The sequence below is a fragment of the Arvicola amphibius genome, chromosome 9 (assembly GCF_903992535.2).
Source record: "Arvicola amphibius chromosome 9, mArvAmp1.2, whole genome shotgun sequence".
Lineage (NCBI taxonomy): Eukaryota > Metazoa > Chordata > Mammalia > Rodentia > Cricetidae > Arvicola > Arvicola amphibius.
This window is the reverse complement of record NC_052055.2, coordinates 105047793-105288181: the sequence shown is the minus strand read 5'-3', so window position 1 is coordinate 105288181 and position 240389 is coordinate 105047793. Positions and strand designations below refer to the sequence as shown.

The window sequence follows — 240389 nt, the reverse complement described above, 5'->3', positions numbered from 1 at the left end:
GTAGCCTTGTAAGCACCTTAAATTCTTTCTACAGGAGGTGAGGAATAAATAAGCAGTCTTGCTACACATCCACAAAAGCCATCTTTTCTCATTTGTGCCAGATAAAACTTCCAAATTTTAGCTCCGTATCCGATACAAGTTATGAAAACCCGTGAGTCTTTCTGGCTTTGCTTTGTCAGTTCCCTCCTTACAAACACTTAAGGCTGCAGACAAGTAATACAAGGAGAACATTCATGCACAGTTGAAGTTTAGAGGCTGATAATAGAAACCAAATTGTTTACACAAATAAACTACTCCTCACTGCCCAAGTTTCATGTTGAAAGTGCGTGAAGTCCCCAGCACCTCCCAGCCACTCCGACAGAAAAGACTCCGTTACACCGTGGGAGCTTTCCAGGGCTCTGATGTAAGGCTACTATAGCGTGGGCATTGGTACATGAGAACTAGTTTTCATGCTATTTTTTAATGTCACTATCAAACACTCCAAATAGCAGGATTGACTTCTACTCAGTTGGGTTAGCCTGCGTTGTTACACAGGAAAAAACTCTGTTTCGAACGTCACATTTTTATCTGCATCTGAGAGGCCTGCTGATCTACTCAGAACTTATAAAATCAGCTTCCATAGAGTAGTCCAGAGTTCAGTGTAACTAAAAGGAAAATCACCTCATAAAAGTAATAATCGCACAACACAGTTTCTAGTCGTCCCATTTTAGAGAAATAACGTCCCTTCCTTTCCCCCAAAGCTGTCTAACTGAGCGTCGAGAAATCAGCACTTGTTAGGGTTGGTCTTTTAGCAAAGTTTGGTTTTAAGAAGTTGACACTTGACTCACCTATGACAGGACAGAGTATTGCCCACACACAGAAACTGACCGGCTGCCTGAGCAATGCCTTGTGTTTAAGAAGTCAGTACCACTGTTGCAGCTCACAGTTTGGCTTATGATGCCTTTGTAAGCAAACAGCCTGACAAGCGCCCTAGTGTATTTCAGGATGACTGACAGGGCACAGTGGCTCAAGCGAGGAGGGGGATGGGTGCTCTTAAAGCAACAAGCCAGTGGAGACAAAAACCAGACCTTAGATTCTAATCTTTAAAGGTGAGGTGGAAAACCATCCTTGATCAACCTGAATTCAACATTCATGAACTCTGTACACCCAAATCATTGTAAATCCAACATGGAATTTATGCAAGTAGAAATAAGGAATTTGCGGTAGGCGTTCTTTATACTTCCTGAAACTATTATGCTTATAAATTACTTAAGAGTATTCCAATTCCTTTTTACAGAAATCAAGTCAAGGTACCCGGAGAAAAGATATCACCATTAGGTATTATGCTAAGGGATCTTACAAAAGTGATGTAAAATAGCTAATCAAAGTAAGTTAAACCAGGTGTGGTGGCGCTCACCTTTCGTCCCAGAACTCAGAACGCAGAGGCAGGCGGATCTCTGTGAGTTTATGGTCTACATAGTGAATTTCAGGCCAGTCAGGATTACATAGTAAAACCTGTCTTCAATTAAATAAAGTAATTTAGTGGAGCTGGAGAAATGCTCAGTAGTTGAAACACTGGCTACACTTGCCAGGTAAATGCCCAGCATTCATGTGGTGGCTCAGACCCATCTGTCACACCAGCCACAGGAGACAAATGTCCTCCTCTGGCCTCCATGGGCACTAGCACACACATGGTGCTCAGACATACATGTGCATAAAACACCACACACAGAAAGTAAATAATTTTAAATTTTAAGTGTTTAAAATTTTAACTTAAGTATCACAAATTAATCAAAATAGTTATTGGAGTTAGAGGCAAGGGACACATGCATTTTTTTACAGTATTCTTTCCCTACCATCAATTTCCCTGGTTAAAAAGTAGAACAAGATACTAGGAAGTTCTGATTATGGTTCTTTGCATACTAGTTTCACTTAACTGATGTACTGGCTTAATTCTTTTTAATTTTTGTAATTTTTCTATTATTTTGCAAACTTTCTACTTTTCAATTCTTTGATAATTAACTCACTTAGTTTATTTTTTTATTTTATATGCAATCCCTTACTTTGCCAGTGGAGGGTGTCACTAGATTCTAAATATCGTCAATATTACACTGAATATTTATTTTTATACTTCAGTAGAAACTGCAACAGAATATCTCAACATTCCTTAGAAAACTTACTTAGAAATACCCCAGTTTGTCAGCCAGTATAAATTTGACTTGTAGTCTGTTTAATTTACATTTTCTAACTTCCATGTTTAATTATTGCTAACTACATATAAGAAGCTACAGGTTAATTATAGGAAAGATGGTTGCTATTATGATAGCTTATTTATGTGTCTCATGAGCATGCAACGTTATAACTAACAAATTTCTCATGCAACCTGCAAAGTCCTCATTTTACAGCTAAACCCTCGATTTGAATAGTAAACGGTCCTTTGGCCTGGTTCACTTTAAAGTAAAAACTTCACTATGTAACTAGCCAAAATCAGTAGGACCACAATTTTATCTTTTTTTTTTTTTCCTTTCTTTGAGACAGGTAATCCTGGCTGTCCTGGAGCTTGCTGTGCAGACCAGTCTAGCCTCTAACTCACATAGATCCTCCTGCCTCTGCCTTCCAAATGCTGAGGTAAAAGGCGTGCACCATCACGCCCAGCAAAATATTGATTGCTATCTCTATACTCTGGAAGTCATTCTGGGAATTCCAATCAGATCGGGGAGCATGAAAGGCAAGCACTCCACCCCTCAGCTACATTCCCAGCCAAAATTTTGGCTTCTTTGAAGCTACATACCACAGGAATCAAGTTTACTATGGCAAAAATCGGAACTGAAGCCAATTTACAGGCTCAAGGAAACCATTCTCATGGACATTAAAACAGGAAATAAGAGCTTCGTTCCCTTTGAAAATGAATTCTGCTGCTGATGATGATGAAAGCAAAGAGAAGGTTCTTCGCTGACGTGTTCTGCTCTATAAAAATCTCAGTGGATGAAGTGATTGCTGAGCAAGTGTGAGGACCATCGTTTGGATCCCAAGCACCTACGTAAATGATGGTGCGTACAGGGGATCCCCAGAACAAGCTGGCTAGCGAGACTAAATGTAAAGGTGAACTCAGGCTTCAACTGAGAGGTCCTGCCTCGGTGAATAAGATACTCAACAGTTGAGAAAGACATCTAAAGTCAACCTCAGGTCTCCACGTTCAGGCACAAGTGCACGTGAGCGCGCGCACACACACACACACCATTTCTCAAATCTGAAAATGTGGGAGTTTTTTGATTTGCGTCATTTTTTACTTGTGTAGCAACAACTAACAGCTAGGTGAAATCATGTTGTCCACTTGGAAACCAAGTGCAAATATTATTGATTCTCTTACAAAGTTTCATGGCATTAGCATTCTCAACAGACATACTCTCAGTAGTATAAAAAGATGCTCAAAGTTGTTTCCCAATTAACCAATAGAATAAGTATCCACAAGAAAACTGAGAAGTCAGTATTGTGGGTAATGAGCTCATGCCTTTTGCCAGTCAGTAACACAAGTCCAGAGGATACAGCAACTGATTTCTTTCTGCTCTCAACCAACCACTTGGTTCCACTTCAGTTTCCAGCAAGTCTGCTTCCTGACACAGACTCTCCTGAGTCCTGCTCCACAGGCAGATCTGGTTTCCCAGGATTCCTTAAAATCCTAAGTCTAAAGTTTTTAGTTTCAGTTCTACTTAAAATGACTTAAAATTTTAAAAAAAATTAATGATAATGCTTAGGATAGAAAGACTACTAAATATTTATTACTTATTTAGGATACTCCTTTGTACTTTCAGCAAGAAAATGCCTTCCTATATCTTACTTTTCAGTATTTTGTACACACGTGCATGTATACACACTTCCCTTCAAAAGAACCCTCCAGTCCCCTAAACTATTGCAACAGGCACATAAGAGGTAGTGTTCAAGCAATGGGCAGATCCAGAAGCGTCTCGGATCCTGGCATGCTTCAGTGAGTGACACGACGCGCACCTGAGTTATACCCAGGCGTCTATAAACGCAGAGTCCAAGAACTACGCAGAAACAGCAAACTAAGAGAGTATGAGACGTGTCCACCTAGGTCACCTGCTAATCCATAAGACTACATTGAGCCTTCCAAGAGAAATCACAGAGGAAGAGCCTGGTGTGGTGGTGCAAACCTGTACTGCCAGCGCTTGGGAGGGAAAGCCAGGAAAATCGGGAGTTCAAGGTCAGCCTCAGCTATATGTGGGGTTGGAAACCAGACCCTAAACAAAAGAGGCTACCAAAGACGAATATGATGAGTATACCAGAGTGTATTTTGTATGTGTGTGTGAGAGAGAGAGAGTCCCGATGAAGCACAGTATTTTGTACAATTAATATAAACTAAGGCAAGGTTTTAATGAAAATCACTGCGTTTGCATTCAAACTCCATTTCATGGCATTGTCCACTATAGCCACCATTCATCTGCTTTTCTCATACTGTGAAACGAGACCTGTAAAACTGCCATGAAGAGAAGCCGCTCACAAGAATCACACCCCGGTTTGGGAACCTGTTCCCTATGGCGGGGATGCCTCGGCTCGGCATTGACACAGGGGGAGGAGCTTGGTCCTGCCTCAACTTGATCTGCCATGCTTTGTTGACGCCCATGGAAGGTCTTACCCTCTCTGATAAGTGGATGGGGAAGTAGAAAGGAGGTGGAGGAAGGAAACAGGAGGACAGGAGGGAGGGGGAACTGTGGTTGGTGTGTAAAATAAATTTTAAAAAATTTAAAAATGTAATTAAAAAAATCCCCACAGCAAATATCAAGGAATACTGACTGCTATGTTAATGACCTACTGAGCCAGCATCATTGATCTATGGAAAGACACTTCTCACTGCAGAATTCTGTTTGTTCAAATCAAATCTTTAGACGGCCACTGTGGAAACCAACCAATGGACTGCTCTTCTGACTTTAAAGTGGGCAGCCATTGAGGTCATACATTTTTATTTAGCAAGTTGCATCTGCTTCACCCAGGAACGTCATCTACCCCACTTGTGATAAGTTATAATAAGGAAACAAAGAAATGAGGCCCTAAAATAGAAGCACTTTAGAACTGCCCTGAAAGTCGTGGCGAATGCTTCACCGGGAAAATGAAAGAAGGCGCGCTAATGCTTATTAATAAGTAGGTATTTTTTTTAAGACAGGGTATGGGGTGGTTAAAAGGATAGCTGAACCCAAAGCAAAAGAATGACAGTAAGTTAAAAAATAGAAATTTCTGTATCTCGTTCCCACATGAGGCTTATGGAGCCGTGCCAACCTGCTTCATTCCAGAGCAGGGAGCCGCTCGGTTGCTGAGCTATATTAGAGAGAGGGGAAAGAAATCCTTTCTCCCACACTCCGTCACAAAGGCAGCAACAGAAAACTCGTGATGGATGTCACCGCTGAGTAGCCACGTCTATTTTGCTCATGTCTCCATTAATTCTCTACAATGCCTGGGTTTACCTAACAACACAAAAGAAATACATGCGTAAGAGCAAAGAAAATCCGCTTTTTAAGAATCATAGTTATTCCAGCTGGGGTACAGCTCCGTGGTGGAGCACTGACCTAAGGCACACAAGGCCTTCGCCCACAGCTCTGCAGTTCCCTGCTTCAGATTCTCCTGGGAAGGCCTTCTGCTGACGCTGGGAATGAGCCTAGCTGTCGATAGCTGAGCCAGGTCTCCCGCCCTGAACGCATGTGCGAGCACATGTGTGAAGGTCAAAGACAACTTGCAAGAGTGAGTTCTCTCCTTCCACCATAAGGACTTGGTGGATCAAACTCAGGTCACCTAACTCACTGAGTCGTCTCACTGGCCCCTCTCCAGTCATATTTATATGACTATTTATAATCTAATAGATAGTCCATGTAGTAACATTGTATCTATTTTGTTTTAATTTGTGCTTACCCAATAACTGGTGAAACAAGCTAACGATCTTTTCATGTATTTATAGGTCAGTTTTCTTCTCTGCAAACTGCTTTTCACGCATTGACTCCTTTGGGTTCTTCTCTATTTGATTTTTTCCTTACTAATTAAGAGTTCTTTATATTTTTTGAAACAGGTTCTCTTTCTATCTAGCCCTAGCTTGCCTGGAACTTGCCATGTAGACCAGGCTGGCCTGGAACTCACAAGAGGTGAGTTTGCTGCTACCTCTTGATTAAAGATATGCCTAATCTTGGGAGGAAAAAAAGTGTGGACGAAGGCCTGGCATGGTGATGCAGCCTTTTAATCCCCAAAATCTAGAGGCAGAGGCAGGCAAATCTCTGTAAATTAAAGCCAGGACAGTCAGGACTGCATAGAAAGACCCTGTCTCAGAAGAAACAAACATTAACAACAAAAGAGACTTAACTACAGATAACAAAAAATTAATGTTTCCGACTATTCCTCAACATGTATCAAATTAGTATATCTTTAAATTATGTTAGAATGTTTGATTTTTCTAATTTGTTATTTAAGTTATTGATTTGAGTTTCATAAAACAAACATTAATGAATTGTCTCTTGGAATTAGGACAGAATTTCTAATAATTTCTGGAATGCCCCTAAACATACTTCTGCCATTTTATACTATATATCTGTGTAAAGTGATGTTCTCAGCCTTAACAATATATTGACAAATTGGGGGAGGGTGATGATAGTCTATGTCCTGTCATATAAAATATTCAGCCAAGATTTAATTATGTAAAAGTTAAACATGTACATCATCTCACTCACTTATAGATTTGTCTTTATCTTTAAATATAAATATATATGCATACATATACATATATCGAAGAATTGTCTTAAAATAAATTTCTTTATGTTTTATTATCAGTAAATGTTTGATTTGTACAAGTGCTTTGTAAATTTTATATCCAGGCAAATTTCTCATGTAAAATGGGTCACGAGTACAGAAAGGTTAAGAAGCCCTGACATACACAATGAATATATTCAAAACTGCAGAAAGTAGAACTATAGAAAAAAAGAAACATAGTCTCCTGAGATCATACCATAATGGAAAAAAAATTGTCTTTTGTAGAATTTAATAACTATAAAATAATGTGTTATAAGGTCACATTTGTAAAATACATATGGTAATAGTAGGGCCTACTTTAATAGTTTGAGATAAAATGAGATCATATCTAAAATATTTCAAGTTTTAAAAAGTCACTCCAGTTACTAAATTGTCCCTTAAACTTTTCAAAGGCTCCGGGGGCGATTTACATGCCTCGGAGAGAGAAAACAGTGGCGACTCAGAACACAAGCGGGCTCTGTTAAAAGATGCCCTGCTCTGTGCCCAACACAAGATTTACTGATGGAAACTCCCCCGCACCCCAGGGTGACCTTTTCCCCTGCTGTGGGTCCTGTCAGAGGCCACAATGACTTCAAGACAGGAGCAGATCGCTCCCTCGGATGTAAGGCACGGCATCCACAGTTTCGGCTTTTAGTCTACCAAGCATGACGGCTGGGTCAGAAGAGCCTTTCAGCTCAGTGACCCATGGCCCGGAAAGCACCGCTCTTGGAGTAAAGCGGGAAATGGGGCGTCTGTAGTGTTAGGGTCTTCCTCTGCACCCACCGAGGCTGGGGTTCCAGGCGTGAACTGCTGTGCCCAGCTCTCTAAGTGGGTTCTTGGGTTTGACTCAAGTTCTCACAATTGAGCCACCCCTCTAGTCTTCAGTAGCAAATCAGGACCAGTGTGGTTCTTAAAAAAAATGGCTTTCTGGCCTGACAGAAGGTCTCAGCAGGCGAAGGTGCTTGCTGCCAAGCTTGACAACTTGAGCTGAAACACCAGGGCCCACATAACAGCAAGTTGCCCTCTAAGCTCCACACATATGGCATGGCACATGTGTGTGTCCATACACACACAATAAACAAACAAATAAATAAATGTAATTTTACTTTCAAAAATAATGTAAAATAAACTTTCTTTAGCTAGGGGACGGCTCACTAGATATAAGCACTTGCTTGCCACATAACCCTGGCAACTTGTGCTCAATCCCAAGTTCACATAAAGGTGAAAGGGAAGAACCAGCTCCATGAAGTTGTCCCCAACCTCCACACCAATTCCATGGCACACATACATACATAATGCACACACACACACACACACACTGAAATGAATAGATAATAAGAAAATAAACTTGTTACTATTAAGCTTGTTGAGAAAAGAAGATGTCTTGGTCTTCAGGCCCTTCTCTGAAGACTTCTAGGCCCTCTACAAGCTCCCTGTGGTCTTCCCAGTGCTGATGAGCCCTGTTGTGGAAACTGGAAGGGACAACCTTTGAGAACCAGAAAGGACCCCATCGTTCCCTCTGAGATACAAGAGGATGAAGATCTCATTGAAGATTTACAAACATGAGGAACATATTTCCTTACTATGTGGTTCACAGATAGAACACAAAATGCCCACTTAACGTTGATTTCATGTGAACAGTAAATAAGTTTCTAGCCTAAGTTATGTCCTGTGTAATATTTGGGACATAATCTTTAAAATTCTTGTTATCTTCTTCCATTTCTAATTAACTCCATTTACCATACTTGCATTTTTTAAAACCTGTCTACTTTCATATTGGTTTCATGAATAGTACAAATTGAGGTGGACTGTAAACAAAACTCTGTTGTGTCCGGACATAGCAGCCATGGGAGCCAAGTGCTCCAAGCCACCTGTATACACTCACACCCTATCAGAGACTTGAGGATGACGTAGGGAGCCAAATGGGCAACTGAATTCACACCCCTGAATGCATAGGAACTGCTTTCTAGATAGTCAGTGGAGAGTGTTTTCAGGCCACCTCCTGGCAGCCATCCCTGAGAACCTTAGTCAGAAGACTGCAATTTCTAGAAATAAAATACAGTCAAGGTTGCCTTGAACTCACCATGTGGTTGATATATTAGACCCCAAAATGTGAGGGCCTAGTTGGTAAAATCAGACACAAAAATGAAATTGGCAGAAATATGAATTTCTAGGATTCATGTACTATTTAAATCAGCTAAGATTTCTAGGAATAAACTTACATCCGAAAAATGACCAAGTAACAAGGACAGGAAAAAAGTCCCAGTAGTTATAGGCCTTCAGGGCCCAGAAATGTGATAAAGATGCTTGTCCTCTACTTTAAGAATTGAGACAGCCGCATGCTTTTAATCCCAGCACTTGGGAGGCAGAGGCAGGAGGATCTCTGTGAGTTCAAGAGCAGCCAGGGCTACACAAAGAACCCCTGTCTTGAAAAATAAATAAATAATAATAATAATAATAGCAATAACAACAACAATCTGGTTTAATACCCAGAAACTACATGATAGAAGGAAAGAACCAACTACCATAAATTGTCCTCAATGTGCAGGCACACACACACACACACACACACACACACATACTGAAAAACATAATGTTAAAAAGGGGTTACACACACAAACACATACACACACACATGCACATATACTAAGAAAAATAAATAATGTTAAGAAAAAGGTTTTAATAGGAGAAAATTCCCTTTGGTCCACAACACCAATTACTCAGGAGACTGAGGCAGGAGGATTACTAATTCAAGGCCTGCCTGGGATACAGGGTGAGTTCAAGGTCTGGATAACATAGTAAGAATCTATCTCAAAAAACAAAAATTAAATAATTTCTAGAATAGATTAAATAAGAACCCGAATAAAGATTTAAATATCCAAGAATTCAACATAACCCAAAGGGTAATTAAGTAGTTTAAGTCTGAACTCCAGGAATCATTCCTTTGTACTTTCTTCCACCTCTCTCCCAGCAAGTTTATCATTAAGAGAACAAAAGGAGCAAAGAATGAAACTGCCACCCTGAACCGGAGCCTTCACAACAATGAGGAATATACTGCGGGAGTGGAAGTGACAGAAACCTTGAGGGAAATTGAACAGATCACCTTGGAGTTCATTATAGCCAAGAAGGGAAACAGAGTGCAAAGTAAGATGAGTATCTCGGGTTGCTTAGCAGTTCACAGGAGATACAAGACTATCTCAGAGCCAAGACTCTAAAGTCAAAGGTAGGTCAAGGAATAAAATCACTGTTGCAATCACAAATGAGGAAGAAATGAGGGAGACCACACATGAATAACTCACTGTGGTGTGCTGGAGCTTTCTAAGGAACTGGACATTTTAAAGGACACACAAAAGAAGAGACACACAGCTCAGGTAGCACTGGCTACTGAAGGGGAGGCTGAACTCAGAATGAGAGAAGACTCGTGAAAAATGCCCAGCCCAGAAACTCTTAGGTTGTGTTTGAGGGTGAAGGATGAGAAACTAGACGTCCTCCTACCACAGAGGCAGAGTTCACAATGTTAACAAAGGCAGGGAGGAAGAAAAGTGACAATTACTTTACTTTGTTTTTATCTTGTTTACCAAAGAGCATGCTCTTTAAAATGAATATATTATACCAACCATCTGGGGAGAGGTAGTAAAGTAAATGATATTTGGGATTGAACAGATGTCTCATTGGTTAAGAGCAGTGGTTACTCTTGCAGAGTACCTGAGTTTGAGTCCCGGCACCCACACGGCAGCGTATAACCATCCATGACTAGTTCCCAAGGATCCAGCACCCTCTTCTGGCCTCTGTGAGCACCAGACATGTATGTGGTATCCTTCCATACATTCAGATAAAACACTCATATACATAAAATAATAAACATAAGAGTAATAATAGAAAATAAACCAAATGTTTTAAAAGAAATTATACTTGTTGAACAACTGTTTACTTCAGAGTATATTGTATTAAAGCAAGCTTTCTCTAACTGATTCTTTGGACTAGATAATTCTTTGCTATGGTGGCTGCTCATAGCATGGTAGGAGCTTTGAAAGCATCCCTAACCTCTACTTATGAGACATTAGGAGTACCCGTTCCCCAGTTATGAAAATCAAAATGTCTCTAGATACTGCCAAATACTCCATGGGGAGCAAAGCATCATGGGATGAGAATGACTGTGTACACAGCAATGGAAATGTATATGTCTTACCAAAGAGTTCTTGTTGGCCTTTCTGAGTAATATGGAAAATGGAAGTTGGTAAGAGGTTCAGAATGAGGAAAAAAAATGAGAGTCGGAGAGCGAGTCAGAAAATAAGTATCTGAAAAATTAAAACTAGGGAGTTTTATATTGATCCCTATAAAAGTATCAAAATATTATTATAGCCAGGAAGGTAGAGTAATGATTAAAGGTTCTTGTCACCAAGCACAGCAGCCTGAGGCCGATCCCTGGGACCCACATGGTAGAAAGAATACAATGACTCCCAAAGTTGTCCTGGGTTCTCCTCACGTGGGCTGTAGCATTCACACGCGCACACACACACACCTGCTCACGCCTATGCAAAATAAATGAATGTAATAAAAATTTAAGTAAATTTGTATGAGGCTCTATGGGGTGATATATTAACATTGTTTTAAAATTATACCAGAAATTTGTGTTGTTTACTCTGTCGGTGGAGGTTCAGGGGACTGAGGGGCAGACGTCAGGTCAGGAGGGAAAGGCCCTTTTAGGATAGACTCTCCGTGGCAGATATTATAGGAGTGCTCACTTGATACTCTTCCAATCCCGGCTTTGCTTTGCTTATCCACACAGAAGCTGGATAGGAAAGGAGGAGGAGGAGCAGATGTTAAGTCGGTGAATCTGAAGCATCTACTACAAAAGGTTTACGGTTGAAAAGTAAATAAACAGACTCAGTGAAAGGGAAGTCAGATTTCACCTGCTCATCATAGCTTGTGTGTGACTTTACGTCACAGGTCCAACCCAAAGGCCCAGAATAGTGACGCCGGAAGCTCTGCCTGCTCGCGCCTGTGCTGCAGCGGGTCTGTTGTCTTGCACTGTTTCTCTTTCTGTCCTGGAGGACATTCACAATGCCACGTGTAACTTATCAAACACTTTTTGCTTAAGCCAGCTAGAGCAGACTTTCAGTTTAGGTGCTCTGTTATGGAAGAAATAAACTGGATGTAACTTTCTTAGCTTCAAGAAATTAATGTTGTTACTGGAGAAACGACTCAGAGCTTGAGAGCGTTTACTGCTCTTGCAGAGGGCTCAGGTTCCGTTCCCAAGATCCACGGTGGCTGCCTCACAACCGCCTATAACTACAGGGACGGAGGATCCAACACTCTCTGGCTTCTGCAGGTACGTGCACACGAGTGGTGACACACATACATAGTTAATAATCTTTTAGATCATTCTTTAAACTGTATTTTTAGCTGGGAGTGGTGGTGCAAGCCTTTTATCCAAGCACTTGGAAGCATGCGGATCTCTGCGACTTCAAGGCCAGCCTGGTCTACATGGCAAACTCAAAGCCAGCTACATAGGGAGACTCTGTATTAAAAAAAAATAATTAATATTTACCAAAAAACAATTTAAAGCATGAGGTTGGGAAAGAGCCAGCATGATGACCTGGATCCCACAGTTCATTGAGTGCCAGCTATTGTCTCAGCCACCATTACATTTCTTCAAGACACAAATGGGGGGGGGGGGGGCAGCAGTTCTTCTTATGCATAATTTAAAGCAGAAGGAAAGAGATGCTGGTATCAGAGTTTATAAAAAGATGTGAAGACAACTTTACATTCTATGAAAGACACGAGAGAACTAAGGAAACCAAAAAAGAAAGAAAAATGTACTAGCAAGTTGAACATTAAAGCATGTTAATTCTCCTTGCAGTGAAATGCCAGAACCATTAGGAGAGCCTGATAAATTGTAACACAGAAATGTAACTGGGCTGGGCTTCTTTTTTTTCTCTTTTTTTTTTTTGTTTTTATTGTACTATACATTTTTCCATTCCCCTACCTTCCTCTCCTCTCCCCTTCTACTCTCTCCTGTGACCTCCATGCTCCCAATTTGAGATCTTGTCTTTTTCTCCTTCCTTGTAGATCCATTTATGTCTCTCTTAGGGTTCTCTTTGTTGTCTAGGTTCTCTGGGGTTGTGGACTGTAGGCTGGTTTTTCTTTGCTTTATGTCTAAAAGCCACTTATGAGTGAGTACATATTATATTTGTCTTTCTGGGTCTGGGTTACTTCACTCAATGTTTTTTTCTAGACCCATCCATTTGCCTGCAAATTTCAACATGTCATTATTTTTTTACCGCTGAGTACTCCATTGTATAAACGTACCATATTTTCTTTATCCATTCTTTGGTTGCTACTTCTTTTTCATGGCACCTCCTAGACAGTCAGCTGTGTCAAGATGAAGGTGAGTGTCTCATTTCCAGCCACTGGCTATAGAGACCCATAGAGTGGATGATTAACAAAAACTTCACATGCTCTGTGAGAAGCAGATGGCCACAGAAGTAGCTGCTGATGCTCTAGGTGGAAAATAGAATTGTTGTGTGGTTCAGAGATGAGGATGACAAACAAGGTTTCCCAATGGAGCAAGGCATTTTGATCCATGGCAAAGTGCGTAAGAGACATTCTTGTTCTAGACCAAGGAGAACTGGAGAGAGAAATGGCAAGTCTGTTTGTGTATGCATTGTGGATGCCAATCTGAGTGTTCTCAACTCAATTATGAGAGAGAGAGAGAGAGAGAGAGAGAGAGAGAGAGAGAGAGAGAGAGAGAGAGAGGATATTCCTGACTGACAGACACTACTGTGCCTCATCAGTGGGACCCTAAAGAGATAGCAGAATAAGGCTTTTCCATCTCTCTAAAGATGATGCCCACCAATATGTTGTCAGAAAGCCTTAAAGAAGGTAAGAAGCCCGGGACCAAAGTACCCAAGATGCAGTGTCTTGTTACTCCATGTGTCCTCAACACAAATGCAGACGTATTGCTCTGAAGAAACAATGCACCAAGCAAAACAAGGAGGAGGCTGCAGAATGTGCTAAAACTTTTGGCCAAGAGAATGAAGGAAGTCAAAGAAAAGCACCAGGAACAGACTGCCAAGAGACACAGGATGTCCTCGCTGAGAACCTCTAAGTCAGAGTCCAGTCAAAAATAAGTCTCTAAGAGTAACAAATAAATAATCAGACCTAGAGAAAGAGAGAGAGAGAGATCTTGCTACCCATCCAGGGGACCAGAGCTTGATTCCAAACATCCACATTGTGAAGCTCACGGCCACTAGTAACTCACACACACACACACACACACACACACACACACACACATGCACAAACATACACACACTCACACACACGCATGCACATTACACACACAGACTCACACACACACACACACACACACACACACACACAAGAATCTTTTTTAAAAAATGAAAGTCAGGCAGAAGCAGTCTGTGCCTTTAGTCCCAGCACCTTGGAGGCAGAGACAGGCAGATCTCTGAGTTCAGGACCAACCTGGTCTGCAGAGTGAGTCCCAGGACATCAGGGCTATTACAAAGGGAAACTCTGTCTCGAAAAAAACAAAAAAGTATGAAATGAGGTTGTTTTAAAAATAATGATTGGCCAGGTGGTGGTGGTGCACACCTTTAATCCCAAAACTCAGAAGGTAGTAGAGTCTTGCAGATCTCTGTGAGTTTGAGGACAGCCTGGTCTACAAAGTGAGTTTCAGGACAATCAGAGCTAAACAGTGAAACCCTGTCTTGAAAAAACAAAAATAAATAAAAAATAAATAAAAATATGATTGAGCCAGGCACATGGTTGAAAATTTTTGTAATACTAGCTCTCAGAAGGCTGAAGCAGCAGAATTTCTGCCAGCTACATAGTGAGATATGATCTCCAAAAATAGTAACAAGAATGAATGGAGGGGGGGAAAGACATCAATATTAATAGAAGAAAGAGAAAATGTTGAGCTTGGAGCTCCAATATAAACTTTCTTTGTGAGAAGAATAACGTTTTGAGGGACTGGAGAGATAGCTCAGCAGTTAAGAGCACTGGCTGCTCTTCCAGAGGACCTGGGTTTAATTCCCAGCACCTACATGGCAGCTCACAACTGTCCGTGACTCCGGTTCCAGGGAATCTGACACCCTTACATAGTCATAAATGCAGGCAAAATACCAATATAGTTAAAATGCAAATAAATAAATTTTTTTAAATAGCATTTTGAATTAGCAAGGAAAAGAGTGATTTTTTTTTCAAATGGAATGCAATGTATTAAGTAAAGAAACAATTAAACTGGATGGGGGAGTTCAGCTGATTCCCAGCTTATTCCTTTACCTGAGTTCAATTCCAGAACCATGTCCATGTTCTGAACGCAAAGCTAGTAGACTTACTGCTAAAGCAAACCCTTTCTAAGCAAAACATAAGATGCGGAAGCCATAGCAGAAGTCTAACGGGTCTGGGGAGATGGCCAGACTGGAGGTCAAGAACATTTGCTGCTCTTGCAGGGGCCCTGGGTCTGATCTCAGCACCTACACGGAGGCTCCGAACCATTTGTCACTCCAGTTCTGGGGAACCCGATGTCCTCTTCCAAAGCCCACTGACACCAAGCACTCACAGAGTGGACAGCATACATGCAAACAAAACACACATCGGCTAAAATTAATATTTTTTAAATTAAAAAGGTGTTTAAATTCTTAAATAATATTTTACTTTCTGCGTAACTTTTAAAAAAATGAAAATCAAAAAAGTGAAAAACTAACTATGTGGAAATCAGGCACAAAATAATCTAATTTGGTTTGTTATGGTAGAATATATTTCAGGCCTCACTAAAAGAACTTAGGCAAAATTTCGTAATGGCAACTTATATAATAAGAAATACAACAGGCCAACAAGTACGTAGAAGTTTTTCAGGCGGAACTCAGAATGGACAGTCAGGCAGTGCTGCTTCTAAATAAAGTAATTACTGTTTACAGCAGGAATTCCGGCCCAGCCGTTCAGGGGCCCTCCAACAGACTGTGACAGATGTCTGAGTCTCGTTTACACAGAGCTACCACAGATTTATCAGTACCAAATGTGGTGGTGCTCACCTTTACTTCCAGCACTCGGGAGGCAGAGGCAGGCAGCTCTCTGAGTTCAAGGCCAGGCTGGTCTACGTAGAGAATTCCAAGCTAGTCAGGGCTACATAGTGTCTCAAGAAAATATGCAGTTAAATCACAATGTACGGATAATGTTCAGCCTTCTCTGCCAATAAAACATGTGGTAAGAATCCATGACGCCCTCATAAACTGTGTCAAGTTATCACATTCAAAAGTACAGGACAACGCCCGTGTCAAGGACATGATACAGGGAGAAGCTTGGAATGGGAGGAAAGTGCACGCGGCTCCAGCTCCCAAAAGTGTCAGGGAAAACCGTCAGTAAAACTGAAACCGGTTAACTGTTTGATAGGAACCAAGGCTCTGAAGTCACCACATAGACTTCCAACAGAGAGCACATCTACCACGTACCACAGAGCACTGAAGAATTAGCAGTTCCGCACCTAAAACCTGCACAGCCAGAAACAATTAACTCCTAATGCCATGTCAGCTTCAAATTTAAAAATGCAGATCATTTTTATTTTGCGATAGTGGGGAAATGTTTCCCTTAAAATGTGTTCTAGGGACCAGCTGGATGACTCTGTATGTAAAGGCTCATGACACACAAGCTTGGACATCTGAGTTCAATCCTTGGTTCCATCTGCCACCGCCTCCCAAGTGCTGGGATCAAAAACAGAGAAAACTGACTCTGACTAGTTATCCTCCCACCTCTATACATGCACTGGGGCATTCTCGTGCCACTCCACACATACACACAATAATAATAATAATAATAATAATAATAATAATAATAATAATTTAATACATACATATGTTTATCCCAGGAAGAACGTGAAATTGTTCAACATCACTCATAATTAACAAAAAGTAAATAAAAAAAACTATTATCTTCAGAGCCTCAGGTAGCCCAGGCTAGCTTCAAACTGACTATACAGAGAGATTAACCTTGAACTCCTAGGTCTACCTCCCACTTGAGGTGGGGGGGGACTGTTCCTGTGTGCACAAGTGCACACGTGGGTATGGTGCGTGGAGACCAGAGGTCAGCACTGGGTGGCTTTCTCGAGGAACCATTCACCTTGGTTTCTGAGACAGAATCTCTCACTGACTAGGCATGGACAGTGAGTCCCAGTGACTAACCCGCCTCTTCCTCTCCAGCTCAGGGATTACAATCTCACACCACCAGTCAGGTTTCTACATGGGTGCTAGGGCTCAAACTCAGTTCCTCGTGCTTCTGGTAAGCACAGTATCAACTGAGCCATCCCTCCACCCCAACTTCATTTTTTTTTGAGACAGGGTCTTATTCTGTTTGAAACACATTATTTAAAAGCACAGGCCAACCTCAAACTCCTGAAAATCCTGCTGCCTAAGCTTGGACATGAACCTTTTGTTTGTAGACAGGGTCCCACAATGTAGTTCTTGCTGTCTTAGAACTCACTTTGTAGACCAGGCTGGCCTCAAACTCACAGAGATCTGCTTGCCTCTGCCTCCCTGTCCTAGTACTAAAGGTACATGCACCATATTTGCAATTCTTAGAATTTTTAAAAATGAGACTTTTGCTTCCATGAATTTATCCAAAAATATACCCACAAAAGAATATCAAGATATATGAACATTAAGAATCACAACATAAAACAAACAAGAAATACCAGAAGAAAATAGAAATATATCCATTAATTCTGGTTTATCCTTCATAAAAAACAATGACGCCATCTGCAAGATGGAGATCTATATGAGTTGCCACACATATCTATACAAATGGGGAGGGGCACATCGAACACACATGAGTACACACAGTATTGTGTCCTTTCTTTCCTTACCTAAATTGTAGCCTTACAAATTAACGGGGGAACAAGCAGGGATGTTATCCCATACTGGGGAAAACAGAAACTGCAAAGCCTGGTAGAAAAGTAAGTCAATCAGGGAATGGAGCCATCAAGAACTCTGGCTGCTCTTGCAGAGGACCTGAGTTCCATTCCTGACATCCACATGGTATCTTTACAACTGGCTGGAACTCTAGCGCCAGCAGATTCGATGCCCTCTTCTGGCCTCATGGGCACTGCATGCATGTGATGTACACATTCATACACTTGAACTAAAAATCAATCTTTTAAAAAAAAACTGTTAATCCTATAAATTTCAGTGGAGACAATTTACAATCGTCAGCCCTAAACTAGGACATACCTAGCTGGGGGAAGTCTCAAAATAGATTTTATTTCTTAATACACACACACACACACACACACACAGAGAGAGAGAGAGAGAGAGAGAGAGAGAGAGAGAGAGAGAGAGAGAGAGAGAGGGAGGAGAGAGAAACGTCATGAAGGCAGGATCTTTGTTTCAATAACAATCTGCAGCATTTATAATAAGTCCTACAGTGAGTATTAGAGTAGCCCACCCCCATTCCTTTAATAACCTTAATCACCTTGCCTCTCAGCCACTCTAGGCTTCTCAATGAGGTGCGTCAGGGACTCTGCACTGGCATCTGTCTATTATGTAATAACTGCATGCCTTCATCCCAGTTCTCTGCCTTGACATATGTGGGTAGGGGAGATCAATGCTTGGTTTAACTGAAGCAATGCTACTCCAGGTGAGTTCTGCAAGGAGTTCCCACGAAACTGTAAATCATTAACTGCTTCGTTCATCCGCAAAGCCCTGCTATGAAATGCTTCCAGTACAGCTGATTTACACTTTGGCACAAGCTCTTTATGTCCTCGCTGGGACCAGCAACAAATTGAGAGTAGCAGATCATACTTTGAATAGCACTGAACTAAAGGAGAGCTGAAACACTCACGCCCTGATGTGGGAGAGTCTTTCTTTACATTAAACATTGCTCTGCCTATATCAAGTCAATTTTCCCACTGACAGGAGAGACCGGAAGTACATAGGGATAATGGCTAAGAAAATTAAAGGGAGGATGGGAGAAGGCTCAGTGAGTAAAGGCAACTGCCACCAAGCCAGACAAGCTGAGGTACAGTACCAGGATCCACGTCATGAAAGGAGAGAACTAACTCCCGGAGTTACCCTCCGCCCTTCACACATGCATCATGGCACATGCACACAAAGAAATGGCACCTAAACACCCCCCCAAAATTAACTTTTAGAAAGCAAGAAGTGAAAGACAAGGAAAGGAAAAGAGGTGCCAAGGCAACAATTTTGCACACAGGAATTTAAAGTCATGTCTTTGCCCCTAAAGTTAGCTATGGTTACAGATTACCGCCCAAGTTTCAGGCAGCAGCCATATAGTTATGAGACATGGTTAAGTCCATAAAAGTCAGTAACAGTGGGTAACAGGCCTCAGTTTCAGAAATTCTGTAGTCCCAGTTGCCTGTCATTTTCCCTTAGATTAACCACTTGGACAAACTCAGAATTTCCATGCCACAGCACAATGTCACTTAAAGTCCAATATACAAACAAAAATCAGGAAGAAACACACACACACACACACACACACACACACACACACACACACACACGGTTTTGAAGCTCTGGACTAACATTTCCATGAGCCAACGATCCACAGATAAATACTATGTTTAAGTCTTTGCTACAAGATACATAGTATCTCTTCAGGCAAGCCTGGGCTGCCAACTTCTCTCCTTAAAAAGGAATCTTTCCTATTCCAAATCAAAGAGAGAAATATGCAAACCAAAATCCACAGGGGCTAAGTAACTCCTGCCTGTCCATGGTTAAGGAACCCCTCACATACCACCCAAAAATGATAAGTCATGGTTGAAATTTCTTTTTAAAGAGAGGCAACGTATGTCCTTTAAGAATTCACAACTTGCCGGGCAGTAGTGGTACACACCTTTAATCCCAGCGCTTGGGAGGCAGAAGCAGGCAGACATCTGTGAGTTCCAGGCCAGCCTGGTCTACAAGAACTATTTCCAGAACAGCTAGGGCTGTTACACAGAGAAGCCCTATCTCAGAGAAAAAAAAAATCATGACTCTACACCTCATCTCCCATCACATAACTCTGGGGTCTCTGGCCCCATGCAGGCTGATGTCTCTGAACAAGCCACCCCCTGACACTCCTGTCACCACTCCGTCAATCTGAAAACACGCTTCACTTCAACAGTTTTCTTCTTTTCCAGCTCCCACCAACTGATGCCTTATTCCACGCCTTCACTCCTTTTCCTTCCAGCTCTGCAGCCTATAGATTTGCTCCAAATAATTGTGGTTTTCCCAGTTTACTGCCTCTTCCTGGTCTATAAATCAGCATTCTGCATACACGGTTTTCGAGCAGGGTTTGCAAAGGCTACTGCTCTACAGTCAACGTGATACATTAATTGATGACAATGATATTGATTTTCAGGAAGAGCTGAAGTCCTTTCAATTCAATGTGTAGTTTTGTCAGTGTGTATAAATTGGGATTCTGGAAGTAGAAGCAATTGTGTCCTTACACATACTTAGTATGTTGTTAACCATCTGCCTGATATCCGTGTTTACACATCATAAACACTTAATAAATGTTTTATTTGGCTGACAAGAAATTTTATAATGCTTTAAAAGAGAAACAGTAAAAACACATCTTAAAAATCACAAGCTTCACCTTCGAGTGTAGCATTCTGCATTCCAACAACTCCATACTTAGGAACGAGGATTAAGAAAATTATCTTGAATATAAATACATGATATAAATATACATAAAAATATGCAAAAGCCGTTTCCGTAGCACCTGGATGTCCAGCAATGATTAACAAAATTATATTCACTGAAAGGTTGTGATACAACACAATAGTAGCTATATGAAACAGGGACTATTATATGTAAACATGGAAGCTTAAGGGTAAGCGAAAAAACAAGGTTATAATTGTGATACTCCATATTATAGAAACCATTCTAAAGCCAAGGAGAAAGAGACTAGAAGGAAGCACATAACAGTAAGGTCACAAACAATAATTTCCCCTCCGTTCTTCCCAAATCACACAATGAGCACTGATTACTTTGTAATAAACATGTGCTACTCTAAGGAACGTTCAAAATGCACGTAGGATGTAGCAAATGTAAATGAGTATGTCTGTACTATCTGTATTTGAGGTTCCCTCCTACATCACTGTTGAGGTAATCTCTTTATAATGAACATTGAAATTTTAATAGCGTAGCCAAACATCCCATTCACATGTGGCTGTTGATAATTCACAACTTCAAATCCTAAGTATTCTCTCTATGTTGATCTTCCATTCCAGCTGAATGAACTAGCCACAAACCCAGAACCAAGGCTCACTGGAATCCCCGCTTTTCCCATTTGTGTGTCTTAAACAAGTAACTGATCTCAGGTATCATCAGACGTATTGTAAGTCTTTCTTAGTGGCATAGATCTGCGATTCAAAACCTCTGCAGCCAATGAAGCGCCTAGTGCCTGTCCTGGATTCGCTCTTTCCTTTTGAACTCATTTCTTGCAGTCTTGGTCTCTATTTAGGTGACAGCAACTGCTTGCAGTTACTCAGACCCATTAAGCCAGCAACCTCTCTGTATAGACGCTACATCTCAAGTAAACGAAATCACCCTACACTGTGATTTCCCCATGGCTAGAAATGCCAAACAGCTCTGAGATCATATCTCAACCTCCCAATATACTGACAATTACATAAGCAATATATGACCACATTAAATGCAGAAACGAATGCTCTTTGCCACTATCTCCTTCAAAACACCTTCCATTTACTATGAAGAAACTTTTGATTGAAAGCAAGCCCCTTCAAACAGTTTCAACTTTGCTTCCTTTTTCCCAGCCCCATGCCAAAGCATAGGCATCCAGGCCATATCTTATCTTTCCCTACATAGCATCCAATTGGCTTTTTATAGCCAGAAACTCTCCGAATGCTAAGCACGACCTTGGCTACTGGCTTTCCCTGGCATAGTCTGAAAGTTATTTTTAACTTTGAAATTATCATGAAAGCCTACATTTCTCATCGCAGCTAGTCAAAACATCCCCATTTCCTATAATAATGTGATCCTCCTCCATTCAGAAGAAACCCCGCATTATAAACCCGTGACGTATAAAAGAGACTCAGGGACCCAAGGGAGAAACAGGAGGGCACAGAAGCCCAGCGCTTCGGTTCATAAACTGGACTCTTACCTCTCGCTTCTTCCTATAAAGAAACTGTGCTTTGAGTGCAGCTCTTGAAGAGTTTTCCGGACAGGACTCTGAGGGTAGGGGAAGCCTCTTGCTAGTCACAGAGCTACAGAGGACCACACGGAGAGACAGTGACGGTGGAGCAGTCACTTTAGCCGAGCCCGCTACTCACCCAGGATGAGAAAGGAAGGGGAGGTTACAAGCCAGGGTGGGTGGTATCTAATCCTGGGCTCACCAGTGACCTCACTGACAACTTGTTGCTGAAAATACTTTGTTGAAAAAGGCCAGACACATACTTTCCCTAGAGACCTACATACTTCTTAGGAAACTCTAAATAAGTTAGATTTGACTTTCTATCATCCTTGTTCAAAATAAGGAATGTTTCCAATGAAAGCTGGTTAGAATTACGTGAAGTGAGAAACTGTAAATTGGGAAATCCTCGCCCCATTATTACTTAAAGTTCAGGGCCACTGGGGCCCTGGGTCACATCTGAGATAGCATTTTTCTGTTAAGATTTTACCATTTCACACACCCATATACCGCCTACCATTCTTTCTGCCTCTTGTATGTATGAACGACCACATAGCAGTAGGAAACGAGACAGAAGAGTTATCAAAAAGCCCTTTAGTAGAACAATTAATCAATTTAAGGCACCAGAAAAGTTTATCCTTGAAGTTTTTGGTTTTTCTACTTAAGGAGATATTTTTCTGTATTTCATTCCATATGTAACATGAAATCTTACAAGAACATATGAGTATATATACATATAGCCTTTTGTTCGCCAGAACCATATCTTAGCCTTCACCTCAACAATACTGCATCTCACTACCTAGTTCTATATTGTGCCACCATCTGAGTTTGTGTTCTGAGCCTTTAGGACACGCCTCCTTAGCTAGTCATGCTTCGTTCCCATAATAACACACAAAATGACTTTAACATGCTGCTAACTACAACATGAACTGTTTGATGGAGCTTTGGCAGTCCTGTTCTTAAGGGACTGAATTCAAAATAGAAGAAAGCATTTATTTATTGGCTCCACAGACATCTTGGAACAAATATTAGGGAGCCAAAAGGAAAGTCAGGATCTGGGGATTATCAAAGAGAATCAGCTATGAAAGGGGGTTCATTTTATATGACTTCCCAGAAAGCCTGCAAAATAAGAGTATTTTTACTGTAGCCTCCTTTAAAATGTACATAATGGACATTTATCTAAAGAGTCCTAGTTACTAACAAAATGCCCTTCCAGATTTGTTTTATAGCATCCTTTCTTCCGGGGGAAGGATCTCAGAGTGGTTTCTTTTCACAGAGAAACAAAGAGTGAGTTTTACATCACACAATCCATCTTTTCTGGAATAAAGAGATCACTTGACACTTGCAAAATAGCAGGTTTTGTTTTAGAGCTTTGATAATGAATGTTTTCTAAACCAGGACTACTGAACTGAGCCCAAGATAAGGTACCCAGGTTCTATTGTAAACTTGGCCTGCCTAGCAGGAAAACCACTGCACCTTCCCTCCCTGCTCTCTAGCTTCCCTCCCCCTCGTATTTCTACAAAATAGACATGAAAACCCCTTAGTCTTTGCTTTTCAGTAGTTATGTGATTTAAATCGATAAAACTGGAGTGTTTAAAATTATACTGAACTCCTCAAGGATATAATGTAAACAGAACCATATTGCAGAGTTTGGTGTTATCAAAAAACAAACAAACAGCAACTAAATACTCTTAGTATCTAAAGTGTGATTTTAAAGAGCTTTGTGTAGTATTTGGGGGTTTTGTTGACTTGCTTAGTTTGTTTCCTTATCCAAACACCCAGCCTTGAAGTTAGGCTTGACGTTCAGTACTCTCGCCACAAGGGGTCCTCGCTAGCAAGTCAAACCACAGGCCCCGCAGGCCTCTAGATTTATATCCGTTTGCCAACAGAAAACACAGATCACCTAATGTCAAATTTTCATAGCTAACTATCAGGCAGCAGATAAAACCAGAGCGATTTGGCTTTCTCTGTGTGGTCGCTGAAGCATGCTGAACACTAAATAGTTCCTGTAAACTACACGGCCCTGCATTTTGCATCCTGGCCCCCTTCCAAACGGCGGCAGTAACTCCTGCCTGTCACCTCAGTATTTATGTTCCTTCCCTATTCGTTTCTTTCCTTTCTTTATACTTTTCAAACTTGAAGATTTTGGCTCACGTTCCACTGACAAATAGACAAAGCTTAGGAGCAGAGGAGAGGATAAAAAAGAGAAAATAAATCAGGGCCATTAGCAGTAATCCTGAGGCAATCAAGAGCATGAAGGTTTGATTTTGAGTATTGGGGCTAGCCAGCCCCTCCCCCCCAAAAAAAAGTCACTGGTTTGAGTATTCTGAGAAGCCCTTATTGTGGAGATTCTGAGCCAGCTAGAAGCTTAAAGGCAAGGAAGGAAGTTCCAAAAAGAAGATAATTGCATCCCAAATCAGAAGTCCCTCTTGGAAAATAAGCCTTCCAACACACAACCGGTTCTGTACTCAGAATGGAATAATGCTTCTTTGTGTCATTCAACTGTTAAGGATGAAAATAGCTCTTGCATAAATCATGAGTCTATTTATTGTGTATGAGATACCTCCAAGTGTTGGCAGTTTGGTTAGGGCTTTTTACAAGTTTATTATTTCGGACCAGCAAGGTACCCCAGTGGGGAAAAGCACTCGTTATGCAAGCCTGACCACTTTTGTTCAATCCCAGGAACACTTGGTGGGAGGACAAACGGTAAAAGAAGAAAAACGACTCACAGAGGTTGTCTCTGGCCTCCACACGTGCTCCTCAAACACAACCATAAGTATAAAAAAAATTAAAAAAACACAACAATAAAAATAAACCTAACATATCTTTTCTTGTTTCAAAGATGTAGTATAGCAGAAAGATGTTTCTCGCCCATTCTAGGATTTACTTCAACCCACTCTCCTGCCTCGTTGGGGAAAACAAAATTCATTCAAGAAAATGCCCCACAATTTCCCATCATTAAACCCACAAAAACATAAGCCATAAACCCCACCCACCCACTTCCTCCCGCCCATCCCAAGGCTCCTGTTGAAGCTAAGCTGGCCTATCTGGGCCCCCACCACCTTCTGGCCCCACCTCCTCAGTGAATGTGCTTGGTATCGTCATTTCGTTTGCTGTGCTATCACCAACTCTCTAGCGATCGGGGCATAAGCAGCACAACGTTTGCCTGAAGAAAGTACCAGACAGGACCTGAGGGTACAGCTCAGTGAGAGAGCACATGCTTAGGACATGCCTTGGGTTCAAGCATCAGTACCAAAGTTAAAAATAAATAAACTCAGCAAGCAAGCAGTAACACAACTGCACCCTACCTCTCCCTCTAGGCACAACTGCAAGCCACCGTGGCTGTTTTCATGTAGCCAGCAACACAGCCATTGTGATTTTTTTTACCTATTCACTCCTATAAGGATCAATGACCTTGGTAAGTTTACCAATAATCTCCATGTGGTCAAATCGTCATGTGTGTGTGTGTATGTGTGTGTGTGTGTGTGTGTGTGTGTGTGTATGTGTGTACACGCACGTGCACATGCACAATAGCATGTGTGGGGAGGTCAGAAGACAGCTCGAAAGAGTCGGTGCTCTCCTTCCACTATGTGGGTTTCAGGAATGGAACGCAAGGCATCAGGCTTGGTGGTAGAGGCCTTTACCCAGGGGTCCATCTCGCCAGGCCCCCAAAAAGTCATCTTCAGGAATTTCATTCAGTGTCATAATCAGCATAACACGATGTTGAGTAAGAACCTTCCAGTTGCCCAGACAGAATTGATAACTAAGGCTCAAAATGAAAGAAAACAAGTCAAGTCGTCTAAACAGACTAACGTGCTGCAGAATTTCCAGCATTTGAAGACTAACATCCAACTGTCCTCTCCATTTGCACAGCTGATAGATCTTTCATACTGTGTTTGTCTCCCCACACAGGCACGAAAAGATCAAATTTGTTTCCTTCTACCATGCAAATCCTAGTGTAGTAATTGGTACTATGACCCAACTGCTCAAACGAAAACTTAGGAGTCATCCTCCGTTCATTATTTTATCTTATTAGCATCAAGAATCCCCAGCCATGTGTGGGTGGCACCCATAAGCCCAGCAGTTGAGAGGGTAAAGAAAGAGAAATGCAAGTCGAAGGCCAGCCTGAGCTACACAGGAAGATTCCACCTCTCGAAAGATAAGAGGAAGAAAACTGGGGCATGAAACTCAGCTGGTAGAGTTGTTACCTGCCACACATGAAGTCCTGGGGTGGATCCCTGGCACCAGGTAAAATGGACGTGGTGGCACACATGAGTTTGGGGCCAGCCTGGGCTACAGAAGCTAATCCATGCAGTCGTCGATCCGTGCTCTATCTCTGTCTTTACAGTTACTATTCTGGTATAAACAATCCTGGGTCTTGCTTATTTTATGTATTATATTTCCAGTTAATTTCTTCTAATACAATACAAACCCAAATATGTCGTCTAGAAGCTAATCAGGCTATATGTAGTTGCAAAATCTTTACATTTTACTTTATTTCAGAACAAACGACTTCTCAGCAGGATTAAAATGGCTCTTTTGCTCACTTAGTTTTCTCAAGGTTCTGTAGGAAACTCTGGTGAACCATCTGACTATTAGTCAACAACCTCGACAAGTATAGTGATTATAATCAGTCATATCTGCTCCAGTTCATTGGTTTTGTTATTTTTCATTTTGAAAATGAAAATTCCCGCCAGATGGTGGCACACACTTTTAATCCCAGCACTTCGCAGGCAGAGGCAGGTGGAACTCTGTGAGTTCGAGGCCAGCCTGGTCTACAGAGTTCCAGGACAGCTAGGGTTGTTACACTGAGAAATCCTGTCTCAAAAAACCAAAAGAATAAAATAAAAATAAAAACTCCCAGGAGGCCAGCCTGGTCTACAAGAGCTAGTTCCAGGACAGGCTCCAAAGCCACAGAGAAACCCTGTCTCGAAAAACCAAAAAAAAAACTTCCAGGGGGCTGGAGAGATGGTTCAGTGGTTAAGAGCATTGCCTGCTCTTCCAAAGGTCCTGAGTTCAATTCCCAGCAACCACATGGTGGCTTACAACCATCTGTAATGAGGTCTGGTGCCCTCTTCTGGCCTGCAGGTATACACACAGACAGAATATTGTATACATAATAAATAAATAAACAAACAAACAAACTCCCAGCACACACCTTTCAAATGGTATTTTTATTTATAAACCACCCCACCAAACCCCTATACTATATTAATTATATTAATAATCTAGAACATCTTGCATTGGGTGCTTCTAAAAACAGCCTGCTTGTGTGACTTTGAAGCTCACAGTCATTTTCAGAGACACGGAACACCCAAGACGAAATTTCCTACTATTATCATTGAAACTTCTTTCAATTTTTATTATTTTTAATTTTTACTTTTATGAGTAGAGAGGTTTTGCCCGCATGTATGCCTATGCATCATGTGAGAGCCTGGTGCCCACAGGGGTCAAAAAGGGGCCATCAGATCCACTGGAACTGGAGTTATAGATAGTTATGGGTGCTGGGAACTGAACCCAGGTCCTCTGGAAGAGCAGCCAGTACTCTTAACCACTGAGCCATCTTCCAGCCACAGTATTTCAAATTACTTGAACAGGAAAGTATAACACTACTTCTAATGGACTCAAATACTTAGCTTTATACAGCATGAAGTTATAAAACGTAAAGTTGTTTTGCGATCCTAATTTCGAGTCTTGCCTCTCCTGAGAAAACAAAGGGAACTTTCTAGCCATGCAAATGTAAGGTAAATCTCTCCTGGCCTGTGAAAACAGTGACTATAAACAATTCTCAGAGAAACACTCTGACATGTTTCCTTTTCAGTTTTGTTTCTTGAAGAAATTGTTTTCTTTGTATGAATTTGCACAGTCTTTTTTTTCTCTGTGTTTTGCTTTTATTGAGCTGAACATTTTTGTCCACTCCCCTTCCTTCCTCCCTTCTCCCCTTCTACCCTCTCCCATGGTCCCCATGCTTCCAATTTACTCAGGAGATCTTGTCTTTTTCTCTTTCCTATGTAGTTCCATGTATGCTACTGGACTTATACTTAGGAAGTGGTTTCCTAATGAATTTGCATGTCCTTCAACCCATGAGAACTTCCATCCATTTTATAAACCATTTTTCAATGGCTCCTCTTAGCTTGCTGAAATGATATTCACAATTACTAAAAACAAACTAAATATCTGTACTGGGTCATTAAAATCTATCCAAGGCTTGGCAAGATGGCTCAGGAGGTGAAACTCTTGCTTCACAAGGCTGTCAACCTAAGTTCAATCCCTGAAACCTACGTACAAGTATAAAAAGAGAACTGGTTTCACATGTGACCTCCACACACAAACTACGACACATGCACACTCACACACACACACAAACAATATATTTAAAATAAATAAATAAACTATATCCTATATATGTCTTTTGTGTATAACAATATTTATACACAAAAAGTCAGCTACAGAGGCAGACTAATTGATAAAGATGTGTTGTGCCATCAATTCAAATATTGTAAGCAGCATTTAAAAAAATTATGTAATATTTCTGAAAGGGTGAACAATTTTTGATACACTAGAGAATAAAAACCAAGAACAATCTTCATATATCCTCAAGCAGCTGCAGCCCTAGAAAAGTGAGAAAAATAATAATAGTTTGTGCTTTTAACTAAAATCAAATTTAATTTCTAGATTTACAAAACAATTAATGAGGCATATGAAAATATCCACCGAGCTCTTTGAAGGCTGCATGGGATGTACAAAATCCTCCATCTTAGTTGGAGGAGAATTTCACACTTGTCAAATCTTCTAAGCTTCATTAGCCTAACAGATTCTTTGATTGGTCCAACTACGGGCAGGTTTCTGTACCTTCTCCTAACTCCAACTGGGTATAACTTGTCCATAAATTTCGGTTTCAGCAAAAAGCCTTAAAATAAAGCCAGTTTAGCAAGAACATTCCTCAAACACAGAGGCAATAGAGGGGGACCTGTTTACTGGCTTGCTCTCCATGGCTTGTTCAGCCTGCTTTCTTGTAGAACTCAGGACCACCAACCCAGGGATGGCCCCACCCAAATGGGCTGAGCCCTCTCCATCAGTCACTAGTTAAGAAAATGCCTTACAGGTTTGCTTACAGCCCCACCTCACGAAGCATTTTCTTAATTGAGATTCTCTCCTCTCAGATGACTTTAGCTTGTGTCAAGTTGACATAAAAGGACAGGAAACTCCTTACTGGTTTGCTTCCCTGGCCCACCTCCCCAGGTCAGCACCACCTACATTGGGCTGGGTCCTTGCACATCAATGGGCAGTTGAGAAAAGGCTTCACAGGCGCCTCTGATGGAAACAGTTCCTCTGTTGAGATTCCCTCTTCCCAGGTATGTCTAGGCTTGCCTCAAGCTGACAAAACTATGACACTTTCCTTCTGTAATTTTCCATCCACTGCCCCTCACCTTGTTCCGGGGCTATAAATTTACATGTGCCCTTGAGACATTAGAAAGTCAGCTACATTTCTCCTCCTAATAATACCCCTTTACAGTGGTCCCCACACCTGTGGGGATGCTCCAACATAAAGCCTTCCTTAGTGTGCCTTAAGAAATATTGTCGAACTGGACATGCATGGTAGTGCACTCCTTTAGCCTCAGCCCTTGGTGGGCAGAGAAAGGCAGATCTCTGTGAGTGTGAGGTCAACCTGATCTCCTGATTACATAAGTAAGTTCAAGTACAACTACACAGAGAAATCCTGTCAAAAAGAAAAAGAAAAGGAAAAGAAAGATAATTCTTTTTCCCTGGGACATATACAGTCAGTAATGCCGAGTGTACCCCGATGAATGACAAACCAAAGTGCTCCAAGGTGCAGAGGAAGGAACAGACCTGAGACCACTTCTATGTGACACGCTACATGTTTATAAAGAGCCCCGTGGGACTGGATGGCAAAATCTTAGCAGCAAAGTGGTTAAACTGAAGCTATTAATACACAAACATTAAAATATTAAAGCATGTATGCTCCATATGAAACTCAGTAGAGAGCCAGAAGGTGCTCCATTGTGACTAGTGCTTTACAGAAGAGATGCTTTATTCCGTTCTTCCCAGAAGTATACACACGGTTCATTCCCAGGGCACTTCCTATACAGCCAGCACGCTATTATCTTCAGCTATTCACACCTGGCTCCACCCTGAATTGCAAACTCAGTACTTAAAAATATGAATATTCATTCACAAGGAAACCCAGTACTGCTATTTCAGTGACAAAAAGGAATTTTGGAAGTTAACAGTCTGCTCTAGAAATCCAAGTTTATCTGAAAACGTCAAGGAGGAAGATCATCTGCGTAACAGCGTCCAAGTATAGAAACATTTAAAAAATAAGACTCAAAATTGCTGCTACGATGTACAGTTTTGGATTTAGTTCATCCAACTGCTTTTTAGTTCAAAACTAGAAATAACATCTTCTTAATGACATCTATAGTTATCAACATATTTTTCTTTTCAGTATGAAATAATACTTCAAGGTGATCTATATACATGATGTAAGTTCAAGCTGTCATATAGACATAAATGCTTTCCTTTAAAAAAGTATTTTACATTTTTCGGTTTGCTCGGGGTCGAAGCAGAAAGGTAGCGCAAGTGTGAGTGTGACATACAACGTGACTAGGACAGAAGTGTCACTGGAAACCTGCCGGGACAATGAACTTCAGGTGCCAATGTGCTTTTCATTTTTATCACTTTGGAAACTTGAAGCCATAAAAAATAAAAGGCATATGGCTCAACTTCCCCCCCTTAGGGAATATTTTTAAAGAATCCCTCAGGTGGTCAGAGTTTTAATGTAACACTTTGTAGGGCCTTATTATACGGGCCCATATTTCTACATTGCACCTGGTCACACAGAAGGGGGTCACCTGGCCTTTCCAGACAAACAGATGCCACCCTAAACAAAGGGTCAGGATATGCTAATATCTCTCTGCTCCTTCTTTGTAATCCTGGGAGATCACCTGGGAAGAGGTGTTAATTCAGTCTATGGGACAGAGCAGCCATAGTTGAGGACCTGACCTAAGTCTCACTACCCCAGAAATAGAAAGCTAATGAACTTCCCCCTCCGTTTGCCTTTTGGTATAAAAGCTGTTTGGAGAATAAATACAGGTGAATTTTCGGGATGTAAACTCAGGATTTCATGAGGGATCCCTGAAAACTCCCTCCCGGCAAAATGATGTGAGATGTCTCAATTATTCCCACACCTCCCCTCTGGTTCGAGAAATAATTTATGGTGCAGGCTGGTTCTGGGCCCTGACGACACTTTAAAAAGAGAGAGAATTAGACCCCAGAGTACTTTCAAATGGTGTAAATCAAAGATCCTGTAATCCAAATGCTCTGTGACAAGGATGGGAGGAGGAGGAGGAGGACGACGACGAGGAGGAGGGGAGGAGGAGGAAGAGGGGAGGAGGAGGATGAGGAGGAGGGGAGGAGGAGGAGGAGGCGAGGTGGAGGAGGAGGGGAGGAGGAGGAGGAGGAGGGGAGGAGAAGGAGGAGGAGGAGGGGAGGAGGAGGAGGAGGAGGAGGAGGGGAGGAGGAGGAGGAGGAGGAGGAGGGGAGGAGGAGGGGAGGGGAGGAGGAGGGGGGGGGGGGAGGGGAGGAGGAGGAGGGGAGGAGGAGGAGGAAGAGAAAGAAGAAGAAGTTGGAGCATCACTAAAGGAAAAAGGAAAGAATGTAATGTGCAAGCGGCTCCATCACAAAGGAGGATTAAATACTTTCCCGGGAGAGTTCTGCATGCATTTTAATGCAAAGCAGCTTTGCTTCTGGCTAGTCAAAATAAGACAACATGAACTGATAATAAATGATGACCACATGCTCTTAACAGAAGCAGATGGAAAGAAACTCCAGGAATGCTGTGGGGGAGAGGTTTTTGGTTTTTTTGAGACGGTTTCTCAATATGGCCCTGGCTGCCCTGGAACTCACTCTGTAGACCAGGCTGGCCTCCAGCTCACAGAGATTCTCCTGCCTCCTGAATGCTGGGGTTAAACGTGTGCTCCACCGTGCCCTGTGAGGAATACTTCTCAATGATGCCTTGAAAACGGCCCAGAATTTGGACCAGAATCTACAGTGACCGCTGCAAACTTCTACCTGTGATATCTTTTCTATATTCAGTCTCTTTTATAAACTTTAACTAAAATGCTCTACCATGACTGCTGGACATAGAGGTGCACACCTGTAACCCCGAAGGAAAGTTATGTTGTAGAAAGCTAAAGGAGAGACCCCTTGCCCTGGCTACTATGGGATAACAGTCTAGAAACAGAGAGCAAACACAGTGATGCAGCAGCAGGACAAGGTGTCCGCATCAGCAAATATGATGGACCTCACCCTGAGCGCAGACTGGCCATTTTCTCAGAAATAGCCAGTAAACCTTGTAAGAAGCTGTTTAGATATGTATATATGTGTAAATGTATTGAGTATATAGGATATGTGTGTGTGTGTGTGTAATATGTATAAAAGTGCATATATGAGGTATAGTATTGTGGCTTGTTATATGATATAATATGATGTGTGTGATATGATATAATATGATACCGTATGGTATGTATATCATATATGTGTGCATCATATATTTATGCATATATGTCATGCATGCATATATGTGTATATGCACACATGTGTATGTCATATATGTGTACATTATATATATACACACAGAGACACTGAGCACTGAGAAAGACACAGAGGTGAGTATGATCAAAGTACCTGATATGCTTAAATGATGAATCCATCACAATATACAATATGTGTCAAAATGTTTTGGGTTTTTTTTTTTTTTTTTTTTTGGTTTTTTGAGACAGGGTTTCTCTGTAGCTTTGGAGCCTGTTCTGGAACTAGCTCTTGTAGACCAGGCTGGTCTCGAACTCACAGAGATCCGCCTGCCTCTGCCTCCCGAGTGCTGGGATTAAAGGCGTGCGCCATCGCCGCCCGACTTGTCAAAATGTTTTAAAACATAAAAAACAACTAGATATGAATGACCCTTATTTGTATATACTAACATTTTACACAAAAGTTTAATGCTTAATTTACTAAAATTAATTCATATTATATATATATAGTGTCTCCCTATGTAGCCAAGGATGGTCTTGAATTTCTGATCCTCTACCCTAGTGCTAGAGTTACAGACAAGCACCACCATGCCCAGTTCTATACGGAGCTGGGAATGGAACCCTGGGTTTCCTGCATGCTAGACAAACACTCTATCAGCTGAACTACATTCCCAGCTCTGTGACCTTACTTTATAAACAAGGTGCTTAGTCTCAGGAATTTGAACTATACAGTTAAATTGTCAATAAGCAGAGGCTGCTTTTAATCGTGTTAACTACCAGTTAATAGTGATAGCTCATGTTACATCTTAAGCAAGCCCCACACCAATTATAACAGTGAGAAAGCATAAGAAAGAGATGGGACCACATAACATTAGGATGTCAAATAAGAAAAAAACTACAATTCAGCCAGGTATGGTGAAGTACACCTTTGATCCTAGCACTTGAGAAGCAGAGGCAGATTGATCTCCGTGAGCTTGAGGCCAGCCTGGTCTATAGGAAGAGACCCTGTCTTAAAAAAAAAAAAAAAAAAAAAAAAAAAAAAACTAGAACTCATCAAATGATGAGACTGAACTCCCAAGATGCTTAGATATCAGCCAATACCTGGGGGTTCAGATGCTATAACAAACTTGCATTTGCTAAGACATTACATTGCCCAAGAATGCAAAGTCTAGGTGAGTTGGCACTGCAGCAATATAATGTTACTCCATGGTGGGCTACAGCAATGCCTTTTTTTAGAATGTATCTGCAAATTGGCAAGAATTAGACAGGAGATTAGAGCCCTAACCAAGTGCACTGAACAGAAACATTCACCTAAGCTGAAAAATAATAGTCAGAAAGAAGGCTGTGGTTCAAAGGCTGGACCTGGAACTGAACCTCCAGATTCCATCCAGAAGGTAGAGTGACTGGAGTTGCGTCTGGCTGAGGGTTAGTATCACAGAAGCTAATGCTAATATATCTGTCTAGGTACCTATATATAGGTAATACCATCTGTCTATGCAGATGTAAAGGGTTGGGAAAAGCACTCTTTACACCGTGCAAGTTTGCACTTCTCCAGTGGTCTCCCCGAATGCTTGTGATGGCCTGAGCTGTGTGGTACCTTATCATATAACCAATGACAATTAAACAGCCGGGAAAGCAGAAGCTTCACTACAAAGAGCCTGGACTTGCAGAAGTTTAAGACCAACCTATATATAGTATGGTCATCAACTGGAGATCATTCTACCAATGAAAATAACCCAGACCCAGGCAGATAAATGCTGCATGTGTCTCTCATTTGTAGACGCTACATTGTACATAGATTATAGGACCATGAGAGTCATGGTGACTCAGGAGTTAAAAGCACATACCTGTCCTTGCAGTGGACCCGAGTTCCATTCCCAACACGCATTATCTGGTGGCTTACAACTGCCTATAACTCTGGCTCCAGGAGGATCTGACACCTCTGGCCTCCATGGGCACTTGTACATAAATGCATATATCCACACAAAGATGCACACATACACCCAATTTTAAAATAATAAAATAAAAATATTTCCTTAAAAATATAAAATAATATACAAATGCCATGTCATACGTGTGACACGAAAGGAGAAGTGAAGATGGGAGGAGAAGGGGACCAGAGGGAGAAAGGACTGAGAAAGGGAAAAGATGCAGGGGTGGATATGACCAAATTCCCTGATGTGCTTAAATAAAAACATCTTCATGAACTCACTGCAATACACAATATCATATGTCAACAATTAAGAAGCAACTGGATATGAAAGATCCTTGTTCGGATATACTAACCTTTTAACATAAAAGTTTAATGTTTCACTTTTTAAAAAAGAATTCATATTATCAAACAAAAGAATATTAAGACTTATCATGGTGTAAGCAAGAAATTGGTTCTCAGGAAGTATGTAAAGCAACGAGGTATATGAGAATATTAACACTTAGAGATGAAGACATGGCTTAGAAGTTAAAGCACTGGCTGCTCTTACAGAGGATTAGATTTCCAGCACCCACATAGTGGCTCACAACCATCTGTAACTCCAGCTCCAGGGGATCCAGTGTCCTCTTCTGACCTCTGTGGTTAGTATATGCATACTAGCACACAGACAACACACACATACACATAAATCAAACAGTTTCTGAGGTCTTTCTTTTGTGTGCGTGGGTGTTTTGCCTGTGTGTCGCGTGTATGTGTATCATGACATGGAGTGCGGGCAGCTCAAAGGGCTGGGGTGGCTCCAGTCATTTGGCAGGTCTGATTCCTCTAGGCAGTTCAGCTGGGCTCTGCTCCTCCCAGGCTGCTGCTCATCTGCTTAAGTACTTTGGGGAGGGAGAGGCCTGGTGAACCTGGTGGGTTTATTTGTGTGCTTTGATACCCTGAGTATCAACATCTTTTCCCAAACAAGCATCCCGTGTGGTAGCCCTCTGATCTCCAAGTTCAAAGCTCTTGGGCAGGTCGAGACTCTTGATCCCCGGATAGAAGGAGTCTATGTCCCTGCTCAGCAGTAAAAAGTTTTCAGAAAAGCCAGGCGGTGGTGGCACACGCCTTTAATCCCAGCACTTGGGAGGCAGAGGCAGGCGGATCTCTGTGAGTTCGAGACCAGCCTGGTCTACAAGAGCTAGTTCCAGGACAGGCTCCAAAGCTACAGAGAAACCCTGTCTCGAAAAACCAAAAAAAAAAAAAAAAAAAAAAAAAAAAAAAAAAGTTTTCAGAAAATGATATTCAGCTGCATCAGTCCTCAAGATTAAGGGATGAAAGTCTCGGAGGTAGAGGAGAATGACAGGGGAAACTCGGGTACCCAGGATGGGAAAGGACAGCCCCTGACCAAGTCTTCCTAGTCTCTCACCCACTGAGCACCAAGAACTCAGAAATGACTAACAAGAGTCTCTATGTAAACTGCCTACACAGAGGTGACCCCCACCCTTTTTTCAAATTCAGGGTTTTTTATTTATTCATTTATTTTCACGCAGATATATGTATCAGTCTGTGTGTGCCTGTGTGAAGATACATGCGGCTGTCAGGGGCCAACCCTGGGCAGGTGTCTTCCTCTCCTGCTGCCCATCCTATATTTTGAGATGAGGTCTCTTACCGAACCTGAGGCTCACCAGTTCTCTAGACAGGCTGGGCAGAAGGCCCCAGCAACTTCCCCAATGCTGGGGTTACGGTCGCACGTTGGTGACCCTGACTTTATGTATGTACTGAAGACCCCAAATCAGGTTCTCATGCTTGCTTGGCAAGCACTGTATTGACTGAGCCATGACCTAGTACCAATATTCCTTTCTTATAGGCATATTCCAAATAAGAATGTTAAAAACAATAGTGTCCTGCTGAAGGCCAAAGTCTTACACTTAATCTTGCCCTTTTCCCAGTGCTAACCCTGTGCTTTCCTGAGACTATAAACCTCGCTTACAGTCAGACCTTGCCTTGGTTTCTTCATCCTGACCTATGTTTTGTCTCTTATCAGCCTATACTCCTGCTGGTGCTCCTCAGAAACCGTCCTATGACCTGATTTCCTAAAATAAAGGAATAATGTTTCTGCATTGGTTTGTTTTTTCATGTGTATAGATGTTTGTGCACCATCTTTGTGCAGGTGCACACAGAGGGCACCAGACCTCCTGGAACTGGACTCACAGGCTTGTGAGCTTCCATGTGGGTGCTGGGACTTGAACCTGGGTTCTCTGTAAGAGTGACAAGTGCTCTTACCCACTGAGCCATCACTACAGTCTAAGACCAATGTTTCTTAAAAACCCTTTGAGCAATATAACTTCAGAAGCCACCAAAAATCATACAGTGGGCTATGGCTAAGACATTTAATTGTGCAGCATTTTCCCTTCTACCCACACCCACCCATGGTGTATCCTGGCCTTTCCTTGAGCGCCCCTATCCTAAGGCCTGTGCTTAAACATATATTCAAAGCTTTTCTTACTAAGTTCAACTGTCTCTCCCAGAAAAGAGAAATAGTATGAAAAATTGCCTGTTAAATTAAAAGATAATTAACATGGGGGTTGGAGAGATGGCTCAGTGGTTAAGACCACTGTCTGCTCTTCTAGAGGACCTGGGTTCAAATCCCAGCACACACATGACAGCTCACACCTGTCTATAACTCCAGTTCCAGGATTTTTGACAGCCTCCCACAGAAATACATACCAGCAAAACACCAATGAACATAAAAAAGAATAATTTTTTTTAATTAACACAAGTTAAATAACTAATTGAAATAATGAAGATACTACATCTTGCTTGTGGCCAAAGGTTTAAAATCATGATAGCATAAGAAATCCAGGACTATATGCACAGAGATGCTATAATGTTTCTGCTATAAATGTCAACTCAGAAAATTTATCTATACAACTTAGCAACAGCTAGGTAAATCCTTTTAAAACTAAACGCTTTTTTCCTTTGAGACAAGATCTATTGTAGATCTCATCCCTCAAACTCCTACATAGTTGAGGATGACCTTGGACTTCTGATCTTCCTGCCTTCCCCTCCAAGTACTGGGATCTGTTTATGTATGGCTGGGGGTTGAACTCATGGCTCCAAGCATGCTTGGTGTCTTAGTTAGGGCTTTAATTTCTCTGAAGAGACACCATGACCATAACAACTCTTATAGAGGAAAGCACTTCATTCAGCTGGCTTACAGGTTCGGAGGTTTATTTCATTATCATCATGGCAGGAAGTATGGCAGTATTAGGCAGATGTGGTGCTGGAGAAGGAGCCAAGAGTTCAGAAACAGAGAGAGAGAGAGAGAGAGAGAGAGAGAGAGAGACTGGGATTGACTTGAGCATTCAAAACCACAAAGCCCACCCCCAGTAACACACTTCCTCTGACAAGGCCACACCCCCTAACATAGCAATTCCCTGTGGGGGCCGTTTTTATTAAAGCCACCACACTTGGTAAGCATTCTGCCAACTGAGCCATACTTCCATCTCCAAAATCAAATACTTTTTTTTAACCAGAGTACAAGGATTAAAGGCAATCACCACACCTGACCACTTATCACTAGGGCACCACCACCCCCAGATACTCTCACAGAAGATGTAGGGTAAGGTGTGGAACTGCAGACTTAACATGCCCACCCTCTGCATGTATGTGCGTGCACATACACACCTACACACTAATCTCAGAGACCCTGATGTAAATGTTCTGCAAAGTGTTAACATATCTTGAGTCTGAGAAACAGTACATGTACTAAACCAAAAGGGGATGAAATATGAATCTGTAGTTTGTAATAAAGGTTGAAGTACAAAGAATGGGAGATAAAATACTAGGAAAATGGAAGACACTAAATACATCAATTCAGTGGACTTCAGTGCAACTATTAAAATAACCACAATGGCAGAAAGAAACAAAGGAAATGACATAATTTTAATTTATGGTAATCAATGATGAAACATTCAAAATCCAGCTGGGGTACGTGAGACCCTGTCTTTAAAAAAAATAGCTTGAAAATGGGCAAACTATATATAAGATACTGTACATCTTAATAAATTTGTTTGGCATGAGCCATTCACTTGTGCAAGACTTCCTGTTCCCAAACTTTCCTGTCTTCTTCATTATTTCTTAGCCCCTGGTCCTTCTTCTCAGAAACCTACCACTGAAGAATGACCTGCTGGTCCAGGTCAAAGTCAGGCTTATTAGCTATTGCACACAGCATTATCTTTGACCAAGAAACTCACTTCATGGCCAAAGACGTGCAACAGGAACCATATTAGTTGTTAGCTGGTTGGTAAGAAGGTTCATGCCTAGCTAGCTTTCACACACAGGACAGGAACACCTACCTACGGAATGGCACCACCAACAGTGGGCTGGACCCTCCTAAAGAAATTGGCATTCGAGGCAATCATGCCCACAGACATGCCTACCCTCTTCTCAATATTATCTAGATATTCCCTTCAGATTCTGTTTCCAGTTAATCGAGGTTGTGTCAAGTTGGCAGTTAAAGCTAACAGGGACATCCAAATAATGAAATATTTCACTACTAAAAAAAATTAGCCAAAGCAATAACTCAGTGGTTAAGAACATTGGCCTGACTTCAATTCCAAACAACCATATGCAGACTCACAGCCATCTATAATGGGATCTGATGCCCTCTTCAGGCATGCAGGCATACATACAGATAGAACACAATATACACAAAATAAATAAATCTCTTAAAAGCTATTTTTAAAAAGAATTTGAAAAAAATAAAGTATGTTATATAAATATCTTTTTATACCTATATTCTTTGATGTATTAATATACATATGTAATGTATTTTGGTTTCTTTACACACAATACCCATCGCCCTTTCTCATTTCCCTCCCTGTTCCACTGAACCCTAACCCTACCCTAACCCTAACCCAACTCCTAACCTGTAATCCTCATCATAACTCCTAACCCTAACCCTCTAAACCAAATCTTAACCATATATATATATGGTACACATGTACATACAGGCAAAACACTTAGACACATAAAATAAAAATGAATCTTTTGTGATTGTTTTGGTTTGGTTTGGGTTTTGATTTTCTTCAAAACAGTGTTTCTCTGTGTAGCCCTAGCTATCCTGGAACTCACTTTATAGACCAGGCTGAACTTGAACTCAGAGATCCCTCTGCCACTTTCAATAGCCAGAGCTTGAAGGCCAAAGCCAAGGAACTTAAAAAGGCTAAGAGAACAACCAATATTTTGGTGCTCAGCTTTCACAATAAGCCAGGTCCCCTCAAAAAGGACCCTGAAGCTTAGGTCAGTCATCTGTCCTCTTAATCAGAAAGCCTCAGAGACCCAAGGCTGAGCCCTAACAAGTGTGCACCCCACTGCTGAGTCAGTGGAAAGGAGAAAGAATATTTCCCTAATATTCCTAAGGTAAATAACATGGTCAGTAAGATCCTACACCTCCCAGCAGACAGCACAACTAGAAGTAAAAAGAAAAAAGGCTGAGTCAAAGGGCTCCTCATGAGGCCTAAAATTAACCTCTGAAAGGGTCTCACGTAACCTAACAAAGTAAGAAAACAGGCTTATTTTGAAAAGCATAACCAAAGAGTGAGATCATTGGTCATTGGTAATAATACAGAGTAAATAGGACCAGCCTGGATCGAAAAAGAGACTCTCTGAATACCCCATCAGCAGCTCTGGAAACTGCCTAAGAAAGGCAGCAGAGGGCAGCATTGAGGGAGAAAATTCGGAGAAACTCAAGCGAGCCTCTTGCTCATATCACAATGTCCTAACCCACAGCCATGAGAAGGCCTGTTCATGTGTCCTAACCCACAGTCATGAGAAGGCCTGTTCATGGTGTCCTAACCTACAGCCATGAGAAGGCCTGTTCATGGTGTCCTAACCCACAGTCATGAGAAGGCCTGTTCATGGCGTCCTAACCCACAGCCATGAGAAGGCCTGTTCATGGTGTCCTAACCCACAGTCATGAGAAGGCCTGTTCATGGTGTCCTAACCTACAGCCATGAGAAGGCCTGTTCATGGTGTCCTAACCCACAGTCATGAGAAGGCCTGTTCATGGCGTCCTAACCCACAGCCATGAGAAGGCCTGTTCATGTGTCCTAACCCACAGCCATGAGAAGGCCTGTTCATGGTGTCCTGACCTCAGTCATGAGAAGGCCTGTTCATGGCGTCCTAACCCACAGCCATGAGAAGGCCTGTTCATGTGTCCTAACCCACAGCCATGTGAAGGCCTGTTCATGGTGTCCTGACCCACAGTCATGAGAAGGCCTGTTCATGGCATCCTAACCTACAGCCATGAGAAGGCCTGTTCATGGTGTTCTAACCCACAGTCATGAGAAGGTCTGTTCATGGTGTCCTGACCCACAGTCATGAGAAGGCCTGTTCAGGTGTCCTGACCACAGCCATGAGAAGGCCTGTTCATGGTGTCCTAAACCACAGTCATGAGAAGGCCTGTTCATGAGTCCTAACCCACAGCCATGAGGCCTGTTTATGGTGTCCTGACCCACAGTCACGAGAAGATACGCTCATAGTATCCTAACCCACAGTCCAGTTCCCAGTCCCAGTGACTTCCAGAAATGCACTCTTGAACCTTCTTTGACTAATTACCATCGCTATTTTGATGTATGTTTGAAAATCCCTCTGACAAAGATTATCTTCTTGGGCTGATCATACTTATAATCCTAGCACTCCAGAAGCTGAGGCAGGAGAATTATAAGTTCAAGAGTATTCTGGGCTGAATAAACCCATCTTCTAAAAATAATAAATTTAACTTCTTATGTGCAATGGTTCTCAACCTTTCTAATGATGTGATCCTTGAACACAGCCCCTCATGTTCTGGTGGCCCCAACCATAAAATTATTCTCATTGCAACTCCATAACTTTAATTTTGTTAATGTTATGAATCATAATATAAATATCTGATATGTGACCTCAAAAAGATTGTGACCCACAGGTTGAGAATCATTGGCTAACAGGATGAAAACATCAATATAAATAAATAGTTTACTAAAAATAATGAAAACAAATTTTAAAAGTATGCATTCTGCTGTGGGAACTCATTCAGCCAATAGTCTTTAAGATACCAGCCCACTTGGGCGTGGGCTTTTATACTATAAATACAGCCATAAACGACTGTGCTTGCACGCATGCTCTCTCCCTTTCTCTCAGCTGCTGGATTTGGTTCCTGTTCCCCACTCATGCAGGGGACTGTGATCTGTGAGTCTACCCCTAAATAAAGAACCCTTTATTATACTCAATTCTGAGCCAGTGTGGGACTATACTTTATAGCGTCCATCTACAGCATTCTAATTACTAACCAGCTTTGTACATTAGAGATTATCTAAAGGCAGTAATTAATAAAGAATCATTAGGTCTGCAGGATGTATGTCAAATTCTGGGACTTCTAATAAAAGTTGCATGAAAATGCCTGCTATAAACTGGCCTTGGGGATTGAGGCCCTCCAACTCTCTGTGTAGACTAAGACAATCTTGCCCAGTTTTATGAGGTGCTGAGGATCAATCCCAGGGCCTCCCCCATGCTAGCTAAACACTTTATCTTCTATTCTATGTCCCCAGCCCTTTCTCTGCAATTTTCATTTCTTTTGACACTAGGATTAAAGGTTTGACTTGTTTTGAGCTGGATGGCTCCTGGCTGGCTCCTGGCTGGCTCTGGGTTTGTTGTTTTTGTTGGTTGGTTTGGGATTTAGTTTGGGGTTCGGTTTGCTTTCTTGTTTGTTTGAGACAGGGTCTTAAAGTTACTGTACAGCCCAAAAGGCCTTGAACTTCTGATTTTCCTGCCTTGAGTGAGGGAAGTATAGACGTGTGCACCAGATGCTAGACTCTGGGAACTGTTGCTTTTACATAAATCCTGTGAAGACATAAAACAAGGAGCCTATGGGCTTTTAAAAGACTATCTGGCCAGCCAGGGCTACACAGAGAGAGACTCCAACTCAAAAAAAGCAAAACAATAAAATAAAAGACAGTCTAGTTCCAAGACCAAAATTAGCTGTACTCACCTCAAGCTACGCCTTTGAAGGGACTGATTCTTATAGAAGCCATCTGGAAGAACAATCACATTCCTTACTCGTTGGGGTGAGTTTCATTAAGAAAAATACTAAAAGCTTTAACTAAAGCACTGTTTTTAAAGGATGTAAAGAATACAACAGATTGTGCTGCCTGGCCTACCACTGTAAATTCGTTAGCCAGTGTTGCAGCAAAAATATGAAAACTAGGCATGGTGGCAAGTACCTATTGTCCCAACACTTGGGAGGTGGAGCCAGGAGGATTAACAATTCAAGGTTGTCCTCAGCTACATAGTACTGAAGGCCAGCCTGGGCTACAGGAGACCCTGTCTCAATAAACAAAAACACATAAAAAGAAGGTATAACAGGTGCTTTGGGTTCCCAATCACAACCTATTTTTATTAACATATATCAGTTATACAAAATAATCAGTTTAATTATGACATTTTGATGTATGCATGTATATGGTGTATTGTGTACTTTGATTAATTCTGTTACCTTCTCTTTTATCTTTAATTTTTATTTATTTGATGTGCATTGTTGTTTTTGCCTATATGTATATCCTATGAGAATATCAAATCTTGGAGTTACAGACAGTTTTGAGCTGCCATGTGGGTGCTAGGAATTGAACCTGGGTCCTCTGGAAGAACAGCCAATGCTCTTAACCACTGAGCCATCTCTCCAGCCCCCATATTACCTTCTCTTATCCACTCCCACCTCAATTCTTCCTATTGTGATTTGATGTGGGATTCTCCTCTGAATGCTGTGAATATGTTTTATGATCATTGGTTAATAAAGAAGCTGCTTTGACTCGTGGCAGGGAATAGAGATAGGTGGGGAAAACTAAACTGAATGCTGGGAGAAAGAAAGCAGAGAGACTGCCAATGGAGACAGATGCCAGACAGAAGCTTACCGTTAGGCCACAGCCATGTGGAAATACACAGATTAATAGAAATGGGTTAATTTAAGACATAAGAACTAGTTAAATAAGAAACCCGAGCTAATAGGCCAAGCAGTGTTGCAATTAATATAGTTTCTGCGTGATGTGATTATTTTGGGTCTGCGGGGCCAGGAAACAAACAAGCAGCCTCTGTCTACAGTGGTTAAGTAGATATTAATATTAAGGAGAAATACAAGAAGGGCAAACGCCCACATTCTCCTTTTTCTGTTGCTGAGATTTAAAACTGACCAAAAGCAACTTGGGGGAGGAAAGCTGTTTCAAATTACAGCTTATAGTCATCATAACGAGAGCCAAAGTGGGAACTCAAGGCAGGAGCTTGAAGCAGAAACCACAAAAAAATGCTACCTACTGGCTTGCTCATAGACTCACCCACAACTACCTTTTTTATACAGCCCAGGCCCACCTGCCTAGGGATGTGGCTGTTCACAGTGGGTTGGGCCTCTTCCATAAACTAGCAGTTAAGAAAATGCCCCAAGGGACAAGCTCACAGACCAGTCTGATGGCCACAGGTCCTCGATGGAGGTTCCCTCTTCCCAGGTGACTGACCACTGAAGCCAACTATGGCTTGCCACATAAATATAACCAAAGGATATATGGCAACACTGTAAAATTCCTTGTGACCTTTTTTTTGTGACCATTCCATTTTTCTACCTTTTTTGAGATTTATTTTATGTATGTGCATGGTGTGCACACCTGGTACCCACCAAGATCAAAAGAAAGTAACGGATTCCCTGGAATTTGGGGGGATAATGTTTTCGTACACTGTGTGAAGATGTGTCTCTGTCCTTCCTCACCTGCCTAAGGCACCTTCTCATTGGTTTAATAAAGAGCTAAATGACCAATAGCTAGGCAGGAGAAGATAGGCAGGACTTCCAGGAAGAGATAGAAACTCTGGGAAAAGATCTGAGGCAGGACGTTAGCCAGCCAGATGTGGGGTAAGTTGGACATATGGTGCTGAGGTGGGGGTAACAAACCGTGTGGCAGACGTGGATTAATATAAACAGGCTAATTTAAGTTTTTAAGAGCTAATTGGAAACAAGCCTAAGCTAAGCCAAGCTTTCATGATTAATACAAAGTCTCAGTGTCATTAATCAGGAACTGGTGGTCCAAAGAAAGACCTGTTACAGGAATTAGAGTTCCAGATGTTGAGAGCTACCGTGTAGGAATTGGAAATCAAACCTGGGTCCTCGGCACAACCGGCCAGTGATCTGAACCACTGAGCCATCTCTCCAGCCCCTACCATTACTTTGATTTTGTTTTTGACCTTGAACTCTGATACTCTTCTCTCCATCTCCTGAGTGCTGGGATCACGGCACAGGCTACCACAGCCACTTCCTACTTCTAATATTTGGCCCCTTCTTATTTAATATGCTCATAGCATTTGTATCTTCCAGATGTAAGCAGTTCCAGGTAAACATGATGTTCACTACTGGTTTCTCAATCCATCTTAGACCAAGCACCTATACCTTCAATCTTCTCCCCACTGAATCAAACATTAAGAGATTTATAGTTGGGCATGGTGATACATGCCTTTAAATCTCAGCACTTGGGAGGCAGAGGAAGTCAGATCTTCATGAGTTTGAGGTCAGCCTGGTCTACAGAGGGAGCTCCAGGACAGACAGAAAAACCTGTCTCGAAACACCAAATAAATAAATAAATAAAAGTGATTTCTATAATGTTCAAAGGTAAGTAGCGTCAACATTACTGCATCAACTTGAGCAACTATATAAGATAAAGGAACTCCACCCCACTCCCTAGTTAAATTTGAACGGAAAGTAGAGGGAGAATGGAGTAGATGAAGAACCTCAAGGAGAGAAAAAAAAAAAAACAGATTCTTGATTTTTAATTAATACTCTATGAAAGTAAAATGTCTCTTCCCTCATCAATAACATAGGAGATTTGCCTTCCCTTGTCCTTCTATACTTATCACAAGGACAATGCTTTGATGTTTCCAAAACTGAACTAGCCATTGATCTGTATCTAAATATGACCAAAAAAAAGTCTTACACGAGAAATAAGATTGTTTTTAATTATGTGTTTGGTTGTGTGCGTGCACATGCACGTGAATGCACACACAAGTGCAGCTGCCCTCAAAGTCTACAAGAGGTGTCAGATAATGAAATTACAAGGAGTTCTGAGCCACCCAGCATGGGTGCTGAAATGACCCCCAGTCCTCTGCGAGAGCAGTACACATTCTTAATGTCTGAGCCATCTCCCAGTCCCAAAAAGACTCCTTTTTTTTTTTCAAATAAGTATCATCCTCGTGCCTAGTGGAAAATTACCAAATGAAAAGTACTTGACAGCCCTGATAAAAGTGACTATTTCTTCCTCTGATTTGGAACAACTTCCATCTCTCGTAATCAGTACCGTCCCCTTCTCCTTGACCCACTTCCATTAAAGCTTTTGCCTGAGTCTGTGTTCTGTGACTCATCTGCCATTTCTCCAGTCATTGGGAGCATAAGTTAATGGCCTCACATCTCTTACCAGGGAGAGGACTAGTGTACACATGACCACACACTCGTAACATTCAGAAACTATAAACTTGTGGGAGCTTTTACTACGCTGTACTTTGCTTTTGAGATTATAATTACAAGATTTTCCCCATCCCCTTCCCCAGCTCTCCCATATAACCCGCCTGGCTTGTAGGCCCATACTTCTATATGGTATGGCAGCCAGGCTCTAAAGCCATAGTCAGGATCTGAAGTGGTCACCTAACCTTCCAGACAGGCTGTCACTAACCTAACAAAAGGTCAGGATGTTGTTTTGTTCCTTTCTTTGTCATTTGGAGGACGCCTGAAAAGAAATGCTAATTCCACCTATGTGATAGCTAGCACTCTCTATCCCTCCCCTTAAGTCGGCCTCTGAAAAGAGCACCACAAAGTTACAGAAAAAACTAGGTATACCCTCTGAGGTTAGGAGACCATCAGTTAGGAGCCACCAGGTGGGCGGTGGGTATCGAACCCAGGCCCTCAGAAAGCGTAGCCCGCGTGCTGTTAATCACTGAGCCATCCCTCCAGCAACTCATATTTTTTAAGTGTTACAGAGAAAATTCCCTCAATTGTTCTCCACTACAAATTGGTTTTAGAATAGGATCTTCTATTCTGTGATCTTGGTTCCTTCTAAAACAGTGGCCCTTTAACACAGTCCCTCACGATGTGGTGACCCCCAACCATAAAATTATTCTGACTACTTCATAACTGTAATTTTGTTATGAATCATAATGTAAATATTTGCTAGGCAGGATGCTTGATATGTGACCCCTGTGAAAGGGTCATTCAACCCCAAAGGTCACAACCCACAGGTTGGGAACCACTGTTCAAAAATAAAAGCAAACCACAAATCTCTAAGGAAAAAAAAAATATTACCTTAAAGGGTCTCACTATGTGGCTTGGCTAGCCTCCAACACTCACCACTATGTTGCTCAGGATAGCCTCCAGCACTCATCACTATGTAGCTCAGGATGGCCTCCAGCACTCATCACTATGTAGCTCAGGCTAGCCTCCAGCACTCAGTCCTCCTGTCTCAACCTTGCCAATTCTCATCATTATCAATCTAAAGTGAAAGGCAATCTTAAAGGGGGAATATGGGCTTTAAAGCCATCTTTTAAGAGGTAAGGAGGCCCGCGCTGGTGGATGCGGTAGGTGATGGCTGGAGAACCTTTGCTGCTAACAGGGCACCCTCGTCTACGCCCAGTAAGGACAGTGAGGATGGCCATGTGAAGGTCCCGCCTGGGAACCTAAAGCCTTGAGGCCGTGCTGTCCCAGAACACAGACATGGTCGACCTTCATTCATCAAGGGTGACCAGAGCTCCTGCTGCTGATGCATCAGGGCCTGGCCCCAGGCTACCCAGAGAGATGTCTCTCCCCTGCTCCTCACCTACCGGGCACTTCTCAGAGCCCAGGCCAAAGTCAAGGCTTCTCCGTCCTCCCTGCCCCGTGACCTTATGAACCGCCCCACTCAACAGCAAGGGCAAACAGTGAGGGTCACAAATGACAGGGTTGCTTGTCCCCTTTTCTTCATTTTCTTCAGGACCAAGTGTGTGAGACAGAAAAAAATAAATAAATATTAACTTAATTTAAAAATAATACATCATTCATCTACATGAATGATTCAAAGGGATAAAGATACAAGAATGGTCAAGATACAGAGAGAGACAGAGAGAGAGAGAGAGAGAGAGAGAGAGAGAGAGAGAGAGAGAGAGAGAGAGAGAAAGAGAGAGAGAGAGAGAGGAAAAATTGGCAAGATTGTATTCTAGGTGGGCACAAATGTAGACTTGGAGAACAAGATGAGCAAAACCCTATTATTCTTAGCAAGATTAACTGTGACAAAAAAAAAAATCAGTGACTGTCACAGACAGGATAAAAGTGATGCCTGGGAGTCAGGAATCATCGTTCCCATGCAGTCGTCGGGGGCCCCTCCTGTACCCCAAATAATCACCTGAAAAGTCCACCCTTGGGCTCCCGGGTCTAATCCCGCCCTCGCCCAGTGCACGGTGTGACAGTGTACGTTAGGAAAGTGAAACGACTCGGGGACGTCACACACCTATCCAGAAGTCGCACAACCCCTTGGCTTCTGGCCTCCTCCGGAGAAACGCGCGCTTCGCGTCCCGGCGGGAAATTCAAACGGGGGGGGAGGGGGAGCGGGCGCGGGCGGGAGCGACGCATGCGCGCTGGGGACGGGCGCCCATCCGCGAGCCGCCGCGCAGCCGTCGGGAGAGGCGCTCGGCGCGTGGGTGCCCACAGGGTGTGAGCGCGCCCACAAGGTCCCACAAAACCTAAAAAGCACGGAGGGCGGCCCCACGTTCGCGCGCACACACACACGCGCGCGTGCGCTCGGCCTCCACGATTGAGGGACCGCTGACGGGGGAACGGGACGGAAGCCCGCGAAGGGCAATGCAGGAACTTCCGGGCGGGCGGGCCCACCACGCGCAGCGAGACGATCCTATGTTTCACAGCGATCTCGTAGCGCCAAGGGGAAAGCGGGAAGGCAAAAGTCAGGTCCGCCCCCAGAAACCAGGTTAGGTTGTGACTACCCGAACTCAGCGAAGGACGGATCAAGGACCCGGACGGACCCCTTTTTTTTTTTTGCTCTCCGCGTCCACGCGGAAGGTCCACTCACTCATTGCCGCAGCCGCCTCAGCCAAAAAAGCTGAAAGCAGTTGCAAACCCCGCCTACTCCCGGCCCTGGCGGGAGTGCCGCGGTTGTTACACTAAAGTGTCTCCGCCTTCCTATTTTCTCCGTAGCAGCGATGGCCGAGTGGTTAAGGCGTTGGACTTGAAATCCAATGGGGTCTCCCCGCGCAGGTTCGAACCCTGCTCGCTGCGGAAGCGGGTGCTTCAGTTTTTTTACACAAACTACAAAACCCTTAATCTTCCTGTATCTGCGAATCTACGGAATGCTTTGGTGGACCCTAAGACCAGGAAGGACCTCTCAGTACTGCCCAGTTCCCTATTTATAACGTAGGAAGAAATCTCCCTTAAAAGGCGAGAAAGCAGTTTTAGAATCTTCATTGCTAGTACGAAGTACAGACTCGATCATAGACATAAGAACGATGGAATTACTGACTTTCCCAGCATGGCAAGCTATTATTGTCCGACTGTAACTAAGGGCATCTTCCCCTTCCCCTGAAAAACCCCGAAGTGCTGTACAGTGGGAAACCTTTTAAAAATAATTCCACTTATAATGTGCTCTAGTTAAAGTCCACATCGTGGAAGCATGTAGCCGTCGTGTGTGTTCTGCTTTTGACTGTACAGGTCTCACAGTATTTGCCTAGTTAAATCCCAAATTCCTGGGCTCAGGTGATCTGCCCCGTGTTCTTCCAGGGCACTGATTTGCCCAGAGAGGCGCAGCGGTAACCAGACGTGGGTCGCGGTGTCCTGCACTACTAAGTGCAAAACTCGGAACAAGTTAGAAACACTCCTTGAAGTCGGGTAGCTGTTTTTTCCTCCCTGCTGAAGCATCGTCTCCTGAAGGCAGGAGGGAGATTCAAGAAGCGGGAGCTAGGGAAAGTTCCAAAGCCCAGGAGGCAGAGAGACCAACAGCTGGAGAGGAGAGGACCCTGGTGGAGTTGTCTGCAGTGGAGCAGGGAGCGCCAAGAATCCTTCTTTCCTGAGGTCGGCTTTTCAGAGACGCAGCGACATGAGTCACTCGTGTTCTTCGCAGTGATTTCTCACTCATGTTCCTGTAAGTGATACAATAAACGTAATTAGTTCACCAAGCAGGCTTTGACTAGAATCCTTCCTCTGGTCTGAGCCCAGGGTCCCTGTTCTCTGGGACGTATCCGGGATGAATAGACTTCTCCCCTACCACCACCACCCCATGTCTTCCCAGGAAAAGTTATGGAATAGTTATGATTACATTTTTGCTAAATATATTCATTTGTGTACCCATCTATGTAGAGGAAATGGGCAAGAAAGAGAAAGCAATAGAGAATGAACGGAGGCCAAAAAGAAACAGGCTAAAATGCTTGTGGGCGTTCTTAGCGAATGATTTAGTTACCTGGAAAAAGCCAGGAGACAGGTTGGTATAAGCAAGCAGTTGGGAATTACAGGATTGGAATAGGCAAAGAGGTGGTATCTAAAGAAAAGGGAGTGTAGGGGGCCATTTGATAGTGTGAAGGCCAGGGCCTGGTTCAGGACCTCAAGAAAAGGGAATGGCCGGCCTGTTAGTGAGGATATTAAAAGAAAGAGGGCTGATGAAGTAATTCAGTTGGTAGAGCTTGCTTAGCATGCCGAAAGCTCTGGGATTTTCCCCAGCATCACATAAACTGGGTGTGGTCATTGGTAAGATATTTTTAATAGATTTTTGCTTGGCTGAGATTTCTAAAAGTTTACATTGACTCCGTGTGATGTTCTAAATAAGAAAACGTTATGAGGTTCACCTTTGTTTGGACGCTGCACATCCATTCTCTGCTCCTGTTCACCAACTTTCACCACGTCTTCCATCCTTCTTCCCTAAACCCTGCTCCTCGCCTCCATCCACGTCTCTTACAAATACTTTCCCTAGTTTCCTAGTTGGTCTCCTGATGCTCAAAAGCTGCAAATTACAGAAAGTCAAGCCCACTGGTTCAACACGTGATTTGTCTAGAAACTGAAATAACATACAACTTTTTTATTTGTTTAAATTGAAAAGTTTAGTATTTTTGCTCTGTGCTCTATGGATCAGCAGTTAGGAGCTTCTTTAATATTTATTTATTTTTATTATGTATACAATATTCTGTCTGCGTGTGTGCCTGAAGGCCAGAAGAGGGCACCAGATCTCATTACAGATGGTTGTGAGCCACCATGTGGTTGCTGGGAATTGAACTCAGGACCTTTGGAAGAGCAATGCTTTTAACCCCTGAGCCATCTCTCCAGCCCCAGTTAGGAGCTTTTGTAATTTCAGTTCCAGGGGATCTGATGCCCTCTTCTGGACTCTAAGAGCAGTACACACATGTGTACACACCCACACATAGACACAGATATAATTTTTTTTTTTTTTTTTTTTGGTTTTTCAAGACAGGGTTTCTCTGTAGCTTTAGAGCCTGTCCTGGAACTAGCTCTTGTAGACCAGGCTGGCCTCAAACTCACAAAGATCTGCCTACCTCTACCTCCAAGTGCTGGAATTAAAGGCGTGTGCCACCACCGCCCGGCCACAGATATAATTTTTAAACTGGACAAGAAGGTACACTTCTTTCATCCAGCTTTCAGGAGGCAGAGGCATAGGATCAGCAGTTGGAGGTAATCCTCCTAGCCTCTACAAAAAGCTCAAGGACAGCCTGGGCTACAATAAAGAAGAAGCAGAATTTCAAAATTATAATTTACACATGCCACCATTTAGTAATTGCACATTTAGTAATCAATTTTCTCTGGTCATTTATTCGTTATTTGTTTACTGAGCTGACACAAATGCTCTGCCCCTAATCTGACACCTGCCAGCCAATTTAACTTTTAAACAGAGCTCTGTAGACTTCAGAAGTTAGCTCCACTTGGCAGATGTTTTTGTTATCAGCGAACTACATCCTGCTACTTTAACAAGTTGTTTCAAAGAGGGCTAATAAGACGGCTCAGCAGGTAAAGACAGTAAAGGCCACCAAAGCCTAACAACTGAGTTTTATCTCCGGAACTCAGAAGGTGGAGGGAGATAAGTGACTCCCACTCTGTGTCCTCTCACCCCCACATGCTTGATCCCACCACGCACGCACACACGCACGAGCGCGTGCACACACACACAAATGTGTTCTAAAAAAATCATTTTAGGGGCTGGAGAGATGGCTCAGAGGTTAAGAGCATTGCTCTTCCAAAGGTCCTGAGTTCAATTCCCAGCAACCACATGGTGGCTCACAACCATCTGTAATGAGGTCTGGTGCCCTCTTCTGGCCTGCAGACATACACACAGACAGAATATTGTATACATAATAAGTAAATATAAAAAAAATCATTTTAAAGAAATCATCTCAAACAAACAACTAAATAATATTTCAAGTAAGTAAGAGGAAGGGAGGGAAGAGGAGAAGGAAAGGGGGAAGAAAACCTGGGAGTGGAAGTTCTTGAATGGAGAGCCAGTGAGCGCTTCCCACCCCAGCACTCTGTCCCTGACAATACACAAGCTCCATGGTACTTTGGCAGCATGGTTTCACACACCTGCTTCACTTCCAGGCCGAGTATCTGCTTTTAGCTGGGAAGCCGGAAGGCATGAGCCTTCAGAGTGTGATTTCTTTACCTATGATAATGTGAGATGACTATTATTGTCTATAAGAAAATCTTAGATTTCTCAAAAAATAAATAAATAAAAATAGCCAGGCATGGTAGCACATGAGTTTAATCCCAGCACTCAAGAAGCAGCAGAAGGCAGATCTCTGTGAGGTTGGGGGGATTCCAGTTCAGCCAAGGTTATGTAGCAAGACCTTGTCTCAAAAAAAAAAAAAAACCATTAAAAATAGAACTATCATATGGCCAAACTATTCCATTCCTGGATACATCCCTAGAGAACACCATACCCTGCCATATACAGATATTTGCATCCTTATGTTTGTTGCTGTTTTATGTACTATAGCAAGGAGATGTGACCCCCTAGTTGCCCATCAAGAAATTAATAGGTTATAAAAATGTTGTACCTGTGCAACATGGAATACTATCTAGCTCAAAAGACAGATGAAATCATGAAATTTTTGGGAAACTGGATGGACTTAGGACATATAATAGAAGGAGAGGTCACACAATCTCAGGAAGAAATAAACTGTATATTCTCCCTCATGTGTGGATCCTAGTCTATACCACATACATGTCTATAAGCAAGTGTGCACATGGGTACAGTATAATGCTTAGAAAAGAGAAGAAGAAAGAGCAAATGTTAGGTGACAGGGAGGGACTCAATTCAGGTCGTGGACGCTTGAGTCGTGAAAGAGGCTATGCAGCTCATGGTTACTCTAATTCTATTGTCCCATGGATTTTTTTTTTCAGTTTTCACCAATAAAAATATACTCCATAGTGTGTAAGACCATGACTCATAAGAAAAATGTAGAGTTTGAGCCAGCCTAATTTACATAGTTGAGTTCCAGGCCAGCCAGAGTTACATGGTGAGACCCCGTCTCAGAAAACAAAGAATTTTTCCCAGTAGTAAAGATGTAAACTCCAACATGAAGCACGGCAGCTTCGGAATGGCTGTTCTAACTGTCTAGAAGTTCACTGAGATGTATGGACTTAGTGTCTGGTTCATCTCGGCACAGGAGCAGAAACTCTGGGGAGCAGGTGTGGCTGAATGTGTTTCTATTCAATTCATGGCGGGAACTTATTGGTAAGGAAGAAAGCTGGGGCTTGCTGAATCGGTAATAGGTTGTTTCTGCCACACTCCTTTAGCGAGAAAATCAAGATGACCAATGGGACTTTCATGACAGGTCCCTTGCTTACCTGCAAGGCATACTCTCTTTTTCTTTTGAGTTATTGTCAGGCCTCCCAGCATGACGTGCTAGCCCCTGTCTTTGGTTGTTCTCTGTATGGTCACATGTGACTAAAACCTCTTTCTTCTCTGGCCTTCACTTTTGTTCCTTCAATGGGAGATGAGGCCATCCTCTTTAGAGGACTTAATCTCTTGTAAAATACAAACCTATATTATTTTATATAATTATTCATTTTTAAGTTTGGATTTTTCCCATGTAGCTCTGACAGTCCTGGAAGTCACTATAGAACAGGATGACCTCAAACACACAGAAGTCCACCCACCAGGGTTTCCTGAGTGCAGGGATTAAAGGTCTGTGCCACTGTGACCGGCTATTTTGTGTGTGTGTGTGTGTGTTTATGTATGTATGTATGCATGCATGTATGTATGTATGTATATGTATATACATATACTTTCCATATGAAAAGGGTTGTGAGCCGCTGGTTATGGGTTCTGGGGAACAAGCCTGGTTCATCTGAGAGAACAGCAAGTACTCCTAACCAATGAGCCATCTCTCCAGTCCTATCTGTTCTCATTTGGAATCTCAACACAGAGAAGGTAGAAGAGCTACACTCTTGCCTTCTCAGCCTCTCCTACAGACTGACCCAGCCACTCAGATGTTTTAGTTTTCTTTCATTTAATTTTACTTTTTTTATGCCCTGGCCATGCTGACGCACACATGGACAGTCCATATATGGCGGTTCTGTTGAACTTGTCCATATTGGGTTTCGTGGTCTAAGTTGATGAGGACTGATCAGGTCTCTTCCTCTAGAGGGCGCCGGGTCTCATTACAGATGGTTGTGAGCCACCTTGTGGTTGTTGGGTTTTGAACTCAGGACCTTTGGAAGAGCAGGCAGTGATGCACGATTAAAAAAAAAACTCAAGGAGAGAAACTGGCGTTCAACCTGAAGACCCGAAAAGCAAAGCAGCCGGCCACTGGCTCTTACCTCTACCTCAGTCCGAAAATGGCGATCCTGCCTCCAGGAATCTCAGAGTGAGACCGTGTAGCCATGGGACAGCCGCCTGGGCATTAGGCTGACCTTGTGGCATTGTTCTGCTGTCCTAGATCCTGCCTATACCTACTCCTGCTTCATTTTCCAAAAACTGACTTTGCAGACTTCCTGGGATATTGGAAGCTATTCCATATTCTTCCAGTAAACATCTATTTAAATCATGCCCCATCTTTCTTTCCAAATACCATATATGAGTTCTCTCTTTACCACTGTCAGTTGGCTGGAAAAAACTCAGATTCTGTTTTCCAAGCATCACCTCCTGGATAAAGCATTGCTGTGATCTCTCAGACTGCGGCCCCTTTTGAAATTCCTTCATGGCAAAGGTCAGGGTGGGCATTGTGACACATGCCTGTATTCCCAGTACCAAAACGATGTTGAGTTTGAGGAGTCTGTGATGCGTGGAAGACTTGGTTTTAAAAAAGTAATAAGTTAAACTAAGAGTCAAATTTCATTTTTCACACCCATTTGCTTCAGTTGTAGTTTGGACAGTCATACCACGGTGTTGGAGACTACAGACCACCAGACCCTGAATTTTCTGTAAACAACTTGTTTTCTTCCACGCTGAGCAGCAGCAGCTGCAGCTGCTCTGAGCACGAGACCCTGATGGCAGGGGAGCGGGTTCTGATGAGTCTACAGCTGAAAGATCCCGAGAGCTGGGGCGTGGCCAGAGCCCTATATAAGCTGCCCCTGAGCGCAATAAAGTTGGCATTCTTGACATTATTGTTTCAGGGGTGACCAGTCTCTCTCTCTCTCTCTCTCTCTCTCTCTCTCTCTCTCTCTCTCTCTCTCTCTCTCTCTCTCTCTCTCTCTCTCTCTCTCTCGCTCTCTGTGTGTGTGTGTCTCTCTGTCTCTGTCTCTGTCTCTGTCTCTGTCTCTCTCTCTGTCTCTGTCTCTCTCTGTCTCTCTGTCTCTCTCTCTGTCTGTCTCTCTGTCTTTGTGTGTTTAAATCTCCAGGCCCTTGCCCGAGAATCGCTAGCAAACCGTCTCGTAGTGCAGATACAAGTGGGGACCATACCATAAGGTAGCGTGTAGAGCAGACACTCCGCTTTACACCAAAGCAATTGAACTCTGACCCCCATTGTGAGGAATTAGCAGAGAGAAAAAAAAAAAAAAAAAAAAAACCTAGGAATTTTACACGTCTTCCCAGGTCATGCTCCTCACCAATGGGTTAGGTCTCCTGCAGACCTTACGTGATTACATACCATTTCATTTCTTCCCCTTCAAAGCATTTATATTTCTGTCTCTGTCTCTCTCTGTCTCTCTCTCTGTATGGGGGCGGGAGGGGGTGTGAGTGTATAACTTCTACAATCTAGTGGGGCCCTCTAATAACTTTGTAGAGTAAATTTTGTGACTGTGGAGATGAGAAAGCAAAAAATCTCAGGTCCTGGAACAGAAGGGAGACCAAGTGTTTGATGAGGGAAGGAACACTGACTCCAGCTTTGCGGGAGGAAAGCAACCCCTTCCTGAAGATGTGTCTGTCCGGACTACACACCGCAGGAACACTGGAACCACTCGGTGTGTTGCAGCACTGTTCAACGTGATTTATAAAGCTGAGAGTTTGTTTGAACCCAGCATGTTCAGGGTTTAAAGAGGCTTCGTCGCTGGAGCGTCCATCAAAGGAGCCATTGTTGTGCCTTGCGGCTGAGCTGAGGAAAAAGGAATGGGAGGCAGGGTTGGCCTGGGCCGTGAGCACAGTCTGTATGTTCTTAGCACCACCAGAGGGGTGCTCCCTTCTAAAGATCGTGCTGCTCCCGGTTCCCACCGGTCCCCTTGGAGACAACTGGTTTCAGGCTGTCTCTGTGTATTCTAGAGCAAGGAATAATGACATTCATTACCTGTGCCTCAGTGGCGGCAGGGAGGAAAAGTGAGCTCTGCGCCTGGAACCCTCGGGGGAAATGGTCAGCCTGTCTGGCTGAAGTGCTAGGGAAAACTGAGGAACTCAGCTCTGGTTCCAAGGTTTAGTTTCCCAGTCTGCCTAAAGATGATCGATGACGTTCTCCCAAGCTCCTAGAAGAGCAGTTGATTCTGCTCCCTTGGGACCTGCTCCCAAAGACACCAAGGACTTAGATTATTTTAGCACCTCAGTGTGTGGTTCTAGCTTCCCCACCACCAACCCCCGCCCCACACATACTGTTTTCTGAGGCAAGGTCTTGCTATGTAACCCTGACTGACCTAAAACTCCTTACATAGACCAGCCTAACCTTGAACTAGCAGCAGTCTCCTGCCTCTGCCTCCCAAGTACAGGGATGGCAGGCATGTCCCACCTCGTCTGGTTTCCATATCTGCCTTTAGAAATACAATTCTCCAGTTTGTACTGCCGTTCTCCCAGTTCTGGCCCGCTCTAATTAAAATACACCTACAAAGTGAGTGTGAGGCCAGTCTGAACTACATGAGAGCCTGTCTCAAAAATAATAAAATAATAGTAATAATAATATATACATACATCTGAACCATATGGTATGTGTCAATAATCCCCAACTATGAGATCACCTATGATTTGAGGGAGTTTTCTCTCCTGGGCTCTCTTAGAATGAACAAATCTACCCAGATGATGCCATCACCTCTGTATGGACATTGTTCTGACGGCCTCTCTTGCCTGCTCGAAGAAGCACAAACCATCACCTCCTCCATAGATTCCCATGGCTAACACAATAAAAAGCCAAACTCCCTAATTTATGCATTCATAATTCGTCCCTAATCTCTACTCAATCCTCTGCCTACTCCCCATGTGACCCATAGAGGGAGTTAGACTGGTTAATACCCCACAAACACATTGGCACCCTTGGCTAGACACTTCTCCTGGGGCTGGAGAGATGGCTCAACAGCTAAGTGTGCTTTGTTGGTTTTGCAAGACCCAGGTTTGGTTCCCAGGACCGATTTGGTGACTCACAACCATTTAAAACTCTAATTCCAGAAAGTCTGATGCCCTCTTCTGATCTCCGGGAGCACCAGGCATAAATATGGTGTATATACATGCAGACAAAACACTTGTACACATAAATAAGTCTTTTGAAAAAATGTTTAAGAAACTTTTTCCTGTCCTTAATGGTTGGTTTGAAACATGCATGTACAGACATAAACAGACAGATGGACAAACACACACATGCATGATAGAGTTAAGAGCATACACGCAAATAAGTTTAGAATATGTACTTATAAGCAAAAAAAAAAAACAATTTGTGTTCCTTCTTTCCTGTCTCATTTTCAAGGAACACTCAAGAATCTTACAGGAATAACAGGAATCTTATTTAACTGATGAGAATTAGACACACAGAGGTACACACACAAAGATACACAAATACACACACACACATCTTTTTTAAAGAGAGAGAGTCCTGCTGTACACTAAGTTGACACAGAGTTTTTTGGCTCAGACAATCTTCCTGCCTCCGTCTCCTATGTAGCTAGGACTATGGCACCATGCCCTGCTAGAAATCTTATTTTACAGCAAGGCAAACCAGAATTTTTTTTCATTAAATGATCTTGGTGGAGAGATGACAATAGAGTCACAACTACAGTGGCTCCCTCTCACCTTCTCATGCCACCAAGGGTCCCTTCTTGGAGGACACCGGGTATGTTTCTCAATTTTCCGCGGGGCTTTTTTATTTTGTTTTTAATTTTAAATTATTATATTTTTATGTGTTTTGCCTGCATGTATGTCTATGTACCACATGCCTGCAAGTATCCACAAAGGCCAGAAGAGAATATCAGAACCAGAGTTCCAGATACCTGCTACCCACCATTTGGGTTCTGGGAACTGAACCTGGGTCCTGTGGAAGAACAGCAAGAACTCTCTAGCTCCTCAATGTATTTTGTTTTGTTTTGTTTATAGTTTTTGGTTGTTTTAAACAGTCTCTCTATTATAGAGCTCTGGTGTTCTGGAACTTACTATGTAGACCAGGCTGGCTTCAAACTGACAGAAATCCACCCCTCTCTACCTCCCAAGTGTTGGGATTAAGGGTGTATGCCACCACCGTGTCCAGCTCTCAACGTATTCTTTAGGCACCCTTGAGAGCATACACAAGTTGGCCAGCTTAGCCAGTGTACCAGATGTTAGCGTTAAGGGCACCGTTAAGATGCCCTGCCTTTCTGTTGGAAAGGGTTTGCTCATTAGAAGTGGCTCTGCCGACTGCTCCGGGTAGGTAGAGCTCACTGAGTCACAATGAACAGAATATAATTTATTCAACCACATCCCTATTGATGACCATAAAAGTTGATTCCAGTCTTTTGATCTACAACAAAGAAACAAAAACAATGTGGGGGGGGGGGTCAAAAAACCATGACATTTACACACTTATAAATGACTTTTTCTATTTTTATGAATAATTCAATATGCCCCAGCAATCATTTCTGTGATCCCAGCCTCCACTCACCCAAATGCTGCCCTGCTGTGTAGCCTCTGGCTCCCGAAAGGAATGTAAAAGGTTGACGTGACAAAGGACGCAGATCCAAAGCCTCCCCAGCAGAGTGCAGCCTGTCATCGCTAAAGCAAGGCACTGAAGGGAGGACTGTCCCTGAGACGCAGTGTGCCCCTGCTTCTGCCTGCAACACCTTCCAGGCATAAGGTGGATAACAAGAACTTTTCCCCCAGTCCCTACATGGGGGAAAAAAAGTGTACATGAAGATGCAGTCTCAATCCCTTACAAGACTGGCTTGAAGGTAGGTTATTTTAGGAGCTAATTTACTTCTAAAATGCAGGTGAAGAGACTCACAGATGCTGTTATCGATTGCTTTTCCTGTCCCTGCTTTTCGCCATGGAAAATTAGCCAAAGCGTCATTCAGATCTACTTGTGACAGTTTGATCTTGACTTGCATTCATCTAGGCTTGACAAATGACCACTCTCAGGCCAACAGATGCTTCCTGAGGCGCTCAGCTCTCGCACGAATTGATACGCCATCTTCTTCAAGTAGCGAAGTCTTTCTGTCCTTGTTTTCCCCACTGCACTTTAACCTTCACAGAGAGAGAGAGAGAGAGAGAGAGAGAGAGAGAGAGAGAGAGAGAGAGAGAGAGAGAGAGAGTCTCTTTGGCCATGTTTCTCGAGTTTGTCTCTGTAATACATCTACTCTGTACTTGCTAGGCTGTGCGCTCACATTTGAGCTCAGTTACCCCTTTTCACATTACCTATTATTCTTACTACAGTGTTTGAAGATTGCTTACTGCAGAAAGGATTAGCTACTGGGAAAATACATTTTTCATCTTTTCAGCAAAAACTCCCTGGCAAATCTAATAATATACTTTCTGGCCATGTTAGGTTCATTGCTCAATGGTCTAACCAAAACTAGGAGCCAGGAGTCAGGAATTTGTGGAGAAAAATTGATTCTAGTTACAGTTTGAGCTAGAACTAAAAGGAAAGATTCATTCTCTCTCTTTCCCTCCCCCCCTCCCTGGAACTTACTCTGTAGAACAGGCTGGCCTCGAACTCACAGAGATCCTCCTGCCTCTGCCTCCCGAGTGCTGGGATTAAAGGCGTGCGCCACCACTGCCCATCCACTATGAGTTTTGAGATTAAAAGCTTTGCCCAACTTCCAGTTCAGTTTCTCTGCTCCGTGCTTGTGGTTGAAGATGTTCTCTTTCAGTTTCCTGCTCCTGCCACTGCTTCCTCACCATGGTAGAAACCTTTTTTTTTGTGTAAACCAAAATAAATTCTTTCTTCCATAAGTGTCTTTTGGCTATAGTGTTTTTATTACAGCAACAGAAAAGTAGCTAATAGGGCTGGAGAGATGGCTCAGTGGTTAAGAGCATTGCCTGCTCTTCCAAAGGTCCTGAGTTCAATTCCCAGCAACCACATGGTGGCTCACAACCATCTGTAATGAGATCTGGCGCCCTCTTCTGGTCTGCAGGCATACATACAGACAAGAATATTGTATACATAATAAATAAATATTAAAAAAAAAAAGAAAAGTAGCTAATATATTCATTGGTTTGTATGCCAACTGTCTTGGCAGTTTCACTGCCGTGGCCACAGCAACTCTCATAAAAGAAAACATTTAATTGGAACTGGCTTACAGTTTAGACGTTTAGTCCATTATTGTCACAACAGAAAACATGGCAGCACACAAGCTACTAGAGAAGTAGCTTAGATCTTAGTATCTGGATCCTCAGGCAGCAAGAAGAGGGAGTGAGCCATTGAGCCTAACTTGAGCATTTGAAACCTCAATCCCCCCCCCCACACACACACACACACACTCTGACGCTCTTCCTCCAACAAGGCCACACCTCCGATAGTGCCTCTCCCTAATCTTTGGGGGCCAGTTTCATTCAAACCACCACACCAACAAAAAATATATTTAGAAAAAAAATACATCACATATTTTGGGAAGGAAAGAAAAATAAGGGAAGAAAGAAGCAAGCAGAGGGAAAGGAGAGAAAAAGAAACAAATTAAGATTAAAGCAAGCAGGAAGGAAATCTTCAAGGAAGGGCTAGAAATGGGGCTAGGATGCCTCTAATTGCAGCACTTGGGAGGCAGAGGCAGGTGGACCTCTGTGAGTTCGAGGCCAACCTGGTCTACAAGAGCTAGTTCCAGGACAGGCTCCAAAGCTACAGAGAAACCCTGTCTCGAAAAACCAAAAAAAAAAAAAAAGAAAGAAAGAAAAGGAAAGAAAGAAAAAGGAAAAAAAGCAAGCAAGCAGTGAGCGAGCAAGCTAGGAAGTGAGTTAGCTAGAAATAGCTCCCGCTGAGCTCATTCTCCAGAAGTGTGACTGGTCAGCATGTGGCAACGTTGTATAGGCTAGTGACATAGTAGTCAGCAAAACAGAAACACCACCAGTCCACTCCTGTGATGCCAGCACTGAGGAAAACGAGGCCAACCAGAGCAACTCTGCAGGGAAGGCAAAGGTGGAGGGGAACTCGCCACACCATCATTTACCCGCAATGCCACTGAAGACACAGACTCCTCCTTTAACGTTTCACACCCTAAGATGTGTCCATCAAACTGTGAACCACCACTGCGCCTTTGCATCATAAATAAACTCAACCTTAGGTCAGGAGACGGAGTCAGCAGCAAGTTGACAGAAAGTAATGCAGTCAGAGGGAGGAGTCCGGAAGGTGGAACGAAAGATGAGGGAGTCCGGAAGGTGAAGCAAGAGATGCACAGGAAGCACTAGGGAGGGACTTTCAGTGTGGAGGCCATTTTTGGTTTGGTGGAGCAGAAGGAAACTCTCTGAGATACTGGCGTAGAGGGAAGTTCAGCTAGTTGTTCCTCAACCTCTCTGAGGTAGCAGGTTTTCATCCCAGCCTTTGACTACCGAGTCTTGTTGATGAATAGAACGATAGAGATTTAGTTAAAAACTATATTTGGTGGCAGCAGCCGGAGGAAGATCCGGCAGGACATAAAAGCCTTAAAAAAAAAAAAAAAAAAAAAAAAAAAAAAGATTCTTCCTAGTCCTAGGCTTTATTCATGAAATACCTATAGTGGACAAAGTCCGCATCAGACCCCATTGCAGAGGTGGAGAGGCAGCGCAGCAACCAGATCAGGACTTCTTGCACATTCCCAGACAAAAACCAAAGGCTTTCTGGGTGGAACATGCTACTGGTAGTCCAATGCCACCATCTTGTGGCTATTAGAAGAAAGACGACCGGAATTATTTGTTGTTTGTTTTGCTTTGGTTTTCGAAACAGGCTTTCTCTGTGTAGCCCTGGCTGTCCAAAAGCTCACTTTGCAGACCAAGCTGAACTCAAACTCACAGAGATCTGCCTGCCTCCGCCTCCCGAGTGCTGGGATTAAAAGCATGCGCCACCACCGCCCGGCTTCTCCGATTCCTTGTTATTCAGGCGTAATACCATGCTACATTTCCTTTCATCTTCTCTGAAACCAGCCATAAAAATTAACCCTCACCACGGCAAAGCACACACTTTCTGAGAAGCACACAGGTCTGCTTTGGACAAGTGGTCTTCAGTTTCATCTGGGCCTTGTTCCAAACCTGTGATAGGTGCATAGCACAGAAGCCTTCATGCCAGAGGAGGGGAGGTGGGCCTCTCAGACACCAGTGCCCAGAGCAGCTCCTGGCAGAGCCCAGAACTGAGTTAGAACAGATGACACAGCTAACTGGCTACTTGCCTAGCCCTCTGAGGGGCGATTTTTACCATGTTTGCACCAACTTACCACGACTGCAGTGTTGTGGTGGGGCTAATTTTGTTGAATGTCTGCTATTCACAAGAGCCAGGTGTTGTGTGAAGTTTTACTCTTTTGGGCTCCTTTTGGGAGGGGCCTGCCACCCAGCTCCCAAATAAATCACATAGAGGCTTATTCTTCGTTATTGAAAGCCCAGCCTTAGCTTGGCTTGTTTCTTGCCAGCTTTTCTTAAATCAACCTGTCTACCTTTTCCCTCTGGGCTTTTATCTTTCTTAATTCTGTATAGCTTACTTTCCTTCTTTCTCCGTGGCTGGCTGGGTGGTGGCTGGCTTGGGTAGCTGGTCCCTAATGTCCTCCTCTCCTCATTCTCTCCATTTATTTATTCTCTCTGCCTGCCAGTCCCGCCTATCCTTGCTCCTGCCTCACTATCGGCTGTTCAGCTCTTTATTAGACCATCAGGTGTTTTAGACAGGCTTCACAGTTAATTAAATGCAGCATAAACAAAAATAAGACACCTTAAAATATTCCCCAACAACCAGGTGTTCTGAAAGGGGATCCAAAGATGAACAAGACTGGCCCTCCACTGAGGAGCTGACATGCTTGCTGTATGGATGGACAAGATCATGCAATGCCCATCCCGGAGATTGATTCTAGGACCACCTGAGCCTGAAGCAAGGAAGGGTTCTGGGTAGGACCCAACCCCCTCACTCTACTGTGAAACAGTAAGTCCTTCATGTGTGAATAGCTTGCCAAGCATCTCCCAGTTGACAGAACCAAAAACCAAGTCTCATGGCCCCCAAAGAAATAAACGACCATTCGGGAGTGAAGCTTACAGAGGAATGCAAAAGGCATAGGAGGTTGTGCACACGTGCACATAGGAGGCTGTGCACATGTGTGAGTCGGTGTTTACACACTTATCTTGTTTTCTGTAACCAGATCCTCCCCTCTTTCCTCTTCAACCCCAAGCTTTTGAGTTTTAGTCTGTGTTCTCCCTTGTGGTAGTTTGAATAAGAATGGCCTCCATGGGCTCATATATTTGAATGCTTAGTTATCAGGGAATGGCACCTACTTAGAAGTATTAGGAAGTGTCGCCTTGCTGGAGAAGGTGTGGCCTTTTTGGAGTGTTGGGGAGCTGTGAACCCCTAGATCCTGAATTTCTTTCTTTTTTTTTTTTTTTTTTTTTTTTTTTTTTTTTTTTTTTTTTTTTTTTTTTTTTTTTGAGACAGGGTTTCACTGTAGTTTTTTTTTAGAGCCTGTCCTGGAACTAGCTCTTGTAGACCAGGTTGGCCTTGAACTCACAGAGATCCACCGGCCTCTGCCTCCCAAGTGCTGGGATTAAAGGTATGCACCACCACCGCCCCGGCTCCTGAATTTCTTGTAAACAACTTGTTCTCCTCTGCTCTGAGACAGCCTGCAGCTGCTCTGAGCACGAGACCCTCAAGAGTTCCTGATGGCAGGGGAGTGGTTTCTGGTGGGTTTGACTGGGGCGTGGCTATCCCTATATAAGCTGCCCCCGGACACAATAAAGAGGGCATTCTTGGGGCATCCAAGTTTCAAGGATGACCCGTGTCTCTGTCTGTGTGTCTTTGTGTGTTTCAATTTCCAGCCCTCTTGCCTGGTTCACAAACTGTATGGTGGCGCGTAGAGCACAGACGGGCGTGGTGCGCTATATTGGAGGACGTGTGTCACTTGGGGGTGGACTGAAGGCAGATTTTTCATCTGCACCACCAGCTCCCGAATAATGACATGGAGATTTATTGTAGCTTTCGTAATATAGCTTAGTTTGTCCCACTAGCTCCTATAACTTAAATTAACCCATTTCTAGTAGGCAACATGTTGCCACGTGACTCGTGGCTTTTACCTTTTCGCCTGCAGGTCCGTTCCCTCTACATCCACTGGCGACTCCACCTTCTTCTTCCCATCATTCTCTCTGCCCTGAAAATCTCTGCTATTGGTCGATTAGCTTTTTATTAAACCATCCAGAGTGACAAATCTTCACAGTGTACAAAAGAATTGCCCCACAGCAGTGGGCTTTGAAGTTTCAGAAGCCCAAGTCAGGCCCAGTGGCTCTTCCTCTCTTCCTGCTGCCTGCAGATCCTGATGTAGAATTTTCAGCTACCTCTCCAGCATCATGGCTGCCTGTGTACCTCCATGCTTTCTGCCATGCTGACTATAGACTAAACCTCTGAAACAGTAAGCAAGACACAATTAAATGCTTTCCTCTATAAGAGTTGCCATGGTCATGGTGTCTCTTCACAACAATAGAAACCCTAAGATATCCCTATTCAAATAATGGAGTACTATGCCCAAGATGGGCACACAGTGAAGGTATTTAAATTATGATATAGTAAAAGAAACCGGGGTTGGGGGGGGAAGCAGAAAAAAGACCAGAAAGATGGCTCAGCAATCCAAAGCACTTGATACCAAACCTGATGACCTGGGTTCAATCCCTGGGACCCACGTGGGAGAAGAGAACTGATACCTACAAACTTCCTTCTGACTTCTGCACAAGCACCATGGCACACTCATGCATGCACACACATGCATAAACACACACTCATGTGCACACACTCATGCATGCACAATCATGCACACACTCATACATGTATACACACTCATGCACACATTCGTGCATGCACACACTCATGCACACAACTCATGCATGCACACACATGCATACACATGCTCGTGCATGCACACACCCATGCATGTAACTCATGTGTGTACACACACTCGTGCACACACAGTTGTGCATGCACACACATGCACGCACGCTCATGCACGCACGCTCATGAATGCACACACATGCACACACACAGTGATGAATAGGGGAGAAAGAAGGAAACAGGCAGGAAGACAAATAAAACCTTGTAAGGAAGGAGAGGCACTGGTGTTTATTGGCTTAACTTCTTATCTGTGAGAATATTCATTTCCTAGGGCTGTTGTGAAGAGTCACCAAACAGTGACTTTAACAGACTCACTATGTCAGAAGTCAGGTGTCTAGAATTCAAGGGGGAGACTCCTTTCGTGCCTTTTCCTAGCTCTGAGCCATCCACCCTCAGCATTCCTTGACTTGCAGCTGCACAGCCCCAGCCCCCGCCTGTCACTTGTGGCATCATCCCCACGGATCTCTACCCAAATTTCTCCCTTCTAAAATTTAGGAACTATCTAAACATGACAACATCCATATGAAAAGACCCTCTTTCCAACCAAGGTCATCTTCACAGGGGTGAGCAGTCTGAAGGGATTCGATTTTCAACATCCTTTTTAAATTGTTTTTTACTTTGTATTATTGGTGTGTGTGTGTGTGTGAGAGAGAGAGAGAGAGAGAGAGAGAGAAAAAGAGAGAGAGAGAGAGAGAGAGTTTTCGTTTTGGTTTTTCTTTTTTTCAAGACAGGTTTAGTCCAGGCTGTCCAAGAGCTCACTCTGTAGACCAGGCTGACCGTGAACTCGCAGAGATCAGCCTGCCTCCGCCTCCCTGAGTTGGGATTAAAGCCACCATGACTGACTTCTGTAAATTATTTGCGACTAGCACTACTTTACTGAAGAGTTCAAATTGTCAATCATTTCTGTTAACTAAGAAGGTAAAAATACAGCCAAGGCTATGTAGAGAGGCCCTGTCTCAAAACAGCAGCTGCAGCAGCAGCAAAAACAACTATGGAGTATTTATTTTTGGTTGTGAGCCTAGCCTTTAACAGCTGAGCCATCTCTCCAGCCCAACTATTGAGTATTTAAAACATCACTAGTGTGGATAAATTGCATTACCAATCTTATTTAATTTTAATGACTTTAATAGTCACAAATAGTTACTATCATATTAATGATGTATTTTCTAGCACCATGTCTCTCAAGTTTATTAACAATATGCCTAGAAAAAAAAACCTAGGCTCTTTTCAAGTACATATTACAGTTTAGATCCATGTGGGGTTCCCAATGCTGAATTCTCAAGAGACACTTTGACCACATCTTGGGGAGCGATCTAGGCCATAGTCCCACTCAAACTTAAGCAAACCTCAGAATCCCTGGGGAGGCTGTGAAGACAGGCCCTTAGCTTAGCACAGGTTCTGACTCAGGGACTCTGGAGTATGGTCCAAGAATTTGCAGGGTTTTGTTTTTAAAATTTACTTTATCAGGGGCTGGAGAGATGGCTCAGCCCTTAAGAGCACTGACTGTTCTTCCAGAGGAGTCAGGGTTCAATTCCCAGCAACCACATAGCAGCTCACAGTTGTCTGTAACTCCAAGATCTGACACCCTCACACAAAAATACATTCAGACAAAACACCAATGTTAGATTGTAATCTTGAGAATAATCTTGAGAAACAGGGAGTTTTCCCCTTGTGATTATCATTGATATTTTGGAATACTGTGTTTTAGGAACTAGCTGATTATGACCTTGGGAGTGATCTTGAGAGGCAGGGAGTCGCCCCCTTGTGATCACCACTGGTATTCTCGGAATTTTCTACACCCTCCCTGCCCCTTTAGGATCACTGGGCTGTGGTTTCTTCCCTTAAAAACTCCTTCTCCCGGTCACTCGGGGTCGAACTCTTCCCCTGCGTGGGTTATGAGTCTCGGCCCCAGTGCATTGGTTCCCGTCTCATCTCATCATTAAAACCTCGAGTGATTGCAGCAAGGACGGTCTCTCGTGAGTTACGGGGGGTTTATCCCGAGACTTGAGTGAGAGTCTCCCCACACTGGGGGTCTTTCACCATCACTGAAGTAAGTTGGGGTAGGAACCTGGAGACTGGCATCCAAGCAGAGAGCACAGAAGAGCACCGCTTCCTGCCTCCATCCCCGGGGCGTGTTCAGCTGCCGTCCTCATGTAACCAGGACCATCTGCCCAAGGATGGCACCGCCCACAGTAGTCTGGGCAGTCCTAATCAATTAGCAATTAAGAACAGCTCCAATCAACATGCCCACAGGCCTCTCCGACGAGGTGATTTCTTTATTGAGTTCTTTCTTCCTACGTGTGTCAAGCTGACATCCGATATTAAGCCATCACACGCGCCTACCCTAGCCCAGGGCCTCAATTGAGTTCTTACGGTCTCCAAAGAGGAGACTGCTTTTTTAAAACCCACTGACAGGTAGAAGGAGCCAGATCAGAGCTAAAGTAATTTGTCCCAAGTCCCACATTAGGTCACGGCCAGAAAAATACCCAGCTCTCTATAATCCTAAAGTATGAGGAGAAACAAAAGAATTCACTGGAAGGAGAAAGGATGGGAAGAGTGTACTGATACCAAGCGTCCCCACCTCTAGCAGAGACACACAAAGCCCAGAAGCAATGGCAGGCCAGGCTCCCACAGAACCTGAAGTGGAAGGGAACTGGAATCTCCTTGCCCAGCGTTTCAACCTTTTCTCAATACTTCGTCGGTTTATAATTCCTCCCATCGCACTCCCAGAAGCCCCTCCCATCGCGCTCCCAGAAGCCCCCACGCATCGCCTGTCTTTGAAGTGGGGGGTGGGGGTGGGTAATGGTTTTTGCCTTCCAGGAAATTAAAAGTCCCTCTCAATAACCGCATTACTCATCCACACTGGCTGCTGTGACCCATCTTGTAACCCCTAAGATCCTGGCAAGGAAAAGATATGAAAATTCATAATCTCCTCCTTATCTCCCCCCCCCAGTCTTTCTCTGTGTCTTTGTATCTGTCTCTCTGTCTCTCTTCCTCTCTCTCTCTCTCACTGTGTCTCCCTCTATCTCTCTTTCTCTGTCTGTCAGTGTCTGTCTGTCTGTCTGTCTGTCTCTCATCCTTTTTTGCATTTCTAGTGTTCTCATCAAGGGGCTGTTTCTGGCAGCTGGGAATAAGTCCAAGGGGCTCCGGAAACTAAATGGCTTTAAAAAGATACAGCAAACGCTGCCTCAGTGTTCCGAAGGCGCTCCGTTGAGTCGCTCTTCCTTTAAAAAAGAATGGAAGGACTCGGGAATACAGTTCAACCTCTCAGGACCCAGAAGACAAGGGACCACCAAGGCATAGATGAGAAAGGCCCTGTTATCCCCTCTCTGTGGAAAATGCCAGAAGAAATGTGTACTCTGGCTTTCCCGTTGCTTCATCTCTTGGGCACTGCTTCCTCTTAGGGGCGTGGCGGGAGATGATTGCTAAACTGATCTGTCCACACAGTGCTCCTATGCAACAAAGCCCTGGCTAGAGGAGAAAACCCTGAAGGTCAGAATCCCGGAGAGCAAACACTCTTTCCTGGTGTTTTTCAACCCCGTAGCCCTTATCTGGGAAACTAGTCACCCTTGTTTACTGTTTCCTCAAAGAACGTAGTAACGAGCCAGGTGTGGTGGCATGCACCCTGATCCCAGTACTTAGGAGGCAGAGGTGGGCAAGATGTCTGTGAGTTTGAGGCTGATGAGGAATAGCTCTACCAAGTTCAGTTTCTAACACCCACTTGGGGTGGCTCACAACTGCCCACAACGCTAGCTCCAGGGGGCTCCAGAGGGCTCCAGAGGGCTCCAGGGTGTGGGTCTGATGTCCTCTTCTGGCCCCTGCAGGTACTGACATAAATCTTTTTTTTTTTTTTTTTTTTTTTTTTTTTTTTTTTTTTTTTTTTTTTAGGATATAGTAACCAAATTCCAAATACTCACACATTCTCATCGACACAAAAAACCCATAGCCAGGGATTTATCCCACAGGTTTGCTTCACATACAAGAATATCCATTACATGGGGGCTGGAGAGATGGCTCAGAGGTTAAGAGCATTGCCTGCTCTTCCAAAGGTCCTGAGTTCAATTCTTAGCAACCACATGGTGGCTTACAACCATCTGTAATGGGGTATGGTGCCCTCTTCTGGCCTGCAGGCATACACACATATTCAGAATATTGTATACATAATAAATAAATATTAAAAAAAAGAATATCCATTACAGTGTACTTGTGATTACAAAAATGAAAAAAGGCAATGAATACCCAGGCCTGGCAGCACAAGTCTGTGATATCAGCACTGAGGAGAGACAGGAAGACCATGAGGCCAAGGTCAGCTGTGCGATATGGTGAAACCCTGCCTCAAAAAAATAAAGAACGGCCGGGCGGTGGAGGCACATGCCTTTAATCTCTAGGACTTGGGAGTCAGAGGCAGCCTATGAGTTGAAGGCCAGCCTGGTCTACAAAGTGAGTTCCAGAACAGGCTCCAAGTCTACACAGAGAAACCCTGTCTTGAAAAAGCCAAAATAAACAAATAAATAGATGAAAGATAAACCACCTGAACAGAAATCAATAAAGTACAAGTGAAATAACTTAGGACTCAAACCGGACATAGTACGGCATGCTTCTAACACCAAGAGGCAAAGGCAGGCGTGCTGAGTGAGGTCAGTCTGGGCTGCTTAACAAAACCCTGTCCTTTACAATAAATAAATAATAAGTATAGTCACTTAGACGTGGAATTTTTTGTCAGTTTGTTTTTTTTTTTTTTTTTTTTTAAGGTGGTGTTTCTCCATGTAACAGCTCTGTCTGTCCTGGAACTTGCTCTGTAGACTAGGCTGTCCTCGAATTCAGAGATCCACCTGCCTCTGCTTCCCGAATGCTGGGATTAAAGGCCTGAGCCACCACCACCTGGCAGACATGCTCTTCTTACCATCAGTCAAGAATAAAATAGCACATGCTTTAGGAAACTCTCCAAGATGTGGCAAGTGAAAGAATGAAGGCTTGGGTCTCTCCCCGCTCAAGCAGTTAGACTCACTCTGCGCTTTGAGTACGTGGAGACCCTGCAGCTGTGGATGCAGTGTGCCGTCCTTGACACAAGGAAAGAAACACCAGTGGGCATAACTGTATAGGACACATACGTGTTGGAGTACTCTGCATTTAAAGTCAGAGTCCACCATGTCCAGATGCCAAATAGAGGGCTCCCTTTCCTGCTGGACTCCCTCCCTATCTGGATAGTGTCCCTATGCCCTGGGGCCTGACTATCTGGAAGCTGTCCCTAAGCCCGGATGCCTGACCTATCTCAAGCCCGGCCTTTGACCCGGAGCCCGGCAGATGCTCTCCACCTGTTGCCAATATGATAGTTAGGAATTGTCCTCCAGCTGTATGGGAGGACTGTGCAGCAAAACACAAACTAGGTAATGCCCAGTCACTGTATCTATCCTGTATATTCCCCTCTGTCTGCTCGTTCATTTTCCAGAAGCTCAGACTCAAAATAACCACACAGAAACTGTATTAATTAAATCACTGTTTGGCCTATTCACTTATGTGTTTCTCTAACTAGCTCTTATATCTTAAATTAACCCATTTCCATTATTTTATATTTTGTCATGAGGTTTGTGGCCTACCGGCAAGGTTCCAGCTAACAACTTGCATCCTTCTCCTCTGGCAGCTACATGGCATCTCTTCGACTCTGCCTTCTTTCTCCCAGCATTCAGTTTAGCTTTCCCACCTCGCTCTGTTCTGCTAAGCCACTGGCCGAAACAGCTTTATTCATTAACCAATGGCAATAAACCATATTCACAGCACACAGAGGGGAATCCCACATCCAAGCTGAGCTGTAACACTGAAACTGTTTCCCAGAAGCCTTGTGAGCCCTGTTCACTCACTTCTGCTCCCTCCTCACTTTTGATCCTGAGTCCCCAGGAAGAAGGAGACCCACACAGAAGGAAGGAAAATATGCAAGAACCAGTGCATCTGGACCAGTTCTTGTTATGCATCCCTGACCTGAGTTCCAGGAGCCCACATAAAGACACAAAAGAATCAGCTCCACAAAGTGGGCCTCTGACCTCCACACTCCAACAGTGGCATATGAATGTGTGCGCATGCACACACACGCACACACACGCGCATGCACACACACACATTTTATTTTTCAAAAGAAGTATCTCTGAGAAAGAGAACTGATGGGGCCGGGCGGTGGTGGCGCACGCCTTTAATCCCAGCACTCGGGAGGCAGAGGCAGGCGGATCTCTGTGAGTTCGAGGCCAGCCTGGTCTACAAGTGCTAGGTCCAGGACAGGCTCTAAAAAAGCTGCAGAGAAACCCTGTCTTGAAAAACCAAAAAAAAAAAAAAGAGAGAGAGAGAGAGAGAGAGAGAGAACTGATGGGAAGGAATAAAGAGAGGCTACATTTCAATTAATTAACCCATGACTTGATACATAATAACTAATAGAACGGTACATTGTGGTAATGTTCTAACCACACCATATAAACTAATTCAATGTTCTCCTTTAGACATACATAAATGTTCACATGTGTGTCTTACTTCACTACACTGGCAACTCCTTTGATCATTTTAATCACTCTGTGTGTGTGTGTGTGTGTGTGTGTGTGTGTGTGTGTGTGTGTGTGTAAGCACATGGTGCCTATGGAAGTCAGAGGACAACTTTTGAGAGTCAGTTATCTCATCTGAGAGCTGGAACTCGGGTGGAACTCAGCAGCAAGTGCCTTTACCATTGAGCCAGCTCACCAGTGTTTGTTTTGTTTTTTGGTGACAGGGTTTCTCTGTAGCTTTGGATCCTGTCCTGGAACTCACTCTATAGACCAGGCTGGCCTCAAACTCACAGAGATGCCTCTGCCTCCCGACTGGTGGGATTAAAGGCGTGTGCCACCACCGCTGGCCAAAATTCCCATCTCTGAGTTAGATTCCCTTGCAGAAGTGGTCCTAGACAATTGGAGAGGCTTAGACTTTTCACCAGATAAAGGGGACTACATATGGCTTTGAGGAAAACCTATTGTTTCTACGATAACTGATAAGGAGTAATTAAAAAATAATCTTGCCATGGTTGGGAAAAAAAACCTCAGGAAAAAAAAGAAGGAAAGAAAAAGACAAAGAAATGAAACAGATCTTTGGTAGCACCCTTTTGGTTCCCCCTAGCTAAATGATGTCAGCACTGGCTGGGCCTTCAAGTATCGTTCTGATTGATTGGATTAACATGAGGGACCTCCCTGCATCTTAAACAATAGGGCCAATGATGTATCAATACAGTAAAATGAATTGTCTTTAGGCCCAACTACACCTCTTTAGAGAAGGATGATTCCACAATCTGACTCCTTCACTAAGACCAGTAGGGAATATAACAGGTCCCCAGACCTTAGCACAACTGACTCCATGATGGAAATACCAGTCAGACCATAAAACTCGGCATGCAGATTGCGCCACCTGCCAAAATGAAAACAAAGACTTAATCTATCAAAGCCCATAGTTCTGGGAACATCTCTAAATGTACTAACCTTGCTTCTCGGCTTCTGTAGTTCTGATTCTGGCTGTTTTTGACATCTGAAGTACGTTAACAACTCAGTATATTTTTGTGCTTAAAACCTCACCTGAAAAGGGCTCGGGACTACACTGGAACCTCAAACACCCAGTACAGTCAGCGGTGGGCTAATAAAGACATTCTATTGGCTTAAACCTGTGCATGAGTGGTCTTCTTTGGTGGATATCCCACAACATTTCCCCAAGGGCACCAGGCCCAGGCATGCACCAGGCATTCATGTGGTGCACAGATATACATGCAAGCAAAACACCCATACCCATAAATAATTGAAATAATTAGGGGCGGGATTAGAGACAGGATTTCTCTGTGTAACAGCCCTGGTTGTCCTGGAACTCACTTTGTAGACCAGGCTGGCCTTGAACTCTCAGAGATCAACCTGCCTCTGCCTTCCAAGAGTTGGGATTAAAGAGGTGCACCACCACCATTTGGCTTCTTTTATTTTTTTCATAGTTTTATGAAGTGAATTGTGTTCCCCAAAACTGATAAGTTGAAGTACCAGGCTTTTGTACCATATTTGGAGATGCGTTTTTCAAAAATAGAAATAAGTTAAAATGAAGTGGGGGGGGGGGAATGGGCTCTTAGCATATATGACCACTGTCTTCATATAAATGGAGAAGCCAGGGAGTGATGTGAACAGAGTAGAAAGGCAGTATGCTAGTGCAGCCAAGAAGACAGCCACTTGCACAACAAGGACAGTCTCAAAAATGAAGTGTCCCTCCCTTGAATTTGGACTTTCAGCTCTACAAACTCTAAGGCATGATTAAGCCAGTGTTGCTGTTTTGTTATGGAAGCCATAGTGGACTAATACTGTCTGCACTGACATGGTGTGGGAAGTCCTTCTGTATATGTCTTGCTTTTATTGGTTAATGAATAAAAAAGCTGCTTTCAGCCGATGACTTAACAGAATATAGCCAGGCTGGAAAAGACATTCTATTGGCTTAAACCTGTGCATGAGTGGTTTTCTTTGGTGGATATCCCACAACATTTCCCCAAGGGCGCCAGGCTGGAAAAGATACATAGAGAGAGTAGGCAGAGTCAAGGAAAAGCCATGTAGCTGCCCCCAAGAGACAGACACACTGGAACCTTGTTAGTAAGCCACAACCACGTGGCAATACACAGATGAATAGAAATGGGTTAATTTAAGATATAAAAGTTAGCTAGAAATACGCTTAGGCTATTGGCCAAACAGTATTACAATCAATACAGATTTCTATGTGATTATTTCAGGAGTCTGGGTGGCTGGGAAATGAACAAGCAGCCTCCCCCAACATTGACATTTCATAAAAGTAAGCATTTTACGGCTTTCTTTTTGCTTTGGTTTGGTTTTATTGAGATGGGGTTTCCTGTAACCCATGCTGTCTAGTGGTTTTGTAGACACAGCTGGCCTTGAACTCCCAGGCTTCTGCTCCCACTCCCAGTTGCTGAGATGACAGATGTGTGTCACCTGTCTAGCAAGGAAACCTATTTTCTAAATTACATGTTGTTTATCCGTTTATTGTGGGTGTGGGTGTGTTCATGCCGCACTGCATGTGTGGAGGTCAGAGGACAACTTTCCAGAATTGGTCCTTCCACCAAGCGGTCCTGAGGACAGAAATCAGGTTGTCAGTCTTGGTATCAAGTACCTTTACTGGCTGAACCATCCTGCCAGGCCATAGAAAACAAAGAAAAGACAGGAAGATTCAAGAATAACTACATAGAGACTTCAGGGCCAGCCTGTGCTACATGGTGAGACTCAACCCAAAAATCCACATAAAAGAATGAACAAATGAATGAACAAATACAGTTGCATCATGCATTTATGAACTTTGTGAAAATTGTTTATTTCGGTCTACGAAATTCAGACAAGTGATTCTACATCTCATTTTAAGTCAAAATCCAGAAGACATTTTTGTGTGTCTAGCAGGGAATGATTTTTTTAAAATATTTATTTATTTATTATGTATATAATATTCTTTTTTTTTTTTTTTTTTTTTTTGTTTTTCGAGACAGGGTTTCTCTGCAGCTTTTTTAGAGCCTGTCCTGGAACTAGCTCTTGTAGACCAGGCTGGCCTCGAACTCACAGAGATCCGCCTGCCTCTGCCTCCCGAGTGCTGGGATTAAAGGCGTGCGCCACCACCGCCCGGCTGTATATAATATTCTATCTGTGTGTTTGCCTGCAGGCCAGAAGAGGGCACCAGACCCCGTTATAGATGGTTGTGAGCCACCATGTGGTTGCTGGGAATTGAACTCAGGACCTTTGGAAGAGTAGGCAATGCTCTTAACCTCTGAGCCATCTCTCCAGCCCCAGGGAATGATTTTTAACAGATCTCTACAAATAGCAATCACAGAAAAACACATGTGATACAAACCACATGGCTCTAAGAGCCATAGTTTACTGAAAATATTGAAGAAAACTAGATTTAGAACAATTTCCTCAGTTAACATGTTGAGGGGCGTGAGGCAAGAGCCGATGACATAGAGTATGCAGGAGGTCCTGGGATCAATCCTAAACCCAAAGTAAAACGAAGCATGCCCAAGAATGATTGTCCTGAGCCACTCACACACACGTTTTTAAGCCATGAACAGAAACTGCATGGGAGCAGCAAAGTCGGCTGCCTGGCCCCCTCACAGAGCAGCTGTGATTTCTTTAGATTTCGTAGTTTCTGAACTTCCGCAGGAGTTCTGAGGGAGCGTCGCCAGACCAGCGGAAACGAAGGCGGCCATAGTTCAAATCTGAGAGACCTTCAGAAGAGGGAAGAGAAACACGTCAAATCAGAGGTAGTGGAAGAAGAGCCAAACTACTGTAGGAAAACAGCTTGGGAACAGATCCCACCACAACCAGTGGAGTTAGTGAGCCTCCAGTGTGAATTAGTGGAAGGTCTCACTATGTAGATCTGACTAACCTGGGAACGCACTATGAAAGCCAGGCTGGCCTGGAACTTACAAAGATCCTCCTGCCTCTGACTTCTGAGTACTGAGAATAAAATCATGTGCCACCATACCCAGCAAATCGTTCCTATTTTATAGAAACAGACTACCTCACTTTAACCATACTTGGCGATTCTTGTGAAAAGAAATTACAGTTTACATGTACAAGAACCTCACATGCTTAGTAATCATCCTCTCCCAAGGCGGGAAGTTTTTAGAATATTTTTACTAATTCTTTGGGATTTCAAACAGAATATTTTGATCATATGAACCCGTCTACTCCTCCCCCTGGCTCCTCCCAGGCCCACTCCTTACCTGCTTACTTCATGTCCCTTCTTAAAATGTGACCCAGCCGGGTCACGGTGGCACACGCCTTTAATCTCAGCACTCAGGAGGCAGAGACAGGCGGATCTCAGTGAGTTTGAGGCCAGCCTGGTCTACAGAGTGAGTTCAGGACAGCTGGGGCTACAGGGAAACCCTATCTTAGAAAAAAAAAAAGAAAAGTAATTCAGGGTGTGGCAGATGCCAGCAGATCTGTATGAGTTCCAAGCCAGTCTACTCTTCATAGCTAATGGGACGCTGTCTGAAATGATTGTACAAGATGCTAACCCAGTTCTTAGGCTGGTGGTGCTATGCACACCAGAACGGGTTGAGGACAGCCGTAATATAACCCATGCTCTCTGATTTCCAGTCTTCCCTTCTGAAAAGCTGGGTGACAAAACACACCTGGAGATCCTGAGTTTTGTGGGGAAATGGCCTCCTCTGGGGACCCAGGTTCCTTTGCCCTCATTTCCTCTCGGGTTGAACCTGGTTCTCCTTTCTTTGTTTCTCTCTGTTCATCCCATTCCTTGTTTTGAACAGTGTTGGTAGAAGTCTGGTCAGTTCCTTCCAACATCAAATCTTTCTTGCTTCTGACAGCCCAGTGCATTGACTAGATTAAATAAGAACAGACACATAAATATCACTTGGGATTTGTTTCTTACATTGGGTTATTACTTGGTGGGGTGCATGCGGGGTGGGGCAGAAGACAACTTTCAGAAGCCTCTTCTCTCCTTCCCCCAAGAGCATTCTGAGGATCACACACAGGTCACCAGACTTTTCTGGAAGCATCTTTACACACTGAGACAATCTCACCAGCCCTGGTATTTTTTTTTCTTCATATGTAGTTGTCTTTCTTGTTGCTACGAAGAGACCCTATGACACACAGCAATTCTTTCAAAGACAAAACATTTAATTGTGGTGGTTTACATTTTCAAAGGTTTAGCCCATTGTCATCATGGTACAACATAGTAGCATTTGGCAGAAGTAGCTGGGTGTCCTACATCTTTTTTTAATAATATTTATTTATTTATTATGTATACAATATTCTTTCTATGTGTATGACCGCTGGCCAGAAGAGGGCACCAGACCCCGTTACAGATGGTTGTGAGCCACCATGTAGTTGCTGGGAATTGAACTCAGGACCTTTGGAAGAGCAATGCTCTTAACCTCTGAGCCATCTCTCCAGCCCCTCCTACATCTTTTTTTTGCAGGCAACAGGAAGTAGTCTGAGACACTGAGCGTGGTTTGAGCACAGGAGACCTCAAAGCCCACCTTCATTGTAACACACTTCCTCTGACAAGGCCACACCCATTCCGACAAGGCCACACCTCCTAACAGTGTCATTCCCTTTGGGGGTCATTTTCTTTCAAATCACCCCAGTAGCCCAGGTTAGCCTCCAGCCATGGAGCTTTGGTTTGTGTAGTGAGAAGCGGCGGGGCTGCGTCCCGCCACCCACCGCTGGCTTTACCCAAAATAATTACACGGAAACTGTATTCTTTTAAACACTGCCTGGCCCATAGTTTCAGCCTCTTATTGGTTAATTCTCACATCTTCCTTTAACCCATATTTAGTAATCTGGGTAGCACCACGAGGGGTGCCTTACCAGGAGAGATCTTAACCTGCGTCCATCTCGGAGAGGAGCAGCATGGAGACTCCCTATGGTGACTGCCTGAAGCGTCTCCCCCACTCTACTTCCTTGTTCCCACAATTCTGTTCTGTCTACTCCACCTACCTAATTTTCTGTTCTTAAAGGGCCAAGGCAGTTTTCTTTATTAATTAACCAATGAAAGAAACATAGACAGATAACTCTCCTCCATCAGGTTTGTTCAGGGCCTCTTGTTATGATGTGTTGTTATAATGTATATGTACAGGATAGAAATAGCTGGATAGAGAAGGGGATAAAAGAGCATCTTCCTCCTTAAAGGCTGGTGATGGTTCGCTGGTAGAGTGCTTGCTCAGCCCCTGCAAGACCCTGGGTTCAATTGTCAACCACAGAAGTGGGGGATGAGGGCTACCAAAAAGGAGAGAACAAGAACTAAAGAAGAAAGAAAGGCTAGGCATGGTGGCACTCAGATACTCCAGAGACAGAGGCAAAGGCAGGTGAATCTCTAAATATGAGGCTAGCTTGGTCTACATAGCTAGTCCCAGGCCAGTCAGGGCTACATAATGAGATCTTGTCTCAAAACAAACAAACAAAAATCTGAGCTCAGAAAATCAGAAATGTGCTTCTCTCTCAAAATCAAAGTGTCTGCGATCTGCCTAGACAGGTACCAAGAATGAACGGCCCTTGATGCTCAGCTTCAGGCTTCCATGAAAGCCCTCAGAGAAAACATGCTCTGAGATAGGAGTCTTAATTAACCATCCCCCATAAGAATAAATCCAAATCAAAGGTTTCATCATCAGACTCTTGTCTCCACTGATTCCAATTACAGAAAGAATCAGAAGAAAAATCCAAACTGTACATAACCTCATATGCAGATACCTCCCATGCACTGCAGTCAATCGATACAGCGCCTGCCTAGCAAGCCTAGATCCCACAACGCACATAATGGATCCCACACGACAGAACTGTATATGACGGAGCGTGCCAGTGATCACAACACTCAGGAGGTGAAGGCAGGCGGAGCAAGAGTTGAAGGTCATCCATCCTTAACTACACATTAAGTCTGAGGCCAGACTGGCATCTATATGAGACCCTGACTCAAAAAAAAAAAAAAAGTCAGGTGATGGTGCGGAGGCAGGGGGATTGCTGGGAATTTGAAGCCAGCCTGGTCTACAAAGAGAGTTCCAGGACAGCCGAGGCTCACAAAGAAAAGAAAAGAAAGAAAGATCATCAGTAAAAATAGCCAATGATGGACCAGAGACTAAGGGGAGGAGAGGGAGACACTGAGGTGCACGAGGCAGAGAGTCAGCAAATGTCACCGAGCAAAGGCCATGAAACCTCTTGTGCGCAAAGTCAGGCTTCTGGTATTTTCCACTCACAATTAACTTGTTTACCTGCTTCCCTTAATGGACCCTTTTTTTTTTCTTCCTTTTGGAAGTAATTATCACACATCTGGACTTTGGTCAATACTAGCAAATACTATCTTTTAATCTACATGCCGTTTAATATTGAAAAAAAAAAGAAAAATGAAACAATTGGCTGGCTACCATGAGTCACAGATCAACTGAATAACAAAGAAAGTGAGCATGCCATTTTTTTTCAAATTATTATTTTATGTGTGTGGGTATTTTCTCTGCATGTATGTCTGTACACCACATGTATACCTGGTGCCTGAACAGACCAGTAGAGGGGACATCCGATCCCCTGGAACTGAAATTACAGACAATTATAAACCAACATGTGGGTACTAGGAACTGAACCAAGATCCTCGAGAAGAGGAGCCTGTACTTTTAACCACAGCGCCATCTTCCCAGACCCCCAGACCAGTTATTTTTGTCCTGGGTCACCAGGAGTGAATTTTTAACTTGCCTGAATGGTTGATCTCTGACCTGTTTGCTCTTGGAGTCTATCCAAGTAAGACAGCCTGTCTCTTGAACAGAAGGTGTTGATCTGCTCACTGTTTCCCCATCTGGCTACAGAAAGAGTGACCATCTGGGCATAGTAGGGAGCTTCCGCAGGTAGCCTGTGGCCAGCTGGACTCCCCCCAAGATACCTCATCCAGCAAGGAACTCGGAAACAATCAATAGTTCTCTGCAGGATAACAGGATGGCCCCAAATCCCTTCTAGAAAGATTAGAGATAGACAGATAGATATAGATATATAAATATATAGATGTATAGATATATAGACATCCTTATAAAATTTACAGCAGTAAGCTTGGCAGTCATAGTGCGTACCTTTTATTCTGGCACCCAGGAGGCAAATGTAGGCGGATCTTTGAGTTCAAGACCAGGCTACTATAGAGAACAAGTTCCAGGACAGTCAGGACTACACAGAGAAAGAATCCCTGCCTTGAAAAAAAAATTCCTATGTGACATAGGACCATTTTATCAGTCTTTGGGAACGTTTTCTTGGGACTTTTGATTGTGACTTAACCCAAAGCATTTTCTGGCAGCCTTCTAGAGACCTCCTGCTGTGTACTTTGGAACTAGATGGAGTGAAGCTGTTCAAACCCTGGAGTCTCTGCACTAGAAAGGTCTTTGTTGTGCCTGGTGGCGCAGGCCTGCAATTCCATTATTTTGGAAGTGGAAACAAAAGAATTAAAAACTCAAGATCATCGTGAATTACACAGTAAGTTCAAGACCAGACTGTGGGGTTAGAGAGTTGCCTCAGCAGTTAAAATCACTTGTTGCTCTTGCAGAGGACCCAGGTTCAAAGCCAGCATACCACACAGTAGCTCACAACTGTCTGCAACTCCAATTCCAGGTAGACCCGACACTCTCTTCTTATCTCTGTGGGAGCCAGGCAGGTGTGTTGGGCACACATGCATGCAGGCAAAATACTCATATGCATAAAATAATAAAATAAGTGAATCTAAAAACTTTTAAAGACCAGCTTCTACTACATGAGCCCCTATCTCAAAAACAAAAAGTGGGGGTGAAGGAGCTCAAAGACGAGTTCAAGTTGGTAGGGTATCCATGTAGGCACTCCAAAGATGGAGGTAGGGGGATCCAAAGTTCAATGTCACCCTCAGCTATACAGCAAGTTCAGGTCCAGTCTGGGATACATGAAACCCTATCTTTAAAAAAAAAAAGTCTGTTTTCTAACTACCACAGGATCTCAAAGGCCTGAATCACTGAAACCCAAATCATTACCTCTTTTTTTTTTATTTAAAATAATTTTTTGATCGACTTCCCAGAGGCCAGGGAACCCTTACTGCTCTCTGGACAGGAGAGGGAGGGGGAGTGGAGGAGGGAGGGGGGTAACTGGGAGGCGGGGAGGAGGCGGAAATTTTTAATAAAAAAAAGAAAAAAAAAAGAAAAAACACACACACACACGATGAGAGAATAATAAAACTTAAAAATAAAGTGCAAAAAAATAATAATTTTTTTGAAACAGGCCTTGCTGGTCTGGAATTCACTATGTAGAGCAGGCTAGCTCAAACTCACAGAGATCCACCTGCCTCCACCTCCCAAGCATAGGAATTAAATGTGTGCCTGGCCCTTAAGTTTTTTTACATATATTTGTTACATATATTTTGGGTTTTGTTTGTTTGTTTGTTTGTTTTTGGTTTTGTTTTTTTTTTCGAGACAGGGTTTCCCTGTAGTTTCTAGAGTCTGTCCTGGAACTAGCTCTTGTAGACCAGGCTGCCTCGAACTCAGAGATCCGCCTGCCTCAGCCTCCTGAGTGCTGGGATTAAAGGCGTGCGCCACCACCGCCCGGCTTCATATATTTTGTTTCTCTCTCTGCGTGCATGTGTATGTATGTGGACATATGTGCCATGGTAAATGTGTGCGATCCGAAGACAATGTGCAGAAAAGTCAATTTCCTCTATCCACCTTGTGAGTTCCAGGGATCAAACTCAGGTTGCCAGGCTTGGCAACAAGGGCCTTGATCCACTGAGCCGCCTCAACAGACGTGTATCTCATTTTCAAATCAGCTATAAGCCATCCAGCATGGGTCCTCAGAAAGCATCAAGCATCCAATGTCCACAGATGCCAGCAGAGGGCATGAAAGCCCCTGGAAATGGAGTTACACGCAGCTGTGAGCTACCACCTGAGTACTACAAATTCAACCTGGGTCCTCTGGAAGAGTAGCGGGTGCTCTTAACCACGGAGCCCCTGTCTGTAAGTTTTTAATGGCATTTAGAAATAACACAGGGCTGGAGAGGTATCTCAGTGGGTGGGAACACCAACTGCTCTTCCAAGGGACCCGGGTTCAATTACCAGCACCCCCATGGCAGCTTATAAGTATCTGTAACTCCAGTTCCAGGAGACTCAACACTCACACAGACACACATGCAGTCGGAACACTAATGCTCGTAAAATAAAAAGAAATAACACAATACTCCCTAAGAGCAGTAACTCTTTACCCCCATATATGGAATAGTGGAATAACTGGATTCTGTTTTGTTATAGGTGCCCAAGCCTTGTTAAGTAAACAAGCTCAAACAACAACAAAAAAGATAAAGAGTTAGAGAAGGCTCTGAAGTAGAGCGCTTCTTGCTTTTGCAGAGGACGAAGTTTGGTTCCCAGAATCCAGGTAACTCCAGCTCCATGCATGCAGAGCCCTCTTCATGGGAACACACACATGGCATATACACAGAGACAAAAACACAGACCAAAAATACATCTTAAGAAGACTTTTTTTTTCAAGATTCAAGGAAAAAAAATTTCAACCGCCCAAAATTCAGTTATAAGAGCAATCTGATAGGCGCAATTATGGAAGATCTTAGAATGAGGGGTAGATGGTAACAGGGATTGAAATAAACAGCCGAAGAAACAAATACCATCATGGGCCCTTCGCTGATTCGAGCGGCCTCTCTGAATTTCTCCTCACAGAGTTTTGTAAGCAATGACGACGGTCCTTCCCCTCCTGTTCTTTAGGCTAAGTCATGAGGCTAACCCATGAGCAGCCTGACCTCGAAAGCTCCTGATCCCCAGAGGAAAACTCACGGTTTTCACGGAGTCGGCCAAAGCGTCCCACTGCTCGAACGGCATGGACATCTGACTCCTCCGCCAATGGTCGTAGCGGGCGCGGCTCTCTGCATTGGTCAGAACCTCCTTGGCCTTCTGCAACTTCTGAAACGTCTCCACTGGAAAACAAGGCAAGAGCTGAACACTGCTCCCTGGGAGAGTTCAACTCCAAAACCATCCACCAGATCTCACTAGAATCTTGACTCGGCCTCGCACTGTGAGACTTTGGGCCAGTCTCCCTGGTCGGGCTGTCCACGGGGCTTTGCAGTGGGCAAAGAAAGAAGGATCCTGAACTCAACCCTAACATTTATTTTCAGTTGATTCATTCATTCATTCATTCATTCATTCATTCTGACAAGAGTTTTTGTTTTGTTGTTTTTTTGTTTGTTTTGTTTTTGACAAGAGTGCCAAGGCACTTCAACTGTGAAGAAAGACAGCCTTTAGATTTCCACATATAAGAGAATAAATTGGGGGCTGAGCTAGAATAAAGCATGATCTCTCTCACACACAAAAGAAAATGCCACCAGGAAACTCACTATTTTATATGCTAACTTTTTAAAAAATGTAACACTGGGTGTGGTGGTACACACCTCTAATTCCAGCATTAAGGAGACAGGAAGATCTCTGAGTTTGAGGCCAGCCTGGTCTACATGTGAGTTCCAGGCCAGCCAAGGCTCCATAAAGAAGCCCTGTTTCAAAATAAAAAATAAAAAAGTAGAGAATGAATGAATTAATTTGATGCCTATTAAATCATATCTAAAAAACTAACCCAAATATAGGAGTCTTGTGTAAAGAAACATTATTCCAAGATTTATTTTATTGTTTATGCAAGCACCCATGGTGAGAAATATTTTTAAATGTTAAGAAAATCCACCAGGACCAGATGACCAAGTAACAGGCTTGTTTGTTTGCTTGTTTATGCAGGATCTCACTACGTAGCCCTGGCTGGCCTGGAACTCACTACGTAAACCAGGTTAGTCTCATTTTTTACAGAGATCCACTTGCCTCTGCCTCCCAAGTGCTGGGATTAAAGTTGTGCACCACTACACTTGACTCCTTTTTTAAATATTTATTTATTATGTATACAATATTCTGTCTGTGTGTATGCCCGCACACCAGAAGAGGGCACCAGATCTCATTACAGATGGTTATGAGCCACCATGTGGGTGCTGGAAATTGAACTCAGGGCCTCTGGAAGAGCAGCCAGTGCTCTTACCCTCTGAGCCATGGCTGCTCTTCCAGAGGTGCCCTCTTCTGGCATGCAGGCAGAACATTGCATACGTAATAAACAAACCTAAAAAAAGAAAAGGTCCGCGGTCTTGAATCACTCTGTCCCTCTGATCTTGACAAGACTAATGGCGTCAAGTTCCTGCCTTGACCTCCCCAAAACCATAAACTGTAACCTGGAATTGTAAGCTAAACTAAACCCTTTCTCCTCTAACTTGCTTTTTGCCGTAGCATTTTATTGCAGCACCAAAAATGAAGCACTTACATGGGACTATAAAAGATATAGAAGGAGAAAAAATGGACAAAACAGGGTACACAGCAGGAAAGAGCCTAGATCTCTAGATGTCTAGCAGAGACCAAGAGTGAACATTTGCTATGCATACAGTAAGGGTGTCTCACTTTCCATTCCTGTTGTTTTGATAAAAAAAAAAAAAAAAAAAACCCTGACAATGCCTAAAAACACCAGCTCCAGGAGGACAGGAATTATTGTGGCTCACAGTTCGAGGGCAGAGTCCATTGTGGCAAGAATCCTGGGACAAGAACTTGAGGCAGCTGGTGGCACGACACACAGTCAGAAATCAGAAGGATGAACGCCCCTGCTGAGCCCCCTCCTTTCTATGAAGTCCAGAACACCAGCCCACGCAGGGAAGGTGCCACCCTCCTTCCACCTCAATCTTCTCACCTCATCAAACCCTCCCAGGCATGCCCAGTGGCAGTCTAAATGATCTGCCTGGGGCCTTGATCAGCTCCTGTCGAGTTGGCCATAGACACTAGCCATCATCACCTAAGGATGAACAGCACCAACGTAATAAAAAGCAATATGTGCTTTGGGTTCCATTTATATGATACCCAAAAGAAAACAGTGGGGTGTGATAGCACACGGCTTTAATTCCAACAACAGGAGGCAGAGGCAGGCAGAGCTCTGTGAGTCTGAGCCCAGCTAAATCTGCATTGCCTGTCTTGTGTTTTAGAGACAAGTCTCACACTCTAGACCAGGCTGGCCTCAAGCTTGGAGTGACCTGTCTTCCTGTCTTCCCAAGCACTTGAAATATAGCCATGAACCACTACACCTACCTGGTTACTTTGTGTTTTTTTTTTAAAGGTACAGACATATTTTTAAGATGTGAACATGATGGTCATAAGTTAAAAAAGCCGAGCAGTAGTGCCACGTGCCTTTAATTCCAGCACTCAGGAGGCAGAGGCAGGGGAATCTCTGTGAGTTTAAGGCCAGCCTGATCTACAGATCTAGTTTCAGGATACAGCCAAGGCTATAAAAAGAAACCATGTTAAACTGATTCGTTAATTAAAAAAATAAAAATATTAGCTGGGCGGTGGTGGTACACACCTTTAAACCCAGCTCTCAGGAATCAGAGGCAGGCAGATCTCTGTGAGTTTGAGGGCAGCCTGGTCTACAGAGCTAGTTCCAGGAAAGCTTGGGCTACAGAGAGAAACCCTGTCACGCATAGTGTGTTCCATGCAGCCAAGGCCACATAGTAAGACACTGTCAAAGAAAAAAAACCTAGTTGAACAAAAATAAATTTAGCTCAGAAAGCTGGCTAAGTGGGTAGAAGCATTCATCACGCAAGCCTGGGAATCTGAGTTTGATCCCTAGAACCCATTCAAAGGCAGAAGGAGAGCCCTGACTCCAAAACTGTCCTCTGCCCACCCTACTCATGCCATGGCACCCATGCCCACACACACGTCATCACCATCCTCATCATTTTTAATGTAAAGAATAATCTGGAACAGTAAATTTTTTAAAATTCAGGTGCTATACACAGTTGAGGCCCTGTTGCACAACAATTTCCTCCAATATTGAAACATTTTCCCCTGCAGGGAATCTCCTTAAGCGGGAAGAGAAATGACACAAAACGGCTTCAGGAAGTGCCTGAAACTGAGCAGGTTCACTAAGCCCCTCCCTGCCAGAGTAAGCAATAAATTTTTAACCTTTCCCCCCACCCTCAAAAAAAAATGAACTTCAAAGACTCTCAGTCAAGCAAAGATGCAAGGAAAACTGTTGAGAGCAGACCAGCTGCCTGGAAGAAACCAAACTGCCTGGAAGAACTTTAATCCAACTAAATCACGTTGAAGGGACACTCTCCAACCTGGTGAGCTGGCTGCAGGCTATGTAGTGTGCCTTAGGTTCCCAGCTTCTGTGAACAGTTATCCATGCTGGGGTGGGCTTTGATGATACAGCTGTCTTTGATTCATTTCTGCTCCTGTGACTAACCCCTCACCCATATTCCTGTGAGTAACCCCAATAAAACCCCAACAAAACACCAAGTTGGACTTGGGTGGTATGGGTACCTATAGTGATGGACATTTGGTGGCTCCCAATCTAGGGTGAGGAGAAGTGTGTGCAGCATCTCCCAGGAAACATCTGTCACACAACATGCCCATATGTGTTTCTTCTCTTTTTATTAATTAATTAATTTATTTATTTTTACAAATCAATCCCATTCCCCTCCCTCTTGTCCTCTCACTCTCCCCATATTACCCCCACCCCAGCCCCCATCCACTCCTCAGAGAGGGTAAGGCCTCCCCTGGGAAGTCGACTGAGTCTCTCCCATCTTTTCACTGAGGTAGGACCAAGGCCCTCTCTGTGCCTATGCTGAGCAAGGTATCTCTCCATAGGGAATGGGCTCCACAGAGTCAGACAATGCACTGGGGTTAGATCCTGGTCCCACTGCCCGTGGCCCCACATACTGCCCGTGGCCCCACATACTGCCCAATCCCCACATTGTCACCTGCGTTCAGGGGCCTCATTCAGTCATATGCAGGTTCCCCAGTTGTCAGTTCAGAGTCAGTGAGCTTCCACTAGTTCAGGTCAGCTGATTCTGTGGGTTTTCTTATCATGGTCGTGACCCCTTTGTTCATATTATCGCTCCTCCCTCTCTTCGACTGTACTGCAGGAGCTTGGCCCAGTGGTTAGTTGTGGGTCTTTGGATCTGCTTCCATCGCTTTCTGGATGAATGTTCTATAATGTCAATTGAGGTAGCCCTCCATCTGATTACAGGGGAAGGCCAGCTAAGGCACCCTCTCTTAGGGTCTTAACTGGGGTCATCCTTGTGGAATCCTGGGAATTTCCCTAGTGCCAGGTTTCTCATTCACCCCATAATGGCTCCTCCAATCAAGACACCTCTTTCCTACATCTTCCTCTCATCCTCTTAAGAAACAACCATTAGGAAATTCTCACCAGCTTTGGAGTCTTCTGGATGCTTGTCAGGGTGGCATTCCAGAGCTCTGACCTTAAATTCTGCCAAGATTTGCTCAACCTAGAACAAAAATCAACATTTCAAATAACAAGGATAGACCGAGGAAACTGGTCCTCAATCGTTCCTGACGCTGCGACCCTTTAGGACACCTCCTCATGGTTGTGGTGACCCCCAACCACAACCACAACATTATTTTCACTGCTACTTCATAACTGTAATTTTGCTTCTGCAAATGTATATAATGTAAATATCTGATATGTGATCCCACAGGTTGAGAACCACTGGCTTTGTCATGTAAAACCAGGAGGTAGACTTGAGTTCAATGCCTAGCACCCACGTAAAAATCAAACCTACAGACCCACCCCTGAAATCCCAGTGGAGGGGTGCCAATGGGAGAATCTGGGGCTCAGTAGCCAGCTAGTGAGCTGAATTTGGTGCATACCTTTAATTCCAGCACTCAGGAGGCAGAGTCAGGTGGATCTCTGTGAGTTCGAGGCCAAGCCTGGTCTACAGAGCTAGTTCCAGGAAAGCAGGAAAGGCTCCACAGTTATTGAGAAACCCTGTCTTGGAAAAAAAATTAAGGTGGAAAGCAATTGGAAGACACCAACATCAACCTATGGCCTTAATACACGCATGTGCACACATGTGCATTATAAGAGAACCAAAGGTCTTCAAGTGTCTGAGAGCCATGCCTACAATTCCAGCACTCTGAGGAAGCAGAGAATGGGGGACTGGATGTTCAAGGTCAGCCTTGCCTAAATAGGGAGTTGGGACCAAAAGTGTAACAGTAAACTTTGTGTGTGTGAGCAACAAGGTCACACTACGTAGCCCTTGCTGGCCTGGAATTCATTATGTAGACCAGGCTAGCTTGAGACTCAAAGAGATTCACCTGCCTTTGCCTCCTGAGTGCTGGGATTAAAAGCATGTACCAAGATGCCCAGCCAGTAAACATTTTTTAAGATGCATTTGTTTATCTTACATGTACGAATGTTTTGCCTGTGTGTGTGTGTGTGCCTGGTGCACGTGGAAATCAGAAGAAGGTACCACATTCCCAGAAGGTGGAGTTACAGATGGCGAGCCACTCTCTCACCTCTACCAGGGCAGCCAGGGCTCTTAACCACTGAGCCAACTCTCCTGCCCCTACCTAGTAAACATTTTTAAATTAACAGTTTATAAACACCCCCAAGCCCTCCTTGAATAAGATTTCTAACAGAAAAAATAAAGATTTCTATCAGTACAGAACAGAAAGCAAAGGGACTGTTTTTCTTTTTACCCTGTCAAAATACATTTTACCCATATTTATGTCTATATTCTGGGAATTTTAAATAATACAAATGAATAAAATTATACTTGTCTGGCAAAGATGGTTGGGTTTTATTGTTGCTACTGTTCTGGTTTTTTGTTTTTAATTTATATCACATTAGAAAGCATCCTGGGGGTGGCAGGGGCTGGAGAGATGGCTCAACTGTTAAGAGCACTGGCTGCTCTTCTAAAGGACCCAGGTTCAATTCCCAGCAGCCACATAGCAGCTCACAACTATTTATATCTAAAGTTCCAGGGGACCTGAAAACCTCACACAGGCATACATGCAGACAAAACATCAATGCACATAAAATAAAAATTAAAAAGAAGAAAGCATCCTGGTGGTGTGGGAGGTCCTTTTGTTTGTGTGTTGCTTTCATTGGTTAATGAATAAAGAAACTGCCTTGGCCTAGTTGATAGGGCAGAACATAGGTAGGTGGAGTAGACAGAACTGAATGCTGGGAGGAAAGACAGAGTAGGAGAGATACACCATGGAGCCACAGAGACAGACTCTGGGAATTTTACCCGGTAAGCCACTGCCACGTGGCGATACACAGATTAATAGAAATGGGTTAAACTGAAATGTAACAGTTAGCCAATAAGAAGTTAGAGCTAATGGGCCAAGCAGTGTTTTAATTAATACAGTTCTGTGTGGTTATTTTGGGTGTAAGCTAGCCTGTAGCCTGGCGGCCAGGATGAACAAGCAGGCCCTCACCCATGCAACATCCTGAGGGCCAAGTCGTGGTGCATGCCTTTAATCCTAGTACTTGAGAGGCAGAGGCAAGCAGATGTCTGTGAATTTGGGACCAGTCTGGGCTACAGAGTGAGTTCCAAGACAGCCAAGGTTATGTAGAGAGACCCTGTTTCAAAAGGAAAGAAAGGGAGGAGAGAGAGAGAGAGAGAGAGAGAGAGAGAGAGAGAGAGAGAGAGAGAGAGAGAGAGAAAACAGAAAGTATCCGGGGACAGTGAGATGACTAGGTGTATAAAAGCAATTGCCACCGAGCCCGATGACCTGATTTCCAGACCCACATGGTAGAAAGAGCCAACTCCCACAACTTGCCCTCTGACCTCTGCGTGATGTGGCATAAAAGCATCCATGCATACATATATACAAACAAACATGTAAAAATATGTTTTAAGTATTACGATACCAGTCTATGGAAGCACTTGTAACTTCCCAACAGTGCTAACACGTCATGGCTACTTCCTTCTTTATATTATTTTTAGCCTTGCCAATTTAATTTAAGAAAATAGCTCATATCTCTCTTTTATTACTTCAGAGTTAGACACACACCTGCTGGGGGACTGATCCTGAGTCAACCAGTAAAGCAGGCTGGTTTGTTTCCAGCACGTCCTCTCTCTCTCCTGCTGTCCCCATCCCACATGCCCAGCGTCAAATGCAGCTGTAGACAGACAAAGCCCTTTACGTCAGGGTCCACTCAGCCCTGCCTTCCTCCCACGATATCTGTCATCTGTCTGCACAGCTGCCTATCCTGCTGGCAGTAAACAGAAGCCATGTTTAACTTTGCTCACCATCAAATAAACCGAGACATGGAAAGGTGAAGGACCACGACCAGTGTCCCTGGAGGCTCTCCTGAACCTTAAAGAAGTGCACATCTCTAAAACTGAACTAAAGTATATATATAATATATCTGTGCAATGACTATATCATGTACGTTATGTATAAGTATTATGTATAAAGTACATATATAATGTGTATATGCAATGACTATGTTATGTACATATATGTGTGTATTAAATCTGCATATATATATATATATATTCCTACTCTTTTTTTTTTTGGTTTTTTGAGACAGGGTTTCCCTGTAGTTTCTAGAGCCTGTCCTGGAACTAGCTCTTGTAGACCAGGCTGGCCTCGAACTCAGAGATCCGCCTGCCTCTGCCTCCCGAGTGCTGGGATTAAAGGTGTGCGCCACCACCGCCCAGCTTATATTCCTACTCTTTGATCCAACAATTCTAGTTCTAAAAATTCATCTAGAGAGAAAACCTGAAATGGAACAAGAATTTAGCTCTACAATGTGTGGCTTAGTGAGAGAAACAAACCACCAGAACCACGATGCAGCCAAATGGTAAGGCTTTCTTCAGAGTATGAACTGCTATCTCCAAGAGACATACAAAGGTTCAGTGAAAAAAAATGAAATAAAATGTATGTATCTATAATAGGATATTTGTTTAAACTAGTTATAACTATAGATATTAAAAATGCGTCCTATGGGCCTGGAGAGATGGCTTGGAGGTTAAGGGCACTGGTTGCTCTTCCAGAGGTCCTGAGTTCGATTTCCAGCAACCACGTGGTGGCTCACAGTCAGCTATAATGAGATCTGGTGCTTCCTTCTGGTTTGCAGGCTTACATGGAGGCAGAATATTGTGTACATGATAGATAGGTAGATAGATAGATAGATAGATAGATAGATAGATAGATAGATAGATAGATAGATCGCCATATGGCTAGGCATAGTGGTACATGTCTTTAATCCCATTACCTGTGAGGAAGAGGCAAGCGGATGTCTATGAGTTCGAGACCAGCCTGATCTACATAGTTCCAGGCCAGCCAGGACTACAAAGTGATACTCTGTCTAAAAATACATAAATAAATAAATACTATATAATTATTTTTAAATGTAACACAGGCTATAAGGATAAGTTTACAAAATTCCAAGTACAGAATATCCCTACGCAGTCAAACAGAACCCAAACATACATACACACATCTAACATACATACATATATGTATGCACTGACATATGTACCTAAAACAAAATAATAAATAAGTCTTTAAAAAATAATCATTTGTCTCAATTAATTCTTTAAAGGAAAAAGTCTCCTGTCAGATATTACCTATAACTTGATTGAAGTTGAAGTACTTGGATTCTCATCTGTCATACTAGTATTGCTTATCCAGCACATATATACATTTTAATATTGTCTATAATAACGTTTTCCATAACAGCTATCAGAACCCCAATGTACTTTGAGCAAAGCACCTTGTAATCATAAACCAGTGTGTAGCTGGTAACAGCCCTACTGCGTTCTTCAGAATTCACTTAGGTACATGTAGGCACTCTGATGGTGAGAAATATTATTTCCAAAGTCCATGAGACTTTCGCTGAACGAGGCAACTCCAGGCAGATGACTCCGCCTCCTGAGTTCTCTAAACCAGTGATTCTCAACCTTCCTAACGCTGAGACCCTTTCATACAATTCCTCGTGTTGTGGTGACCCACAACCATAAAATTATTTAGTTGCTACTTCAGAACTGTAATTTTGCTACTTTTTTTGGAATCGTAAAGTAAACATATGATATGCGTCCCTTAAGAGGTCGTGACCCGACAGGCTCTAAAAAAGCTGCAGAGAAACCCTGTCTCGAAACCCCCCCCCCCCCAAAAAAAAAGAAAAGAAAAGAAAAGAAAAAAGAAAAAGAGGTCGTGACCCATAGGCTGAGACTCGCTGCTCTAAAGTAAATAAAACGGTCTGTATATGGTCCCTCTCCCGCCTAACACTCTGAAGTTCACAGTACTGTCCTCAAATTAACCAGACAGCATTTAAATCCTTCATTGTCTCTACACCAATTTAAAATGGTTCGGGGCTGGAGTTCTAGGAGATGCGACTAAAATCTCAAAGCCGACCTGGTGAGCATGTGCAATCCTGCTTACCGAGGAGAGCTCATCGCAGCCGAGTAGGGAGTAGTAATCCTCGCTGCCCTCCGGCCTGTAGTTCAGTATCGCATCCATTTACAGAGACTGACTGGTCCTCTGCAGCGCCACAGACCAGACACAGCGACCACAAAGCTCTTGACATTTCAGCAGCACTTCCCAGCCCAGCCCTTTGCAAACACAGGTTCTCATTGGCTGTTTGCCCAGGCGAGCACCTTCCCAGCAGGGCTGCTGGGATCTGTAGTTTGGGGGAGGGGGAGGTTGTTGCGTTGGGTTGTTTTGCTTTGCTTTCATTGAAAATCAATTTTTCATACAATATATTCTGATTACAGCTTTCCCTCTCCCAACCCTTTCCAGATGCTTCCAATGTCCCCACCCACCTAACTCCATACCCAATTTTTTCTTCTTTAGAAAACAAGCAAACAAACAAAAAACAATAATAAAAGCCCCATCTGAGTTGAACCTTGGCAGACCTGTGCACGCTGCCACGGTCTCTGTGAGTTCATATGTATATCGGTGTAGTTTGAGTTCTGACGTGGTGACTTTTCCCACGATATAATGTGTATTCTTAAAAACTTCCCACTTTATCATTGCTCCCTTATCGAGATATTTTATAGTTTTCTAAGAGACAAAAGAAAATGTGAACTAAGCTTTAAGATTTATTCAGTCAGAAAAGTGGATACTTTTTCAAATGTTTAAAAATAACTTGTAATTTTCGGCAGGGTAGACATAGCCCTGTGGCCAGAGCTTGATGGCCACCAGCCAGGCCCAAGGAGAGAGAAGAGAGAAGGAAAAGTTGGAGGAGGAGATTAAAAAGAGAGCATACATTTTGGGTTTTTTTTGTTTTGTCATGTTCTGTTTTGCTGTTGTTTTTTGGTTTCTTTGTGTAGCCTTGGCTGTCCTGGAACTCACTCTATAGACCAGGCTGGTCTTGAACTCACAGATTCTCCTGCCCCTGCCTCCCGAGTGCTGGGATTAAAGGCGTGCACCACCACCGCCAGGTCTGAGATCACACATTTTGGAAACAGTGGCTAGAGAGACAGCTAGCAGATAAGAACACTTACTACACTTCCAGAGAGCCTAAATTCAGTGTCCAGTGCCCAGTGCCCAGTGCCCAGTGCCCAGTGCCCAGCACCATGTTAACTCCAGATCCCAAAGATCCGCATCTTACTTCCAAGGACACTTGTGCTTATATGCACACACCCACATGCAGACATACACAGCTACACATAAGTAAAAATAATAAAAATTAAACAGATTAAGCAGTCAAGTATAATGGTACATAGCTGGAATCTTATCTCAGCACATTAGATGGTCAGGATATGAGGAGTTCAAAGGTCAGCCTTGACAACATAGCCAGTCTAAGATTTGAGAAAAGTCTGGGATACAGGCACAGTGGTGCACACCTTTAATCCTGGCACTTGGAGGCAGAGGCAGGAAGATCTCTGAGTTCAAGGCCAGCCTGGTCTACAGTTTGGATTCCAGGATAACCAGGACTACACAGAGAAACCCTATCTTGAAAAAACAAGAAAGAAGAAAAATCAGTGTGAATCTATGTTGTGGACACAGTTCTGGGACAAATGTCAGAGCAATACCTCTGAACAAGGCTGCTTTTGTCCCAACGCAAGCTGGTCTCAGAGCAAGGTCATGGCTGACTCAGGGGAGGACCCTTACAAATCCCAACAAGACCTACAAAATGTGGATGCCAGTTAAGGAGGGATGGTCCTGTCGAGCCATTTCTAATTCAGAGAAAGAGGATGACCATGACAAGCCATGACAAGCCCCGACAGCAATTATCCCAGGCCACGTGACCCTGAAAACAACTTCTAGAACGCCTGTCTGCAGACAGTTTCTTCTACTGTCCCGCCCACTGCATCAGTACCACAGTGTCTCGAACAGTGTCTTCTGCCTTGTGTCTTTGGGAAATTCATGAACAACCCATGTGTCACTGGCCTGTCAACACCCTGTCCTGCACAGCATGTAGGAAACGCACACCTCAAGGGCACAGTCCATCATGGCAGGGAAGCCACGCACGGTGTCGGCAGCAGACTAAGCAGCTGGTCCTGTTGATTCACAATCAGAAGGAAGCCGGAAAAGCACACATGATGCTTCTTAGCTGGTGTTCTCCATTTGTTCAGTCCACAGCAAGTGGGCTGGTCGGTTTTCCCACCTAGGTTAGCATAATCAAGATAGCCGTAATCATGGGCATGGTAGAGACCCATCTCTCAGATGATTCTGGATTCCAGAGTCTGCGATAACATTGCCCGTGGCCATAGATGTTTATATCCTCAGCACTGGGGTGTGCAGACAGGTAGATCCCTAGATTAGCCAGGCGAGCCAAAGTGGTCAGCTCTAAGTTCAGCAAGAGACTATCTAAAAAATAGAAGCTGGGTGGCCCGTGCTTTAACACCAGCAACGGGGAGGCAGAGGACACCTAGATCTCTGAATTTGAGGCCAGCCTGGTCTAGATAAGGAGTACCAGGCCAGCGAGGGCTACATAGAGAGATTCTACCTCAAAAATAAATTAATGATGGAGCTCTATAGAGGAAGACACCCAAATCTCTCTGGCTTTCCTGAACACACACCTGTGTACACACGAGGACGCGAGCACATGCACGCAAATTTCTAATTAAAAACAAAGGGGGGAGTTGCCAGTGCTTTCTGAGCAAGTGTAAAACCCTTTATAAACTGAATGTCCAAATGAAATGGTGGTGGAGGGGGACACAAAACATGATCTGTGTAGACTATATGTGTGTGCGTGCGTGTGTGTGTGTGTGTGTGTGTGTGTGTGTGTGCGTGCGTGCGTGCGTGTATGTGTGTATGTGTGTGTGAGTGTGCGTGTGTGTGTGCGTGTGTGTGTGAGTGTGTGTATGTGTGTGTGAGTGTGCGTGTGTGTGCGTGCGTGCGTGTGTGTGTGCGTGCGTGCGTGTGTGTGTATGTGTGTGTGAGTGTGCGTGTGCGTGCGTGCGTGTGTGTGTGAGTGTGTGTGTGTGTGTGTGCGTGCGTGCGTGCGTGTGTGTGTGTGTGTGTGTATCTCTCACACACATATAGTTTTGGTTTTGGTTTTGGAGACAGGGTTTTTCTGTGATTCAGTCCCCGCTGTCCTGGTACTCCTTTTGTTGACCAGCCTGGCCTCGAACTCACTGAGATCCACCTCCCTCTGCCTCCCAAGTACTGGAATTAAAGGCATGCACTACCATCGCCCAGCTGACCCTTTATTATTATATTTTATTATTTACATGGGTGGGTGCACAAATGTTGGGGTCAGAGAACCATCTGAAGTTCCTCTTTGTGGGTACCGGAGATCAAACTCAGGTTTTTGACAGCAAGCACCTTTACCAGCTGAGCTATCTCGCTGGCTCTTTAGGGACAGACCTTTTTAAATTCAGATAATAATAAAACCTAACGAAGTTGCTCATGCCTGTAACACCTACTTTTTGTGAAGCTGAGGCAGGAGGACTGTTGCAAGTTCCAGGTCGGCCTGGGGCTAAAAGAACCTGCCTCAAAACAACAACAAAACGCTTAACACAGTATGGCAACATAGAAGTAAAACTCATAGAAAAGAGTTGAAAGCGCTTTGATCTCAAGATACAGAAAGTCTCACAAGGGACCCCACATGTGGTACACATGCACACATGTAGGCAAAACATTCATACACATAATGTGAAAATAAAAGTAAATTTAAAAAAAAAAATGTCTCAGCCATCCTCCGGACTGGGTGGCGTCCAACACATCGCAGACTCCTCCCATCCAGAAGCGTGGCTCACTCTGGGACTACAACTCCCATAAGGCATAGCGCCACTGCACAAAAGAGACGTCAGGGAATGTGTCAGAACTTCCGGCCTCCGAGAGTCGAGTACGTCAAGTGCCTCCAGGTTTTGCGTCTGTATCCCAGGCCAGTGTTAACTCTGCTCTCCCAGGCTGTTCTCTAGCTTCAGGCAATCCTCTGTCTCAGCATCCCAAGTGCTGTGATTGTAGGCATGGGCCACAACACGCGGCTGCGAGTTATGTTTTTGTGAGATTCGTATTTGAGCCTAGAAACAAGAGGCTACAATCCCCAGAAGCTCTGAGCGCCACAGGTGGGCCTCACAGCTAGGGCTGTTAGACAGAGAAACCCTGTCTCGGAAATATACAGACGAAGCGAAACAAAACAAAATTATGTAATTCTTCGGAACTGTTTTGTTGGGTTTTTTCTTTGTTTGATTTGGGTTGGTTTTGGAGACCATGTCTTTCTTCCACAATCGAGGCTGGCCTGGAGTTCACTGTAGGAGGAGTATGTAGTACAGGATGGTTTTGATCCTCCTGCCTCCACCTCCCTGGTACTGGGGTTACAGGTCCGTGCTATGGTGATTGGTTACGCTAGGGATGGAACCTGGGTAGCTAGGCGTACGCTACCAACCATGTTCCAACCCCATCTCCAGAGGCTGCCGGAGCAATTATAACCACGGAGACGGTGGATGCTGATGATGCCCCTGTGAGGCATTGGTGAACAGGATGGAAACGGCGATACTTATGCAGAGGTAGGAGATAAACTGATCCCTAAACTGCTCTCAAACATTCGGTGGGAAATGATGTGAAGCTCTGACCTCAGCCATCCCACAGTGCTCCGTGACTGACGTCCGCCCCATCCGCAGTTTTGTTTCTGTTCTATTTTATTATTTTATACATATTAAGTGTTTTGCCTGCAGAAGTCAAAAGAGAGAATGGGATTCCCCCATCTGAAGTTACTCGGGAGGCAGAGGCAGGTGGACCTCTGGGTTTGAGGCCGGCCTGGTCTACAGAGTGAGTTCCAAGACAGCCAGGGATACACAGAGAAACCATCTCAAACACAACAAAAGCAACAAAAAGTAAAAAAAATTTAAATGTTAAACTGAGAATTCCAACCACCAATTTAAGAGAGAAGATTTAAAGATATTAATTGGCTTTTAGTTGTAATTCAAAAATTCATTCTCAGTTATTGCTCAGCTGAGTTCTGATGAGCTCAGCAGCAAGTTCACAGAAAACAGCTGAAGTAAGAAGAAACAGAACTTGAAGGAGCTGATTCCAAGGCTCCTTTTGGCTGGGCTTGGCACACACCTCTAATCCCAACACTGGGGAGGCAGAGGCCTGTAGAACTCTGTGAGTCAAGGCTACGAGCTATTTGATACCCTGTCTACAAATAAACAAAAAAGCTGCTTTTGTTTGAGGTTTTCTTTTCTCACCCTCTCCTTGAATTTTGGAGACAGGGTTACTTTACTCTCTGTAGCCCTGGCTGTCCTGAAATTTCTGTCAATGAGGCTGGCCTTGAACTCAGGGATTCACCTGCTTCTGCCACCCCAGTTGCTGGGATTAAAGGTGTGCACCACCACTGCCTGGCTTCCTACAAAAATTTTAAGACTTATTTAGTTTTATTTTATTTGTATGGATGTGTTGCCTGTATGCCGCTGCATCATCTGCATGCAGTGCCCACAGAAGACAGAAGATATAGGAGCCCCTGGAACTGGAGTTGATGCTTGTGAGCCAGGATGTGGATACTTAGAAATCAAACCTGGGTCTTCTGTAAGAGGAGCCAGTGCTTTTAACCTCTGTGCCATCTCTCCATCTTCCCCCTCCCTTTTTAGGCAGAGTTTGATGTATCCTAGGCTAGCTTCAAACTCACCATGTAGTCAAGAAGGACCTTTAGCTTCTAATCTTGCCTCTACCTCCTAAATTCTGGGATTACAGGGGTAATCCCATCATGTAATCCCTAGTATCTGGCTTATGTGATACTAGGGATCAAACCCAGGGCTTCAAGCATTACAGGTAAGCACTGTGAACTGAACTACATCCCCAGTCTCCTACAAATTTCATCTAATACACCATTACTGCAGCCCTACTGTGTGCCCCGGGCAAAGCTACAATGTCAGCCCTGCTATGTCTGACTCCCAAACTTAGAGTGAAGAAAATACGTAGGACATTTCTACGTCAAATTCTCTGGCCTGAATTGTTGTGGAATATGATTTTAACTAGGCGAAGGTGTGTGACATTTGTTTATGCTACTGAATATTACTTTAACTATGTAACATTGTGGTACTTTTGTTTATGCTGCATTTGTTTAATTATATAAAGCTGTGTTGCATTTGTTTCACCTTGCCTGCCTAAGGCAACTGATTGGTCTAATAAAGAGCTGAACGGCCAATAGACAAAGAAAGGATAGGCAGGCCTAGCAGGGAGAGGAAATACATAGGAAGAGGAATAACTAGGAATGAGAAGAAGAGAGAGAAGGAAGAGAGATTGAGGGACTCACCTGGAGCCAGAAGCCAGGGGCCATCAGCTAACCAGACATAGAGACAGCAGGAAAGCACAAAAGGATAAAAAGCCCCGAGGCACAAGGCAGTGGTGGCACTAAAATGTGGTGGCTCACACCTTTAATCCCAGCACTCGGGAGATAGAGGCAGGTGGATCTCTGTGAGTTTGAGACCAGCCTGGTCTACGGGGTGAGTTCCAGGACAGCCAGGGTTACACAGAGAAACCCTGTATCAAAAAAAAAAAAACAAAAAAGAAAGAAAGAAAGAAAGAAAGAAAGAAAGAGAGAGAGAAAGAAAGAAAAAAGGAAAAAGTGGTGATGGTGTGCACTCTTAATTCCAGTAGAAAAAAATAGAACAAGGTGCATTTCTTGTCCTTAGGACTACACTGAGTCCTTGCTAAGCAGTGCTTCCTTGATTTATGAAAAGGGGTATTGGACCGGGATAATGATTCTCAGATTCCAAAGTGCACTTGGTCACCTAGAAGTCTGGCTTACCCTGCAGCTGGGTTTCAGTTAAATTTATAATACTTGCACTGGGTGGTGGCAGCACATGTCTTTAGTCTCAGCACTCAGGGGGCAGAGGCAGGCGAATCTCTGAGTCTGAAGCCAGTCTGGTCTGCAAAGCAAGTTCCTGAACAGCCTGGGCTGTTACACAGAGAAACCCTGTTTTGAAAAAAAAAAATATATTATACTTGCATACCATGTCCAAGTCCATAGATTGCATGTGTGTGTGAACAAATACGTGTGCTCACCATGTGTATGCAGACCAGAAAAGGACATTCAGTTCCCCGGAACTGGAGCTAAAGATGTTTGTAAACCACCCGATGCGGTTGCTAGAACACAAGTTGGTGGCTGAGACTTAACACGTGGTCTGACAAGGGGTGACTAATCCCCACGACGACGGTGTGTGCTCGGGGAGAACATACCCTGTCCTTACCGCAGCAGACTTTGTGAGTGCCTAAGCATTTGTTGGTTTGTTTCCTTTCTCCCCCAGGATGGGAATTGAGCCCCATGCCTGGCTAAGCGAGTGCCTCACGCTGACCTACATGCCTGCCCTTTGTCAGCACTTGGAATGACTTCAAAGTTGTGTGATTGTTGGCAAACTTAAATACGACGGGCTCTCCTCCAGACGAATTAAAGCAAGCATCTTGGGGCGGGGCCTAGCATGATTAAAGCTCCCCTCAGTAGTTCTGCATGCAGCAGGTGTCACCTAATCAGGGATACCCGTCTGGGTAGGAAGTGTTAATGAATACTTCCAAGGTCGGGGGCCTCCTACTCCAAAGGGCATCACAGAATCATTGCTTTCGAGACAGGAGTTAAGATGCCCGTAGGTTATTATGGGGATCCACAGAAGGGCAGAGCTAGTCACAAAACACACACGGTCCCTCTCCCAAATAAAAGAGCAACTCTCCGGGTGAGCCACGGGATTATGAATAGGGTAGGTAGACTCCATACCGGCTGGACCCACTGTGTGCTCAAAAGTGACTAATCTCAATAAGTTTACTTCAGACTCATCTAGCCGGGCAGTGGTGGCGCACACCTTTAATCCCGGCACTCGAGGAGGCAGAGGCAGGCGGATCTCTGTGAGTTTGAGGCCAGCCAGGACTCAAAAATGAGTTCTAGGACAGCTGGAGCTGTTACAGAGAAACCTTGTCTCAAAAAAAAGTCTCTATCTCATTCCCACCATATGTCTCTACCATACGTATGACACACACACGCTCAGTAGCTGGAGAGACGGCTCAATGGTTAAGAGCATTGGCTGCTGCTTTTCCAGAGGACCACAACTTAGAGGCTTACAGCCATCTGTAACTCAGGCCCGGGAGATCTGACACCCTCTTCTGGCCTCTAAGGGCACACACAGTGGAATACATGCATGCAAGCAAAACACCCATACATTTTTACACTGTAGAGAATGTGACAGCCCACCAGGCAGGGCAATAAATATGGTGTCATTCTTCCCTCGGAGTCCTTCCCACTCTTGGGACTTCTTCCTCACTTTTCTTTTCTTTTTTTTTTATAAAATATTTATTTATTTATTATGTATACAATATTCTGTCTGTGTGTATGTCTGCAGGCCAGAAGAGGGCACCAGACCTCTTTACAGATGATTGTGAGCCACCATGTGGTTGCCGGGAATTGAACTCAGGACCTTTGGAAGAGCAGGCAATGCTCTTAACCACTGAGCCATCTCTCCAGCCCCTTCCTCACTTTTCTTACATTAACCCTGTTCCTCCCTTGTCTAGGCTTCCCTGTTCAGAAGCCTCTGTCTTCAAGAGGCTCAGGTGACCGTTGATGGTCCAGGTCAAGCTCACCAGACTTAGGGAAAGGCTGCATTGCACTCATAAATCCCGTATCAGATTCGGTGATAGAGAATTTAGGTGTTGTATGAGTCTGTGCGGGCTCACGCTTGCCAAGTAAGGGTCAAACTGAAATAGAGAACAGTATTCACGAGCTTATTCCTGGTTCTGCAGAAGTTGCTCAATAATATGAAGGTATAAAAGAAATGGACACCCAAATGGTGCACACCTTTAATCCCAGTACTCTGAGGCGGAGGTGGGTGGATCTCTGAGTCTGAGGCTGGCTAGAGCTACATCAGGAGGCTGTCCCAAAAACAAGGAGTATATAAACCAGCAGACCAAATCCATTACTTGCCAGTCAAACAAGGCCCACCAAACCGTGAGTCTAAGCAATTGTGGATTTGTTGCTTAAACAAATTTTTAAACTGGAAGACTTTTTCATAAAATCCCGAGCTTCTGGTGCGGTGATACACTGTGTAGCAGTCTGGAGGCCCTTGGTCCTGTCCTAAACACCAACAAAGTGGGGAAGGAAGCGTGTGGTCTTCGGACCCCAGATAACTCACCAGCTGTGTGACCTCGTGCCTCAGTTTACCATTTATCTACACAAGGTGTCAAATGGCAGTGCTGGCTGGGAAAGGATGGTTTGAGGGTTGGTTTTTGTTGTTTGTTTGTTTTGGGTTGTGGAAAGTGTCACTGCCTTGAGACAGACTTTGCCCAGGCTGGCCTGGAACTGTGTAATCAGGGATGACTTTGAAGACCTAATCCTCTTGCCACCCTCTCCCAAGTGCTGGGCTTAGAGGCATGTGGCACCACACTATTACTGATTTGAGAACTGGAAAGTCAGGTCCTTGTCCATATTACCCTCTACCACTGAGCACAACTCCTATTCCGGATTATTTTAGCTGTTGGAGGCTTTCTGTGCTTTGCCGTGATCAACAACAGTACCTCAGAATTACCACTAGAGGGACTAAAACCAAGGAATTCGGCAAGCTCTGAGGCACAGGTCTGTACTAAGGCCTGCTCTTCTCCTTAACCCCGCCCCCTTTTCTTATTTATATATATATATTTATATATATATTGAGACAGGGGCTCACCATGTACCCCATCTGACACTCTGACTCTTTCTCAAAAACAAACAGAAAGTAAGATTTGTTAGCAGGGCATCGCTGTGCCTGTTCGTAAGCCTGGCACGCAGGCGCAGAAGCAAGAGGACGAGAGTGTGGTCCTGTGGTCAAGGCACGCCTGAGCTACATTGCAAGACATTGTTTATGAAGCAAAGAAAAAGGCTGATGAGACGGTCCAGCCAGCAAAGGTGCTTGCAGCCCGGTAACAAATCTTGGGGGCGGGGGTATGACTGTTTCTCTCAAGGTGCATGAGTCCGGGGATACACCTTTGTGCTTGTGGAAGTCAAAGGATAACGTGCAGCGCTGGTTCCCGCCTTCCTCTGTGCGGGCTCCAGGCTTAGAACGTGGGTCTCAGGCTTGTCAGCCCACACTCAGAGTTTTTTGCTTTTGTTTTATTCTTTTAGGTGGTTTTTGTTTGTTTGTTTGATCGACTGACTTTTAATGTATTTGGGTGCTTTGCCCGCATGTATGCTATGTACCATGTACATGCCTGCTATCTGTGGAGACCAGAAGAGGGCAATCAGATCCTCTGGAACTGGACTTACAGATGATTGCGAACCGCTAAGTAGGTGCTGGGGATTGAACCCTTGAACCTGAGTCCTCTGGAAGAGCAGGTGGTGCTCCTAACTGTTGAGCCACCTCTTCAAGACAGGGTCTCACACTATAAGCCAGTGTAGTTGGGGACTCTAGGTAATTTCAATGTTTTTCTTTTTTTTTTAACTCACTGCGCATGTGTGTGCGTGCATGTATGTGAGATCTGTATGGGTGTGAGATCTGTGTGTGTGTGTGAGATCTGTGTGAGTGTGCGTGCATGTGTGAGATCTGTGTGTGAGTATGCGTGTGTGAGATCTGTGTGAGTATGTATGTGTGAGATCTGTGTGGGTGTGCATGTGTGTGTGAGATCTGTGTGAGTGTGCATGTGTGTGTGATCTGTGTGAGTGTACGTGTGTGTGCATGCGTGCGTGTGTGTGAGATCTGTGTGTGAGTGTACCACATTGCCCATGTGGAGATCAGAAGACTGTAAACAGAGACTGCTTATTCGTTTGCTAGCTGCCCATACCCAAATAATCACACAGAAACTATATTAATTACAACACTGTTTGGCCTATTAGCTCAAGCTTCTTATTAACTAACTCTTATATTTTAAATTAACCCATTTCTATTATTTTGTATTTTGCAAGGCTCATGATTTGTTATCTCTTGCTTCTTGGGCAGCTTCTTGACTCCTCCCACTGTCTCTCTATAGCCCTCTCAGCCTGGCTATATTCTACCCTGCCATAGGTCAAAGCAGCTTTATTCATTAACCAAGAAAAGCAACACATATACAGAAGGACATTCCATGTTAGAAGACAATTTGAAGAAATCAGTTCTTTCCTTTAACTATGTCAGACCCTTATTAGTTTTTTGTCCAGGGTAGTTTTACATCAGCTTGACACAAGCTAGAATCATTAGAGAGGACTGTACCCCCTATTGAGAAAATGCCTCCGTAAGACTGGGCTATAGGCAAACCTGTGGGGCGTTATCCTAATTAGTGATTGATGTGTGTGGGCTCATCCCATTGTGGGGGGGGGGCACCATTGGGCAGATTGTGGGTTCTAAGAAAGCAAGCTGAGCAAGCCATGGGGAGCAAACCAGTAAGCAGCTCCCCTCCATGGCCTCTGCAATAGCTCCTATCCCCTGAGTTCCTGTCCTGGCTTCCTACAGTGTGGAGGTGTGAGCCAAATAAACCCTTCCCTCCCCAACCTGCGCTTTGGTCATGGTGTTTCCTTTGCCACAGTAATAGAAACCCTGACTGAGGCAGCCGTCATGGCGAGTGTTTTACACACCGAGTCCTTCCACTCAGCCTTCAGCACTCTTTCCATGCTGTTGTCTCAGTTGAAAATCTGGGGGATCTGTAATCACAGCATTGTCAAAGCTCGAGGCTGAGGCTGGAAGATCTCAGTGGGGCTGGAGAGGTGGCTCAGCACCTAAGAGCATGCACTGTTCTTACAAAGGACCTGAGTTTGGCTCCCAGCAACTACATCAGGCTACTCACAACCTTCTGTAATACCGGGTCAAGGCTTCTACCAACACCTACAACAAACACACATACACACACATATACACAACTTTTTTTTTTTTAAATTGAGATGGTCTCACTTTGTATCCCTGAATGGCGTGGATTTTGTTTGTTTGTTTTCAAGATAGGGTTTCTTTGTGTAACCTCTCTGGCTGTCCTGAAACTCAGTTTGAAGATCTGCCTGCCTTTTCCTCCCAAGTGCTGGGACCGAAGGCATACACAATAACTGCCCATATTTTCCTTATCTTATGTGCATTGGTGTTTTCCCTGCATGTATATCTGTGTGAGGGTGTTGATCCCCTGAAACCGGAGTTACAGACAGTTGTGAGCTGTCATGTGGGAGTTGGGATTTGAACCTTTGGAAGAACAGCTAGTATTCTTTCTTCACCACTGAGCCATCTCTCCAGCCCCCAGTATTATTTCTTGCCTTCCTCTTGTTGTGGGGTTTCCGCCAGAGAAGACTGCTCATACACGGGGTTAAGTCAATAGGAAGTCTTGTTAGCCAGCTGGTGACTGTATTGGGTGTCCAGGGAGTTCTCAGGGTAAACTTCCAAAGACGATAAAACATATTCAATTTAACAAGAACAGCTAGCCAGAATCAGAACTACAGAAGTTAAAAAGCAAGGTTGAAGCACAATTAATAAAATCTCAGAGACAGGGGCTGGGGAGGTGGCTCAGCGGTTAAGAGCATTGCCTGCTCTTCCAAAGGTCCTGAGTTCAATTCCCAGCAACCACATGGTGGCTCACAACCATCTGTAATGAGGTCTGGTGCCCTCTTCTGGCCTGCAGGCATACACATAGAATATTGTATACATAATAAATAAATAAATATTAAAAAAACCTCAGAGACAGATATTGGAGTTCAACCTGAAGACCAGAAAAGCAAAGCAGGCAGCCACTGGCTCTTACCTCGACCTCCGTCTGAAAATGGTGATGCTGCCTCCAGGAAGCCTCAGAATGAGACCGAGAGTTTGTCTCCTCCCTTTTTTTTATAATCCTCTCTAGTTCTGGGATTAAGGGTGTGCACCACCACTGCCTAATTTCTATGGCAAACTAGTATAGCTACTAAAATTAAAGTTGTGTATCATTGCTGCCTGGCCTGTAAGGCTGGCCAGTGTTACTGTTTACTTCTCTGATCCTCAGGCAAGCTTTATTAAAATCCAATGAAATGCCACTATGCAAGGTTAATACATTAGAGATTTTCCCAGAACTATGGACCTTTGTTGGATTAGATCTTCGTTTTGTTTGTTTGTTTGTTTGTTTTTTCATTTTGGCAGGTAATACTGTCATCTATGTGCTATGGTGGTTTTGTTTAGTTTTTTATTGTTTATTTGAGCTATATATTTTCCCCACTCCCTTTCCTTCCCTCCCCTCTCCCCATCCACCATTCCCCTTGCACCCCAACACTTCTAGTTTACTCAGGAGATCTTCTCTTTTTCTCCTTACTAGGTGGATCCATGTATATCTTTGTTGTCTAGGTTCTCTGGGGTTGTGGACTGTAGGCTTGTTATCCTTTGCTTTATATCTAATATCCACTTATGAGTGAGTACATATGATATTTGTCTTCTTGGGTCTGTGTTACCCTCACTCAATATTTTTTCCTAGTTCCATTCATTTGCCTGCAAACTTCAAGATGTTATTATTTTTTTACCATCGAGTAATACTCCATTGTGTAAATGTACCACATTTTCTTATCCATTTTTTAGTTGAGGGGCATCTAGATTGTTTCCAGGTTCTGGATATTATGACTAATGTTGCTATGAACATAGTTGAGCAAATGTCCTTGTGGTATGATTGAGCATCTTTGGGTATATGCCCAAAAGCGGTATTGTTGAGTCTTGTAGATTGACTCCTAATTTTCTGAGAAACCACCATACTGATTTCCAAAGTGGTTGTACAAGTTTGCATTCCCACCAGCAATAGAGCAGTGTTCTCCTTATCCCACATCCTCTTCAGCATAAACTGTCGTCAGTGATTTTTGTTTGTTTGTTTGTTTTTATCTTGGCCATTTTTTTCTTTCTTTTTTTTTTTTTTGGTTTATTTGAGACAGGGTTTCTCTGTACAGCTTTGGTGCCTGTCCTAGAACTCACTCTTATAGACCAGGCTGGCCTCAGACTCACAGAGATCCGCCTGCCTCTGCCTCCCAACTGCTGGGATTAAAGGCGTGCGCCACCACCCGCCAGCCTATCTTGCCATTCTTACAGGTGTAAGATGGACTCTCAGAGTTGTTTTGGTTTGCATTTCTCTGGTGGCTAAGGATGATGAACATTTCCTTAAGTGTCTTTGGCATTTGAGATTCCTCTGTTGAGAGTTCTTCTGTTTAGGTCTGTACCCCCACTTTTTATTAGGTTATTTGTTCTTTTGATGACCAATTTCTTAAGTTCTTTGTATATTTTGGAGATCAGATGTAGTGATGTGCTGCGGGCTGGCCTTCTTTCATCCTGCCTGGCTCTAGCACGGCTAGCTTAACACGCGAAATAACAACACACAAATTGTATTCTTTTAAATACTGCCTGGCCCATTATTTTCAGCCTCTTACTCACATCTTGACTAACCCATATCTAATAATCTGTGTAGCACCACAAAGTGGTTTCTTACCGGGAGAAGATTCAGCATGTCTGAACGGCTGGCTCATCGCATCTCTCTCCCTGAGCAGAGGCATGGCAGTCTGTCTAACTTAGGAGAGGCGTAGCATGACTGAGCCATCTACCTCACTTCCTTCTTCCTGTTCTGTCTACTCTGCCCACCTAAGGGCTGGCCAATCAAATGGGCCAGGCAGTTTCTTTATTAGCCAATGAGAGTCCTCCATCATTTCCCCTTTTTCTGTTTAAACAAAAAAGAAAGGCTTTAACTTTAACATAGTAAAATTACATATAACAAACAGTTATCAAGTAAGAATTACAGTTACAATATTTATACCTACTTTATCTTTTATCATAACTAAGGAAAACTATAACTATCTATTCTTCAACTCCATCAAAGACTCCAGAAGGATATAATATTACCTAAGTAAACAAGAAATAAGCAACTTCCAAACTCTAGAAATGACAGACACCTCGCTGCCTGGACAGTCACCCAAAGTCCTTTTGTACTGTTGGGGCATCCATCTTCGGCCTACAGACCCATAGTTTCCAGGAGACATTTCCATGATGCAGGAAATTTCAAAGGCAGTTCAGTCAGTAATCTGCTGTGTCCTGCAGAATGTCTTGGAGACTCTTTCATGAATCAGGAACCCTGAAAGATCATCTCACCTATAGGCAAGTTCAGCAGTCCTCTCTCTTAGGGTTCTCTGTGTCCAGTCTATGCATCAGTCCAGGCAAGAGCAGTTTTCTTGCCCCAAATGGCTATCAAACTCCATAAGGAGCCTCTTCGATGCCCATTTTCCTCTTGAAGTAGCTAGTGCTGCCAGCAGATATGTCTCATTGTCATGAAAAGCCTTAAATTATTAAAATGGTTTAAGTGGAATATTCTGTAGTCTTTGAAAGATATTAGGAATGCCTATCTAATTAAAATATATCTCTATATATCTAGAAAATCTAACTAACATGACTATAAGCTTACTATTATCGACGATTATCCATTAACAACCTATATTTCCTAATTATACATTACATTTTTAAAGAACTACACAATCACAATACCTTAATCAAGATCAGAAATACATATAACAAGATTGACCTTAATATCATTAACCAAGATTCACAACAATCCAACTTATTTATATCTATATCATCTCCCCCTTTAAATGTAAAAGAACATTTATAACAATATTTGGGAATATGGGCGCAGTTATTTCTCTCCAAACTGCTTCCTGCTGAATGGGGGCACTGTTAATCCGATCTTCTATGGTGTAAGCTGTGTGGCCATGTTCATCTCAGTCCATCAGTTGCGTAAAGTAATTTTTTGGTGTTCACAGCAACCCTTCAGGAGGGCGTGGTCTATCATACCATATTGGGATATAAGCAATCCACACGGTCTCATTTTCTGTAAAAACAAAAGAAACTCCTTTCCAAAGCATCATGTCCTTAGATCCAAATTGTAAAGTCGAGGTATTTTCAAAATATCTATTCTGGAATAGTTTAGCAGCATTTGTAAAACAATATCTTTTAGCATCTGTTGCTCCTTCCTCAGCATTCAAACAATCCAAAGAGAGCATAATAGCATACAGTATCAAGGTTCTCCATATATTTTCCATCTTTGTGCAGCTTTGTTTTAACCTCTATTTTATTTATTTTTACTTTTACTTTTGAGACAGGTTCTCTGTATATCTTGTCCTAGAATAACTCTGTAGACCAGGCTGTCCTTGAACTCACAGAGATCTGTCCTGTCTCTGCCATCCCCGGCATTGGGATTAAAGGCGTGTGCTACCCACACCTTGAAGTCACAGAGGTCAATCTCTGTCTCCCAAGTGTTGGGATTAAAGGTGTGTACTATCACAACAAACTACTTTCTTTCTTCCTTTTTTACCCTAAGAACTTTAACCTTCAGCATGCATATATTTTTAACACAGTGTAAATCATTTAGAAGTTTTCTTTGTTTTTCAATCTCTCTTTACTGTATCTCTCTTTTTCTGACCATATGAGCCTTAAATTACTGAGCAATATGAGTAGAATTCAAGCCGCAGCTTTGCCCGGCTAGATCCAGCCCATTCCTTAGCTTTCCAACCTCATGGCAAGAGGTAACGACTGTAGCCATTTTTATTGCCACAACTCTATGGCGTTTCAAGGTCCCTGCCAGCAAGCAAGCTGCAACAGTGTTAAACAACAATCAAAAGCTCCATAGTCAGGATTGCCTGCTTGAAAGAGTCAGAGTTTGCCCTGGCAGGATGGCCCAGAAAGCTGGCATTTTAAAACGACACAGCTTTTTTCCTGCTACGGCTGAAAACCGAAAAGCATGCAGTTAATTTTCATCAACAGCATTTAAGTGTTCGTAGCAGGACCCTCTTAAAAGAGCTGCAGGGTTTGCAGCTGAAGCTGAGTCAGGAAGCTCTCTTAGATGAGAGTGCTTGCTTGCCAGACCCCGAAAAATAGAGCTTTACTCTATTCTTTCCCAAGCTTTCCTCAAGCTTCTGCGGATTCGGTTATCCACGTGGGCGCCATTCTGTAGTGAAGAGCTGCAGGCGGCTTCCCGCCGCCCTGCTCTCGGCCACCGGCTAGCTTTTACACCCGAAATAACAACACACAAATTGTATTCTTTTAAATACTACTGCCTGGCCCATTATTTTCAGCCTCTTACTCACATCTTGACTAACCCATATCTAATAATCTGTGTAGTACCACAAAGTGGTTTCTTACCGTAAAGATCCAGCATGTCTGAACAGCTGGCTCCATCGCATCTCTCTCCCTGAGCAGAGGCATGGCAGTCTTACTAACTTAGGAGAGGAATAGCATCTGACTGAGCCATCTACCTCACTTCCTTCTTCCTGTCTGTCTACTCCGCCACCTAAGGGCTGGCAATCAAATGGGCCAGGCAATTTCTTTATAGCCAATGAGAGTCCTCCTCATCAGATCTCTGTCTCATGTGGTTTTAGTGAAGATCTTTTTCCATTCTGTAGGCTGCCTTTTTGTCTTGTTGACCATGTCCTTGCTTTATAGAAACTTCTCAGTTTCAGGAGGTCCCATTTATTATTGTTGTTCTGAGTGTCTGTGCTACTGGGGTTATATTTAGGAAGTGGTCTCCTGTGCCAATGTATCAAGGCAACTTCCCACTTTCTCTTCTATGATGTCAGTGTTGCTGGTTTTATGTTGAGTTCTTTGATCCATTTGGACTTGAGTTTTGTGCATGGTGAGAGATATGGATCTATTGCATTATTCTACATGTTGACATCACTTTTAACATTTGTTAAATATGCTTTCTTTTTTCCATTTTATAAATTTTAGCTTCTTTGTCAAAAATCGGTGGTCATAGGTCTGTGGATTAATACCTAAGTCTTCGATTCAATTTCATTGGTCCTCTGTCTGTTTTTATGTCAATACTAAGCTGTTTCAGTACTGTAGCTCTGTAGTAGAGTTTGAAGTCAGGGATTGTGATGCCTCCAGAAGTTCCTTTAATTGTACAGGACTGTTTTGGCTATCCTGGATTTTTTATTTTTTTCATATGAAATGAGTTTTGTTCTTTTGAGGTCTGTAAAGATTTTGCTGGGATATTGATAGGTATTACATTGAATCTGTAAATTGCTTTTAGTAAAGTTGCCATTTTTTACTATGTTAATCTTACCTATCTAAGAGCATGAGAGGTCTTTCCATTTCTGGTGTCTTCTTAGATTTCTTTCTTCAAAGATTTAAAGTTCTTGCCATACAAGTCCTTTACTTGTTTGGTTAGAGTTACCCAAGATATTTTATGTTATTTGTGGCTATTGTAAAGAGGTGATGTTTCTCTGATTTTTTTTCTCAGCCTATTTATCATCTGTATAAAGAAGGGCTACTGATTTTTTTGAGTATCTTGTATCCTGCTACATTACTGAAAGTGTTTATGAGTTGTTGAAGTTCCCTGGTAGAATTTTTGGGGTCACTTATGTATACTATCATATCATCATCAAATAGTGAAAGTTTGACTTCTTTTTTTCCAATTTATATCCCCTGATCTCCTTTTACTGTCTAATATCTCTAGCTAGTACTTCAAGTACTAAATTGAATAGATATGGAGAGAGGACAGCCTTATCTTATTCCTGATTTCAGCTGGATTGCTTGAGTTCTCTCCATTTAGTTTAATGTTGACTGTTGGCTTGCTGTATATTGCCTTTATTATGTTTAGGTAACTTCCTTGTATCCCTGCTCTCCCAAGACCTTTTATCATGAAGGAGTGCTGAAATTTGCCAAAGGCTTTTCAGCATTTAATGAGATGATCGTGTGGATTTTTTTCTTTCAATTTGTTTATATGGTGGATTACATTGGATAGATTTTTGGATTTTCATATGTTACCATCCCTGATACTCTTTGATGAAGCTTACTTGGTCATGGTGGATGATTTTTTTTGTTTTGTTTTGTTTTTGAGACAAGGTTTCTCTGTAGCTTTGAAGCCCTGTTCTGGAACTAGCTCTTGTAGACCAGGCTGGCCTCAAACTCATAGAGATCTGCCTGCCTCTGCCTCCCAAGGTACTGGGATTAAAGGCAGCATAACCACTGCCTGGAGGTACCAGAGTTTTTCTGATGTATTCTTGGAATCAGTTTTGCCAGTATTTTATTGAGTATTTTTTTTTAATCATGTTCATTAGTGAGATTGTCTGTAATTCTCTTTCTTAGTAATGTCTCTGGATTTCCTCCTGTGTCTGTTGTTATGTCCCCTTTTTTCATTTCTGATTTTGTTAATTTTGATATGTTCTCTCTGCCTTTTCTTAGTTTGAATAAAGGTGTGTCTATTTTTGTTGATTTTTCTCAAAGAACCAACTCTTTGTCTTATTGATTTTTTTGTGTTGTTTCTTTGTTTCTATTTTGTTGATTTCAGCTCTCAGTTTGATTATTTCCTGACCTATAATCCTTACTGGGTGAGTTTGCCTTTTTTTTTTTTTTTTTTTTTTTTTTTTTTTTTGTATTTTGAAACAGGGTTTCTCTGTAGCTTTGGTGTCTGTCCTAGAACTAAGCTCTTTTAGGCCAGGCTGGCCCTCGAACTTACAAAAGATCCACCTGCCTCTGGCCTCCTGAGTGCTGGGATTAAAGGTGTGCACCACCACTGCCCAGCTTCTTATTAACTCTTATAACTTATATTAGCCCATAATTCTTGTCTGTGTTAGCCACGTGGCTTGGTACCTTTTCAGCGAGGCAGTCACATCTTGCTTGCTCTCTGTCTGGGTGACAACTGCATTTTTTTCTTCCCAGAATTCCCTTGTTCTCCTTGCCCCAACTCTTCTTCCTGCCTGGTTGCCCAGCCTATACTCCCTGCCTGACTACTGGCCAATCAGAAGTTTATTTTGCTGTGGGACAATGGTCTGTACCCTGTCACTTGTATTAATTATAAACGGATTGTCCAGGATTTCAGGCTTCTTACATTTGTATTTTAAATAATATATTTGTATCCTTTTGGTTATGTTTGCTTCTGCAATTCCTGATTGTTTACCTCAGAGTTTCTCATCTCCATATTTCCCTAAGTTTGTATTTTCTTTATTGCTTCTATTTCAGTTTTCAAGTCTTGAACCATTTTTTTAAATTTTTTATGATTTATTTATCTTTATTTTTATGTGCATTGGTGTGAAGGTGTCAGATCCCCGTACCTGGATTTTTCAGATAGTTGTGTGCTGCCATGTGGGTACTGGGAATGACACTGGGTCCTCTGGAAGAGCATCAGTGCTCTTAACCACTAGAGCCATTTCTCCAGCCCCTTGAACCATTTTTTTCACCTGTTTGATTGCTTTTCTTCTTGGTTTTCTTTAAGGATTTGTTGATTTCTTCCAATTTTTTGTTTTTCCTCTAGTTTTTTAAGGGGAATTTTTCATTTCCTCTTTAAGAACATCAATAATCTTCATAAGTTTATTTAAGGTCGTTTTCTCCTTCTGATTCATCTGTGTTGGTATGTTCACGTTTTGCTGATGTAGAACTGTTTCTGGTGGTGCTGTATTGTTCTTTATTGTTGTTGAGTGTATTCTCACCCTATTGGTGTACCCATCTCTTTCTCCAGTCAGAACAGGTGAGCCTATGTTTTATGGGGGGGGGTCCCTTTTTCCTCCAGTTGGTGTAGTTGGGGGCTGTGGCTCCATTGAATGCTCCTTTCACGTGTAAGCAGGGCAGAGCCTTCTGTAACGATCCCTCCAGTTGCCTATGGGCCCAAGGCACAGATGCTTGCTCCTCTAGGTGCAGGCGTGGCTATAGCTGAGTCTTATTATTTTAATACAATGCTGATTGGTCAATAGCCAGGCAGGAAGTAATGGTGGGGCAACGAGAACAGGAGAATTCTGGGAAGAGGAAAGGCTCAGTCTGCAGTCATCACCCAGACACAGAGGAACCAAGATGAGAACGCCTCCCTGATAAAGGTACCAAGCCATGTGGCTAACATAGACAAGAATAATGGCTTAATGTACCAGGTAAGAGTTAGTTAGTAAGAAAGTCTGAGCTAATAGGCCAACCAGTACATAATTAATGTAAGCCTCTGTGTGTTTCTTTGGGACTGAACGGCTATGGGACGGGGGTGGGGGGTGGATGACGATAGAAAACCTCAGTCAACAGGGATGGGCTAGACACACAGCTCAGTGCTTCAGATTCTGAACTGCTCTTTCTGAGGATTTATGTCAGGTGGCCCACGATAGCAAGCCACTCCCATTCCAGGATGTTTGACACCCACTTCTGGATTCCAAGCGTCCCTGCACTCATATGCAGATCCACACATGGACATGAATACAAGCACACACTTAAAAATACATCTTAATCTGGACATAGTTGTTCACACCTTTAATCCCAGCACTCAGGAGGCAGAGGCAGGTGGATCTATGAGCTTGAGGTCACCCTAGTCTACAGAATAAGTTCCAGGACAACCAGGGATCCACAGAAAAAAAACTGTCTCAAAACCTGCACCCCCCCACAATGAAAAAGAACCATGGGTTTCCTGATGGAGGACTCTCATTGGTTAATAAAGAAACTGCCTTGGCTTTTTGATAGGGCAGGATTTAGATAGGTGGAGTAGACAGAACAGAATGCTGGGAAGAAGGGAAGTTAGGCAGATGCCATGCCTCTCCTCTCTGAGACAGACATCATGGAGCCAGCTGCCAGGTCAGACACGCTGAATCTTTCCCGGTAAGCCACCACCTTGTGGTGCTACACACATTACTAAATATGGGTTAAAGCAAGATGTGAGAATTAGCTAATAAGAGGCTGAAACTAATGGGCCAGGCAGTGTTTAAATAAATACAGTTTTTGTGTTTTTATTTCGGGTGTAAAGCTAGCCGTGCAGGAGCTGGGTGGGACAAAAAGCAGGCCTGCTCGCCTCATCACTACAGAATGGCGCCCACGTGGATAACTGAATCCACAGAAAGCCTAAGAAAGCTTGGGAAAGAATAGAGTAAAGCATGTTTTCTTGGTAGCAGCAATTTCCTGGGTCTGCTCTGCTTGCTAGAGGCAAGCAAGCGCTCTCATCTAAGAGAGGCTTCCTGACTCAGCTTTAGCTGCAAAACCCTGCAGCTCTTTTAAGAGGTCCTGCCACTAAACACTTAAATGGTGCTGATGAAAAGCTGAATGCATGTTTTTCGGTTTTCAGCCGTAGCAGGAAAAAAGCTGTGCTGTTTTAAAATGCTGGCTTTCTGGGCTGTCCTGCCAGGGCAAACTCTGACTCTTTCAGGCAGGCGGTCCGACTGAGACTGACTGTGGTCTCTGAGCAGAATGCTGCAGCTTGCTTGCTGGCAACTACCTTGAAATGCCATAGAATTGTGGCAATAAAAATGGCTACAGCCGGTACCTCTGCCATAATGCTGGAAAGCTAAGGAATGGGCTGGATCCAGCCGCCAAAGTCACGGCTTTAGTCCTATTGATATTGTTTGGTAAATTAAAGACTCATGTGGTCACAAAAAGAGAGATATACATTAAAAGATTCAAAGTCGAAGAAAACGTCTAAATGGTTTACAGTGTGTTAAAAATATATACAGGCTAAAGGTTAAAGTTCTTAAAAGTAAAAAAAAGAAAAAAGAAAAGTTGGCTGTGGTGGTACAGACCTTTAATCCCTATGCCTGGGAGGCAGAGACAGACAGATCTCTGTGAGTTCAAGGACAGCCTGGTCAACAGAGTTATTCCAGGACAAAGATATACAGAGAGCCTATCTCAAAAAATAAAAGTTAAAAATAAAAGAAATAGAGGTTAAAATAAAGCCACACAAAGATGGAAAATACACAGAGAATCTTTTTAGAAGTTCTTTTATCGTACAGGATTGTTTTGGCTATCCTGGGTTTTTGCTTTTCCATATGAAGTTGAGTACCATTCTTTCGAGATCTTTGAAGAATTTTGCTGGGCATTGTGTTGAAATGGCTCAAACTCTTATTCTTAGTTTACAAGGCTCTTGCCAGAATCCGTCTGCTGTGGTTGGAAAACTCAGGTTCCAGACACCTGCTCTGGAATGCCATGGAGCCCCCTGCAGTTCTGTATAATTCGGGCCTCTCAGAAGCCCTGTAACATTGCTTAAAAGTCAGCCTAGTGGGCTAGGGATGTGGCTGAGTTGGCAGGGTGCTTGCCTAGCGTGACCTGGGCTCATCCCCAGCACTGCCAACAACTCAGGTCGGTGGCTCATGCCTATAACCCTGGACTTGAAGTTAAAAGAGGATCATGAGTTCAAAGTCATCCTTGATTACATAGTTTGAGGCTAACCTGTGAAAAGCAAGGTCCTGTCTCTAAACAAGAACAAACAATGTAAACCAGGTACCTCTCCAGTCTACAGAAACAGCCCTACAAAATTCAGTCATCCCCTGATGCCCGGAGGGAATTGGGTCTGAGACCCAGAGACACCAAAATCTTCTCATGCTCAAGCCCCTTGTCTAAAATGGAATTAGTATTCATTTATGTATGTGTACACGCGTGTATCAGGTGTCCTTGTCACCTTCTGCCTATTCCTTTAATTAAGGTCTCTCCCTGAACCTCACCTGTTTTCAGGCTGACTTTGGCTAGCATTTCTAGCCAACCTTCTGTCCCCGCCCTCTTCCCCAGAGCTGGAGTTACAGGCGTGCCCAGGATAGCTAGCTCATCTGTGGATACTAGAACGTGAACTCTGGATCCTCGTGACTCCACAGTGAATGCTCTCGCCTGCTAAGCCACCCTTCCGCCTCACCCCCATGGTCTTGGTTTGCAGCTGGTTGAGCCACAGTTGCAAGTGGCTCACCTGCATAACCCAACAGAGAAGCAGCCATCCCACCATGGTTACAGGTCACAACTGCACTCATGAGAAGAGTTCTTTCTGTCACTTTGCTTGTCACTGTGACGAAAATATCTGACAGAAGCAGCTTCAGGGAGGAAGAATTTGTTTTAACGTGGGTTTCTGGCAAGTTCAGTGCATCACAGGTCGGGAAAGTGGAGAGCAGTGGCTCCAGGGTCAGGTCAGAGAGCAGCGAGAGACGGGGAGCAAGGCCAGGCTCCAACCTTCAACAGTTCAGTCCCCGGGAAAACTGAGCTTCCCTCTTAGGTTGCTTGGTTTGTTTGTTTGGTTTGGTTTTCAAGACAAGGTTTCTCTGTGTAGCCTTGGCTGTCCTGGAACTCACTCTGTAGACCAGGTTGCCCTTGAACTCACAGAGATTCTCCTGCCTCTGCCTCCCTAAGTACTGGGATTAAAGGTGTGCATCATCACTGCCAGGCTCTTAGTTTCATTATTAAAAGAATTTAAGAACAGATTTGGAGGAATGCTTGAGAACAATTTTATTAATTTAAAAGAAAAAAGCCTTGGGAAGAGATAGGAAAGAAGGAAGGAAGGAAGGAAGGAAGGAAGGAAGGAAGGAAGGAAGGAAGGAAGGAGGGAAGGAGGGAAGGAAGGAAGGAAGGAATGAAAAAAGGCAGGCATTGGTGGTACACATGGAGAAATGCAGCCTCGAAAGAAAAATAAAGGAAAAGAAAAAGCACGTGGGCCGGGTGGTGGTGGCGCACGCCTTTAATCCCAGCACTCAGGAGGCAGAGGCAGGCGGATCTCTGTAAATTCGAGGTCAGCCTGGTCTACAAGAGCTAACTCCAAGACAGGCTCCAAAGCTACAGAGAAACTCTGTCTCGAAAAACAAAAGAAAAAAGAAAAGAAAAGAAAAAGCATGTGGAAGTTCATGAACTGTATCTCAGCTGTGTGAAGGAGAGGAAAAGCCACTGCTTTCTGGGTCACACATGGCAAACCTGAGGTCGTCTCACTGAAAGTGAAAAACAATCTCAAATTACCAGGGAAAGCACACTCACCCTCTGGCCAGTATCTGAGAGGAACCTGAAGAAAGAGGAGCTTCTGGGAGAGAAGGCTCACCTATTGCAAGCACTCAATGCTCTTCAGAGGAGAGTCCAGTTCCCAGGACCCACCTCGGGCACGCAATGGCCTGTAGTGTCAGGCATGGGCGAGCTGAAGCCCTTCTCTGGCCTCCAGGGGCTTCCATACACGTGGCACAAACTCACAGACATACACAAAGAAAAAGGGAACATTCTGTCTTCCCAAAGCTGGATTTGATGGAGCCTCATAGCCACTTATGGAGACGACATCACGGGTGGGGGCTCTGGAAAGGAAAAGCACATTATTCCATTAAAGAGATAATTATTCCTCCCATTTCTTTAGCGTGACTCAAGGTGACTCAGCTGTAGTGCGAATTCTAATTGGTCTTAATAATAAAGACCCTGAATCATATACAGGGGTAAATGCTGAAAGATCAGAGAAGCAGAGCAGCCAGCCGCTAGTTCTTACCTCTGCCGAATCTTCAGACCAAAAGGGCAAACTGTCCCTATGACTCCTCCCACTGAATTTTCTGAGCTGAGCGCCTGTCTCCTCCCCACCCTTATTTTCCTCTCTGCCCAGCCATTATTACTTCCTGTCTCCACCTCCCTGGTGCTGGGATTAAAGGTATGAATCACCACCACTTGGCTGTTTCTCCTTTAGACTAATTCAACTCCTGTAGCCCAGGGTGGCCTTGAACTCAGAGAGATCTGTCCACCTGTCTCCCAAGTGCTGGGATTAAGGGTTCGTGCCACCACTGCCTGGTTTCTCTGGCTCCACACTCTGATCTTCAAGCAAGCTTTATTTGTTAAAGCACAAACAAAATATCACCACACTCAGCCTTCTTAAGCTGTGGTCCCAAAGCCAGGTGACTGGCAGGCCCTACTGAGTGAACACCTTTGCTTTGAGTAGCTTGGAATGTATATTAAGTGTCTACCCAATGCCAGAGGTAGTACCACCTTTTTGACCATGAGAAATAGCTAGCCTTTAACGGGGATTCAACAATGCTTTGGTCAAGGCCACTGTAATGTGCCCTCCTCCGAAGAGGAAAATCGTTTAGAAGATGGGCTGAAGTTGGGAACGGATGCCAGCCCAGTTCCACCATTAAAACCTAAAGATGAAAACCTGAAGTGGCTGACCGGAAGGGATTTGTGTCTGGACCGGAGTCTCAGTCCTGCCCTCAGCTTCCAGGTAGATATGTGTTCCCTTCTGGCTGGCCCTGGCCTGAGCATCAAGGAGAACCCTTATAGCTGGGCTGTCTCTAACCCCATGACCAGCCAGGTATGGTGGTGCATACCTTTAATCTTAAAGCAGAGGCAGATGGAGCTCTGTGAGTGGAAGGCCAGAAACTACAGAGCGAGTTCCAAGCTGGCTAGTGCTACACAATGAGTCCATGACACAAACAACAAACAAATAAAAAAAACCAGCTGGGCTATGATGGCGCACGCTTCTAATGTCAGCACTCAGGGGGCAGAGGCAGGCAGATCACTGTGAGTTTGAGGTCAGGTCCACAGAACAAATTCCAGGACAGGCTCCAAAGCTAACAGAGAAACCTTGTTTCAAAAAACAAAAAAACAAAAATCCCCACAAAAACCAAAACAAACAATAACAAACCCCTCCTGCCATGACCAATGCAATTTTTGTTTATTTGTTTGTCTGAGACGATTTCTCTGTGTAGCTCTGGCCTGGCTGTCCTGGAAATCACTCTGTAGACCAGGATGGCCTGGAACTCACACAAATCTGACTGCCTCTGCCTCCCAAGTGCTGGGATTAAAAGCGTGCGTCATCTCTGCCCGGCTGACCAATGCCATTTATAAAAGGAAGGACTTATTTGGGGGCAGGCAGGAAATAGAAACTCGAAGTAGCAGAGTCTTTTGAGACTTCAAAGCCCGCCTCCATGGCGTACTTCCTCCAGCAAGGCCACACCTCCTAAGCCTTCCCAAACAACAACCAACTGGGCTCCCAAGTATTCAGATACCTGCGCCTATGTGGGACGTCTCATTTAAACCATCACACTGCGCGTGCGGTTTCTATGTCCTGTTCTAAAGAACTGCTTTTGCCTGCCAGGTCCTACGACCTCCCAAAAAAGCACTAACAGCTGAGAACCAGGTAAGTGCTCAACACATAAGCCATAGGGACGTTTCACATGTGAGTTATAGACAGCAGAGGATAGGGGTAGCAGGGGCAAGAGCTTTCCTAGACACGGCTGAATTCTGAGGAACTCTATCCTATCTTGGTTCCTTTTTGAGAGAGATGCTGGGCATTGAACCCTGGAGCCTCCTGCACGCACAGCAAGCCTGCCATGGAGCTATACCTCAGGTCAATTCCAGAATCTGTATTTAATATTTTTAGAGATTTATTTTTTTATTTATATGTAGACATGTGCCTGCCTGAATTTATATGTACCACTGTGTACAAGTGCCGCTGGAGGCCAGAGGGCACTGGGTTCCCTGGAATTGGATGTACAGGCAGCTATGACCCAGTTGACTTAGTGCGCTGGGAACAGATATCAGAACTCTGGAAGAACAGCAAATGCTCTTAACCACTGAGCTATCTCTCTATCCCCTTTGTGTGGCTGGGTTTTTTTGTTTGTTTTTGCTTTGTTTTGTTTTTTAAAGAAAAGAAATAAAGAAAATTGGCCAAGACATGCTGGCCCATGCCTTTAAGCCTGGCACTCAAGAGATGAGGCAGGTGGATCTCTGTGAGTTCCAGATCTCAGTGAGTTCTAGGCCAGCCAGGGATACATAGTAAACCTTGTATCAAAAGGAAAAGGAGGAGAAGGAGGAAGAGGAAGAAAAGAAAAATGAAAATTGGAGGCCTAAATCTACGCATAGGCACACACCTACAATCCCAACACTTGGAAGGCTGGGAGGGGAGAATGGTGAGCCAGCTTGGGTTGCTTTGAGAAACCTCGGCTCTAAGCAGAGAACCTGTATTGAATTTCTTCATTGTATACACTGAATGGACTAAAACTTCCACATTCTAGAGAAAAGCAAATTCAAGATTCTTCATAGGCTCTATTCCGAGGCACTCAGTATTCCCCCAACTTTTCTAAAACGCCCCTCTAGCAGAAGGAGAGGGAGTGTAGTTTATGGTTAGTTTGAGTCTAAACAAACATTTCACAAGATCAGACCCCAAAGGACTTCGGTGACAAATCTTTCTGAAAGTCAGGTAGTTTCCAGTCTTTTGTCTTCTCCAAGCCACCGAAGAAGCTAATCAATTTCTCAGCGATTAGGTCATTAAATGATATTTGTGCCGGGCACAAACCTGAAAGCCCAGCTCTCAGATCTGAGCCTGGACTATGTTACAATTCCATGCCAACTGGGCTCTGCAGTGAGGTGGGAGTAGGAAGATATTTTTGAAAACAGAAAATTGGGTGATTTATTTTTCAGCATAACACGAGGCAGAACTTGAAATAACTTGATACTATAACAAAATTCCTTAAATGCATGTTATGTATATATGTATGTATACACATATCTAATGGATATGGAAATTCAAACAAATTAATATTTACATATATCTAAACTATTTGGGAAAAGATGATTTTTTTCTTTCTGTTTTTGTAGTCTACTGGCTGGCACACACTAGGCAAGTTCTTTGCTACCGAAGTTGCATCTTCAAACAGTCTCCAAAGATTTCAGGGTGAAGTGTGGGGTGGTGTGTCCACTTCAGGAAGCTGAGGCAGAAGGATTCTTGAGCCCACAAGTAGAAGACCCTGTCTAAACAATGGGGAACTGGAGAGATGGCTCAGCAGTAGAGAGCATTTGCTTGCTTTCCAGAGGACCAGAGAGTTTGGGGTTCTCTGCAACACCTCTAGCTGATAGTCTATCAGGTGTTCACAATGGCCCTTCAGGTGCAATCTGACCACCATTTCTGGCCTCCGTGGTCAGTCACCTGCACACCATCCACACAGAAACAAACATGTCATTTGTCTTCCGCTCGGCTGTTATAAACAAAATTACCACCAACTGGGGCACTCAATCAGAGTTCATTTCTCAGGCTCTGAAGATGGTGACATCTGAGACTATGGCACCCTGGAAGCCTAGGACTCCCAGTACCAGCCAAGCTGGCCTTGCTTGTCCCCAGAAAGCTTTCCTGTCTCTGTCTCCTAAGTGCTTTACATTAAAGGAGGGCATTGCATGGGAATCTCTTTTTATAGGGGCACTGATCCATTCTGAAGACGCCATCTTCATAACCATGTCCAAAAGGCTTACATCTCAGTGTTATCATTCTGGGGGTTGGAACATAGCACAAAAAGCACTCTATCCTTGATATTATTAAAGAGCTGGCGCTACTAAGTTTAATGGCTGACAGGGAATGGCGTGTACGTTTATAATGGGGGGCTAGAGATGTATCAGTGGCAGTGTGTTACCTTCCTTCCTTCCTTCCTTTCTTTCTCTCTTTCTTTTTATTTCTTTTTCCCCTTTGGTTTTTTTGAAACAGGTTTCTCTGTGTAGCCTTCACTGCCCTGGAACTCACTCTGTAGATCATGCTTGCCTCGAAGTCACAGAGATCAGCCTGCCTCTGGGATTAAAAGCCTGTGCAACCATGTCCAGGCAGTGTGTTTCCTTAAACTTCACAATACTCAGTAACAGCCACCACCACTACGATGATAATGGGCAATCCAGTGGCCAACACAAGCACAATACATATGGCTACAATACCTGTTTCGTTTTCTTTCTGTGGTGGGGCTCAAACCCAGGACATACTAAGTAATCCTGTAGTAGGGGAATGTAGTAGAGTCATCGTATCCAGGGTGAACACTAGCAAGAAATAATTGCTTTCTTACCCAGCTACCACCCAGGCCCAAGTACCAGCATTGAGTTGGCTCCACCCCACCCAGCTCCATCCCATCTGTGAACTGCCGAAGTATGTGAAAGGGTTAGTCCTGCAGATCCCAAATCTATAGGATCTTCAACCACACAAGGCAACAACAGGATGTCCAAGAGGAGTCCCAGTATTGATCGTGTAGCTGAAGCCCAATGAGGCGTAGAACCAGACCAATGACTCATTGCAGTAAACACAAGTAAAGATATAAGGACCTAAAGGTACAGTGTGTGATTCACTGTGACATACTATAGTTTCCCATGGTGAAACTTTTTTGTTTTAAATTTTTTTTTTGTCAGGGAGATTGCAAGGGCAGAGGGTGGATTCAAAGGGATAGGGAGATGAGTAGAACCAGGTGCATGATGTGAAACCCACAAAGAATCAATAAAAAGTTTCTTAAAAAAAAAAGAAAGAGCCGGGCGGTGGTGGCGCATGCCTTTAATCCCAGCACTCGGGAGGCAGAGGCAGGCGGATCTCTGTGAGTTCGAGGCCAGCCTGGTCTACAAGAGCTAGTTCCAGGCCAGGCTCTAAAAAAGCTGCAGAGAAACCCTGTCTCGAAAAACCAAAAAAAAAAAAAAAAAAAAAAAAGAAAGAAATAGTTGTGTTCTGGAAGTATTTAGACCTTGAAGAAATCACTGTAGGGGCTGGAGAAATGGTTCAGTGGTTAAGAGCACTGGCTGCTCTTCCAGAGGACCCAGGTTCAATCCCTAGTACCCACAGCTCAAAACTGTATTTCCAGTTCCAAGATATCCAACACCCTCACACAGACATGCAGGAAAAACACCAATGCATATAAATTAAAAATAAATAAATCATTAAAAAGTTAAAAAAAAAAAAAAACGGTGTGAAAAACTGATCGTCCTCTTTGATTTAGCGAGGTGTTTTTCCTGAAGGGGCTACACGGCCTTTGCCTGACTTTAGTCACGAGATGGTCCTGGCACCCCTGAAATGTCTTGCATTATTGAGTACTGCAAACAGTGCCCAACAACAAGGGCTAAAAATGCAGGGGTGTGACGTTTGCCTTCATGAAATAGATAGATCAGGGGCTTTGGTGTGAGGAACTTACTTTACCTGAGAAAACCATCTGTGTGTCACAAACAGTAAATGAACCTCCGCAGGTCTGTCTGGGGTTCAGGCCCTCAGAGACTTCCTTCCTGCGTCCCCAGAGCCTGCTTACATCCTGAAGTCATCCTCTTTGCTCGTCCCCAGTAACTCAGAACACCAACATAATCGACCACCACAATCCCCAGCAACCTCCCAGGCATTGCCTCTGCTCTTCCTCCTGCTCCTTCTGCCTCCCCCTTTCCCACCCTCTTTACTCTACCTCCACCCAAGACGGAATCTCAAGTTGTTCGGTCCGACCTTACACTTGCTACTTGGACAAGTGTCTGACTCCGGGTTCCTATCTCTGTGGTGAAACACTGTGACTGTAAACAACTGGGGGAGGAAAGGGGTTATTTCAGCTTCCAGCTCTCAGGTCACACTCCATCACTGAGAGACTTCAGGACAGGAACTCGAGGCAGGAACCTGGAGGCTATGAAGGAGTGCCTATTACTAGCTTACTCCTTAGCTTGCTCAGCCTGCTTTCTTATAGCACCTAGGACCAGGGATGGCAGTGCCATCCACAATGAGCTGGGCCCTCACACATCAATCATCAATGAAGAGAATACAAAATGTACCACTGATTTGTTGACAGGGCAACATTCGCGGGGGTATTTTCTCGATTTAGGGTCCCTCTAACAAAATGACTCTAGTTTGTGTCAAGTTGGCACAAACCTAGTCAGCATAAAAAGGTGGATTTGTAACTATTCCGGGGGGGGGGGGGGGGCGGCACTTTGAGACAGGCTTTTTCTGTGTAACAGTCTTGGCTGTCCTGGAATTTGGTTGGTGGACCATGCTGGTCTCGAACTCACTGAGATCTGCATGCCTCTGCCTCCATCCGGCAATTTGCAACTTCTGATCCTCCTGCTTCCACTTTCCAAGTCTGGAAGAAAGATAAGGACCTCAACGCCTGGTTTAGGCAGTGCTAGGATTGAACTCAGAACTTTGTGCATGCTATGCAAGCTCTCTACCAACATCCCCAGGCCCTTGATCCTTGCTTCTGATTCATGAAATACTCCATTCTGCCAACCTGGATGATACAACTTGTCAGTCTTCTTTGTGTATAGGCACATGACTAACTTCTAGAAAGCTGGATGTAAGAAATAGTGCCACTTCCATGGTTAGTTCATAAAAACCCTTCAATGTGCCTAGTGGTGGTGGCACACGCCTTTAATTCTGGCACTTGGAAGTCAGAGGCAGGGGGATCTCTGTGACTTCGAGGTAAGCCTGGTCTACAGAGCTCGTTCCAGGACAGCCAAGGCTACACAGAGAAACCCTGTCTTGAAAACAAAACAAAACAAACAAAAAATCCTGCAACATGTGCACAAATTGCCCAGTGTTACACACATCTCCTGCCTCCTGTGCTGTGTGCCACAGAGATCTTCCTTTATGAGAAGTTAAGAGCGTTCGTGTCGGAAAGATGGGCTCTGCGATGCGAAAAGCTCAGTTTACAGCGCATAAATACTGAGAACAACAGGAAGGCCAGTTCTGGGAACTGTAAACCCGAATGTGGGCTTGAAGGACCAGAGAACGACAAGATTCAGGTCAATGTTTTTCAAGTATTGGTAGAACAAAAACATAGCTGTGGGGTTTTTTCCCCCACTTTGGGTCTCTCCTTGTATGTTGTTATAACTCTGTTATAGCAGAGGATGATCGTGAACTTCTGGTCTTCCTAGCTCCCCCTCCCTAGCGCTGGGGATAGAACCTGGGTCTGACTGATGTGCATTCCCGGGTCCTGCTGTTGTGTGTGTGTGTGCGGACAAGTGCACTGGAGTGCTATGGTGTCGCTGTGGAAACTGAAAGACAACTTGCAGGAGTCAGCTGTGTTTTTGTTTTTTGTTTTGTTTTTTGCTATAGGGTTTCTCTAAAGCTTTGGAGCCTGTCCTGGAACTCACTCTGTAGATCAGGCTGGCCTGGAACTCACAGAGATTCACCTGCCTCTAGCCTCTGCCTCCCGAGTGCTAGGATTAAAGAAGTGTGCTACCCTGCCCAGAATGCTATTTGTGTTTTTGAGACAGGGTCTCACTGTGTAGCTCTGGCTAGCCTGGAACTTGCTGTGTGTAACCAGGCTGACCTCAAATTCCTCTTTCTTGCCGCCTCTACCTCCTGAGTGCTAAGGTTGAAAGCGTGTTCCACTGCAACCCTTGGGCCTAAGATTTTTATTTTTTAAATATGTTTATGTATGTGTGTGCACACAAGGGTAGTGCCTGTGGAGGTCAGTATTACCTGAGCTGGGGTTACACATATTTTTGAGCCAACCTGAAGTGGGTGCTGGGAACCAAATCAGATCCTCCCGAAGAGCAGTGCATGTACCTAACCACGGAGCTATTTCCTCCAGCTCCCGGGCTAATTTTTAATTTTGAAGATTTATTTTTTATTGCATGGGGTTGTTATAATTTAAAAAAAATGGCAGTAAGAGGAACAAATGGGGCCTCATCAGGTTCTTGCAGATGGCAGTCAAATACCTCCTTGACCCTCGAACAAGTCTCAGGGTCAGGGGACATGTATAGGTACAATACCTGACCACTGCTTACCCCTCTGCCAATCACACTATGCCCCTCACAAACCAATCAGGATATTTGGTCCCAGCCAATGATACCTGGTGGGCATGTTCCTCTGGCCTAACACCTTGTGCCCATGTGACTGTGCTGAATCGAAACTAAGGGGTTTTGTGTCCTCATACACCTGGTTCCCAGGGTAACCTACCATAACCACTGAGGAAACTGTTAAGCCTTAGTGAGGCCTACCCAGTATGCTCTTAGACATAAGAGAGAGCAGTCAACAGTCTATTACCCTTGCCATCCTGATGGGAACCAGCTTAGCAGGAACTGGGGACTGGAGCAGCCTCCCTTGTCACCCAACAGTGTTATTATGCGGATCTCCGCATATCAATAGATGAAGACATTGAAAGACTAGAAACCTCCATCACCCACCTACAAGAAATCTCTGTCTTCACTGGCAGAAGTGGTGCTACAGAACAGAAGGGGCCTAGATTTACTATTCCTAAAAGAAAAGGGCTATGTGCAGCTCTGGGAGAAGAGATGCCTTCTATACAGACCACTCAGGAATTGTAAAAGATTCCATAGCAAAGGTCCATGAGGCCTAGCAAAAAGGAAAAGAACATGAAACCAATCAGAGTTGGTTTGAGGCTTGGTATTCTAAATCCCCTTGGTTTCACCACCCTCGTTTCGTCCCTGTTAGGGCCTCGGTTACTCTTCCTCCTGATACGCACCTTCAGGCCCTACATTATTAATAGAATATGCCAATATATTAAACAAAGGTTGGGAACTATACAACTTATGGTGCGACATGGGGTATACCTCCCACTCAGGCCTTATACAACTGAAATGTATACAACGAAATATACGAGCTATAGCAAGCAGGCTCATGATTGAGCCCCCTTAGGACCAAGAGAAGAGGGGAATGCAAGTCCCTCATCCCTTATTCTCAAAGGAACAAGCAGGAATTTCCCAGCAGAATGTTTTTAAAATAAAAAATCACAGACTAGCTTCATGTTCCCAGAAAATAAGTGTCTCCCTCCCCCCCACCTCACCTGGTGGAGACCTGATAAAGATGTCCTGACTCCCTGACTCAGGGACAAGGTGACCTTGCTCTGAAGACAAAAACAAACAAACAAACAAAAAACCAAAAACAACAAGCTGATGAAACTGGATGGAAAAGAGTCAAGACCTTGCACCCGTGCCCCCCCCCCACCGGCCCTGAAGGGCTTGTAGTTTTTACCTTTAAAAAGCTTACCCCAGCCGGGCGGTGGTGGTGCATGCCTTTAATCCCAGCACTAGAGAGGCAGAGGCAGGCGGATCTCTGCGAGTTCGAGACCAACCTGGTCAAAGCTACAGAGAAACCCTGTCTCGAAAAACCAAAAAAAAAAAAAAAAAAAAAACAGAAAGAAAAGCTAACCCCACAGAGGGACTCTAGCTCCTCCCTACCTCACTACAAGGGCAAGTGCTGGGGAGTTCAGTGCTAGGAGCTCGTATTACGCTTACAATAACAATAAACCGTTGCTTGTTGCAGTCTGGGGAAAAAAGGCAGTAAGAAGTCATGCCCTACAACATGGCTCACATAGGTTCCATGGAAGAGGAGAGAGAAGGGGCAGAAAAGGGGATAAAGAAGGGGGCAGCGAGGGACATGGGGAAGGCGGGCAGAGACATGGCCCTGGGAACGAAAGTGGCAGGAGAGACCGGAGGTGGGGAAGGCCCACCTTTTAAAAGGTAATGAGGCAAATAATGTGCACAGGGGGGTGCTTGTTTTGTTTCCTGGTACTTCGGTTTCTCTGTAGCTTTGGATCCTGTCCTAGAACTTGCTCTGTAGACCAGCCGGCCCTCTGCCTCCCGAAAGCTGCCGGATTAAAGGCATATGCCACCACTGCCCTGCTCACAGGGGGTGCTCTTAAGAGTTTGCAGCAGCCGGGCAGTGGTGGCCCACGCCTTTAATCCCAGCACTCGGGAGGCAGAGACAGACAGGCAGATCTCTGTGAGTTTGAGACCAGCCTGGTCTACAAGAGGCTAGTTCCAGGACAGGCTCCAAAGCTACAGAGAAACCCTGTCTCGAAACAACCAAAAAAAAAAAAAAAAAAAAAAAAAAAAAAAGTTTGCAGCTGAGGACTATCCTGTCAGGACCCTAAGAGTAGGCCCATACAGATGCCTGAATACTAATATTGTGTTTTGCCTGCATTTATTATGTCTGGGTGAGGATGCCAGATCTCCTGGAATTGGAGTTACAGTTGTGAGCTACCATGGGGTGCTGGGAATTGAACTCACGTCCTCTGGAAAAAGAAGCCAGTGTTTCCTACCGTTAGGCCATCTCCTCTGGCCCCTTAATTTTTTTAATCATTTTTCATAGTCTTTAAGACAGGGTCTGAATAGCCCCTGGCTAGCCTGAACTCCATATGTAGGCCAGGCTAGCCCTAGATTCTCCAGCCTCTGCTCCCCTCCCCATTCTCCCAGCCCCCTGTGCTGGTATTAAAGATGTGAGCCCACCACACCTGGCGACTGTTTTGTTTTTGAGACAGTGTGGGCTCAAATTCAAACGTAGTGAAATGCCTTAAATTCCTGATTCTTTTGCCACTAACTCCTGAGTTATCGGATTAGGGGATTACAGACCAGTCTCGCTGTATTGAGCCCTGTGTAATTGAGATCTAATAACCCAATGGATAGAGGGGCCAGAATTTCAGGGTAACTGGAAAGTGAAGGAACTTCGAGTTGTGGAGGAAGGAAAAGGATTTAGAAACATTATTTAAAGATTTATTTAAATTCCAGGTGATGGTGGCTCAAGCCTTTAATCCCAGCACTTGAGAGGCAGAGGCAGGTGGATCTCTGTGAGTTCAAGATCCTGCAGCCTGAATCTACAAGAGGGAGTTCCAGGACAGCCAGGGCTACACAGAGAAGCCCTGTCTCGAAAGCAAGCATACAAAAGTGTCTTTTTATTGTCTGGGTGTTTTGGCTGCATTCTTATCTGTGTTTACTAAAAGAGGGTGTCAGATCTGCAGGTGTGAGCCCCCCGTGGATGTGGGAGGCAAATCCAATGCCTTTTGCAAGGGCAAACAAGTGCTCTTAGTCACTGAGAGCCACTTCTCCATTCTACAGCTAAGATTTTTACATTTAGTTTGAGCCATTTATTTTACACCTGGCAGCTGATTTCTCACCAGAGCACTGCAAAAACACGCCTATCAACTTTTAAATTTCATTTTCGAGACAAGTTTTGGTATTTGCAGGCCTATTTTTGAACTTCCTATGTAGTTGAAGATGTCCTCGGGTCCTCTCCCTAGAGCCTTATTATGCATGGTTGACAACTGAGCTGCAAACCTCAGTCCTGGCCTTGACTATTTTAGAAAGGATTAAAGATTAATTTAGATGGTTTGCGGTGATAGTGCACACCTTTAATCCCAGCACTCGCGATGGCAGGAGCAGGTGGATCTCTAAATTGGAGACCAGCCTGCTCTACAGATCAAATTCCAGGAAGCCTGGCCTGCACAGAGAAACTCTGTCTCGAAAAACAAAACATAAAACCCCAAAACAAAAAACCAAATAATAAATTTAAAAAGGGTTCAGAAAAGAGTCAACTGCTGAAGTCACAGGAGCCCGGCCCCAAATTTGACTCCATTCACAGAGGTGCGTAAGAACCAAGCGCTCTCCCTCCTGTCCCTCCGCTCTTGCCGCCCCCACCTGGGCCAAGGGATTAAATTTTACAAATGACAAAAGCGAGGTCCAGAGACCCGAGCTGGGGAGCCTTAGAGCTGAGGGGCCCAGATCCCCCGGGCTTCTGGATTAACATTCCATTGCACTAGATAAGGGAAGGTGGGAGACAACGCGAGCTCCCGAGGAGCCTACAGCGGTAAACTGAGGAAGAGCTGTCACAAAGCACCTGGCAGGTGTGGGGGGGGGGGGGGGAAACTCTTCTCAGGAGGCCGGCGTCGGCCGGTTCGGGCTGCTCGCCGCTCGTGGGCTTTTAAAAACCCTGAGGGAGAAGCCGACCGAGGCGAAGCCAAGGCAAGGTGGCACGCGGGAGGCCCAGGTGGGGAACTCGCGGCGTAGTCGCCAACTGAGCCGCAGCTGAGCGAGCCGAGCCGTGCGAGCGGGAGAGAGGCGAGCGGAGGCCGCCGAGGGGAGCCGGGCCCTTGGGTGGGGCCGGGGAGGGCCGAGGCCGCGGGCGGCGCCCGGACACGTGACCCGGCGTGTTGTGGTCCGGCCCGCGTGGGTGGCGGGAGCGGCGCGGGGGCGGGGGCGGCGAGGGGCCGGGTCACGTGACGGGGTTTAAATCTCCCGCAGCCGAGCCGCGGGGGCGCCAGTGCCGCGCGTCGAGCGGAGCAGAGGAGGCGAGGGCGGAGGGCCAGAGAGGCAGTTGGAAGATGGCGGACGAGGCGGCGCTCGCCCTTCAGGCCGGCGGCTCCCCTTCCGCGGCGGCCGCCATGGAGGCCGCGTCGCAGCCCGCCGCTGAGGAGCCGCTCCGCAAGAGGCCGCGCCGAGACGGGCCTGGCCTCGGGCACAGCCCGGGCGAGCCGAGCGCGGCGGTGGCCGTGGCGGCGGCGGCGGCGGCGGGGTGTGAGGCGGAGTGCGCCGCGGCCCCGGCGGCGCTATGGCGGGAGGCGGTAGGGGCGGCGGCGGCGGGCGCGGAGCCGGAGGCCCCGGCGACCGCCGCGGCCGGGGACGGAGACAAGGGGTCGGGCCTGCGGCGGGAGCCGAGGGCTGCCGACCGACTTCGACGACGACGAGGGCGAGGAGGACGACGAGGCGGCGGCGGGCGGCGGCAGACGATCGGCTACCCGAGGTGAGTGGCGCGCGCGGGGTCGGGACCGCGCAGCCGCGTCCCTCCGCGTCCCCGCCTGTGACCCGGTCCCGGGCTGGCCGGGGCCCCGAGGGTTCCTCGGGCTAGGCGGCTGCGGTGGCGGCGGTGGCGGCGCAGCTCGGCCCGGCTCGGCCGCGCGCCGCCGAGCTCGCCGGCCCTGCCAGCGGAGGCCGCGCGCGGACTCGCCGCTCGCCCGGGCCGCTTTGCGCTGCGCTCAGTCACCGGGGCTCTCGTAGTTGTCGTTGAAGTTTTCCCCTCCCCTCTGATGCTTTTGACCCTAGCGCCTTTATTAAAGTTGCATTTTCCTGGCAGTTCGCTTTGGGCTGTCCGGTGGCTCGACCTTCTGCGATTGCGTTTGCAAGCTGACACCTGTATGGTGGTGGTGGTTTTTTTTTTTTTTTTTTTTTTGGACTCGATATCTTTTTTTGAAGTTAGAAATTTTAATAGACCAAAGCTGTTTTGTGAGGCACCGTCTTAAAAATGTAAGGAAATGACTTGTTCTAAAAACATTAATTTCCTGAGATTGCATTTAAGCAACCTAGGCATAGAAGAGTAATAATTTTACTAGTACTTATTTTTCTTCTAAAATCATGTGCTCATAACATTTTTTTAAAGTTCCTAACATATCTGTTATTCTGAAAACAAACCTACGTCCTGTATGCCATTGAACAACCAAAGTGTTGTATACGTAATAATGTCATCTGAACTTTTTGCCCAGAATTTAGCGGAGTCCTGTCAGTATTTGTGGATCATTCAGTGGGGCATTGGCCATGTATTTAAAAGAAAAGAACGGCGTGCTAGGGGCTGGAATAGTAAATAGCCCTTGATTTCAGCTATTAAAGGGGAAACGGATAGTGTAGTGTAAAGCATGTTTTATGTTCTTTAAAGCATAAATTTGCTGAGGCTGAGGCAGGACGTTTTCTACTTTGAGGGCTACAGAAAGACTGGCTGGGGCAGGGAGGACACTGCTAAGGATTTTACTTAAGTGAGATTTTGAAGTTTTTTTGGTTTCTTTTTTTCTTCTTTCAAGACAGGGTTTCCACTGTAACAGTTGTGGCTGTCCTGGAACTCACTGTAGACCAGGCTGCCTCCCCTAGTGCTGGGATTAAAGGCATGTGCCACGTACCACTGTCCTGTTCGTGGTAATTTCTGTTTGATGCATTTCATGAAGATGTAGGTTTTATCCCTTGACGTGGAGCATGTTTCACCTTAAGCTTCTTTTTTTTTGAGACAGGGTTCTCTGTAACAGCCCTGGGCATCCATTGTAATTAGGCTGGCCTTGAGCTCTCAGGGGTGGACCTGAGTCCACCACCACTGCCCAGCCCCGGGTTTTGATTTTTGAGTTAGGGTTCCACTTTAGCCCAGGCTGGTCCGGATTTCACTGTTCTGTGTAGGTTAGGTGTTCTCAACTTCTGTGCCTCCCATGTGCTGGAATCATAGATGTAAGTTGTAAGTAAAGCCTTTCTGGTTTTTGATTTTTGTCTCAATAACCGGAGTCGTGCCATGTGGCTCAGACTAGCCTGAGAGTGCCAGTGACTGCAGGTGTGGCCCCCGCCCCCAGATGAAGATGGCGTTGGCGGTAGCCCTTTTGTTTTCTTTCTCAGACGACCTCCTGTTCACGGACGAAATCATCACTAATGGCTTCCATTCCTGCGAGAGTGATGAAGACGATAGAACTTCGCGTGCGAGCTCTAGTGACTGGACTCCGCGGCCGCGGATAGGTAAGCTTTGGATAAGTGCCCTTCCTCCCTTTTTGAGACAAGGTGTTTTGTAGCCCAGGCTAGCCAAATTGCTCTGCAGTCTTTTGCCTCTGGTGTATTACCATAACCAATGCAGTCTTTTTCTTTTTTTCCTTACACCTTTTCTTCTCTCTTTCTTCTTTCTTTTCCTATTCTTGATTTCTTTAACAGTTCCATGTACCCAAGCTGGCTTTAAACTCATGGCGTCTAGGATGTAAGGATGATGTTGAACTTGAACTTCCTACCAAGTGCTAGGATTATAGGTGTACCACACCGTGTCCCTGTGTCTGAGGATGTTCCTCATCCCTGTTCTTTTTCTTTCATACCGTTGACCTTTTTTTTTTTTTTTTTTTTTTTTTTTTTAATTTTTGCTCCATATGTTCCAGTATTTTTAAAAGTGTGTCTGCTTTCTTGTTGGGACAGGATCACTTTCTTGTAGCGTAGAACTGGCTTGAACTCACTGTATAGCCCCCACTGGCCTTCAGTTCCCAACTCCCTTGTGTTTAAATGCTGGAGATTATAGTTATGTGCCACCAATGTCTGCAGCGGCTTCCCCGGAGCCACTCTTGTACCATCTTTAAATTTTCTCACCTTTATCATTTAGATTTAGTTTCTCAGGTATTGGTAAGGTTTTTTTCTTGGCCTCCTGCATGCTAATTCCTGAGTTGCTTCATCTTCTACCCATTTGACCCTTAAAATATAATCAAAATACTTAGACCTCCCAGGCAGTGGTAGCATGTACCTTTAATCCCAGCACTCGGAAGGCAGAGGCAGGCGATCTCTGAGTTCGAGGCCAGCCTGGTCTACAAAGCAATTTCAGGACAGCATGGCTACACAGAGAAACCCTGTCTTGGAAAACAAAACCTTAGACCTAAGCAAGCTCTTGTTTAGTCAGATTTTGTTTGGGATATGACATGAAATACCTTTAAATTGAACTTTTTTTTTCCTGTTTCTATTTTATTTTATTGGGGGGGGCGCTTTTGGAGACAGTTTCTCTGTAGCCCTGGCTATCCTGGAACTGTCTCAAACCAAGCTGACCTTCTAATTCACAGAGATCCACCTACCTCTGCCTCTGTCCACCACCTGGCTCTAAATTGTATTTTTAAAATAATACTAAATTAAACTTCGCATAAAAATTTTATATATTTCTAACTTATTTACTTGACAAAGTAAATGAGGTTTTAATTAGCAGTGGAACTGATTTAAGCCTTTCTTCCCTTAATATAGGTCCATATACTTTTGTTCAGCAGCATCTCATGATTGGTACTGATCCTCGAACAATTCTTAAAGATTTACTACCAGAAACAATTCCTCCACCTGATTTGGATGATATGACACTGTGGCAGATTGTTATTAATATTCTTTCAGAACCACCAAAACGGAAAAAAAGAAAAGATGTTAATACAATTGAAGATGCTGTGAAGTTACTACAAGAATGCAAAAAGATAATAGTTTTAACTGGAGCTGGGGTATGTAAGCTTCCTAAGAATAGTAAGTTTTATTCCTTTCCCACCACTTGTTTTCTGCACTAGTTGTAGCCTTTGCTCACAATATAGGTGTTTAGAAACTGCTAAAACCTGAGGGGCAGCAGCAGTTGCTATAAATTAGTTCAGTGTTTTGGAAAGTCTGACAATTTTTTTAATGTTTATTTGTAGCTCAATTGATAGGTGGGATCATCCCCTCCCCCCTCTTTTTTTTAAGATCTTATTTGTGTATGTGTGTTTGTCTGCATGCATGTATGTGTACTATGTGTGTGCCTGGTGCCAGCAGAGGCCAGAAATGGATGTTGGGTTCCTAGGCATTGAACAGTTGTGGGCTCATCTGGTCACTAGTAACCAGATCTAGCTTCTCTTCCAGGAGCAGCAAATTGTCTTTAATGGCTAGGCCACCTCTCCAGTTTCTGTAGTCAAGTTTATTTTTAATTCTATGTGTATGGGTAGTTTACCTGCATGCATGTTTTTGTTCTACTGTGTGAAGTGTCCAAGGAGGCCAAGAAGGCATCAGCAGATCCCCTGATAATGGAGTGATAGATGGTTGTGAGCCTCCAGGTCCTCTGCAAGAGCATCAAGCTATCTCTCCAGCTCCTGGGAATTTGGAGAAATTAGATTCTTTTGGAAAGCATGATAGCAAGGCTCTAGTGGAATCAGTTTTCATGGAGAAAGCAGAAACTTAATTCATGGTTAAAATACGGTTGGGAAGGTAACATGCTTACCTTTTTTTTTTCTTCATTTTAACTTGGTAAGACTGTAGAGACTTGGCCTTTTTCATTTGACTTGGTCTAAGACCAACTCATAATTCTGTATTGTGTAGTATGTTTGACATTATGTTAGCAGCAAGAAGCACTTCAAGCAAAGTGAGAAGGTATTAAATGATCACTAAGAATCCCAGTTCTGGGAGACAGAAGGAGGTGAGCCTGCCAAAGCATTCTGTGTGCACTAGCCCCTCAACACCAGAATACAATTAGTTTTCCCTGTGGGTGTGATTTAGACAAAGGTCGGTTTTCTTTTTTCTTTTTATTTTTTTTTCTTTGTTCAGTGGGGTTTTACTGTGTAACATTAGCCTTGGTTATCCTGAAGTGGCCCTGTAGACCAGGCTGGCCTCAGATCTGCCTGCCTCTGCCTCCCAAGTGGAATTAAAGGCCTGCACTCCCACCAGCTGCTTTGTTTTCCAAAACAAAACCTATAGTTTGCCTTGTGTTTGGTGTGTGCGGCAGTTTGTATGCTATGGCCCCTTTGGAAATCAGTACAACTTGAGCTGCTTGTATCCTTCCTTCCTCTGTGAGTCTTGGTTTCAGGCTTGGTCAGAAGCACCTTAACTGGCCAAGCCATTCTGCCGACTCCCTGTTTTAGTTATTTTTGAGAGAGGGTTTTACTTATAGCCCTGGTTGGCCTGGAACTTGCCAGGGATCCTCCCAAGTTCTAGGATTATTAGAATGTGCCCTCATGGCTGGTGCCTGTAGCCTGCAGGATGGTCTCAGACTTACAGCAGTCCTTCTCTTCCAGCCTGAGTTGGGTCAGGGATGTGTTCCGGAGATAGTTTTCTTTCACTGTGAAACTGGGACAATAAAGCTTGCTGAGTCCCGATTTGAACTGCTAGGGTTTATCTGAAGGAAAAGTTTTGACTTTTTATACTTTTTATTCGTTTAGAAACAGTATCTCACTGTGTAGCTCTGGCTGAACTAGAACTTCCTTCATAGACTAGGCTGTCCTCAAACTTGCAGAGAACTAAGAATAAAGAAAGGAAGGCATGTGCCGCTACACATGGTTATTTAAAAAAAGTTTGGGTAGTTAGGCAGTGGTGGTGCACACCTTTAATCCCAGCACTTAGAAGGCAGGGGGCTCTCTGAGTTTGAGGCCAGCCTAGTCTACAGTGAGTTTCAGGACTCCAGAGCTACTGCACAGAGAAAGCCTGTCTTGAAAAACAAACCCAACAACAAGAAAAAATTGTGTGTGTGAACACATGAGAGTGTCGGAGGACTACTGGCAAGTGATTCCATGTGATTCCTGGCATCAAACAAGTCATTGAGCTTGGAGCCTTTAGCAGAGCCATCTCTCTGGCTCTTTATTGTAATGCTGGGGATTTGACCCTGGGGCTTATACATACTAGGTCCTAGCACTCTACAGCAGACTGATTCTTAGCCCTTTCTTGTTTTTGAGACAGGGTGTCATTGTGTTACACAGACTGAACTCAAGTGAGTTGGCCTCAGCTATCTTAGCTTCGAATGTAGACTTGGGCCACTGTTCTGGATATGATTCTTGTATTTAACAATGTGACAGGTTTTCTTTTGGGCCACCAACCAGCTCCCAAATCATGACACGGAGACTTACTAGTTATGAATAATGCTTGGCCTTAGCTTATGTTTGTCTCACTAGCTTTTATAACTTAACCTGTTTCTTGTCTATGCTTTGCCTCGGCTTTTTACCTTCCTTTCTTTCTGGACTGCATTCATTACTTCTCGTTCTTTCTATTCCTCTCAAGCCTAGATTCTCCTATTTTTTTCTGCTTGGCCCTATCCCTCTACTGGCTAGCTGTTGGCTGTCCAACAGGCAGTGTTACACATGTAAGTAACACCTTTACATAGTTCAATAGATGTGTGACACATCTCTACTCAAAGTAATATTCCATAACAGACAAAAAATCACATCCCTTAGCTGGGTATAGTGATGCATTTACCTGTCAGGGCCTGACCGTAACCTCTGCACTGGTGTGTAGAGACAGACTCCTGGATCTCGGTGGTTAGCCAGCCTCACTAAAGTGGTGAGATCTGGGCTCAGCAAGACACTATTTAAAAAACAAACAAACAAACAAACAAAAAAACACAACAAGAAAGTAGGTGGCCTGTTTTTTGTTTTTTTTCAAGACAGGGTTTCTCTGTAGCTTTGGAGCCTGTCCTGGAACTAGCTCTTGTAGACCAGGCTGGCCTCGAACTCAGATCTGCCTGCCTCTGCCTCCTGAGTGCTGGGAATAAAGGCGTGCGCCACCACTTTGCAGTGGTTGCCTGTTTTTTAGTGCTAGCACTGTGGAGGCAGAGAGAGGCAGGTGTATCTGAGTTCCAGGTCAGGCAGGGATCTATAGTGAGACCCTGTTAAATAAAAGACAAAATCCAAAGAACCCATAAGTAAATATGTTATATTCTTGGACTGGAGAGATGATTTGGAACTGAGCTCTTGCTGCTGCTAGGTGGGGACCCAGGTTCAGTTGCAGCACCCACATGGCTGTTCACAACTGCATGATCTAATTCCTTCTGACATAAGGTGCCCATGTGAAGCACAGATATACATGCAGGCTCCCTTACAGACATAGAAAACAAAAATAGTAAAACTTGATAGCTTTTTTGGCGGGGGGGGACCTTATTTATTTATTTTTCCTGGTTTTTTTGAGACGGGGTTTTCTCTATGTAGCTTTGGAGCCTGTCCTGGAATTTGCTCTGTTAGACCAAGGCTGCCTTCAAACTCACAAAGATCTCCTGCCTCTGTATCCCTAGTGCTAAATTAAAGGCATGTGCTGCGACTGCCTGGCAAATTACTTTCTTATGGTATGTGGGAGACAGTTGTACTATTGAACATTATGAATACCCAGGACCCATAGCCCCTTTATTGTAATGGTTTTTCTGTTGTGATTGTCCCAGCTAGTCTTGAAAATCTGAACCTAAACAGCCCCTCAGACTCAGCCTCCTAAATGTCTGAGACTACAGTCAGGAACTTGTATGCCCAGCTTACAGTATACGGTGTTGAAATTTTGGAATTCTAGTGTTCTTGAGGTATTAAAAGCTGGCCATGGGCTGGAGAGATGGCTCAGAGGTTAAGAGCATTGCCTGTTCTTCCAAAGGTCCTGAGTTCAATTCCCAGCAACCACATGGTGGCTCACAACCATCTGTAATGGGGTCTGGTGCCCTCTTCTGGCCTGCAGGCATACACACAGACAGAATATTTGTATACATAATAAATAAATAAATATTTTTTAAAAAAGGTGGCCATATGAAAGCAGTTTCTTTGGGATTATCTGCAAGGAAGTCTAACCTACTTTTTGGTTAAAAAAATGAGGTTAATTTACTCTAATTATATTTGCTTTAATTTGTTTAAATGCTTAAAGGTTTTTAAGGTTGGCCTGACTTAGCACCACTGAAAACAGTATGTGGCAGATTAGTTATTCTCATTAGTTTACTTGTCTCTTCTGTATCTGAAAGAAATTAGAAGGGTGGTGTTTCTGTTCCTCAAACTTAACTTTTCTTCGCATTCTTACCACCTAATTGTGTGTACTAGAGGTCCTAATTATGAAGGTAGATAATTGAATGTTGTGAATTACGTCTTGTATATTTCAGGTTTCTGTTTCCTGTGGAATACCCGACTTCAGATCAAGAGATGGTATTTATGCTCGTCTTGCCGTGGACTTCCCAGATCTCCCAGATCCTCAAGCCATGTTTGATATTGAGTATTTTAGAAAAGATCCAAGACCATTCTTCAAGTTTGCAAAGGTATCACAGTTTTTTGTTTGTCGTTCATGAGAAAGTGTTGTTCTCATGTATAGACGTCTTTTTTTTTTTTTTTTTTTTTTTTTTTTTGGTTTTTCGAGACAGGGTTTCTCTGCGGCTTTGGAGCCTGTCCTGGAACTAGCTCTTGTAGACCAGGCTGGTCTCGAACTCACAGAGATCCGCCTGCCTCTGCCTCCCGAGTGCTGGGATTAAAGGCGTGCGCCACCACCGCCCGGCTGTGTTTCTTTTTTTTTTTTTTTTTGGTTTTCGAGACAGGGTTTCTCTGAAGCTTTTTTAGAGCCTGTCCTGGAACTAGCTCTTGTAGAACAGGCTGGCCTCGAACTCACAGAGATCCGCCTGCCTCTGCCTCCCGAGTGCTGGGATTAAAGGCGTGCGCCACCACCGCCCGGCTTGTATAGACGTCTTAAATTGACATTCGTTGCCCAGTGAAGTGAATGCTACAGTGTGGTAGGCAGAACTTTTGTTGTTTTAGGATTGTAAATAATTTTTGGTCTTTTGTCTCCCCCACTCCTTTAGTGGTTTGTAGATCATAAAAAAAATGACCTGTTTTGACATCAAATCTATTTTCTGAGTCATAACGGTTATAGGACCTACTGTAGTATGGTTTGTAGTAGACAAGTTTTAACGTGTGCCTCTGTCTGAAAAACGATTTTTAGTTACCAAAGACTGAGATTACATTTTTTTTTTTGGTGAACAGATGACAGGACCCTTGTAGAGTCTTCTAGTCTTTCTAGTTCATAAGTCAGTCACTTGCTGCATGTGGCTATTGAATACTTGAAATGTGTTGATATAAGTGAAGGGCATACTTAGGGATATTAGAGATTTTGCTAAAGAAATGAGCTAATTGCATTTATTAAATAGTAACAAACAAATATTCAAATATTTGGTAAAATGTTCAGGAGTCAGGCATAGTGGTGTATTCCTGCATTCCCAGGATTCATTAGGCAAACAGGAGACTTGTGACTTCATGATCAGCCATGGCTAACATTGTGAGACTCAGCTTCAAAAACTAAATAGCAGGGCTGGAGAGATGGCTTAGCGGTTAAGAGCACTGCCTGCTCTCCCAAAGGTTCTGAGTTCAATTCCCAGCAACCACATGGTGGCTCACAACCATCTGTAATGAGGTCTGGTGCCTCTTCTGGCCTGCAGGAATACACGCAGACAGAATATTGTATACATAATAAATAAATAAATATTAAAAAAAACTAAACAACAAAAATTTTTGTTAGGTATTTGAAATTTTCACTTGAATGTGAATTAGAAAATTGAAAATTGCATCCCTGGCTCCATATATCTGCTGTGCAGCTCTGCTGCTATAGAGTATATATATCGTCCCAAGATTTTTATCTGTCACTAGAAAATTTTGCAGTTTTTCTGCAGCTCATCTCAAATTTTATTTATTTTTTGAGGCAGTCTGTAGGCCAGGCTAGTCTTGAACTTTGCATAGCCATGGATGTTTTTTGAGCTTCTTGGTCTTCCTGCCTTCACCTACCACCTTGCCTCTTGTTAGTTCATTTTTATGGGACTTGTAAATAAATCCGAAAGGCTCTTCTGTATTAGGTAGATTTTTTTTTTTTTTTTTTTGAGAATCCAGAAATTAAATAGGATCTTGAAAGTTTTATTTCAGAAGGGGTGGAGTGGTGAGTGGGTGATGCGCATGCCAAAGTGCAATGTGGAGAACTCATACGTGTGTGTGCTTGGAATTGAACTCGGTTGATAGGATTGGCAGCAAAGCCCCTTTACTCACTGATCCATCTCACATCTTGCAGGCCCTAAGCTGAATTGTAAAACTGTCTTTATATGGCATATTTACAGAACTGAGGGAATACTCTCAGCATCCTAGGTGCTGGCATTATAGGGGTAACCATAGTTTGCAGCTAGGATGTGCTGTTGGAATCTCTGATACTTAGCAATGCTGCCCTGTCTCAACAGTGAGAGATGTCTGATGTCCTGTGAACTCAGTCAGTAGACACAGGTTCAGAAAGATCAGCAGGTCACTAAGTTACTTTCATGTCTTACATAAGCAGAGTTGGTCAGTGTATCTGTGTTGTCCCCAAGGTTTTTCATGTAAATTCTGTTGTGAGCAGGCACTGCATTGCCAGTAACCACTTTTGTCACTGTCTTACAGGGTATCGAGTACAGCTACATCTCTAAAATTAAGGGTTCTGTACATTTTTAAAATTAAGTTTACTTATTTTGTGTATGTGTGTGTATGGGTAAACATTATTTTGCTCTCCTTCGGGGGATTATAAAGGCTGGAATTCCAGTAGGCATAGCATAAAAATGCTCTCCAATAATGTGTAACAAACCCAGGGTTTAGGAAGTGGAGGCAGGAGGATCTCAAGAGGTAAAAGGCCAGTATCTGCTTAACACTTGTGTCCCAGGACAGCCTGGGTTGCAAGTGGCAGAGCTTTAGGCTCTGGATTCCGGCCCCAGCAAAGGACATATATGCTAGACTGTTTCTGTTCTTAGGGTTGAATTGGGTTTATGGTGCAAGTGAGGAGCATAAAAGTTAGCCTTCATAGAAAGATATACATGGGGGAATCAAAGATCCTCAGTTTATGGATGATATTCTGTACATAGACTCTTAAAGGCTCCAAACATGGCTAGGAAGGAAATCTGGGGAAAAGCCTTTCACAAAGATTGGAGAGATGATACAGTGCTTGCGTGCAGTCTACTTAGAAAGTTCGAGCTCAGTTTCCAGCAGCTTGTCTCTACAGCTGCTGGCTGTAGAGCCACAGGATAAGCCTGTGCTGGCCTCCACCTCCATGGCACCTGCACTCACTCACTCACTCCCACCCCAGACGTACATACAATTAAAAGTGTTAAAATAGGGGCTGGAGAGATGGCTTAGAAGTTAAGACCTGTTAAGAGGGACCTGGGTTTGGTTTCTATCACTCATGTGGTGGCTCACCATCCATAACTCCAGCTCTCTTGAGAGGGTCCAATGTCTTTCTGACATTCTTGGGGACTAGGCAAGCAATACATATACATATAACCTATAGGCAAAACACTCATAAAATTTCTTTTTAGTATAAAAAAAGGGTTAGAATTGGTAGTACATACAGGTCTTTAATCTCAGTACTCTGGAGTGAGAGGCAGGTGTATCTCTGTGTTCCAGACCAGTTAGGGCTACATGAGACGCTGTCTTTAATTCAGCCTTATACATGTAAGCTATATAACATGTATAACAAGTGAAGTATGTATAATGCTCTGCAGCATTATAATGTGAAATACAAGTATAGGTTTTGCATATACATACTCAAGTTCAGTAGGGATTAGTTTTTAGCTTCACTAATTGAAATTCTTTCATTAGATTAGACAGATCGGCATACTCTCTGAAAAAATCTTGTTACAAACATGTATAATTCTAAATATTAGCTGACTGAGCTGTGAATTTAAATGGATATATAAGTGAATATATTTATAGGATATACATTATGTTGCTATATATACATTATGGGATGGCTATAGCTGACTAGTGACATCCAGTACTTAACATGCTCTCTACTCTTACACTCAGACATTGAGGTGTACATAGTGTTAATTGTAATCTGTGTTGTACAATATATCATCTAAACATATTCTGTCAGATTGTGTCTGCTCACCAGCTTCTTCCCGTCTTACCACATCCCATTAGCTGAGAGTTAATTGGTAATGACTAGAAGTTCTTAGGTTGTTTTTACAACACATGACCTACTGTACTGTCCCTAAGTCGTTTCAGTGACAGCCAAGTCTACTTGATAAATCATCTCTTTACTATATGAGACATATGGCAAAATGTGTAGCCCATGCAGCATAAATATGCACTGTCATGATCTTGTCTAGAAAAATCTGTTCTCTTAAAGTTAAATATCTCCCAAGAGGAAGCCAGCAAAAGGCTTTTAATCAGTAAACTCTACTGGGGTTTTCCAAATGAGTATGAGGAGAGTCCTTACTGGAATTTTTGGTTTCTCTATGGGCATGTGTGTGATGTTTATGCAATGCCCAGGTGTAAGTGTGTGTGTCACAAGTGGTGGCCAGAGTTTACTTTGGGTATCTTTATTACTCTCCCCACATTGTGTATGGAGGAGGCAGGGTCTCCTGTTTCTGCCTCCTGCATGCAGAGTTATAGCAAACACTTACCCACTGACCCTCCCTCCCCAGCACTTCACTTTTTTGTGTGGTGCTAGGGATTGAGCTCTGTAGCCCTGGGTGTCCTGCAAAATTTGTAGATCAGGCTGGTCTCAAACTGGGGAGGTCTTCTGCCTCCCGAGTGCTGGGATTAAAGGTGTGCACCCCAAGTGCCCTGCAGAATGTTAGCTTTTAAAACTACATTTTAAATTTGAACTCAGTAGAATGGTCTAGCACTCATGATTGGTTTTTTCTTTTATTGGAGGGCTAGGGGGTTCTCTGTAATAGCTTTGGCTGTCCTGGAACTTGCTTTGTAGATAGACCAGGCCTGTCTCCTGCCTCCCAAGTGCTAGGATTAGAGGCATGTGCCACCATGCCTGACTTGAATGATTTCCTTTTTGGGGTTTTTGAGATAGATTTCTGTATGTTGTCCTTCTCTGTAGACCAGGCTGGCCTTGAATTTCCGGATATCTCCTGCCTCTGCCTCCCAAGTGCTAGGATTAGCAGATTAACAGCTGCATCCCTGTCATTGGTTTCTTAAAAGGCTTTAGGATGTTCAGACCTGAGACAACCTATCTGATGTAAAGTTCTTTTAGAATGCTATAATTTCTAGCTATCCTTTAGTTTGACCTCTGTGTGCTGAGCTTTTAGGATGTGCCACTTGATCCAGACTCAAGTTTTTTCTGTATACGTTGGAATGGAAAACAAAAATCTTGGATTTTTATGTAATGGACCACAATACACATGACTTTATAGAACCTAGGTTATTGTTGAGTGTGGTGGTGCACTACACCTTTAATTCCAGCACTGAGGAGGCAGAGGCAGGTCTTTGAGCTTGAGGCCAGCCTGGTCTACAGAATGAGTTCCAGGAGAGCCAGGGCTATGTAGAGACAGACCCTGTCTCCTAAAAAAAAAAAAAAAAAAAAAAAAAAAAAAAAAAAAAAAAAAAAAAAACCCCCCAAAATTAGCTTACTAAGTTTAACTTGTTAGTTACTAAATAGGTGAAAAGTGAAGTCCTCTATTCCTATAGAAATCTCAGCCTTGTTTACAGTTGCTGTGTGTTCTCATGTGTTTATACAGACAGAACCATCCATGTGTGCATACAATTTCAGGGTTTTTTTTTTTTCTTAATAAAGCCAAAAAGATTACTCCCTGGTGACTAACTTGCTCTTTTCCTATGTGTCATGAACTATTTTTCAGTTTAGTGCATGAGAGTCCTCTCATTCTCTCAGTGGCTAAATATTCCACTGTATGGGTGTACATTACTATACAACCAGTTTCTCTATTGATGGACATATGGTTGTATTTAATTTTTGCTAACATGATGAATTAGATAGAGCCTATAGTGTAAGGAAGTAGAAAGTATTGCTACTTTAAAGAAAAAAGAAACTTCCTTTGCCATAGTCACTTACTAAATGAAACTGAATAAAAACACTGTCAAGTTGGGAGGACCAAAATTGATACTTTTTCTCTGATCTTTTTGCCATGTGTATATCTGAAATCTTTGTTTTTAAAGAAGAAACAGCATTGAAGCATTATTTGGGGGTAAAAACACACACACAAAATCCAGCAAGTCAGCACTCATGAGCAGCTCTGTTCTATCCCAGTATGCCTGTGCAGTGGAAGGAAAGCAATGTTGGTAAGGAATTAACACTTCAGCTTTAAACCCTCAGCAGGTTGATATTTATGAATGATAATCCAATAGCTTTAAATAATACATTAAGAGCATTTTTTTTAGTTGTGCAGTCACCGTACCCTTTGATAGCTATAATTTCAGTGTAAAGTTTACCCTTTTTTTCCTTTTAAAAAAAATCTGAATTTACAGCCAACAAAATTCTGATGTACTTAAGGTATGTATTTCTTCTGACTTACATTATCCATTAAGATGTGTTTATGGGCCGGGCGGTGGTTGCGCACGCCTTTAATCCCAGCAGAGGCAGACGGATCTCTGAGTTCGAGGCCAACCTGGTCTACAAGAGCTAGTTCCAGGACAGGCTCCAAAACCACAGAGAAACTCTCTCAAAAAAAAAAAAAAAGATGTGTTTATGGGTCACCTTACCTTGTTCAAGGGACCACGTTCACCAGTGCTGAGTATGTATAGTAGCAGCCCTTTCCTAGTGTGCCATCCATCCAGGTGCTTTAAAATGCTCACTGTGTTTATTAAAGTATATACATGGGGGTTAGGATTAGTACATTTTTTTGACTAAACAGAAGCAGGATATCTGTTATGCTTATTTAATTAATGTAAACCTTTCTGCCTTTTGCATTATGTAGGAAATATATCCTGGACAGTTCCAGCCATCTCTGTGTCACAAATTCATAGCTTTGTCAGATAAAGAAGGAAAACTACTTCGAAACTATACTCAAAATATAGATACCTTGGAACAGGTTGCAGGAATTCAAAGGATCATCCAGTGTCATGGTTAGTAAATGTTAACAGTGGTTTCTGTGGTGTGCTTAGTTAGAAATATCGGGCACGGAAAGAAGCTGCGTAACGAGATTAAGCATTATTTGATACTCTTGAATGTACATAACTGAAAAACATACACAATAAAAGCAGAAATAAGGCCTGTGGTGTATGCCTAATGATAGGCAATTCAAGACCAGCCGTGACTATAATACAACTGAGCCAAGGTTGGTACTTCTAGTTGCAAAGATTTATTTAACCCTTGCAGAGTTATTTATCACAATACCTTTAGAGGATAAAGAATATATACATGTATTCTTAAATAACCCATATTATATTTCTTGTAAGACTTCAGGAAAACTCAGGTTAAAGTTTATTGTGTAAGCCACAAATATTTCTTAAAGCAGGTTTATTTTGTTTTAGGTTCTTTTGCAACAGCATCTTGCCTGATTTGTAAATACAAAGTTGATTGTGAAACTGTTCGTGGAGACATTTTTAATCAGGTAATTTAATTCATCTGCTCATTTTAGGAATTGTATAAACTTGATGTTTGTTGCTTCTACCTTCATCTTTTCTCCCCTTCTGTAAAAAGCATGTGTTATACAGAAGGAATGCTGGAAATTCTGGTAAATTATGTTTTCTACCTTAAGTAGCAAATCCTTGTATGGTGAAGGTGTTAGAGCACACTAAGGAGGTGGGGTGTGTGTGTGTGTGTGCGCGCGCACGCTTGCAAATTAACCTGAGTGTGTGCACGCTTGCCAAGTTAACCTGAGCTGTATAGGAAGAGTCATTAAAAAACAGCAAAAGTTGAGCCAGTGGTGGCACATTCCTTTAATTCCAGCACTTGGGAGGCAGAGTCTCTGTGAGTTCAAGGCCAGCCTGGTATAGAGGGGATTTCATGACAGCCAGTACTATTACAGAGAAATCCTGTCTCAGAGAAACAGGATTAGTTTCTTAGTTGGTAGAAAGCCTGTTTAACGTTTAGAGTTCTGAGTTTGCTCTCTAGCACCAGTAATCTGGTTAATCCCAGCTGGAGAATAAGAAGCTGAGGGTCATGCTCAGCTACAAATAAGTGATGCAAACAAGTGATAGTCAAGTATTTACTACACGAAAACAGCAAGCTGGGCGGTGGTGGCGCACGCCTTTAATCCCAGCACTTGGGAAGCAGAGGCAGGCGGATCTCTGAGTTCGAGGCCAGCCTGATTTACAAGAGCTAGTTCCAGGACAGGCTCCAAAGCTATAGAGGAACCCTGTCTCAAAAAACAAAAAACATACAAGCAAAAAATATAGCAACACACATCCAGAAATAGCCTCACGATTATGTATGATCAGGAAAAGTAGTATATTGGAATGGAGTCACTTTCACAAGCATTTTTAAAGGTCAAGTTTTTTGTTTCCATGTTTTTTTCTTGTGCTCGCTTTTTGCTTGCGTGCACACAGGTGGGCATGAGGAAATGACAGCACTTGTGTGGAGGTGAATAAAGGAGATCAGGGTGTTGGGGTCAGAAGATCAATGGGGAAGGGGAGGTGTCAGTCCTCAATCTACTATGTGGACTCTGGGAGTTGAATTCAGATTGCTGGCTTGGCGGGAATTCTCTTCACTTGCTGAGCTGTCACCTGGCTTCACAATAGGCTCTGTCAAATTTATTTCTCCTCAGCTTTTATGTTTCCTGGGTATATTGACTGCTTCTAACTTGGGCTCCCTTCACTTTCTCAATTTGTGCAGGTAGTTCCTCGGTGTCCCAGGTGCCCAGCCGATGAGCCACTTGCTATTATGAAGCCGGAGATTGTCTTCTTTGGTGAAAATTTACCAGAACAGTTTCATAGAGCCATGAAGTATGACAAAGATGAGGTTGACCTCCTCATTGTTATTGGGTCTTCTCTGAAAGTAAGACCAGTAGCATTAATTCCAAGTAAGTTGATGGTTAGGGGACAGTTTTGCATGCCATGTGTTGTGGGTCTGTCTAAGCGGTGATTTTACTGTTTCTATTTAGAGAATAGTTGAAGGTCTAAGCTTTACTTTTAAAAAAAACTTCTTTGTGTATATAAATATTTTGTTTACATGCATGTGTACCATGTGTACATTTTTGGATTCTTTAGAACTGGGGTTACAGATGGTTGTAGGCTATCTTTTAGGGGAATCTGACAGCCCCATTTGACCAAAGTATTCAGACACTTAACTTGTTGGTAGGCACCACCCCTCTTCTTTTAAGACAAGATCTCAATATAGCCTGGGATATTCAGACCAGGCTGGCCTCATACTTAAAGGTATGTCTGCTCAGTCTTGACACACACTTGTAAGCCATGTCGTGGTGGCGTCAGGAGTTCAAAGAATAGCATCTGCCACATAGCAAATTTGAGGCCACCCTGGGTTAAATGAAAAAATTTCATTTGCTTATACCCAGGAGCTAGGCATAGCAGCTGACACCTTTTAACCCCAAGAGGCAGATCTCCGAGTTTAAGATCATCTGGTCTATATACATATACAGTGTTCCAGGACAGCCAAGGTGACATATGAGACCCTGTCTTAATACGCCTCCCCCCGCCCCCGAAAAAGCTTATGTCCAGTTCAAGTTTGCCATTCTTGAATTACTTTCATGTTTCTGTTGCCACCTCCACTGTGTGAAGCAGCTAAGACTACGTGCCCTTTCATAGCAGGGGGATATGAGATTCTCTGAGCCTTCCAGACACCTAAAGCCACATGTTGTGCTAGATTGTCATCTTTAAAGCTAATTCAAAGGAGTTTTGTTATTTAAAAGTTTAAGCTTTCTGAGCTGAGCTCTCTGAGGCTGGGACAGGACTGCCATGTGTTTAAGGCCAGAGAATATGGGAGAAATTTATTTGTATATCGCTCCCCTTTTCCCCCTATTTTTTTATGGCTGCAACAGAGTCTCAGGGTTTTTGGCTGCTGTCTTGGTGCTGGGATTACAGGGTTGTGCTACCATGCCCACCCATATCTATCTATTGTGGTTATAATTGCTTTCTTTCCTTTTTATAACCCCCTTTTCCATCCTGTTTTTAGGTTCCATACCCCATGAAGTGCCTCAAATATTAATAAATAGGGAACCTTTGCCTCATCTGCATTTTGATGTAGAGCTTCTTGGAGACTGTGATGTCATAATTAATGAGTTGTGTCATAGGTTAGGTGGTGAATATGCCAAACTTTGTTGTAACCCTGTAAAGCTTTCAGAAATTACTGAAAAACCTCCACGAACACACAAGGAATTGGTTCATTTATCAGAGTTGCCACCAACACCTCTTCATATTTCTGAAGCCTCAAGTTCACCTGAAAGAACTATACCACAAGATTCTTCTGTGATTACTACACTTGTAGACCAAGCAACAAAGAACAAAGCTGACGATTTAGAAGTATCTGAATCAAAAAGTTGTATGGAAGAAAATTCACAAGAAGTACAGGCTTGTAGGAATGTTGAGAGCATTAATGTAGAAAACTCAGATTTCAAGGCTGTTGGTTCCAGTACTGGAGAGAAAAATGAAAGAACTTCAGTTGCAGAAGCTGTGAGAAAGTGTTGGCCCAATAGACTTGCAAAGGAGCAGATTAGTAAGCGCCTTGATGGTAAGGAATGCTGTTTGTTGAACCATTTCAAGTATTGTGATCCAAGAAAGAGGATTCCCAATGTCAGAAAAATTTAGTGCTGTGTGTGTTGAGTTAAAGAAAGGTGGTATGTTTATTTTTGCAGGCAATACTGTGATAAAGGGCTTCAAACGGCTAGGCAAGTGATCTCCTAACTGAGCTATAACCTCAGTTCTAGGATGTTAAGTCATTTAACACGCTGTGTTTCCCTACCTCCCCAGTAAATGACTGAGATCTGATTACTTACTTGTGGGTCAGCTTACAGAAAACACATAACCATGTTCTAGGTGGGAAAATGCAGGATTGAAGATGTTACATATGACCTTTGGAAGGTAATTAGGAAGTAGTACTACCAGATAAAATTCTAGATCTGCCTTGTTTCAGATCCCCAAAACAGCATTCTCTTCTACTGCACATCTGTTTTGTCCCACCAACTGTTAACAGTTAATAGTCTACTTTTTGGAGATTCAGTATACTAAATATGGGTAAATTCTAACTTAATTTAAGCATAAGTTATAATGCAACTTCTACAGTACTTTATAGGAACTGACTTTGGTCTTTTTCAGTAGGGCCTCATACTTGGGAGAGCAAGCTGGCCTTTAAATGTTTGTATCCAAACCATAGCTATCTAGACAACAGCAGAGTACTGTAATATAAAATGTTTTCCATCCCCTATAGAAATAAAACATCACCAGACTTCTTATATATAGCCCTGGCTGGCCTCAACAGAGATCCGCTTTTCTGCTGGGATTAGAGGTGTGTGATGCCCAGCTTTGACATTTAAAAAAAAAAAAAAGTTTATAGTTTCTCTAAAGTTCCCTAGAGTTGTGGCCATAAGCCATCACAGCCCAGGGTAAGAAATTTTAGATATTAATGGTCAACTTCTTGCTTCATCTCTCTAGTACTAGGATCATAAATATGTGCCACCATATCTGACTTATGTAATGTTATTAACTCAAATTTTAGTGGAATAGAATAAATCTTTAAATTCTGGGGCACTCTGTTGTCTACTGTCTATATAATTGTAAAAACAGGTGGTAAGATGTTTTAATATTGAATATTTCTGAAGCAGAAGACCCTGATAACAGCCCAACTTAAGCAGTAATTTATCCTCGTTCCAGGTAAATATGAACATTGATGTTTGGAAATGGTGATATGAGAGGTGGTTTAGGTATGCTACGTAACTTGCCCCCCTTCCCCGAAGTCTGGACATACACAATGGGAGACTTAGCTCTGGGAAGTGTAACTTGCCTGTATCATATATACATCTTTGCCTCTGGAGCAATCTTTTATCATACTGTATTTTACAGATTTTGTAGTCTGTAAAGTAAAAGCTAGTTTTTTGTTTCTGATCACCTTGACTAACATGTAAGCCAGGCACGGTTACCTACTATAAACAAATTACGGTAATAAGACAACAAAACCACAACCTAGAGAGTTTGTGAGCCTTCCAAGATACACCGAATGGACACTTGTAGAATGATTCTCCTGCCTAGAACCAAACAACTGAAAGTAACATTTCTTACCACTCTATTTCAGGTAATCAGTACCTTTTTGTACCACCAAATCGTTACATATTCCATGGTGCGGAGGTGTACTCAGACTCTGAAGATGATGTCTTATCCTCTAGTTCCTGTGGCAGTGACAGCGGCACATGCCAGAGTCCTAGTTTAGAAGAACCCATGGAAGATGAAAGTGAGATTGAAGAGTTCTACAATGGTTTGGAAGATGATCCTGATAGACCTGAAGGTGCTGATGGAGGGGATCAGGAGGGAGTTAATGAAGCTGCAGCCATGCGACAGGAAGTGGCAGGTGTGAACTATCCATCAGACAAATCATAACGTTACCACAGCTGTCCAGGTACAGGAACTGCTCCACCAGCATTGGGAACTTCAGCATGTCAAAAATGAATGTTTACTTGTGAACTTGAACAAGGAAATGAGAAAGATGTAATATTTATAGACTGGAAAATAGATTGTCTTCTAATTTTTAAAGTTCCATCATATTTCTGTACTTGTACATTCAACACTAACCTTTTTAAAGGTACTAGGTATCTTTAATCAGCTGTTAGTTGACTTCAATTTCCTTTAAAGGTTCATTTGTATGATACATCCATATGTATATATATTTTGTTTTTGTTTTTGCCTAATGATTTTCAACATTTTAAAGTTTTCAAAAAGCCATTGGAATGTTAATTAATGTAAAGGGAACAGCTTATATAGACCAAAGAATGGTATTTCACACTTTTTGTTTATATATAACATTGAATAGTTTTGAAATCCTCAATTTCTGTTCTGCTGAATTTTATTTTTAGCAGTTACCTTTTGAAACACTGGCATTTTCAAAAACTTGTGGCAGCTAACTTTTTAAAATCACTGATGACGTATAATGTGAGAAGGAAGTCAGCATGTGTGGGGAGCACTCAAAACTTGCTCAGTTTGAAGTATTTACTGCTGAAGATGGCATGTACTTGCTGCAGTCACCAGACTAACCTGATAAATGATTTGAAAATGTTTCAGTTGCTCTAGAAACAATAGTCCTGTCTATAGGTCCCCTTAGTTTAACCTATCACTGCATCTGTTGTCACCACAAGTACTAAACTGCCAAGATGTGCATATGCAAAGCCTTTCTGAACCTAATAATGGTACTTCTCCTGGGAAGAGTGTAATATTTTGGACTACTGTTTTTCCACTAATGAGGAAAGCAACAGGTCTCTTAATTAAAAAGTTCCAAAGTAATAAACTGTAACTCAGCCAGAAAGTACATTGTTTCCTATTGAGGAGGATTTGGTGTAACGTATCCCAAAGTGTTAGCCTTGTATTATGGAGATGAATAGTCAATGAAACTAGTTCTTATTTATTTAAAAGCTTAGCTTGCCTTAAAACTAGGATCAGTTTTCTGAACTGCAAACAGTTCACACCTCACATTGCAGTCAGTATTTATTTTACAGATGTCTTTGGAACATTACGTGCAAATTTAAATATTCAATGTTGGTTTAGTATTTATTACCAAAAGTTTTGAAATATAGCTGTTCTTTATGCATAAAATACCCAGCGAGGACCGTTACTGCCAGATAAGAAGAGTAGTTAATAAAAGTGGCTCATTTCCCTACCTAAAAAAGATTTCAATCTGAATTTGGCTTACACTAAAGAATGCAGTATATTTAGTTTCCATTTGCATGATGTGTTTGTGCTATAGACAATATTTTAAATTGGAAAATTTGTTTTAAATTATTTTTACAGTGAAGACTGTTTTCAGCTCTTTTTATATTGTACATAGACTTTTATGTAATCTGGCATATGTTTTGTAGACTGTTTAATGACTGGATTATCTTCCTCAAACTTTTGAAATACAAAAGCAGTGTTTTATACTTGTATCTTGTTTTAAAGTCTTATATTAAAATGGTCATTTGACTCCTTCCCCCTCCCCGTTAACTTGCCAGCCCAATAAGGTTCACTCTTGTGTTGGGGTCTTCTGGTGTCTGATCCCAGAATGTCTTCTACCTCTAACCCAGCTTACTGTTGAGTGAATCTCAATGACACGAGTGTGGAATGAGAGCACTAGCAGGCACCGTGTATGACCAAATGATAAATATCGTGGTTTTCCCTCCTGCCTTAATCTGGAAAGGATGTCAAATTAGATGACCAAAGAAATAGCCAGAGCCTTACCTTGTGACATAGAGCCAAAAATGTGAGCAAGAAATGAACTCTGCCAGGTGTGGTGGGCATGCCTGAGACAATAGGGTCACTGAACGTATGACGACCGCTGAGACTACAGGAGGTGAGAAAGGCAACAAAAATGCCACCATGCTAGGCTTCAATATACTATAGGAGTGTTAAGTAACTGAAGGAAGATGGCATTTACCTGTAAGGTGTCCTTATTAAGAATTATTAAGAATTAATTATTATTAATTAATTATTAAGAATGAACCTTAAAAATGTGAAAAGACATCCAGGGCCCATCTAAACGTTTTAAAGGACAGAGCCTCGACAATTCAGATTACATCAGCAGCTGAGTGCGTTTACATATTCTTAGCACCAACCAACATTAGGGCTTGTGACTTCAATGCCTGCTTCTAGCCTCTCGTTCATAGTGCACAGAAAAGACAAACCTCCCTAAATTTGAGAACCACTGGAAGTTGAAATAGTAAGCTATTTATTTAAGCTTTTATGGCACATTTTAAGTTGAGAAAAATATTTGCATTATAGCTAACAGTTACATATTTAACTCTTTCAGTTTATTAACAAGTTCACCCTTTAGACTTTCTAAAGCATTGAGAATTTAACAAATACTGCAGCATCAGTTCCAAAGTGGCCACTGGTTCTGTTTCTGGCAACTTTGATTGTCAAGATATACTGCCTGTATATCTCAGCACTCGGGAAATAATGTAGTAAAGATGTTTCTGCCATGCTTTTATGGAAAGCAGATAATTTTTAACCCTTAAAATTGAGCTCAGTTCAATTACAGCCACAGAAACTACTGGTATCTGAATGTCACTATTTTATTACAAAACTTTTATTTACAAAATGGAAAAATAATCAAATAACTAAAGGCAGGCCATAGTTAGGTTTTTACCCAGTGATTGAAGAAACATTAAGCAATAGTTCCATGCACTCACACATCAGGTCATTTCTCAAATATGCAAACTCTTAAAATTCCTGTTAGTAAAACTTTAATGTATTCACAATACTGTATGTTTATAAGGATGGGGACAATTCATGGTTATGTACAGTTTAGTATTAACAGTTGCTCAATTTTTCTTTAATATTTGGCTTTCATCAATACAGTAGTGAACAATTTGCAAGTGAGAATTACAAATACTTCTCACTTTGCTGAAATTCACAAGAAAAACACAAGTGGTTTGATGCCTTTGCACTAAACAGAACAAAACTCCAAGGTTATATTAAACTGAAGCCTTCATTGTGATCAATAGCTTGGATCAATTTAGATCGTAGAGTTTCTTTTTCTGTATATTTTGGTAGATCTAAAAGATTAAAACAGGTATGGGAAACCGGAAGATAGCTCTCACCACCTCCTGTTGACTGGATGACTAGTTTCAGACTCTTCATACCAAGAATGGGAATGCGATCACTACCTGTCAAAAATACTGCCAAGAAAGACGATTTAGACAACAGTCCAGTGACCATAGCCTAGCTTTGCGTGAACATCCACCCACTGTCTTTAAGTGCTCAATAAATACTTGGTGAAGAATGTTGGTATTGACAAGCATTTAGAAGTCATTTAGAGAACTGGTTATAAACTAGTGTGTGTGTGTGTGTAAGTCAAAACTCTTAGAAGTTCTCTCCTGCCACATGGGTGCTGTGTTCTGGAGTCAGGTGTTAATGCTAAGCTGTGTTTACTGTTGATTTTTACTTTGCTTGGCAACTGCCCAGACTTCAACCCTATTTTCCAGCAGACCTTGGAACTTGAGATCCTGCCCATGTCTTCTGAATAGCCAGGGACTTTGCAAAAGCAGTGCACACTCTTAACTGATAAGTGAACACTCCTGAGAGTGGGTAGACCTTCAACAGAGGAATACCCTAGAACATTTTATACAAGGTAACAAATAGGAAAAGAAATTAAGCCATGCCCTACAGCACAGAATCCAAGTTAGGTTTCCGAATCTCACAACCACCTGTAACAAAAGTTCCAGTGGATCAGACACTTTTCTTACCTCTGAGGACAACATATATAACACAGATTCAACATACATATAAATAAAAATCTTAAAAAATAGCAAAAACTAATTTTAAAAAACTGAGCTAATAAAAGGATTTATTAATTATGTAAACAACATTCTACTTGCATGTGTCCCTGCAGGCCAGAAGAGGGCACCAGACCTCATTACAGATGGTTGTGAGCCACCATGTGGGTGCTGGGAATTGAACTCAGGACCTCTGGAAGAATAGTCAGTGCTCTTAACCTCAGCCATCTCTGCAGCCCATATTTTACAATTTTAACAATTAGATTCTTATCTAATAGACTATACAGCTGGTCAAAAATACTTACATAGAAATTGCTTCTTCTTTTCCAGTGGTAATTCATGAAATACTTCCCAAAAAATTTTTATTGTGGGATGTTCTGCCCAATACTCCCCTTTGTATTCTGTGTTCTAAAAAAGAATACATACAACTTTTTTTAGCATTGAAACTTATCACAGGTGAAGAGTAGGAACTACTGCAATCCTACTGGTTCCCAGGAAGAGGGAAGAAGAACAGATCTAAAATCACCAGAAATGCTTATGCAACACTATCAATTAGGATTTATTAAAATAGCACAAAAGGTTTATTAAAATGCTAACAAGAAATTTTATAAAATTTTACTGTTTCCAAGAAGAGAAATCAAACTTTTTCTTTTTTTAAATAAAAATGCTAAGAGGAAGCCGGGCGGTGGTGGCGCACGCCTTTAATCCCAGCACTCGGGAGGCAGAGGCAGGCGGATCTCTGAGTTCGCCTGGTCTACAAGAGCTAGTTCCAGGACAGGCTCTAAAAACTACAGGGAAACCCTGTCTCATAAAACAAAACAAAACAAAAAAAAGAAAAGCTAAGAGGAATACGACAATATTCTGTGATAAAAATTTCTGAGCCAGCCCTCAAAGTCTTTCCTTTGTATTTCCCTCCCTGTAGGAGTTACCAATTTAACACTAGATTTGCCAGAAAAGCACTGGGTGGAGAACCATTCAGTGGGGGGCACTCCTACAGCATTTTCTCAAGCACCTCACCAGTGCTATCAAACAGTGCACTGTGGGTAGTAGGGGCTGGGGTGTCTACTAGTCACACCAATGAGTTGTACATACGAAGGGCAACAGCATACAGATGGGCTAGTTTTTCAACAGCAAGCCAATATTCTTCCCTTTCTACACTGACAGGTAAAGGCTGGTATCTTCCTTACCTTCTCCAGTTCTTTCCAGTCGTAATTTGTATTCCCAATAACCATAGCTTGTAATTCATTAGGCTGAAAGAGCAGAAGAACTTTTCCTCCACAGACTTTATGAAAGCCTGCATGGAAAGCATCAAATAAAGATGCCACCGATTTATTGAATATGTAATCCACATAGGCATCAACAAACTCTTGCCTAGAAACGGAAGCAAAGCAGTTACCACAAGCACCATTTATGGAGAATACTCAACACCGTCCAAGTCGCTTTTTCACTTCTTGCCACTTTTCATCTAAACTCAGAAAAGAGGACTTCAATGAAAAGGACACCATCATTATGGGGAAAACGAAGCCAAGCCAAAACCACACCAAACCCAGACAGAATAGGCTATATACAGAGACCCTATCTTGAAGGGGAAAAAGAAAAAGGCCCTCATGTTATTCATTCCTAGGCTACTTCTAGTGGAAAAAAAAAGTAATTTCCTATTCAGAGTAAGGCAACTAGCTATCAAATAATTTCAAAATAGACCCAAACCATGGGTGAGAAGAGCTCTCCCTGGAAGCACGAGGTTTATGCTACAGAGAACAGATTTTTCCATCCCTTTGGCTTCAATGAACCTATATAACATTCATACCCAAGGAATAGGTATTAAGCATTCTTTCAAGATCATCTTTCAAAAGTTACAAATTGTTTTTGTTTGTTTTTTTTTTAATTTTCAATGAGGTTTTCTCTATAGCCCTGGCTGTCCTGGAACTCACTCTAGATCAGGCTGACCTTAAACTCAGATCTATCTGCCTCTATCTCCAGAGAGCTGGGACTAACAGCCACAGCCAGTTTCTTTTCAAATGTGTGCAGTAGACACAAGTAGTTCTTTCCTGCCTCTCATGATATTATGGAAACTGTAAAGAAAAATGCAAAACTGGTCAGATGGCTTATTGGCTAAATGTACTTGCTACCCAGCTGGATGCAGGAGAAAAGTAACCCTCATGGGTTGTCTTCTGAGCACCATACAGGCACTATGGCATGATTGTTTTGGAGTTACAGGCAGCCATGTGCCCTGGGGACAATGCTGGGTTACTATAAAGGTTTCTATTTGATTCTTTACCAGTCTTCCTGACTTCAGCAACTCCTCAAACCCTTAGCACTTTCTAAGAGTGGGTCAGACTCGGTGTCTTAAGCTGCTAGCCTGTAAAATGAACTGGTGGCTTCTGAGTGCTCCAGTCCAGCTTACACCTCTTTCTCTGATTAGCTAATTAGCTGCCACCATTTCCGTTTAAAACCATATTTGCTGTTTTTCTTTTAATTTCTCTTTGTGCCGCTATTCATCATGATCTTTTCACGCTTTTACTTATACCTTAAAGGGGATTTCAGACTTTCCCATTAAACATTCAATTATGGGTTGTTTTTAGACTGTTTTGAGACATGGTCTCATCATGTAGTCCTAGCAGGATCAGAGAGATCCTGCCTTTGCCTCCTGAAGTGCTTGCTGTGTGCCACAACCTATAGCTATGACATGTTTCTCTAACATAAGAGAATGCCTGCTAACGCTTATCACTCCACGGAGCTCACTGCAACCCTTACCGATTTTGTTTGTTAACAGCTGTGTCTGCACCATTCAGAACCAGCTCTTTCACTTCTGTTGCACCGAAGTTTTCAACTGTGATCTATTAATTAAAAAAAAAAATACAGGTCATGTCAGATTCGAAACCTGGAATACTTTTAAATGTTACATTCTCATTAAATATACAAATTTATGCTAAAAAAAGCTCACTTACAACAGAGCCACAACTAGGACTCTAATTGTTTAGTAGTCTGATATCACACCAAGTACTTGGTTAGGTAAACGCAGGCAACTTGAGCATTTCTTATAAACAAACCACTTCAGAAAGAAACAAAATCGCAGGAAGGGAACTCAGAAGACTGGGCAAACCTGAGAGATCTCTGCACTTACAGGAGTGCACTCTTCCACTTGACAACTATTTCCCCAGATTCTTCTGCTATGTTTACTTGACAAGTAGTTTTTAGTTACATATTAATTTGGTTTATAAGGAAGTATATTATTTTAAAACCTTTTATTTCTCCTAATTGTCCATATTTTGTATCCACAAGCACTATGAGAATACATTCTTGCTTTCAATTCACTATGTAGTAAGGCAGGAACCCTTTATAAAAACGATAAGAACAGAATTTTACCACACTGCATAGGAATCATCTACACTACTACACACACACCAACTCCACAAAAAAGTAAAGTAAATAAAAAGTTCTGAAAGTGTATGACAAGGTGTTTTTTTTTAAAAAAAAAAAAAAAAAGCAGAGTGTATGAGAAAATATTGTATAATATAATTATATAAATGTAGGAATAAGGTAGAAAGGTAGCAGCTAGGTAAGTAGACAGAGTGTTCCTTTGCAAGCATTCTAAGTTCCCTCCCTCTTCTTTCTTCCTCCTCAACATCTGTCCCCCAGCCAACCCCTTGTTCCAAAAGATTCATGAGCCTCTGTCTTAGAGTTTTGGGGTTGAAAGTGTGCACCATGAGACCTGGCTACTATTTATTATTATTTTTTTCTTTTTAAATTAATCCTCCCAGATTCACTCGTGCCTCTTATACCGCCCTCAATTTTGGGGTCTTTGTGTTTGTTCTTTCTAAAGGAACTCATCAATCTAATGCTGCTCACTGCTGTATAAGCAAGAAGGTAAACAACAGCTGGGTGGTGGCGGCCCACACCTTTAATCCCAGCAGTAGGCAGAGAGGCAGATGGACCTCTGAGCTTGAGGCTAGCCTGATCTAGGACAGCTAGAGCTACACAGAGAAACACTCTAAAAAAACAAACAAGACCCCACAAAACAAAACCAAAACAAACAAAAAAATGTTGGCAGTGGTGGCACCTGACTTTAAACCCAGCACTCAGGAGGCAGAGGCAGTTGGATCTCTCTTGAGATCAAGGCCAGTCTGGTCTACAGAACAGACAGAGACACTCAGGACAGTCAGAGAAACCCTGTTTCTAAACAAACAACCCTGCTCTGTATCCCCCAAAACAAATAAAACAACAAATCAAACAACCAAAAAAAGGTAAACAACTTAAAAAAGTCTTCAGGAAGTCCCCAAGACTGATCAGATTCACTAGGTTCTTCCCTGCCAGAGTAAGCAATAAAAGCTGAGTCCCTCTCAGCTGCCTGGAAAAGCAGAAACAACCAAGCTGTCTGGAAGACGTTTAGACTAGAGGCACTCTCCAACTTGCTTGCAGGTGTGCTCCAGGTTCCCAGCTTTGTGACCAATCTGTCACCCATGTTGGGATGGGCCTTGGTGATGTTGCTGTAAGTAAACTCATATTCCTGTAAGTACCATACTTTAGTGTTATCAGCACATCTTCCCTGGAAAAGTTTGTCATACAGCACCCAAACATAAAGTGTATGTGGTCATCTGCTATGGCATACGGTGAGCCATATCTAAAAAGAAATCTGACTGTCCCTTCAAATAGAAGCCATCAACTTAGGTGTGTAGATCTAAGTGCAGGTGTGTGCCTCTGAAGGACGCAGGCAGTGGCCCATGGAGCTAAGTTAATGGCAAATGTGAGCTTCCCGAGTGGAATGCTGAAAACTGAGCTTGGGTCCTCTACAACAACAGTAGTGTTCCAGGCCCCAGGAAAGTTTTTCTTCTGGAAAAACTAACAAACAAAAACAACACAGTAATTTTATATTACATTAATGATATAGCTTAAACATGTATCAAATTTCCTTACAAATATACCATTCACAGTTTAATATTTTACCAATCTGGCAAGAAAGCTAGTAGGTACAGATACTTGCTGTGCAAGCCCGACAGTCTAAGTTCAGTTTGTGGATCCACGGTGAAAGGACAGAACGGACAGAGAGAACAAGGATGGACTTCAGTGACACCAGACAGACACACTGAGGAATTCATCTACTAAGTAGTTTAAGCTAATTAGCAATCTCTTTTGTTAATCTTTCCATCTTCTAATCATTCCTATAGCTACAGGTGCAGAAGTGAATAAGACTCCTGAATTTAAGTTCCCTTATTATTATGATTAGTAAAGTATGCAATTACTGAAATCACAGAGCTGGTAAATAATGACAAACATGCAATTATTTCAGTTTTAACTGTAAAATTAGGGATAAAAAAATCTCATAGGATTGTTGAGAATAAAATGAAATAATGCATGTATTGTGGTTGGCACATAGCAAGTGTTCAATAAATGTTAGCTGCAGGGTTAAGAATTCCATGCATGGGGATAGAGAAATGGCTCAGAGGTTAAAAACAATGGCTGATCTTCCAGAGGTTCAATTCCCAACATCCACATAGCAGCTCACATCCATCTGTAACTCCAGTCCTGGTCTGACCTCCATGGGCAGCAGGCATGTATGCTACTCAGATATACAAGCAGACTAAACATACACACACACACTAGAAAAGAAACCCGAAAGCATAGCTGTTAAATAAGGCCACACAGTGTCTGCTCATCTTACTGTGAAATTCAGACAAAACGTTTCCTCTATATCATCTTCTGGATAGTCTAACAACTGCTGCATGCTTCTGCAAAAAAAGGAAAAAAAAAGTGCTTCTTTAAAGTAAAACAGGTTATTTTGATAATTCTGATATGAATAAATACATGTAAGATTTTCCTTTACTGAAACAGTGTTTATTTACTTAAAAAGTGCTGGCAGAACAACAAAGCATAAATATTTCTAGAAGGAAAGCTTTCTGTCCTTTGCTCTCTCTTAGCCCCAAACCTGCCCTAAAGCATTTTTTAAGCACTAACCTCCCAACATCTGGCATCAGCTCCTTCAGGTCATCCAGGGATGGCTTCCGTTTCAGCAGTTTCTTATATAAAGCCAGAGGAAAATGGAGGTCCACGATAGTAAAATTATAGATCGCTAAGCCACAGATAACACCAATTAAGTGGAACAAATCACTGTCTTCAAATGTCTAAAAATACAAAGAAAAATATAAAAGACTTTTATTCCAAATTAAAAACTTTTATTTCTAATACAAAACCACATTCTCCACAGTAGAAAATTCTTAAGACAGAAAAGAACAAAAAATTTGTTCATTTGTTTCGTCTCCCTGGCATGATCATCACTGGATACATCTGCATTCAATACTTTCTTTGTTTTTTTTTTTTATTTTTTTTATTTTTGGTTTTTCGAGACAGGGTTTCTCTGCAGCTTTTTTTTAGAGCCTGTCCTGGAACTAGCTCTTGTAGACCAGGCTGGCCTCGAACTCAGAGATCCGCCTGCCTCTGCCTCCCGAGTGCTGGGATTAAAGGCGTGCGCCACCACCGCCCGGCTCAATACTTTCTTTGTAAAAATTTGCTTATTAGCCAAGAGTGGGGGTGCACACCTTCAATTCTAGTATCTGGGAGGCGGAGGCAGGTGAATCTCTAAGTTCAAGGCCAGCCTGTACTACAGAGCCAGATCCAGGGCAGTCAGGACCACAGAGAGACACACAGCTTTCCAGAAACAATCATTTCCATGGTATGAAACATAAAACTTGGGCTGTCAGGCTTGCCTACTGTGGGATGGGAAGGAACAAGAGGGTGACTGATAGACAATAAAAGCAGGAAGTGTCTATGTGTGCATGCACATGTGTGGTGGCTGAATGACAACACAATGTGTCACCTCAAAAAAGCTATCCAACTCCTTCCTCTGAGGCCTTTCATGCTGGAGCTCAACAGTCAGTCTAGCCTGTCCGTCCAGTGAGTCCCAGAGAACCTCCTTCCTTCGTTAGCACTGTGGCCACACACCAGCAGTCCTAGCTTTTGGTGTGTTGTCATTTTGAGAGAAAGGGTCTAACTTAGTCTAGCTGTCCTCAAACTCACCTCTCAAGCAACAGAATTATAGATGTGAGTCACTATACCCTGTTTTCATCATGCTTTTTTTTTTTAATTTGTTTATTATGTATACAATATCCTATATATGTGTGTATGCTTGCAGGCCAGAAGAGGGCACCATACCCATTACAGATGGTTGTCAGCCACCATGTGGTTGCTGGGAATTGAACTCAGGACCTTTGGAAGAGCAGGCAATGCTCTTTACCTCTGAGCCATCTCTCCAACCCATACTTTTCTTTTTAAGTAAAGATTTATTTATGTATACGGTTGTGTTGTCTGTATGTAAATCTGCATGGAAGATGGTATCTGATCACAGAATCCTGTGGACTGTAGAGAGACATTTGTGAGTTGCCAGGTTGGAACTGAACTCAGGACCTCTGCAGAGCAGCCAGTTCTACTTAACCACGGAGCCATTGTTCCTGGGCCTTATGGCAGGGTATTGGGGATCAAACTCAGGTCCTTATACTTCTAAGGCATGTGCTTTTACCAAGAGTCATAATCACAATCCCTAAAACAGTAACCTTTTTAAAAAGATAAAGGCTGAGAGTGGTGGAGCCTGCCTTTAATTCCAGCACTAAGGAAGAAGTAGGCAGCTCTGTGAGTTGGAGCTCAGTCTGGTCTGCATAGGGAACTCCAGGCCAGTCAGGGCTACATATCGAGATCCTGTCTCAAACAAAAACAAAAATATCAAAATACAATATACATTCATAGTTATGGTGGTGTACCCTGTGATCTTGGCAACTTGGGAGGCTAAATATCAGGAACTCAGCCCAGGGTGACGGCAAACATTGGCAGAGGTAGGCAGATCTAGTTCAAGGCCAGCCTGGACTACGGACTGAGTTCCAGGACAGCCAGGGCTACATAGAGAGATCCCACTAAAATAAATAAACAGATAGATAGATAGATAAGAGATAAACAACAACAAAAAATCCAAAAGAGTTATTTACAGGAGAAAGGAGAAAATGACAGAAAGCTTGGCTTCTTCCAATCTATTCTCTAAATTTGACTGTAGAATCACATTTTATATACTTACAAAACTAAAATATACTAAAATAATCAATTTTTAAAAATCCCTTAAGTTAACCTAAATATGTAGTTACTGATAGAATAAACATAAAAATAAAAATAAAAAAGTAGTAAGACCATTTCAAATAACAGCAAACATCACTGTATCATAACTGTACCCTAAACATGAAATAAATCAAACACTTAAAATGTATTTTCATTTACATCACAATATTGTTGCTATTGTTTGGCTATTTTTTTTAAAGTTTAACTTATTTATTATGTATGCAGTGTTCTGCCTGCATACATGCATGCATGCATGCATGCCAGAAAAGGGCACCAAATCTCATTACCATATGATTGTTGGGAATTGAACTCAAAACCTCTGGAAGAGCAGTCAGTGCTCTTAACCTCTGAGCCATCTCTCCAACCCCATTTGGCTGTATAGTTGAAGTCTAGAACATTTAGTGGAACTATCAGAGTGCTGAGGGTTGCCAGGCAATACCCCTAAGTCTTTAACAGACAAGATAATGTAGGTGAACACCAGTAAAGATAACAACTGCAACAAACAGAAACACAAGATCAAAAACTACACTGTAACTACTGGAGGGCGCTAAAGAACAGGTAACTGAACAGACAGGCCCCTTTCCTGGTGAACTAGACACATAACAAATAGAGGGGTGTTTCTCTATAAAAGTATCCAAGATAGTATAATTACAGTAGTTTTATTTTGTTACTCCTCAGGAATTATCCTAGTGTTACCCTCATACAAGACAAACAGCCTCCTGCAACAAAGACCACACACACACACACACACACACACACACACCCCACAGGACCAGCTGGTAAATATCTTAGTCTTGGACACAGGGTCCTTGTAACTAATCAACTCTGCCCCTAACACACACGTGTCAAGAGCAGCCATAGCCAACTGGTGGCTTCCTATATGAAAATGCGTGGTGGAAAGATCTGGTTCACACACTACAATGTACTGGCCCTTAGTCTAAATTATAAGAGACATCAATAATCTCTAATGCTAAATGAGTCCACCCTAGAAGAGAAGCTAACATGGTGCTTACTATTCAGTTTTCCAAACTGAAATACACAGAAGGAAAATTCAGCTTTTTGGTTGTTTTATGAGACAGGGTTTCTATATGTAGCCCTGGCTGTCCTGGAACTTGTTCTCCAGACCAGGCTGGCCTTGAATTTAAAGAGATCCTCCTGTTTCTGCCTCCCAAGTGCTGGGATTAAAGACACAAGCCACCACTGCCCATCAACATTGTTTTTAAGTTGATTGGTCCTCAATTTATTTTCTTAATTTTAAATGTTAAAAAAAAATTAGGGTTGTGTTTTGACAATAAGTCTAAAAGTTCCTAACTTTAAGTTGTAATAAAGCAAACCTCTGGCCAAAATACGTTAGGAATCTAGTCTTCCTGAGTGAATCTGATACACAAGGTATATAAACAAAGATATATATATATATAAATAATTGTGGTAGGTGGGCATTTTACCTGATCTGAAAACCAAATAAGCCTGGAATCTTCATAATATCGAAACATGCCATATTTAGGATCCAACAATTCCCTCATGATGAGCAGGAAAAATTCTTTGCGTACACCTCCCGCATCAACAGCATCTTCTCCAACAAATATAACCTAAAAGAGGGTAAGTAAGGTCAACACTGAATCTTAACAAATATAACCTAAAAGGGTAATGTGAACACTGAATGGGCTGTAAAGAAAGTGCATTTCAGAGACCCTGTAACATGCTATTTATTGCTAATCATTTAATTTCCCTGAGGCTAGAGAGCAGGCTCAGTGGTCAGGAGGAGTGGTAGCTCCCGTAGAAAACCCAGTTTGCTTCCCAGCACCAACTTGGTGGGTCACAACTATCTGTTAAGTACAATTCCACAGGATCTAACCCTCTCTTCTGACCTCTGCAGGCCTCAAGGCCACACACGGCACACATACATGAAGGCAAAACATATGGATAGAATAAAGTAAGCCTATAATTTGAATTTAAAAAAAAAAGATAAAAACTTTCAAATACACACACACACACACACACACACACAAAGCCTGAAACATCTTTTAAACAGAAGTCCCAATGTCTATAAAGAACTGCTCACTTACTTTGAGTGGCTTTTTGTAATCTATGTTCTTGGTTTTCCTGAGGACTTCCATTGCATCTCCTACAATGTTTTCTCTGCGAACCACTAGAATTAAGCAGGGATTCACAGACTCAATCACTGGGAGAAAAAGAGAGGAGACATTCTGTCTGTGGGCCTGGTCAATAGCCATCTAGAAAACAAAAACAAACAAAAATCAGCATTTTATTTTACTTTGAGACAATTTCATTTAACCTAGTCTGGCCCTGAATTTGCTATGGAGCTGACTATGGAGATATGAATGTGTATGGCTCCCATAGGCTCATGTATATGAGAATTTATTTCCCAATGGTGGACAATATTTAGGAAGGATTAGGAAGTGTGATATGTTGGAGAAAGTGCGTCACTAGGGGTAGGCTTCCTGCATGCAGATTAGGATATAAAACTCTAAGATACTGATTCAGTGCTATACCTGTCTGCCTTCTGCCATGATGACCAACTCTCTAAGACTGTAAGCAAGCCCCCAATTGAATGCTTTCCTAAACAAGGTACCTTAGTCATGGTCTCTTCATAGCATTAGAGCAAGGACCGCTATGAACTCCTGCTTTGCTCCACTTTCCAAATGCTGGATTAGGGCTGGGATCACATGTAAGCATCACCATGTCCTGATTTTATTTTAGTTAGCATCGAGCAATCAGTTTCATTGTGATATCCTCAACACACACACACACACACATTTTTTTTTTTTTTTTTTTGAGGCAGGGTCTCACTGAGTAGAGCTTTAGGTAGCTTGGAACTTATAGATATTGACCTGCTTCTGCCTTCCAAGTAATAGATTAAAGGCATGTGCCACCTTACCCAGACTCTTCCATGAACTAGTTTTTAAAATCTTCATTGTAAAAGTGAAAGAGGAAGGAAAGGAGGTTCTGGAGACAGATCTCAGCAGTAAGACCCTCCCCTGCCAACACCAACAAAGAAAAAAAGAAGGGGGGATCCCTATGACCAGCCTCAAGGAAATCAATCTTTCCTTCCCTCTGTCTATTCTGGACCTAGCGGTATAGACCAGGTTGGCCTCTGAATCCACAGAGCTGGGACTAAATGTGAATTTAGTGTCCCCATGCCAGGCTCCAGGCAATTTCAAACTCTTCCCACTGAAGTGATGAAATGCTTCCAAGTTTGATTTTATCTCACCTTTCACTCCTTCCACTTTTTATCACCATGAATAAAGACTGCATTACTCTATTATTAAAGTTCCTTTTTGAGGAACAAGGGGGTGGGTTCATGAAAAGAAGTCAGGACAGGAGCTCAAGGCAGGAACCGGAGGCAGAAACTTAACACAGCTCCTTTTTAAAAATAAGCAGCTTTCACATGTGTGTATTTTACAGCAGTCTTTAGAGTTACACAAGGTACCATGCAAACAATAGCCTACAATACTGTCCCCACACATTACTTACTATGTGTGTTTCAATTATTTAAAAAAAAAGGAGAATTTTTAAAAGCATCCTCAAATCAAATGAGCACTGTACAGTACTTACCTGCATCTGTAAGACTGCATCTGTTTGTAACAGAGTAGTTTTTGCTTGGGCATCAAATACAAATGGATATGTACAAATTGTCACAGGGATATCGGCCAACTGGAAAGAAAGAAAATAATTTATTAGTTCAATCTGGCTGTGGTCTGTGGGTGCTGTCAATTTTGGTAAAGATGATCATCATACTCTCTGTTCATTCACTGGTATGGTTAGAAATTATCAAAAATGTCTGCCCCTGCCTTCTAAGTGCCGGAGCTAAAGGTGCACGCTGCCACCACCTGACATTACTCATTCTGATTACAGGATTTTATTTTATATAAGGCAGAATAAACCAAGAAAGAATTACATAGAGTGCATAAAATCAAAAATAACAGGTGGCCAATGAACTCAAGGCTTTGTGAATGTCACCTAAGTGCTCAACCACTCAACTACATCCTCAGCCCTTCGTTTAGGCTTGAGAAGGCCTCAAGCTCTTAAACTTCCTATCTTTGCCTCCCAAGTGCTGGACAACAGTGTGTGCCACAGTGAAAATGTAATGAGGTAACACAATAGTAATCCCCAGGTGATTTTCATTTCCGACTTCTGAGACAGGGTCTTTCTACATAGCTCTGAGTGTCCTGAAACTTACTATGTAGAGTAAGCTGGTCAAGAACTCACAGAAATAAATGCACCTGCCCCTGCCTCCCAAGTGCTTGGATTAGATGTGTGTGTCACCATGCTCAACCTAAATTATTTTGTATTAAGTATATATGTGGGTACGCTGATGTCATACACGTGAAGGTCAGAGGTGAGCTTTTTCCATGGAAGGCGGGGGGTGGAGTGGGGAGTCCCACAGACTGATCCTAGGCTACGTTTGGCAGTAGATGCCTTTATCTGCTGAGCCATACGGGTAAACCTTTCACACACACACACAAAAAATAACATTTAAAAACTTTTATTTTGTGCTTGTCTGTATATGCGTGCAAATATGTATATGGAGGTCAGAGAATAACCTGCAGCAGTTAGTTCTCTCCTTCCACCATATGGGCCCAATGGCCAGTGCCTTCACCACTGAACCATCTCCATATTCCTCAGTCCTCTCTCTCTCTCTCTCTCGTTGTTGCTGTTATTTTTGAGGCAGGGTTTCTCTGCCTATCTCTGGCTATCCTGGAACTCACTCTGTACACCACACTGGCCTTGAACTCACAGTGATCCACTTGCCTCTGCCTCCCTGAGTGATGGCATTAAAGGAGTGCGTTACCACTGCTGGCTGAGTCTTCATATTTCTATATATCACTATGGAGCTCTGTTAAGCTCGTGGTTCTCAGCCTTCCAAACACTGTGACCCTTTAATACAATTCCTCATGTTGTGGTGACCCCTATCATAAAATTATTTCTGATGTTACCTCATAATTGTAATTTTGCTACTCTTTAGAAATTCTAATATTTCTGACATTCTTAGGCAACCCCCACGAGAGGGTCATTCGACCACGACAGAGGTCACGACCAAAGAGGTTGAAAACTGCTGGTTTAGTTTCTACAGGAAGTCTATGTGCTTACAATATTTCAAATCCTAATCATGTTTTCAAAACTGTGTTTTTTGAAAAATTTTCCCCTCTCCAACACAAACTCTTATGGTACCCACGTAGCACATGGAGCCTTTGCACAACAGGCAAAAACTCTAGTACTGAGCTCTACTTGATACTAGTCCTATCTTTTCATAATTGTATGTGATACTTACCTGAGGAAGCAAACAAACAATAGTTTATAATCTAAGCCAAGAAACACCTCATTAGTTTGGGAAAACCGGACCAAATAAAGCCTAATGCAAAGCAAAGCAAAATCTAGCACTGTAACATAAAAGAACATAAAAAACCCCCGGTTCTGAAAAGGAAGTTCAGGATCACTCATTAGTCAGGTCAAAGTACTAGAACTTTACATATTAAGGTCACAAAAGAGGTAACATTTTTTTATAGTAATTATTAGTTTAAAAAATGTATCACTTTATTTCTTTAATACTTTGCTCTATTAGATAAGCATCTATTTTTAAAATAAAATTTTATTCTGAGAACATACTGCATTTTATATTGGGAAACAAGGATAATAATTCTTGTTAGAAGGTATCATATAGGTGTAATGTTAAATAACATGATTTTTTTTGTTGCTGCTGTTGTTTTTTCCTAAGATAGAGTCTCAGGGTACAGCCCTGGCTGTTCTGAACTCACACTATGTAGACCAGGCTGATCTCAAACTCAGATATCTGCCTGTCTCTACATCTAAAGTGCTAGGATTAAAGAAGCATGCCATCACACCCCGCACCAGCTTTTAATTCAGAAAACTTTTCTTAATTAATAATATACAGGATAACTTAAATAGATTTTTTAAAACCCCTCCCCCTTTTTTGTGCTTTTTCAAGACAGGGTTTCTGTGTGTAACAGCCCTGGCTGCCCCAGAACTTGATTTATAGACCAGGCTGGCCTCAAACATACAGAGCTCTATCTGCCTCTGACAGGGTTAAAAGGAGCACCATGCCTGGCTTAGAGTTTTATAATACAAAAGTTAAAATACAAAAATGATAACAAATTTGACTCTTCACAAAGGAAAAAACAGAACATACTTCAGGAATATGAGACTTTATTACACCAAACTTACCTCAGTTAATCCATGGCTGACATCCTAAGACAGCAATGCAGAATGCAACAATGAGGAAAGAGCAATGTTAGTGTTCTATTTCTAGTCAAGAAGTAGTTCATATATTTTGCTACAGCTGAATATCGATTTAATGATGTAGAAAATAAATCAACAAAAAAGTTCACCATCCCACAAGCAACTTCCGTGTCTGTATCTATAAATTTAAGTTTTGGGGTTCTCTATATCATGAAACTAATAGGTTTGAACACTGTGAGATCTAGATTCAGCAAGTAAGGTTTCCTACTTGCAGAATTTACGTAGACTAGCAAACTAATTCTAAGCCTGACACATCTTAATGGCTGTTTCTTTACCTGGAAAATGGAAGAAATATGTTCAGACTTGACTGATCTCAATGAAGTAAAAATGTTTAGTATATAAAATATTGCATGGAAACAAAATAAGGAGAAAACGGCCATAAATTGTTTTGGGACAGATAACCAGAAAGATATAAGGTATCTGACAGTGGTTATCGTTTTTTCCCCTTAACACTTCTTTTTGAAACGATCTCTCTGTATAGCTCTGGCTGGAATGAAACTTACTATGTAAGCCAGGAAATCCTTGAACTCAGATCAGAATGCCCCTCTCTCTCCTATATTCAAGTTAAGTATCACCATGCTCAGCCTGTGTCCTTATATTATTTTGTTTATTGTTATTACTGCATGATGGAGAATACATGTGTGCCTTTGGGAGTAAGAGACAGTCTGGACAGGTGGTTTTCTTCCTTGCACAGCAAGTACTTTCACCAGTCACTGAGACATCTTGAAAGCTCTCTTAGTGTTTTTGAAAACATTAACATAAAATAAAAAGCATAACACAGAACAAGTTCCTGAATTGTAAAAATACAGATTTATGAAGAAAAAACAGTGAAAACTTACTTAAATGGATAGAAAAGGAATATACAGTTTTCCTTCCAATTCCAGGGATTAAACCCAGGGCCTTACACATACCACGCCAGTTTGAACAGTGAGTCACATCCCCAGCCCACAAATGTACAAGCTTTTTTTTTAGGAGGGTCTCATGTATCTCATGCTGGTCTTGAACTTAGCATGAGGTTTAGGATGATCTTTAACTCTGACTTTCCTGCCTCCTGGGACTGTAGACATGTGCTACCATGCCCAGTTTTGTTTGGTGTTGGGTATCAAACCCAGGGCTTCCAACACCTTAGACAAGCATTCTATCAACAGAATTATATGCTTTCTTACTGAGTGCTTCCACATATGCTCAGGATTTAGACTTCTAAGTACAAGAATCTTCAAAAGTGTGCCACTAAGTTTACACCTGGTGACTACTGTGTGAAGACTGTGGAATGTCTTTGGAATGACACAGATTTTTAGCTGCTGAGAATGTAAATAATATTATTTATGATGCAGACTTCAACCATCTGATATCAGTTCTGCCTTTAGGATATTCAGGCATGGAGGAGAGATGGCTCAGCAGTAAAGAGCATTTAGTGCTCTTAGAGAGGACCCGGGTTCAGTTCCCAGCACCCACATGGAGTCTCACTACCACCTCTAATGTAGATCCTGGGGATCTAACCCCTAATGTGACCTCTGCAGGCAACCCATCCAGACACTCATACACACAAAACAAAAAAGACAGTCACATTGTAATAAGTGACAGACACCCAGTAAAAGCACTGGGCACAAGATAGTTTCATTGCTTAGCAATCTTCTGAGCACTATCAAACATCAATGCCACGTACCCATTTATGATTTTCCCATGAGAAAAGAACAGATGCTAATGACACTTCTCCTAGAGTCTTCCTGATTTGTCTTCACTTGACCAATTTTAATTTGTATTCTTAACAAACTACATTTGGTTGTGTAGAAGTTCTCTAAGTTCTATGAAACTTAAGAACAAATGACAGAACCTGAGACAGAGTGGGGCATACCCCCTCCCAACTTGGCAAATGTGTATCAGAAATAAGGACAGTCACAAGTGGTTTTCCTCCAATTTGTAGGTGGCTAAATTCTAACATGCTTTGATAATTGAGAAGAACTCCCTACCTGAGGAAGTTAAATATCAGTGTGTCCTCCCAATGCTGGTCTATCCTGATGTTACACCTGCCCATCTATCATACTAATGAGCATGCCAGGTTGCTAGTTCAATCACTATTCAATTAAATTCCCTAGGACAAATTTAGACACACAGCACAATACTGAATGAACAAGATTTATAACTTACAAATATATAACAAAGCAAAATAAATAAATGAACAAACGACCTCAAACCCCAAACCCCCCAAAAGAGCCACTTAACTTAAATCTCAACGTAATTGACAAACCAACATGGACCTTTCTTTTCTTTTGAAAAAAGCAGAATGAACTTCTGATCATTTGCCTCAACTTTTTGAGTGAGTGCTGGTATTATCATACCGAGGTCATAAATTTGAGCTTTATTTTTAAAGCATTTATTTGTGTGGGCGTGAGTGGGTGGAGTGCACATACGACATAGCACGAGTGAAAATCAGAGGATAACTTGTAAGAGTCTGTTTCTTTTATCACATGGGTCCCAGGTCATCAGGCTTGGTAGCAAGACCCCTTTACCTGCTGAGCCAGCTTAATGGCACACACCATAACAAGAGGGGGGGGAGGTAAGGAGGGAAAGGAAGGAAAGAAGGAAGGAAGGAAGGGAAAAAGAGTAAGAAGAGGAAAAGATAGCTAAACAGATAAGAGTTCTTCCAGAGAACCAGGTTCAATTCCCAACATCCACAGGGTAGTTCCTGAGGATCCAACACTATCTTCTGACCTCACCATGGTACACAAGTGGAGGCCAGAAACACATAAGCAAAACACCAATACACATAATAAAAATATTTTGAAATTGCATATTATTATTATCATTATTATTATTATTATTATTATTATTATTATTATTTTGTTTTTTTCGAGACAGAGTTTCTCTGTGTAACAAACAATTCTGACTGTCCTGGAACTCACTCTGTAGATGGGGCTGGCCTTGAACTCACAGAGATCTACCTGCCTGCCTCTGCCTCCTGAGTGCTAGAATTAAAGGCGTGTGCCACCATGGCCCGGCTGCATTTTACTATTTTTAAACTGTGTGTATGTGAGTGTCTGTGTATGGGTATGTGTACATGAGTGCAAAAAGGGACATTGGATCCTCTGAAGTTGGAGTGACAGATGGCTGTGAGCCATTATATGGGTGCTGGGAACTGAACTAAGGTCCACTGGAAGAGCAGCCAGTGCTCTAACCACTTAAGCCATCTCTCCATCCCCTCATCTTAACTCTTGGTAGGTAACTATAAATAAGCTGCAATGGTGACACAGGCCTATAATGCCAGCACTGGGAAGCTGAAGTAGAACTTTTCCAAAGTTGAATCTAGCCTGGATATAGCAAGAACTTATCTTCAGAAAAGTTTACAACAACCGGCCACGTAAGCCAAACTGGCATTCATATGTTTATGAGTACAAAAATACATGCATACATGTATATACATACTTGTACTTGCATACAAATGTACACATCATCACAAAATAGCATGACTATCTTTAGGATCATCTTTAAAACTTTACTAAAACTGTGTGAAGATGATGCCCAACTTAGCATTAAGACTAGCAATGAAGCCTGGCAGTGATGATGCACGGCTTTAATCCCAGCACTCAGAAGACAGAGGCGTTGGGCAGGGGGGGAGTGGACAAACAGGGACTGGACAGGACACAACTCTGAGCTCGAGGTCAGCCTGGTCTACAAGACCTAGTTTCAGCGCAGGCAGGGCTGTTAAACAGAAACCTAAATGTGCATCTTAAATTTTTTAAGATTTCAAGAAAGTCTTAAAAGTTCTGCATAAATGCAAAAGTCTGATGAACTCTCTTTGTTTTAAAAACAAAGGAAGAGAAGGTGTAGTGGCATAAGTCTTTAACCCGAGAACTCTGGAGGCAGAGGGAAGTGATCTCTGTTGAATTTAAGGCTAGCCTGGTCAACATAGCAGGTTCCAGGGCAAGCAAGGATGTCTTCAAAAAAGGGAAAAGAGGCCAGCTTTCTGCAATGATTTCACATTCACGTGTAAATGGAGACAGGAACTATATTATAGATCAGAAAGAATGAGAAGTAGAACAAAACAAAAAAAACTAAAAAAAATTATAGTCCTCAATTACCTCAATCTTATCAGAAAACGGTGAACAACAAAGTAGTTCCTTAAGAGATTCCGTCTGAAACCATCCCGGCTTCGCACTGAGATGCGTGTGGAGGACCCGACTACCAAATTTCATGCAAATATTTAAAGACAGAGAGTTGCTAGCTAAAAGGAGATCCTATTAAGACAGCATTTATCTTAACTAGGCTGTCTACAGACGGTGTCACTTTTCCATTAGGCTGGCCCAGAGCTCACTGCCTCAGTGAGCGGAGCACTGAGACGACAGATATGTGCCACTGTGTTTGGTTCTCATGGGACAGTAAGTAACTGGTTACTAAAGACCTTCAGCCACGCAAAGAAGATCATCCATAAGTGAACAATATTAACAATCTGAAATAAAAACAAACTCAGCAGTCCCAGGGCTCTCTCCTGCTTCTGAAGCAAACATCTTATAGCACAGCTAAGAGATCAGATATCTATTATGCTGAATATTAGAAAAGAGGTAACCTTATAGAAAATAAGATGAGTTCAAAGTCCAAGCCACACCTGCATTTGCTCTAGAAAAATACTATCTGTACTGTTGGTTTGGTGTTGAGAGAATATCTACTATATACAATGCATTATTTTAAAATAATTAACTACATGGAGTAAAAGCTATGAAAATACTTATTTGCTTCCAAAATGCTTCTTTTGTATTGTAACAAATGGCGCTTAAGTTCAATCTGCAAGTGTAGAGACGTACCACTCCATAGGCTTGCTGTTGGACCCAGTTGATATAGTCATTTCTTATGTCTATCAATTCTTGTACTTCATGTATATAGAATTTGTCGTATTGTATAAGGTGTCCTGTTTTCTCATTTACCTAAAAAAGAAAAAAGGAATTAGTGTAATTAACATTAAATTTAGACAGTACTTAAAGCAGAGAGTAAACAGCTCTTAAACAGAAAAAAAGGCTTTGGAGATTTCTTTAGCTAATTTTCTATGGGGAAAAATACAATTACTGAGTGCCTACTATATATGCAAAATCCTTATCAAGTGCTATGGGAGACAAAATATGTGATAGGTACCTGTATTCAGTACTCCCAAGTCTAGAAAAAAAATACCTTTACAACCAAACACACTATAAAATGTATAAATCAGAAACTTTATGGACTTCAAGATGGCAAACAAGACCTGAACAGTAATAGCTAATACCTGATAAATGTTATACTATTTAATTAGACAAGACTTTTAATTATTCTTTTACTTTCATTTTTGTTTATATGACTGTACATCACACATGTGGGGTACCTTTAGAGGCCAGAAGAAGGGGTCAGATTCCCTGGAGCTCGAGTAAAAGGCAATGGAGAGCACCTGATATGGGTGCTGGGAACTGACTCAAGTCCCTTAATAGAGTATTAAGTGTTCTTAGGCACTGAGCAATCTCTCCAGACCCTGACTATAAAAGGTGGCGTCTGACTAGGATGAAAAACAGACAAAACAAGGCTGTAGACTCACTTGAGAGATAAGCAAGTACACAAGCAAAGGTCGTCCCTAGTGAAGAGCATCACCACAACCAATCCTGGGACAGTGACATCTGCTGATGCAATGCAACAAGTCCACACCTTTTTATCAAACACACTAACCCGAACTGAATCAAGTCTTAGAATCTACATTCTGGTTTGCAGAAAATACAAAGGAAAGACAAGCATCACCATCACACAGGACACGATCACAAAAATCCTCAATTGTGGAACTTTCACAACACACTCCACAATTCTTCAAAAAGCCAAGGAAATAGAAATTAAGGAGGGAAAAGGATGAAGGGGTTCTACAGTGAAGAAAAGGGGGAGGGGCTAGGTCCTGTAAGATGGTTTGGGGGTTAAAAGAACCTGCTGCTATGGCAGGTCTGGTTTGAGTTTCTGAAATCCATGTGGTGGAAGTCTTCTGACCATGCAATGATAGCCGAGGCACCTCCCACATACACAAATAGAGACTGGCAGGTAAAGAAGCAGCTTACAAAGTCATCCTCCTCCTCACAGTAACAATGACAAATTTCTGACCATAAATAATGTTTTCTTTCAGTAACAGAATTAAACTAAAAGTCAGTCACAGAGAGGTACAAGTACAAACTTCTAAGGACTCCTATAAGAGAATTATCAGAGCTAATAATCTGGCAAAATCATGGAGTAAAAGTTCAATACTTAAAATTTTCAACTCAATTTCTCTACCAAGAAAGCTTTGAAAATGAAACATTCAAATTATATACAATTAAAAATATAAAATATTGAGGAACATTTTTAAAATATGATTACTTTATGCATATGAGTATTTTGCCTACATGTTTGTCTGGACCAGAAGAGGGTGCTGGATCCCCTAGAACCAAATTACAACAAATGGTTGTGAATGCTAGGAATTGAACACTTGGGTGCTAGGAACTGAACCTGGTTCTCCTCAAGAGCAACAAGTGATTTTAACCACTAAGTTATCTCTCTAGCTGCCTAGGGGGATTTTTTCCTAAGATGCATAAGACCTATGAAAACGGTAAAACATTAGAGAACAAAGAGACCTAGATAAACAAGAGAAAGACTATGATCACAGACTGTAACAAAATTTAATTGGATTCTGTAAACCCCGTTTCAACCCCCTCTCCACCAAAAAACAAACAAACAACAGTGCCTTAAAGAACATCCTGCTATATATGCACAGACACTGCAGGATTATAATTTCCTTAAGAGAAATAACATTACCGGAATACTGAAGAGTGATATATGCATGGGGTGACACGGATGGCTCAGCATTTGCAGGTCATTCCGGGGACCTGGGTTCTGCTCCCAGTACCCACAGGGAACCTAACAATCTCCAGTTCCAGGAGATCTAAATGCCCTCTTCTGGCCTCAGAGAGCACCAGGCATGCATGCATACGTCTATGTACATGGTACACAAACATGTAGAGAACACACCTATATACATAAAATAAAAATTAAAAAGTGTGACATGTACTATAGTCACAAATGTTTTATAGAAATGTACACACACTAACACAAAGAACAAATACAACAGGTTAACAACTGATAAATCTAAGATGGGGAATATAGGTATTCATTATACTTGTCTTACAATGTTCAGTATGCATGAAAATAGTTAAAATAAAAACTGAAGAGGGAAGAGATCAGGCATATAGCACAGTGGTAGAGGCCGGCTTAGCATGCAGAAGATTCTGGGCTCAGTAACATACTTATTACATTACAGATACACATTCATAAAACAAAATAAAATTCACAAGTGTAAAGATTTAAAAAAAAAAAAAAAAGCTAGGTGGTGGTGGTGCACACCTTTAAACCCAGCAGTTCAAAGTCAGTCTGATCTACAGATCTTATGAATTCCAGGACAGCCAGGCTAAACAGAGAAACCATCTTGGAAAAAAACAAGCAAACAAAAAAATAACAAGTTTGAGAAAGGCGAGTCTAAACTTGTAGGCAAAGAAGCATGGGTTAAATAAAGGAGAAAAATTATATATCCTGGCTTTAACAGCTGGTCCAACAAGAATGAAAGACATAGGAAACAAAATTGGACAAAAGACACAGCTCCAAGAAAGTGAGCCAGCTTACTTGGAAGCTGCCCTCCCTGAGATTCCAAAAATGCTTAGCACTGTGTAACAAAGTTTGGAGTGCTTCACTGAGGAACTGACAAGACCAATGAGGAAATAATTTGGAGCCAACAGGTTATAAAATCAGTGAAATTTTGAAAATTATTCTGTGAGCTCAATGATATAAAGAGGGAGAAATGAGAGACTAGTGGCAAAAAAACGAAGGAGAATATCAACAAGATTCCAATTTCCCGCTCATAAGACATGCAGAGGCCATGGCAGCCAAATGGACAAAGTAAAAAAATTTTTTTCAATACTTCAAATCTGGTGAACAACAACAACAAAATGCCAGCAGTATCACCTATAAGTCAGAAGACATTCTTTTTTGGTTTTGTTTTTTGAGACAGGGTTTCCCTATGAAACAGTCCTGGCTGTCCAGGAACTCACTCTGTAGACCAGGCTGGCCTCAAACTCACAGAGATCCACCCGCTTCTGCCTCCCTGGTGCTGGGATTAAAGGGGTACACCTCCACCAACCACGGGCTTCTCAGAAGACAACCTTGGTACAGCAGGAAGTAGGAGTTGAGGAGGATGAGAAGTTTGACATCAAGTCTTTGCAAATTCTAAAGTAAGAAGAGCTAGGTACAAAAGGTCACAGCACTCACTCAGGAGGTAGAGGCAGGAGGTTCAGACTTTTAAAGCTATCCCAGTATCTTAAATCCCTAGTGAGGGGAAGCCAATATGGGCTACTAAGACCACATGTCAAAAAAAAAAAAAAAAAAAAAGTTAGTGCAACGGAAAGACAGATATAATTGAGAATTGTTTTCTTTAAAGAAAAATACTAAAGTGATGGTAATAGTTAATTCAACACACATATTAAACAACACTAACTTTCTATGGGAAACAATGAAAGCAACTTTATTAATGGCTCCTCTTTCAACACAGTGAGTAAATCTATATTAAAATCTTTTCTTGATCGAACATGATGGTGCTTTTAATCCCAGCATTCAGGAGACAAAGGCAGGGATCTCTGAGAGAAGTTCCAGGTTAACCAGAGCTAGCTTCACAGTGAAACCCAGTCTCAAAAAACGAAACACCCCAACAAATAGTAACCCGTTTCTTGGGAAGACCAGATGGCTCAATTGGTCAGAGCTCTCGCCTCCAAAGCCTGACTGGTCACAGAAGTTGATCCTTGGGATCTATAAGAAAAGAACTGACTCCTGCAAGCTGTCCTCTGATCTTCACATGTATGCTGTACTTCTTCATGTACACAAAATAAATGGAAAAGAAATCATTTAAATAGCATGTTATGGTGGTCCATGTCTCATACTCTAAACAAAAAGAACATCCATTGAGTTGAACCCTGGTCTGAGTTCTGGGCTAGCCAGGGCTATAGTGGGACCATGTCACAAAACAAAAGTCAATCTATTAATGAAATCAACATCTATTCCTAATAAACCCAGACTTCTGAGAAAACAGAAGGAAAAGAGAGAAGATCATCAATTGGAGGTATATATCTAACTGGACAATTTCGATATTTTAAAGCAATAACAAACCTCCACAAGGAGGAATGAAAAGACAAGACAAAGAAAAGGTGCAAGCAAAGATATGTGTACAGTTCAGCTTCCAATGAGACTTTAACACAAACCACCTCCAGCCACTGCACCTTCAGAGGGATGTGCTGTAATGAACAGACAGCCACTGTTAACTTTTAGTAATGAGAAACAATTTTCACAGATTCCAAAATTTTGCTTTGAAGGAAAATAGAACAAACATTCCATACCACTTCTACAAAGAACAAGATCAGAAATCTTAACTGCAGACTTTTGCCTTAAAACCAATTCAAACTGTATGTTTCAATAAGAGCTATGATTAGACCTGATACTACTGGTGTACATTATTTCATTCAATAAGCTTGCAAAAACAGTACAGTTAAAAACAAAGTAAAAAAACAGTAAAAAAAAAAAAAGTCATGTTTTTAATCCCTTTATTTTACTGATTAAAAACATGTTGAGCTCTTATCCTGTTTCTTTGGGGTGGGGTGGAGGGAGAGAGTCTCACGATGCAGGTATGGCTTCTTTGAAACTAGCTATGCAGACCAGGCTGGTCTCAAACTCTAAAGGTCTGCCTGTTTCTCCTTCTGGAGAGCTGGGACTAAAGGTCTGTGCCACCATTCCCTGCCCAATTTTTCCTCCAATGTTCTCATCTGGAAAAAGCAACCAGAGTGAAGCTGTTATTACAGAACAAAGGCCTATTTAATAATGGAGATGCCAAGTGATAAATACTGCCCAGGCTTTTACAGAAGAAGCTGCTGCGTCCTGCTCTACAGACTTCAACAGTAATAGCATTATAGCATTAGCAGCTGCACTCTTTACTAAAGTCACACGCAGCATCACACCTGCACACAAAAATTCTGCAACAGCCTTTTCTTCAGATACTCATATTTTTAAGTATAAATAACCCCCTCCCCCCCGCAGAGACAGGGCTTCTCTGTGTAACAGTCCTGGCTGTCCTAGAACTCACTCTGCAGAACAGGCTGGCCTCGAACTCACTGAGATTCACCTGCCTCTGCCTCCTGAATGCTGGGATTATAAGGTGTGCGCCACCACACCTAGCTCATATATTTTTTTCACATCATATTTTAATCACATTTTTCAGTCTAAATTTAATGTTTCTTGTTGAAAATAATTCAGATTTGATTATTCTTTAAAAAAAGCATTTTAGTAGAATATAAATACTTATATAATATTAAAAAAACCTCAGTTTCCTCCCTCTCCCCACACAGTGTTTGAAATCTGGACTATTTTGCTAATGTAAGACATAGAGGTTCTGGAGAGATGGCTCAGCAGGTAAGAGTACATACACACTGCTCTTTCAGGAGACACAAGGCTGGATCAAAGACCCTAACATCTGAGTGCTCACAAATACCTGTAAGTCTAATTCCCTCTTCTGGACTGCATGGGCACTGCATTCAAGTGCACACAGACATAGGCACACATACTTTTTTTTTTTTAAAGGTATGAACATTTATCAATAGAAATAACAGCAAAATAATAAAAATTTAAAATCAGTGAAATGTTGACTTGAGGGAACTATGACTAGTAGTTAATTCAAATATAATGATAACTAAAGAGGAAATAGGTATTATAGCATTTAAAATAAACTACTGGAGAGATGGCTTAGGAGTTATGAGCATTTGTTTCTCTTGCAGAAGAGCAGGGTTGCAGCACCCACATGGTGGTCACTGCACACTGTAGTTGCAGTTCCAAAGAATCCAATACTGCCGGGCGGTGGTGGCGCACGCCTTTAATCCCAGCACTCGGGAGGCAGAGGCAGGCGGATCTCTGAGTTCGAGGCCAGCCTGGTCTACAAGAGCTAGTTCCAGGACAGGCTCTAGAAACTACAGGCAAACCCTGTCTCCAAAAAAATAAATAAATAAATAAAAAAAAAAAAAAAAAAGAATCCAATACTATCTTCTGACCTCTGTGAACGCGTACGCAGGCATACACACACACAGAGGCAATACTCATGCACATAAAACAATAAAATAAACAAATCCATAAAAAGTATAAATAAAGATATTGGGTATTTAAGGGTTTTGATTGGTTGGTTTTTTTGAGGCAAAAGTCTTTCTATACAACTTTGGCTGTCCTGAAACTCACTAAGGAGACCAAGTTGGTTGGCCTCAGACTTGAAGAAATCCACCTGCCTTTGCATTCCAAGCATTGGAATTAAAGGTGTGCTCACCGTGCCTGGCTCAGAAGAATTATCCAAAAGACATGCATACAAATTTATACACAAAACACACACATACAACTACCTCTCTGAATGGTATGCACATTTACAAGCTATCCTACAAAGCTACTTTTTCTCTAAGAAGTTCTTAATCCTTCAGTTAGTATATTTTCCCTTTTCTAGCATTTATGCTATATCATATTCACTTATTTGTACATATATAATCTTTCTAGTTTACCAGCTCAAAAGTAGAAATCACATAATTTCCTATCACTAAATCCCTACCATCTAGTATAATAACAAGCATACAGTAGGCACTCAATAAATATTTACAAAGGAAAACACAGAAATCACAGGTAAGTTAAAAAAATCCGTATATAATTTTTACTAAAAAATGTTCAAAATAAAATCTAAATTCTGGTTACAATGCTTTGATTTTACATTATAATTTAGTATTTTGGTTAAGGAGCGACTATGCTGAATAAATGTACATTCTATCCATTCAGTTTGAGGGTTCCATGCCCCCACCCCATGTGTGAAAACCAGTACAATACACTGCAATAAAACTAGACAGACCAAGCAAGTCATTTTCTTTTGGCACACTGGTATTGCTACAATGTACTATGTAAGAACTCAAAAACCAACCCAATTACTACCCAATAAACTTATTTATCTCATTATAGATCCATTCCTGACAGCAGGTGCCAAAGGTATTTTCTTCATGATGCCATTCAGAGCACGGGAAATATTTTCAACTTACAAAGTTTTCCAAAGGACATGACGTATGGGAGGAACAAGCACATCCTGAAATGAACAGTGAACACAAAATACAGTTTTCTTGGTCCTAATCCTGCTCCTAACTTAGGTAGGTCAAGGAGCAAACTGAGGAAACGTCCCCTAATTCTTAATCACTGAGCAGAGAGAAGGAAAAACTAACATAGTGTCTTTAAAATCTTTTTTAAAATTAATTTACATGTGTGTATGCTTTCAAATGAGAACCCAATTTCTGTCTAACCCAGTAAGTCAAAAGTAGTGATTTCTTCCCATCCAAATACTGTGACAATGAACTCTCTGCCATCAGAATATATAACAACTTAAAAATTATATACCTTAGGACCAGCAAAACAGCTTAGAAGGTAATGGCACTTGTCACCAAGCCGAGAATCAGTGTTCAATACCTGGGACCCACTTGGTGGAGAGAACTGACTCCTACAAGTTGTCCACTGAGTTCCTCATGTGTGCCATGGTACATGCTCACTGGCATACATTCAATTCACATATACATACAAAAATAAATATTTAAAAAGACTAATCTTAAGAAACTATCAGGGTGGTATTTTATTGATAATTATTAATCTGTATATGATAGAGAAAATCTTGTTCAAAATCACAATTTTATAGGGAATAGAATCAGAGAGATTAAAATGTGTTGTATTGATTCCAGTCAGGAACAGCACTGTCGTGGACAAAGATGCATACTCTATGAAAAGAGTTCCTACACAACAGGAGTAAAGCAGCCCTAAGCCCAATCCTTAGCTCTGCACATACATACATACATACATACATACATACATACATACATACATACCACACGAAGCAGTCTAAACACAAGACAGTATATATAATGTACTCTAAAGAGTTTGAATCTCGATACCTAAAGGCACAATGAAAGTAAAGCCCACTTCAAGCATGTGTGTGTATTCAAGTACAGATGCCCAAGAGGTTTGGTGTGTTAGAATGAATCTCTTGCACGTGGAGTTGCAGAAGGTTGAGTTCGTCTGATATGTGGGTTCTCTGGAAGAGCAATATATGCTTATTTATTAAGTCATCTTCCAACCCCTAAGTATATGGTAACACACTCATTAATGTGGAATAAAAATAGCAGGGCCTTGAGAAGCAGATGGGAACTTCTCTTTCAACTCTATAACTTACTAACCATTAATACTGAGCTGTTTTCCAGTTTCTTTCTTTGGTTTTCTGAGACAGGGTTTCTCTGTGTAGCCTTGGCTGTTTTGGAATTCTCTCTGTAGACCAGGCTGCCCTCGAAATCAGAGATTCACCTGCCTCTGCCGCCCAAGTAGGCATGTGCCACTACTACCTGGCAAAATTAAGATTTCTTTGGTTTGTTGTTCTTTTTATCTTTTTGTGTCTTAATTTATAAAAAAGGACAAAATACCATCTATACAAGTATATTTTTAAAATTCTTTTAAAAATCGAATAATGTGCTCACATGTAATATATAAAGAGGCTACTAATGCTGGATACTGTTGGCAAACAATAAATATTAAGATTCCACTCCCATCCCAACCTTGAACTAGTAAGAAGGTGGATCCTAGTATCTGGCATGGCTTCATCAAAATGGTCTCTGGAGCTACACTTGGTAGATATTACTAAAAGCCCAGCATACAGGAGGCTGAGGCAGGAGGATCATGAGTTTAAATCCAGCTGAGGCTATACCACAAAACCTAAGCTGTAGCTCAAGTAAAGCATCTTGCCTAGCACGTACAGGTCAATTCAGGGACACAGAGAAAACAAAAACAAACAAACAAAAAAAGGACACAAAATCTTTGAGGAATACATCCCATAGATTGAAGTATTGCCTGAAACTTTTATCTTAAAAACGGTGCAGATGGACTCTTAATAGGGCTCTCATTAGAGACTGTGGCTTTGAACTGGAAAGTCCAAATTGGGATTATAAAAGTTCCTCCCCACCCCCTTTCTTTGAGACAAAAATTGCTTTCTGCAGTTCACAATGGCCTGGAATTGTGGTGATCCTCCTGCTTCAGTTTCCAGACTAGGGGAATTACAGGTATCCCTTTCTCTTGATATAAAAGACAGGGCTAAAGAAAACCAGCATTAAGAGGGATAAAGATAAGCAGACAATGGGTACAGAAAGAGTAATCACGTAGAAATAACAGTCCAGCCGAAGAAGGACGGTTCATGAAATATTAGGGAAAATTCACCCATGGAAAGAAAAACAATCAATTAATCGTTTGAATCCTAAGCAAAAAGCATACAGAAAGGTAGAGACCCATGGTATGATGTTACAAGATCTTCATAACTGCAGTATGCTGCACACTCAGGCCCTCACATGCGGCAAGAAAGTCCTGTTCTGGGAAATGAATGACCTGTTTTCCTAGGAAAGAAGTTGCTATCACCTCTTTAACTGTAACAGTGACAACAGAAGTAACTGCCTAAAAGTCTTGGGCATACTAAAAAAGGAAAAAGAAAAGTTCATGAAGTTAAGCAGTTGAGAAAAACACCCAGGAGCTTCACTTAAAACAAAACAAAGCAAAGGTAAATAAATGATCCATCCACAGGGGTCCTCTGATACAAAGAACAAGGGGAAGGACCTATCACCTTTGTCCCCTTAATAGTTTACTTTAGTACTAGCAAGGAGAATCTGAAAGTGTAAAGAAGTTGTTATGGAAAAGAAACTTTATTCATATGGAGTTTTCAGTCTATTATAGGCTATGAACACATGCTTCTCCCTTAGGTCATGTCTCATCTAAGTAGCAACTCAAGAATACCAAATGGCATAACAGAGATATACCTACCAACTGTCAGGGATGACTCAAATCCATCTTTAATGAGACAGCTGAGACTCTATTTCTTCATGTAACTTTGCACTTCTACAGTGTAAAGTGTACTATTTCTTACACTGGGAAAAAGGGCAGGAAAGAACAATAGGCAAATTAATGAATTATATATGGTTTCATTTTCAAATTAGTCAATTGTTTCAAATGAAACATTCTACTTTGATTGAGGCCATTAGTACCTGACACCAAAAAAAAAAAAAATAGAATTTTAAATGTTTGTAATTACAAGGACCCAGTCACTTGTATGTATTTGACAACGCCTTATAACTAAAAACAATGTATCAATAAATTAACACATTAGGTTACTTACAAAAAAAGGGTTAAGAATTCTAATTCATTAAGATGCTATTGTTCTGCCCAATTGTAGGCTACAGATGCCTAACAAACTCAAGTAAATCCAAAGCTACAAAGTACAAACATATTACTTGTAAAGGAATTATGAGAAATTATAAATAACTTCCAAATTTCTTTAATATGTATCTTTTATGCCATTCTAATATTAATGTTAAAATGAACATTACAATCTGTTAGTAGGAATGGGAAGAGGAGAATAAAGGACTAATGGACATACCCTATGTAATATTTCTAAAACCTTTAATGCAGTATGAAGAAAACTGTTGAAAATTCTTCTTTCAGAAGGGGGAATGCCGATCTTGTAGAGTTTCAAAAGATGTACCACAACTTCCTTAAAAAGTTCTACTATCTTGAGGAATAGTGGAGGTTCAAGTATTGACCACCAGTTTTCTGTTATTAAAGGGTGAACATGCAAATAAAATGAATAAAAAAATCAGAATTTAAAAAAACCATACTAACTTTTCTTCTAGAGCAGTGGTTCTTAACCCTTTGAACATTTCAGGAAGATGAATATAACAATGATTTATATAACATCTCTAGGGCTTATAGATAACTTTCCTCACTACCAAGATAAAGGATAATGTTCTTAAAATCTCTTAAAAGTAAATATAAAGTATGAAAGACCTACTGAATTCACATTCTCGGTATCCTAAATTCTATTTAAATTCATAAATTGCAATTAGAAATCACCACAGCTAATATTAAAACCAGTTATTAAATTGTTACTGAAATCAGAATTATTTTTAAACAAAATACACTTTAAAATAGTATTGTTCAAGTATTTAAAAATCCAGGTTTTATTATTCGATTTAATATAGAAAACTGAAATATTATGAAGTAACCCCTTTAAAAATCCAAGGAACTCTGGTAACAATCAGAAACAGGAATTTAATGTAAAGTTGTCCTATACTGCCTTATTCATGTTATTTGTAATAGTTTCTAAGTACAAACACCACGAGCCTATGAGATGAAGCAAGAGGAATGCACAGCCTTCTGAAGTGGGGAAGCAGGACTTGGCCTCACCCCTTCAGACCCCAGTGTTCTATCCCTCACTCACTGATTCTTCCACTCACCTCAGCCTTACCTCAGCCTTTAAGTGCTTATGGTGATTTTATTACTTCAGTATATTTCAGTTCCACATACCTAGCGTACATTCTTAGCAAAAAAACACACTAGATTACCCATAGCAAGCCAAGTATAAAGGCCAGGAGTTAGAGATGAATCTACACCATTAGAAGAATTAAGGTGAGCAAAGTTAAACCAAAGCCCAGAGAAAAACAGAGACTGAACTGCAAATTCAGGAATCTTGTGCATAAGCAGAAATACAAACTTAAACAAATGGAAATTAGCAAAGGAAGGAACTAAGAGGAAAAGGGTTGATATTGAGACTCAAGAATGACTTAAAACCAATGTTGTTCAGTTTCAATGGTTCTTCCAGTTCTTTATCAGCAAGATCATTCAAGGAGATGGGGGGAAAATACAGGTTTTAATTGTTCTTAATACTGTGTCTGTGTTATACTGAATTAAATTCCATATTTAACATGATTCGCCTTCAGCAACTCTAACGATCAGAACCAAATACCCAGGAAAAAAAGCCAATAAAAGAGAAAAATCTTTTCCATCTAGAACGATGTCAAATAAGTAAGGCAACAAACAAGAGAACACATTTTCATTTAAAGAGAAAACATTTCAGAAGAAAATATACTAAAATTCTTACCAAGGACTTTGAGTGGTGCCTTTTCTAGGTTCACAAGAGCTGTACCAAAGGGAATTGCTATTGTTGTGAAATTGTTGGAGTCACTCATCAGGGGACACTCTGGTAGAGTAAGATAAAACCTCAATGCTTCAACATCAGGTAAGGAGCTAGTCAGTTTAGGTATAAGATTCTTTTCCAAACTAGCTGCCACCTATATTTTGACAAAAAGCAAAACCTACTTCATTTAAAATGAATGGACTTCACAAAGAAATATATGCATGTTATACACATAACGAGAAAAGAAGATCCAGCACTACAAACAAGAAATGCTGACTAAAACAAAAAGGACAGCAGATGTCATGGTTATTCTGAAGCAGAGTGACAACTACTGCCTAGGCACTGCTAAGAAATTTTAAAAACCCTTAGTGTAATATCAACTTAAACTCTCTACCACAATGCTACTACAGCTATTAAAAGACTTAAATGAATAGTAATATTAAACATTCAGAATCTGCTACAAACATCTCAAAAGACTAATGTATCTTTAACATCTAAATTACAAATACTTTAAAAAATTAAAAACCTTTTTTTTAATCACAAAGTATGTCAATCTATGAAACACAAGGATAATTTGTTTAGAGACATAAAATCTCTGTAAAAACAACATGTAAAAATCCAGCAGCTAAATAAAGTAAATCACGTAAAAACAAACCTGTTGAGATATCTGAGGATGGTCAGGTTGTATTAGTTTGTGAAATAGAAGTCTAGCAGCATTCATATCAACCCCTGAAAATTTGGGACCTGTTCTATAGTGATCATCATTGCTAAAAACGAAAAAAGGGAGAGAAGGTCATTTTCCTTGGTGTTAGAGCCACTTAGCTGTTCCCAAGCTGCAGTGAATAAACCCCCATCCGTACTCATGGAAACAACTCATAATAAACTTAGTGGGCATCGCGCGAGCACACAACAGAGGACATGAAGGTAGACAGGGAACTTGTTGGGAAGAAGGGTTAACAAGAGCGAGAAGGAGGTAGGAGGGCAACGAGGAGTTACAGCATTACAGCACAATTATATACAAGTGTGAAGCTGTCCAAGAATTCACTTTTAAAAACAGAAAAGCTAACAATTAAAATATTAATATTTTCGGGCTGGAGAGATGGCTCAGGTTAAGAGCATTGCCTGCTCTTCCAAAGGTCCTGAGTTCAATTCCCAGCAACCACATGGTGGCTCACAACCATCTGTAATGGGGTCTGATGCCCTCTTCTGGCCTGCAGGCATACACACAGACAGAATATTGTATACACAAAAAATAAATATTTAAAAAAATATTAATATTTTCATTTCAATATATAGATTTCTACAAGTATATACTAATTCCCCAATTCTTTAATATATTACACAATTTAATACATTTCAAAGGTTCAGGCAATCAAGGAATTGCCACTTACCTAGTAGCTAAAAAACTTCCATTTAGGCAACCAGATGAAGAAAATGTTCCATCTATCTCACTAAAAATAAAATAAATGAGACATGTAACTATTTATCTTTTGTTTTTAATAAAAATTTAAACGACAATTTAGACCTAGGCACAGTGGCACATGGGTAGAATCTGATCATTTGGGAAGCAGAGGCAGGAGAATCTACAGCTTGAGGCCAAATGAGGCAAGACTGTACCATTTAAAAAAAAAAAACGATGACAGAAATGACTTAGTAATTGCTGTTGTATAAGCAAGAGGGCTTAAGCTTGATCACCTGTGTTTGCCAAGCTGGGGAAGCAGAGGAAAGAGTCCCTAAGGCCCAGCAATCACTGAGTCTAGCCTAATCATAGCAATTTTAAGGGTCAAAAAAAAGGGAGAACTAAGGAAAATTTTCAGTGTTGACCCATGGCCTCTATACATATTCACAAACATGTACCTGCATACATACACACATAAAGATGTACCTACACAAATATTTAATGTTATAAAGTACTTCTCTCACTACTCAACTAAAATAATCAGAACTATGTAAAACACTGTAGGTAGGATATATAATACTTGATAAAGGAATTAACTGTCTGACTCAAACTTAAATACATTCATTCATCTTCAGTTTGTTTTTCTTTTTTAAGATTTATTTATAGAGTATCCTGCTTGTAGGCCAGAAGAGGGCACCAGATCTCATTATAGGTGGTTGTAAGCCACCATGTGGTTGCTGGGAATTGAACTCAGGACCTCTGGAAGAACAGTCAGTGCTCTTAACCGCTGAGCCATCTCTCCAGCTCCCTCATCTTCAGTTTGTAAAGTGTCTGTCTGTCACATAAAGACATGACCTCTGATTCCCTGATACCCACATAAAAAAACAGGTGTGGCATGTGCCTGTAACTTCAGTGGTCGTGATGGCGGAAGGGTAGAGACAAGGGGATCCTAGAGCTGACTAAACAGCCAGCCTACGAGCCCTAAGTTGTGCTTCAAAAACTAAAGCGGAGCCGGGCGGCGGTGGCGCACGCCTTTAATCCCAGCACTCGGGAGGCAGAGGCAGGCGGATCTCTGTGAGTTCGAGACCAGCCTGGTCTACAAGAGCTAGTTCCAGGACAGGCTCCAAAAAAAAGCTGCAGAGAAACCCTGTCTTGAAAAACCAAAAAAAGAAAAAAGGAAAAAAAAAAAAAAAAAAAAAAAAAAAAAAAACAAACAAAAAAAACCACTAAAGCGGTGATAGGGAGAATACTCAACATAGACTCACACTTCCACATGACCATGGAAACAAGTGAGAGAAAACATCTGTGCACACACCCATACACAAAAGACTAAATTCAAGGAAATACATTCATCCTTCCGACCTACCTAGGACTATGTAGCCTTGGCTGGTCTGGAATTTGCTATGAAGACCACGTTAGTTCTGAACTCAGAGAATCACCTGCCTCTGATTCCCAAGCATGGGACAATCTTGAAATAATTTTTATTTAAGTGGAAGAGAACTCACTTCTTCAAGTTGTCCTCTGACAGCCACATGTGTACAACAGCACATGTGCACCCACACACATAAGCAAAATAAATAAATATTAATTAAAAGTAACAACAACAACAAAAAGAACAAAAACAAAAGTATTAAGGAAACAAAGGAACACAGTTTAAGTGGAATTTAAAAATAGCTCTGTTCCACACTATATCAATTAGTTTCACATGTATGAAAAAACTGAAGTTTTGGGGTTGGAGAGATGGCTCATAGGTTAAGCATACTGGCTGTTCTTCCAGAGGTCCTGAGATCCATTCCCAGCAACGACATGATGGCTCATAACCATCTGTAATGAGGTCTGGTGCTCTCTTCTGGCATAGAGGTGTACAGGAGAAACACTGCATACATAATAAATAAATCTTCAAAATAAAACTGAAGCAATTAAATAAGATCTTTAAAATACCCCCTATGGAAGCTTAGGTACTCAAACTTTTATATACAAATCATACAGAGACAAGTCAAGGAAATACATACATGACAGTCAAGGAAATATTTAAATGAAAATTCTTGGTGGGGGAAGGTGCAAGGGCGGAAGGAGGATGTGAACAGATGGGGAAATGATACATGATGTAAAAGACACACAGAATAAGTAAAAAGAAAGGAAAGAAAATTCTTCACAAATACTGCTCTAATGCATAGGTTTGGGGCTGTGTATGTGTGAGTAAAATGTCTCCCATACTTGGCTATCTCCACAGGAAACCTTCCAGAAGGGTAGCTGAGCCACTTCTGAATCAGAGCTTCATTTATTGTCCAGATCTGCTTTGAAGGGTCAGGGCATCTGAAGTCATCTGCTGGGCCGCAGCTCTACATTACAATTAATGAGATCAGTCAGGAAGAGATGTCACAACACAAAATTAAGAGCCAATATTTTTGTTTATTTCTGTTAAAAATAGTAGTCAATATCTCCTAAATACCAAAAACAGAAAGAGGAGATAGCTTAGGGGAAAAATTCTTTTGTAGACTTGAAGAAAAAAATATTAAGATAATAATCTCTACTATATTAAAGAGGAAGGTAAGTTTCTAAAATTACACCAGCTTATTTGAAGCTAACTGATTACTTATATAATTAATTATATTAGTACCTGAGGACTAGAATAATGTGAAAAGCTTTGATCTCCACCTGAGAAAATTCTTTTGACACAGAAATAGTCTTCAGTATCTACAATTAAAAAAAAAAGTAAAACATTAGATTCCAAGACTTATATTTTCCAGGACATTAAATGTGCAATAAGAATTGTCTTGATCATCTAACCAGGTTTCTCATCCATAACATGAAATGACTTGGAATGAGACTGAGCAAATGATGAACATGAAATAACCCCACAGCCTAAGCATTATCTGTAATTCCTAAGATTTTCTTCTGATCTGTACCCATGCACAATACTGTTTTCTAGTCTGTATTTCCTATTTCAGCTTAAACAATATAAAACTAGAATAATTGTTGTTAGAAGAAAATAAAATTAAATTAAAGGGGGCAGGCTTGAGATCTCAGAATCTGGTGAGCAGAAAGAGAACTGCTCATCTGAGACAGCTTGGGTGACATATCAAGACTATACTTCAAACAGTAAACAGAAATTTTCATCTCTAAAAAGAACATGGGAACATTTAAGCAATTTTGAGTAAATACTTCATAATGCATAACTATCTCCACTGACTGTCTATAAAACAATGATTTCTCAATTTGTGAGTCACAATCTATTTGAGGGTCAAATGACCTTTTTACAGGGATCACCCAAGACCATTGAAAAACACAGATATTTGCATTACAACTCCTAGCAGTAGCAAAAGTCAGAGTTATGAAATAACAACAAAATAATTTAATGATTGGGGGTCACAACATTACCACTGATATAGAAGGTGACAGATATTCATCAATAAAAATTAAGTTAGGGGCTGGGGAGATGGTTCAGCAGTTAAAAGTGCTAGTTTTGCAAGTGTGGTGACCAACGTTTAAAACCACTGTTTAAAAGAAACCCAGATGCAGCTAGGTGTGGCACACACTTTTGATCCTAGCACTCAGTAAAAGCAGGTGGATCTCTAAGCTTGAGGCCAACCTGGTCTTCAGAGTGAGATCCAGGACAGTCAGGGCTACACAGAGAAACCCTGTCTCAAAAGAGATGGGAGGGAGGGAGGGCGGCAGGGAGAAAGGTAGCTCAAGGACAGTCAGGGGTACACAGAGCACCCGTCTCGAAAAAACAAGAAAGAACAAAGAAACTTAGATGCAGTGATCACATCTGTAATCCTAGCACTCCTACATTGAAATAGGAAGTAGAAACAGAAAAATCACCAGAAGCTTTCAGGCAGAGACTTCCCAAAGTTGTCCTCTAACCTCCACACCACTACTCGTAGCTGCTAAAGAAATAATAGCTTTTTTCAAGGAAAACTATCTTAATTTCCTTGATAACTCACTTGTAACTAGTAAAATATATGTTTAAAAAAATCCTCAATTAAAAAAATCAAAATGTAAAATACTATTTAAAATATTTCTATTTTAATTTTTATTTATGTGCATGTGTACATATAGTGTGTGTATGTGCGCGAGCGTGTGTGCATGTGAAGACCAGAAGAAGGCCACCAGGCTTCCTGAAGTTGGAGTTAAGAGTGCCAGACATGATGAGTGCTGGGAACGGAAACTGTCCTCTGGAAGAGCACCAAGTGCTCGTACTTGTTGAACCGTCTCTCTAACTAGAGGAAGGAAGGCAAATTTCATCTGGCTTAGACCACACTGATTACAAGAGTTCAGAAAGGATTTCTCAAAAGTCACAAACTGTAACTCATAGTAGACTCCTTCTTAGCTAACACTGACAAAGCCCTGGGTTTAATCTTTAGCTTCAAAAGAAAACAAATTGCATCCCAGCACTTGGGATGCAAAGGCAGGCAGATGGATCTGTGAGTTGAGCTTCACCTAAATAGTGACACCTCTCTTAACAAAACTGGAAGGAGGGATAAATTCAATTTTATGATATCTCCTATTTATCACTCATTCACCTGTTGTCAGACACCTGAGTTGTCCCTAACTTTCTGCAACAGTGTATTAACAATGACATTGCTGGATAAGCCTTTATATATGATGCTGTGTCAAAACCAGCATGGGCTTGTCATTCACTATGGAGTCCAAAATGGGCTACACCTGGCAACAATAAAACTAAAAGTAACTATAAAAACAAAAAATGAAGTAAAACTCCATTTCTTTTATCACTTCAATGTAAAGAGACCTTAAAATCTATGGTGTGAAAGGCGACAAAATTCATGTCTAGGTGAGTAAGTAAACGTCATAAACAGAAATGCACAACTCTTTTTTTTTTTTTTGATTTTTTGAGACAGGGTTTCTCTGACAGCCTTATAGGCAGGATTTCAGGAGAGAGAAAGGAAGAGGATGAAGAATCTAGGCACACAGGATACACTGAGAGGAAACAAGAGGTGCAAGATGGAGGAGGGGTAACATCACATTACAGAACGTATATATTATAAATGGGTTAATTTAAGTTATAAGAGCTAGTTAGGAACAAGCATAACCTTTAGGCAGAGCTTTCATAATTAATAAGAAGTCTCTGTGCCATTGTTTGGGAGCTGGCTGGTGGGACAGAAAAAGACTCGTTATACATGTACTTTGGGTCTTGCCATAAGCCCAGGCTAGACTAAACTCAATGTTCTTACTGTTATCACCATACTTGTAATTCAATGTTTTATCTTGGAGTGCCTATAAACATGGGAGAACATTTTTTAAAATTTTTATTTATTTATATTTTATGTATGAGTGCTCTGCATGTATGCCTGCATGCCAGAAGAAGGCATTAGACCCTATTATAGACGGTTATGAGCCGGGAATTGAACTCAAGACCTCTGGAAGAGCAGTCAGTGCTCTTAACTGGCAAGCCATCTCTCCAGTCCCAGAAGACCAACATTTTAATAAGAGCTTTAATATATGTAGCAGAGAGGTTCAATACATTAACACTTACCAATATCTTGTGGACACTGCCCATTATAAGAAAACCAATTTCCTTTTACAGTGAAAGGACTTTTTCTGTTGCTTGTTGAGCCAGTTCCCAACTGCCCATTACCACCAAGACCAAAGGAGTAAATTCGTCCTGAAGAAGGAACAAATGCAGAGGTATGCTGCCTAGAATAAAATGATAGAAAGACCTCTGACTTAAGATTAAATTCCAAACAACATATTTAGAAAAATAAAAATTAACCAACATCCTTTCTCTTTTTGTTTGCTTGTTTTTCGAGACAGGGTTTCTCTGTGTAGCTTTGGAGCCTGGAACTCGTTCTGTAGACCAGACGGGCCTCGCACTCGTAGAAAATCCACCTGCCTCTGCCTCCCGAGTGCTGAGATTAAAGGCGTGCACAACCACCACCCGGTCATAATCCTTCTCTTAAAAAATAAATTGGGACTTGGAAGATGGCTCAGTGAGTATGAGTGTTTGTTCATGGGGAACTGATCAGAATACCCACCACCATATTTAAACAGTCAGGTCTGAATAGTTGTGTGCTTGTAAACCCAGCATGTGGCGTAGGGACAAACTAGCTAGTCCTGAGAGCTTACTGACCAGCCAGTTTTGCTGAAATGGTGAACTTGCAGCTCACTGCGTTCCTATCTCAGGGCAATGCTGCAGAGAGTGACAGAGACAGACATCAGTGCTCTGTTTTGGCCTCTGAATAGGCACACCACATACAATAAAAATCACAAGTCGTCTCGGCAGATACATAAGGAGCAACATTAACAACTAGGAATGGGGCTGGGATGTACCTCATTGGCAGAGTGCTTGCCTAGCACAGATAAGATGCTGGAATCAATCCCTAGTACTAAAAACAAACATACAGAAAATGAAACTAGGAAGAAAAAAATTGTTTAATTTGATAAAGATAACCTACAAAAATAGCTGACATAGAGGCATGTATGTCTTTGATCCTAGCACTTAGAGGAGACAGAGGCAGGCAGGTCTCTGTAAAGTTGATGCCAGCCTGGTCTACATAGTTCTAGGACAGACAGAGCTACACAGAGAAACTAGAGTGACATGGAGAAACCTTGTCTCAAAATAAATGAATGAATGAATGAATGAATAAACCCAAGACAAAACATACAAAACTCTTAAGGCAGACATAATACATAACTGAAATACTGAGTTTTCCCACAAAGATATCTTGATCATCAGTACTTTAATGAGCATTATACTAGCATACCAGTCAATAATACTTAAAAATAAGACAACTATATAAATGATATGCATAACCAACAGAGATAAACAAAACCAATGTCTGTGTACAAGAGTAAGTTATTAATAAAAGATAATGAGGTAGCATTTTTAAGTAGCAATGTAAATACGTAATTTATGACAACACTGTCATAACAAAGCAAGAAGTTTTCAAAAATTCTGGGAAAATGGATGTAAGTACTAAATAGTGAGAATTTTTCTCTCATCTGGGTTAAGGATTACACTGGCAGAATCTAATACACATATTATTATTTTGCCTTAAAATAACAAAATTGACAAGTGTGGTACATGGCTTTAGTTCCAGGTCTTGGGAGTTGGGAAGGCTGACTTCTGTGAGTTCCAGGCTAGCCAGGACCACACACAGAGTTCCAAGACAGTCAGGGCTACAGAGTGAGACTCTGCCTTAAAATAAAACAACTTTTAAAAGAATCAGCTATGGGCTAGACTGACTGAGAGACAATTAGAACTACTAAAACCAGAAATGAAAGTGGAAGCCTAGACATGGTGGCACTGTGCAATGAAAGCACTTAGGAGGAGGCAGGACTTTAAGTTTTAGGGCAGCCAGAGCTACACAGTGAGACCTTATCAAAACAAAAAGTCCCAGGTAAACTAAAGGATATTCATTATGATCAAGTACGGTTTATTCCTGTAATGCAAGGGTGGCCCACAATATTAACTGATCACTGCACACACCTAATTAAGTAAAGAAAAACAAATGACAAACAAAACCCAAAAGACATAGAAAGTTAAGTATCTAATGAACTTAAATACCTGACAGACTGAAAAGACAAACTAATATAATGAAGTCATATGGGAAAAACTCAACATTGAATACATATTCAATGGTAAAAAGACTTTCCTCTAAGGTCACAAACAAAGCAAGATGTCCTCTTTCTACCATTTCATTCCACACAGTCCAGCAAGTCCTAGTCATAACAATTTGGCAAGAATAAGAAATAAAATGTATTCAAATTGGAAGTGGAGAAAGTCATACCTATATGCAGATGGCATCACTATATATGTAGAGCACCTTAAACTATCCACCAGAAAACAAAATCAAAATTAAAACACCCTGTTAGGACAATCAGTGAAAGAAGTTTATCCTTGGACTAGGGCGCTGGCTCAGTGGGTAAAGTGCTTGCTATGTAAGTATGAGGACTTCAGTTCCCATATAAAGGAGCCAGGTATAGAGCAAGCAGTGTGTGCCTGGACGCCTACAAACTCAGAGCTAGGATGCAGATAGGAAAATAAAATGGGCCTTACTATCAAGCCAGTCAAGCCAACCAGTAAACTCCAGGTCCAGAGAGAAAGCCTGTCACAAAAAACAAGGTGAAGAGACCAAGAAAGGCATTTCTGGCCTCCATGCAAGTGGACACCCACAAACACATAAGACATTAAGTATGCAAATAAATAGAAAGCTAACCTATGCTCAAGGACTGATGGAAATATTTGACATTAGGCTATCAGTGCTACCCTAAACAACGTAAAATTATATGCAAATTCTATGCAATCTCTATAATAACCCAAGGAATGTTTGTTTTCAGAAAAACTAAAGCTCATCAGAACTCTCAATGAATGTGAAACAGTAAATATAATTTTTCAAAAAGATTTTATTTGTATTTTATGCACACGATTGTTTTGCTTGCATATATGTGTATGCGCCAAGTGCATGCAGTGTGCAGAGAGGACAGAAGGGGAGTCCGATCTCCAGGAACTGGAGTTTCCATTAGATGTGAACTGCCACGAGGGCTGGGAACTGAATTCAGGTCCTCCACAAGAGCAAGTGCTTTTATTCACCGAGCACTCTCTCCAGTCCAGTTAATAGGATCTTACGAAGAAAGTAAGTTCTAGAGTGTTTTAAGACCAAATGCATCTCAGCAAGCATGTCAAAAATCATTAGGTATAGAAAGAAAAGTCTTTTATACAAATAATGCTGGGAAAACTGGCTATCTCTGTGCAGAAGAACAAAGCTGAACCTTTACTGACTTATTACAAGAATTAACACATGCAAACCTACCACTTGGGAGACTGTAGTAAAAGACTGCTCCAAGTTCAAAGCAAGCTTGGGCTATATGATGAGTTCTAAGCCAGCCTGAGCTACATAAGGAAAGGAAATGTTGTCTCAAAAAACAAAGGCTAAGGATGCAGTTCAAGGGCAAAACACTTGTGTAGTATGTATAATGCTCTGGTTCAATCCCCAAAGCTGCCACAAAATAGCAAATGGGTCAAGATCCAAATCTAAAAATTCTTGGAAGAAAAGAGAACAAAAGATAAAGCATACTGGGCCTGGCCGTGAATGCCTTTTATCCTAGCAGAAACAGATGGATCTCTCCAAGTTCAAAGCCAGCCTGGTCTACAGATCTAGTCCCAGGACAGTCAGAGTTACACAAAGAGACCCTATCCTCAAAAGCAAAAACAAAGATAAAGCACATTGGAACTGGCCAGTATTTTCTCAGTTACACCACAGTCACAGGCAGCAAAAAGACAAAATGACTCCGTGAACTTTACATCTGTGTGCATACCTAAAAGTACAATTCACCAGATACAATGGCTCATGCCATTAATCACACCTAGCTATTAGGAAGATTGAGAGAACTGAGGACAATTTATGTCCAGGGCTTTGGGGTCAATCTCAATCTGTGTGTGTGTGCACACGCGCGTGCACACCAGAAGACAATCTCTGGCATCGTCTCTTCTGACACAAGGTCTCTCAGTAGTCTGGCTCAACAATTAGGCTACAATGGCTGGTGAGCAAACCCCAGAAATTCTGTTTTTGTCTCATCAATGTCAGGCTTATAAGCACATGTCACCGTGTCCAGCATTTTATATAGATTGTGGGTACTGAACTCAGGTCCTTGTCCTAGCAAGGCAAGTACTTTATTAACAGATATCCCCCGCTAGTCCTGGATCCCATTTATTTCTCTCTTCCTTTTTTGTTTTTAAATAGGTCCTTGTCCTAGCAAGGCAAGTACTTTATTAACAGATATCCCCCACTAGTCCTGGATCCCATTTATTTCTCTCTTCCTTTTTTGCTTTTAAATAGGTCCTTGTCCTAGCAAGGCAAGTACTTTATTAACAGATATCCCCCGCTAGTCCTGGATCCCATTTATTTCTCTCTTCCTTTTTTGTTTTTAAATAAACTGTTACTTTATGTATATGGGTATTTTGCCTGTAGGTATGTCTATACACCACATGCATGCCTGGTGTCCATGGAAGTCAGGAAAGGGTATTGGATCTGGAGTTAGAGAGGTTGTGAGATACCATATAGGTGCTGGAAATAGAACTCGGGCCCCCCGGGGAAAAGCAATCAGTGCTCTTTAGTCATATGGTGATACTCTGTCTGTGTTTAAACAAATAAAGCTTGCCTGAAGATCAGAGTGCAGAGCTAAGCTACTTGTTGGCCATAGAGGCCAAGCAGTGGTGGTACACACCTTTAATCCCAGCACTCAGGGAGACAGATCTCTGTGAGTTCAAGGCCATCCCAGGCTACGTGAGATTAAATTAGTGCTGTTTACAGAAATACAAAATGATTCCATTACAATGGGACATGACTGCAAACAGAATCACCGTAAGACAACTCTGTTACTTTGACTAACTCCTCAGTTGCTAATCAGACATTCAGGAGCCATGTTTTGCCTCCGACTATTAATTAGAACCCTAAGATAATTTATTACATAACCCTTTTTAAAAAATATAAATTTTTGGTTGTGAGCCTAGCCTTTAACAGCTGAGCTATCTCGAAAAAACAAAAACAAACAAAAACAAAAAACAAACAAAAAACCCATAAATTTTGCTGGGTGGTAGTGGCACACACCTTTAATCCCAGCACTTGGGAGGCAGAGGCAGGTGGATCTCTGAGTTTGAGGCCAGCCTGGTCTACAGAGTGAGTTCCAGGTCAGTCAGGGCTACACAGAGAAACCATGTCTTGAAACAAAGGGGGGAAAATGTAAAATTTTTCTTGGAATAGGGACAGGGGAGTAGGTTGTTTGAAACAGGGACTCCCTATGTGGCCTCCCAAGTGCTAGAATTACAGAGTGTATCATCAAGCTCAACAGTTCAATAATCAGTCTCTTCTTTCCCACAGCTTACCTTCCACAAGCAACCTGAGTAACAATACTTCCCATAAGTTCAAAAACTTTCCTTGGGTTTATTTCATGACTGGTAGAATTATGACCCAACTGGCCATACCCTCCGGCTCCAAAGGTGAACACTCCACCTTCCTGGAAAACAACAAACGACGTATGAGGAAGCTCAATCAAAGAAAAACTGTTCAGACATATGAGTTGACCTTTAACATGGACTAAATGTTTTCTTCTCAGCCCTTGAAATTAAACAGATGCTGGCTGACTCAAGAAGGTAAGAATGTGTGACAGTAGGGACTACTAACCCTACAACTCACTCCATGTGAGACAAGCACTCAGAATACAGCTTCAGACCCTTTTTATGTAGAATATTATGACAAGATGTATTGTCAGTGTGGGGAATCAGCTACTCTATGGAGCTGATTCTCTACTTCCTCCTTTACTACTGAGTTCTGGCCAGTCAACTCAGGTTTCCTTTATCTGCTGAGCTATCTCACCACCTTTCCCTTTTATTTTGAAACAAAATCTCACAGAGATGTCAAGGTTGGTTGGTTCTGAACTTGATCTTAGTTAAGGAAGGCCTCCTGCTTCAGCATCTCACGGAGCTAAGACCACAGGCTTGAACCACCAGGCAGGTTTTCACAGATTTTTAAAGTAGTAAATGACGTTTACATTACTATAAAACAATATCAGTGTTCATTTCAGAAGTAATTACTGCTGGGCATGGTGGTGCACAGCTGCAATCTCAGCACTAGAGGAGAGGTTGAAAGACTGCCCAAGAGTTTCATAAGTGACACCTTACCAAATAACAACTAACATTACATGAGTCAGGAAATACTTAATTGCACTGCTTCTGAATATCATTATATTCTTTTTTTAATTCAAAGGACACATTTTTAACATTTCAAAAAAACTTTAAAATACTACTATCTTTAGTTAGGAAGCTAGTTATTCCTTGAACACAGATGCTGGACCTAAACTGAATATGATGTCCTCCCATCAGGAAGCCAGGGGCAAAAAGATAATGAGTTTAAGGCCAGCCCAAGCTCTATAGAGAAATCCTGTCAAAAACAAAATAAAAACAAACAAAAGGCTCTACATACAGAGTACATGCAAGCAAATGCATAGATATGATTTTAAGCATACATAGTTGCTATAAGAGATAATTTTTTTTTGAGACAGTTTCTTTGCATAGCCCTGGCTGTCCTGGAACTCACTCTGTAGACCAGGCTAGCCTCAAACTCAGAGATCGACCTGTCTCTGTCTTGAGTGCTGGGATTAAAGATGTGAGCCACTAGCACCCGGCTGAGGCTATGTATTTTTAAAAAGAGATATGATACACTACAACCTAATACAACCACAGTGTTTTTCTTTTTTTAAATTTATTTTTTATTTTTTTAATTTTATGTTAATTGGTGTTTTGCCATGAGTGTTGGGTCCCTTGGAACTGAAGTTACAGACAGCTGTGAACTGCCATGTGGGTGCTGGGAATTGAACCCGGGTTTTCTGGAAGAGCAGTCAGTGCTCTTAACCACTGAGCTGTCTCTCCAGTCCCAACCACAGTGTTTTTGAATTTGAAACTTTTCTTCATAACTGTAGTTATGTGTGTGCAATTTTACATACTGCTTTCAACCCCTAACAGCGTAATCTTTTATATATTATAGTATCTGGGCGTGCTCTAAGAAACTTTCCATATCCAATACAGAGTAGGGCTGGGACACAGCTGAGTTGGTAGAGGGCTTGCCTAACACGCACGGCTTTCTCCAATGCTAACACTGTAGAATGTGGGTATGGTGGTGCACGGCTGTGATTCTAGTGCTCAGAAAGTGGAAGCAGGAGAATCAGAAGTTCAAGATCATTCTCAGCTACATTTAGAATTCAAGGGGAACTTGTAATGCCAGAACAGAGAGCCTGAGACTGATCACAAAATTGAGGACAGTCTCAGCTATGTTAAGATTTTGTCTAAACCCAGAGGTGGTGGTGCATGTCTTTAATCCCAGCACTCTGGAGGCGGAGGCGGAGGCAGAGGCAGGATAATCTCTGTGAGTTCTGAGTTTGAGGCCAGCCTGGTCTACAGAGTGAGTTCCAGGACAGCCAGGACCACACAGAGAAACTCTGTCTCAAAAACCACAAACCAAAACCAAACAAAGATTTCTGTCTAAAACGTAAAGCTAAAAAAGCAATTTTGAGTTTCTTTTCCTCCTTTTGTGATCTTATGCAAACCAGTACATACTCTGCACCTGAGCTCTATTTCCCAATCCAATCCAATTTTAATACCATTTTTATGTTTGAGTGTTTTACCTGGAAGTGAGTGCAGTGCCCCAGAGGTCAGATGGGGTCATCTGATCCCCTGAAACTGAATTACAAATGGTTGTGAGCTGTCATGTGGGTGACAGCAATCAAACCAAATTCTGTGGATCTGAAGCCACTGATCTACATAAGTTCTTAGCCCCGCCAGGGCTACAGAGTGAGACTCTTTTACCAGTTATACAAGACGAAATAATATTAGTGAAGTCAGACAGTGGTGACACATCTTTTAATCCTATCACACAGGAGGCAGAGGCAGGCTTATCTCTGTGAATTTGAGGCCAGCCTAGTCTACAGATCAAGTTCCAAGACAGCCATACCTACACAGAGACAGCTTTTGATTTCTAAACTTTCTGCCTGCCTCCCTCTATCCCCCACCAGCAGGCTTGGAATAGAACCCAGAACCTCCCGCTGTCACACAAGCAGCACTCTTCCAACTCCCACATCCCAAGCCCTTCTGAAATATCAACTTCTAATCTGACCAAAGAAAATTTCCCAGAATCTTTGTTAATTGAATAAACATGATATATTTTTCCAGTGAAGATTAGCTGCACTCTATTTTGTTTTTGTATTGTTCAGGATCTCACGTAGGTCCCTACATAACTTTTTACTGAGCTACACCCATCGTCAGAATATGTTCATTTCCATTTGACATCTAGTCACCACAGAAATACCCCAGAAAATGAAACATAAATGTTAAAGCAACTGATAGACTGTTCTGAAAACATGCTGTAATTGCTAGCACAGTACTCAACCTACAGATAACAGAAATTCACTGCTTTACTTGTTATAAAATATTTATAAACCAAATGGAAGCTTAATGCAAATTAGGCAGAATGACAGAGTACAAATGGGACTGATACATAGCACGCACTGTAACCTGATGAACTAAATTCATTCATAATTTTTAATAATTCCAGCTACCCAGGAGGCTAACATGATTAAAAACCCAAGGTCAGCCTAAGCTATTTAGCAAGCTCCTATCTCAACATAAAAAAGGGCTGGAGATGTGGCTCAGTGGTAGAGAAGTGACCTAGTACACCCAAGGTCTTGAGTTTTAATTTTTATTATCAACACCACAGACAAACACCCCTCCAAAAAGTGCTAGGCATATACTGAATGCCTGTAACCCCAGCACTCGGGACACCCAGAAAGGGGAGTGTCTACAGTTTAAGGTGAGTTTGGGCTACATAATCATTTAAACACTGCTGCAATCGCATGTGACAGTGTATCAAAACGCACAATTCCTAACCTTAAACATTAAGACAAGTTACTTTCAAAAATAATTTAGGTCTTTTTAAAGATAAAGTTTCTGAAAAACAAAAACTGCTCAAGTTTAATGGAAGTATCACAAAAGCATTCACCAATTATGAAAAAATTACTGTGAATAATAAAAAAGTTTTATAAATACAATACCTTGGTTAATGCAGCAGTATGATCTTCTCCGCAACAAATATAAACTATTTTCTGAGATCTTAGTGACTTTAGTAAATTAGGAACATACCTATCTGAAAATTCCAATAAAAGATGTTAATGATATTTTTTAAACTAAAATTCTTCTAAAATGTGCTTCCTCTATAGATTTCCAAACTCAGTAGACATAATACTAATTTTTACTATCACTTAAAGACTTTGTAAAAGACTATAAAATTGGGTTTCCAGGACTACCAATCTCTACTCCTATGATAAACAATTCAAAGATGAGCATTAAATCACCTTTATGCCAATGTGCACAAGGCTGAGCAATCCAGTTTAGTGTTTCAGATTTCCTACATGTGTATCATTATTTATTCTGTAATGGCTAAGCTCAGAAATCCTACTCAATAGCCTACCATACTTTCTGCTTTTTGTGGAAAAACATATACACAGCATAATATGAACATATTTTTATGCAGAATAAAATCATCTAATTCTATGAGAAAATTATTTGCTTATCATTTACCAGTCGCTACTAGGTAAAAACTCACTTTGGCCACCTCAGTCATTAAAAGTATGTTGAATTTTAAAAACTGTGTGTGCCATTAGTATTCAAAATACTGGCAGATAAAATATTATAACTTTAAAAATTGCCATTTTTTATTAAAAATGTTTATTTTCAAGACTATCATCAGCGTAAAAAGTTTAATGAAAAGTTAATCTAATAACCCCAGATCACATAAATCTAATTTGAAACACATCAATTGAATATATCATATTACTTTCCTAGAGCAAATTTAGTTTCATTATCAGGCCAAGCCATTGCATGCATGTTCTACCAGGAAGTGATATATGCAGCTTCTTCACTAATTTATTTTATGGCTTCTTTCCATTAATGGTGGCCAATACTAGAACAACATTGGCTACCAATTAAAAGCAGTATTTGTAAACTGTCTTGACCCCCAGTAACGAAGATTTAGACAGCATAAACTTCTTTTCCTCCAGTGTTGAGGATTAAAACCAGCAGCTCCTGTGTGGTAGGCAGCACTTTACCATGGAGCTATCTTATACCCTCAGTCCAAACAATCTAAAAATACTTTCCTTGTTTTGGTGGGGGAAAGGTGCTGGGGGGTTGAACCCAGGAGCCTTGAGCATACTAGGCAAGAGCTTTTCCACTGAGCTCTATCTCCAGGCCTCAAAAAACTTTTCAACTTATTATATGCTAATTTTTTTGCCTTCTCATGATCTTCACAAAACATTACCACATTAAAATTTTAAATTAATATCCTCAATTCCACCTCTACTTGTCCTGGGAAGATCTGGGCATACATATCTCCAATACTCTTAAAAAGCACTCATTCATCTCGGAAAATGATCTTTTAAACACATACTTGAACATAATGAGAACCTACCATTTTCATCATTAAGACCTAGCTGACCAAATTTGTTACGTCCCCATCCAAAGATAGCCCCAGAAAGGGTGAGTACAAAACTATGGGCTCCTCCTGCTGCAACTTGCATGAATGGAATTCCAAGTAAAGACTTAATGAGCTGTGGTGAAGTCTGCTTTTTATAGTCAATGCCTAGACCCAGCTGGCCATATTTATTCTGTCCCCAACAGAAAACTTCACTTGCTGTAAGACAAAAACCGTAAAATTATTTTACACACACATAATTTGCATAATTCAATATATATTAATACTCTTTTGAGACATCCTCTCATTAGATGAAAATACATACTTACTAGCAATGAAGTTTGTTTCTTTCTATGAAAACATACTACTACCTAAAAGACATTCCTTATCAGGATACTTTTAAGTCTGAGAAAAACACTAGTAAATAGTAATACAAATTAAAGATGCGTGCGGTTCACTAAGGATACTCTACAACAAATGACTGCCCCTCACTAACATTCCTCATCTTTCTCTCTAGCTTCTCCCCAAGTACTCTTCTAATCTCAAGGCTTCAGTTATCAACATATACAAATTGAAACAGAAAGACAGACCTTGTAACATTCTGCTTTTCTGACACCCATAAATGGATGTTTCAAAACCACTTCTAATTCAGTATGCCCAAAATGAGTGATTTCTCCTACCCTACCTATTTCCACTTCCCATACTTCTCTCTTCCCAGTGCTGCCCTCTATCAGAGGCATATATCCAGGGATGTCATGACCCATCACCAAATCTGTGTACTCATAGTTTAAAAAATAAAAGTTAGCATCTCTTTAACCTTTGTTCAAGAACAGCCTGAGCTACAGAGTTAAAACTCTGCCTCAAAAACAAATAAAACAAACAAAAAAGCCAAAGAAAACAAAACCAAAAAGGGTAGAGCTGAGGGGAGAAGTCTGGAGCTTCCCACTGCACTGAGGATGAACACTCCTCACTCACGGCACTCCAGCTACACTTACACTCCTTTGCACGCATGTGCTCATTTCACCACCCTAATCACCTTCTAACTTTTTCCTTTCTTTTTTTTTTTTGGTTTTTCGAGACAGGGTTTCCCTGTAGTTTCTAGAGCCTGTCCTGGAACTAGCTCTTGTAGACCAGGCTGGTCTCGAACTCACAGAGATCCGCCTGCCTCTGCCTCCCGAGTGCTGGGATTAAAGGCGTGTGCTACCACCGCCCGGCTCACCTTCTAACTTTTTGTTCAGCTCACTTCCAGTCTTCATTCTTGGATACCCCAGATTAAATCTCATTCTCATTAAATGTTCTATAAACTGTAAACTTTTTCTCTAAGACCTTTTACAGTATATAATTATACTGTAATTTGTGTAATCCTACGAGGTTCAGGAATGCAGCTATCACTTACTGTATACTATATACTCATCTGTATAGTTCACACAAAATGCTCAGAAAGCTTGCTGCATGACTATGATACTACCTAAAGCTATAGAATGCAAAAAATAAAAACCAGCTTCAGATGGCAAACTTTTTGTTGTTGTTTTGTTTGTTTGTTTTTTCTGAGACGGTTCCTTTGTGTAACTCTGGCTGTCCTTGTTTACTGAGTAAAAACCTAGTGTTTTGTTTACAGTAGACCCCAACAGGCATTTACTAAAATAGTAATAGAGGCACTAGAACTTATTTTCTGGCATAGTCTAAGCTGGCCTGGAACTTGCAGAAATCTTTCTGCTTCAGCTTCCCAAATGCTGGGCTTTATAGGTATGTATCACCATGCTGAGCTGAATTTATCATTGTATTTTTGTTCATGTGTTCAACTGTGTGTGTGCACACCCAAGAAGGTGTTGATCATTTGGAGCTGGAGTTACAGAGCTGCCTTACATGGGTGCTGGGAACTGAGCTCAGGGCCTCTGGAAGAGTCACTTCTCCTGTTCAAGTTTTATCTTTTTAAGTGGTAACACAAAAACCATGGGCGATTCTCTATTCATTTTCCAATCATTAGTTGGCATATGAATAAATTAAACCAGAAAGAAGAATGTAAACAAAACTAATACGATACTTATCCTCCTCTGTGCTTAATTCCTAAAAAACTTAGATATAAAATTTAATGAGATGGGGGATAGCAAGTTTCCTCTGCTATGAACTAACGGCTTTTAAAAATTTAGTAATTAAGACATATAACTCAGTTGAGCCTATATAGTAAACAAAAAATAATGCACACACACAAAAAATCAAATACCTAGTGAAAAAAATAAAGATGTATAAGGTATTTGCAGATAAATGAAAATACTAGTGTCAGGCAGTGATGGCACATTCTTTTAATCCCAGCACTCTGGAGGCAGAGGCAGTCAAATCTCTGAGTTGGAGGTCAGCCTACACAGTCTACATAGTGAGTTCAAAAATATCAAGAACTACACAGTGAGAACCTGTCTTAAACACACAAAAAACTAGTAAGAAAAACTTAAAGAGAGAATTACATGGAGTATCATGTTCATGAGTAAAAACCTTAACACTGTGAAGATTATCCTGAAACTGACTTATAGACAACAATCTCAATAAATATTTTAGCAGTTCTGTATATGTGAAAACTTAGCTGATTTAAAACACATACAGAAAACAATCCAAACGCAGGACAAATCCTATAAAAGGAGAAAGTTAGAAGTTTTTTTGTTCAAAGCACCAAGCAATAACTCTTAGAAAGAAAAGGCCAAGTGCTTACCTTTAGAAAGTGCAAGTGAGTGATAGTAACCACATGCAACCTGTACTATTTGGATATCCGAAAGACTTTTAATATTTCTAGAAAAGAAGAGCAGAATCAGTCAGTTCCCTGTGTGAACAAGTGGCTCTGTATGCTTCTTATGTGCTATACACTGGCCACTTAGTATGCGCACGTTTGTCTTTCCAGGGAGTGCCGTCCTTTTTCAGTCAGGCTAACTATCAAAACTTCAGGTTAAAACCAGTAATCACAATGTGACACACACACACACACACGCACACGCACACACACACATTTTTTTTTTCTTAAAGTAAAAGATGGGCTGAGAAAACACCTTAAAAGACAAAATAGGGGGTTGGGAATTTAGCGCAGTGGTAAAACAAGAGCGAGGTCCTGGGACTCGGTCCTCAGCTAGGGGAGGTGGAGGCAAAAACAAAAACCAAAGTGACAGAATACAAGCCAAGGGCACCATGTTTACAGATAAATACCCTTCAGGATGCTCTTATTCAAACGTTTTCTTCCATTATCCAGTACTTTTCTTAATTTTTGCAGTGTGAAACTTGGCAGTTTATTTGGAAGGCCAATTATTCTAAAACTAGTGCTCTCCTAACTCAGAACTGTGGACCCCATTCCCTCCCCCTAGCCTGCCCTTCTCAATCTGCACTCACAGCAGTGGCATCTATGTTAACTAAAGAAATTTAGTTCATTCACATTTATTATAATCAAAATGTATCTTATTTTTTTTTTGCTATCTTGTATTCTGTCTTCACGCTCCTAAATTTACTAACTGCAATGTTCTGTACTTCCCCTTCACCTGATCAATCTTCTAATTTTCTGAATGAATACTTTCAAGAAAAGGGTAAAGAAGGAATTTTTCTTATTTGCCTTTTTCTGACAATGCCGTCTGACCTGATTCTGCCCTCTGGATATATATACATATTTCTTAATCACAGAACCTTAGAGCTGTGTTTCAAATCAGCAGGTTCCAATGTAACTTCAGTTTTTAAAATCACCAAAGAATACCATAGCAAAATAAATGCAAAAAAGCTAGAAACAAAAATACATGGATGTGTATAATTATGCTGAATTATTAACTCTTACTGTTTATGGGTACCACCCACATAGCACACTGATCTTTTCACCATATTAAATCACTCTGGAGAAAAAGGCCTATTCCAGTTACTAATTTACAAGTTCAAGTAGAACACTTCATAACACTACATTTTCATAGAGCCCTGTTTTTCTGTCTTCATACTATTATCACTACTACATATTTACTTATTCTTTGTCTCCTGTGCCAAACAATATATTCTGTAAAGGTAGAATACAGCTTATATTCATGAGACTCCCAATGCCTAACACAGCGCAGGGCAAACACCAGTTAACTGAACACACCATTTTTAAAGGTCTATAGAGTGAGTCTGAAGCCAGCTAGAGGTACCCAGTGAGATGCTGTAAAATTAAACAAACAAAACCACCACCTTAAATGACAACCCACTAAATTCTCCAGGTAAAAATGAGCAACTAAAGCTAGAGATTATTACAAACTCTCCCAAAAAACTCCATGGCCTAGAAGAAACAGACCAATTCCTGAACAAAAGACACTTAAAAACTTACCATGAAGGAAACACAAAACTCAAAGATCAGCAAGGAGTAAGATAGAATCAGTACTAATGTGTCCACCAAAGAAAGTAAAAGACCTGATGATGGCTTCTCTGCTGAGGCAAACATCTAAAGAACTGATACTGACTCTCATATTACTTTGAAACATTCAAGAGAAATGAATTCACCTACTTTGATACTAGTAACAAATAAGGGCATATCATAAAAGACTAGAGGCTGAAGAAATAGGTATAAAAGGAGTATATTTCTACATAATAAAGATGTTACAGAAAATGCACAACTACGGGGCTGGAGAGGTGACTGATTAAAAGCACTTGCTGCCCTTGCAAAAGATGCATATTTGTTTTTTCTAGCATCTACATGTCAGCTCACAACCATCTGTTGCTCTCGTTCAATATGGACAACGACTCCTTTGCAGGTTGAGTGGCACTTTCACAGGGGGTGACTATCAGATATCCTGATTTACATTATGATTCCTAACAGTAGCAAAATGACAGTTATGAGGTAGCACAGAAAAAATTTTATGACTGGGGATCACCACAGCATGAGCAACTAACTATATTACAGAGTTGTAGCAGTAGGAAGGTTAAGAACCACTGCTCTAGTTCCATAAGATCTGATGCCTTCTTCTGCCTCTCTGGACACTCACGTGGTATATACATATACATATACATATACATATACATATACATATATATATATATGTGTGTGTGTGTGTGTGTGTGCAGACAAAACACTCATACACATAAAAAAAGAAAATCTTAAAGAGCAACAAAAAAAACCAAGAAGCTAACATAGTAGATAAAAGCTAAATGCTCCCTCCAAAATTTAAAACAAGAACTAGGAATAGTGGTGCATACCTTAAGTACCAGTATTGGGGGGAGGGGGGTCCATTTCTAATGGAATTCTACACTGACTTAAACAAAAATCAATTAAGCCTTAAAATAAAAAGGTCAGAGAAACATGTAATTAATAGGTATTTTTTCTTTGTTTCTGAGACAGGGTCTCCCTATAAAGCCCTGGCTGTCTTGGAACGTCATATATAGACCAGGCTGGTCTTGAACTCACAGAGGTCTGTCTGTCTGCCTCTACTTCTGAGTAGTGGGATTAAAGGCATGCACCACCACCCAATAACCAATCAATATTTAATAAATATTTCAATAGCTAGGACACTTGACAGAATAGAAGCAGCAGCTTAAATCAGCCTATCCCATTCTAGAAGAAAATAATTGCTACTTCTTTTTTTTTTCTTTTTTCCAAGAAAGGTTTTCTATGTGTAGCCTTGGCTACCCTGGAACTTACTCTGTAGAAGACAGGCTGGCCTCCAACTCACAGAGATCTACCTGTCTCTGACTCCAAGAGCTAGGATTAAAGACATGTGCCACCATACCTGGCATTCTACTTCTTTTCTCTAAAAACAAAACTTGTATCCATTATGAAGAAAACATCAGTTATATAAAAAAAAACAGCCAACCAAATACCTCAACCCCAATCAATAACAAGAGCCAACTTAGTAAATTCTAAGATTCAAAGGGGAAAAATAATGAGGCAACAATACTTACATACTCACAGTAAGCAGAGTGCTCATCATAAGCAAAATGACTTAGATAAACAAATTTATTATAAAAGATTAAGGACCTCTTTGTGGTCATCTTTGTTACCTGGGTACTCTGATACATTCCTCTGATCCTAGGAGGCCAAGTTGTCCATCAGAGTCGAGACCCCAAGCATACACCTGGCCCTTGTCATTAAGTGCTAATGTATGAGCTTCTCCACATGAAACAGCTACGATATTTTGGGCATCCAGGGCAACAACCTGCTCTAACAGAACAGAAGTCAAGAAGAAACACATTACATTCTAGTTGAGCTTGAAATGAGAATAAACATATTCAATTTTCATGTCTATCAAAAGTAAGATGCTTAAACATAAAATACAATCAGATGTGATGAAAAATTGATAAATATGGGCGGTAGTGGCGTACGCCTTTAATCCCAGCACTCTGGAGGCAGAAACAGGTGGATCTTTGTGAGTTCGAGGCCAGCCTGATCTACAAGAGCTAGTTCCAGGACAGGCTCTAAAGCCAAAGAGAAAGAAACCCTGCCTCGAAAAACCAAAATTAAATAAATAAATAAAATTGAATGAAATTGACAAATATGTTCCACATACAATTCTCATTGTGATAATACCACTAGGGATAATAAGTGACCTGAACATCTTTGAGAAATTTAGGGCTTGGGTTGGAGAGATAGCTCAGAGGTTAAGAGCATTGCCTGCTCTTCCAAAGGTCCTGAGTTCAATTCCCAGCAACCACATGGTGGCTCACAACCATCTGTAATAAGGTCTGGTGCCCTCTTCTGGCCTGCAGACATACACACAGACAGAATATTATATATATATAATAAATTTAAAAAATTCTTTAAAAAAAATTTAGGGCTCATCAAGTTGATCTCAGAAGTACTCTATTTAAAAAACATCACTGAAAAAGAAACTATGTAACAATAATAATCCCTGGGCTATTAGAATTTTAGCCAGTAATTCAGACTAACTTTATCATACAGACACTACAGTGTAGTATTCTTGTGTTTTTTGTTTTTGTTTGTTTTGTTTTTCAAGACAGGAATTCTCTGTGTAACAGCCCTGGCTGTCCTGGAACTTGTTTTGTAGACCAGGCTGGCCTCAAACTCAGAGAGATCCGCCTGCCTCTGCTTCCTGAGTGCTGGGATTAAAGGCGTGCGCCACCACAACCCGACCAGTGTAGTATTCTAAATGAAATAATCTCAACTGGCAATTTATTTACAGATATTTTTGTTGTTGTTGTTGTTGTTAGTTTTTTGAGACAGAATCTCATTACTGTAGTCCAGGGTGGTCTGAACTTGATCTTATGCCTCTGCTGTCCAACTGCTGGGATTATGGCATGCACCGTCACTCCAGGCCCACATTTTAAAATATAAAATCTGTTGGGATATGCTGAACAGAGAGCTCAAAGGTATTATGCCCATTATAAATACTAGGTTTCAGTTTATAGATTTCCACTTTAGCATCAACAGCTATAAACCCCCTCACGTGGTTAAAATAAGTTCAAGTTTTAAATCAAAAGTAACCAGCCAGCGACAGCTCAGTGGGTTAAGAGCACTTGCTGTTCCTACAGAGGACCTGGGCTCAGCTCCCAGCATCCACACAGTGGCTTGCAAAACCTCCAGTTCCAGGCATGTGCGGTCCGGCTCTGGTCTCCAAAGGAACCTGAGTGCACATGGTGCACACGTAATCACTCAGGAAAAGCACTGTTAGTGTTTTACCAGTAAGTTTTTAACACGCCACTTGAAATTAACTTTAAAAGCTTAATAAGAATGCTACCATTATTACCTTCAATACAACAGAAGCCTCACAATGAAAGTAATTAAAACTCCATCAACAAGGGTTTCTTGGCATACTAATTTGTAAATAATGCTATTCAATAATGAAACTGACCACATCAAGAAAACTGACATTCCTCCATGTAAAACAATTGATATTGTACCTGGATTAAGATCTTATATTTTTGGGGTGGGGGCAGAGGGGAGGCTAGTGCTGGATAACCTCCAGGAATCCGCACAACTCCACTGATACACTAAATACTTACCTTAAAGTATCTTAAGTTGATGTATACTTGCGGCATGTAAACTTGGCCTTACTATGTAGATCAGGCCTGCAGCAATCTTCCTGCATCTGCCTCACATGTCCTAGGATTACAGTTGTGCACAACCATGCCAAGTGAGTTGATAATTCTTTAAGCTAGTGCCTAGTACACTGAAGCGTATAACACCAATCTCTCACTCTGCATTATTTTGTATGTTTTAATAAAATCATATTGCAGAAACATACACACACAAAAACCAGGATATATCATGACATTTCTCTAAAAAATTAAGAAAACTAGGAATCATTAACTTACACAAATAGTCCCATAAATCTTAATTACAATGGGAATTGAAATCTTTTTCAGTAACACAATCTCACAGGTAGTGGCACAAGCCTTAAATCCTAGCACTCAGGAGGCAGACGCAGGCAGATCTCTGTGAGTTCAAGGCTAGCCTAGTCTTCAAAGCGAGTTCCAGAACAGTCAGGGCTACACAAAGAAACCCTTGAAAAACGAGAGGGGGGGGGGGGGGGGGGGGGGGGGGGGGGGAGGGATAGACAGACAGACAGACAAATAAATAATAGCAGAGGCTCCCCAAATAAGTCAATAGCACACTGAAACAATTTTAATGGAAGTAGCAAAAGAAAGCAGAGTACAGGAATGAGTTAAGACTCCCTAGTTCTCCAATTAGCGAACACTTAAATTGGATTCTGATGGCCATGAACTCAAAGGCATCTAATGTGTAATATAAATATCCAATGTAAAATATTACACATTAGTATTAAAATATACACTGTTGCTCCCCAAGCACTTAAAATACAAAAATAAAGTTTGGGAAAAACAGATTGTGATTAAAGGTTAAAATAAAGATATGAAAAAGATGTCATGTGAACAAGACCTTTACTTAAGGATAATGATACTTAAGTCTTGAGCTCAGGAAAGCAAAAGATGATCCATGTATCCATTAGGAAAATTCAAAATACTAGAACAAAACAAAGATAAATCAAAAGTGAAAAGACTGATGGAGAAAACATTATTTATGCCTCTGACAAAGGAGAATCACTCATTCATTCTTTTTTTTCGCTTTTCGAAATAGGGTTTCACTGTAGTTTTAGAGCCTGTCCTGGAGCTAGCTCTTGTAGATCAGCTGGCCTTGAACTCATGTTATTGTGATGCTGGACAATGGTAGAAGTGCAGCTCCATTACATGGTCAAAGTGTAAACAGACACATACACGTACTTGTTAAACTATGATACCCAGAAGGTTATCTACATCAAATAGTTCTTCAACTTAGAAAATGTACTCTTCATGCTACTGGGGGAGAAAAGTAATCAGTATCTCCCAGATCAAAGGGTACTAGGTGGATGATTAGTTTTGGAGAAAATAAACAGACTAACCCACATCACAATCATTTCCTTTTTTGTTCTCCACAATCATAAAACTTCTAATTACACACACAGACACACAGACACACACACACCCCTTAACTATCTCCCTACATATCCATTTATTGATTGATTGGCAAGATCTCTGCAGCCCTGGATGGTCTCAAATCCAGAGACCCTCTGGCTTCTGCTTCCCTGACTGCTGGGATTAAACGCTCTGATTTTCTTGACATGTACATTTCTCCTCTATTCAACTGCCAAAATAAGGACTGCTTACATGCTAAGTAAAAATTATGCTCAGATTAATGAAAAAAATAACTGCAAACACAGAAACGAGACACACAAAAGTTTTTTGTTTTGTTTTGTTTTGTTTTACATTTTACAGTCAGTTCATTGTTTACAGATCAGCTCATCATTTTCAGTTCAGTCATGTTTAAAAGCCTGTATAAATAATACTAATTTGAGTATTTTTCAAAATATCAGGATACAACTAATCCTTATAATTACTCATTAAATAATTTTTAAAATCAATGGCTAGAGGTTTTCAATATACCTCAATGTGAAGAAAGGGGCTTGCCACTAAGTCTGACTCAATTCTCTGCACAGGACCACAAAATGGGAGCTGTAGGTTGTCTCTGATCCCCACATGTAGACTAAGGCACATGTGTGCACTCATCTCCACCATATATTTTTTATTTGTTAAAAACAAATAATTTATTTATTGAAAACCACTGTTTTTCTGACCCGTGTCCTCTCTAACATGAGAAGATAAAAGAACCCCATTCATTCTGTCTTGTTCCAATACAGCATACCTCCAAGGACCACAATGTTTTTGTTTTGTAATATTTTAGCATAGTTCTTTTTTTTTTTTTTTTGGTTTTTAAAAGTTACAACAAGGCCTTTATTAAAGACTAAAGGAGGGGGCTGGAGAGATGGTTCAGTGGTTAAGAGCACTGCCTGCTCCTCTAACGGTCCTGAGTTCAATTCCCAGCAACCACATGGTGGTTCACAATCATCTGAAATGAGACCTGGTACCCTCTTCTGACCTGCAGGTATACATGCAGACAGAATACTGAGAACACTATATACATAATAAATAAATCTTTAAATAAATAAAGGCTAAAGGAGCCGGGAAGTGGTGGCCTTTAATCCCAGCACTTGGGAGGCAGAGGCAGGCAGATCTCTGTGAGTTCGAGGCCAGCCTGGTCTGTAAGAGTTAGTTCCAGGACAGGCACCAATAACTACAGAGAAACCCTGCCTCGAAAATCAAAAAAAGACTAAAGGAAAAGAAGTATTTTTGTGCTTAGTACAACCAAGACACAGTAGAAAAACAACTGTTGAATAAATACTTAAATTTGAGCTATCATGAAGAAATAGATACTGGCAATCTGAAGACAAATATATGACTAACAATGTCTAACAAGGCAATTTAACAGGCTATCAGGTAAATCTCTATAAGGCAAATCTGAAAAGGGTCTAATACCCAAATCCGTTTTAGTCAGACTTAGTTATGAAACCCACAACCCCAACAATAGCAGCTTTCTCAAAGCAAACATCTGAGTGTTCAGCACATGCCAGGCCATTGCTCTCTGCACTGTGTGTGCTATCTCACTCAATTAACCCCTCCCAGGAGCTCACATGATTGTCCTCATTTCATAGAACAGAACACTCAAACACATGGAGGATAAGCAATACGCCCAAGACAATATAACTACAAGCAACAAACCAGGGCTATATCTAAGTTCTTCAATGCCTGCTTTTTAAAAACTTTACTTTGCTGGGCATGGTGGCGCACTCCTAAATCTCAGCAATCCGGAGGCAGAGGCAGGTGGATCTCTATAAATTCGAGGCCAACCTGGTCTACATAACAAGTTCCAGGACAGGCAGAGATGTTACAGAGAAACCCTATCTCAAAAAATTAATATAAATATAGATACACATATAGAAATAATACATTTGTACTGTTTGTACTGTTCAAAAAGATATAAAAGTGAAGCTTATCATTCATGTCCTTCATCAACCTTCTTACTTTCTGCCTACCTCTGAACCTATAGTAACTACTGTTATTACTTGTTTCAATACATCTATAAGTCAATATAAATGGATTTTTTTATTTACCTAACTTTCTATACTACATTCTTTTATATCTTATTTTTTTCCTTAGTATATTAGATATCTTCTCATTCCAGTCCTCAACCACATAGCACTACATTACATTACAATGGTTGGATAAATTATAATTCTGCCAGTTTCTAAAAGAAACATTAAAACCATTTCTAAACTCCATAAAACACTGATGCAATACAAATGTAGCTATTATGTAGCAGCCCAGAAACTGACCTTTTCTCTAGGTTTGAGGCCAGGGCTGCAGAGGTCCTGCCAATCAATCAATCGATCAATCAGTGGATAGATAGGAGAAAATTAAGGGGTATGTGTATGGAGTTATAAAGCGCAGTGCTGTAATTTTTCAGCTATGTCATATACATTTTTTAAAACTGACCGAATTATTACTCTTTTTATTGTAATTATGAAGGGTGTGTTCAATTATTTCACTGATCATATTTTCACTGTGTTGGGAGGGGGGATATGAATAAATCAATGAACATGCCTATGTGTACCTATGGAGAGACCAGAAGGGATCACTGAGATTCCTGGTAGCTGGAATTACTCTGGAAGAGCAACAAATGCTCTTAATCTCTGAGCTACCTCTCACATCCTGTCCTCACATTCTTATTTTTCTCACCCAAAAAAACAAACAGGGCTGAACAGTGGCACAAGCCTGAAATCCCATCACTAGTTAACTCAAGGTCAGCCTAGGCCAAATCACAAGACCCAGTCTCAAACAATAAAAAAGTGGTGAAGGCTAATTTTTAAGACTTATAGGTAATACAGAAAGGATTCAACAATGCCTGACACATAATGATGGTTGTTATTAGTTCTGATTACAGCACTGTATTTTTAAAATAATAGTTCATTAAGTTTCTATAATTTTTTTCTCTCCCTGTATTACACTGCCATATCAACATCTAAATGAATGCTTTCTTCCTTATTTCTATTTGCAGGCTTACTCAACTGCTTACCCGAGTATATATGTGAACATATGTTCACACAGAGCTATCCAAATAGCTTTTTACATGGCTACTCTGATAAGTGTAGAATGGGCTGGAGAGGTGGCTCAGTGGTTAAGAACATGTACTGAGTTCAAGTTCCAGAACCTCCACCAGTTGGCTCACAGCCACTTGTAACCACAGCTCCAGGGGTGTCTGAAAACTCTGGCCTCTATGGCACTTGCACTCGCGTGCACATCTCTACACACAGGCAGCGTAACTAAAAATAAAATAAAAACCATTGAGAGGGTAATTATAGTTTCATTAGTTCATTACTGTTAGGAAGTAATGAACAGCAGGCCTGGATCAGAAAGTTTGTATGTATATGGTAATTTGTAAGCACTTAGAATCAATTCTGGGCAGCAATCTGAGCTCTGCACTTGGCATAACATGACAAGTCTTTCTGTTGTTGCTTTCCAGTTAGGGTTAGGGTCTCTCTGTGTAGCCCTGGCTGTCCTGGAACTCACTCTGTAGAGATAAAGCTGGCCTCGAACCCAAGAGATCCACCTGGTCCTCCCACACAAGTGTTTGGATTAAAGGCATGCACCACAACCACCAGGCTTGCATGAAAGTCTTAAAAAGAAATAAAACCACAAATTTCTACTAATTACATAAGCAAAGTAACCAAATTCTCCTCTAGCTGTTTTGCACTGACTGCTCTTCCAGAAGCCCCAGGTTCAACTCCCAGCACCCACATGGCAGCTCACAATTGTCTGTAATTCCAGCTCCAGAGGACCAGACACCCATGGCAAAACACCAATGCACATAAAGTAAAAATAAAAAACTTTTTTAAAAAGAGAAAAAAGTGATATATCAAAGGAACTCTCACTCACTCCAACAACAGTTTATAATTACGATTATTTCAACTACTAGTAACCCAGAAAGAAGCAAGTCAAACAGTCGTTAACTTGATAGGGATTGTTTGTTCCACAATAAGCAAATAAGCCTATTAACAAAATTCAAATGATCAAGATATCAGATGATCAAGATATCAGATGATACATGACTGTGGCAGTCTGAAAGAAAATGGTACCCAAAGGGAGTGGCACTATTGGGAGGTGTGGTCTTGGTTGGAGGAAGTGTGTCACTGGGGAGGTGGGCTTTGAGGTCTCATATATGCTCAGGCCACTTTCTGTTGCCTATGAGTCAAGGTGCATGAACTCTCAGCTCCCTCTCCATCCAGCACCATGTCCCCCTGCGTGCTGCCTTGCTTCCTGCCATGATAACAATGGACTAAACCTCTGAACTTATGTAAGCAAGCCACCACAATTAAATGTTTTCCTTTATAAGAGTTGCCATGGTCATGGCGCCTAAGATACTGACAGACACTTTCATTTTATCATTTTATAAAAAATTCAACTTTAAGAAACAGATACTGGGCAGTGGTGGTGCACACCTTTAGTCCCAGCACTTGGGAGGCAGAGGCAGGCGGATCTCTGTGAGGATCCTTGGGAGGCCAGCCTGGGCTATAAAGCAAGTTCTAGGACAGACTCCAAAGCTACACAGAGAAATCCTATCTGGTAAAAACAAAAAGAGAAGAGAGAGGAAAGGAGGAGAGAAAAGGGGAGAAAGGGAGGGGAGGAGAAAGGAGGGGAGGGGATGAGAGACAGGTAAAACTAGGCCTGTAGCTCAAACTTGTAATCTCAGAATTTGGTAAACTGAGACAGGAGGGTAGCCATGAGTACTAGGCATCTCAAAACAAACAAAAAATAATAAAATAGAAAACAGATAAATTTATGACCTTTAAATTTACAGGTTACTTTAAATTAAGTACTTTTAACAGTTTCCAAAGATTGGCTCCCAACCACAAAATAAATAGCTATGTTATTAATTACTTGATACAATGGAATAATGGAAAAATTTACAGCCTACCTAGAGAAAGCAAAGCTGGAAATAAATACTTCATGCTTTTAGTCATGATTTTCTCCCCTTTGTTTTGATTCCTTACTGTCCACTGAATATTGTTATCACACAGTCACAATAAAATTTACCTCATCAGAGTTATCTTTCTCCAAACAGAGCTAACAGTCCTAATCATACCACATCCCGTATTTCCAACCAACGACTCCACCAGGGATCATAGCTACAATTCACTTCCATCAAGTTAACAATGGCTGTCCATCTTCGGTCTGCCAAATCTCTCCTGATCTGCTCCTTCATTGTTTTTAGGAACTACAACCACAGTTAAACTAATTACTTTCCCAATTATCCTCTCTTCAATTCTCCCTTAATAAAACCAGTAATTCCCATTAAAATCTTTTAGTGCCCACTAACCAAATTAAAATGAAAACATCGAAATATAATTTTATAGTTCAATCTACTGTTGTAGAACATCTTACAAGTGCATACAAGACAAGAATGTCAGTAAATGAAAGTTCCAAAACACATTCATTTGACAAGCTTCTGAGTGTAATGAACATATGAACAGATGAATGACTATATGAAATTTTATGTTCCCTACTCTCAAGACATTCCAGCTAAATGAATTGCCATTCCCAATACCGCATCTAACTTGCCTATGGTCATCTGAGCTAGTGTGCCTCTAAAGCACTTTCCATTCTTTCCTGGAAGAGCACTGCATATATTTCCTGTCCATGTGCCATCTACCTCTCCTACACTCACCTTCAAGCCATGCTGTTTTATAAGGTTCTATTACCCATCTTCGTATTTCAGGACTTTCTGTGACAGGATCTAACTGTGAAGCCTTGACTAGCATAGAACTTCCAAAACAGATCAGTTTGGACTCAACCTTGCAGCATTCCCGAGTCCTGGGTTACAGCCGTGAGCTGCCTTGCTCAGCTATTCCATGCAAGCATTCATCTGTAAACGACACTGCTGCGTTTTTACGCAGTCCTATGATTTGTGTCTGATTTTCCTTACTAGACTTTCAAGTGACATGCATCATATTGTACCCAGAAGCCTATCAAATGAATGTATTCTGGAACTTTCATGTACAAACAACATTCTCGTGAGCATACATTTGTAAAATGATCTACAACTGTGCTTAACATTCCACCCCACCCTTCAAGACAGGATTTCTCTGTAGCTTTGGAGCCTGTCCCAGAACTAGCTCTTGTAGACCAGGCTGGCCTCGAACTCAGAGATCTGCCTGCCTCTAAGTTCCAAGTGCATGCTACACTACCCAGCCTGATTTTTTACCTCCTTATAGCTGCCAAATTTTCTACCAAGAATGTCTACTACTTTTGAAACCAGAAAACTATGAAAAACTAAAATTGTATTTAAGAACTGAATGATAACAAAGGAAAAAAACGAGTCTAAACTTGAGTATTAAGAAGCAAGGAAGTGGCATATGGTTAACTGATAAGAGTGCTGGTCTAATATATCATACATAAAACCCTGTGTCTAGCTTTAGCACTTCAAAGCAATGACAAAAAGTAAGCATTGGTTTTTAATAATATGTGGAAAATGTGTTGCTAAAGAGTTTTAAAAATGCAAAAATAAGTTGGGCAATAATGGCACACGCCTTTAATCTCAGCACTCGGGAGGCAGAGGCAAGCGGATCTCTGTGAGTTGGAGGCCAGCCTGGTCTGCAGAACGTTTCAGAATAGGCTCTAAGGGTACACAGAGAGACCCTGTCTCAAAAAACCAAAAAAGAAAAATAAAACTATACCAAAAAAGAAAGTAAAAGACAGAAGAGTTAAGTCCAGGCAAATAAAATTATAGAAGCACTAATGGTCAAGAAATTTCCCTTTTGTAACTATAACAAATTGGTTTTGATTTTGTTGGCAAGAATGTATTTCTACATATTTCTGCCTTCCAATTCTTAATCTTTCTGCTGCAACCTCCCAGTGTTAAAATTAGAGGTAGACACCACTACATCTAGCAAATTTGTGTATACTGATTATACACATCACCGTTTTCCTTGCATGTATTCTATCGACAAAGAGTTAAGTTTGCATATGGCTCCTTTTACTACTTATTTCCTACACGATCCCACTCAAACCCTTGTAGCAATGTTTACATACACCTGTATCAGAGTTTAAAACACATCTCAACATTCAACAATACACTTCATAGTTAGGAAGTCACTTTCATTTCTTCAAAATAATTTTTAAAATAGATGAAATGTGTGAGATTATGCTACACTTATATAGCATACTGAGAACAATGGAAACCTAAGAATCCTTTAGAAGTCTCTAAGAATAGGTGTGGGATGGACTGGAGACATGGCTCAGTTTAAGAGCACTAGCTGTTCTTCTAGAGGTCTGAGTACAATTCTCAGCAACCACATGGTGGCTCATAACCATCTATAATGGGATCTGATGCCCTCATCTGGCATGCAGGCAGACAAGCAAAGCACTCACACCAAAAAAGAAAGAAAAAAAAAGGAATAGATGTGGTGGTGGTGCACACCTTTGATCCCAGACTTAGGAGGCAGAAGCAGGAAGATTTCTACTAAATTGGAGGCCAGCCTGGTCTATAAAATAAGTCCAGGCCAGTCAGAACAACATATGAGACCCTGTCTCAAAAAAACACAACAAAATCTCTGAGTAGATGATGCAAACTGATTCCCTAGGCTTGCCATTTTACAATGTTAACCATTGGTAACTACCCAAACTGTGAAACTGAAGTCTACCATGCCTCCCCTTTTTTGCTAATGGAAACAGTATTTTGGTTTTTCATTTTCTATTTTTAATGGAGGGTCTTGAAGCCTCTAACTAATGATCCTCCTGCCTCAACCTTCTGAGTGTTGTATTAAGGGCCAATCATCTAAGCACAGTAATAAACCAAACACAAAGAAAATGCTGAAAGAAGCCAACTGTGCCTTTTTTTTTCAAGAATTGTTTATATAACACAAGCAAACCAATGCATCCCAAAGACAGAGAGCCTTGATACAACTAAAATTATCTTGTTTTAATGCTAGCCATTCAATCAACCCTACATGACAATTACTACAGACTTCTTCTGATAGACCAACACAGCAGTCAAGACAATAAAGGAATATATGATAAAACAGAAACAAGGAAAGTAAGCTTTGTCTGTCTAAATATTCTTGTACTGGGGCAGAGTTGAGTGTCAGTGTTTGCTTCTCGTGAATGAGGCTTTATATTGGATCTACAGTACAACTCCCCTCCAAAAGAAGACTGTTCACACTACACAGTGGTATAATGCAATCATCTTGGTAAAATACTGATTTATTTCAAGAGGCCATCAAATAGAATGGCAAAGAAACAATCTGGATTAGTACCTGGTCTGCCTCAAACAGATCTTATTGTAAATAACACTAAACATAAGCACAATTTAGTGAATACAGTAGGAGACCTGTAGGCTTAAGCTTTCAGAGTCAATTTACAGCTGTTCACCAGTCTCCTGCTGTTTGACAAGTTACTTACCAACTTGTGCTGCCATTTCTCCGAAAACTTATCCCCTAAGATGAAGATAATTCTTGCAATTTGTGTCACAAGCATTTTGAAAGGAACCATGAGTTATTGTGTAATGCTCTTGAAATTCCTCAGATGTGGGGTCCTACACAAAGTAAAGTATTATTATACATCTCTCTAACAGCATCTGTTTGCATTATGACTTTTCCCCTACACTTGAAACTGAGACTCCTGGGCACTGACCTTTCTCATAGTGCTCAAGGCCAAGCCTCAAGTCCTGACCTAGGTAATTCTTTTTTCCAAGTCATTTATCATCTACATCTTTCTCTTCCTTAGAAGGTATTGTGAAAATTAAGACTTACAAAACCCAGTGAGCTTCAATCTTGAATGTTTTAGCAAATAAGAAATATGTGGGACAATCTGGTATTTCTAATCTGCAAATAATTTACCATATTTACATATTTCCTACACTATTTTTAAAACTCCAAATGTATATAAAAGGACATTTCATTTATAGATTTATTTTCTGTTTTATGAACAGAAAGAATAGGTCAGAAAGTGAGGAATCAAGAGGGCAAGCAAGTAGCTACCGCTATGACCAAAATGCTTTCACTGGAACAACGAACAGGAGACCCTACGGTGAGGCTCAAATGAGATACTCCATATACTCCATTCCAAAGAACTTGGAAAACCACAGAAAGCTACCAAAATGCTCTGCTTAACAGAATTATAACATTATTTACAATAATAAAGTAGCTTAGTACTGCTTCTACCATGAAACAAGTACAAACAGATGTATACAACATACTCTTAAAGTTCCTGCCAACAAGTTATGGCTAGATATACTTTAAGTAAAAAAAGCCTGTTAAGAAAAGTTTACTTTTAATAAATTACTTCTTAATCTCTTGAGTAAATCTAGAAGTAAACAAATAAAACTAACAGTTCATCAAAATGGACAGATATACCAAATAAATGTATTTACTTGTAAACTAAAAATTAGAGAATTAAGAAGCTAGCTTTTAAAAGTATCTAGAAGTTTCCATGTAGGAAAAACTACATGAAGGTGGAAGAGACACTCATTTTTCTAGCACTAACTCAGAAAGAGCTAGGAGTGAGGTCATACCTATGTAAGAGAACAGAGATGGATATGGACTTAGCCTATTGCTCTTGGTATAACAAAAGTTATCCAGAATGGAAAACTCTCCCAATAGGCTGCATGTCCAAACAAGTACACAACAAGGCCAACCCCTAAAATAAGTCATGTGACTCAAGTAATTTATCCTTAGTGATGCTAAGCTCCATTCCTTCGTTACAATGTATTTATGGTTAAAACCCAGTCTATGTAAAGAAATAATTCTTACTTTTTCTCTACTTTCTTTGAGACTTAAGTAAAGCTCTGATGAAGGAATTGTCTATGACACAGACTCAACCAGACCGATTAGCAAGACTATAAAACTAACTAAGTAAGATCTAACAATTCCTTAGCTCTAAACTCAACCCTCAAATTCAACAATTCATAAAAAGGGGGCAGGGAAAGGACACTTTTAAAACATTGAACCAGTCCAAAGAGAAATAATTTTAGTTAAAACATTATTAAAATTTACCACTTGTGTACTTTAAACCAGAAAGAAAGAAAGAAAGAAAGAAAGAAAGAAAGAAAGAAAGAAGACAAAGAGGTTGAAAACTGGAATCCTATCATAGCAATCACACCTCTTTGAATTTCTGTGTTTTTCTATCTCTGTAGCCTGGTTATTCTTCAAAATATCAGAGAACTAGGACTTTTGCTTAGGCTCAGAGCCCCCCCTCCCCAGTCCCCTTTATAAAAGCAATTCTAGCTCCAGACTTATTTTGTGACTATTTATGTGACTACTGACAGAATTTAATTTAAGCCTTTATTTCTTTAATTCAATCCCACAATATCTTTCTCATTATTTAAATTCACTAGGCTTGAAATATAAAGCAGACAGACAAATTTCAATATTCTTTAGTTATTTCATTTATATATGTCTGAACTTCCAACTCTAGCACTCAATCTCTGGAAAAGCAAAGCTCTCCCCCCACCCCTTCTATCGTCTATTTTATATGCCCTGGACATCAATGAGCTCATCTGAGAAGGGAAATACATTCTTCAACTTTGTATTACTAAACAGTTTCCGGGACAAATTCACAGGAAGACAGAGATGTCACAATACAACCATCACAGAGTCAACAAGATCAAAAAGCAGCTGGCTTTCCCAAACTTCATCTGTACAGTTGAAGTTACTCTACTCACTGGTGTATGTATTTACCCTTGTTCTGAACACCAAACAGGGTTTAGTAACATTTAAAATTTCTAAACCTCAGTAAGTTACAATAAGCGTGCTGGCAATTACATCTAGGAAGTAATCCAATACCATAGGAATCTCAACTTGAGGCAGCTTTTTCCACACTAAGCAAAATGTACAGATAGTAAATAACCACTCACAACCACCTCGATGCACAAGAGATTATGAAAATCTGGTAAGATTCTGTAAGATGCTTTTGTAAAGTATAATACAAGAAAACTATCATTTACTTTGAGTTTTTACAATCATTAGACCTATTGTATTAAGGAATCGTTCCCATTCACTCAATAAAACCAAGTTACATATTATGTATGCCTCAAGAAAAGGGATCCTACTCACAAAGACTAAAACCTCCAGGATCTCCAAATTACGAGTAAAGTATGGCTATGGTGGTGAGATGGTAAATACTTCAATTTAATGCCTGAGTTTTTATACCCACATTTACCTCTCAAAAACAGACTACAAAAAAATTATAAATGAGCTGATAGAGAAAAAGGATTGTCATAGGGAATACCTAAGGGTCTTACTGTGACACTAGGTACAGCAGCAGTCTCCCCTGAATCTACTACCTTCATGTAGTAGCTTTTGGTTGTCACAACTGAAAGCAAAGTACTAACAAGCCCATCAAAATGTGTTGATATCAATTAAATACAACATCCAGGAAAGCAGAACAAGAATTGTGACTAAATGCTTTCAATTCTCATTACCTGTAAAGTATGGCTATGGTGGTGAGATGGTAAATACTTCAATTTAATGCCTGAGTTTTTATACCCACATTTACCTCTCAAAAACAGACTACAAAAAAATTATAAATGAGCTGATAGAGAAAAAGGATTGTCATAGGGAATACCTAAGGGTCTTACTGTGACACTAGGTACAGCAGCAGTCTCCCCTGAATCTACTACCTTCATGTAGTAGCTTTTGGTTGTCACAACTGAAAGCAAAGTACTAACAAGCCCATCAAAATGTGTTGATATCAATTAAATACAACATCCAGGAAAGCAGAACAAGAATTGTGACTAAATGCTTTCAATTCTCATTACCTGTTCAAGTATTTTACATTTTGCTTAGATACCTCTACAGAGTCGGACCAGCTCACATTCACACTCTTTAAACGCTGGCACTGATGTGAAAGCAGAAAATAGGAGACTAACAGTATGTCTAAATAAGCAAAACAAAATTACATACCTAAAGTATAACAGGAAATAAATGGAAGAATTAAGATATAATTTAAGCAAGTAAACAAAACTAAAGGCTTTTACCATACTCCCCTCAGGTATACAGAAACATTACAGAGCAAATTAGGAATTCACAGTATGTTCAAGGTAGATGACTTATTAAAGAATTTGATGTCTTTATATTTTATAAAAAAAACATACACTGAAGGCTAGTTTTGTTGTTATTGTTGCTATTCAACCATCAATTAGGGTCATACTAACAATAATAGTAATAAAAGAGAAAAAAAACTAAAGAACTAAGAAGGGTGCATAAGTCAAGATTGTTTAACTCTTACTTTGCTTTTAAAACTTGGTGAAGACTGCAAATTTTATATTTATATTTATATATAGGCCATATACAGCATCATTTCAAATATAAACGGTACCAGTTATTAGAACTAGAGTGTGTTTAACTTACCTGGTCTCTTCCTTGACTTCTCATGACCCAGCTGCCCCAGATCATTGCATCCACATGTGTACACAGTCCCGTCATCCAGGACAAATACAGTGTGTCTGAGTCCACAGCCTACATCGCGGACCTTTTTATTGACAAAAAAGTCACTTTTTCTGGGCTCAAGTACAATTTCTTCATCAATTCCACCCAGACCTAGCTGTCCATACGATGCATTTCCCCAGCACAACATGCTTGTAAGGACCTTGGTCTTCCAGCTTCGATACACAAGTCCCTTCGGGAACACTGACTTGGAGGTGCCTGACGTCTGAGGAGACAAAGTGAACAGGACTTCAAAGGAAGAATGATGTATAACTGCTCTTTCATCAGTGTTAAGCTACAAGGAGGATCGCAATTGTTAAATATTTAAAATATGCCTCAGTGATCAGTTCTTTCATTTTTGAAGCACCATATGCAAATGTCTAGAAAATGACATCACTTTCTACGATTCTTCGCGAAACTTGAACCAGGAACTGTCTTTGACTTTGTTATATAACTCAGTAAGAAGTACTGATGAAATTAGGTTTTTTCTTTAAACAAGTTTAATGAGAACAGTAAATGAGGCATGTGTCCAATTCTCAAACAAGACGCCAGTCAACTGCAGGAACATAACCTCACAGTCCCCCTCAACTCAAAGAATTCAATAGTTTGATACCTACCTCCACATCAACAGAAAGCTGAAGTTCTGATCTGTAACAGAAATTAAGCCAATAATGGAACTTTAAAAAATTGTCACAATTTGACTATATACTTTATTAATGGCTATACACAAAATTAGAATCTATCAAGTCATAATTTTAAAATTACATTTTACAAGTCAAAATATTAGCACCAAACCCTCTACTAATTTAATTTTAAAACTAAATAGATGTGATTATAATACATAAAAATGCTTAGCTTAAATATCAAGATTCTCCCAATTCAAATTTTTTCTTATTATGAATGGTTCCTACAAGTAAAACAAAATTCTCCTTAAATAATCTTTATGTGTACTTCCAGGACAATTACTTGAAGCTGAAAAACAAACTGTCAACAATCTCAGAACTATTGTTTTTTTTTTTCAAAATAGGAATGGCGCTGAGGGACTGTGAGGCACCAACAGTTTAATAGAGAAATCTATATAACTTCTTCACTTGAAAGACTACATGAGGAGCTGAGAGATCTCTCAGAGGTTAAGGGCACTGGCTGCTCTTTTAAAGGAACCAGATTCAATTCCAGCACCCACATAGCTGCTCGGTCCTGTCTGTGTGTGACTAGTCTCAGGGAATCCTACGCCCTCTTCTGGCCTCCACCAGCACCAGGCACACACATGGTGCAAATACATCTAAGCAAAATATCCTTGAACATTATGCAAAAAAAAAAAAAACACAAAAGACACGAGCCTTTCTCATATACACCTCCACATTTTTTAAAAAAAATTATAATGCATTATTAAGTAGCACCCTTAGTGGAAGTTAGTCTTATCCTTGCTGTCCAAAGTCACCTAAATTCCTTACACTGAATCTGAGGTTTCAAAACACAATTTTCCTGAATTTATTATTTAGAAAGTGCTGACGCTGTCCCACTACACTCGCATAACCAGAAATTTGATTTCATCCCTTTGGGACACCAAAACTCGAAAGTTTCAGAGAGTTCTACATTGTCTTTCCGTATCTTATTTTATTTTTAAGCCTAGAGGAAGGCAGAAACATTTCTCCGATTTCAGCGCGCTTCGTTTGGGCACCCTTTCTTTTTTTTTTCCTCCAGAAGTCAGAACAGGGATCTGGAAAGGCGTTCTCTCGCCAGCAACAGGTAGAAGAAGGGGAAGGAGTTTCGTTTCCTTTCCCTGACCGTGCACCACGATCAGCTCACGCGGCCCCGGGATGGGGAAAGAGGAGAGGTCCGCACACACCCTGCCTCCTCGCGTGCCCACCAGCCGAACTCCCACGGCCACCGGCACCGTCCCACCGGGCTCGGGCCCCGCGGCCTCGGCCCTGGGGAGGGCCCTTCCCCCGAGGGAGGTGCAACACCCCGGCCCCGACGAGCTCGGGGACCGCTAGCGCCCTCCGCCAAGGCCCCAGCCGAGCCCACCTCCGTCACACTACCCCGAACCCACGGGGGGCAACGACTCACCCGGCCCCTCGGGGCAGGGAGAGCCCCAGGCGATGGAGGACGGCTGGCTCTCTTCCTCTGTCAGGCGGCTGCGGCGGAGGTGACCACGACGCCTCCTTCGGGATCCCGGCCGCCGCTCCGCTGCCTCGGCTTGCCCGGCTCGCTCCCTCCCTCTCTCCTGTGAAACTTTCCCAGGTTCCTCAGAGAAAAGCCGCCACCGCCAGCGCTCTCCGGACCGAGAGACAGCCGTCTGCGACCCGGATGGAGCGGGAGGGGAAGGGCTGCTGGCGAACAGGGCGGAGAGCACGAGGGGTGGAGAGAGCCGAGGGAGAGGCTGGCGACAAGGGAGAGGGGCGGTGGTTTCGCGGGGGATGGGGAGGGGTGGGGGAGGGGTCTGCCGGAAGTCAGTCGCCGCGCCTGCGCCGCTCGGCCCGCTTCCCTGGCCGCGCGCCTGCGCGGGAGCGCTCCCAGGGTTCGTCGGACCCAGGCGCCTGCGCGGTGTTTTGCTAGAGGCGAATGGAGGATGAGGGCTGCAAGCTGTCAGTGTACTTTCTTTCTTTCTTTCTTTTTTTTTTGTCGGTGTGTTTTTAACAGTGCTTCGGCGTTCACAAGGGCGGCTTAAGGAAATTTTCTTTGTCTTAAGGAAATTTGGTTTGTCTCTCTACTTATAGGTTTTAGCCTTCTTGTAAATTTGATTCTACCGTTCCTAAGGAGATTTTGAAGTAGCAGGCGAAACAATCGCAAATATGGTTAGAAAAGCGGATGGCTCAGTGTAAACCCTTAAACCCACCTGAACTTAATCTGAACGTGTGTGAGGTATTGATAGCAATGGAGCAATGGCTTAGCCTAATCGTTGCTCAGGTTCCTGGAACAGTGTTGGCTCACATTTTTAGCTAACTCATTGGAAGATAAGGTTATATTGCCCGGCCTCCTTCGCTCAGCAAAAAATAGAGCATATGACTTCAGTTCCTGTTTCATGGAAACGAAATCCAGATTTCACAGGCCAATATTAACATCACTTTGATACCAAGGCCGTCTGTTATGTCTCAAAAAAAGGACCCAGTGAAGGAATTGGAGGGCAAGTTGTTGGGGCAAGAAAAAAGGATTTATTCGGTAAGACACTCAAGACCAAGCATGTGAAGTGGCTTGTTGACATTTTAACCTTCTTAACACAGGTTCCATGCCCCCTCTATTCTTAGGAGGAAATGATTTGAGGAAACCCAGTGGCTAATGATCTGTGGGGCTGTGTCAATCTTGAAAAGGGAGGGGAAAAAACAACATGGAAATCCCATGCAAATCAACTGTGCTGCTAGCTTAAGGGGAGCTGCACGGACTAAAGGAGGCATAAGCCCTTTCCAGCAGAGGATAGCTATAAACAAAACTAGTCCCATTTGAAAATTAAAGAACTTAAAACAAGGCAGTCTTAAAATTGAATAGGACTTATTTTTACATCACATTTAGTTATGTCTTTACTAGGTGTTTTAACCAACTAAGCACATCACCAAAACTATGTTGTCTACAAACTTGTAGCTCCTCCCTCATGAAAAGCTGAGATTGCAGGTGTAGGCCATAGCACCTAGTTTAAACCGTACTAGAACCTGTTACTTTGGCATCAGTGTTAATCATCTATAATCAATGCCACAGTAGGCTGGTTTTTGCAGATTAGGAAGTGTCTACCGTTTGTTAGCTTCCTAGACAATAACAACTTGTCATGAATCAAGTCTCTTAAAACAATAGAAATTTGTTGTATCCGTTCTAGATCTAGGCCAGAAGCCCGAAAGGTGGCAGCAAGTTGGTTCCCTCTGGTTTCAAGGGGAGAATTTTTCCATGCTTCTCTCTTACCTTCTGTTGATTGCCAGTAGTCCCTGTTAAACCTCGTGGAAGCATCACCGTGATTTCTGCTTCCACCTTTTCTTGATGTTTCCTTGGATGTCTGTATTAAAGTTTCCCTTTTTATAAGGACACCGGTGATTGGATCAGGGTCCATGTTAGGAAAAATCTTAAGAAAAGCCTCTCAGCTGCAAAGAACTCCAGTCAAACCAGAATTACCGAATTAAAAATCCCCGCGTTTAATAAATGCAGCACTCTCGGGTGGCCAGGAGCATGGCTGGGGGTTGGGGGGGGCACAGAAGGAGAGTACACACAAAACCCAAAACGACGTGTTCTTCCCCCCCCCACACACACACACACACAAGCCTAAATAGCCTGTGGGAGTGGTCCTGACCCTCCCCAGGAGAGGGGTCAGTGCTTGGCAGGCTGGGAGTTGGAGTCTGGGCCAAGACAACTCCCAGAGGGAGGGGCCTGAGATGGAGCTTTTTGCTCCGTTGGTGCTCCATGGATGACTGCCAGGGGCTGGGGTGACGCCTGCCCCCAACTTAATATTACAGTTCATTCTTATGCATTATGAGCTCATCATAGTAATTGTATCTACAATTGTGGATTATATCTCCAAAGATCTTATTTCCCAGTAAGATCACATAAGGTACCTGAGGTTAAGATTTCAGCCTACTATAGTATGTTATGCCCAAATCCATGGGTCCCCACAAAAGCCAACAAAGGAGACCAAGTCCCATATGTAAAAGCAAAGAGCCTTTATTTTAACCAAGTTTGCACTAAGTCTCTCTGCATGTCCAACGTACTGGAATATCCGGAGAGTTCCAAGCTCAATTAGAATTGCGTTTTTATAATAGTAAAGGTGGGGGTGAGGGGTCTTTGAGGTTCAGGACCCCTGATTGGCTGACATTTGTCTAGGGGTGTCCCTGGTGAAGTGCTGGCAGGTGTTTCTATCCTGGAATGCCAGGAATTTCTTCTGAATGGTCTGCTCTTGGGCGGGGGTCGGGTAATCTTGGTCTGCCAGGCATTGTCTCAGGGTAAACTATTGAGACGCCAGACTCCATTTAAATTTAATAATGACCAGAGTCCCAGGTGATAATGGTTGGAAGTAAGGAACTTCCTTTGGATGACCTACCCAGACTTAGCTTTCATGGCTGGCCCCCACAATTTCAGAGAAGTATAAAATAGTAAAATATTGGCCGCACGGTGGTGGCGCACACCTTTAATCCCAGCACTCGGGAGGCAGAGGCAGGTGAATCCCTGTGAGTTCGAGGCCAGCCTGGTCTACAAGAGCTAGTTCCAGGACAGCTAAGACTGATACACAAGAAAACCCTGTCTTGAAAAACCAAAAAAAAAAAAAAAAAAAAAAAAAAAAGTAAAATATTTTAAAAAGCATAATTTCAATGTTGGATGTTAGTGTTCACAAACATTCTCCTTTTCACTGTTCTGTCTTTCATGTTGCCAATTTTTTTTCAAGACAAGATCTCATTATTTTGCCAGCACTACTGTCAAACAGAAGTGCATTGGAAGCTGTAATAAAGGATCGAGCTGAGAATGGCAGAGTAGTCCTTGAAACAGGATGGGCGGTGACAGTCTCCATGGAGGAGTTGCCATTAAAAATGAACATTAAAAAGGGGGTGGCGAGGTGGATTAGTGGTTAAGAGAGCTGACTGCTCTTGCAGAGGACCTGGGTTCAATTCCTTGCGCCCACATGGTGGCTCACAAGCGTCTATGATTTCAGTTCTAAGGAATCCGATGCCTTCTTTTGACTTCTTTGAGCACCAGGCCTGAGCGTGAGGAAGGCAAAACACACACGTGAAATAAATCTGAAAAAGGAAAATTAAGTAAAATTAAAGGTAGAGGAGTTCAAGGTCATCCTCGGCTCCACAGTGAATGTGCAGGCGAGTCGGGGTCTGGGGGTGAAGGGAGATAGGCAGGCAGTAGGTAGGATAAGTAGATCTCAAGCCCTAGGAAGACATCCAAGGTTAGGAGACCAAGACGAAAGCCGCTGAGGAAGAACAGGACACTTACGGAACTGGAAGAAAATGGTTGTAGGTCAAGGACGGAAACAGTAGACATTTGAAAGCAGGTAGAGGGTATAATTCAGACAGGAAGTCAATCAAGTACGGCGTGAACAAGAAATTGATGTCAAGGAAGGAAAGGAGTGTGACAACCCTAGGGGCTAAGGGGGGAAAGCTAACTTTTGGTGTAGGACAGACCGGGATCGCTGAATCCGTGAAAGGCGGGGAGGTTGCATTATCAGCCTTTTGCAATGAAGCAAATGGGAGTTAATAGTGGTAGAGCCTGGAGCAGCTGTGATGGAGACTGAGACAATGTGAAGGTTGCTGTCTGCCTGCTCACTTGCCCCGTCCTCACCAAACACCATACCCCATAAGGTCCTGACACCTCTTTACCTGGTGCCAGCTTTCCTCAGTCCACCCTTATATTGACAGTGACTGATTAGAATCTACTTAGCAACCTGCTAGAACCAACCTATGAAGACCTATGAGACTCAACCAGTAATCTACTGGAATCAAACTGTGACCCACTAGGGTCAATGACACAGACCTGAGTAGTGGTCTGAGCATTTGGGATGAGGTGGTGTTAACCACTAGTCTAGAGCTAGCCATGGACCAAGATCCAACCACTGACCTAGACCTGGAGCAACAGCTTGCACGTTCTAGGAAAACACACAGGCTTCTGCATCCTTTCCTAGGGATGAGGCCAGCTCCCTTCAGCTTTCTGGAAGAAGCCAAGGAGACCACAGATTCAGAACCCAGACCAAAAAAATATTTTGGAAGTAGATTCCAGTCCAGTTCACAGGATATTGTCTGAGAAAGAAGCTAAGGACAAGACATCAGGTTTTCAGATGCATTCGCTATACAACCCCATTTAGTAATTCCAGAGCTTGGGCTCAAGAGATGACTTAGCAGTTAAGAGGGCCTTCACTCTTTTTTTTTTTTTTTTGGTTTTTCGAGACAGGGTTTCTCTGTAGCTTTAGAGCCTGTCCTGGAACTAGCTCTTGTAGACCAGGCTGGCCTCGAACTCACAGAGATCCGCCTGCCTCTGCCTCCCAAGTGCTGGGATTAAAGGCGTGCGCCACCACCGCCCGGCCCTTCACTCTTCCAGAGGACTGGAGTTCGATTCCCAGCACCCCTGTTAGGAGCTGTGCAGCTGCCTGTAACTCCAGCTCCAAGGGTTCCAACACCATTGTTCTCTGCCAGCACTTACACACACGACATACACTCACACAGAGGCACACATATAACATGAATTAAAAAAATAAAACTTAGCAACAGAACTGAGGGCCTCTGAGTCAAGAGGTCCAGCTGAAATCCTCCGCCTCTTCCCTTATTCTTTGAACCCCCTGAACTATTTCTTCATAAAATAAAATGGATATCAAAAACAAAAGTACAGGCCAGGCAGTGGTGGCACACCGCCTTTAATCCCAGCACTTGGGAGGCAGAGGCAGGCGGATCTCTGTGAGTTCGAGACCAGCCTGGTCTACAAGTGCTAGTTCCAGGACAGGCTCTAAAGCTGCAGAGAAACCCTGTCTCGAAAAAACAAAACAAAACAAAACAAAACAAAAAAAAACCAAAAGTACAAGCAAGCTAAAAAAAACTTTGTGGATAAATTTAACAGGGTTGCACCAGGGGGTTAATAGAGATTGTGGACACAAGAAGCTTTTGGACTTAGCAACTGACTGAGTAGCAAAAACCATTTACAAACATGACGGCTGTTGAAGGAAGCCGAAGATGAGGTTTCAGTTCGCTTCAGTTTTTTTGTCGTCGTTGTTTGTGATAAGAAAAGAACAACTCGACCAGAGCAAGAAATCCAATTAGTTCAAACCAAACCAAATCAAAATGCCCATCATTTTATCCGGAGTGACGCTCTCAGGTGGCCAAGCGCATGGCGGGGGGAGACAGGATAGCAGGGAGCCCATGCAAACCCAAAACCATGTGTTTCTCCTCTGGGAGCTCACTTAAATACAGGGTTGGAGTGTGGCTCAGTGGTACAGTGCTTGCTTAGCATGTGAAAGAATCTGGGTTTCATCCCTATTACCACGAAAGAAAAAAAAGAAAGAAAGACATAACTTAAATAACTTATTTTCTCACAGCTTTTGAAGCTGGAAGTCCATGATGAAGGTGTCAGCAGGTTCCCACCCCCACCCCCACCCCCACCCCAGGACTGTTTCCTAGGCTTGCTAATAGCCACCTCCTTGCTATGCATTCCCACGGTCTTTGGTTGGCTTTCTGGATTCTGGCCCTGCCTTTATTCTTGTAAAGTGCCGAATAATAACGGGTTAGGGTCTATCCTTGGGACCTCACTGTACTTATTACCTTCTCAGAGAACCTGTAGCCACTTTCTGGCGTATTGAGTAAAAGGATTTCAGCACAGGAATTTGTCAGGGAAGAGTATGATGTGATCCACAGCAGCTTTTCTTTTGAACTCATTTTTATTTTATGTGTATAGATGTTTTGCCTACCTGTATGCCTCTGTACCATGTGATTGTGTGGTGCCTAGAGAGGCCAGATAAGGTGTCTGATCTTTTGGAAATCGAGTTACAGATGGATGTGAGCCACCGCGTGAGTGCTGGGAACCAAATTCAGATCTTCTGCCAGAGCAGCCAGTGCTCTTAACTGCTGAGTCACTGCTCCAGCTCCTTGTTTTATTTTCCCAAGACAGCGTCTTAGTCACTGTTCTATTGCTGTGAAGAGACACCAGGACTATGGTAACTCTTATTAAGAAAAAAAATGCATTTAATTGTGGGTTTGCTTCCAGTTTAAGAGATTAGTTCATTATCATCACGGCACGGAGCATGTGGGTATGGAGGCAGAAAAAGTAATAGTTGAGAGTACATTCTAACCTGGAGAGAGAGAGACAGACGGGGAGGGGGAGACAGAGAGACAGAGGGAGAGAGAGGGAGAGAGAGAGAGAGAGAGAGAGAGAGAGAGAGAGAGAGAGAGAGAGAGAGAGAGAGAGACTTTTGAAACCTCAAAGCCCACCTGCAGTGAGCCACACCACCTCCTAAATTCTTTCCAAGTAAAGCCACTCCCTGATGACTAAGCTTTCAACTGCAGGAGCCTGTGGCGCCATTATCATTCAAACCACCATAGCCAGTCTAATTCTGTAACCCTAGCTGTCGTGAAACTTAGTGTGTTGCCTAGGTTATGCCCCTCTTCCTGGCACTGGACCTGCCTCAGCCTGCAAGTACTGGGATTACCGGTGCTAGGAATCATGCCCAGCCCCTAATAGCATTTCTTTCTTTTGAATTATTATTTAAAAGTCTTTTGAACTGGGAATTTAGTGCAATTGGTCCACAGTGTCTACTTAGCATCCACAATTAAATAAACCAGGTATGGTGCCACATGCCAGTATTCCCAGGACTTGAGAAATAGAGGCAAGATAATCAATCAGTTCAAAGTTGTCTTAGCCTATTTACCAAGTTTAGGGCTAGCCTGGGCTACATCAAAAACATATCTCAAAAAATAAATAAATAAAATCCTTTATATTATCTGTAGGTATGGACCTGTTCTCAAGGAGAAAGGGTGGAGGAGAAATAACCCCCTCTAAACTCAAAGCAATTTTATTGATGACATTGTTATGAAATACTTCACTTAGTCAATAACATAAAAAAGTACTTCTGAGTATTTCTTGCAGGAACCTTCTCAACTTTCGCTACCACAGGTTATCCTACTCTCCATGTTCTTCTCACGGTCTCTGAGAAACAGCAGCAATCTTTGTGCCGAGAGAGCCAGAGCCGTCTCTCAAGGTTCTCTCTGTGTAACCATGTGGCTCTCTGCTCCTCCTTACCTAACTGCAGAAACTCCGTTGGCAGTCTAACATGTAAGCCCGTGGCATGGCATGGCATATGGCCCTTGACCAGTATGTGGGGCTGTATCCATGCACTTGAAGTTAGAGCCTTGGCTCCAGCTACCACGCTACTCGCTTCCCAGAGGACATTCTCAAATTGCCTTGTTGCCTTGGTTTTTTTACTTTGTTTTTCACAACTGTTAAAAACAACAACTACAGCCAGGCGGCGGTGGCGCACGCCTTTAATCCCAGCACTCGGGAGGCAGAGGCAGGCGGATCTCTGTGAGTTCGAGGCCAGCCTGGTCTACAAGAGCTAGTTCCAGGACAGGCTCCAAAGCTACAGAGAAACCCTGTCTCGAAAAACCAAAAAAAAAAAAAAAAAACAAAAAAAACAAAAAAACCAACAACAACAAACTTAAGACTCGACTGCACGATACACCACGTTTTAACTTGGTTTTATCTCCCAGTAGTCACAAGATGGATGCTCTGGGAGTTAAGTAATGAACATCACGAAGTAGTACAAGTATGGGATCCCCGGTAGGTGTGAAATGGTTCAACGGCCAAAGGTGCTTTCAGTTAAGACCAAGGACCTGGTTCCAGTACTCAAGACCCACAGAGTAGAAGGAGAGACCTGGCTGCAAAAAGTTGTCCCGACTCCCATGTTCATGAGTGCGGCATGTATGCATCCACAGACATATATACACACACAGATAGTATGCATCCACAGACATATATACACACACAGTTAAAAGATTGGAATTTTTTTTCAATATCTACTGATACTTTCTGTTTTTGTAGTTGGTGCTGGTTGATTGGTTGGCTGGGTTTATGTTTTGCTTAGTTTAATCTTTTAAATTTTTTTGAGACAAGGTCTTGTGTAGCCCAAACTGGCCTCAAAATTGCTATGTAGCTAAGGTTGACGAAGTCCCAAGCCTCCTGCTGTAGCTTCCTGATTGCTAGGATTATAAATTTGTACCAACAGACCCAGCACAGCTTCTTTTGGAAAAGTAGAAAGAAAGTGTTATGCCCAAATTTGCAAAGTCCCCCAAAAGCCAACAAGGAGACCAAATCCCGTATGTAAAAGCAAAGAGCCTTTATATTATGCAAGTCTGCAAACTTGGTCTCTCCGCATGTCCAACGTATTAGAATAAATGGAGAGCCCCAGCTCAGTTAGAGTTGGGTTTTTATAGTAGTAAAGGTGGGAATGAGGGGTTTTGGAGGTTCAAGACCCCTGATTGGCTGACATTTGTCTATGGGTGTCCTGGTGAGTGTGTGCTGGCAGGTGATCCTATCTACAGCGGTTGGAAAGTTTGGCATTTCTTTTGAATGGTCTGCTCTTGGGTGGTGCTCAGGTAATCTCAGTTTATGGTCCTTCCTGCAACCAGGTATTGCTTCAAGGTAAACTACCGAGACTCAGGCCTCCATTAAACTTATCAATGGCTGAGTCCAACTCTGGCAGGTGATAATGGTTGGAAGTAAAGTGTAACCCCGCTTGTCGGGTCAGCTATTCAGGGTCCTCTGAAGGGGTGCTACCTGAAAGACATGGGCTGGAGAGAGAAAGGAGACCAAGCATGATTCTATTTGTCAAGGTCTCGTTTATTAGGGTGAAGGTTACAGATTATATAGCCCTTGAAAGAGAAACTTGACATGGGGTAGAGGTAGGGGCAGGAAGGAACCCTGCCGGGGTAGCAGAAGGTCATCAGTCAGTATCCCTGGTGTAAGCCGAATCATGTGATTCTACTAACATTTTTCAAGATAGTTGGAATATGGGGCGGGTTCCGTAAACAAATAGTTCTCAAGATAGTTGGGATGTGGGGCAGATTCTCCACAAACATCCTTAGGGCAATGACCTCTGCTATACTTTAGGACAATGGTCCCTGACAGTAAAGAACTTCCTTTAGGTGATCTGTTCATATGTAGCTTATCATGGTTGGCTCCTACAGAAAGGTTTGTCCTAAAGTGTGTGTTAGGAGAGGGGAGGACATGATAGAACATAAGACAGGTGTAGATACATTCGAGACCAGCTTCATTGTAAAGAGTTCTCAGCCAGGGATACATAGTGAGATCCTATCTCCAAAAAAAAAAAAAAAGAAAGAAAAAGAAAGAAGAAAAAAGACAGAAAGAAAGAAAGAAAGAGAGAGAGAGAGAGAGAGAGAGAGAGAGAGAGAGAGAGGAAGGAAGGAAGGAAGGAAGGAAGGAAGGAAGGAAGGAAGGAAAGGAAAGGGATTAAAAAAGACTAATACCCAGAAATAAATAAATCACTGACATTCTTTTAAGCTTGAAATCATGTTTATTTAGTGTCAGGAGAGGTGGGATGGTGAGAGGGTACACACTGTGTGTAGAAATCAGAGGATTTGGTTCTCTCCTTCTACCGTGTGGGACCAGGGACTGAACTCTGGTCTTTGGCAGCCAGGGTCTTTCTCCACAGAGCCGTCTCATAACACAGCATCGTGATTTTTAAGGGCAGATACTGATTAGAGTTTGAAAACTGAATTCTTGCAAACTTAACATAGAACTGATAGGGACTGAGCCATAGTGAGCAGAAGGCCATGGTGTTCTAGAAGATAAATTATAGTTGCCATATTAAAATAATGAAAATGTTAGACCAAGAAAAATGCAATGCTGTCCACATTGCTTTGTCAAAAATCTACATACAGACTAAGAAATCAAACAAAAAGTGTTCATTAAACATGAAAGCAAATCAAGATGCTGTGTGTTCCCTCACAACCAGCTTCATCTGTTCAACTTTTTTGAGGAGAGCAGGGGCCAGCAGGGGCTGGCCTGGAACTCTCTGTGTAGATCCTGCTGACTTCTAACTCACAGATCCAGTCATATGGGTGCGCATAGATGCCCATCGTGTGCATGTGGATGTCCAAGGACAGCTCTGGGAAGTTCATTTCCTCCTTCCACTGAGAGGATTCTGAGGATCAAACCTGGTCATCAGGCTTGGCAGCAAGCACCTTTAACTGCTGAGCCATCTCACTGGGCCAAACCATTTATCTTTTGGTTTGTTTTTTGTTTTTTTGAGACAGGGTTTCTCTGTGTAACTTTGGAGACTGTCCTGGAACTCATCCTGTAGACCAGACTGGCCTTGAACTCGCAGAGATCTGCCTGCCTCTGCCTCCCAAGTGCTGGGATTAAATGTGTGTGCCACCACTGCCTGGCTTCCATTTATCATTTTTAAAATGAGAAATAAATTGTTAGAAAACTTTATCAAGCCCATGAAGCATGCTTAGACATAATATCTTTAGCGGAAAAGATAAGACCTCAGAGAAGACTGAACATAACCAGTATTTTATGTGTTGTCATCTGAGCAGCGTTTCCTGTTTAGATCGCAACCTTTTTGATTGGAGAGACCAATGGCGGCCACAATTAGTACCTCTAGTGTCCAACAGAAAACTGTATTCGTGTCCCTTTTCACTGACAAACTGAGTAAGCAAGTCCTTTCATTATCTAAAATCCAAGTCTAAGCTGGAATTTCTTAGGTTTGCCTTTGGGTCTGTATGTATTGAGATACCTGTATGCCTTCTGAGGAACGGGGTCTCACTGCCATAGAACAAAATGGAAGCTTGATGAATGTCCGGTTACCAGGATTTCACCAGTCAACACAGGTCTGCTTCCTTCATTGGTGTGTTTCAGTGACCCTGGGCCATCTAGTAAATATTTATTTGACAAACACGATGCAGAAACCCTACCACTGGGCCGGGCGGTGGTGGCGCACGCCTTTAATCCCAGCACTCGGGAGGCAGAGGCAGGCGGATCTCTGTGAGTTCGAGACCAGCCTGGTCTACAAGAGCTAGCTCCAGGACAGGCTCTAAAGCTGCAGAGAAACCCTGTCTCGAAAAACCAAAAAAAAAAAAAAAAAAAAAGAAACCCAACTACTGGCAGGTACAACAAAAAATTCAGTGGGAAAAGTTTGCTTTCATCTCGAGTTCAGGATCAAATTCAGATCAAAATGAGAATTATTCTGAAAGGGTTTTTGCTGTTGTTTTGCTTTAGCTTTGTTTTAGTTTTTAGTGCTGGACTTGAACCCAGGGCTTGGCATTTGCTACCAAGTCCCTGAAAGATATACCTTAAGACATTATATATATTGATATTTCAGTGAAGCAACTCAGTTTCCCAGATATGGGGTGGGGGGGGGGGAAGAAGGGAGACAAGTTGGAAACAAACAAGTGATGCTCACAGGAGAAAATAGCTCCTCCAAGGGGAGCCACATGCTTTGATACCCATGGCAGCCACATGAGGAAGCAGCCTAAAATTAGCAGGATGGGCAAGCCCAGGAGGGAAAGCCAGGCAGACTTCTCCGCCTTCAACTAGTGAGGAGTTCCCAAAGGAACCCCCTTGGCCTCTGCAGCCTCTGCTGGTGACAGGTAGGGCCCCCATTGGGGGGGGGGACAATCTCTCCCTCCCTCCCTTCCTCCACCCCCGCTCCACTCTTCCTTCCTATTGTGTTTTGTTTTCTTTTGTTTTGTTTTGTTTTGTTTTGTTTTTGAGACAGAGTCTCACTATGTAGCTCAGACTGATGTCAAACTTGCCATCTGCTTGCCTCAGCCTCCTAAATGGTGGGATTACAGGTGTGGGCTATCATACCCAGAGAGAGAGAGAGAGAGAGAGAGAGAGAGAGAGAGAGAGAGAGAGAGAGAGAGAGAGAGAGAGAGAGAGAGAGAGAGAGGAGAGAGATTTCTTAGGAGGCCATCCAGAGAATTGAAAGATTCGCTATTAGCAATGAATGATGCTTCTAATAATCTAGCTATTAAGAGCTCTATAATAGAAATTTCATATCCATCCTTACCCATTACATTCACCCAAACTAACTTCCACTGTTTGAATTGGGGCTCTCTAGCGTATGATAGGTGCACTGCTTTCTCAAGTGTTACAGATGCCTTGGGAAATTAGCAAAGCCTGCGGAAAGAGGCCTGAGGACTGTGCCGTGCCGCTGATGGCTCAGAGGAAGGGACGAGATAATGCAGAGCCAGAAAGATTAACGTGATGCAGACAGGACCAGTGGGGCGGGTAACTGGGGCTTTTTCCATGGCTGAAATACAGACTCAACTATGAGCTGATTGAGAACAGATGACAGGGTCCTGGGAAGAACTAGGATTTTATCTGCTATTATTTCAGAAAGGATTAGCAGTCGGGCATTGATAGCTGCTGTCACTGGTAGCTCCAGCACTTGGGAGGTGGGCATAGAAGGATCAGGAGTTTAAGTCAGCCTGGGCTACATGAGATCCTGTCAAGGAAGGAAGAAAGGAAAGAAGGGAAGGAAGGAGGGAGGGAAGAAAAGAAGGAAGGAAGAGAAGGAACAATTCTCAGTCAAAACGTTAGCCATTTACTCTCCGTTGACTGATTGGTTGGTTTGGAGACAGGGATTCACTGTGTGGCTCATGCTGGCCTCAAACTCTTGCTCCTTCTTCCCCAGCCCGTCAAGCCCTGGGAACAAATTGGCCCCCACACCCGGTTTCCACTCTATTACTCCAGCCGCGCTGGTGGTGGTAGAGCTATAGCCCAGATCTCAAGCACGTTAGGCAGATGGTCTTCCACCGCTGCCCCCAGCTCCTCTCCATTGGTTCGTAGCTTTCTGTCTCCTCTTCTGGAATTCATTTTCATAAGTCTTATTTCTTTATTAAAAGTTAAAACTTTCAAGGGAAAGTGGAAAAGATCTTTCCATGTTTAACCTGAAGGGATTGTACAGAGGAATAACAGACATTCAGAACTAAAACAGCAATAACTTTATTGGGGTATAGTGCACAACCATCCAGTCACCCATTTGTGTATTCATCTCAATGGCTTTGGGAGTACTTGCAGGACTGTGCAGCCTGCAACCATGGTTGAGCAGTCTTAGAGCACTTCACCTGTCCATCCCCCCCCCCCCCAGCCCCTTTCCCTCCGCAAACCTGTGATGCGCAGCCCAGGCAACCTCTGACTTCCTCTTTGCTTCTGTAAATTTGACTATTCTGGTATTTCATGTAAGTGGACTCCTGATATAGATAGTCTTGTGTTTTCTTTTTTAAGAGAATCCTCTGCCATTGAAGTGTTAGCCGTTGGTTTCGCCGTCACCTCCACTGTCTGCTCACGTCTATCTGTAGCCATCCATCTAAGATTACTCACTGTGAAGGCGATCTAATGTTGTGTGGTCCTCACCAGTGTAATGTAGTGATGATGACTTTATTTATCTACTTATTTTTTCGAGACAGGGTTTCTCTGTGGAGTTTTGAAGCTTGCCCTGGCATGCACTCTGTTGACCAGACTGGCCTCGAACTCAGAGAGATCCACCCGCCTTTGCCTTCCAAGTGCTGGGATTAAAAGCCACCACTGCCTGACTGCAGTCATGATGATTTTTATTTATGGTATTTATGATATGTGTGTGTGTGTGTGTGTGTGTGTGTGTTGCCAGCATGTATGTCACATTTAAACTGGAGTGACAAATGGGGGTTAGTTGCCATGTGGGTGTGGGGAATCAAACCCAGGTCCTCATAGCTACTGAGTCATCTTTCAGGCCCAATGTCAATTGGTATTTAATAATTGCCTTAGGTAAGACCTGATAGCATGGCACATGTCTATTTAGGACAACACGGGAGAGCACACAGGTGTACATTTTAAAGTTATGCATTCTGTTTGTTTGTTGCTTGAGACAGGGTTTCTCTGTGTAGCCCTGACTGTCCGGGAACTCACTCTGTAGGCCAGGCTGGCCTAGAAATCACAGAGATCTGCCTGCCTCTGCCTTCCCAGTGCTGGGGTTAAAGACGTATGTTACCACCACCAACTGGCTTCTCCTTCTCCTTTCAATATTAGACATCTAATCATAATATAAAACCTACAAAGCAGATTAGAAGGCAGCATTAACATAGCAGGGTGCTTTACACAGACTACTCAGTAAGTA

The 240389-nt window shown here is 42.0% G+C and overlaps 3 protein-coding genes and 1 non-coding gene across 16 annotated transcripts; 2 read left to right on the top strand and 2 right to left on the bottom strand.

Moving 5' to 3' along the window:
- Positions 1–48633: 48633 nt before the first annotated feature.
- Trnas-uga lies at positions 48634–48715 on the top strand. The gene has a single exon. It is a non-coding gene; the product is annotated as a tRNA-Ser (tRNA).
- Positions 48716–74927: 26212 nt separating this feature from the next.
- Positions 74928–91979, bottom strand: Dnajc12 (DnaJ heat shock protein family (Hsp40) member C12). 2 transcript variants are annotated; one of them, XM_038344248.1, is made up of 5 exons: positions 91811–91979; positions 86817–86895; positions 82373–82512; positions 76220–76424; positions 74928–75307 (listed from the first exon to the last, which is right to left on the bottom strand). In XM_038344248.1, exons 1-5 carry the CDS (start codon positions 91886–91888, stop codon positions 75213–75215), a joined length of 597 nt encoding a protein of 198 aa, XP_038200176.1. In that variant the 5' UTR covers positions 91889–91979; the 3' UTR covers positions 74928–75212. The 2 variants fall into 2 exon arrangements, with proteins under 2 accessions (XP_038200176.1, XP_038200175.1); XM_038344247.1 differs by lacking the exon at positions 91811–91979 and adding an exon at positions 89432–89545.
- A 3683-nt stretch (positions 91980–95662) lies between these two features.
- Positions 95663–150054, top strand: Sirt1 (sirtuin 1). 5 transcript variants are annotated; one of them, XM_038341222.1, is made up of 10 exons: positions 95663–95889; positions 96232–96330; positions 131245–131361; positions 132607–132848; positions 137201–137353; positions 143759–143906; positions 144315–144394; positions 145618–145804; positions 146914–147468; positions 149026–150054. In XM_038341222.1, the coding sequence occupies exons 4-10, from the start codon at positions 132636–132638 to the stop codon at positions 149325–149327; spliced, it is 1638 nt and encodes a 545-aa protein (XP_038197150.1). In that variant the 5' UTR covers positions 95663–95889; positions 96232–96330; positions 131245–131361; positions 132607–132635; the 3' UTR covers positions 149328–150054. The 5 variants fall into 5 exon arrangements, with proteins under 5 accessions (XP_038197150.1, XP_038197149.1, XP_038197147.1 ...); XM_038341221.1 differs by having other exon boundaries at positions 95663–96330; XM_038341220.1 differs by lacking the exons at positions 95663–95889; positions 96232–96330 and having other exon boundaries at positions 130113–131361; positions 132607–132642; positions 132748–132848.
- Positions 150055–151969: 1915 nt separating this feature from the next.
- On the bottom strand, positions 151970–226170 carry Herc4 (HECT and RLD domain containing E3 ubiquitin protein ligase 4). Of its 8 annotated transcripts, XM_038343944.1 has the most exons (26): positions 225884–226164; positions 224431–224461; positions 223739–224039; positions 207990–208149; positions 204709–204785; positions 202002–202223; positions 200590–200681; positions 196874–197004; positions 191525–191685; positions 188648–188724; positions 188245–188369; positions 186020–186079; positions 185284–185395; positions 184593–184782; positions 183093–183265; positions 172363–172482; positions 167489–167512; positions 164861–164959; positions 163351–163518; positions 162730–162873; positions 159143–159309; positions 158850–158916; positions 155945–156027; positions 154378–154561; positions 153496–153598; positions 151970–152593 (listed from the first exon to the last, which is right to left on the bottom strand). In XM_038343944.1, the coding sequence occupies exons 3-26, from the start codon at positions 223962–223964 to the stop codon at positions 152385–152387; spliced, it is 3174 nt and encodes a 1057-aa protein (XP_038199872.1). In that variant the 5' UTR covers positions 223965–224039; positions 224431–224461; positions 225884–226164; the 3' UTR covers positions 151970–152384. The 8 variants fall into 8 exon arrangements, 6 of the variants coding, with proteins under 6 accessions (XP_038199872.1, XP_038199873.1, XP_038199876.1 ...); XM_038343945.1 differs by lacking the exon at positions 167489–167512; XM_038343948.1 differs by lacking the exons at positions 224431–224461; positions 225884–226164 and adding an exon at positions 219792–219924 and having other exon boundaries at positions 223739–223874.
- Positions 226171–240389: the final 14219 nt, after the last annotated feature.

What these genes read in the sequence shown, in the direction of transcription:
- Dnajc12 (XM_038344247.1), bottom strand. Translation starts at nt 89,515, where the DNA reads ATGGGGACAGCAGGAGAGAGAGAGGACGTGCTGGAAACAAACCAGCCT. An exon ending in TCCAGAAGACTCCAAAGCTG is followed by an intron (nt 82,513 to 86,816) that starts GTGAGAATTTCC and finishes CTTGTTTTCCAG; the next exon opens with TGGAGACGTTTCAGAAGTTG. An exon ending in ACAAAACTCAGGATCTCCAG is followed by an intron (nt 75,308 to 76,219) that starts GTGTGTTTTGTC and finishes CCTCTTCTGAAG; the next exon opens with GTCTCTCAGATTTGAACTAT.
- Sirt1 (XM_038341219.1), top strand. Translation starts at nt 131,202, where the DNA reads ATGAAGATGGCGTTGGCGGTAGCCCTTTTGTTTTCTTTCTCAGACGAC. An exon ending in TAGTTTTAACTGGAGCTGGG is followed by an intron (nt 132,849 to 137,200) that starts GTATGTAAGCTT and finishes TGTATATTTCAG; the next exon opens with GTTTCTGTTTCCTGTGGAAT. An exon ending in GATTAGTAAGCGCCTTGATG is followed by an intron (nt 147,469 to 149,025) that starts GTAAGGAATGCT and finishes ACTCTATTTCAG; the next exon opens with GTAATCAGTACCTTTTTGTA.
- Herc4 (XM_038343944.1), bottom strand. Translation starts at nt 223,964, where the DNA reads ATGTTGTGCTGGGGAAATGCATCGTATGGACAGCTAGGTCTGGGTGGA. An exon ending in GGAAGTTTTTTAGCTACTAG is followed by an intron (nt 185,396 to 186,019) that starts GTAAGTGGCAAT and finishes TTTCGTTTTTAG; the next exon opens with CAATGATGATCACTATAGAA. An exon ending in ACTGGAAAGAACTGGAGAAG is followed by an intron (nt 153,599 to 154,377) that starts GTAAGGAAGATA and finishes ATTCTTTTTTAG; the next exon opens with AACACAGAATACAAAGGGGA.